The sequence below is a fragment of the Bubalus kerabau genome, chromosome 7, assembly GCF_029407905.1.
Source record: "Bubalus kerabau isolate K-KA32 ecotype Philippines breed swamp buffalo chromosome 7, PCC_UOA_SB_1v2, whole genome shotgun sequence".
In the NCBI taxonomy this organism is placed as follows: domain Eukaryota; kingdom Metazoa; phylum Chordata; class Mammalia; order Artiodactyla; family Bovidae; genus Bubalus; species Bubalus kerabau.
Window position 1 is genome coordinate 121,304,001 of NC_073630.1, and position 276,519 is coordinate 121,580,519.

The 276,519-nt window shown below is 58.8% G+C and overlaps 8 protein-coding genes and 1 pseudogene across 25 annotated transcripts; 6 read left to right on the plus strand and 3 right to left on the minus strand.

Annotated features, from left to right (window-relative positions):
* Positions 1–36,382: 36,382 nt before the first annotated feature.
* Positions 36,383–60,743, plus strand: RNF212 (ring finger protein 212). Of its 7 annotated transcripts, none has more exons than XM_055589309.1 (12): positions 36,383–36,601; positions 38,938–38,999; positions 41,182–41,256; positions 44,105–44,161; positions 44,986–45,062; positions 45,856–45,908; positions 45,991–46,099; positions 46,852–46,897; positions 48,215–48,347; positions 59,318–59,387; positions 60,398–60,519; positions 60,603–60,743. In XM_055589309.1, the coding sequence occupies exons 1-12, from the start codon at positions 36,493–36,495 to the stop codon at positions 60,713–60,715; spliced, it is 1,026 nt and encodes a 341-aa protein (XP_055445284.1). In that variant the 5' UTR covers positions 36,383–36,492; the 3' UTR covers positions 60,716–60,743. The 7 variants fall into 7 exon arrangements, with proteins under 7 accessions (XP_055445284.1, XP_055445287.1, XP_055445286.1 ...); XM_055589312.1 differs by having other exon boundaries at positions 48,284–48,347; XM_055589311.1 differs by having other exon boundaries at positions 45,991–46,054.
* Positions 53,143–54,909, plus strand: LOC129658188 (bleomycin hydrolase-like; annotated as a pseudogene).
* Positions 60,744–73,087: 12,344 nt separating the features above from the next.
* On the plus strand, positions 73,088–80,677 carry LOC129657134 (nascent polypeptide-associated complex subunit alpha, muscle-specific form-like). The gene is made up of 11 exons (XM_055587430.1): positions 73,088–73,110; positions 73,225–73,375; positions 73,721–74,320; positions 75,173–75,305; positions 75,371–75,746; positions 76,848–76,969; positions 77,632–77,754; positions 78,096–78,244; positions 79,242–79,365; positions 79,468–79,534; positions 80,566–80,677. The coding sequence occupies exons 1-11, from the start codon at positions 73,088–73,090 to the stop codon at positions 80,675–80,677; spliced, it is 1,980 nt and encodes a 659-aa protein (XP_055443405.1).
* A 1,434-nt stretch (positions 80,678–82,111) lies between these two features.
* Positions 82,112–94,932, minus strand: FGFRL1 (fibroblast growth factor receptor like 1). 2 transcript variants are annotated; one of them, XM_055587546.1, is made up of 7 exons: positions 94,649–94,932; positions 93,976–94,067; positions 85,577–85,849; positions 84,398–84,478; positions 84,017–84,301; positions 83,577–83,930; positions 82,112–83,439 (listed from the first exon to the last, which is right to left on the minus strand). In XM_055587546.1, exons 2-7 carry the CDS (start codon positions 94,049–94,051, stop codon positions 82,997–82,999), a joined length of 1,512 nt encoding a protein of 503 aa, XP_055443521.1. In that variant the 5' UTR covers positions 94,052–94,067; positions 94,649–94,932; the 3' UTR covers positions 82,112–82,996. The 2 variants fall into 2 exon arrangements, with proteins under 2 accessions (XP_055443521.1, XP_055443522.1); XM_055587547.1 differs by lacking the exon at positions 84,398–84,478.
* Positions 94,933–108,197: 13,265 nt separating this feature from the next.
* On the minus strand, positions 108,198–123,631 carry IDUA (alpha-L-iduronidase). 2 transcript variants are annotated; one of them, XR_008717303.1, is made up of 14 exons: positions 123,393–123,631; positions 122,541–122,681; positions 112,666–112,751; positions 112,404–112,511; positions 112,035–112,130; positions 111,734–111,936; positions 111,457–111,636; positions 111,161–111,377; positions 110,707–110,919; positions 110,495–110,616; positions 110,281–110,406; positions 110,118–110,198; positions 109,655–109,755; positions 108,198–109,530 (listed from the first exon to the last, which is right to left on the minus strand). XR_008717303.1 is itself a non-coding variant. In XM_055589317.1 (14 exons), the coding sequence occupies exons 1-14, from the start codon at positions 123,545–123,547 to the stop codon at positions 109,424–109,426; spliced, it is 1,932 nt and encodes a 643-aa protein (XP_055445292.1). In that variant the 5' UTR covers positions 123,548–123,631; the 3' UTR covers positions 108,198–109,423. The 2 variants fall into 2 exon arrangements, 1 of the variants encoding a protein (XP_055445292.1); XM_055589317.1 differs by having other exon boundaries at positions 110,122–110,198.
* On the plus strand, positions 119,208–121,808 carry SLC26A1 (solute carrier family 26 member 1). Its single transcript, XM_055589318.1, has 2 exons — positions 119,208–119,798; positions 120,223–121,808. Exons 1-2 carry the CDS (start codon positions 119,208–119,210, stop codon positions 121,750–121,752), a joined length of 2,121 nt encoding a protein of 706 aa, XP_055445293.1. The 3' UTR covers positions 121,753–121,808.
* Positions 123,632–135,018: 11,387 nt separating the features above from the next.
* On the plus strand, positions 135,019–146,184 carry DGKQ (diacylglycerol kinase theta). 4 transcript variants are annotated; one of them, XM_055589326.1, is made up of 23 exons: positions 135,019–135,422; positions 137,061–137,140; positions 137,722–137,821; positions 138,179–138,264; positions 138,334–138,459; positions 138,664–138,817; positions 138,893–138,964; positions 139,063–139,163; positions 139,247–139,467; positions 139,556–139,646; positions 139,746–139,800; positions 139,897–139,958; positions 140,235–140,385; positions 140,727–140,765; positions 141,338–141,453; positions 142,942–143,093; positions 143,209–143,357; positions 143,434–143,612; positions 143,809–143,909; positions 144,011–144,157; positions 144,294–144,405; positions 145,471–145,623; positions 145,839–146,184. In XM_055589326.1, the coding sequence occupies exons 1-23, from the start codon at positions 135,149–135,151 to the stop codon at positions 145,938–145,940; spliced, it is 2,823 nt and encodes a 940-aa protein (XP_055445301.1). In that variant the 5' UTR covers positions 135,019–135,148; the 3' UTR covers positions 145,941–146,184. The 4 variants fall into 4 exon arrangements, with proteins under 4 accessions (XP_055445301.1, XP_055445303.1, XP_055445305.1 ...); XM_055589328.1 differs by having other exon boundaries at positions 137,061–137,134; XM_055589330.1 differs by lacking the exon at positions 144,011–144,157.
* A 1,257-nt stretch (positions 146,185–147,441) lies between these two features.
* On the minus strand, positions 147,442–167,369 carry TMEM175 (transmembrane protein 175). Its single transcript, XM_055589331.1, has 11 exons — positions 166,978–167,369; positions 155,621–155,781; positions 155,454–155,492; positions 153,952–154,049; positions 152,281–152,332; positions 152,123–152,158; positions 151,543–151,626; positions 151,021–151,185; positions 149,440–149,518; positions 149,165–149,300; positions 147,442–148,118 (listed from the first exon to the last, which is right to left on the minus strand). Exons 2-11 carry the CDS (start codon positions 155,771–155,773, stop codon positions 147,446–147,448), a joined length of 1,515 nt encoding a protein of 504 aa, XP_055445306.1. The 5' UTR covers positions 155,774–155,781; positions 166,978–167,369; the 3' UTR covers positions 147,442–147,445.
* A 41-nt stretch (positions 167,370–167,410) lies between these two features.
* Positions 167,411–219,760, plus strand: GAK (cyclin G associated kinase). Of its 7 annotated transcripts, none has more exons than XM_055589319.1 (30): positions 167,411–167,687; positions 180,822–180,883; positions 181,556–181,615; positions 182,521–182,635; positions 184,624–184,766; positions 187,356–187,481; positions 188,774–188,863; positions 190,016–190,151; positions 190,369–190,481; positions 191,970–192,027; positions 193,490–193,613; positions 194,253–194,408; positions 194,609–194,785; positions 200,618–200,667; positions 201,138–201,286; positions 201,608–201,730; positions 202,525–202,658; positions 205,844–206,038; positions 206,391–206,508; positions 206,831–206,910; positions 210,197–210,390; positions 210,824–210,967; positions 211,055–211,447; positions 211,671–211,850; positions 212,298–212,408; positions 213,386–213,502; positions 217,334–217,558; positions 218,006–218,154; positions 218,773–218,949; positions 219,275–219,760. In XM_055589319.1, the coding sequence occupies exons 1-30, from the start codon at positions 167,543–167,545 to the stop codon at positions 219,374–219,376; spliced, it is 4,146 nt and encodes a 1,381-aa protein (XP_055445294.1). In that variant the 5' UTR covers positions 167,411–167,542; the 3' UTR covers positions 219,377–219,760. The 7 variants fall into 7 exon arrangements, with proteins under 7 accessions (XP_055445294.1, XP_055445295.1, XP_055445297.1 ...); XM_055589324.1 differs by having other exon boundaries at positions 167,662–167,687; positions 181,556–181,797; positions 182,487–182,635; XM_055589325.1 differs by lacking the exon at positions 167,411–167,687 and adding an exon at positions 175,035–175,146 and having other exon boundaries at positions 181,556–181,797; positions 182,487–182,635; positions 184,629–184,766.
* The last annotated feature ends 56,759 nt before the right edge of the window (positions 219,761–276,519 follow it).

The following is a 276,519-nucleotide window of genomic DNA, read 5'->3' on the forward strand; positions in this document are numbered from 1 at the left end:
GACACCCCCTGTATCACTGTTCACGGGCCCCTGTTCAGCCTGTGGACACCCCCTGTATCACTGTTCACAGGCCCGTGTTCAGGCTGTGGACACCCCCTGTATCACTGTTCACGGGCCCGTGTTCAGCCTGTGGACACCCCGTAGTGCTGTTCACAGGCCCGTGTTCAGGCTGTGGACACCCCCTGTATCACTGTTCACAGGCCCGTGTTCAGGCTGTGGACACCCCCTGTATCACTGTTCACGGGCCCGTGTTCAGCCTGTGGACACCCCGTAGTGCTGTTCACAGGCCCGTGTTCAGGCTGTGGACACCCCCTGTATCACTGTTCACAGGCCCATGTTCAGGCTGTGGACATCCCCGTAGTGCTGTTCACAGGCCCGTGTTCAGCCTGTGGACACCCCCTGTATCACTGTTCACGGGCCCGTGTTCAGCCTGTGGACACCCCGTAGTGCTGTTCACAGGCCCATATTCAGGCTGTGGACACCCCCTGTATCACTGTTCACAGGCCCATGTTCAGGCTGTGGACACCCCCGTAGTGCTGTTCACAGGCCCGTGTTCAGGCTGTGGACACCCCCTGTATCACTGTTCTGAGGCCCGTGTTCAGGCTGTGGACACCCCCTGTATCACTGTTCACAGGCCCATGTTCAGGCTGTGGACACCCCCTGTATCACTGTTCACGGGCCCGTGTTCAGGCTGTGGACACCCCCTGTCGCGCTGTTCACAGGCCCGTGTTCAGGCTGTGGACACCCCCTGTATCACTGTTCACGGGCCGGTGTTCAGGCTGTGGACACCCCCTGTCGCGCTGTTCACAGGCCCGTGTTCAGGCTGTGGACACCCCCTGTATCACTGTTCACGGGCCCGTGTTCAGGCTGTGGACACCCCCTGTATCACTGTTCACGGGCCCGTGTTCAGGCTGTGGACACCCCCGTCGCGCTGTTCACAGGCCCGTGTTCAGGCTGTGTACACTCCCGTAGTGCTGTTCACGGGCCTGTGTTCAGGCTGTGGACACCCCTGTCGCGCTGTTCACAAGCCCGTGTTCAGGCTGTGTACACTCCCGTAGTGCTGTTCACGGGCCCGTGTTCAGCCTGTGGACACCCCCTGTATCACTGTTCACGGGCTCGTGTTCAGGCTGTGGACACCCCCTCTAGCGCTGTTCACGGGCCCGTGTTCAGGCTGTGGACACCCCCTGTATCACTGTGCACACGCTGGTGTTCAGGCTGTGGACACCCCCTGTAGCACTGTTCACGGGCCTGTGTTCAGGCAGTGGACACCACCTGTATCACTGTTCACACGCTGGTGTTCAGGCTGTGGACACCCCCTGTATCACTGTTCACGGGCCTGTGTTCAGGCTGTGAACACCCCCTGTATCACTGTTCACAGGCCCGTGTTCATGCTGTGGACACCCCCTCTGGCGCTGTTCACGGGCCCGTGTTCAGGCTGTGGACACCCCCTGTATCACTGTTCACGGGCCGGTGTTCAGGCTGTGGACACCCCCTGTTGCGCTGTTCACGGGCCCGTGTTCAGGCTGTGGACACCCCCTGTATCACTGTTCACACGCCGGTGTTCAGGCTGTGGACACCCCCTGTATCACTGTTCACGGGCCCCTGTTCAGCCTGTGGACACCCCCTGTATCACTGTTCACGGGCCCCTGTTCAGGCTGTGGACACCCCCTGTATCACTGTTCACAGGCCCGTGTTCAGGCTGTGGACACCCCTGTATCACTCTCAGAGGGACAGCCTGGAGGCTGCTACGGTCTGAATCAGTATGCTGGAATCCCAACGCCCCGCCGTGTCAAGACGGGGCCCTGGGAGGTGACAGCTGGGACCACTGCCTTCACAGGACGCCCCTCAGAGCTCCCTCACCCCTCGTCCTGTGTGAGGACCCAGTGCGAGGGCGGCCATCCGTGGACGGAAGCAGGCCCTCACCAGACACCGCCGGCCTCCAAGACCGTGAGAAAGCAACGTCTGTGGTGTTCGGCTGTAACGGCCCAAACAGACAGAGACAAAGGCCCGGGAGGGGCTGGGGTGCCGCGGGGGCCAGCAGGGAGGACCCAGCACGGTTCCTGAGCACAGGCGTGGACGGGCCCCAGGGCCGGGAGGCCCGGGGCGGGTCATGGTGGAGACGCCGCCGAGGACCTATGCTCAGTGGCCGCGGCCCACACCAGGCCCCATGCATCCCCGCCCAGCCGCACGCACCTCGTCCTGGAGGCCCCTGCATGCCTGGCGCGGAGCCAGGGCCTCACCTGCGCCCCGCACTGCGTGCTGCGGAGACAGCCGCGCCCCCAGCCCGACAGAAGGGGGCCTGCGGCCAGCCAGCATTCTCATGGCTCAAAGGCTGGTCAGTGAAGCAACCCCGTCACAGGACCCGTCTCTTAATCCAAAAGCAATGCTGCATTTTCTCCCCTTTTTGTGCTTGTTTCAAGTGCTCATAAGTACTTGATGTATTCTTTTGATGATATACTTGCATTTTTAAAAAAAACAATGCATATATGCAGAAGCGGGTGAGATCCACGGTAAGTCCATGGTCATAGTTCAGCGCACTCCGCCAAGGCCAGAGTCCCATCCCCTCGGGGGCGGTGCCATCCCCTGGTTGTGGAAGAGGTCACTGCTGGGGGCTCGGGGGATGGGACTGTTTCTGCAACTTCTCGTGTCTATAAACCTTCAAAACCAAAGACATAAAGAGAGAACACTGGGCGGGGTCTGGGGAAGGGCAGCAGGCGCACTAGTCAGCCGCGAAGGTGGCCAGAAGCAGCCCCTGAAGCAGCCCAAGAAGCAAGCCAGGGAGACGGACAGAAGGCGAGGAAGAAGAAGGAAGCGCTGGAGAGGCTCAGGAGCCGACAGCGCGGGTGGCGTGAAAGGCCCCCGGCCCCAGCTGGAATTCAGAAATCTGGCAAAGAGTGAGCTGCCCTTTGTGCCTCATGACCCTTGGTTCCATGCCCCTTTAAACATCTGGATTCCCTGCCGTAACATCTGTTGCCACCTATAGCTACAATGAAGTGTCGTCTTGGAACTTAGTGTACTTTTAAGAATGTGTTGTGCTAAGTCGCTGAGTTATGTCCAACTCTTTGCAATCCCATCGACTGTGGCCTGCGAGGCGCCTCTGTCCATGGGATTCTCCAGGCAAGAATACTGGAGTGGGTTCCCATTTCCTCCTCCAGGGGCTCTCTGCAGCTCAGGGATGGACCCACAGCGCCCGCACCTCTTCTCTGGCGTTGGCAGGTGGGTTCCCATTTCCTCCTCCAGGGGCTCTCCCCAGCTCAGGGATGGACCCACACCTCCCGCACCTCTTCTCTGGCGTTGGCAGGTGGGTTCCCATTTCCTCCTCCAGGGGCTCTCCCCAGCTCAGGGATGGACCCACACCGCCCGCACCTCTTCTCTGGCGTTGGCAGGTGGGTTCCCATTTCCTCCTCCAGGGGCTCTCTGCAGCTCAGGGATGGACCCACAGCGCCCGCACCTCTTCTCTGGCGTTGGCAGGTGGGTTCCTTAGCACTAGAGCCAGCGGGGAACAAACATTTGTAAAAAAACAGAAAAGGAAAAACATTGGCTGCCAGAGCTGAAGTGTAGTAAATCACCCCGGGTGACTGTAACTGTTTTTAACGAGGAAACGGATCCTTGGAAGTGAGGACTGGGGTCACAGTCAGGCTCTCGTCTGGCCCCGTCCCAGGCCGGAAGCTCTCCCTTCAGCACCTGCATCTTCCTCCACCCTGCGTCCTCGCCACCCTCCCTCCCCGACCTCCTGCCAAGCGGCCATCGCTGGGTGTGGCGCTCTGGGGAGTCCTCCTCGGCTTGTCCCTGTCTTTCATTCCCTCGGAGCACTTCAAAGTCCTTAAAAGTAACAGGTCCCAAGGAATGCTGTGTCGCACTGAGCGCAGCCCTGGGGCTCCCTGGGACTTGCAATCACCTGCCCAGGTGCAGCCACCACGTGTCACTTCTCACAAAAATCAATTTACAAACAACGAACCAGTGAAATACAAATACTCCGCAGGCAGTATTGCCTGCAGTTGATCCGTTTCCAAAGAGGCAGTACAGGGGTGGCTAAAGCAACAGAAATGCACAAGTTAACGTTTCTTTTGAGTTTTTGTTTTTCGCTTTCAACTGCTTTTTACTTCCACGCTGGAGAACGAGAGGAGAAATGCATAATAGAAGACATTCCGAGCGACACCCTGATAACAGGTGGGTTAAATGAGTTGCTGAACATTGAACTCAGGGTGCTGTCTTATGGCTATTAAGGTTATTACGCTAACTTCTTGATGTATAAGTTATTTGTCAGAGAGAATCACCCTGTACAGTTTTCTCTTGAGACGTTTTTTGCATATCAAATTATGCAAAACTGACTTGAAAATAGGCTTAAGAGTGAATTGCGTAATTCATAAAACAGGAAAGCCAGACACAAGAGCACAGAACCCAGGCTTGATTTGTTTTTCCGGTTGTCAGGTCTCCTTCAGTTAAACAATCTCTGATGCCATGAATCACGCTGATTGTGGTTGAATTCTTGCAAGATGACCAAGGTCTCTAGACTGGTTCAGTAACGCAAGACAAAGCAGCAGAGGTCAGGGTTGTCTTCTGAACTTCAGCCTCGTAACAGGAGGCTGATTTTATGACATAAAAAGAGAAGCAGGAGCTCAATCTAGCAGCATTTTCCACAAGTTCTGATCACGTATTTTTACACACAACTCAGCCTTACATTGAACGTTGTTGAATTCTCTTCTCAATTTATCTTGGCCATCACATCTGAGTGTTCTGTTGCAAAGTATCATAACTCATCCTGCAAAAACCCCAGGAGATGCAGCAAGCGTGGATGCAAAGAGAGAGAGACTGTAGAGTGGGAGCCTGGGGTGAGGGATGGGGAGACGGCAGGTGAAGACCTCTCCTGCGTCTGCGGCCGCAGTGGGCAGAAGCTGTGTCTGTGGCCGCGGGGAGTTAATAAAACCGCCCGGATCTAACCCCAGAGCTGCCGGGAATCGCCATCTGCCCTGGGCAAGCTCCTAGCCTCTCTGCTGCCTTTGCAAAGTGGGATAAAAAATAACAACACCGATTCCTTTCTGTTGTGATGAGGACGGGACTGATACTTGCAAGGCTCCTGGAAGCCAGCAGGCACACAGAAGGCACTGTGTTCGCTGCTTTTCCCCGGCCCGGACCCTCTCACCCCCAGGACGCGCCGAGCCCCTGGCTCTCCGGCAGGTGGCTGTTCTCCTGGTAACCTGGGGGGTTTCCAACCTGCACTCACAGGGGCAGAGGAGGAGGAGAGGGACAGGAGCGGCCTGCCCACCAGCCTGCTGGCGGTCCGCCGGCTGTGCAGACTTGGCCTGGACGTGCCCACGACACAAGCCCAAGAAACAGCCGGCCCAGGTGACGGTTCTGAGGCAGGAAGGCAGGTGCGGCAGGATGGCGTCTGGCAGCTGTGCGGGAACAGGCCCCGAGTCAGGGACTCCCGAGAGCCTGGGACACGGCTCCACACAGCCCTCCTTGTCCTGCCCTGCTCCCCCCAACCCGCCCGCCTCCGTCTCTGTCCCCTGCCCCGAGGTCCCCTCAGCCACCACCCCCAGCAGCCACACAGAGTTAGAGTCAGCTACTTGGCGTCTACTGCAACTACAGGGAAAATGTGAAACATGTCAGGACATATGTTTCAATTTTTCTCTAGAAGAGAATATGGTCCTGGAGCCCTAATATGCTAAAGGAGAAAAATGGAAAAAATGCTCAGTTGTTTTTAAAAGGCAAAAAAGAAGGGGAAGAGGAACAAGGAACAAATAGGACAAATGAAAAGCAAACAGCGACTCGGTGGCTTAAACCCAACTACGTTTCACAGTAAAGACGGCTCAGCTGGCGAAGAACCTGCCTGCAGTGCAGGAAACCCCGGGTGGATCCCTGGGTTGGGACGACCCCCTGGAGAAGGGAAAGGCAGGCCACCCACTGCAATATTCTGGCCTGGAGAATTCCATGACTGTATAGTCCACGGGGTCACAGAGCGTCAGACACGACTGAGCGACGGGCACGTTCACTTTCAAGTGTAACTGGGCAAAATTCTCCAATGAAAAGACAAAGATTGTCACGCTAAACTTAAAAAAAAAACACGTGGGACTTCCCTCGTGGCGCAGGGAGTACAAATCCGCCTGCCAATGCAGGGGACATGGGTTCGATCCCTGGTCTGGGAAGATCCCACATGCCACGGAGCAACTGAAGCTCTAGGGCTGCAGCCATTGAGCCTCAGCCTGAGAGCTGTGCTCTGCAACCAGAGAAAGCCCCTGGGCAGTAACAAAGGCCCGGCACGACCAAAAATAAACAAGGCAACCAATTTTCCTTTAAAAAAAGCACAACTATATGCTGTTTCTAAACAAACCACTTTAAATATATGGAAAGGTTGAAAGTAAGCGAATAGGAAAAGACATACCTTGTAAATATAAACCAAACCAAAGTTGGTGTAATCAAAGGAGATTTTAAGAAAATAAATATTACCAGAGTTAAAGAGACAAAAATCACTGAGGCCAGGTTTAGTAATAGATGCTTCGGAGGTGTTTCCTAGTTTTATGAACTTCTTTTAAAAGAATTTTGAACATGATAGACCATCACTTAAGTCTCTATTCTTGTCATTATTTTTCCTTTAATTATGATCAGCTCTTTAATCATCAGCCCACTTTGATGTGCTAAATAGTATAACAGCATACCCCCAAATACAATTCTTGAAGCATTTCCCTTAAACATCCTTTTATAACGGACTTTGCTGTGCTTTTACTGTGCTTCTGTTCACCGGGTGTTGCAAGCCCCTTCGTCTACACCTCAGCCATCTGCGGGCAGCGTGCATTCATTCCCAACCACAGCGGGTTCTGCGTGGTGAGGCTGCCTGCTCCACAGGCGACTGTGTCCACTCGCTGCCTCACTGAACTAGCGCTAAACCTTTGCTGCCTGTCACATCCCGACTTCCGCTCAGCGACACTGGGTCATAAGAGCACGGGTCAGGTCCTACTTGGTTAAGAAGTGCCAATCAAGAACACGCTATAATAAATGCTTAGATCACCAAAGTGGGAAAACAGATGTTAAAACTTTCTGGGGATCTGTGGGGACCTGAGAACACGTCAAGACACCCCGTGTCCAGGAAGAGCCTGCGGCAGCTCTGCCTTCTCTCCTGCCCACTTGGAGTTCCAACGGGGTCCAGGGAAACACACCTTCCAGATGCTGAAGGGAGGTGACCTCAGGGCCATTTGGTCAAATCTAGACCTGAAAGTGTGTTTTTGCTCCTGGGGGCTAAAAATAGGCCACAGGGCATCTGAGCAGTCAGCAGCCAGGTGCCCAGGGGAGGCCGCTAAGGGCACCGCAGGCGGCAGGTGCCCAGGGGAGGCCGCTAAGGGCACCGCAGGCGGCAGGTGCCCAGGGGAGGCCGCTAAGGGCACCGCAGGCGGCAGGTGCCCAGGGGAGGCCGCTGAGGGCACCGCAGGCGGGCAGCATGTGCAGGCGGTGCCTCCGTCGCCAACGTTTGTTGACTCTGAGCCCCGTCTCCTCACCTGTGAGCTGGAGCAGCTGGTGGGCCCCTGACAGCCACAGGTGTGCGTGCGGACTTCCTCCCACCCTCCTGGACTCCGTCTCCAACCTGGCCAGCTTGGCCTCCCAGGGTCTGTCTGAAGTTTCCTGGGAAGCAGGGCAGCCTCGACTCTGGCTCCAACCCTTCCCTGAAAGGGAGGAAATTTCTGAGAAGAGCCTGGAATTCCTGTGTTGAAGGTTAAAAGGGGAAGGGCTCAGACCACCCCGGTGTGGGGGTGCAGGGTCTGAGAGCCCCTGTGTCCTCTCCGTGGTGGGGGCTCTGGCTCAGGTTCTGAGCTCCGAGCCAGGCCTCACCTGTAGGCTCCCCTCACCTGGCCTCTCTCCCTCCCTCTCCTGGGCGGGCGCCCCTGTAATGAACCACTTGTGCTTGAATCCTTGGCTGGGGCGAGGGCGAAGCTTCGAAGGCTCCCAGGCCTCACGCTCCCCTGCGGTGAGGCCTCACGCTCCTCCTCCTCCTTGACTTCCTCCTCCTCCACACCTCCTGGTCTCCGGGAAGCTTTGCACTAGAAGGAAAGAAAGGACAGAGCCCCAGGAGCTGGCCCAGCGCCACCGTCACGCCCAAGGACATTTCAGAAGGGAGCGGCCGGAGCGAAACTTCACTGCCTCTGAATTCTAATTCTTTTCTTTTCTTGGCCGGGCCACGGGGCATGCAGGGTCTTTGTTCCTCGACCACGGGCTGCCCCCGGCAGTGGAAGTGCAGGCCCAAAGGCTGGACCTCCAGGGAGTTCCCTCCTTGCTTTCCTTTTAATGAACAGTCTGCGCTGCATGGCACCTCTCCCCTCGCTTGGCGCCTGCCTTTGTAGAAACTCACAGCCCGGTTTAATGTGTCCGCAGGGACCAGCAAGCAGGTGGCTGCAGGGCCCGTCAGGCGGTCACTGAGCTGATGCTCCCTGGAGTCCCTCGTCCCTCTCCTCTCTCTCCCCCGAGAGACCTTGCTGCCCGAGTTCATCAAAAAACCCGGAGCTTGTTTCTAAAGAGCGTCACTAAGAAGAACTAAGAGAAGCAGAATAAAGGGACACGACAGATTTGACTGAAGTTTCCAAACAAGTCTCTGGGGCACAGGTTTCGTGCCGTGTTGGCTGTAGTGCCCACCTGCCTCAGGCCCCTCCAGATGCCAGGGATCCGAGGACCCAGGTCCCAGAGAAGCGTCTGCTCTCCCGGCGTCTCCTGGCAACACCATGGTTCTGACAGCAGAGCGAGTGTGCGAGGAAGATCACGCGTCTGCACACCGCGGGACGGAGGACTGCCCCGTGGTCAGGGGAGGAGGCCCGGCCGGGCAGCAGCTGCCGCCCACAGGAGAGGAGACGCGGGAATGGCCAGGGGTGGGCAGAAAGGCTCTGACTCCACGGCCGGCGGCGACTCAAGGCCCAGCCCTAGACGCGGCTGCACACCCACGGGTCAGAAAACAGGAAGCAGCTGGGGTGCCGGCAGGTGTAGGCCCCCGGCTCCGGGCCTAGCCCTCACCCCGACACACGTGGCGCCCCCAGAAGATGAACACGCGCCCAGCCTGGATCCGGGTACACGCAGGACTTGCCGAACAGAAACGCACACAAGCTCAGGAGACCCTTAAGAGCAGCGCGACCTGAAAGGGCCCACACCGGGACCCTGGAGTGCCCAGGCCGGCGAGGAGGAGAGTTGGTCATCCGTTCACGGGACGGGACACTGCACGGCAGCGATGGGGGGCGATGGGCACCTGGTCCGCACGGGAGGCCCCTGCACGCAGGCTGAGCGCATTCACAGGAGGACACACACTGGACGGAGTATAGGCACAACGCGCTGCGTCTTCACAGGTTGGAGGGCCGGAGGGCTGGGCGTGGCACTGAGGGGCACCGGGCATCTGGAGGCTGGCTGTGATCTGGCCGCAGACTTGGTGGTGACTGCTGGTTGGCGGGGCCCGACAGGGCGCGGGCGCCTCCACTCAGTGTCAGCAGCCCGGGGCTCCCTCCCTCCCTCTGCACAGAAAGAACCTCAGCCAGCTTCACAGGCTGGAAGGAAGGCAAGGTGCCCAGGAGCCTGGGGCACCTGGAAGGGGCCGCTCTGTGTCCACGGTGACCTCGAAAGCACCTGCCTTCGTGCCAGGCTGCTCCTGGGTCGCCTGCACAGCTGGTCTGAGCGACCCCCCAGTGGCTGTCCTGGCTCCTGCCCTGGCTCCCCTGACACGGCGGGGCCAGTTCGTGTCTGCAGAGCTCCGGGCTCAGTGCTGGACATGACGTGGTTCTCTCTTCAGCTCTCTGAACAGACCTCAGTCAAGTTACAGAAGAGCATTTAAGGACATACAAGGATAGCTGCAAAAAGCTGGTGGAAAAATCAAATCAGAGCTGTGCAGTATGACCTCATTTTTTTAATAAAATATACTGTGTGTCCCCGTGGGGAAAGCTAGAAGGGTAACACCAAGCACCAGAAGCCTGTGGTGGGGGCTTTTACTTTCTGGAATTCCCACCACGGCTGAGTCTCACTTGTCCAGTTTCAGCTCAAATGGCCCTGGGCACCAGCCTTCAGGACTTAAGTCTGGAGCAGAAGACACAGCTGCCTCGGGGCAGGGAGGGGGAGCTGAGAGCTGAGAGTCTGAATGGCCGCACTGTGGGGGTGGGGTGGGGGGTGGGGGGAGAGCTGAGAGCCTCAACAGGCGTACCCTGGACGGGGGTGTTCGGTGGGGGAGGCAGGCAGCCTGGCTCCCCGCCAGGGCCGCTGAGTAGAGCCCCAGGAGGAGGGGCGTCTGGAGGGCAAGGTCAGCGCAGAAGGTCTGCAGGCGGGGTTAGCCTGAGAGAATCAGCCTGTGCGGGTTTCCCTCATTTTCACCCCATGTCAATCTTGCTTTAGGGCTTCCCTGGGGGCCCAGTGGTAAAGAACCCGTGTGCCAATACAGGAGAGTCAAGTTTGATCCTTGGGTCAGGAATATCCCCTGGAGAAGGGCATTGCAACCCATTCCAGAATTCTTGCCTGGGAAATCCCATGGATGGAGCAGCCTGGTGGGCTACAGTCCGCGGAGTCACAGAGTCGGGCACGACGCAGTACTAGAGCGCACACGCTCCTGTTGCGGTCTGGAGGGCGTTGATAAGTCAGTAAGCTCTCCAGCTCACGCTCTCCTCCGCTGTAAACGTGGGTATTACTATACCGACTTTGCAGGGTTGTAGGACCTAATGGGAGTTAACAGGAAACACAGCATGTGAAAAGCCCAACAACAACTAAGGAATAGTTCATCGAGTGCTTGCATCGGGCTCACCATGGGTTACGCTCTGCATTAAGCCGTGTACCAATGGTCACTGGGTCGTCACACCGCAGGGGATATGCGTCAGCATCGAGGCAGGCAGCGCCGGCTCTGCGCGCCCCCCGCGCGGGGACCGTCCTGTCCACGCCCACTCGCCCGCTGGCAGTGCCGCTCTCCTGCCACCTGGTGGCGGCCGTGGGGCATGACGCCCCCCGGGGCCAGGAACCCCGGGCCGCGGGCGCACGGCCGTTGAAAGTCCTTCACTGAACACGTACCAGCTGCTACTGCTGCTAAGTCGCTTCAGTCGTGTCCGACTCTGTGTGACCCCATAGACGGCAGCCCACCAGGCTCCCCCGTCCCTGGGATTCTCCAGGCAAGAGTACTGGAGTGGGGTGCCATTGCCTTCTCTGAACACGTACCAGGGACATGTCCAGTTCAGTTCCATTCAGTCGCTCAGTCGTGTCTGACTTTTTGCGACCTCAAGGACTGCAGCACGCCAGGCCTCCCTGTCCATCACCAACTCCCAGAGCTTGTTCAAACTCATGTCCACTGAGTCGGTGATGCCATCCAACCATCTCATCCTCTGTCATCCCCTTCTCCTCCTGCCTTCAATCTTTCCCAACATCAGGGTCTTTTCAAATGAGTCAGCTTTTCACATTAGGTGGCCAAAGTACTGGAGTTTCAGCTTCAGCATCAGTCCTTTCAATGAACATTCAGGACTGATTTCCAGTCACCCCACAGATCTCATCAAGCTTCAACCTCCCTCTGAGCCAGGCAGGGGGCCCGCGGAAGAGGACACGGCGTGTCTCCAGGCCCGGGGTGGGGGCAGCTTGAGGACAGGACGAGCGTGGGTGGCGGGTGTGGGGATGGTGACCACAGCAGGGCCCTGGGGCGGGAGGGTGGCTGCTGACGGGCCCGGGGCAGGCGGGGGCGGCCAGGGGCCAGGGTGCTCGTGGTGAAAGCGGGGGACACTGAGCAGGTTTGCGTGGGCAAGGTGGGAGGCACGGAAGGAGGCCCCAGGAGACCCGGGTGCCCTGGTCCTCTCAGAGGACAGGAACCACAAGCCGGATGTTTCCAGGTGCCCACAGGCCAAGAAAGCCACCTGCCTGGCCGTGTGCTCCTGCAGGAACACTCAGCAGCTTCAGCAAAGGCGCCGGGGCAGGCCTGGGGCTTTGTTGCCCAACTTGGTGAGATGTCCATGCACACCTGAAGAGCAATGTATACCCTGCTGTCCGGGGAGACATGTGGGAATGCCAAGCAGGCATGGGGACAGTGCGAGTCAGCTCCTCCACGGCCAGCAGCCCCACCACGTGAGGAGTGTGGGGAGCCCTCAGGGTGCGGTGGACTTGTCCACGTCTCTTCAGCAGGTCTACTTCACGTTGTTTTGATGTATTTAGGATGGTTGTCTTCGTACTGAACTGACCCCTTTGTCATCACGTAAGGCCCCTCTGTGTCCCTGGCCACTCCCTTTGCTGTGGAGTCTTATCTGGTATTTATGGAGCCACACGAGCTTTCTTTAGATTGTTGCAATGATACATCTTTTTTATACTTTTACTTTTAACCTACCTCCCTTCAACTGTCAAACAACTTTTTTTTTTTTTTAATGGAAGAGAAAATTCTACTGTGGTTTCCCTTCCCTGGGGCTGACCTTCCCATTTTTCCTCCTTCATTGCTGCTATTCCAAATTCTCTTACCATTTTCTCTGTTTTAAGAAGTTACTTTGGCAATCTTTTTACAGCAGGTGTCCTAGTGAAAAGTCTTCCTAGTTTTGCTTGACCTTAGGAATACTCTGCCTTCATTCTGAAGGGTACCTTTGGTGGGAATAGAATCGTTTGACAATTTCTTCTCCTTTCAGCACTTGGAAACGTGCCCCTTCTTCTGGCTTCCATGTTCTGATGGGAGGCCCGCTGTTACTCAGGTCATTTTCCCTCCTCAGCAATGAAGTCTCTCTCTGGATATTTTCCATAGGTCTCTTTTTTTTCCCCTTTGGTCTTAAGTTTAATCATGCTATGTCTGGTGGTGAATCTGGGAAGTCTGGCCTTGTGGGGTCTGCTCAGCCTCTTGAGTCTGTGGGCGTCTCTCTCTCACCCAGTTTGGGGAGTCGCTCGTCCTGACTTCTCATGTGTTCACTCAGCCCCTCGCTCTCTCCTCTCCTCCAGACTCACAAATCCTGGACCTTCGGTTAGTGCCCCATGGGTTCATGGGGTTGTTAGAGGTTCTTCTCTGTCCCCATCTCTTTTCTACCCATTGACCAGACTCGATTATTTCATTGATCTAGTTTCAAGTTCGCCAAGTCTTTCCTCTCATCTCACTTTTTTATTGGGTCCATTCAATTTCAGATGCTGTATTTTTTCTGTTCTAATGTGTCCTTTTTTCCCTTTATGTCTCTACTCTTTTTCTGAGACTTCCTACTTTTCCATTTAAGGATGTTCAAAGTCACTGATGTATTTTTATGGTGACTTTAAAATTCTTGTCAGATAATTTCAACTCTATGTCATTTTGATGCTGGGGTCTATTAGCTGTATTTTCTCATGCAAGTTGAAGTTCTCTGTTCTTTGTATGGTATGTAGTTTTGTAATGTATCCTAGACATTTCGAGTATTATGTTATGACATTGGTCCCTATTTAAACACTCTGTTTTAGCAAGTATTCAAGCCGGTTACGGCCCCAGGGGGCACTAGCGGTACAGAACCTGGCTCCCAGTGAAGGAGCTGAAGGGACAGGGGTTCAGTCCCTGGGTGGGAAGATCCCCTGGAGAAGGAAATGGCAGCCCACTCCACTATTCTTGCCTGGAGAAGCCCACGGACAGAGGAGCCTGGAGGGCTACAGTCCATGGAGTCACAGAGAGTCGGACGCGACCGAGTGACTAAACACGCACAATCCATCTAGATCCAGACGACACACCCTAACGTCGTTCTCCTGAGGCTCTGTGCCACTCTCCTGGCCTACCCTGCTCGTGTGCTACCCAGAGGCCAATCTGAAACCTGGCTGTTTTCCACACCATGGTTGGGTTTGCAAAGGTTTTGCTGTGTTTGTTCTGGCTTGTGGCAAGCACAGGCTGCTCAGAGGAGGTGCCCAGAACACCCCGTGCACAGATTTAAAGATTGCTTCCTCCTGCTCCTGACTGTCTGTAACCCTCCCCTTAAAAGAGGACACAGCGCGTCCCCGGACTCCAGCCCTTTACAGAACAGGTGGGGCGCTGGCCCTCCAAGCAGTTAGAAAGCGACATGTAACTTGCGGGGCCCTCCACGTCTGCAGGTCCACAGCCCCGGGTTCAGGCAGCCGAGAGTCGTGTGGTTTACTACCCTGCAGAAATCCCACAGAGAACACAAGCCGACCTGCACGGCTCAACCTGCGCTGCTGGGGGGCCAGCTGTCCTTCAGAGCCAGCGGGCCATCCGACAGGCGCGTGACGAGCAGCTCCCTGCAAGAGGGTGACAGCAGCTGGATGAGCTGAGGGTGGGCGAGCAACACGGACAGTGTCCTCCTCCTCACAGAGAACAGACGACAGGAAACAAGGTGTCAAAGACGCTAAATACGCTGTAAGAGGAAGCCGGTGACAGGGCAGGGGTGTGGGCGACGCGCACGATTCTGTGGGGAAGTCAGGCAAGTCTCCTCCCACACTGCGCCAGCACCAGGTAGGCGGAGCTACAGGAGGAGGGCAGAGGCAGCAGGCCCGTGGGCAAGGCACGGCCCCGCCACAGGACATGTACCCTTCAGGGGCAAAGCTTCTGTGGGCTCATTATTCTCAGCAGACCTCGGACAGATGCAATGGAGTGGCAAAGTGACTGGTGAACAACGAGAACCGCACCCAAAACTCTACATGCCAGAATCTTCTGATGCCACTACAGGAGCTGATCCCTAAGATAAATCGCTGTTCAGTCGCTCAGTTGTGTCCGACTCTTTGTGACCCCATGGACTTCAGCATGCCAGGCTTCCCTGTCCTTCACTATCTTCTGGAGCTTGCTCAAACGCATGTACTGAGTCAGTGATGCCATCCAACCATCAACCTCTGCCATCCCCTTCTATCCCCACCTTCAATCTTTCCCAGCATCAGGGTCTTTTCCAATGAGTCAGCTCTTTGCATCAGGTGGCAAAAGTACTGGAGCTTCAGCTTCAGCCTCAGTCCTTCCAATGAATATTCAGAACTGATCTCCTTTAGAATGGACTGGTTTGATCTCCTTGCACCCCAAGGGACTCTCAAGAGTCTTCTGCAGCACCACAGTTCAAAAGCATCAATTCTTTGGCACTCAGCCTTCTTTATGGTCCAACTCTCACACCTATACATAACTAAGCCGTTCAAAATAGCAGCTTTTTTCTGATTTGGATAATTTGAAAACTTCATTTCTCAGTAATCATGTTCAGTTCAGTTCAGTCACTCAGTCGTGTCCGACTCTTTGTGACCCCATGAATTGCAGCACGCCAGGCCTCCCTGTCCATCACCATCTCCCAGAGTTCACTCAGACTCACGTCCATCCAGTCAGTGATGCCAACTAGCCATCTCATCCTCTGTCATCCCCTTCTCCTCCTGCCCCCAATCCCTCCCAGCATCAGAGTCTTTTCCAATGAGTCAACTCTTCGCATGAGGTGGCCAAAGTATTGGAGTTTCAGCTTTAGCATCATTCCTTCCAAAGAATACCCAGGGCTGATCTCCTTCAGGATGGACTGGTTGGATCTCCTTGTAGTCCAAGGGACTCTCAAGAGTCTTCTCCAACACCACAGTTCAAAAGCATCAATTCTTCGGCGCTCAGCTTTCTTCACAGTCCAACTCTCACATCCGTACATGACCACTGGAAAAACCATAGCCTTGACTAGACGGACCTTTGTTGGCAAAGTAATGTTTCTGCTTTTGAACATGCTATCTAGGTTGGTCATAACTTTCCTTCCAAGGAGTAAGCGTCTTTTAATTTCATGGCTGCAGTCACCATCTCCAGTGATTTTGGAGCCCCCCAAAAATAAAGTCTGACACCTGTTTCCACTGTTTCCCCATCTATTTCCCATGAAGTGATAGGACCAGATGCCATGGTCTTCGTTTTCTGAATGTTGAGCTTTAAGCCAACTTTTTCACTTTCCACTTTCACTTTCATCAAGAGGCTTTTGAGTTCCTCTTCGCTTTCTGCATAAGGGTGGTGTCATCTGCATATCTGAGGTTATTGATATTTCTCCTAGCAATCTTGATTCCAGCTTGTGCTTCATCCAGCCCAACGTTTCTCATGATGTACTCTGCATAGAAGTTAAATAAGTAGGGTGACAATATACAGCCTTGATGTACTCCTTTTCCTATGTGGAACCAGTCTGTTGTTCCATGTCCAGTTCTAACTGTTGCTTCCTGACCTGCATATAGGTTTCTTAAGAGGCAGGTCAGGTGGTCTGGTATTCCCATCTCTTTCAGAATTTTCCAGGTTATTGTGATCCACACAGTCAAAGGCTTTGGCATCATCAATAAAGCAGAAATAGATGTTTTTCTGGAACTCTCTTCCTTTTTCCATGATCCAGCGGATGTTGGCAATTTGATCTCTGGTTCCTCTGCCTTTTCTAAAGCCAGCTTGAACATTTGGAAGGTCACAGTTCACGTACTGCTGAAGCCTGGCTTGGAGAATTTTGAGCATCACTTTACTAGTGTGTGAGATGAGTGCAATTGTGCGGTAGTTTGAGTATTCTTTGGCATTGCCTTTCTTTGGGATTGGAATGAAAAATGACCTTTTACAGTCCTGTGGCCACTGCTGAGTTTTCCAAATTTGCTGGCATATTGAGTGCAGCACTTTCACAGCATCATCTTTCAGGATATGAAATAGCTCAACTGGAACTCTGTGTATAACTATTAATTTATTTTATAATAAATGTCATGTCTTTGAAACAGGGAGTTTCAAGATACAACAATGGGACTTAGGCAGACACGACTTCCTTGAATCTGCTCCTGGGCTGGGAATGTTTGTGACCATTACAACTTACAGCGATGAGGTAAAACACACGTTTTGTCTTGTTACTGAAATTATTTTCTAAAAAGTCATGTGTCATGTATGCCCACAGACTTTTTAAATCTCTACACAAGTGCTCACCACCCAGCATTTCATTTTTAATGAGTGTGATCCTGACAAAGGACCACACCAAAATGTGCGAAGTGCCTACAGTCCAGCTGAGCAGCAGGGACTACTCAAACTGAAAGCTCAAAGCAGTACAGAGGGCAGGCCCCACACTCATTGCCCCGAGGTCCTGCTACTCTTGCCAGGCAGAAGGAACCCACAGGCCAACGTGCGCCTCTGGTCTTGCAGGAGCTGCGCCTTACCCAGACACAAGGGCCACTCAGGCCACCCTTCCCTCCTCCCATCCGGTGGGGTCTCTGTAGGGATGTGGCAGCCTCTGCGTCTGTCTGGCCTCCTAAGGCCCTTCCTTGCTGGGAGCTGGCAGGGGAGAAAAGGCACCAAGGTCAAAAGGGAGGAACGTGGACCTTGGAGTCAGGGCCAAGTGTCACTGTAGATGGCCATTGACAGGCTGACTCTTGAGTAGCTGCCTGACTGCTTTAAGCCTGTTTTCTCCTGGTCTGACGTCGTAGCCGATGTTGTTCCTCACCAGGCTGGCTCAAGGTGCAGTACTGTGGCCTGCCCTTCCAATAATTCCAACAGGGTTGTGGGAGCCGCTTCCCCTTGGACTTGTCCTGGGAATGCGCTCACGGGGTGGCAGGTTAGTGGTGGAGCAGAGCCCTGCAGCACAGACGGGCAAGGAGAGGAGGGTGCTTGACACGGATGGGCCTGCCTTCCACTCCTCAGGAGAGCTGTGCTCAAGCCAGACCTGTGATGCCCCCACGCACGTGGAGACCAGGAGATTCAGTCCAGCTGGACCGCTTGACCCCTGACTCCTGCTGGCTATAGCAGCCTTCTCCTGGTGCCCTGGGCACCCTGTGACAAGAGTTCCCCTGGGTCCATTCTCCCAGTTCTAGCACGGCTGCCTTTTCCACCTGATACCCTCCTCCTTCACTTCCTGCCCAGTTAAACCAAAACACAAATCTCTGCTGTCCTATTCTGTCATTTTTCATGCTGCTCAGATGCTCAGTCATATCCAACTCTTTGCAACCACACAGACTGTAGCTCGCCAGGTTCCTCTGCCCATGGGGTTTTCCTGGCAAGAATACTGGAGTGGGTTGCCATTCCCTTCACCAGAGGATTTTCCCAACCCAGGGATCGAACCCGAGTCCCCTGCCTGTCCTGCAATGGCAGGCGGGTTCTTTACCACTAGCGCCACCAATGTCTCCACATTTGGCATGGCCTAGGAGAGAAAACCCTCACTGCAAAGCCTTGGTGGTCAGGAAGGCTCTCTCCATTGGGCAGTATGAGGACAAGACACAGCTCTGGCTTTAGTATTTCTCACATGCTAGCACTCCTTGGAAGGGAAGTTATGACCAACCTAGATAGCCTATTCAAAAGCAGAGACATTACTGTGCCAACAAAGGTCTGTTTAGTCAAGGCTATGCTTTTTCCAGTGGTCATGTATGGATGTGAGAATTGGACTGTGAAGAAAGCTGAGCGCCAAAGAATTGATGCTTTTGAACTGTGGTGTTGGGGAAGACTCTCGAGAGTCCCTTGGACTGCAAGGAGATCCAATCAGTCCATTCTAAAGGAGATCAGATCAGTCCTGGGTGTTCTTTGGAAGGAATGATGCTAAAGCTGAAACTCCAATACTTTGGCCACCTCATGTGAAGAGTTGACTCATTGGAAAAGACTCTGATGCTGGGAGGGATTGGGGGCAGGAGGAGAAGGGGACGACAGAGGATGAGATGGCTGGATGGCATCACCAACTTGATGGACGTGAGTTTGAGTGAACTCCAGGAGTTGGTGATGGACAGGGAGGCCTGGTGTGCTGCGATTCATGGGGTCGCAAAGAGCCGGACACAACTGAGCGACTGAACTGAACTGAGCACCCCCTAAAAGATGATGCTGTGAAAGTGCTGCACTCAATATGCCAGCAAATATGGACAACTCAGCAGTGGCCACAGGACTAGAAAAGGTCAGTTTTCATTCCAATTCCAAAAAAAGGCAATGCCAAAGAATGCTCAAACTACTGCACAATTGCACTCATCTCACATGCTAGCAAAGTAATGCTCAAAATTCTCCAAGGCAGGCTTCAGCAATACGTGAACTGTGAACTTCCAGGTGTTCAAGCTGGATTTAGAAAAGGCAGAGGAACCAGAGATCAAATTGCCAACATCTGTTGGATCATAGAAAGAGAAAGAGTTTCAGAAAAACATCTATTTCTGCTTTATTGACTATGCCAAAGCCTTTGACTGTGTGGGTTGCAACAAACTGGAAAATTCTTCAAGAGATGGGAATACTAGACCACCTTATCTGCCTCCTGAGAAATCTGTATGCAGGTCAAGAAACAACAGTTAGAACAGGACATGGAACAACACACCGGTTCCAAATCGGGAAAGGAATACGTCAAGGCTATATATTGTCACCCTGCTTATTTAACTTCTATGCAGAGTACATCATGTGAAATACTTGGCTGAATGAAGCAAAAGCTGGAATCAAGATTGCTGGGAGAAATACCAATAACCTCAGATACACAGATGACACCACCCTTACGGCAGAAAGCGAAGAACAACTAAAGAGCCTCTTGATGAAAGTGAAAGAGGAGAGCAAAAATGTTGGCTTAAAATTCAACATTCAGAAAACTAAGATTATGGCATCCGGTCCCATCACTTCCTGGCAAATAGATGGGGAAACAATGGAAACAGTGATGGACTTTCTTTTCTTGGGCTCCAAAATCACTGCAGGTGGTGACTGCAGCCATGAAATTAAAAGACGCTTGCTCCTTGGAAGAAAAGCTATGACCAACCTAGACAGCATATTAAAAAGCAGAGACATTACTTGGATGACAAAGGTCCATTTAGTCAAAGCTTTGGTTTTTCCAGTAGTCATGTATGGATCTAAGAGTTGGACCATAAAAAAAGCTGAGTGCCGAAGAACTGATGCTTTTGAACTGTGTTGGAGAAAACTCTTGAGAGTCCCTTGGACAGCAAGGAAATCAAACCAGTCAATCCTAAAGAAAATCAGTCCTGAATATTCATTGGAAGGACTGATGCTGAAGCTGAAACTCCAATACTTTGGCCACCTGATGCGACGAACTAACTCATTGGAAAAGCCCAATGAGTTAGTTGATGCTGGGAAAGACTGAAGGCAGGAGGAGAAGAGGGTGACAGAGGATGACATGGTTGGATGGCATCACTGTCTCAATGGACATGAGTTTGAGCAACCTCCGTGAGATGGTGATGGACAGGGAAGCCTGGCGTGCTGAAGTCCATGGGGTTGCAAAGAGTCGGACATGTCTGAGTGACTGAACTGAACTGAGCACCCCCTTAGAAGACCTCGATTGGCACCCCACAAGGATTCTGGTTGTTCCTACTTGGGAGGGTGTGCCGGGCACATGGTGCTCTCGGGTGCTCACGTGAACGTGTGTCCATGCCTATGGCACCGTGATTTTTGGGCTGGTGAGGTTGTTGGGGCAGACGATGACAAGATACATGCCTCACTCACACTGTGCATTTTATATTCCGTTTCCCATTATTCTGTGTCCAGTATTTCTATTTCATTCTGTAGACGGGAAACCTGAGGTCCTGAAAGGTGAAACGACCTATACCAGATCACGTCATCAGCAAGTGGAAAAACTGAGGTTTAAACTCAAGCGCGTCTTTTCTCAACATGCCAAACTAACAGGGACTCAAAATATGTTTGCTGACTTGAATGTTCACTGGAAGCAGAACCCTGACGTGACACAGGCTCAGAAATTGAAGTTAACAGGTGATGAATCATCCATGAATATTTTTTCAGGAAAGAGTGCTGTTTTTCATAAAAAATTAGAAATCAATTGGAAAATCTGACTTTTGAGTGCAGTTTTATGTAACAAAATTTCCTATCAACAATCTGTTAAGTGAAATTAAGCACATGGCAAGACGCTTTAATTTTCTTCAAATCAAAATGGAAAGACTTAAAAAAGGAGAATCTTGGCTGCATTTTTCTATGTGCAACATATACCTGTTCTTGAAGTGATTTAACAGTCTTCTCAAGCAGCTTTAGGTTCACAGCAGAATTCTGCAGAAAGCACAGCATTCCCACGTTCCCTCCTCTCCCAGCAGGAGCACCGCATGCTGCAGTGGTGTAACTGACGAGCTGCACGGAGGCATCCTCTTCACCAAAGCCCAGAGTTCATGTTAGGTTTCATCCTTGGGGTCGTACATCTACGGGTGTGACGAACGTGTCCATCATCGCCATATCAACAAGGAGCAGTTTCACTCCCACGGAAAGCCTCTGGAACTGTTTCTTCATCCCCCCCCCTCCCTGCCCCCAACCTTTGGCGACCACTAATCTTTTCATTGTCTCCATAGTTTTGCCTTTCCCAGAGTGTCATATAGCTGGAGCCATACAGTAGGCAGACTTCCCAAGTTGGCGTCCTTCACTTGGGATACGCACTTAAGCCGCCTCCATGTCTTTTCATGACTTGAGAGCTTGTTTCTTTTTGGTGCTGAATAATATTCCATTGTCAAGATGCAAACCATGGCTGCCTGGTGCATTCACATGCAGCAGGACATCTTGATAGCTCCCTAATTTTGGCTTTTATAAATAAAGCTGCCACAAACATTTTTGTGTGCAGGTTTTCATGTGGACATAAGTTTCCATCTTATTTTGGTAAATAAAGAGCACAATGGCAGGTTTGTATGGTAAATGTGTGTCTACTTTTCTAAGAAACCACCAGACTACGCCATTTTGCATTCCCACTAGAAATGATGAGAGTTGCTGTTGCTCTACATTCTTGCATTTAGTGTTGTGGGTTGTTTTGTTTTTTTTGCCATTCCCATAGGTGTGAAGCATCTCATTGTTGTTTTTAATCGGCAAGTCCCTAATGACATATGATGCTTGTTTGATGGCAAATATGGCTTATTTGCCATCTGTATGTCTTCTTTGGTGTGTTGTCTATTCAGATCTTTTGCCCATTTTTCAGCTGATTTGTTCATTTTCTTGCTGTTTTCAGAATTCTTTGTAGATTCTAGATAGCAGTACATTATCAGATATGTCTTTTACAAATAGTTTCTCCCAGTCTGTGGCTCATCTCTTCACTCTCTTGACAAACGGCGCTTTCTTTTGCAAAGCAGAACTCTTCAATTTTAATGAAATTCAGTGTTTAAACATTAATGCTAAATGTTTAATGAAGTTTAATTTAATTAAGTCCAGCTTCTCAATTCTTTCATGTATCGTGCCTTTGGTGTTGTACCTAAAAAGTCATAACCAAACCCAAGGTCATCTAGACTTGCTCCTATGTTACCTTCTAAATAGTTTGGTTTTGCATTTTGCGTTTAGATATGTGCTCCCTTTTGAGTTACTTTTTGTAAAAGGTGTAAGGTCCGCATCTGCATTCGTTTCTTTGCCTGTGGACGTCCAATTGTTTCAGCACCATCTGTTGGAAAGACTGTCTTTCCCACTGAAGTGCCTTTGCTCCTTGTCAAAGGTCAGCCACCGCTTTTGTGTTGCTATGTTTCTGGGCTCCCTGTTCTGGTACACTGGTCTTTCTGTTTTTCACCAACAACATCCCACTTGGTTATTGTAGCTTTACAGTAAGTCTTGAAATCAAGAATGTCAAGACCCTGACTTTATTCTTCTCCTTCAATACCGTGATGGCTATTTTGGATCTTTGGCCTTTCCATAGAAACTTTAGAATCAGCTTGTAGATATTCACAAAATTACTTGCTGACATTTAAACTGGGATTGTTGAATCTATGGATTAAGTTGGGAACAACTGAGATTTCCACAGCGTTACATTTTCTTGGCATGAACACATATCTCTCCATGTATTTTGCCTTCTTCGATATCTTTCATCAGTTTTTAAAATTTTCCTCATATATCTTTCACATATTTTGTTTATATCCAAGTACTTCATTTGGGTGGATGCTAAAGTAAATGGTCCAACCAATCCATTCTGAAGGAGATCAGCCCTGGGATTTCTTTGGAGGGAATGATGCTGAAGCTGAAACTCCAGTACTTTGGCCACCTCATGCGAAGAGCTGACTCATTGGAAAAGACTCTGATGCTGGGAGGGATTGGGGGCAGGAGGAGAAGGGGACGACAGAGGATGAGATGGCTGGATGGCATCACTGACTCGATGGACATGAGTCTGAGTGAACTCCAGGAGTTTGTGATGGACAGGGAGGCCTCGTGTGCTGCGGTTCATGGGGTGTTAAAGAGTCGGACACGACTGAGTGACTGAACTGAACTGAACTGAAAGTAAATGGTATTGTTTTTCATTTCACATTCTATTTGTTCATTTCAGACACATAGAAACTGATTCACTTAACATATTAATGTTGCATCCTATAACCTTGCTATAATCATTTATTAGTTCTGATAAGTTTTTTATTATTTTGAATTTTCTACATAGACAATCCTGTCGTCTGTGAACAAACACATCTTCATTTCTTCCTTCCCAACTTATACACCATTTTTTCTTTTCTTCTCTTACTGAATTAGCTAGGAATTGAACTGTGATGTTGAAAAGGAATAGCGAGTGGGGAAATGCTAGTCTTCTTTCTGATCTTAGTGGGAAAACCTCTAGTTGTTCACTATTAAGTATGTTAGTTGTAAGGTTTTTGTAGATTTTTAAATCAAATTGACAAAGTTCCCCTATTCTTAGTTTGCTGAGTTTTTACCATGATGGATGTTGGATTTTGTCAAATGCCATTTCTGCACCTATTGATATGATCACATCATGTTCTTTAAGCTGCTGATGTGATGAATTACATTAATTGATTTAAAAATATCAAACTAGCCTTGCATATCTGGAATAAATCTGACTTGGCCATGGTGTATAATTCTTTTTATACATTTCTGGGTTCAGTTGGCTGATATTTTGTTGAGTATATTTGTATCTATGTCCATGAGAGATAATGGTCCATAATTTTCTTGTGTCTTTCTCAGGCTTTGGTATTAGGGTAGTGTTGGCATCAGAAAATGGTGTAAAAAGTATTCTGTCTACCTCTGTCTTCTGGAAGATTGCAGAGAATATGTCGGATTTCTTACTTAAATCTTTGGTTTAATTCACCAGTGAACCCATCCTGGCTTGGGGCTTCCTGCTTGGAAGTTATTATCTATTCAATTTCGGTACTAGGTATAGGTTGTCTATTTCTGTGTGACTGGTGACAAATTGCACCTTTCAAGGAACTGGTCTATTTCATCTAGATTACCAAGTCTGTGGGCACAGCATGGTTCATAGTATTCCTCTATGACCTCATTCCCTAGTATTCCTCAACGACCTTATTGATACCCATGAGACCTGTAGTAACACTCTTCTTTCATTTCTGATATTATTAATTTGGGTCTCTTTTTTTCTTCATTAGCTGAGCTAGAGGTTTATTGATTGTACTGATACTTTCAAAGAACTAGCTTTGTTTTATTGGTTTTCTCTACTTTATTTCCTGTTTTCATTGATTTCTGCATTAGCTTCTATTAGCATGGATCTTATTTCTCCTCTTATGCTTATTTTGGATTTAGTTTGCTCTTCTTTTTTCTGGTTTCCTAGGCTTAGATGATAATACATTTTAGAACTTTCTTGTTAATACATGCATTCAATATTATAAATTCCCCTTTGAATACTTCTATCACTGTGACTCCCAAATTTTGATTATGTTGTATTTTCATTTTAGTTCAAATATTTTTTGAGATTTTAAAAATACATAAAATTCACCTTAATAATTACTTAGTACATGGTTCAGTGATATTAAATATATTCATGTTGTATAATCATCACCCTCATAACTCTTCAGCCTTTGAAGTGAAACTCTACACCCCTTAAACAACAACTCCATTATTTTAACCACTCTAAGTATCTCATAAAGTTGACCCACATAGTGTTTGTCTTCTTATGATTGGTTTATTTCATTTATCATAATGCACTCAAGATTCATCCATGTTGTAGCACATGTAGGAATTTCCTTCCTTTTTAGGCTGAATAATATTTCATTGTATGCATATACCACATATACCATATACTTTGCTTATTCATTCATCTGTCAATGGACATTTGAGTTGCTTCCACATTTTAGCTCTTGTGAATAATGCTGCTGTGAACATGAGTGTACAGATATCTCTTTGAGACCCTGCTTTGAATTCTTTTGGGTATATATCCAGAAGCGGAGTTACTGGATCAAACAGAAATTCTGCTTTCATATTTTTGAAGAGCCACCATACTATTTTCCACAGTGGCTGCACCATTTTGCATTCCCACCAACGATGCACTTTCTCCACATTCTTGCCGGTACTTATTGTCTTTTATAGCAGCCATTCTAATGTATGCGAGGTAAGCTCACTGCAGTTTTGATTTGCATTCCCTTAAGGACCAGTGAAGTTGAGCTTTTTTTCTCATGTTCTTATTGGCTTTTTCTGTTTTTTTTTTTTTTTTTTTTAAAGCACTTTGAATGTATCTGCCCACTGCCTCTGTTCTCCAAAGTTCTGATGAGAAATCTGCTGGTAATTTTATTGAGAATCCTTTCTATATAATAACCTCAAAAATCCCTGATGTTTGGAGGACAGGGTCTGTTATGCCTACCCTGGCTTCTAAAGGCTGTGTGCAGGCTGCCCCAGGAAAACCTGCACAGCTGCCGGCCATGAGGCTGGGGCAGGGGTGGGGGGAGGGGGAGCGGCTGCTACTGTCTGAGAACTGAAATCGACCAAAATCAACCACAGTTTACCGTCCAAGTCTTCCCCCTGGAGGTGGCAAGACTTCAACAGACTCCAGAGTTCCAACATAGTTCCATCAGACAGATCCTCCCAGGATAACTGTTGTCTCAACAGATTCCTGTTGCCTCCTCGACCACCACCTTCCCAGAATCTTCGTGTTGATAATTCAAAATACTTTTTCTCTTGAGACGTCTTCCTTGACTCATGAGCTGTTTAGAAGTGTGCTGTTTAATCTCTAAATATCTGGGGACTTTCTGGCTATCTTTATCAATTCCTACTTTAATTCCATTATGGTCTAAGAGCACACACTGTGTGGTTTCTATGATTTTGAATGTGTTAAGGTGTGTTTTGTGGCCCAGGATGTGGTCTGTCTTGGTGAGTGTTCCATGTGAGCTTGAAAAGAATGTGTATTCTGCTTTGTTGGATGAAGTAGCCTATGGATACTGATTATCCAGTTGGTTGACCATGCTGTTGAGCTCAACTGTGTCCTTATTCATCTTCTGCTGGACCTGTCCACCTCTGATGGGGGGGATCAATGTCTCTGACTATAACACTGAGCTCCTCCATTTATCCTTGCAGTTCTATCAGTTTTTGCTTCATATATTTTGACACTCTGTTATTAGATGCATACACATTAAGGTTTGTCTTCTTGGAGAGCTGACCTCTTTATTATTACATAATGCTCTGTTATGTAATCATTCCTGGTAATTTCCCTTGTTTTGAAGTCTACTCTGTGTGAAGTTAACATAAGGACTCCAGCTGTCTTTCGATTAAGGTTGGCTAAAAGTTAACATACACATTTTTCTCTGTCCCTTAACTTTTAATCTATATGTGTCTTTACATTTAAAGTGGGGGTTCTTATAGACAATACGTAGATGGTTGTTTTTGTTTTTTTTAATCCACTCTGACAATCTGTTTTAAATGGTGCATTTAGACCACTGACTTTCAAAGTGACTATTGATATTGCTGGGTTAATATCATCACATTTATTACTGTTTTCTGGTTGCTACCCTTGTTATTTGTTCCTATTTTTGTTTTCCACTCTTTTTCTGTCTCTTGTGGTTTTAATTATTTTATGACTCATTTTATCTTTTCTTGGTTATCAACTACACTTCTTTCAACTTTCTGTCAGTGCTTGCAATTTACCTTTAAAACCAATCCAAGTCCACTTCTGAATAACAACATTTCATTTCACAGATAACCCAAGTGCCTTATAATAACAAAATAGTCCTAATCCCTATCTCCCATCCCTTGCATCTTTGCTGTTACTAATTTTATTTATACATAAACTGTAAACATCAAATACATTGCTATGATTTTGAAAGAAGTATCTATTAACTCAGTTAACAATAAGAAAAATAAAAGTTTTAATTTTACCTTCACTTATTCCTTCTCTAATGCATTTACAACTTTCACATAGATCCAAGTTTCTGACCAATATCATTATACTTATGTCAAGAGCCTTTAACATTCCTTGTGAGACAGGTCTATTGGTGACAAGTTCCCTCATCTTTTGTTTGAGAAAAGCTTTCTCTATTACTTTTGAAGGAGAGTTTTGCAGGATACAGAATTTCTAGATTGATGGGTTTTTTTTTTTTTTTCCCTCTCAACACCTTAAATGTTTATTCTCCTGCTTGCAAGGTTTCTGAGGACTTGTGCCTGACTCTCGTCTCCCCTATACAGAAGGGCCTTTTCTGGCCCCTTCCCAGGCTTCGCCTCTGGCGTCTGTGGCCTCCGTGACTCTCCGCAGTGCGGCTCTATCGGCGCTCCTCCTGCTTGGTGTTCTCTGCGCTTCCCAGCTCTGCCGCTCGGTGTCTGATGCTGACTCGAAATTCTGCTATTATTATTTGTTCTGTTACTTTCTTTCTTCACCTTCTGGTACTCCCAATGCATGTATGTTACATCTTTAACTGTCATCCTGTGGTCCCTGGATATTGTTTCTTTTTACTTCCAATCTTTTTCTGCTTTGCAGCTTTAAACATTTCTGTGGTCATATCCTCAAGCTCAAGAGTCTTTCCTCAGCCCTGTCCAGTCCACCGAGCCCATCAAAGGCATTCTTCATTTCTGTTAGTATTTTTCATTTCTGGCACTTCTTTTTTATTCTTTCATAGAATTTCAATCTTTCTCCTCACATTTGTTCTTGCATGTTGTCTACTTTTTCCATTAGAGGCCATAGAATATTAATCACAGATTTTCTAAATTCCTGATATGATCATTCCAATATCCCTGCCATATCTGAATCTAGTTTTAAGACTTGTTCTGTCTCTTTAAACTATGTTTTTCGCCTTTTTCATATGCCTTGCTATTTTTCTGTTGTTGTTGGAAGCTAGACATGACATGCTGGGTAAAGGAACCCAGTACTGGTCCCCACAAGCTTTTGCTCTGGTACATTGTGACTGTCTGCATTTGTCTATGTCTCCAATTCTGAGGGAAGTAGCCTGCCCTGGGACCTCAATTCTCTGACAGATCTAAGAACTGACTTTCTTTTCATGCAGCTTTTTACTTGTTAGGACAGACTAACAACTTCCAAGCTCCTCATGTACCAGACTGGAAGTCCTATGCTGTTTTTAAAATATCAAACATTACAGAAATGTACTAAGCAGAAAAGTCAATGTCCCCAACAAACACCTGCCTAATAGCTTGGAATCTTTAGAATATTTGGAAACTTTAGAATCTTCTTCTAAGCACATGTACTTTTACAAATAATAGGTTTCACAAAAATAGGACCCTATACGGCCTACCCCTAATATCGTGGACACCTTTAGTACAGATATAGGTGTTGTAACAGTCTCTCTTACTAGCAATTTTTCATTTGTCTTCACCTAAACTTAATCAGGATTTGAAATAGCTCAACTGGAATTCCATCACCTCCACTAGCTTTGTTCGTAGTGATGCTTCTTAAGGCCCACTTGACTTCACATTCCAGGTTGTCTGGCTCTAGGTCAGTGATCACACCATCGTGATTATCTTGGTCGTGAAGATCTTTTTTGTACAGTTCTTCTGTGTATTCTTGCCACCTCTTCTTAATATCTTCTGCTTCTGTTAGGTCCATACCATTTCTGTCCTTTATCAAGCCCATCTTTGCATGAAATGTTCCCTTGGTATCTCTAATTTTCTTGAAGAGATCTCTAGTCTTTCCCATTCTGTTGTTTTCTTCTATTTCTTTGCATTGATTGCTGAGGAAGGCTTTCTTATCTCTTCTTGCTATTCTTTGGAACTCTGCATTCAGATGCTTATATCTTTCCTTTTCTCCTTTGCTTTTCGCTTCTCTTCTTTTCACAGCTATTTGTAAGGCCTCCTCAGACAGCCATTTTGCTTTTTTGCATTTCTTTTCCATGGGGATGGTCTTGATCCCTGTCTCCTGTACAATGTCACGAACCTCATTCCATAGTTCATCAGGCACTGTATCTATCAGATCTAGTCCCTTAAATCTACTTCTCACTTCCACTGTATAATCATAAGGGATTTAATTTAGGTCATACCTGAATGGTCTAGTGGTTTTCCCTACTTTCTTCAATTTAAGTCTGAATTTGGTAATAAGGAGTTCATGATCTGAGCCACAGTCAGCTCCCGGTCTTGTTTTTGCTGACTGTATAGAGCTTCTCCATCTTTGGCCGCAAAGAATATAATCAGTCTGATTTCGGTGTTGACTATCTGGTGATGCCCATGTATAGAGTCTTCTCTTGTGTTGTTGGAAGAGGGTGTTTGCTATGGCCAGTGCATTTTCTTGGCAAAACTCTATTAGTCTTTGCCCTGCTTCATTCTGTATTCCAAGGCCAAATTTGCCTGTTACTCCAGGTGTTTCTTGACTTCCTACTTTTGCATTCCAGTCCCCTATAATGAAAAGGACATCTTTTTTGGGTGTTAGTTCTAAAAGGTCTTGTAGGTCTTCATAGAACTGTTCAACTTCAGCTTCTTCAGCATTACTGGTTGGGGCACAGACTTGGATTACTATGATATTGAATGGTTTACCTTGGAAATGAACAGAGAGCATTCTGTCATTTTTGAGATTGCATCCAAGTACTACATTTTGGACTCTTTTGTTGACCATGATGGCTACTCCATTTCTTCTAAGGGATTCCTGCCTGCAGTAGTAGAAACCTATATGCAGGTCAGGTAGCAACAGTTAGAACTGGACATGGAACAACAGACTGGTTCCACATAGGAAAAAGTACATCAAGGCTGTATATTGTCACCCTGCTTATTTAACTTCTATGCAGAGTACATCATGAGAAACGCTGGGCTGGAAGAAGCACAAGCTGGAATCAAGATTGCTAGGAGAAATACCAATAACCTCAGATATGCAGATGACACCACCCTTATGGCAGAAAGTGAAGAGGAACTCAAAAGCCTCTTGATGAAAGTGAAAGTGGAGAGTGAAAAAGTTGGTAAAGCTCAACATTCAGAAAACGAAGATCATGGCATCCGGTCCCATCACTTTGAAAGGTTGTTGTTGAATCACGCGAATACACCGGGATTCTTGGCCCCCGGAGGAGAAGAATTCAATCCGGGGCCAGAGACGAGGCTTGATCGCTCAGAGCTTTTGTGTAATAAAGTTTTATTAAAGTATAAAGGAGATAGAGAAAGCTTCTGACATAGGCATCAGAAGGGGGCAGAAAGAGTACCCCCCTGTTAGTCTTCAGCTGGATGTTATATAGTCACTAGCAGTCTGTTAATGAAAGAAAAGAATGTCTTATAATTCAGAATAGCACCAGGCCCCTCGCCCATAAGATGCATTTTGGGATAATCTTGGCACCAAATGGTTTATCTTGGGCCATAAAATAATTGACTTGAATCTTAAAGAAGGGCAGACCACTATACAAATAGTTTCATTTACATAGATTAGGGGAACAATATCTGAGTATAACATACTGGTTTGTCAAGTAGGTTTTGGGCCAAGAGGCGGAACCGACTTGGAGACAGAGTTTGGGGTAAAGGCGTAGTACATTAGCATAGCTTAAGACAAACATTTCCATAAGAAAAAGGCATTGGTTATCTCTAGGCTCAAGAATAGCTAACTTCAGGAGAAACCAGGTGTCATTATGGCAACACAGTATTTTAAGAGAAACCTCTCTTTAAATTTGTATAGGGAAGGAAAAAAATATCGCTAGTTTGTTTCCTCCTGCCGCCTAAGAGAGATAAAAATGTCTGACACTTGCAGGCTATGTCCTCCATTTGGAGACCCCTGGCCTTCCTGCCTGTTACCCTCTCAACTTCATGGGAAATAGATGGGGAAACAGTGGAATCAGTGTCAGACTTTATTTTTGGGGGCTCCAAAATCACTGCAGATGGTGATTGCGGCCATGAAATTAAAAGACGCTTACTCCTTGGAAGGAAAGTTATGACCAACCTAGACAGCATATTCAAAAGCAGAGGCATTACTTTGCCAACAAAGGTCCATCTAGTCAAGGCTATGTGTTTTCCAGTGGTCATGTATGGATGTGAGAATTGGACTGTGAAAAAAGCTGAGTGCCGAAGAATTGATGCTTTTGAACTGTGGTGTTGGAGAAGACTCTCGAGAGTCCCTTGGACTGCAAGGAGATCCAACCAGTCCATTTTAAAGGAGATCAGCCCTGGGATTTCTTTGGAGGGAATGATGCTGAAGCTGAAACTCCAGTACTTTGGCCACCTCATGCAAAGAGTTGACTCATTGGAAAAGACTCTGATGCTGGGAGGGATTGGGGGCAGGAGGAGAAGGGGATGCCAGAGGATGAGATGGCTGGATGGCATCACTGACTCGATGGACATGAGTCTGAGTGAACTCCAGGAGTTGGTGATGGACAGGGAGGCCTGGCGTGCTGCAATTCATGGGGTCGCAAAGAGTCGGACACGACTGAGCAACTGAACTGATCTGAAACTTAATGAGTCCCTACTGAAATCCATTAGTTATTTCAGAAATGCAAACTAAAATAAATACCATAACACTGAATAGCTTTTACATATAACTTTGTCTACTTGAGCATTTCCATAGGATAAACTTCTTTAGGTAGCTCTGCTGGGTCAATGGTTAGATACACTTTAACTTTTCATATGTACTACCAAACCATTCTCTGAAATGGCTGTGCAACGTACATTCTCAAAACAGTGTTCAGAGGTAGCATTTCTCAATACTATCCCCACCCCAGGTGCTTTTAAGTCTTTGCCAATCTGATAACAAGGAATATCTAACTGTGGTTTGTACTTTATTGATTGGCAGCAAGACTGAATATTTTTCATGTTATCGGTAATTTGATTTCTTCTTTAAGAATGGCACAAATTTCACTAGATTACAAAGGGATGGTTTATTTTTTTAATGGAGTATAGAGAATAATGAACTTAAACTATGGAAATCCTTAATCCTAGGTATTATTGTCAAAGTTATATGGCCCACAAGGAACATTCTATTTCACTTCACATTCACCTGGTGAACACATCATTTGCTTACAATCTAATTCTACAAGGCTTGTGTCATTTGGAGGGAGTAAGCTGGTAAGTAAATGCCCCCGTGTCCTTGCAAATGAACAGCGTCAGCATTACTCGGGCGTGACAATGATATGCAGAACCATTATGCCCAGGCCATATTAAAGTCCTGCACCCAGATCTCAGCACAGCAACTAAAGAGGGAGCTGGAGAGCTTGGAAGGGGTTCAAAGCAGAGCCACGAAGTTGATTAAAGGGCTTGAAAAATGAGAACTGGGAGGGAAGGTTGAGAGAACTGTGATTATTCAGGCTTGAAAACAATTGAAGGCTGAAGGGTGAATTAATAATGGAATTCCAATAAATGGAACTCTTACACGGTAGATGGTGATTGGATATTTTCTAAAGGTTCTGAGGCATCAGAAATTTAGTTATATGCAGAGCACCTTTTCCTGAGAGTAATCAAACTGTCTCAGGGCCAAAGGCATGTGCCCGGAAATCTAGAGGACGTAGCTCAGGAAGCTGCAGTTGCTCTTTCAGGGCAGCAGGTGCCATTTAATGCATTCTTGTGACAAAGAAAGACTCCCGAGTATAACCTGGAATGGAGCAGCGGCGAGGCAATAAGAGAATGGAGGAGTGTTTACTCTCAGAAAGGTGGCGGGGGTTGGGGGGTGGAGAAAAAGGAAGGACTGGTAGGACACAATGAGGGAAAAGTAAGAAAAACAAGCGGCCACAGGAAAACATGTTTCTTCCCTTTTACTGTTTGTACAGCGGATCCACTTAGATATTCGAGTCGGAGAACATGACCTTGATGCAGCCATTACTCAAGCAAAGGACAAAGTTAATGAAGTTAGCTTCAAGCTTGAACATCTAATCGAGCAAATTGAGCAAATAGTCAAAGAACAGAACTATCAAAGGGTCAGTCTGCCTAATCAGCTTACAATCCCTCTTCCTGCCAGGAACATAATTCTTGACTAGGCCGAACCAGGGAAAGAGTAAACTGCCTGTTTCCTGGGTTTCTCCAGGACTGTGTGGATGTGCAAGGTTGGTGGGCGTGCTCTTCGGCAGTCTGCTGGCCTGTGAGCTCCTCTAGGAAAGGGACTGCAGCTCGCTTGCCTCAGGGCTGTGAGCTCGCAGATGAATAAATAAGGGCTTCCAACACACCCCGGAGAAGGCGATGGCACCCCACTCCAGTACTCTTGCCTGGAAAATCCCATGGATGGAGAAGCCTGGTAGGCTGCAGTCCATGGGGTCGCTAAGAGTCGGACACAACTGAGCAACTTCCCTTTCACTTTTCACTGTCCTGCACTGGAGAAGGAAATGGCAACTTACTCCAGTGTTCTTGCCTGGAGAATCCCAGGGACAGGGGAGCCTGGTGGGCTGCCGTCTATGGGATCGCAGAGAGTCGGACATGACTAAAGCGACTTAGCAGTCCAACACACCCTGTGCATCTGCAGTCGAGGGTGCCCACTTTCTACAGCATTATTTTGCTCCTGTGACATTATGTGTTTCCCAGGTCACTGTGTTCAGTGGACCCTGGTTGGATGTGGGCCTGAATCTGCCCCCACTCACTAACCTTCTGTTGTCTCTAAGCTTCAGCTTCCTTATCTGGAAAATAAAATGAGCCCAGTGCCCAGCTTAAAGTAAAGTAAGAACTGGAATGATAAAAAAAAAAAAAAGTATCAATTAGGTAACATACACTTTGATGCTAACAAATAAAACATATGAAGTAACAGATCAAATACTTGATATTTTATACCAAAATATGACGCCTCCTCCTTATCTTTGGCTAAAAACACACCTTAACTTAGAAAAATCAGACACTGCTCTTTGGCATAAGATATTACCTGAGTGACATTAAGTACCTTGAATGTATACAGCACCTTCCCCTCAAATTCATGCATGAAGCACCTTAAGAAACCTAACCTGCATATTTCTCTTCTATATAGGACCGTGAAGAAAAATTTCGAATGACCAGTGAAGATACAAACAGCAACGTCTTATGGTGGGCATTTACACAAACATTAATCTTTATCTCAGTTGGAATTTTCCAAATGAAGTCCCTTAAAGACTTCTTCATAGCTAAGAAACTTGTATAAAAATAAAAAAAAATAAAAGCAAATAATTACCTTCTACCTTGCATAATGTTTGAGTTAATAAAATATATTCATAAGTGTCATTATTTTCTGATTTCAAAGACATCTAAGGTTGGAACTGATGTTATAGCATTGTAACACTGATAAAATGTCCAACAGTCACGTATGAATGTGAGAGCTGGACTACAAAGAAGGCTGAGCGCCGAAGAATTGATGCTTTCGAACTGTGGTGTTGGAGAAGATTCTTGAGAGTCCCTTGGACAGCAAGGAGATCAAACCAGTCTAATCCTAAAGGAAATCAACCCTGAATATTCAGTGGAAAGACTTATGCTGAAGCTCCACTACTTTGGCCACCTGAAGCGAAGAGCCGACTCATTGGAAGCCTCTGATGCTGGAAAAGATTGAAGGCAGGAGAAGGAGACAACAGTGGATGAGATGGTTGGATGGCATCACTGACTCAATGGACATGAGTTTGAGCAAGCTCTGGGTGTTGGTGAAGGTCAGGGAAGCCTGGTGTGCTGCAGTCCATGGGGTCACAGAGTCCAGACATGACCGACAGACTGAACAACAACACTGATAAAATGTCATTTTAACAATACAGCTTCTGAGTTTGACAGAGTAAACACATGACCCTGTTCTTAAATTTGGACTAGATCAGCCCTGTCCAATAGAAATAAAATGTGAACCATATACGTAAATTTAAAGTTTTCTGGTTGCCACATTAAACAAGGTTTTTTAAAGACTAAAATTAATCCTAGTGACATATACTTACCCAATACATCAAATACATTACCATTTTAACATGTAATCAATACAAAATGACGAATGAGATAGTTTACTTTTCTTTCTTGATAAGAAGTCTTGGAAACTCAGGTGTATTTTGCAATCAAAGCACATCTGAACTTGGACCCAGTCCCATTTCAAGGTCCAATGGCCACAGGATGCTCTCAGCTGCAGCCTGGGACAGAGGGGTACATATTTTCCCTAAACCACTCCAGTCAGAGTCGTCCTGAATCTCTGAGTCTTCCTGTTTCCCTGAAAGAAGGCCACTTTTCTCCTTTTGCACAGAGACTTTCTCTGAACTAAGTTTGTTCCGCAGGTCCCACCTGATCCCCCTCTACCTGGATCAGGTCAATGGAAATGGCTCTTCCATGGAGAGCATGGGGCATTCCATGAGGCGTGAAATAATATGAAGGTAGCTTCCCTTCATTTTCTCTAATTTTCTTTTTCCTTTGGACTGCACAGCATGTAGAATCTTGGTTCCCCAACTGGGCATGGAACCCACATCACCTGCACTGGAAGCCCAGAGTCTCAACCACTAGATGCTCAGGGAAGTCTTTCTCTAAATTCTAAACTAATTACAAGTTCCTTGCTAAGTCACTTCAGTCGCGTCCGACTCTGTGCGACCCCATAGACGGCAGCCCATCAGGCTCCCCTGTCCCTGGGATTCTCCAGGCAAGAACACTGGAGCAGTTTGCCATTTCCTTCTCTAATGCATGAAAGTGAAAAGTGAAAGTGAAGTTGCTCAGTCATGTCTGACACTTAGCAACCCCATGGACTGCAGCCTACCAGGCTCCTCTGTCCCTGGGATTTTCCAGGCAAGAGTGGGGTGCCATTGCCTTCTCCTACAAGTTCCTTAGAAGCTACAAAAAATAGAACAGTCCTTTCCACCAGCTCTCCTATCTCTTTGTAAATGGGAAAAAATCTTCTCTAGGTCAAGACTTTTCATATGCCCATGCCAGAGGCAAGCAAGGCCCTGGCCCCGCCTGGCCCACCTTCACCATGTGACCAGGTCAGCTGGTTCTGGGCCCCAGTGACACCCTACCCTGATCCACCAAGCCCTCCTGTCACCCTGTCCTGGCCCACCGATATTTTAGAACCCCACCCCAGGGTTTCCTGGCCCCCCACCTCCTGTTCCTCTGACCCCACTGGTCCCTCATGGCCCAGGGCCTCTCCTCTCCCACCTCCAGTCTGCAGCCCTCAAGGCCCCTCACCCTTCCCCACCACCACCACCAGCACGGAACAAGGGCCTCGTGACCGGTCAGCTCAGCGCAGCGCGCTCAAGGCCGGCACACGTCCAGTCTCCCTGTGGCCACCTCCACCCTTCGCCCGGGCACTGCCTCCTGTGGGGCCGCGGCCCCGGGAGGGTCCCTGAGACTCGGCAGCCTCGGCGCACCCACCTCGGCGCCGCCCGGGGGTCCACACGGGTCCGGGAGTACCACGCGCTGCAGCGCTGGAGTGAGTGCGGCCGGAACGCCTAAACGTTCCTCCTCCCTGACGTCTGGCTGAGACAACCCGCAGGCGGCAAAGTGTAACCCTCACCCCGTCCCTTCCTGCTTCGGTACCTTACGGGCCCCTGTTGGCGGGAGCGGCAGGCTCTGGCGCGCAGGCGCGGAGTCACGGCCTCGGGCCGGGCTCAGATCCCGCGCGCTGGTCTCGCGTGGTTCTCGCGCAGGTCTCGCGCGGCTCTCGCGCAGGTCTCGCGCGGCTCTCGCGGAGGTCTCGCGCGGCTCTCGCGCGACGGCGGCGGCTCGGCCGTGGTGCAGACATGGCCAGCTGGGTGTTCTGTAACCGCTGCTTCCAGCCGCCCCAGGCGACGTCGTGCTTCAGCCTGACCAACTGCGGCCACGTGTACTGTGACGCCTGCCTGCGCAAAGGTCAGGGCGGGGCGGGCGCGCTGGCGGCAGCCGGGCCCCTGGGCGGCGGCGCCCTGAGGAGGCGCCCCGAGGCGAGCTTCTTGGGGGAGGGCTGGGGCACGAGGGCCGGGGCGCCGGCCGAGAGGCCCGGGGTCGCGGCTCGGACGACCCTGGGCTGCGGCAGCGGGGCCGCCGGCACAGTGGGCAGCGCGGGGCCCGCACCTCAGCACCACCCGCCGCTCGCAGCCCGACGGGCGCGGGGCGGGAAGCGGGGAGGCGGGTGCAGAGCGGTCTCCAGAGGACACGGTGGGTGTGAGGCCCGAAGCAAGCGGAGGGGCACCCCGGGCGGGCCGCGAGCGGATCTGCCCCCACCCCAGGACCTGCGAGCCCAGCACCCGCGCCTGTGGCGCCACCTTGACAGACGTTTTCTGTTTCGGAAGTGTGTTTATTGACCTGGAGAGCTCAGGCAGGAAAAAAAGCCTAAATGGCAACGCAGGGAGTTCTCAGAGTGACTGACCGGTGACACCAGCTCACAGATCAAGAATCAGAACGTCACCCCCCTCGCCCCCAGACCCTCTGGAGGAGATGGCGCCCAGCAGCTTGGGCAGCCGTGAGCGGGGGTCCAGCCGGTGCCAGGCTCACCCCACAGTCCTCCCCGCGCGGGCCCTGTCTGGACCTCTCCCTTCAGGACGCTCGGTGCACGCCTGCCCCTCGCGCCCCTTCCCCAGCCCGCCTGCTCCGGCCTGGCGCGCTTCCCAGCTCGCCGCCGACCCTCGGGCTCCTCCAGGCTCCGTCTCGACGCCGTGGTGGTGCCACAGGCGCGCGGGTGCTGGGCTCGCAGGTTCTGGGCTTGGGGCGGCAGAGGCGCATGCCCAGGTGGGCTGGCCGAGTCTGGATCCTGGCAGCCGGAGGACGCAGGACGGGGGGCAGGCAGCGCTCCGGGAGGAAGCAGAGCCCAGCACAGGGAGACGTGTCCGAGCAGAACAGCCACCAGGGCTGGACAGAAGCAGGGCTCACGTTGGGCAGACTTGAGTCTGGGCAGCAGCTGGCCGGATTGGGGCTGCGGCTCCCCTGGCCATCCAGAGTGCCAGCAGGTTGGAGCTGAGGCTCAGGACCTCACGTGTGGAACAGAGGTGCCGGGGACAGCCGTGCAGGGAGACTCCAAAGGATTGTGAGCACACAAGGGTCTGGTGGTCCAGACAGTGGAGTGCTGTGGGGGGCGGGGCGGGAGGCAGGAGACACACAAGCCTGTTCTCACCTTGGCAAGAGCATTTCCTAAAGAAGCTGGGTGAGGCCAGGAGGAGGCTGGGGTGGGGAGAGACCGCCAAAATGTCAAACCAGGCCTCCCAGGGCAGTCAGGGCACCGGCCTTAGTGTGAGGATTACCTGCCTAAGTGCCCTGCGGAGAGGAAAGAGGGGTTGGCTGGGTGCTGGGAGGAGAGAGGGAGGGCTGGGGTGGAGCTAAGGGGGTCTGTGGGAGGGCAGGAGTCCTCTCGGAGGCAGGGGGTGGGAGAGGAGGGGAGCCCTCCTTTGGAAGACTAGGCCTGGGGTGGGGAAGGGGAAGCATCCCCCCAGGACACAGGAAGGGGGCCGAGCCCATCAGCCCTGGTGTGGGCAGGGGGAGAGAGGCACGCCTAATGGGGCCTCTTTCTCAGGCGATGACTGTGGAGGGGAAGCCCTGGGATTTGGCCATTGATGCTGCCTAGGAGGACCTGGGCCAGTCGGGTGTGGACACCTGGCCTCCGAGGTGCCTGGTGGAGAAACCGAGATCAGAGGCTGTGAGGACTGGGCAGGGCCACAGAGGAGCTGGCAGCGAGGGGGCTGAGGAGGGACCGCTTTGGGGTCCAGGGCCAGGCGGTGGAGGAGGGGTAGGGGGGAGTGGGTGGGAGGAGGCTGAGCATGGGCGGGGCGGCAGGGTGGCCAGGGGTTGAACCGCCTGGGCTCTCAGCTCCCAGTGCGGCCTGGCCCTCGCAGGAGCCCTGCTGCCAAGGCCGAGGGGCAGAGCAAAACCCTGGAACTGTCAGGTGGGGGGGGAGCTTTCATTTTGTAGTGCTTAAAATTTTCAGCTAAGTTATCCCCATTTTATTCCTATAAAATATGCTTGTGGGAAATAATATGGGCTGATCTAAGTTTAAGTGTTGTAGATCTGTATGGCCACTGTTTTGGAGCATATTTAGAAAATAAGAAAAAACAAATTGTCACTGTGTAATTCTTTTCAACTATGTGTATGCCCCAGGCTTGTCCACGGTAAGTCCTATAATCCTGTATACTTTTAAAAGAAGTACTATAATTTAAGGTCTGCATTTATATGTGTTTAAAGGCACTATTCACCATAATAAAGTTTGCTTTCTTTTGTAGGTAAAAGGGATGAATGCTTGATTTGTAAAGTTGCTTGTCGTACAGTTCTACTTTCAAAACATGTAAGTTGAAATCTATAGTATGTTAATATTAACCAGTGATTCTTTTTAAGTATGACATTCAATTTTTACTCAGTTGTGGTATCTACAACTTTTGTTGATTTGCTTGGTGTGCTAGGAGATCGTGCAGACTTTCTGTATAAAGTCCACTAGTGGTTCTGAATACCTCACACAGCTGTCTCCTCACCAGAGCCTGAGCGCTGCTGGGGACGGTCGCGGGGTGCCGGCTCCTGCAGCTCCTCATGGTGGTGGGGTTGGTCTCCCTGGGGTCCATTCTAGTTAAGAGGGTCGAGGGAGTAAAGTTGATCCCTTCAAGTTTAGGTTCCAAGATGTGTATTTGATCTAATGTTTAATCTGGAAAAGTTCTTTTTCTGATTACAAACATAAAATTACCTCAAACCTCAAACATAACAGAAAACCATAACAGAATGTGAAAGTCTCCAACTCCTGCTTCCCAAGGACAACAGCCAGGAGTGTGGGTCCTGCTCTGGGTGTCGGTGGGATTCTAACAAAGTGGTGTTTCCCAGTTGATGTTCTAAAGTGTATACACCCACATTCTCTGAAAATGACTTCCTGGCGTGATAGGAAAAAACCTTTCGTTTTTTTCAGTTTTTTACTATTTCAGTCTTAAAATGAACATTTTTTCTTTTTTTACCATAGTTCTGCATACTTGTAAGAATATTTCTGGAGCATAAATTCCTAGAAGTGGGGGAAAGTGAGGCCTGATGGGGTGGGAGGGTGTCTCCCTAACCATCACAAACAAAAAAAAGAGAGAGACACAGGGGCATTGAGAACCCAAGTCTGACTGATTCCAAAGCCAGCCAGGGCTCTTAGCCACCACACTGCCTTCAAAATAGAGGGCATCACTTCGTTAAACCTCCTCCACTGAGTGCTTCCTAAATGCGTTTGCAACAGAACCCTTTTTCAAGGAACACATATTAATATCCCACGGTCCACACTTGGAGGAACTGTTCTCCTGTATAAACTTCCAGGGAGTGACCAGCGTGTCTTAGCTTGAGCCCAGCTCTGGAGTCTAGCAGACCCAGAGCAGATTCTTGTCCTAGCTGTGGGCTCCTGGAAGTCTCTTTCCCGTCTACTCTGGGGCCCTCATTGCATTGTTGAAAAGATTAAATGAAATGACACTCAGACTTTTTCTGTTAATATTTCCTCCTCCGTGCGTGGGGCGTGCAGTCGCCCCTTCTGTGCCACTGGGGGTCCCCATCCCTGTTCCCCTCAAGGAAGCCCTGGGCCGTGGCAGGTCAGCACTGACGCCCTCGCCTGCTCCAGGGCCTGGGAAGGTCTCCTTGTGGGGCCTGGTCCTCTGTGGGCGCCAGTCTGGTCTCCATCACTGGGGTCCCTGCCTGCCGTGTAGAGCTCACCGGGGCCCTTGGAGGTGGGGGCAGCCTTCTGTCTTGTTTCCTTCGAAGTACGGGGCTCGGGGTGTTGGGTGCTGTCCAGGGTCTCGGGTGGAGGTCCGAGTCGGGGGCTCGCGTGTACTCGAGTGCCTGCAGCAGGTCCCCTGCCCTGCCGGCGCCCTTCCCAGCCCCTGCTCTGAGCGGAGTCTGGGGCCGCTTCCCCTGTAGCTGCCCCCACCCGCAAATCAGCTGCCCCCCTCTCCAATGAAGCGGCCGCCCCCTCCCCGCCACAAGGTCCTCCAGCAGCTCCTGGGGCCCTGGCCCTTCGGGTGTTTCCTGGCTTCTGCGGGCCTCTCTCCCCGAGTGCAGCATGACTGTCACTCCAGCGGGGATGGGCCCGTGTGTGTCCTTGTCCACACCCCTGTGTCTCTGGTGCTGGCACGGGGGAGAGGAGAGGCAGGCGTGCCTGCAGGAGGTGTGCCAGTGGGCAGGTGCCAGTTCATGCACCCTCTTTTGTCACATTTACGCCAAAGTAGCTCAACACATACTTGTGAGAGTTAGAGATTGTGCTGGTTGCTCTTCCTGCCTCTGATTCCACCGTTTCCTTTGCGCCCGGCTGCCCCAACCCCAGCCGCCCGAAACTCCTCAGCACCACCCTTGATCAGCAGCCCTTGGTCCCCTAGGAGGTGGCGCTGCCCCTTGCCCGCACCATGGCGTCCTCGGGGCCCCGGAAGCCGCTGTGATGGTGTCCTGGCCGGTCTCGGCCCTGAAGCACATGGCCCTCTGGACCCTGGAGGCAGTGTCGGCAGAAGCAGCCTTTTCTCTTTCAGACGGACCCCAACATCCAGGCGCTCTTCATGGGCGTAGACAGCCTGTGCATGAAGTACGCCAAGGAGACCTCCCAGGTAAGTCCCCAGGCCCTGGAGGTGGGGTGGGAGCCCAGTCTGCGCCCGCCCCCACTGTGGGAAGGCTGGGCACTGCTCCCGTGCCTGAGGGCATGAGACACAGCGGCTGCTTGGTCAGGACGCCCATGCTGCCTAGGAGATGGAGGGCTGGGCCGCAGCTCTGGGTCTGGAAAGTGGGCTGGGGGCGTCCAGACACTGGGCAGGGGGCTGCCTCTTCACGCTGTGTCTCCTGACACCCTCCCTGACCCCTCCTCGTGCCCGCACGTCCTCTCCTGACCCCTCCTCGTGCCCGCACGTCCTCTCCTGACCCCTCCTCGTGCCCGCGCGTCCTCTCCTGACCCCTCCTCGTGCCCGCGCATCCTCTCCTGACCCCTCCTCGTGCCCGCGCGTCCTCTCCTGACCCCTCCTCGTGCCCGCGCGTCCTCTCCTGACCCCTCCTCGTGCCCACACGTCCTCTCCTGACCTCTCGTGCCTGTGCGTCCTCTCCTGATCTCTCGTGCCTGTGCACCCTCTCGTGACCCCTCCTCATGCCTGCACGCCCTCTCCTGACCCCTCGTGCCTGCGCATCCTGTCCTGACCCCTCGTGCCTGCGTGTCCCCTCCTCACCCCTCAGCACAGACACCCTCAGCCTGTGCTGCTCCCAGACCATAACCTGGCCTGAGGACACACGTCCTCCCACCGTCCCAGGCTCCAGGGCGGCATGGCCATGGTCAGCTCCTCCGCGGCTCCTTCGAGTCCCAGGCTGGGCTGCTGTTGGGCGCGGCCTGCAGACTTTGGGCGAGTGTCATCGAGTCTCCCTCCTGTCTCACTCCAGCTGGAGGCTGAAGCCCTTTTTTGTTATGTTTGTCGGTCAGGCCAACACTGAGTCCCAGAGGCTGGCCCCCACCCAGGGCAGGTGGTGCGTGGCTGCACCCGAGCACACCCTAAGCCCTTGCCCGCAGTGGGGTGCTGCCACCTGATGCTCAGGGACCACCCCCTGCCCAGCCTCTTGCCCACGGTCAGCTTTGCCCATGGCCCTGTTCCTGCTGTGGCCTCACCTGTCCTGATGCGTCTGAATCATGGAGCCCTGCATGCTTGTCCTCACCAAGGTCCCCCTTGGAAGTGGCCTGCCCATGGGCCTTGCTGGGCCCAGTGCCTCGGGTGGGGTTCCCCGTGACTGGCTCCCAGACGCTGCTGAGCAGGAGCCCGGGGCCACACCCAGAAGCGGTGCTGCTCCTCAATTTGGGCCCTGCTCCAAGGCACGCGTTCAGAGGTCAGCTTCGGACATCGATCTCTCTTGCCCTGAGCTTGGGACCCTCGGGAGAAGTGAGCTGAGAGAGGTGACTGTCACCTTGTCTTGCTTCGGTGACAGGAAGGCAGCTTTAGACCTGTTCAGATCCCTCCCAGGGGCATGGCCCTCACCTCCGGTCCCACCCGGGAGAGGTAGAGGGAGAGGCAGGAACAGTCCCGGGCTGACGAGTGAGGACTGGGTGCCTGCCTGCGAGGGCCCTGGCGGGGGCAGCAGAAGTAAGGACCATCGGTGTGATCCGGAGCCTTCCTGGGACGGGGCCTCGGGGGCTGTGAGGACCCCTGCAGTGGCAGCCCTGGGTGCGCTCGCATCAGCCTCTCCACGGGCGGGCACTCCAGGCAGAGCCTGTGTCCACTGCCCCTCCTGTGGGTGGAGACGCACATCCCTTGTCCCGTGGGCTGGGTCCCCGACGGCAAGGGCTCTGAACCCCTCTGATGAGGCAGCAGCCAGAACGGCAGGGGCTCTGGCAGGGTGTTTGCCCTCCACCTGCGGCTTCCCCCGCTCCAAGGTGGTCAGCCTGTTTGCACAGAAGGACGTCGTCCCTCCATCTGGACCAGACTAGTGAGCCCTGGGAGCATGCCCTGCCATGTGCACGCCTGGGGGCAGAGCCCTGGCGGCAGGGAGTGACTGGGGGGCGTTTTACATGATGTTTCCTCAACCAGCTTGCTCAGTACTGTCTCCGCTGTCTCTCAGCTGTGCAGAGATGACAACAAGGATTAGGCCCAAACAGTTCAGTTCAGTGTTTCAGGAGGGTGCGTGTCATGTGAAAACCCCAAGGTTGCAGAATATCTCTCTCTGGGGCCTTCCCTGGTGGTCCAGGGGCTAAGACTCTGCGATCCCAGTGCAGGGGCCCGGCTTCGATCCCTGCTCAGGGAACTAGACCCCGCATGCTGTCACTGTGGATTTTGCATCCTATAAGGATGGAAGAACCCTGCATGCCACAACCAAGACTCGGCACATCCAGATAAATACATGAACGAACAGCTCTCCCCTCCCACAAGTGTGTCAGTCATTCTCTCCTAACATCTGTCGGCGCCTCCAGGAACAGTCCAGGCTCTGCTCCATAGACATGGAGGTTGGGGCTCAGAATAGGAGACCAAGGGTGGTGCTGGTTTCAGGCACCGTTGGCCTTGACCGGCTGGCTAGTAAAGGTCACTGGGCTCTCAGAGCAGTGTGGCCCTGCCAGCCGGCCTGGTGGCATCCCTGCCCAGCGAAGTCCCGGTCGGGGGGCTACTGTGATCCAGTGGCTGCTACCTGACGGACGGCACGTGGTGACTGGCCTATGTGGGTTGTGTCCTGTCCTAAGTCCTGAGCACCACTGAAGCCACGTGGAAGGGAGGCAGAGCAGCCATCACGCCCACGTGGTCTTCATATGAAACCTGTGGCACTCACCACTTCTGGGTGGAGCTCGCCCGGCCACGGCTGCCCACTGAGCCTGGGGTCTGCTGGCTTCTGCTCTGGCTGCTGGGCAGTAGGGGGGCAGTGTCTGGGGAGGAGCCGGGGCTTTGGGAAGCCCCTGGCCTCAGCCTCTGCAGCAGCTGATACAGGTTGTCTTCTCAGATCTCAGAATTTCAAGAAAAGCACAGGAGGAGACTGTTAGCCTTCTATGGAGAAAAGGTAACTCCAGTCAGCAGGCCACAGGGAGCGAGGTGGCTGTGTTACCCCGTCCTGGCATGGGCCACTGGGTGGTGTCTGCCTGCAAACGCTCAGCCCGCTGCACAGTTCCTCTCTGAGATCAGCCATGCAGCCACCTGGGGACCCAACCGTGGTTTCACCTCCACCTTGGGCATCAGTACGGACCCATGGTCACCCCACGGTTTCTGTGGTGCTTTTTCATAAATGTGAGCATAAAGTTGTTCTGGAGGAGGTTTAGTGCCCATTTGCTTATCCCCAAAGCATCCTCCTCACTTGGTTTTGAAACTCTAAAGAAGGAAAGTAAAGCTTTAGTGAAAACAGATGTGGAGCTTCAGCTGTGACTTGGGTTGAAGCCTCCTATTGGGCTGTGTGGGTGGAGAGGAGCAGGGGGTGGGCATCGGGAGGCGCTCTGCCTGACGGGCGCTCTGCGGTTTGGTTTGGAGCGGTGCTGGGCTGGGCTTTGCACTTCCTGGAGAGATTCCTAGAGCTGGTTTCCGACACACCTGGTGACCTGCTGCTGCTGCTGAGTCGCTTCAGTCATACGTGACCCTGTGTGACCTCAGAGACGGCAGCCCACCAGGCTCCCCCGTCCCTGGGATTTTCCAGGCAAGAACGTTGGAGTGGGCTGCCATTTCCTTCTCCAGTGCATGAAAGTGAAAAGTAAAAGTGAAATGGATTTGGTACAAATTCTTAGAAAAAGTGCAAGGGCCACGGCCATGTCACTTGCATTCTGATTCCTGGTTTAAGAACTTGAGAATTCTCTTGTTCCCTCTAAACTGTCACCTGGCCTGTGTGGTAACGGGAAGTCACTCGATTGTGTTCAGATTTCTCAGTTGGAGGAGTCCCTCAGGAAGTCGACGCTGCGGGTGGAGCAGCTGCAGAGGTGAGTCCTGGGGGCGCGTGGCGGGGAGGGGCGCGCGGCGGGTGGGAAGGCCTGGTGTCTCCAGATTCAAGTCTGCCTGTTTGCCTCGGTCTCCAGGTGGGGTGTTTCTGGCATGGTGGGTTCTGGGCCAGGCCCCCCTGCTGACCACTTCACTCCGCTTGCACTGGTGTGGCTTGCGTCTCCCTCCAGGAGGGACCTGTGCCCCCCGCCTCCACAGCTGGCACCCTCACCCCAGACCACGCTTGCCCGGGTCTTCCCACCTGCCCCAGTGGTGTGTCTGCTTCTGGCTCTGTCTCGGGGACCGTGGACGCTTGTCCACCCCACACACCAGCACCCAACTTGTTTCACGGGGTCACCTGGAAGCAGGCACGAGTGTCCTTTTGGAGCTGGGCCCAGCAGCCGGTCCTGCTCAGCAGACTTCTAGGGAGCGCCCACTGTGTTCTTGTGGAGAAGGCGATGGCACCCCACTCCAGTACTCTTGCCTGGAAAATCCCATGGACGGAGGAGCCTGGTGGGCTGCCGTCTGTGGGGTCGCACAGAGTCAGACATGACTGAAGCGACTTAGCAGGCAAGCAAGCAAACACTGTGTTCTCGGCGCTGCCTGCTGTGGGTTCTGGGGACTCAGGGGAACCCCTCTGGGGTGGACCAGGCCCATGCAGGTTCCCGAGGTGAGGAGGGGCCAGGGCGTATCAGGGAGAAATGCATCATTTCTGTTTTCCTTACTTCAGGTTGGAAGGAATTAGCTGGATGTAAACGTTTGCGACTCAATAATGCCTTTTCTCCATCTGTTTAGGGTGAGGTCGTCACAGCAAACAGCTTTCAGCACAGGAAACACTACAGCTTCAAGTAAGTGGAGTGAGGCCTGGAAGGGGGAGGTGGCGGAGGGGCCGGTGCGCCTGCGGCTCCAGCACTGGGCCTCTCGTCGCAGCGCCCTCAGCAAAGCCGAGCGGACCTCCTGTGTTCCAGCCCCGCGGCTCGTCAGCCTCTGAGAGGTCTGCACCCTCAGCCCCCGCCCCCAGCGCAGGCACTGGGCACAGGTGCCCCCTCGCCGCTCACTCCCATCCCCAAGCAGAGGGGTGGGCGGGGTGGCCACGCGACCGGGCTGGGCCCTTCCCGGACTGGGATGGGAGGGCTGGGTGGACTGGGCCGGTGGCAGCCTCTGGGACCTAGAGCCCCCGGTGGAGTGTTTTTCTTGGAAGTTTGCACTTGGGCCCGTGGGCAGCAAGGCTGATGGGGTGCCCTGGCCATGCCCGGCAGGCCACACCCCCGTCCCCGGCTCTTCAGAAAGTAGGGAGCAAGGCCCTCCTCCCAGCTGCCCTGTGCACCTGCGGGAAGGCCTGGCCCTGTCCCTACCAGCCTGGAGCAGCTTAATTAGGGAGTGGGCGTGGCCAAGCACTACACACGTGAAACACGTGGGCCGGGCTATGGGGTGGACAGAGACAGTGGTCCCGCCCCGGACGTCCGGCAGGAGGTGGAGGAGCCCTGGGACGGTGCAGGTGGTGAGGAGGAGCCCAGAGGGGACGACGTTCCCGGGAAGGACGGGGGCTGGAGACAGGAGGCCCATTCCAGCCACACCACGGGTGCCTCTGTGTCCGTGGGCAAGTGTGTCTGCTTTATGGGCTTTGCTGGCCTGGGTGGGGCTGTGATCACCACACTCTGGGAGTGCTGAGCAGCTGTAGGGAGGGGGCCTGCAGGGGCTCGTGTGTGCACATCTGCGCATGTGCGTGCATACGTGTTTCTGTTACTTTAGTGCAGTCAGCCCGTGACTGGCTCGCTGTCTGTGTGACAGGGTAGAGTCCATGGAAGCTGACCTCATGCCCTCTCCGAGGAGAAAGGTGAGTGCACTGACATCACGCGTGTGGTCCCAGGCACTTGGCATGCGTGGCATTTCCCGGCGTAGATAGCTGTCCCACGGCCCCCGTGCAGAGGCGGCCGGTCGCCAGGCGGCTCCAAGGAGAGGCCTGGGGGGAGGCCCCCTCTGTCGCTGGCCCGGTGGCCTCGTGACACCTCAGTTCCTGCTGCTGCTGCGCTCACGCCCCCTCCAGCCTGGGCAGCGGCAGTGCCCACTGGATGCCCTGCGCCTGCAAAGTCTTCCTGTGTACCGTCATGGACCCTCCCGCGAACAGAGGGCCCTGGCCTGTGAGGAGAGACGACGCTCAGATTCTGCCTGACAGGAGCAGTTTTGTCCCCGTGCTGTGACTGACTTCTCAGAGTCTGCCTGTGCCGGACACGGGGCACCAAGTGCAGGACAGGCCAGAGGGCCCCGGAGGGGCCAAATCGGAGGGGCTCTGAGCACAGCGGCCGCGGGAAAGCCGTGAGGAGGGGCCTGGTCACAGCCAGCCACACCACAGCCTCGGTGGTGAGCGAGGGTCATGCGGAGCCAGCCCGGCTGTCCCGCGGATGCAGGGAGCGGTCCTCCTCTCGGGCTCTGCGAGGTGTCAGCCTGCGCTGGGTGGGCGGGGGCTGGAGCCCAGAGGCGGGGAGGTGCTCCTGTGGGTGGACACTGGGTTGCTGGGCAGTGCGACCCCACTTGCAGTGTTGGGGGTCCCTCTGAGGCTGTCATCCTGCCAGCAGAGGTGAGGCTGGGGTGGGGGCGTTGGCAGAGGGGGCCCTGGACTGAGGCCGCCAACAGCTGGCGCTCACCGCGTGATGGTGGAGCGAAGGAGCCCTGTGGTGCCAGGCACGGGAGCGGGGCGAGGGTGCAGTGGGGGCACCGGGGGTGGTGGCTGGTGGGCAGCAGCAGTAGTGCCAGGCTCAGGCTCCTGGCCCCCACCAGCTGTGTGCCCCCCACCAGGCCCCACCGCACAGTGGGAGGGCTCGGGGCATCGGGGTGGGGTGGGGCCCCGCCTGGCGGGTGCGCAGTGCAGAGCGGGCCTGCCCTCACCGCCGCCTGCCAGCATCTGTCAGCATCTGGATTTCAAGGTGACAAGACGCTCCCAAAGTGAGGATTACTCAGGATTTTCAAATTCCTAATGTCAGCCAAGAGCTTCGTTTACTTTTCCTCTCGTGAGATCCTTGAAGTCGCCAGTGGAGCCTTCATCCGCTCACCACCTGGGCCCCGGGGCTGCAGGCGCAAAGCCGCCAGCGGCCGTGCTCTCGCACACAGCGTTGACGTGCGTCAGGGAGATGTGACTGAGGATCTGTGTTCTTAGCAAACAGGGACAGTCTCTGCTCCTGAGCCAGTCTGGAGCATCAGCAGTTGTTTTCTCTTTACGAGGCAGCCTGAGGTCGCCACTGGCCCCCCGAGGATCTCCCTGCTCAGCCCACCTCGGGACGGACGCATGGGTAAGTGGAGACGCCTCGCCTCGCCCAGACCCCAGGCGCTGCAGGGCCTACCCTGCCCCAAAGCAGGCCGCTCCTGCAGGCCCAGCTGAGCGTGCCCGGGCCGCCGGCCCTGCTGTCCTGTCTCCGGGCACAGACGTCCCAGTGCCGCTGCGCCTCCTGGCGGCTGTCAGCGTGGCCGCGGGTGAGCGCTCAGCCCTTCCTGGGGTCAGCGTGAGCACCAGGCTCAGGCTCAGGCTCATGCTCAGTCCCTCTCTGGAAGTTCCCTCAGTGTCGTGGTGGTAGAAACGCACACGCGTGAGCCGAGTGCTGACTCCTCTCCAGCCTCAGCGCCTTGGCGCTCTCGCCACGGCTGTTGCATCTCTGCCCTTGGTTTTCTGTGCTCTCGCTGGGGCTGAGGTCCTGAGCGTCACCCCTGAAGTGTAGGTGTTCTGCACTGCCACCCTGGCACCTGAGCACCTGGCTGGCGCTTGATTTCCTTCTGCCCAGCCTCAGAAGGAAACCGTGCGTGCAGGTCAGGGCTGCGCCTTCCTGTCTCCCTGCCCGCGCTCTCCTGGGATCTCAGGCCGTCAGTCGCTCCTGGGTGCTTCCTCGCCTCCTGCCCACTTCCATCCTGTGCAGCTGGCATGTCCACCGGTCAGGGTTCCAGCCGCTTGTTCCGTGGACACAGCACCTCTCAGCCCCTGTGAAGCCTCCTCTCCCCCGTCCTCAAGCACTGCCTGCTTCCTGTTGACCCGTTCCGTTGGTGACTGAGGCAGCCTTCCCTCTGGGCAATGGGCATTCTGGGCCCCCACCTTGGCATTGCCCTGCAGGGGTCGGTCTCATAACAGTGTCTGCAGGCCCAAGGCACCAAGCCCGCTGCTAGGGGCACCTTCCCCTTGGGAGCCCGGGGTCCAGCGGATGGTGACCACAGCTCCCCACGCTGTCACAGCCAGACCTTGTGGCCTCTGTTCTGTCCGTGTCTTTCAGAGTCCATAACGGAAAAGAATAGATTAATGTGTAACTGAGACACACATCATACGCTTAGAACTAGACAACATTGCGAGTAAACTGTACTTCAGTTTTTAAAAAACAAGGGAAAGGACCGTTTTAAATCTGGAGGAATGGAAGCATTAAGAAGGCATTTAGAGGGCAACAGAGGCCGACGGGCGGAGAGCACTGAGGTGGAGAGCAGACGGCTGGGCGGCGGCGGGAGCAGGCGCTCGCCGGCCCCTCCCATCCCGCGCTGAGCCGCCGGCCTGCCAGTAAGAGGCGACCCCAACCCCCGAGACGCGCTCCAGCAGCAGCGCAGACGCGGTCAGGGTAAAAGGAGTGAGCCCGCGCGGGATGACGCCGAGAAACCGACCAGCAGCGGGGGAGCCTCCTGGTGACAGGACCGCAGCGCTCACGAAGGTGTGCACACCAGGCCGCGGCGAAGGTGCCCGAAGCAAAGGCTGGCGGGTGCCGGGAAGAGCCGAGCGCATTCTGGGAGCGCGCGCTCCTGCTCAGAGGCAGAGACAAGCAGTGAAGGGGACACGCAGCGTCGGCCTTGGACAGTGTCTGGTGTGAGTGCCCGCCAGGGCAGAGACCTGCGCCTGCTGTACGCTGTCTGCGGGGGACCCGCCTCGTGCCCGCAGGTGCAGACAGGCTGAGACACAACTCAGGTGCCTCTGCGAGCAACATCCTCCCCGCAGCAGGTACCCGTGCACCCAGAGGGCAGGGCCCCTTCTGGACGGTTCAAGTCCGCTTGTCAGACATAGTCGTTAGTGCAGACGCCCGCAAGTGCATCAGGCCAAAACCACAGAGTTTTAAAAGGAATCATCCCTTCAGCCCTTATATGGACGTTCACTGTTGGTGATTGATGGAACTACTAGGCAAGTGACACTAAGGTCAGCAGCACTTACCTGATAAGCACTGTGTCCCCAGCAGTGGCGGGGCGCAGAGGGGCTTCCCAAGGTCAGCTTGGACGTTCTGTGAAGAGGACCTTGCAGTGGGGTGTGAGACAGGCCCTGACACTTGGGAAGGACTGTTTACACGGAGGGTATTTTTGGGGCCAAAGTGGAATTAAGTTGGAAATCAGCAACAGAAAAAAAAAATCTAAGAATAAAATATTTGAAAACACAATTATAACTACCTTATGGATCAAAGGAAAAACACAAAGCCTTTGACCGTGTGGATCACAATAAACTGTGGAAAATTCTTCAAGAGATGGGAATGCCAGACCACCTTACTTGTCTTGTGAGAAACCTGTATGCAAGTCCAGAAGCAACAGAACTGGACATAAAACAATGGACTGGCTCAAAATTGGGAAAGGAGTACATCAAGGCTGTATATTGTTACCCTGCTTATTTAACTTCTGTGCAGAGTACATTATGTGAAATGCCGGGCTGGATGAAGCAAAAGCTGAAATCAAGATTGCCGGGAGAAATAGCAATAACCTTAGATATGCCACCCTAATGGCAGAACTATACTGACTATACAGTGGAGGTGAGAAACAGATTTAAGGGACTAGATCTGATAGACAGAGTGCCTGATGAACTATGGACTGAGGTCCGTGACATTGTACAGGAGACAGGAATCAAGACCATCCCCAAGAAGAAGAAAAGGAAAAAAAGCAAAATGGCTGTCTGAGGAGGCCTTACAAATAGCTGTGAAAAGAATGGAAGAGAAAAGCAAAGGAGAAAAGGAAAGATATACCCATTTGAATGCAGAGTTCCAAAGAATAGCAAGGAGAGATAAGGAGATAAAGAGATAAGGAGAGATCACTTCCTCAGTGATCAATGCGAAGAAATAGAGGAAAACAATAGAATGGGAAAGACTAGAGATCTCTTCAAGAAAAGTACTCTTGCTTGGAGAATCCCATGGACGGAGGAGCCTGTTAGGCTGCAGTCCATGGGGTCGCTAAGAGTCAGACACGACTGAGCGACTTCACTTTCACTTTTCACTTTCATGCATTGGAGAAGGAAATGGCAGCCCGCTGCAGTGTTCTTGCCTGGAGAATCCCAGAGACGGGGGATCCTGGTGGGCTGCTGTCTATGGGGTCGCACAGAGCCGGACACGACTGAAGTGACTTGGCATAGCATAGCATAGCATAGCAAGGGAACGTTTCATGCAAAGGTGGGCTCAATACAGGACAGAAATGGTAGGGACCTAACAGAAGCAGAAGATGTTAAGAAGAGGTGGCAAGAATACACAGAAGAACTGTACAAAAAAGATCTCCACAACCCAGATAATCACGATGGTGTGATCACTCACCTAGAGCCAGACATCCTGGAATGTGAAGTCAAGTGGGCCTTAGGAAGTATCACTAGAACAAAGCTAGTGGAGGTGATAATTCCAGTTGAGCTATTTCAAATCCTGAAAGATGATGCTGTGAAAATGCTGCAGTCAATATGCCAGCAAATTTGGAAAACTCAGCAGTGGCCACAGGACTGGAAAAGGTCAGTTTTCATTCCAATCCCAAAGAAAGACAGTGCCAAAGAATGCTCAAACTACCGCACAATTGCACTCATCTCACATGCTAGTAAAGTAATGCTCAAAATTCTCCCAAGCCAGGCTTCAGCAATACGTGAACCATGAACTTCCAGATGTTCAAGCTGGTTTTAGAAAAGGCAGAGGAAGCAGAGATCAAATTGCCAATATCTGCTGGAACATGGAAAAAGCAAGAGAGTTCCAGAAAAACATCTATTTCTGCCTTATTGACTATGCCAAAGCCTTTGATTGTGTGGATCACAATAAACTGTGGAAAATTCTGAAAGAGATGGGAATACCAGACCACCTGACCTGCCTCTTGAGAAATCTGTATGCAGGTCAGGAAGCAACAGTTAGAACTGGACATGGAACAACAGACTGGTTCCAAATAGGAAAAGGGGTACGTCAAGGCTGTATCTTGTCACCCTGCTTATTTAACTTCTATGCAGAGTACATCATGAGAAATGCTGGGCTGGAAGAAGCACAAGCTGGACTCAAGATTGCTGGGAGAAATATCAATAACCTCAGATATGCAGATGACACCACTCTTATGGAAGAAAGTGAAGAAGAACTAAAGAGCCTCTTGATGAAAGTGAAACAGGAGAGTGAAAAAGCTTAAAGCTCAACATTCAGAAAACTTACAATCATGGCATCTGGCCCCATCACTTCATGGCAGATAGATGGGGAAACAGTGGATGACTTTATTTTTGGGGGCTCCAAAATCACTGCAGATGGTGATTGCAGCCATGAAATTAAAAGACGCTTATTCCTTGGAAGGAAATTTATGACCAACCTAGACAGCATATTGAAAAGCAGAGACATTATTTTGTCAACAAAGGTCCATCTTATCAGGTCTATGGTTTTTCCAGTAGTCATGTATGGATGTGACAGTTGGACTATAAAGAAAGCTGCGCGCCAAAGAATTGGTGCTTTTGAACTGTGGTGTTGGAAAAGACTCTTGAAGGTCCCTTGGACTGCAAGGAGATCCAACCAGTCCATCCTAAAGGAGATCAGTCCTGGGTGTTCATTGGAAGGACTGATGCTGAAGCTGAAGCTCCAATACTTTGGCCACCTGATGCGAAGAGCTGACTCATTGGAAAAGACCCTGGTGCTGGGAAAGATTGAAGGCAGGAGGAGAAGGGGAAGACAGAAGATGAGATGGTTGGATGGCATTACCGACTCAACGGACAGGGATTTGGGTGGACTCTGAGAGCTGGTGATGGACAGGGAGGCCTGGCATGCTGCTGTTCATGGGGTTGCAAAGAGTCGGACACAACTGAGCGACTGAACTGAATGGCAGAAAGTGAAAAGAAACTTGATGAGGGTGAACGAGGAGAGTGAAAAACCTGGCTTCACTCAACATTCAAAAAACAAAGATCGTGCCATCTGGTCCCATTATTTCATGGCAGATAGATGGGGAGGCAATGGAAACAGTGGCAGATTTTATTTTGTTGGGCTCGAAAATCACTGCAGGTGGTAAGTATAACTGACATTAAAAGATGTTCCTTGGCTGGCGCTCCGGGTGTGAGAGTCAGGTCGGACCGCCCAGCCTGCGAGGCGCTATGCTGTCCTGGTGCCAGCCTGAGAACCCTGAAACTACCATTCCCCCGCTGGGCAGCGCCATGAACAGAGCGGGTATTCCAGCAGGACTGAATTCGGAGAAGGTAGCGGCTCTGCTTCAGAAACTGAATTCCGACGCTCAGTTCGTACTGGCCCAGAATGTCGGCACCACTCACAACCTGCTGGACATCTGTCTGAAGAGGGCCAGGGTCCAGGGTACTCAGCATGTGTTCCAGCACACCGTGCATCAGAACGGCAAGCCTGTCACTGACCAGAAGAATTGAGGGCGATGCTGGATCTTTTCTTGTCTGAATGTTATGAGACTTCCATTCATGACAAAATTCAATATTGAAGAATTTGAATTTAGTCAGTCTTACCTCTTTTTCTGGGACAAGGTTGAATGCTGTTATTTCTTCTTAAATGCTTTTGTGGACACAGCTCAGAAAAAGGAGCCTGAGGATGGTAGGCTGGTGCAGTATTTGCTTATGAATCCTGCCAATAATGGAGGACAATGGGATATGCTTGTCAGTATTGTTGAAAAATATGGTGTTATCCCTAAGAAGTGCTTCCCTGAAACTTACACCACAGAGGCAACCAGAAGGACGAATGATATTCTGGATCACAAGATGAGAGAATTCTGCATACGACTACGGAACCTGGTACACACTGGTGCAACGAAAGAAGAAATCTCAGCCACACAGGACTCCATGATGGAGGAGATATTCAGAGTGGTATGCATCTGTTTGGGTAATCCACCAGAGACATTCATCTGGAAGTATCGAGACAAAGATAAAAACTATCAAAAGACTGGCCCTATAACATCCTTGAAGTTTTACAGGGAACGTGTCAAGCCGCTGTTCAATATGGAAGATAAGATTTGTTTAGTGAAGGACCCTCGGCCTCAGCACAAGTACAACAAACTTTACACAGTGGACTATTTAAGTAATATGGTCGGAGGGAGAAAACCTCTATAACAACCAGCCCGTTGAGTTTTGAAAAAGATGGTTGCTGCCTCCATCAGTGGCAAACTGGGCCTCGATGACGTGAACGTCTGTGACCGTGAGTTGGTGTTCGGCGTCTCCATTGAGAACGTGAGTAAAGCTGAGAGGCTGACTTTCGGCGAGTCACATGACCCATGCCATGACCTTCACTGCTGTCTCAGCAAAGGATGATCAGGAGGGCACGTTCATAAGATGGAGAGTGGAAAATTCCTGGAGTGAAGACCGTGGCCACAAAGGTTACCTGTGCAGACGGATGAGTGGTTCTCTGAGTGCCTGCGAAGTGGTGGTGGGCAAGAAGCATGTCCCTGAAGAGGTGCCGGCTGCACTAGAGCAGGAGCCCGCTGCCCTGCCAGCCTGGGGCCGTGTGGGCGCTTTGGCCAAGTGATGCTGCCTCCAGCGTTTCCTCTTCCGTGGGACCTGAAGTAGCTGCAAAAGACAGATCCAGGGACTGAAGCCAAAGTGACATAGGTGACTGTGTGTTCCCATGGGACAGACTCTTGGATTTCTACTCCAGGAACCTCTTTGGGAAAGTGTGCTTTATGCTGAAACAAAAATTCTTAAAGAAAAAAAGGGAAAGCTCAGGTCACACTATTTACTCTCCTCATCTCCAACAGCTCCGGATCTCTTAGCATTTTAATCAGATCTAATTGTCTGTCTTAACTCTGTCACACCGGTTTGGTGCTGTGTCTGTGTTAATAGGCTGGAGAGGATGAGCAGTTGAGGTGTGTGGAGAGAAAGCAGACCGACTGCTCCTTGCTCCTGGAGCAGAGTGGGGGGACGGCGCCCCGACATTAGAGCTCAGAACTGCATGCTGCCTGACAGTATCTCTGCTCCTCCAAGGTGGCAGTCACTGAAGTCAGTTTTTGTCAAGGTAATTCTATGGCCTCGAATAGCCCAGGAATGGGAGGTTGATCAGAATTGACATGATGCCTTCCATTTGTTCTGAACTGTGGAGAACACGGCTCTACTTGAGTCTTGGTTAAGTAGAGGGTTAGAGAAAGTGGGTGAGAGAACAACCAAAACCTTATCATGATCTGAATTATAATCATTAGAGGGAGCTCTCGCCAAATGGTTCAACTTTTGCCTCTGGAATTGGGAGTTGGGTGGGCACAAAAAGGGGATATCATTCATTCTTTCTGACAACTAGATGGTGCTGAGAAGCTTTTGAATAAAACACTGTGCTAAAAAAAAAAAAAAAAAAAAAGATGTTCCTTGGAAAGAAAGGGAAAGTGAAAGTTGCTCAATTGTGGCCAACTCTTCGCGACCCCATGAATCCATGGAATTCTCCAGGCCAGAATACTGGAGTGGGTAGCCTTTCCCTTCTCCAGGGGATCTTCCCAACCCAGGGATCAAACCCAGGTCTCCCGCATTGCAGGTGGATTCTTGACCAGCTGAGCCACAAGGGAAGCCCAAGAATATTGGAGTGGGTAGCCTATCCCTTCTCCAGGGGATCTTCCCAACACAGGAATTGAACCAGGGCGGATTCTTTACAAACTCTGGGAGATAGTGGAGGACAGGGAAGCCTGGCGTGCTGCAGTTCATGGGGTCACAAAGAGTTGGACACGACTTAGTGACTGAAGAATAAGTGCAGTGCGTTTCCACATGAATCCTAAGATCCACTGATCAGATTGTACCTGTGGGATTTTGTAGGAGCTCGTGGTTTGGGGGTTGCCCTCTCAATGAGACCTGACAGGTCTACCTACTTCCTGGTTCCTAAGTGACCTGAAGAGCTGTCATTTTCAGCGAATGAGTCTTACGCTTTTTTCATAAACTGGAACCTGAGGAATGAGCTATTTGACAGTGGAATTTTCCTCGTTGAATTTTGGATTGGGTACAGCATGCAGGAGGCATCTTTCTGTCCTTTGCTTTCACCCATTTGCGTCTTTGGACCTAAAGTGTGTGTCCCGTGGACACGCGTGGTTGGGTCATGCCCGTGATCTCCGCCTCTGAGTACAGCGTTCAGTCTGCTGGGTCAGCACAGCTGCTAATGGGTTTGGACTGCCTCTGCTGCGCTCTGTCTGCCGTGTGGGGCTCCGTGTTTATCCGGATCTCCTCAGCTGCCTCCTTTGGCGGTCACCGCTCTTAGTGCGCCGTCTGCTGTGGACTGTGTCCCCTTGAAGCTGTGGCTATGTTTGGAGCTGGGGTTTTCTGGAGGTCAGTGTGGCCCTGAGGGTGGGACCTAATCCCGTTGGATCCGTGTCCTCCCTGGGAGACGCACACGTGGGAAGAGGTCACGTGAGGACACAGCCTGAAGGCGCGTCTGCAGGTGGGAACCGGGATCCGCCGGATCACCAGGACTCAGATCTGCCTGTGCCCTGCCTGGGACACCCGCCTCGGGACTCTGGGAAACAGAGATGGTTGTGGCTGAAGCCGAGCCTGCAGGGCAACATGGAGCCAAGTCAACCAGGGGACACCGTCCTGTGGTTCTCGTGCCTCGGGAGCCATAGCCTCTCTTGCCACCCGACCAAGTTCCGATCAAGTGGTTTCCCCCCCATCTGAGAGGCTCTGATGACGTGGAGCCGCGGGTGACAAGAGCCCGCAGTCCGGCTCTCCTGCTTCCTTTAGAAATGCTCACTGTCTTAGAGGCAAGAGGAGTCAAGCCTGCTCCACAGGTGTCTGCACCCGCCTCCTTCCCCGTGGAGCCGCGTGCCTGTGGTGTCCCTCTTCCGACCCAGGCGCAGTTTCACTGGGGCAGCTTGGCCAGCAGTGAGCTCTCCGAGGTTTTGGCTGCCTGTGAACAACGTTGTCCTGAGGATGCGCTCCCTGGGCTGAGTCTCAGTTGGCGGCATCGGGCAGGGTTGTCCTGCTGTCTGGCCTCGAGTTTCTGACCAGGAGTCGCCATCAACCCTGTGCTCATGTCCCCGTGTCCCCGTTTGTGAGGAAATACTCTCTTTGCTGAGGACTCTCCACCCTTTGCTCATTTTGGAGGGCTTTTCAAAATGGTGCAACTCCTGAGGCCTTGCCCCACTCTCCCGGGATGGCTGTGGCTGGTCTGGGGGTCTGCGTGCTGGCCACGGTGCCGTGCCCTTTCCTCCTGCTCGTGACCCCAGATGCAAAGCCACAGGGTCCCAGCCACCCTCACGGCCCAGGCGAGGGAGCCCCCTCCCCAGCCTGGTGGCAGTGGGTGTCCGAGTGCGAGGCTGTCAGCTGCCTTGGCGGTGTCCTGGAATGGTCCAGTCTCCTCGCGGATTTCAGCTCCGTGGCAGCTGAAATCAGTTCTTGGCAAGCACCCCTGGAAGAATCGAAGCCATGGGACCGTGGCTCGATCCCCTTCCCGGTCCCCCTCCACAAGCCTGTGTGCAAGGCCAGCCATTCGCCTGTCTCAGTCGCCCAGCTGTCAGCGCCCAGGGCCTTGTCCAGAGGACCCCCGTCCTGGTGTCATGGGCACGAGCACCCCACGTGCCTGGCAGTGAGATGTACCCTCTTTAAGTGTCAATATGGTTTCCATCTGAATCTTCCAAAAGGAAATCTTGCTAAACGCCCTCAGTTACGCCCCCTGCGTTCCTGAACCGAAACCTGGCCCTGACCCGGGGACGTCCTCAGCGGGGCGCTAGCCTCCAGGCAGGCTGCAGCTCCGGCTCTGCGACAGCCCCTCGGTGCCGCCCGGCCCTGCCGCCGCCTCGGCCTGCTGAGCACGTGTCGGCACCTCAGGACAGAGACCCCGGGGTCCCTGATTCTCAGGCAAGACCCGAAAGACCACCAACTGTGGGCCTGGCGCCTCTCTTCCTGGGCTCGGACCGCTGCCCACACAGCCCGTGAGTTGTTGAGCTCCTAGGGCCTCGGGGTTCTCGGCGGTGTTAACAATAGTCGTCCCCACAGAGTCCTGTAAAGCACGGGTGAGAAGCTGCTGCCGCTGGCCATCGGGGCTCGAGCGCATGAGCGCTGAACACAGGGTCCTCCCTGGGAGGCCAGCAGCGGGGGCGCCGCGGGCCGGACGGGCTTGCAGTCCCCTGGAGCAGGAGGCAGGGCTTCTTGGAAGGCGTGGCCGCAGGCCTGGGACAGAGCCAGGGCAGGGGCTGGCCCTGGAGGGGCAGCTGGGCACACAGGCTGGCGGGTGGCAAGGCTGCCCCACTTGTCTGGGCTGGGTGTCACCGCAGACAGGAGCCAGCCCTGGCCTGGCTGCTCTCACGTCAGAGGTGCGCACAGGTCATGGGCACAGCGGGCCCACCTCTGAGAGCCAGCCCGCCTGGTGGAGAGGGGGGGTGCCGTCCCTCCATTGTCAGCAAGGCCCCAGGTTGTCAGACCCTGTAAAGCCCCCAAAACAGCAGGCGTGATGAACACAGCTGCTGAGATGGCTCATCTTGGCTGTCAGCTGTTCTGGGGGTCTCCCACCTGCAGTGGGCTGTGTCTTCACAGCGCACACTGCCCCCGGCAGAGAGACAAGACCTCCAAGGCCACGTGCTGGGAGAGGCACTCACCCTCTCTGATCCAGGTTGGTCACAGAAGGGGTACGTGAGGGAACACAGAGGAGCCTCAGCTAAACGCTGGTGTCCTCTTTCCTGCTTCCTCCTGTTGCAACTCCAGAACTGAGATGCAGGGGAACTCAGGTATTCGAAAAGAACAGTTTTTTCATACTTGCCCCCTGTGTGGCTGAAGCACACCAGGGACCATTTACATCTTTAACAGAAGCTTCTTACTAGCCTGGAGGGGTCAACGGCAAAAGTCGGAGGGTAAGCCTCTGCGCCTTGGGTGGAGACCGCACAGCGGTCCAAGCGCCTGGCATTGCCTATGGCTACCACCCTCCTCGGAGCCAGAGGGGCCTCCCTGCCAGTGGCCCTCAGGATGGCATGGGTCCAGATGTGGACTGAGAGCCACCGCACACAGGAGCATCCTTCCCAAACGGACCCGCGGGCAGCTGGGTGGGGGGCAGTGGCATCAGACTGCTCGGGTGAGAAGATGGGCGCTCAGGGGGTCCTGGGTGGGGGCGGCGATGGGCACAGCCCCCCTGACCTCTCACTGCAGGCAGCATCGCCCACCGCCCTCAGCACCTTGGCCTGACGCCCCGATGCTCCAGCGAGCCCCAGTCTCCCAGGTAGGTCCTGCCCTTGGCTCCTGGGGGCACCAGGACCCTGCCCATACCGTCCCGGGCTCTGAGGGAGGCTGTGCTATGGGCACTGCTTCACGTTCTTGAAGCTGAAAGGCGACATGGGTCACCGTCACGAAAACCGTGGAGGAGCCATCCTGGCTGCAGGACCCCGGGGGCGGCAGGGTCTCTTGACAGGCAGGTGGCCACTCTGCGGGTGCTGCCCCTACTGCCCCGAGGGGCTCCAGCTGGAAAGGCCCATGGCGCGCCCAGCCCAGCAGCACCATGTGCAGGGGCAGCCGTGCCAGGCGCAGGCCGCCTTCCCGGGGGCTCTTCAGCCCTGGGAGCCCAGGCAGTCTCTGCAGACAGCAGACCCTTCCTTCCCTCTCATACCTCACCCAGAGCGTGTCTACACTTTGCCATTTAGCACTGTCCAGACCCCTGGCCCCCTGCCCATGACTGACAAAGCCATCCCCTCGCCTGCCTGAACACAGGCTGCAACCCAAACCTCCGTGAGGCCACCTTCACCCCACTCCATGCCCTCTGACCCCCAGAGAGCCAGCCCTCAGCTCCATGCCCTTTGACCCCCAGGGAGTCGGTCCCCCTACTCCATGCCTTCTGACCCCCAGGGAACCAGCCCCCCGCTGCACTCTCTCTGACCCTCAGACAGCCAGCCCCACTCTGTTCTGTGCCCTCTGACCCCTAGGCAGCTGTCCCCTGCTCCACGTCCCCTGACTGTAACTTGACTTTTTTAGCATCAGCACAGAGGACCCTGGGAGTCCCATGTGGATGCTCTGGGCCCTAGGAGTGAGCAGTGGTTCTTAGGGCCTTGCCAGGGTCACCACAGTCCAGAGTGGGCCTCGCATGAGGCTGCCTGCTGGGCGCTGTGTGGGGGCTGCTCCCGCTGGACCCGTGGCCCCAGGCTGGCTGTGTGCCCTTGGAAACTGAGAAGCAGCCGACCCTCGAATGACTATGGAGTCAAAGGCACTGCTGATTTTATCTATCAAATTTGCTGCTAGGATCCCGGTCCTGCAGATGCCCTGTGAGTGGCCAAGGCAGAGCCTGGTGCCTGCGGCGAGCAGAGGGGCAGCACCCAGGCAGCCCATCAGCATCTCAGGGCTGATGCAGAGGCAGCGTCCAGGTAAGTGGGGCCCAGGGAGCAGCCGGAGTGCAGGCCCCGAGAGCCCCCGCAGCCCCTCGCAGTAACCCTGTCTCTCTCTGCAGGACCTGCAGGCCTCAGGGGGCTTGCACATGAGTGCCAGCAGGCTCACCCTAGTCTGGGTGTCCGTGCCGCCAGCCTGCCTCTTCCTGACAGAGCGACTCGGCCACGAGAGTGAATAAATGGCCTTCGGGCTCTCTGGGGCAGCAGTGTGACGTGTCTGCTCTTTATGCCGTAGAACCTCCTTACAGGCAGCCAGCCCCCGCCTCCCTGCTGGGGACTGCGACAGGCTTCTGGGAGGCGGTGGGCTGGTCCAGGCCGCTTCAGGGATGAGGCTGGCAGTGTGGCCTCATGGGTCGGACCCGCTCCTGAGCCCTGTCATGTGCGGCTCGTCTGTCTCCAGCCGTGGGCTTTGCATGTGACCTCCCGTGGGCCAGGTGCGCCCTCCTTGCCCCAGGTGGCTTGGGACATGGTGGGCTGGAAAGAAAGAACTACAGTCTTCACGTCACAGTTAGCTGAGACCTGCCGCCAGAGCCCTAGATCCTCTCATCTGGGTCAGGCCCGCGGCCAAGCGCAGGCGATCTTCCTCCCTGGGGAGCTGAGCAGGGCAGGCAGCACTTTGCTCTGGCCTCCACGCTGCAGGCGTCAAAAGTGCTCCTGAGGGCACAGGTGGCACCGAGCCGGTGTGCCTAGGCACGCGCCTGCAGGGTGAGCACGACACCCCAGATGGGGATGTGGGCGCTGTGCAGGCCAGAAGGTCCCAGGGTGGACGGCTCGGCAGGAGGGGCGAGGGGCGAGGGCGGCAGGACCAGAGGGGACGCGGCGGCCACAGAGGAGCCCTCGTGATGCCGCCTCTAGGCTTCCTGCAGGTGGAGCCCTGGCTCCGTGGGTCTGGGGCCTGGTCGTCCGTCCTCAGCTCTGAATTCCCCTCTTCCCCATCACCTCGTCTCCCTTTTCAGAGAAAAACCCCGATGCCATGTTTTTAGCGTTGTTTATTCTTTACCTTTGGTGTTTTTCACATTGGAGTTTCAGTCCCATGGGCGTCTAATCAGGCTTGTACCTCCTGCCCTCTCCGCTTGGCTGACCGCTAACACCAGCACATCTACTTTGCTTTTTCAGTTCTCTTCATTGGAAAGGCAAAATTGAATACAAATCTGAACGGTAGTGCACACGCTGCTGTGGACAAAGAACACACAGCCCAGCGCCCAAGGCTCCCGTTCAGACCTCCCGTCCAGGGGTGCGCCAGCACCAGCGTCAGCCCAGGCCGGCAGGCGGGGGCCGCGTGAGGGGCAGGCCACAGCGCCGACGGCCTCGGCCTGCTTTGGGCCCCATGTGTCCTGGCAGCTCAGGCCTGCACCGTCCTGCCTGGTGGCCAGTGGCCTAGAGGTGGCCATGTTCAGGGAGAGCTGGGCCCGCCTGGTGTGGTAGCCACACTCAGCCCAGGTGGGGCCCTCACCCCGCCCTGGATGTGGGTCAGGTGTGACCTTCCCTCTCAGCCCACGTGGGGTCCTCACCCCGCCCTGGACGTGGAGTCAGGTGCGACTCGCCCCATGTGTCACATGAGGACACCTGCAGCCCAGGGACCGTGTGACCACAGCTTACCCCCCAGGCCGTTCCATTCCTGCAGCCTCCATGCAGTCGGGCCTCGGGGAGGGGGGGGTGGTTCTGGCGTGGGGCCCGAGCTTGGCCAACCCAGCAGGGCCTGGTGTGGACAAGACTGTGTCACACAGACCCTCCTTCAAGGGCCAGGGGAGTTAAGCGTGTCTGCTCGTGAGTTTTAAAGGAGATCTACATTTTAAGGGAAAACAAGATGTGAGACTGAAATGAACACGTGGGGGCAGGAGACGCCAGCGCCACGCAGGCCTGTGAGGAGGGGCTCAGACAGGCCGGACAGCGGGTGGAGCCCCAGCCACGAGATGGCTCAGGAAGAGTAAGCCTCCGCTGGTCACTGCCCTTTTCCTTCGAGAAGCTCGCTGTTAATAACACCACTCTTCCCAGCGAGTGGAACTGTCCAGGGTGAGCAGGCCACTCAGACCACATCCTCCTGGGTCACCTCCCGCCATATGGGTCCCGTTTCCAGGAAAGGGGGCCGCCTCCAGGCTGCGGGGAGCCTGCGAGAGCTTCAGGCAAGAAAGCAAGGCAAGCCACAAGATAGGCCGGCGACGTAGCCGTGCCCCAGGCTGGGTCTGCAGAGAAAGGACCACAGAGCAGGCTGGGGGCAAGCCCCTGAGCCAGGGCTGGGGGCCACGCTGGGTCCAAGAGAAGCCCTGGTGCCCGGGGCCCCTGGGGATGCTCGGCCAGCCTCCGACAGTGTGTCTGCTGCGGTGACTGCCTTCTTTCTCATCTTCTGACTCCAAGATAAGGCCTATTCACATGCTCCTTTGCCAACAAAGGGCCGTCTAGTCAAACCTATGGTTTTTCCTGTCAGATCAGATCAGATCAGCCACTCAGTCGTGTCCGACTCTTTGTGACCCCATGAATCGCAGCACGCCAGGGCTCCCTGTCCATCACCAACTCCGGGAGTTCACTCAGACTCACGTCCATCAAGTCAGTGATGCCATCCAGCCATCTCATCCTCTGGCGTCCCCTTCTCCTCCTGCCCCCAATCCCTCCCAGCATCAGAGTCTTTTCCAATGAGTCAGCTCTTCGCATGAGGTGGCCAAAGTACTGGAGTTTCAGCTTTAGCATCATTCCTTCCAAAGAAATCCCAGGGCTGATCTCCTTCAGAATGGACTGGTTGGATCTCCTTGCAGTCCAAGGGACTCTCAAGAGTCTTCTCCAACACCACAGTTCATAAGCATCAATTCTTCGGCGCTCAGCCTTCTTCACAGTCCAACTCTCACATCCATACACGACCACAGGAAAAACCAAAGCCTTGACTAGACGAACCTTCGTTGGCAAAGTAATGTCTCTGATTTTGAATATGCTATCTAGGTTGGTCATAACTTTCCTTCCAAGGAGTAAGCGTCTTTTAATTTCACGGCTGCAGTCACCATCTGCAGTGATTTTGGAGCCCCCAAAATGAAGTCCGTCACTGTTTCCACTGTTTTCCCATCTATTTGCCATGAAGTGATGGGACCAGATGCCATGATCTTCGTTTTCTGAATGTTGAGGTTTAAGCCAACTTTTTCACTCTCCTCTTTCACCTTCATCAAGAGGCTTTTTAGTTCCTCTTCACTTTCTGCCGTAAGGGTGGTGTCATCCACATATCTGAGGTTATTGAGATTTCTCCCGGCAATCTTGATTCCAGCTTGTGTTTCTTCCAGTCCAGCGTTTCTCATGATGTACTCTGCATAGAAGTTAAATAAGCAGGGTGACAAGATACAGCCTTGACGAACTCCTTTTCCTATTTGGAACCAGTCTGTTGTTCCATGTCCAGTTCTAACTGTTGCTTCCTGACCTGCATACACATTTCTCAAGAGGCAGATCAGGTGGTCTGGCATTCCCATCTCTTTCAGAATTTTCCACAGTTTATTGTGATCCACACAGTCAAAGGCTTTGGCATAGTCAATAAAGCAGAAATAGATGTTTTTCTGGAACTCTCTTGCTTTTTCCATGATCCAGCAGATGTTGGCAATTTGATCTCTGGCTCCTCTGCCTTTTCTAAAACTAGCTTGAACATCAGGAAGTTCACGGTTCACATACTGCTGAAGCCTGGCTTGGGGAATTTTAAGCATTACTTTACTAGCGTGTGAGATGAGTGCAATTGTGCGGTAGTTTGAGCATTCTCTGGCATTGCCTTTCTTTGGGATTGGAATGAAAACTGACCTTTTCCAGTCCTGTGGCCACTGCTGAGTTTTCCAAATGTGCTGGCATATTGAGTGCAGCACTTTCACAGCATTATCTTTCAGGATTTGGAATAGCTCAACTGGAATTCCATCACCTGCACTAGCTTTGTTCGTAGTGGTGCTTTCTAGGGCCCACTAAGCCAGGATGTCTGGCTCTAGGTCAGTGATCACACCATCGTTATTATCTGGGTCGTGAAAATCTTTTTTGTACAGTTCTTCTGTGTATTCTTGCCATCTCTTCTTAATATCTTCTGCTTCTGTTAGGTCTATACCATTTCTGTCCTTTATCGAGCCCATCTTTGCATGAAATGTTCCTCTGGTATCTCTGATTTTCTTGAAGAGATCTCTAGTCTTTCCCATTATGTTGTTTTCTGCTATTTCTTTGCATTGATCGCTGAAGAAGGCTTTCTTATCTCTTCTTGCTATTCTTTGGAACTCTGCATTCAGATGTTTATATCTTTCCTGTATGCTATGCTATGCTAAGTCACTTCAGCCATGTCCGACTCTGTGCGACCCCATAGATGGCAGCCCACCAGGCTCCCCTGTCCCTGGGATTCTCCAGGTAAGAACACTGGAGTGGGTTGCCATTTCCTTCTCCAATGCATGAAAGTGAAAAGTGAAAGTGAAGTTGCTCAGTCATGTCTGACTCTTAGCGACCCCATGGACTGCAGCCTACCAGGCTCCTCCATCCATGGGATTTTCCAAGCAAGAGTACTGGAGTGGGGTGCCATTGCCTTCTCCGATCTTTCCTGTAGTCATGTACAGATGTGAGCATTGGACTATAAAGAAAGCTGAGCACCGAAGAATTGATGCTTTTGAACTGTGGTGTTGGAGAAGACTCTTGAGTCCATTGGACTGCAAGGAGATCCAACCAGCCCATCCCAAAGGAAATCAGTCCTGAATGTTCATTGGAAGGACTGATGTTGAAGCTGAAATTCCAATTCTTTGGCCACCTGATGCGAAGAGCTGACTCACTGGAACAAACCCTGATGCTGGGAAAGATTGAAGGCGGGAGGAAAAGGGGACGACAGAGGATGAGATGGATGGATGGCATCACTGACTCAACGGACTTGCGTTTGAGCAAGCTCCAGGAGTTGATGGACAGGGAGGCCTGGTGTTCTGCAGTCCATGGGGTCAGAGTCAGACAAGAGTGAGCGACTAACTGAACTGAACCTGTTCATTGAGCCCAGGATGGCAGGTGGGAGGCGTGTCCTCTCCGGCGGCCCCTCTGGCATCTGGACTGACCTCAGCTCAGGCGCGTTCGGCCGCCTCACCCACGCTGGAAACACAGCATGTTCCCAGTGTCCTTTCCTCAGAAGCCAGCTCAGTGGGTCAGGTCACTGGCTGTGCGTTTAGTGAAAACCTGGGCTCGCCCTGCGGGGCTCCTGGGGCCGGCTGGTGGGGAGCCCGTCCTGTGGCTCCCCTGGGCTGCATCCCCACTCGCTGTGCTGCTCTCATCACGGGGTGTCCACAGCATGGCGGTTGGACCATGGCCACGCAGTCCTCAGTGCCCACAATGGGGCGCCCCCAGGAAGACGCTGGAGAAGGGTGCACAGGCCGGGCGGGTGGGGTGTAGGGCTGAGACCCCCGCAGGTCACAAGGGTCCTCAAGCCCCTGACCCGGGGACGCAGCCAGGGGTGCCCTGCAGGGCCAGCAGACAACCCGGGGGCATGCAGGGTCTGGAGCATCCCAGGACAGCAGGATTCAGGGGTTCTGGTGTGGGTCAGGCTGAGGGGGACGCCGAGAGGGGAAGAGGGCCCACAGGAGGCCTCAGCGGTCAGCAGGGGAGATCAGAGAGTGGGGCCAGGAGAGGCGGTGTGCCCACAGCGGGGACCCCCCCAGGGACGCTGGCCGGGTCGGGATGCCCACGGGGACACCCCTGGGGATGCACTCGTGTCTCCCAGCTCTGTGTGTTCAGGTGTTGCTCTCAGCCCCCTCTGCTCACAGGCGCATCACATACTACATGCCTCTGAGGCCAGACCCTCCCAGGGAGATCTCAGAGGGTGCCCAGCGTCTGCCCCTCCTGCCACCCCCGCAAGCCGCCCCTGGAGGGCGTCCCAGCCCCTCCGACCACATGGCCCCTGGGGTCCGGGATCCGCTGCTGTCAGGCGTCCCGGGCATCACCCGTCTGAGACAAAGCCGAGAACGGCTGGCAGAAGCCTCGCTTTAGCCATAAAATTTCCATGAACAAATAGCGTCGAGTTAGGTATAATTTACAGTCGCTGGATGTGTTTTTCCAAAGTGAAAGAGTGTTCCGAGCAGCACCATTTCCCGGCACAGTGAGTGAACTGCCGCCAGCCCGGGCGCCTGGGCCAGCCCGCAGGGAGCTTTACAGAGCCGTCCAAAGGCCTCGGGGCAGACAGGAAGCTCAGGGGTCTGCGAGCCCTGGAGAGGAGCCTCCAGGCCCCCCGGCCCAACCCGGGCGGCCCCAGGGGAGCAGGCAGGAGGCTGGGCACCCCCAGGGCTGACCCCTGTGCGCATGGCCCCCTCCGAGAGCACAGGGCCGTTCCATGCCCCTCAGAGCCACGAAGGAGGTCTTGAAGGGGTTTTATTTTCAGACTAATAGGAAATTCCTGGAATTCTTCGGTGGTAAATCCAGGCTCCCGCGTGGAGTTCAGGGAGCCGCAGAGCCAGGACACACGTGGCGGGAGGGGGCTGGCATCTTGGGACCCCCGACCCCCAGGGTCTGGCGGTAAAGGCAGGCAGCCGGCCTGTTGGGCCCACCACCCCCTCCGGGTGACCACTGGCTGGAGACACGGGGCCCCCCAGCTGTCTGCATGAGCCAGTGTCCGAAACCCGGAGAGGCCTGAGACGGACAGCCATCCTGGCTTGTGTGCGTCTAGGCACAGCCACCAGCCCCGCAGCACAGAGAGCACGCATCCCCCAGGCTCCCGACACCAGCCGCCTGGACGCAGGCCAGTCACCACCCCAGGTCTACTGAGCCCCACTGTTGAGCTTCAGCTCAGCTTCCAACGTGGACAGGCCCTCACAGAAAAGTTACAGCATAAGACGGATGTGGAGGACTCGCCACACTGTCCCTGGGTGCTCCGTGTGGACAGGGTCCATCTGCTCCATCACTTCGGCTGTGCGTGCATGTCTGCACATGCACACACGTCTGTGCACGCACATGCATGTCTGCACACACACGTCTGTGCATGCACATGCACACGTTTGCCCAGGCCTGTCTTTCACGCAGAGTGGTTCTCATTCTGGTTTCGTCTGACGTTTTCTTGTGGCTGGTGCAGGTGTCCAGAGAGAGCACCACTCACGTGCTTCCAGGCATCAAGGGTTGGCACACCAGCTGGTGATGCGCTCCACGTGGACACACGAGCTCCACGTGGACACAATCTCCACGAGGACACACAAGCTCCATGTGGACAGAGGAGCTCCGTGTGGACACACAAGTTCCACGTGGACACAAGCTCTGCATGGACACACAAGCTCCATGTGGACACAATCTCCACGAGGTCACACAAGCTCCACGTGGACACACCTCCATGCTCTGCATGGACACACAAGCTTCATGTGGGCAGAAGAGCTTCACATGGACACACAAGCTTCACATGGACACACGAGCTCTGCGTGGACACATCTCCATGCTCTACATGGCTCCCTCTGCCTCTTCACCTTCCAGGCATGCCACTGCCTGGCAGTAATACGCTCTCTGCTGGGCATCCTCCTGACACCTGGTGCAGACAGGCACACGGGATGGTGTGGGGCGGACACAGGAAGCAGTGATTCAGAACCGAGAGCGAGCAAAACACTGAGCACGCGTCTTCACCACCGCAACCGTGAAGCTGGTGCGGGTGTCGTGCAGACACACAGGCACACGCTAAGACCCTGCAGGGCCGGGCCGGGGTTGGGCAGCAGAGCCACTGATCGGGCTTACGCCTAGGGTGCGGAAAGCGTCCCAGAACTGGAGACATGATGGAGGCCTCGGGCCTGCACACTTTAAAATGGTTACAACAGTACGTTTTGTGAAACGTAGAGCTTCAGTTCAGTTCGGTTCAGTCCCTCAGTCGTGTCCGACTCCTTGCAACCCCATGGACTGCAGCACACCAGGCCTCCCTGTCCATCACCAACTCCCAGAGCTTGCTCAAACTCATGTCCATTGAGTCGGTGATGCCATCCAGCCATCTCAACCTGTTGTCCCCTTCTCCTCCTGCCCTTAATCTTTCCCAGCATCAGGGTCTTTTCCAATGAGTCAGTTCTTCGCATCAGGTGGCCAAAGGATTGGAGCTGCAGCTTCAGCATCCGTCCTTCCAGGGTAGAGTTTACCATGATAAACTGAAGGCGCGCCGAGATTTACTTCCGGATGCTGACACACAGCGGTGTTTTCGGTTGGAAAGGCTCCGTGCACCTTACACCGGCGTGGACGGGGCCCAGGCTGTGCATGCGGAGTCCGGTCACACACCTGCTTCTGGGGACACCTTCATAAGTGGGAGGGAAGGCTGCTGGCCGGGGGAGCAAGGCCTGCACCTGTCTGGAGGGGCCACAGGAGCCCTCGGCGCCTCAGCTGCCCGCGGTCTCAGGGCCCCACCCCCGTGGCCCCAGATCCCAGAGGTCCAGGGAGGGGACAATGGGCAGTGGAGCTGGGGAGGTGGGCGGCCAGCCCCCTGAGGAGGGGCCAGGGACCCCCAGGGTGACCATTTGACCACGCCCGGTGCCTGCCCTAGCTGGCTCCGGAGCCAGGGCCCAACCCAGCATCTGGTGGCTGGCAGTGTCCAGGGGCAGGCAGCCATGCTGAGTGACCACGCGCCCCAGTGCAGCCATGCTCAGGACACAGGTGAACCAGCTGGACTCAGGCCAACAACATGTTTGCCCCAGCCCCTCCCAGGGCTTTTCACTCTGTGCCTTTTTAAAACCTCCTTTGTTACCAAATTTATTTCTCTAGACACAGCAACCAGGCGCTCAGCAACTTTCATTCCTGGTGCCCTGCTCCTGCCCTGTGGCGGGTGCCTGTGAGTTCTCACACAGGACACGCTCCTGCTGAGGAAAACGCCCTCCAGCCCAGTGCCGTCCCCGCCCATGGCTTCTGGGCCGGGCTGGCAGCCACAGGCCCAGAGGCTGGGGGACTGTGGCTCCTGTGTCGTCTAGAGCACTGGGTCCCACAAAAGGTGCCCCAGAGATGAGCACGGACCACAGATATGGAAGTCAGGAGGGCAGCTGAGGGCCGAGAGTCCCTAGTGGTCACTGCTGTGCCCGCTGGACTCATGGCCCAGGCCTTCAGCACAGGCAGGCACAGCCGCTCCCAGGAGCTGGGCAGGGCCAGCAGCCGCAAGCCCAGCATGCTCCAGGTGGACACAGGCGACTGGAAGGGGCTGGATGGGGCTAGCAGCCCCCAGAGGCAGCGCATTCCTGCAAGGCTGCGGTGGGACAGGACACAGAGGGCAAAGCCCTCCTCTCTTGCACCATCGTCCTCTCTGTCGGGAAAACCACTTTCAGAAAAGCCCACCTCACCCGAGGACCCGCAGACGTGCTCAGCAGGGACGCACTGGGCAGCCACACCAGCGCTCACGCCGCGGGACTCAAGTTGGATTTGGCGGCTCAGGCACTGTCTAGAGCAGAGAACAGCTGAGACTCATCAGGGTGGTGGTCTCGGGACCCCTCGGGCCTCAGGGAGGATGGGGACCAGCCCACGGCCCTCTGGCTGCAGGTGGCTGGTGGTATGGCCCCCCAACCCAGGGCCACGTGGCAGCCCAGCCTCATTCCCCTTGAGCGCCTTCCCTGGCAGAGTCAGCACAGCACTGCCCGGGGGCCTGGCAGAGGGCGCCCGTGTGCTTGGGGTCTGGCACCCGCAGCCTGCCCAGTGCCTCCCCTGGCCAGCACTCCCACTGACGCGTGGAAGCACCTGGCCCCCAGAAGAGGATCCAGGTGCAGCCGCGGAAGCACAGCAGGGGCGGGAAGAGTCCCATAACTAGGGTCACAACCCATTTTCAGAAAGATGTGTTTTATCCGGCAGAGGACTCCGGAGCTGTGGCCTTGCCACCAGGGAGTGCAGCACGGCCTGCAGGCGAGGGACGTGGAGAAGCCCCGCCCCACAACCCGGCCCAGGCACAGAAGCCAGGGCTGCCCCACCCACCTCCCTACCCTGCCCTGCCCCTGCGAGGGGCTGGCCGGCCACAGGTGCGCTGAGTCTCCCTGCCACCAGCCAGAGCAGCATGGCTGGGGTGACTGGCGCCCCCATGGGGTGGGCTGACCGGGAGGCGCAGCAGGGCGGGAGCCAGGACAGGACCAGGCGCGGGGTCCGTGGGGGGCGCAGAGCTGCCCTGTGGCCGCAGGGCTGGGCCGGCTCCACCACCTATGCTGGGCGGCACCCTGCCAGTAAGGTGCCCCGCCTGGTGTCCAGAGCCACCTGGGCCAACAGGACGTGGCCCCGGGACATGCTCTGGCCACAGGCACTGCATGTGAGTGACCGGCCTGGGTCACTGTGTCCAGGAACCCAGCTGGCAGCTTTGCTGGCCAATTCTGGCACCTCCAGGACCCTGTCAGGCGAACCCCTCTCCACCCCGGGCACCCACGATGCTGTCCCCAAGCCCCGGGGGCAGCGCCAAGGCTGGGCAGACCGAGGGACGCACGGATACGGGGACGGAGGCACAGGTGCGCGTGACACAGGGGGTGTGGGGGGACCCTTGCATGGCCCCGATGGGGCTCCGTACACCGTCCTGGGGATGTGCACCAGGTGGGCAGCTGCTGTTTCTGGCCTCAGGTGACTTGGCTCTGACTCCAGTGTCAGGCCAGCAGGAAGGGAGCCTGGTGGGCGCGGGCAGATGCCCAGGAGAGGCCCCACGCTACGCCCTCCCCGTCCCCCGCTCCATGTCCTCCGCGGCAGTCAGTGCCCAGGCCCTCCGGGACCTTTCTCCCGAGTCGATGCCTCTGAGCGTCTCCTCCTCTATCGCAGCCGGCTTCCGCATCTTTCACATCTTCCACCTCAAGGCTCTTCCCCCACACCACCCCAGGTGGATGCTTTCGAGTGAGCGGGTCTCCACGCGGAAAGCACGTCCTTGCCGAGGAGTCTGTTTTCTTTTTGGTGGAGCTGGAATCTGCAGCTCCTGCGTAAACCCAGAGGTCGTCATGTCCCCGGTGAGGAAGCACAGCTGTGGTTTCCTGGCTTGTGCCCTGGTGCCGGGCCCCCCCAGCCACTCCGCTCGTCCCCACTCCAGGGAGGATCTGGGGTTACCACGGCTCCTAGACGCTCCTGCAGGGTCACGGGGGCATGTGGCTCCCCCGGGCCGAAGGCCAGGCTTGCAATGGGCCTCCCTGGTCCACCTCCATCTCCTGCCCAGAGGAGCCTCCACTAGAGGCTGAGAACTTCCACCCGAGCCGGCTTCCTGTCCACACTGGCCAAGCTGGGAGCACCCTTCGGGCAGTGCGGCCAGCAGGGGAGAGGTCGGACCCGCCAGCCTCCCATCCTGAAGGAGACAGCCCCATTTCCAATTGCGGGAAGCTCGAATCCAGCCCGTGGAAGCGATTCCAGATGTTTTTAGGACCAGGAAGAGCCTCCCGTGAACCCAGGAATGTGGCCGGGGCAGGCAAGGGTCCCCACTGACCCCATGGCACTTCTGGACGGGCGGCCACACGGCACTGAGGATGTTTGCTGCTTTGCGAAGCAAACAGGCCACTGGGCAGGGCCCGCCTCCCCGGCTTGGGGACATCTAGCGTGGAGGATACACAGGGACCAGGGCAGCAGAGAGAGGCAGTCCAGGACCTCTGCACCCTCCCTAAAGACCCGCTCACCCTGTTGTGCCCAAGTCCTGGCGTGACCCGAGTGTGGGGCCAGCTGCGGACATGCCCAGACTCACACCACGCACACACTTACGGGAGTACAGACATGTGTGCGCACACCCAGCCCAGCCCCCTCCACACCGACGATGGCCATGGCAGGCAACAGAGTGCTGAGCCCCGGAACAGCCCCACCGCCCCGCACCCTGAGGCCCCAGGAGCCGGCGGCCCCCCGGGCTCCCGCCCCTCAACCTGGGGTCAGGTGCAGTCGTCAAAGGCCTGAGCAGAGGATGACCCCGCAGGACAGAGGGGCCCTTCCTGACGTTCCTGCGACTCTGGCCATCGCAGCCTCAGCCTCACCGCCTCCCAGGACAGGCCTGCACCCCAGGGCCCCTTGGCCAGGCCGAGGGGGTGTCTCCCCAGAGCTGCAGGTCAGCCCTGCCAACGGGCCCTCCACTGGCCGCTCTGGGCCTCAGCCATCACCAGCTGAGCACACGTCAGGAAACTGGATATATTTGTAATTTTTTAAAAGCTTGGAGCCAGCGTTCAAAACGGGGCTGTTTTTCCACTGGAAATTGTAACGTGAGCCCAGAACCTTCCCGCTCACGCCGTCAGCTTCTGAGGCCGGTGCCCGCTCAGGGGCCACCCCAGGCCAGTCCACCGCCCTGCCAAGGGGGTCCTGCTGCCGTGCCTGGCCTCCTGACCGGCCAGGAGCCCAGCTTGGGAGGGAGGCAGGGCTGCCCACCAGGCCAGCGGGCGCGGGGCCAGGAGGGGGCCCTGAAGCCCCGCAGCCGGTCCCCCTGCCCTCCCAGCTCAGACCCCAGGAGGTGTCAGACGGTTCTCAGCCAGACGGCCTGGGAGCGCGAGGCTGACCGCGGGCACCTGACCCCCACAGCCAGGCCCTGGAGCCTGCTGCCCTCAAGTTCCCATGGCCCTCCTGGCACCCCAGGCTGGGCCCACCTGCACCCACCTGTCCTCCTTGGAGGAACGGCTGTCCCCACCTGCGTCGGCTTGAGCCACGGAAATGCAGGATGGTCGTTATGGCCACCCGGCCCGAAGGCAGGTGCTATGGGGCTGCCACGGGGCGGAGCCCCCGACACCCAGGGGAGGTCCTCCCACAGCCTGGGACTCCAGACCTACTGCCCCCCCCCCCCCCCCCCGCCACCATGCTCTCTAGGTACCTGGACCTGAGGAAAGGGGTGGGGGCCACGGACCACCATCACCCCACCCCCCAGGGATGCCTGCTGCCGCCTGCCCTGGGCCCTGAGCCCCAGGCCCCTGACACAGACACGCCCTGGAGGACAGACCCTCACGGGCTGGACACACCCGTGTGCTGCCTGCGGGCCCCTGGTTCCAGAGCAGCTGGCAGGCAGAGGCAGGCCCCTACTGCCCCAACCTCTTCCCAGGAAGAACAACAAACCACCCTCAGCCCCCTGCGGAGGTGGGCACTGGGGGACCGTGGGACCTGCAGGCTCCTTACCTGAACTGAGGTCCCCTCCAAGCCCAGGGGGCTGTGGGGTGGGCTTGGGGGTGGCAGGGGCCTGGGCAGCAGGCCGGCACAGCTGGGCAACCGTCTCATGGACTCTGTGGAAAGTGGTATCGGCAGTTCCTCCTCTAAAGTGGGGGCCACGCTCCTTAGTCCTGAGTGTGCGGTACCCCTGCATTCCCGGTAGCCAGAGGGGGCATCGCTCTGGGAGGCCCTGGCGGATGGGAGGGGCAGCCCGGGACCCCACGCCGTAGTCGTCTCCCAGTTGAGGCGAGCGGAGGCCACACTGGGGCAGGAAGCTGCCGGAGGCCAGGCCTGCTGGGAACCCGGCTTCACGGGCCCGGCTCCATCTCTGCCCCAGGAGAACCGCATCCTCCGGGCTGGGGGGCAGCAGGGTCCACCGGTGTTTGCTGCAGCCGGGGTCTGGGCTGGGGTTGGGACAGGGCAAAGCTCCCCAGGGCTGCGGGAAGGCACGAGCCTCGGGCCGGGCTCCGCCCACCCCCAGGAAGGGCCCCCAACTCGCGGTCTAGGCGGGTCCGCGCAGCCCCTCGAGAGCACCGGCCGGCTTGCACACGTGTACGTCGCAGGGCGGGGCCAGACGCCCAAGCCTCAGAGCCCCGCCCCCCGGTCCCGAGGACCCCAGTCTGAGCAGGGCTTCCACCGTTGGTCCATCCCTGCTGGGGACCGAGACGGCACCCCGGGAGTGGACGCGGGCCTGGTGTCGGGGGAAAGAGAACCCTCCAGACCCACCCTGGCTGCCGGACTGAGCCTGGGCCTCAGCGATACGGCAACAGCCCCTGCCCCACGGCCCCCTCTCTCTGTGGGGACCCCAAGGGTCCAGCACCCAGACCTAAGCTGAGGCGGGCATGTCACCCCTTGAGCTCTTGCCCGGCACTCTGGTGGGACCCCAGGCCGCCCCCGCCGTGGGGTCGGGCCTGGTGGGATCGCTGCCTGCGAGGACGAAAGTGGGCCCTGCCAGGTGCCTGGCTGGTGGAGTCAGCCCTCCCCAGGGGAGACGCAGATCTCAGAGACAAGGGGGACTTGGGTCCCATTTCAGCCTCAGCACAGGCTAAGGCGGGGCTGAAATGCTCCAGAGTTAGAGACACGGGGCAGCCTGGGGCCTGCTGAGGCAGGCCTGGCTGGAGACCCCAGGGGACCCCACCAGGGAGCCTCACAAACGAGGACTCCAGGAGGCCTCTCAGAAGGGTGTGTGGATGAAGGGAAATGTGAGGGAGCGCCCCCAAGCCCCACACACCCACATGCAGAGTTGCACGTGTGCACACAGAGTACACACAAGTGTGCACACGCTCCCATCAGGGGCCCCAGGCCGCCTGGGACAGGACTCTAAGCCCAAGGCCCGCCCCCCTCAGGAGGAAGGGAGAGCTTGGCTGCTTCAGGGATGGACTGCAGACCCTGTCCCCTCAGTCCTGTCCAGGGGGCTCTGGGAAGCGGTGAGGGGCAGGGTGGGGCGTGGGCCAGCCCCTGGCTAGTCACCCGTACCTCCCACTGTCCACCCTCAGCCAGGAGAGACCCAGCGCCTGTCTGCGGCCCTTGGCGGGGAAGGAGGCCGCCAGCGGGCCAGCCTCAGCCCGGAGCAGGGCCTTTCCAGGACACATGCTCCAGCCATGGCCCTCCACAGGGCGCAGGGCAGGCCTCTCTGGTGGTCGTGCAGGGTGGGGGTGCGGGCTCTCTGTCCATACTGCTCAGCCCTGCCAGCGCCCTCCCCGGGGCCCCTCCCCAGGGCCCCTCCACTCCTCTGCGGGCCCAGCCCGGTGTCCACGGGGCCTGGCCGTGAGGGCTGCTGGCTGGCGCAGCCTCATTTCCTCTTGGCCCGCAGGCTCCGGGCGGCCACGGGAACAAAGGGTGGATTGTGCCTCGTTCTGGGCCTGCTCCCCGCCCGGCCGCTGCCCCCGCGGGGCCCTGGGGGTGATGTTTGTGTTTGTAGCCAAGCGAGAGTCCTCCGGCCAAGCTGCGAGGGCTCAGCGCACGAACGGCCTCAGGTACCAGCCGCAGGCCCAGGAGCCCGGGAGCCGGCAGCCTGTCCTGGACCCAGCTGGCCTGCCACCCTCCCCGCCCTGGCCGCCCGAAGCCCCGAGGCGGCAGCCAGGCAGCTCCGTGCCTGCCCTGCGCCTCGTCCTGTGCAGACACTTGCCATCACCAGCCCACGGCATGCGGCTGTCCAGCCCCAGGCCAGCCCGGCACCCCCTTGCCCTGTGATGCCCATGACTCCCCATCACCCTGCGGCCCATCCAGGCCTCCCTGGCAACTGAGGGTGCCCAACACTCCTAGCTGGCTTCTGGGGGGCAAAAAGGGGGGCCAGGCCTCTCGGTTTCCAAGAGGGCAGAAAGGAGAAGAACCACACCCTGACATTCTGCTGCCAACAGCCCCTCTCTCCACACATTCAGTGAGTGCTGCTGTGTGCCCGTCTGGGCCCCGCAGACCATGGGTGGAGACACTGGCAGAGGACAGACAATCCAAGGCAAACGCCATTCCATTGGTCAGCCAGGCACAGGGTCCTGTGGCCGCAGACCTCCCAGCAGGCTGGCGCCCGCCCTCGGCAGATCCAGGTGGGCACGAAGGCCCCCACAGCCGCCCCAAGAACAGCCAGGGCGCCTCAACCACGGGTGCTGGGTTCAGGGGCCACCATTCTCCCAGCCATGAACAAGGCTGAGCCCGGGGCTGGGGTCCCTGCTGGGTCCCCACCCCCACCCCGCTCCAGCCCTGCCCCCCGAAGACACCCTGAGGCCTCGCCGGGGCCCGCAGCCCCCTCCCCCACTGCTGGTTTAGCTCCCGCCTCTGCCATCAAAGGAGCTTTGTGGCCACGAGTGGAGCCGGAGCCGATGGTCTTGGAGGGGCTCCAGGAATGAACAGCAGAGGACGGCTTTTGGAAGAACGTGGAAAAAAAAAAAAAAAGAGGAAAAAGTGAAGGAAGAAGGAATTTGCTTCTGTGGAGTCCGGTGCCACCCCAGCCCACCCCGCCCCGCCCCGGGCCCCGGTCCAGGCGGGTCCACTCCGTGTGCTCTGGTCCCGGGCCTGCGCTAACCTCCTACCCACGCAGTAACAAGGGGCTCCTGCTGGCTGGGGTCTCTCATCCCTGCCACAAAGAAGGAGACTGAGGGTCAGAGTGGCAGGGAGCTGCCTGGGGCCTCAAGATGGGAAGGTCTGCTGCCTGAGAAGAGAGCTCATGTGCGCTGGGTGGGAGGTCAGCCTGGGGTGCTGCCAGGCAGCAGAGAGCAGGGTGAGGGTTAAGGTGGGGCCTGCAGCCCAGGGCTGGAAGGGGATACGGTGGTGACCCTAGACCCCCACCGTCCCAGCCCACATCAGAGGTCAGAGGCAGGCCAGGCCACGGCTGCTGACCACTACATGCTCTTCTTGGCCACACTGCAGTCCTCCTGGAGGCGGCAGACCCCCTGTCCCCGCCACAAGACGGAAGAGGGTGAGGGCAGGAGGCAGGGGTCGGGGACCCAGAGAGCTCCCTGCCCCTGCCCCCCACCGCACCAGCCCCCTTCGCTGGAGGTGTACACCCAGCGACGGGTCCCCAGAGTGGGGCTGAGGGTGGGTCCCAGCAGGGAGTGGGCAGGCCACAGGACTTCATGAAAAGCCCACTGGGACAACCTTGGGGCAGACCTAGGGAGGGGCAGGAGGGATGGGGCAGCATCCCAGCAAGAACCCAGGAACCCAGGGCCCCACAAGAGAGACTGCCAGGTTCCAGGAAGGTCAGGAATCCTGAGCGCGGGGAGGGGACAGTGTCAGCGGGAGGGGTGGGGCGCCTTCACGCTCCCCAGGGCCTCCCCCCGAAACCCACCTTCACTGCCTCCATCAGGGTGACACTGGGGTGTCCTTGCCCCACCCCCGCATGGAGCCCCCCATCACTGGGGCCCACAGAAGCAGATGGTGGCTCCTGGGGGCACAGTCCAAGTACCAGGGCCAAGACACCCCTGCGTGTCCTCTCTGCGAGGGTCTCTAGGGCCCGGGGGTGGCGCTTTGGGGACACAAGGACGGCTCAGCCTTTCCTCCAAACGAACGCTCTCCCCAACCCCTGAGACTCAGGAGAAGGGGCCCCTCCAGCCAGCTGCTGGTAGCTGTCGGCACCTGCAGGCCCGGGGCCAGACGCCCTGTGGATGCAGGGCAAGGGGGACAGGGCACACAGCTCCCGGGTGCCCTTACCTGGGGCTGCTGCAGACCCTTCACTGGTCCCTCCATCCGGCCCTGGGGCCGAGGGTGTGTCTCAGCCCAGCCCCCACGGGGATGGATCCTAACCTGAGCCTGCTCCAAGGCAGGCCCGCATGCACCCTCTCCCCAGGCTTGTCTGTGGAGTTGGTGGGTCCCGCAGAGCTCAGCTTCCACGGAGTCTTGAAGGTGCGGTGGGGGAGGAGGCGGGGATCGGTGAAGCCTCTGGGGGTGCCCTCACCTCTGCGGCCCTAGAGAGGGGAGGGAGCAAGCCTGCCAGCCCTGGGCAAGGCCGGGGTGGGACTGAGCCCAGATCCAGGCAGGAGAGGCCGCACATCTCAGCACTGGCCATGGCGCCGGACAGCAACGCTATGTCTCACCGCCCCCGACAGGCGCCAGAGACAAGACCCCCAAGGAGCCAGCCTGCACCCCTAAACACAGGAGTGCGCTGAAGGCCCCTGGCCCAGGGCCTCCTTCGCCCTGGAGCGGATGCAGAGCTGGTGCTGGCCGAGTGCCCTCACCCAGTTCCCGGGGCGCCAGGGTGGGGGTGTGAGACACCAGGCCCAGTTGGCAGTAGCCACGTGGTGGATGGGCGCAGCCACCCAGGGCTGGTGCGAGCCCCGTGTCAAGGCTCCCATACCTCACGTCAGCGATGCCAGGGGCGCAGGCAGCTGACCAGGGTGCCAGCTGCTGCCCAGCAGAGGTGCCCTGGACAGCGGGCTCTTGTGCCCTCCAGGCACAGCTCCAGGTGACCCCAGGCAGCACAGCCAGAGCAAGGCGTTGGAAGCTGCCGACCCAGGGTTCCACTGGGGGGCCCCCCGGAGGTCTCCACGGGAGAAGCCCCATGGGAGGCAGAGCCCCCTTCCCAGACACTACATTCCCCAGTCTAGGGACCCCTACCAACTCCCACCTGCCTGCCTGGGCTCACTAATACCTATCGCCTGCTGGGAAGCCCACCCTTCCTTCCACAGACAGCGGCAGTCCAGGAGTCAGGGTGGCTGGGCTAGGGGGATCACTGGCCTGCACAGGCCTCTTGAGCCAAGGCAAGACTGAAGAGGGCTTGTCAAGGTGGGCGTGGGGAGGGCACCTATGTGGGACTGGCAGGGTGGGGGTTGAATCCGGAGAAGGACTGCATGGACCTTTATAGGGCTCCCAGGAGAGCCCCTGGCCCCGGGCTCCCCCGATGCCTGGCCCATCTCCTGAGGGTCCTGAGCCCAGCCAGCCCTGGGTGCTTGAGTAGGATGGGCTCCCACCCCTGGGTGAGGTCAGAGCGGGCGCAGAGGGAGCCTCCTGCCAGGCCCCGCCCCCTGCGCGTGATGAGCAGCCTTGGCCCCGCCCACTGCCCGCAGGAGGGCTGCATGGGGGCTGGTGCCCCAGGCATGCGGTGAGGGCTGCTGCCTGGCCCAGCCCAGCCCCGGGGAAGCTTGACCCTTTGGGATCCCTGCGTCTCTGGCCTATGCCCTGGGTCTGGCCTGTGCACTGGGTCTGGGCTGTGCCCTGGGTCTGGGCGCTCACCTTTCAGCCCCTTGACATCGCAGCCCCTCCACCCCACCCTGGCCCCTGAGCAGGCCCAGGCCCCTGCAAGCCCTATGCGGTGTTGCCCAGGAGGCTGGGCAACCTGGCTGGCACCTGCAGTCTTCGGCCCCACGTCCCGAGCCCTGGGTGAGTCTGTGCTGTGCGGGGTGTCCTCGTCCCATGTCCTGAACCCGTGACCCATGTTCCTGTCCCCTTTCCTGAGTCTTAAATCCTGCATTCCTGTTCCAGGCCCCCTGACCAGGCCCCCGGACGAGGCTCTGCTCTCCTGCCAGGCCCTCCCGACCGAGCCCCACAGGTGTGGCCCTACACTCCCCCATCTTCACCCTCCTGCTGCGCCGCCGGGTCCCTGGACATCGGCCTCAGGGCCCCCTCTCTGGGACAGCTGCAGAAGCCTCTCGGCCGCCCCTTTGAAACCGGGACGGCTGGGAGGCAGGGGTAGGGGGTAGGGAGGGGCCAGTCACACCCACGGGCATCAGAGCTTGAGCCGCCCTTTCGAGTTCGCAGGTTTGAAGAGGACAGCTTGTCACAGCCCAGGCCACAGGGAAGGTGCTGGCCTGGCTACGGGGCTCCACCCTCCTGGGACCCCAACCTACTCAGCACCCAGAACCCCACCATGGACATCAGGAGTTTCGGTCCCGGTGGCCCAGTCTGCCCTGGGAATTATGGAGAACACAGCTGGGTCCCCCTCCTGTTTCTCGAGACTGGAACCCTCCTAGGACAAGGTGCAGGGCCCACTCCCACCCCGTGGGGAACTCACGAAGCTGGGAGTAGGGAAGCTTTTGTGCTCCTGTTTGGGACCCCAGTGGCATCATGGGTGGCTGCTCGCTGGTCTTTCTGCCTGTGACCAAGGGCAGATTTTAGGTCCTGGCCTTGGTATTTATGGAGGGGCAACTGTGGAGGGCCAGCGGGGACCCAGGCACAGCCCCCAAGCACCCAAGAGGCGAAGCCCTGCTGCGGAGCCTCTCCTGGTGCGACCCCGGGAGCCCCGACCCTACCCCGGGAGCGGGCCTGACTCGGAGACCCTCGGGCCTCCTCGCCCCACGACCCTACCCTCGCGCCTCCCGGCCTCTCCCACTCGCGCTCCCACCGGCCCCGCCCCGTCCCCCGGCGCCCCGCCCACTCGGGGCTCCCAGGTCTCGCAGGGTCCCCAGGGGGCGGGGCCGGCCAGAGGCCCCAGGTAGGCAGGTCAGTCCGGATGAACTCCGCACCCAGTTAGGGCGGCCCTGGGAGCCTTAGTCCCGCAAGGGGCGCGGGGCACCCAAGAGAAGGACGCTGGGCGTCCTGGGGTCACGTGGTGCCCTCCAGCCTCTCCCCCATCCCCCACAGCTGGAAGCGGGAGGAGTGGCTGAGGACTCTGAGCGCCAAGGTGTGGCCGGCCTGTAATCAGGGGCTGGGCTTCTTGGTGGCCACCCAGCCCCATGCGGATGGACCTGTCTAGTCGTCCAGACCCCACCCCCGCCCCCATGCCCTTCCCGGCACCCCAGCAGGTCCACAGAGTGACCAGCCCACCAGCAGCCCTCTCTCCAGGAAGGGCGCTGGGGGATGGACACTGGTCTCCAGAGAACCAGACCTCTCAGGCTGAGACAGGCCCTAAAGTCATTAGTCCCAGGTCATTAGTCCCCCGCCTTCCCTGGGGCAGATGGTGAGGCTGGTCCCCATGAGCCAGGTGGGAAGCACCGGCCTCAGGCCAAGGGCACAGGGCTGGGGTTCCAGAGTCTCCTCTGAGGTTCCGAGGGACCGCACCCTCCAGGGACCTGCCCCTCTGCCCGCACGCTGGAGACGGGGCAGCTCAACTCCTATGACCGAGATGGCCCACTGCCTGAGGTCTCCCCACTGACCAGGGCCTCCTCTCTCCACCCTTCCCCCTCAGACTGAAACCCAACCAGGCATTGGCTGCAGCCAGTCCTGTCTGGGGAACATCTGTTTGGTCACCAGCTGTGGGCCACCGGCAGCCCCCACTGCCGCCCGGCTTCCCACCGCCAGCCAGGCCCTGGGTCTCCCTTGGGGCTGTGGGTGGCCCCCATCACCTGGCCTGAGCTTGGTGAGGGGTCCCTCAGGGCTGGTCCCTGCCTCCTTAGAGACAGGAGTGCAGTCCACCCTGGGAGGCCAGAGGCTGGGGGCACAGCACTGAAGAGGACAGGGGGTCCCATCTTGCCCCGCCTGGGGTCCCAGCAGAGGAGGGAGAGGGGACTGAGGCCTGAGAGACAGCAGCAGAGGCGGGGGTCCAGCTCGGAGCCGGGAGAGGAAGTGGGCAGCAGCCCAGCAGGGGGGCCTGGAGGAGGCAAGAAGGCCCGGCCTCCAGGTCAGGTGGAGGACACCCAGCCACGCATCAGGCAGGGCCCGTGCTCCTGACCTGAAGTGCTGAGAACCAGAATCAGGCTGGCCTCGCCCCTCCTGCCCGCTGGCCACCGTGGTCCCACTGGGGGCCTTGCGAAAATCACACAAGCTGTTCGTGCTCCTCCTTAAGAGGCTCCAGAACCTGCGGGCCAGGGTGGCCCAAGCTCTGCCTGCTGGCCGGCAGGCGAGTTAGAGCCTGTCTCCCTGTCGAGGGAGGCACTGCTGCCCACCAAGGGTGGACGGGGCCCTGCGGCAGCCCCCAGCCCACCTGCCCACCGAGGGTATGAGGCGAGCCCCAGAATGTGGGGCGGGAGGAGCACGGGCCCTGCGGTGAGGACTGGGGGCGGGGGGCCACACCAGTACAGAAAGTAGACCCCCAGCCAGCCAGACTCGGGCTGGCCAGAGACGCGCGTACAGGCGAGCGTCCAGGACACCGATGGTGGGTTCCGGGGCCCCGAGCCTGCGGCCTGGCCATGGGGCTCCTGGCATATAGGTGCACGCACAGACACAGGAAGGAACACCAGCTTCGAGAAAAAGGATGCACGTTTTCTTGTTTAACAAAATAAATTAAATATACGAAGCTTCAGCTCAAACTCTATATAAAATTACAGAGGTCTGGGGCCACGGGTAACGGGGTGATGGGTGCCCAGGCCAGGGTGGACATCCAGCATGGCCGCAAGGCCAGGTGGGTCCTGGGCCCCGGGAGAGGCCAAGTCTCTGTGGCCCAGGCCTCCTTTCATCATTATTAATATTATTATCTTAATTTCTTAAATATAAATATCAAAGGCCCCTCCTCTCTGGCAGTGGGAGGCCGGGTGGGACAAAAGTCACCCCCCGCTGGCTCCAGCCGCTCAGGACAGGGCCCAGGACTGCCCCGCCCGACCCCCCTCCAGGGTGCTGGTGGACTCCTGGACACCAGGACAGGTGGTGGCAAAAATAGCCAGGGCAGGGACACAGGCAGGCAGGCGCGGGGACGGGGTCGGAGTTTTTGGTTTGCAAAGCCAGGGTGCCTCTCAGATCTCCTGCCAGGCCAGGGTGGGGGGGTGAACATGGCCTCCGTGAAATCCTTCTCACGGGGCCAAGGGATTCCTTCATGAGCTAGCCGGTCGCCACATGCGCACTGCGGTTACAATACAGGCCTTCCCAAAGGCTTCTCAGTCTGCGTGTACGTGTGTGTGTGTCTGTGTGTGCGTGTCCACGTGTGTGTGCGTCTCACGGGGCACGGGGAGATGGAGTCTGAGTGTGAGTGTGTGTGTGTGCACGCGTCCACGTGTGTGTGTGTCTCACGGGGCACGGGGAGATGGAGTCTGTGTGTGTGTGTGTGTGCACGCGCGTCCACGTGTGTGTGTGTCTCACGGGGCACGGGGACATGGCCCCCAGCCTGCCGCTGGCCGTGCCGCCACGAGCCACCCGAGGCACCCTAGCACTGGTAGTGGATGTGTTGGTGCTGGTGGACTTTGCCCTCCACATGTGAGTGTGTGTGTGAGTGTGTGTGCGTGTGCGTGTCTGTGTAGAGTTTGGGGTAAAGTTTGGGGCCGGTGGCTGAGCCAGGGCCCAGCAGGTGCTGGGGGGCGGCCGGGGGCCCAAGCTCCTCACACAGCCCCACTCCGGGGCCGGAGCCCAGGGTGGCGGGGGCGGGCAGGTCCTTATCCCCGCCGCGGTCGCGGGCTGTGGCGGGCGGGCGATGTGCAGGCGCCGGGGGGGCCGGGGCCGGGGCGCACGGCTTCTTCTTGGCCTGGCAGAGCCACAGGACCACGGTACCCACGATGAAGACCGCGCCGGCCGGGATGCCGATGACCACTGGCCACGGCAGGCTGGTGGTGGAGGACGAGGGGGCCACGGGCGGCCCTGGTGGCTTTGGGTCTGCGGGAGAAACCGAGGAGGGGCAGGGAGGGAACCGTCAGGGCGCGGGCACCCCACAGCCCAGCTGGTGCGCATGGGCGGGGCCCGGCGGGGCGGGGCGGGGCGGGCCCGCTGGGGGCGGGGTGAGGCCCACGCACCGGGCAGCACTGTCAGGAAGGCGCTGCGGAAGCTGTAGCCCATGGTGTTGGCACCCAGGCAGATGTACATGCCCGCGTCATCCTGGCGCGCGCGCGTGATGAGCAGCTTGTTGAGGTAGGAGCCGTCAGGCCGCGACCACACGTCGCCGGTGGGCAGCACTACGAACTTCTGGCCACCCACATCGATGGTGGAGTTGTAGCGGCCTTCGGCGCCGTACTCCACGCGCTTCAGCCACTGGATCACCGGCTTCACGTCGCTGCGCACTTTGCACTGGAAGGATGTCGTGCCCCCGAAGTCCACCGTCGTGTTCACGGGGTGCGTGCCCGTGAGCACAGGCTTGGAGCGCGTCCGCTCTGCGCAGGGACAAGCGTTGGGCGTGGCCCCGGGGCTGCAGCCCGCCCCCAGCCCTCGCCCCGCCCACGCCCCCGCCCACACTCACGGATCACGTCCACCTTGTAGGTGGCGTTGATGGCGCCTGCGCGGTTCGACACGCGGCACGTGTACTTGCCGCTGTCCTCCGGGCGCAGGTTCTTCAGGCTCAGCGTCCACTTCTTCTTCCTGTGCTCGCCAGCCTCCGGGCGGGTCAAGGCCTGGTCATCCTTCATCCACATGATGTCGGGCCGCGGGTGCCCGCTGGCCACGCACTTGAGCCGCACGGAGCTGCCCACGGGCCGCGCAATCACGCGGCGCCTCATCTTGGAGGGCTGCGTGAAGCGGGGCCGCGCTGCAGAGGGAGGGAGGCGTGGAGGTCAGAGGGCCGGGCGGGGTCGGGGGAGCGGTGAGGCCCAGCCCCCAGCCCACCTGACGCCCCTCTGCTCACCCCACTGCTTGCCGGCTGGGTCTTCCTGGCCCCCAGAGGAGCTGTCGTGCCCTGGGCTCTCCCTTCCTGGACTGGTGTCATCTGGGGTGGGGGTTGGGGGGGCGGGCGGGGCACGTGAGAGGGGCCTCAGTAGCCCCCGTGAGACCCCAGCATGGACCCCAGCCCCAGGCCCAGCTTGGAGGCTCCAGCACACCAGCAGGAGGCCGTGGATGCACGCCCGCAGCTCAGAATCCCAGGGACAGCTGGGCGGGAGCCGCCTCCCGGCCCACTCCCTGGGTGCAGGTGACCCCGCCAGGCGTGGGTGGGATGGAGGTCTGGCTCTCCCACCCTGGCTCCCGGGGGTCTGCAGGGCCTGGGGGTGGTGGGGGCCGGGGCCCGCCAGCAGCTGCAGTAACCCTAGCCCACATCAAGGGGCCGAGGGCTCGGTGAACTGACATGGCTCGCATACCGCCTGGTCATCCTCCCCTTTGAAAGGACGTGGTGGGGGACACCCACAGTATTCCCATTCCAGAGTCCAGAGGGGACCTGGGGGGGGGCAGGCAGGGAATGCTGAGGAATGCCCCCTCCCCGGGACAGCCACCGCCTCCAGGGCCTAGGACCAAGGCCGGGCTCTCAGACCCCACCCTGGAACCCAGCGGTGGGGCGTGTGGGTCGGGCTCCTCCTTTGTGCTGCTCCGGCGCCCGTGGGGGAGGGCCGGGCCAGCGCCTGGTACCAGCGAGTAAAGGGCGTGTTGCTGGGGCGCCGCCCAGTCCCCAAGCCCGGGCCCCGGAGGCAGAGGAGAACACAAGGCCCTTGCTTCCCAGCGGCCCCTCTGAACTTGGAAACCTGAGCCTCAAAGTCACGGCCGACGCCAAGGCTACCGGCCGGCCTGGCCCACCAGGCTGCACTTGGGTGCGAGCTGGGGCCCCCCACCCACTCCTGCTGTCTCCCAGCCAGCCCTGGCCCCTCAAGCCGGCAGAACTCTGGGGGAGAAGAGGCCGGGAGGAAAGGCCCCCACCCCAAGGTGCAACCTGAGGAGGCAGGCCCGGGCTGGGGGGTGTCCCGGACTCAGAAGCAGCCAGCGGGACCCCTGGGTCCTGGGGGCAGTGGTCAAGTTCAGGCAGGACGGGGGGTGGCGGTGGGCCCTCGGGAAGTGCTGCCTCCCGGCCGGCGCCGGCAGACCATGCCCCGACACTGACCCATCACTATGAGCGTGTAGTTGACGCTGAGGCTCCCGAAGCCGTTGGTGGCCTTGCACACATAGGCACCAGCGTCCTCCGGCTCCACCTCTTTCACCTTCAGCCCTTGGGGCAGCACGCGGAAGCGGCTCCAGCCGCCGTGGATAGTCCGGCCGTCCTTGGTCCACATGGTTAGTGGCGGCGGGTCCCCCTCCACGGGGCACTGCAGCCGAACCGTGCGGCCCAGCCGGGCCACCTGCCTCGGGACCACCTTGTCCGCCATCCTCGGGGGCCCTGCGGGGGTTAGAGGGCTCTGTCAGGGAGGAGGGGACTGGCAGCGGGTTGGTCAGGGCGAAGGTAGTGTCGGCACTGGGAGCTGGCGGTAGGGCTGTCCCTGCCGGGAGCCCACCCAGGACCCCGTGCAGAGACGCCTGCCTGCCCTCCCAGACCACGGGGGCCCCTGCGCGCTCTCGCACAGGAGCCAGAACACAGTCGGGAGGACCGGCTCACCCAGGACTCACGTGCACAGACCAGTAAGGACAGCCCCTCATGGACAGGGTGTGCACACGTGAGTGTCTCTGCATCTGTGCCCGTGTGTGCCTGGGCTACACTGAACCAGGTCTGTCTGCCCGGACAAGAGCCTCCCTGCTGCCAGCCAGGCCACACCAGGTCACCAAGGCCTTGGGGTCAGAAGGCAAGCAGCTGGGCACCCCAGCTATGGGTGACCACTCTCTCCCGTGGGAGAAGGCAGAGTCCTGAGCTGAGGCCATGGTGCCCTTGACCGTCCCTGATCCCCCCGGCCTGGGTCCAGCTTCAGTTCCTCCAGGGTCAAGTGTGGGCACAATGGGGGTGATCAGGTCTAGACGGCAACAGGAGACGGCTTGGGGGAAGGACACCGCGGACACCACAAGTCTACGGAGCTGCCTCCAAGGGGACCCTCAGCCCCCGCCGTGCCTGTGGCCCAGAGCCGGGGCCCGTGTGCAGCTCCAGCACCATGGGAAGACCACGGGGGCTTCGGGCCTCTCTCGTGGGCAGCCACCCCGTGTCCCTCCAGACCAGGAGAGGCAGCCATGGGCACTCAGCTGCCCTTCTCAGGGGCTTGGCCGGGCTGGGCTCCCGGGACTCCAGCCACCAGCCACTGGAAGGTGCCTCCACCCCTCGAGGCCGCCACTCAGGCCAGGAGGGCTGCGTCCGGGTGTTCTGACTGAGCAGAGGTGCCGGCCTGGCGCGGCTGCTCTGAGACGCTATCGTTTGGGGCCCAAGGGCGGCATGTGTTTTCAATAACCAGCTGGTGTTTCTTCAACATGCAACTGCCAGCTGGTTCCACTGCTGCTTTGCAACCAGAGTGCTCCTGTGGGTCCCACAGACACTGCGGCTCCCAGGGCCCCTGCAGGGCGTGGACCCCCATCGCCCCTGCCTGGGGAGCCAAGGGAGGGTGGCGGCTGTGCCCCTGGGGATGGGTGAGCTGACGGCCCCGGGCTCAGCTTCTCTGGGGCCCCAAGTGGGGAGGGGGTCCCGAGGCTCTGCTTCCAGGGGACCGGGGTGTGAGCGACAGAGATCCTATTCAGGGGGCCGCACCCCCACCAGGCAGTTAGTTGCCCCAGCCAGCCAGCCCTCATGCTTCCCCTGACCACCTCTCCCTAATGACTCGGCAGTCTGCAGGGCCCGCCCCCAGGCACCCACTCAGCTCACAGTGCGGGGGGGCGTTGGGGGCCCCAGACAAGTGGACCCCCAGGAGGACCCAACCAGGCTGCCCAGGGTCCAGGCCTCATTCCCAGGCAGACCCTGTCCACCACCTGTCACCGCCTGAAATTCCACCATCCCCAGGGGCCTCCCAGGCTGCAGGACAAAGAGGGTACCCCCAGCCTGCCCCCGGTCCCCCAGGCTGACACCTGGACACAAGGATCACACACGTGGACCCACACATGTCCACACAGACATACGTGTATGCGGAGCCTCCCCGTTGGGGCTCTGCCTGTCCCGACCGCAACCTGCAGGCACCACTGGGCCCTTGCCAACACCCCCAGACCCTGAGCAGCCTGCCTCAGTGTCAGAGAAGGGGCCGGCCCAACCATGTGGGCCCTTCCCATCCCCCAGAAGGACGCCTTCAGAAGGGAGAGTGGGGCAACCACGGGTGGTGCGGACGCTGCCCGGGGTCACTGCAGAGAGGAGGGACGGGGCCCATTGACCGCCAGATGGGCCGGAAGTGTGGCCCCGCGAGCCAGCCTGAGCGGAGGAGGACGAGGCAGTGCCCACGGAGGCCTGTGGAGCCAGCTGCATCCCAAAGCAAACAGCCCCTCCCGCGCGGCCACCCCGCCCCCACCTGCGCTCCGCCTGGCCAGCCCCGCAGCCTCTGCAGAGACCCCTGCAGGCTCACAGGCGGGAGGCCCGGCCCCCCAGGCTCCTGGGGGTTTTGGCCGCCAGCATGGCTGCAGCAGCTCTATATTTAGCGCAGGAAACACAAGCCCCGTTGTCCCACCTGGACGGGGCATCCCGACGCTCTGCCATGGGAAACAGGCTCACATGGGGACCTGGGGGCCCCTGCAGGGCCTGGTGGGGGTGGGGCCCAGGGGAACGCCCCTGCCCCTCAGCTCCCCGCAGGCCCTCCGCCCAGCTGCCGCCCCTCCCTAGAGTGTGGCCTCCAGGAAGCCCCAACCTAGCACCTCCCCAGAGCCATGGTGCTGGGAGGTTTAGGGCACAGACAGGGTGCAAAGTGGGTGTGGAGGCGGTAGGCTGGGCAGGGTCTCACCCAGAACGCGGGCTGAGCACCATGGACATGGGCAAAGGGGGCAGAGCCCCTCCTCCTCTCCCTCCTCCTCCTCAAGCTCTGCAGCTGCTCGGGCGTTGTTTCAGTTGCTAAGTCGGTAGGACTCTTTGCGACCCCGTGGATTGTAGGCCGCCAGGCTCCCCTGACCATGGGCTTCTCCAGGCAAAGACACTGGAGTCGGGTGTCATGCCTTCCTCCAGGGAATATCCCAACCCAGGGGTCGAACCTGGGTCTCCTGCATTGCAGGCGGACTCTTCACCCCTGAGCCACTGGGGACCCAGAGCTGGGGCCACACGCGGCTGCGATGCTGCCCCCCCGTACACTGTCCCCTAGACGCACACCCCAACAGGGGGTGCGGACCCCCTCCTCTGAGCACCAGAGACGCCCAGGCTTGCAGCCCCCCCACCTGGATGGGGGCTCCATTTCCCCATGTTTGCTATAACAAGACCCCGCTGCGACCCAGGGCAGAGGTGCTGGGCAGATGGAGAAGGGACCCCCAGCTGGAGCCCCCCAAACCCCCCCAAGTCATCATCACAGGGCCTGGGGGCCACCCCGAAGTGCAGCACCCGTGCCTCATGGCCTCTGCCCCCCTGGGGTGGGGTGAGCTGCCCTAGCCATTCCATCTGGACCCACACTCCCTGCTCTGTTCACGTCTGCCAGGGGCCTGGCCGTGGGGAGCATGGGCACCCCAAGGTCAGCCCTCACCCCTCCCATCCACCCAGGGTGCTCAGTGGGCCCTGGCCTGCGACCCCAAGCTACCTTCAAGGTGGGTGAGCCAGACACCAGCCCTCCCCCAAGCCCCAGGTGCCAGAGGCCTCAGAGCAGGTAAGGAGACGGAGCCTGAGCCCCTAGCCTGCACGTCAGGGCAGCCCTGTCCCCAGCAAGCCCTGCAAAGCCCCGCAGGTTTCCAGCCTGAGGAATGCTCTGGCCGTGGCAAGGTTCGGGTGGGTTGGATCAAGCTGACCACAGTGGGCCTGGCTGCGGGTAGGGGCGGCCGGTCGGGAGCTGCCATCTTTTGTGCAGGACCAGCTAAGCCAGCAGGTGGGGAGGGGGCTGGGCCCCAGAGGCGGGCCCACAGGGCCGGCCTGGATGCTGGTGCGGTAGGCTGTCTAGGGGGTGGGACACACGAGGTGCTTCCCACGGTGAGTGCCAGGCTCTGGGCCCAGCACCCTCCCCAGAGAGGTGAGGCCCCAGGGGAAGGGCAGGAGCACCCGGCGCAGGGGGTGGGCACAGGGGAGGACCACCACGTGGCTGCCAGGAGGCGGGCAGACCCCCGCCCAGCACCGCTGCACAGCCACACAAGCACACAGGCTCCTGCTCGCCAGCTGGCCTGGGGCGGCCCCGGGGGCCGGACCCACGGGATCTGCGGTGGAACTGGTAGGACCCGCAGGACAGGTGGTTGCCTGAGAAACCAGGCCATTCTGGGCGTGGCAAAGGGACGGCCTGACCCGCCGAGCAAGGCGGCAGGAGCGTCCCCGCCACCCGCTGCCCAGCCGCCCGGCAGGGGAGTGGGCACCAGGGGCCCCTTCCACTTCCAGGGGAAGCCCAGCCTCAGGGCTCCTCTACCTCACCCTCACCACCCCCAGGACCCTGGTGGGGGGCCCAGAGCATCACCCTGATGGTGCCACATCCCTAGGGGCACCCATGGGAACTGCCAGTGGGGGATGGTGACTGGAAAACACCTGACCCGCCCAGGGGCACAGCTGAGCACTGGGCAGCCCTCGTGCAATGTCAAGGTCTCACCAGGTCCTCAGGCTCAGTGCTGACCCTCCTGCAAACCTGCCCGTGCCCGCCCCCCGCTGCCCCCTCACAGACACGCTCCCAGCTGTCAGAGGGCGGAGAGGGCCCTTGTCCACTGGGGCCTCCCACGCCTGCCGTGCTGGACGCAGCGAACAGAGTAACGCGCTTCGGGGCCCAGACCACCCAGGGGCAGTCGCCTAGGAGGTGAGAGGACCCTTACCGAGCCTGGAGCCCCCAGGTGTTCAGGGCAAACGCGGGGTCTCTAGGCTACAGCCGCAGACGACCAACCCCCAGCAGCCGGACGGGTCCCATGTCCACTCCACTGAGGCCCGAGCGGCTTCTCCAGGAAAGGCCCGAGGCTCTGAGGCCCGAGCGACCCAGACTGGGCACCCCCAGGCCCCAGAGGCCGTGGGGTGGGCCACCTGACCCTCAGGGTGAGCTCCAGGACCAGCCCCACAGTCTAGCCAGGACCCAGACTGGCTGCCGCGCAGGAGGGGGCGGCCCTGGACTCGAGGGTGCCCGGGGGCAGTGTCACGGGAGCCGGGGCCTCCCTCCTCCCTGCCGGCTCCCCAGGCCCCGTTATCCAGCACACAGCTTGTGAAAATCTCACACAAAATAAACTCCCCGGCAGGAAGAAGAGGAATTGTGTTTCCTGCCAAGATGGGAAACCCTGGGGTTCGGCAGCTCCGAGGCTGGGGCAACTCCCTGCCCTGGCTCCGGCTCGGGGACAGCTTGGGGACAGCTCCAGAAGCACCCCCACCCTGGGCCAGTCCCCCCCCCTACTCCGGGCCAGTCTGTGCTCGGTGTGGACATGCGCCTCCCCACCCCAGCATGCCGCCTCCAGACCCTGCCCCAGCCACTCGGCGGGGCACAGGGTGGGAATGGAGGCCCCAGCACACAAAGCCTCAGTGGACCACCCCCCAGACAACCCCCTCAGCCAACCAGCCCAGCCCTTCCCCATCCAAGGGCCCTACCCTGCTAGGCCAAGGCGCCATGCCCACCCCGGCTCTGGTGAGCTGCCCACCTCTGCCCATGACACTCCCACCGCTGGAGGACTTCCTCGCCTCACCTGACCGAGACCACCTCTCCTTCCAGGCCCATCCCACCTGGCCCTGTTATACCTGAGCCTCTCCAGGGGACCCTGGGCTGTGAAACCCACAGGACGGTGGCCCCTGCTCGCCTTGGGCCCTGAGAGAAGGCAGGCTGTACTTACTGGAGCACCCGTGACCACCGCTAGGAAGAGTGGGGGGCCGCGATGGACAGGGTGTCCATGGGGTGGGCACCCCTTCCTTCTGCGTGCTGACCTGCTCACTGAGGCTGTCCCCCAGACACACCAGGCTGCGGTCACCCGTGGAGGCACAGAATGGGGCAAAGCAAGCCAAGATGGGAGGCCTCCGCCCGCCTCCCCTGCACGTCTGTGGGGCCTGGGCTGCCCAGCCGATCCAGAGGCTAGGGCTGCTGCTGGAGAAAACCAGCAACTGCCTTGTTAGGGCCGCCGCAGAGCCAGGAGGACTCGGGGGCCTGTCGATCCTGGCGCACTGGAGACGGAGCCTGGCAGGCAGCACTTCCAGGCCCAGCCAAGGGCGACTTTCTTCGCTCCCTCCTCCTCGCAGAGGGGGCAGTGGTTTATTTTTCTTTCCGGGAGTGGGGCCGAAGACAAGACATAAGTGGGCCGCTGGCCCAGGTCCACCTCGCAGAGCCTGGGCCGGGCTCCCGTGCGTCCACCTTGCAGGAGCCTGGGGGGCGAGGAGGAGGCCCCTTGCAGCCTGGTCAGACGCTGAGGTCCACCAGCACACATATCACAGCCTTTCTGACAGCCGAACGCCTCCCTGTGGACTCACAGGCCCTGGCAGAGCCTTCCACCACAGCCCCCAGGCAAGTCGGCCTGTAGTCTGCACTATCCCACAGGCGGAAGGTGGCCGGGCACGCTGGCCAGGTCCAGGGGAGGGAGAGGGGCCTTCAGGGCCAGCTGCTCAGAGACTGTCCACTGCACCATCCTCAGAAAAGTCCACACGTGGCACTTCTCAGAAAGCCCTGAAATGACTTCTTTCAAAGTAAATTGTAAAAGGCACTTCATTCGGAACCTCTCGAATTCACACTGTGAGAAATAAAGTGGAAACGGAGAAAGCCAAAGTCTTTTTTCAAATTTGAAAAAAAAAAAACAGCTTAAGACTAACCCACCAAGATTGTGAAACTTTGGGAAAAGGGGAACCTTAAAAATATTGAGTCTAGAAATGTACTGATTCCAGAAATTGTGACACCACGGGGAAAGCGGCTTCAAAAAACCACCCAAACTCTCTCTGCGCTGGTTTGCCTGCCTGAAGAAGGTCCACACTCAGCCTGTTCACGCGCCAAGTGGGAAGGGCCTGAGACAGCTCTGCCCTCCAGTCCAGGCCTGGAGGAGAAGCCAACACGATTCAGGAAGAGCACCCCCCCCCCACCAGAAACCACAGAGGCCCTTGCCCTTGGAAAGCGGCTCCCACCATGCAGCCCAAGGCCTCAGCCAAAGGGCACCGAGAGGGGTGTAGCCCCTGGGGGACCACTCGGTGCCAAGGCAGGCCCTGCTGCCCACAGCCGTCCACGGCCCACTGCCACCCGCCCCTCCACTTCAGGCTCCAGCCAGTGGCCAGGTCAGGCCAGTGGCCTCCCGAGCCTCCCTGGCCAAGTGGCCAGAGGACAGGCAGGTTCGGGGATGGGGGAGTCCAAGCAGACGAAAGAGCAATCGGAGGCCGAGCTGCTGGCCCCGGGGGTGGGGAGCCTCGCTGGGCATGACCCGAGTGTCCGCAGCACCCTGGACGCTGCCATCCTGGCCACGCCTGGGCAGCCCCCACCCTCAAGCGAGCCAGCCAGTCCCCGGCAGGGCAGGCGGGGGGGTACCGTGGCATGAGGCCCACCTGGGCCGCCGCCTGCCACCCCACACCCGAATGTGGCCATATAAGGCCAGCTTGGGCTCGGTGCGCCTGTGGGGCAGCGGCGGGGGCGGGGTGCGACGCCTCAGAGGACTGGTGGACAGGGCAAGGACAATCCTGAGTGGTCAACACACCCACAGGGCTGGCCTGGCCACAGGTCCCGCCTCGCTGAAGGAGGCCAGCACAGAACACGGCAGTGGGAGTCCACGGGCACGCATCACCCATCGCCCGTCAGCCAAGGGCGCCACTTGCTGGGGCAGGGGTCCCTCCAGGGGTATCTGAGGCTGCCCTCTTGCACAGAAGGTGTGTGAGCCCGCATCCAGGCCCCACTGTGGCACTGTGTGCCTGAAGTAGGTGGTCTCAGCGTCTGCCTTAAGACAGGCCCCTACTCCCACCCTGTGTGCTGGGTCCTCAGTCCCCTGGCCCCAACCCTGTACCTTCTTGGAGACGGGCAGGCCTAGCGCACTGGTCTGGGTCGTTAGTCCCACATACCAAGAAGGTCCCCACTGTCCCCACACCCGACACTGGCCACCAGGGGGTTTCTGTAGGTTTTCAGGGGCCTGACTGGGTGCACTGTGGCCAAACTGCCCAATGCCCAGGGAGCCTGCACCAGTGGCTGCCCTCAACTGCAGCAGCGGGGGGTGTGTGTGTTCTGAGGGGAACCGGGGCCAGAGCCCAACCTGCCAGCCAGTGTGGGACCCCGTGCCAGAGCTAGGGGAGCCCACACAGTGAGATCACCCTGTGGGTGATCTGGGGGACCTCATGATGAGAGGGGAGGCCCCGCAGATAGCTGAGGAGCCCCTTGGGTGTGGGGCCGACGCGTGAGCTCCACTGGCCCGTGGGTGAGCTGGGGGCCCAGTGGGTGAGGGGCCGGGCTGCGCGCGGCCAGCAGGGGCGGGGCGCAGGCACGCGCGCCAGGCGGGCACTGTGGCAGAGTTCAGGGCCTGAGGGAAAGGGGCGGCGCTGGCGGAGGCCGGGGCGCCGGGCTGGGCGCCAGCACTCACCTCGGGCGGCGGCGGCCGGCGGGAGGGCCCCCAGCAGCAGCAGCAGCGGCAGCACCAACGCGGGGCTCGGCGTCATCTCGGCCAGTGCGGACCTGGAGGGTATTCAAAGGCTGGTCACTTACGTGCGGGTGGGGGGACGGGTTTTCCGCCCCGCTCCCCCTCCCCCGGGCCGAGGGCCCCGGAGCCGCCAGCACCCCGGCCCTGGACCGAGGGGAACTGAGGTGCGGGCCGCCCCGCCTTCCCTGGCGCGCTCCGGGCGGAGGAAGCGGCGGCAGGGTAACCGTGGGTATCAAAGGCAGACAAAGGGTTTACACTAATTACCGACCTCCCCCGCCCCCCCTCCAAACACCGTCTGGATTCCTGGCGCTTGTAACTCGGGCCCTGCCCGCGGGACACACAACACCGGCGGCCCCGCAGATAATCGCCTGCGCCATTAGCGGACAAATTTGCGTTGGGGGGGCCCACGTGGGGTGCAGGGGCGGGGGCGGGGCGCGGGCAGGACCTCGGGCCGGGCGGGAGTCGCGGCGGCGCGTGCCGGTGCCTGCGGCCCCTCGCCGCGGAGCGGGGACCCGGACGCCCGGCCCCCGCCCCCGCCCGCGGCCCCGGCCCCCGGCCCTTCGGAATCGGCCCTCCCAGTCCGCCCCAGGAATCAGAGGCGCGCGGAGGGGCTCACCTCGGCGGGGCTCGCGGGCGGCGGGGCTCAGGGCCGGGCCCGCGGGGCGCGCTGCGCGGTCATTGCCGCCCCGGGCGCCGCACCCCGCCGCCCCGCGCCCCCGGGCCCGGCCTCGGGACGGGGCGGCGCTACCTGCGCGCGGGCGGCTCGGGCTGGGGCCGGGGCGGGGATCGGGGGCCGGGGCCGGGGCGAGGGGCGAGGAGGGCGGCGAGGGCGGTCCGCGGGCCGGGGCCGCGATCCCGGGGCGGCGGGGCAAGGGGCCCGGGGCGCCACGCCGCGAGGCGTCCTTCCCTGCGGGGCTTTGTCAACTCTCCCGGAGCGAGCGCCGAGCCCGCCGCGCGCCCCGCCCCGACACAACTTCCCGCCAATCGGCGCGCCGTGGCCCCCTAGCCCCGCCCCCCCGACCCGCCCCCGCGCCCCGCCTTGCGCCCCGCCCCGCGCTCGAACTTCCCGCCAATCGGCTCGCCCTGGCCGCCGCGCCCCGCCCCCCGAGCCCCGCCCCGCGCCCGAACTTTCCGCCAATCGGCGAGCGCGCCCGCCCCGCCACCGCCTGGCTCGCGGCCTTAACCCTAGCAGTACGGGACGCCCGCGAGCTGGGCGGCTCCCCGGGGCGCGGCCACGCCCCCGCCCGTCCGCCTCGCCCCCGCAGGCCCCTGGCTCCGCCCCCAGCTTGTTTCCACCAGCTGGCGGCCGGGGCAGCACACCGCGCCCCCACCCAGCCCCGGCCCAGCCCCGCCTCGCGCACCTCCTGGTCCCGCACCGTCCACCTCGCACCTGCACCCGTTGGCGCCTGCATCCGAGCCCCCAACTTCAGGCCAACAGCCCCCCGCGCGCCTCTAGAGTCGTCCCTGATCGAGCTCCAGCTGGGCAGTCCGAGTCCCGATATCTGAGCCCCCCGGTGGTCGTCGGGAACGGAGGGGAGATCCAAGACCCCGCTCTGACCCCAGGCGACTCCAGGGAGGGCCAAGTCGGGCATGACGTGGGGTACAGAGATCCCGCCCTGGCGCCTGGGCTCATAGATCCGCTTGACTGAGAGCATATGTGTTCCCACCGCCCACCTGGCTGTTTGCGGCCTCCTATCCGCTAGCGATGGTGTGCGTGTGCGCTCAGTTGTGTCCGAGTCTGGATTGTAGCCCGCCAGACTTTTCTGTCCATGGGATTTCCCAGGCAAGAGGACAGGAGTGGGTTGCCCTTCATACTCCAGGGGATCTTCCCCACCTAGGGATCAAACCTGCCTCTCTTGGGTCTCCTGCGTTGGCAGGTGGATTCTTTACCGCTAGCACCAGGTGGGAAGCCCAGTGAGGGTAACACAAGGATATTAATAACTCAGCAGCACCTTTAATCCTCATAATCAGTCAGACGTCTTGCTGTCACCGTGCAGATGAAGACATGCAGGCACGGAGAAAGCAAATAGTTTACCCAAGATTCCCCGGCACTTGGGATGCCCTGGACTGGACCACACACTGCAGAGTGCCAGGCGCTCGAGATGCCCGGGACTGGGACCACGCACTGCAGCATGCCCCTGCCCTGTGGGCACTGCCCTGTGGCTCTTCTCCACTTTGCCCCACTGCCCTTCCCTTTCCTATTCAGCAAGTGACATACACTGGCCCCCATGACTGCCCCCCTTCCGTCCATCACCTGACCACACCCAGGCTCACTGGCCTGAGTCACTGGGCCAGTCTCACCTGACCACACCCAGGCTCACTGGCCTGAATCACTGGGCCAGTCTCCCCTGGCTTCCCCTTCACTGTCCCGTCACTGACATTGAGGATCATCATTTTTAAAAAAACATATTTTAAATTTATTAATTTCCTTTTTGGCTGTGCTGGGTCTTCGTTGCTGTGCGAAGGCTTTCTCTAGCTGTGGCTGGTGGGGGCTACTCTTCTGGGGGTGTGCAGACTTACTGTGGCGGCTTCTCTCGTTGGGAGCACAGGCTCTAGGTGTGCGGGCTTCGGTAATCGCGGCACATGGGCTCAGTACTTGGGGCACGTGGGCTTAGTTGCTCCACAGCATGTGGGATCTTCCCAGATCAGTGATCGAATCCACGCACCCTACATTGGCAGGCAGATTCTCAGCCACTGGACTCCAGGGACGTCCCAGACTCATCACTTAAAAACACAATCCTGACGCATCTCTGGCTCCCCAGTGCCCTCAACACAAACCCTACCACCCCTGAGGCCCTGGATGCCTGGGTCCTGCCCAGTTCCCACCCCCACTCCCCTATAGCACTCCCCGCAGCCCCTCTGGACCTCTGCTCCTGCTATTCCTCTGAGAACCCTTTCTGGAACAAGCTCTCTCCTCTTAGGGTTCCCTCTTCCAGGAAGCCTTCCAGGGAAAACTGGAACTGGAGAGGTCTTGCAGGTCAGCATCCCCAGGGCAGAGGAGAGCTGGATGAGGGGGTATGAGCCATCAGGGTTTTAGCCCGTGGAGACCCAGGCTGCCCACTCCTTCCAAGCCAGAGATAGGCGGTTCCTCAATCCTGTTTCTGGGCCTGTAGGGCACCCATCTCGTGGCGGTGGAGGGGTGGGTGGTGAGCTGGGTGCTCACCATCCTGCCTGCATGCTGAATGGAGGCCCAGATGCAGACCCAAGTAGCCCTCCTGCAAAGACCCATCTAGTCAAAGCTATGGTTTTTCCAGTAGTCATATATGGATGTGAGAGCTGGACTGTAAAGAAAGCTGAGCACCAAATAATTGATGCTTTTGAACTGTGGTGTTGGAGAAGACTCTCGAGAGTCCTTTGGACTGCAAGGAGATCCAACCAGTCCATCCTAAAGGAAATCAGTCCTGAGTATTCATTGGAAGGGCTGATGCTGAAGCTGAAACTCCAATACTTTGGCCACCTGATGTGAAGAACTGACTCATTGGAAAAGACCCTGATGCTGGGAAAGATTGAAGGTGGGAGGAGAGGGGGACGACAGAGGATGAGATGGTTGGATGGCATAACCGACTCAATGGATATGAGTTTGGGTAAACTCCGGGAGTTGGTGATGGACAGGGAGGCCTGGCGTGCTGCAGTCCATGGAGTCCATGGTGTCACAGAGCTTTGGACACGACCAAGCGACTGAACTGAGCTGAACTGGAAGTCAGGCTCCGCAGCAGCGGGCAGGAAGCCAGGAGCGGGCGTTCAGCGCCTATCTGAGGATGGTGCGGCAGCGCGGTGGGTCACAGACAGGAGCCCTGGGACAAAGGGGGCAGGTGGGCTCTGGGGGCGCCCCGCAGGGCCGCGCGGGGAGGTTGGTGGGGAGACGTCACAGGGTGTGCAGAGCTGACACAGCGGGGAGGCTGCCTGCAGCAGGTGTGGGGAGGTGGGTGTCGGAAGCAGGAAGTGGCCGAGGCGGCCTGTGCGGGGAGGGGATGAGGTGGGCGGAGGGAAGGGGTCTCGCCGGGGGAGCGGCCGCAGGTGCGGGCGAGGGTCCCTGCAGGGTAGGGCTTCTGCGCGGGGAGGCGCTGCCCCCTGGCGGAGGCTCGGGGCGCGGTGGGCCGCGAGGTCGCCCGAGTCCCCTCCCCACCCCGGACCTTAGCCTCCCTCTCCGCCTGGGAGGCGGCGCTCCCCACGCGGCGCCAGACCAGCCTGCGCGCGCTGCCCGAGCTGCCGCCTCCACCGAGGCCTCCCACCAGCGGCCCCCGCTCCCCCTCCATGAGACTGGCCCCGGAATATGAACACTTTTAAAACTGAGATCTGGGCAATTAGCTAAGCTCCTGGTCTCAGTCGTCTCATCTGCAATCCGACCTCGTCGAATGATCTTGGGGACTGCAAGTTTCCATATCCCACCTGCTGGACACAGCGAGCCCCAGGAGGTATTAATCTGCTGCTCTTCTTACCATCCTCTTTCCACCAGGACAAGCTGAGCCCTGGCTGTGTGCCAGAGGCTGGGACAGGTGAGGGTGGGCAGACAGGGCAGGTCCACAGCTTGGAGAAATGGCATCTCAGGAGTAGGTGTAGGGGCCGAGAATCACCTCTGAGGATGGGAAGTGCTCACCAGGGAGCTGAGGGCCCTGACACGAGCTTCTGCTCCCCATGAAGCAACAGGGACCAGAGTTACATGCTCTCTGCACGTTAAAAAATATTTAAACTTTAAAAATTCAGAATACTCCCCTGGTGGCGCCGTGGATGAGAACCCACCTGCCAATGCAGGGGACACGGGTTCAATCCCTGGTCCCGGAAGATTCCACGGGCTGGAGCAGCGAGGCCCAGGCACCGCAACCACTGAGCCCTCTGGGGCCTGCGAGCTGCAGCTGCTGACGCCCGGAGCCTGTGCTCCACAGCAGGAGAGCCACCACGGGGAGAAGCCCGCTTGCCACAGCTAGAGAAGGCCCGTGGGACTCAACAAAGACCCAGTGCTGCCAAAAAGAAATAATTTTTAAAAATTCAGATATATATATGTGTGAGAGACAAAGAGAGAGCGAGCCTGGATCTCTCTTGGCTGGGGACGGCAGCAAAGACAGGAGCAGACAACAGGAGACGGCCATCCTCTAGAGCTGGGTCACGGGTCAGCGCTCCCTCCCTCCCTGCGGTTTCCAGAGCAGGCCAGGGGGCCCAGGCAGAGCCCAGAGGGAGGGCGGTTCCAGAGAACGTGATGGCTGGCGTTCTAGGGCCAGAGTCCTGGAGAGGAGAGAGCCGTGCAGACAGTGCCCCAGGGGCCCACAGAGGGTCGCCTGGAGGCTGCAGCTGAGGACCGATCAGCCCAGGAGTGGACAGGAAGCATCGGAGGCTGGGGAAGAGCCGCCCTGAAGGCTGGGAGCCCGCAGGCAGGAATAGCGCCTGCATCCAGCAGCCAGAGCGGAGACCCCCGCTCACTCTAGGAGAAATAGAAAATCTGAATATATTTATTAAATAATTTGAATTTTTAGTTGGAACCCTTCCCACAAGGAAAACACCAGGCCCACATGGCTTCACCAAAAAATTCTACAAAACATTTAAAAAGGAAATAACACCCATTCTATGCAAACACTCCCAAAAGGGGAGACGAGGGGCTACCTCCCAACTCAGTGCACGATGCTAAATCCAGAAATCCACAGAACACCATCAGGCATGAACACAGATGCAAAACATCTTAAATGTTGGTTAATCAAATCCAACAATATATATAAAAAAAGGATAATATATGATGATCAGGTGGGATTTATCCAAGGATGCAAAGTTGGTTTAACATTTGAAAATCAGTCACTGTAACATACAATATCAACAGAAAGAAAAAACATGATTATCTCAATAGATGCAGAAAAAGCTCTGGACAGAATCCAGCACCTGGTCCTGATGTCATTTAAAAAAAAAACCTCTCAGCAAACTGGCAAAGACAAGGCCTTCCTCCACCTGACAAAAGGCATCTGTGGAAACATTCCAGCTACCATCACACTTGACTGTTAAAGAGTGATGTTCCCCGCTTACGTCAGAGCCAGACCTGGGGTTTTCTCTCTCCCTGGCACTCAGCATCATGCTAGAGGGTCAAGTCAGTTCAGACTGGGAAGGAAGAAGTAAAGTCTTGATCTGTAAATGACACAATCCCCTATGGGAACAAGTCTATGGAATCGACAAGAAAAAGTCACCAAAATGAACAGTATTGGTGAACATAGCAAGGTGGTGAGACATCCCAGCACTCAACGCCATCGGCCTTGGAGCAGTGAGCTGCACACACACAGCTGGATCAGCAAGAGCCGAGCACACATCTAATCAGTCATATGGCCCGCTTCCCAGTTCAGTTCAGTTGCTCAGTCGTGTCCTACTCTCTGCGACCCCACGGACTGCAGCACGCCAGGCCTCCCTGTCCATCATCAACTCCTGGAGTTTACCCAAAATCATGTCCATTAAGTCGGTGATGCCATCCAACCATTTCATCCTCTGTCGTCCCCTTCTCTTCCTGCCCTCAATCTTTCCCAGCATCAGGGTCTTTTCAGATGAGTCAGTTCTTCTCATCAGGTGGCCAAAGTATCAGTGTTTCAGCTTCAGCATCCGTCCTTCTGATGAACACTCAGGACTGATCTCCTTTAGGATGGACTCTTTTTTTTTTTTTTTTTTTTTTTTTTTAGGATGGACTCTTAAACTTTAGGTTGGATCTCCTTGCAGTCCAAGGGACCTTCAAGAGTCTTCTCCAACACCACAGTTCAAAAGCATCAACTCTTTGGCACGCAGCTTTCTTTACAGTCCAACTCTCACATCCATACATGACCACTGGAAAAACCATAGCCTTGACTACACAGACCTTTGTCGGCAAAATAATGTCTCTGCTTTTTAATATGCTGTCTAGGTTGGTCATAACTTCCTTTCCAAGGAATAAGTGTCTTTTAATTTCATGGCTGCAGTTACCATCTGCAGTGATTTTGGAGCCCCAAAAAATAAAGTTAGCCACTGTTTCCCCATCTATTTCCCATGAAGTGATGGGACCGGTTGCCATGATCTTAGTTTTCTGAATGTTGAGCCTGAAGCCAACTTTTTCACTCTCCTCTTTCACTTTCATCAAGAGGCTTTTTAGTTCCTCTTCACCTTCTGCCATAAGGGTGGTGTCATCTGCATATCTGAGGTTATTGATATTTCTCCTGGCAAACTTGATTCCAGCTTGTGCTTTATCCAGCCCAGAGTTTCTCATGATGTACTCTGCATAGAAGTTAAATAAGCAGGGTGACAATATACAGCCTTGACGTACTCCTTTCCTGATTTGGAACCAGTCTGTTATTCCATGTCCAGTTCTAATTGCTGCTTCCTGACCTGCATACAGATTTCTCAAGAGGCAGGTCAGGTGGTCTGGTATTCCCATCTTTCTCAGAGTTTTCCACAGATTATTGTGATCCACATAGTCAAAGGCTTTGGCATAGTCAATAAAGCAGAAATATGTTTTTCTGGAATTCTCTCATTTTTTTGATGATCCAGCGGATGTTGGCAATTTGATCTCCAGTTCCTCTGCCTTTTCTAAAACCAGCTTGAACACCTGGAAGTTCATGGTTCACGTATTGCTGAAGCCTGGCTTGGAGAATTTTGAGCATTACTTTGCTAGCATGTGAGATGAGTGCAATTGTGCAGTAGTTTGAGCATTCTCTGGCATTGCCTTTCTTTGGGATTGGAATGAAAACTGACCTTTTCCAGTCCTGTGGTCACTGCTGAGCTTTCCAAATTTGCTGGCATATTGAGTGCAGCACTTTCACAGCATCATCTTTTAGGATTTGAAATAGCTCAGCTGGAATTCCATCTCCTCCACTAGCTTTGTTCATAGTGATGCTTCTTAAGGCCCACTTGACTTCACATTCCAGGATGTCTGGCTCGAGATGAGTGATCACACCATCGTGGTTATCTGAGTCATGAAGATCTTTTTTGTATGGTTCTTCTGTGTATTCTTGCCACCTCTTCTTAACATCTTCTGCTTCTGTTAGGTCCCTACCATTTCTGTCCTTTATTGAGCCCATCTTTGCATGAAATGTTCCCTTGGTATCTCTAATTTTCTTGAAGAGATCTCTAGTCTTTCCCATTCTATTATTTTCCTCTATTTATTTGCACAGATCACTTAGGAAGGCTTTCTTATCTCTCCTTGCTATTCTTTGGAATTCTGCATTCAAATGGGTATATCTTCCTTTTCTCCTTTGCTTTTCGCTTCTCTTCTTTTCACAGCTATCTGTAGGGCCTCCTCAGGCAGCCATTTTGCTTTTTTGCATTTCTTTTTACTCCAGGTCCAAGGTAAGAGAAACCCCACTAAGATGGTAGGCGTTGAGAGAGGGCATCAGAGGGCAGACTGAAACCGCAATCACAGAAAACTAACCAATCGAATCACATGGACCACAGCCTTGTCTAACTCAATGAAACTAAGCCATGCGTGTAGGGCCACCCAAGACTGGTCATGGAGAGTTCTGACAAAACATGATCCACTGGAGAAGGGAATGGCAAACCACTTCAGCATTCTTGCCTTGAGAACCCCATGAACAATATGAAAAGGCAAAAAGATAGGACACTGAGAGATGACCTCCCCAGGTCGGTAGGTGCCCAATATGCTACTGGAGATCAGTGGAGAAGTAACTCCAGAAAGAATGAAGGGACAGAGCGAAAGTGAAAACAACACCCAGTTGTGGATGAGACTGGTGATAGAAGCAAGGTCCGATGCTGTAAAGAGCAATATTGCACAGGAACCTGGAATGTTAGGTCCATGAATCAAGGCAAATTGGAAGTGGTCAAACAGGAGATGGCAAGAGTGAACATTGACATTCTAGGAATCAGCGAACTAAGATGGACTGGAATGGGTGAATTTAACTCAGATGACCATTATATCTACTACTGCGGGCAGGAATCCCTCAGAAGAAATGGAGTGGCCACCATGGTCAACAAAAGAGTCCGAAATGCAGTACTTGGATGCAATCTCAAAAATGACAGAATGATCTCTGTTCGGTTCCAAGGCAAACCATTCAATATCACAGGAATCCAAGTCTATGCCCCGACCAGTAATGCTGAAGAAGCTGAAGTTGAACGGTTCTATGAAGACCTACAAGACCTTTTAGAACTAACACCCCCAAAAGATGTCCTTTTCATTATAGGGGACTGGAATGCAAAAGTAGGAAGTCAAGAAACACCTGGAGTAACAGGCAAATTTGGCCTTGGAGTACAGAATGAAGCAGGGCAAATGCTAACAGAGTGTTGCCAAGAGAACGCACTGGTCATAACAAACACCCTCTTCCAACAACACAAGAGAAGACTCTACACATGGACATCACCAGATGGCCAACACCTAAATCAGATTGATTATATCCTTTGCAGCCAAAGATGGAGAAGCTCTATACAGTCAGCAAAAACAAGACCGGGAGCTGACTGTGGCTCTGACCATGAACTCCTTATTGCCAAATTCAGACTGAAACTGAAGAAAGTGGGGAAAACCACTAGACCATTCAGGCATGACCTAAATCAAATCCCTTATGATTATACAGTGGAAGTGAGAAATAGATTTAAGGAGCTAGATCTGCTAGACAGAATGCCTGATGAACTATAGACAGGCCTGCTTCCCACTCATAGGTATTTACCCAACAGGAAAGGACGTATTAATACGTGTCCACTCAAATATTTGCATGCAAATGTTCACAGCAGCTTTATTGGTAATACCCCCAAACTGGGAACCACCCTAATGTCCATCAACAGGCCACAGGGCCAACCATTCTAGGTCCATACGAGGAGAGACATAGTCAGCAATAAAAACATGAACCATCTGTCGACACAACAATGCAGGTGAGGCTCAAGGCAGTCATGCTGGTGGAAAAGGTGTGGGTACCACGTAGTGGCGTCTATACCACGTTCTATAAAGAGGCAGGGGTCCACAGTGATCGAGGCAGATGTTGGGGCTGCCCGTGTGGGTGCTGGGAGGGGGCCTGAGATGACCCCTGGGGGTGAGGGAAACATCCAGTGTCCAGACTGTGGTCATAGTGTCAAGGACATAGGTCAAAAGTTATCAAATCATATGCTTTAAATAGTATCAACTTTACCATAATAAAGGTATTAAAAAAAAAAAAAAAAACAGGTTGACCTGCTAGACAGACTAGAGCCCTCCATGGAGGGCCCTGGGGGGTGGCCGAGGCCATAGGAGTCAACACGCGTGGCCCCTCTGACTGCAGCTGCGGAGTGAGCATCACACCCAAATGGGGTTTCATCAGCTAGACTTTGAAAGGCTCCAAAGACCTCTTTTTGGCTTCGCCTTCTCTACTGAGACCCTCACTGGAGCCCCCATGCACGGGGCTGGCTGCTCCTGTCCCTGCACTGGGACCCTCGTGGGAGGGACCCTCCATTCTGAGGGACACCGGTGTGTTGCTGGTGACTCAGACAGACACCGTAGGGGTGGGCGAGCTTGGAGGGGTGGCCTCTGGTTGAAGCTTTGACCTAAGGTCCGCCCAGAGGGTGAGCTGCCCCACAGGAGCTCACGGGGTGTGGACATGACCCGGGCCTGCTTCACAGCGGGCGGTTATAGGACGGGACTGGAGTTGCTGGATGTGGCCGCCAGGCAGGACTGCAGGCCAAGCGAGTCCTGCCAGCCGGGCTGACCAGCGCCCCTGCCAAGATTGGGCCCCACTCCTGCAGATGGGCACCTCCAAACCCCCAAAGTCAGAGCAGGACACTGGTCATGCCAACCCGCCCTGCCAGCGCTGTTGGGTGGAGCAGCCTCCCTGGTGGGGAAGCCTGGCCGGCTACCATCACTAGCCTGCCATGTGGTGGTCTGGGGGCGAGGGCTGGGTGAGTGCTGGCATCCATGGCCTCTTCTTGCAGCAGGGGTGCCCGCCACTCGCTTTGCCTTGGGCAAGGAGGGGCTGCTCCCAGCATCCGGTGCCGACCCAGGTGGGGCCCCTTGACCAGGAGGCTGCAGGGGGATTCTGCCCTGGTGCCCAGAAGACAGCTGGTCTCCTGCACGGTAATGTGTAGGCGGGGGTAGGCACATGAACCCCAGCCACTGCGCTCAGGACTCTCATCCTGGGGAGGTCCCATCACAGCAAGGGGCTGGACCTCATCCATGCACCCCGCTGCCCACACAGCCCGGGGCCCTCTCAGGGTCATGGGCGAGGGCACCAGGCTGCCTCCCCTACAGCCCCTCATCCCCCAGAGGCCCCAAGAAGGCCCCAACCCCTGCTCCCAGGGGGCCCACTGCCCCCCTTCCTGTGCTGGGCCCAGGTTACCCCTGGGTGTCTGGTGGCACACCTGGAAGGTGCCTAAGGCTGGGGTCCGAGGTCACAGGTCCATGGGCAGCCCATTCTTCCTCTTTCCTGCCTGGGGGGGTAGTGCCCACCTCTGCAGGGGACCCTCTGGGGACTCCTGCTCCCCAGGACCAAGAGCACCCAGGGTGGTTGGAAATGCAGTCTGGGACCCCATCCCAGACAGATCAGAGTCAGACCACCTTTGCCAAGCCCCCAGGTGACTCACACATGTGAGCGTGTGGGGCCGAGGGCTCCTGGGGCCCTTGGCAAAGGTGAGAAGGCCGATTAATGCAGAGCCCTGAGCAAAGCGACACACGGGCACCTTCTGAGGTGCTGTTTGAGGCACAGGCAGCAGGAGGCTGTAGGTCTGTGGGCAGGGCTCTGAAACCGCCTGTCACGTGAGGCTGGGCCCGCATCCGGGACCCAGAGCTTCTATGGAGGGAAGGCTGGGTGCCCGTGCAGTCAGGAGCCTGCGCCCCCAGCTGTGGGAGGGGCACCCGAGGCACCCAGTGACTGTCCGACGGAGGGGAACCCTCGGACATCCTGGGGGCTCCTGGACGATGGCTCTGACCTGAGGCAAAGCCACACTCCTGAAAACCGCCAGTGCCGGTCAGACAGGGCTCTGGCCTGAATCTCTGAGCCCACGGGGTGCAGCCCCTCCCTTGGGCGTCCCCGTCTCCCCAGAACATAGGCTGGGGTGTCCATACTCAGCCAGCGGCAGTGCCCCCATGGCCCCCTGGCTGGAGGAGGGGGTGTACCGTGGGAGCCCCCAGGCCTGCCAGCCACGTTGGGAACCGCGATTAGGTCCCACGTTAGAAACCGAGGGAATGTGACTGAGGGACTCCTCTGGTCTCTGTGTCACTTGCCAGACAGGTGTGGGTGACCAATAATCACAGTGTAACCCGTGGCAACACCCATCAGCTGACACCTGGATGTGGCACCTTTACTGGACTAAATCACAGCCCGTGGCACTGATATGCAGCTGACTGGCAAGTGCTTGCTTCTCAACCCTCGTGGACGAGACCAGCAAAGCCCTCAGGTGGCCAGCATGGTAACTCACCATCAGAGCTTACCTGCTGGCACCACCTCTCCCAATGTCTTCCTTTATTCACTCCAGGGATCTCGATGACATTATGCCAATCAGGGCGGCAGAGCGATAATACGCACCCTGGAGGCCTGTCCTCCCGCGGGAGGTGGAGCTAAGTAAGCCCCGTGAGAGTCCGGGTGACTCCAGGGGAGTTTGCAGTCCGAGGGCTGGCCGTGCCGGGGTGTCCTTGAAGGTGGGGTACTGGCAGTGTTGGGGTGTCCTTGAAGGTGGGGTACTGGAAGTGTTGGGGTGTCCTGAAGGTGGGGTACTGGCAGTGTTGGGGTGTCCTTGAAGGTGGGGTACAGGCAGTGTTGGGTGTCCCTGAAGGTGGGGTACTGGCAGTGTTGGGGTGTCCTTGAAGGTGGAGTACTGGCAGTGTTGGGGTGTCCTTGAAGGTGGGGGTACTGGCAGTGTTGGGTGTCCCTGAAGGTGGGGTACAGGCAGTGTTGGGTGTCCCTGAAGGTGGGGTACTGGCAGTGTTGGGGTGTCCTTGAAGGTGGGGTACTGGCAGTGTTGGGGTGTCCCTGAATGTGGGGTACTGGCCGTGCCGGGGTGTCCTGTGTAAGTGGGGGTGCTCTCCTGCTCTAGGATCACTTCTGGGAGCCCAGCACTTGCTGGGGCTCGGGGTGGGGTGCAGCAGATACTGCACGTACACATGCAGTTCTGACCCGTCCCCTGGGCCACAAGCGTGCTGGCCAGGGATGACACAGGTCCCACCTGTGGGTGGATGGCCCGCAAGGGCCCTGCCGGCAGGAGCATGTGAGGCTGACCCCCCGCAAGTGCTCTCGTCCAGGACCCAGCATCCTGGAACACAGCCGCCTCCTCATTGGTCAGGACCGACTCTGCTCTCGAGAAGCCGCTCTGGGGCAGTTCCAGCCACATTTACAGAGGAGCATGACCCCAAGGCCAGTGAGAAGCCAGTGCCCGCAGCATGCGCCCAGAGCCTGGGCCCCGTGTGTCTGGAAGCAGGAAGTGTGACCCGGAGGCTCCCCCGCCACGTGGGCCCGCTCTGGGAGCCTCCAGAGGCCCTGGAGGGTGGTCCGAGGGCACGCCCACCAGTGCCTCCGCACGCACAGGACCGAGGCGCACATCTGGCTCCAGCAGGCCACACCCAGCGGGCCAGACTCAGGATGACGAAGACGAGACACCTGGGGACAAACGCCTGGGGAGGGGGGCAGAGAAGGCTCTTCGTCCTGCAGGAAGGCTGCACGGGTCCAGGGAGGGACCCCTGAGGCCGGACAGGGAAGCCTCTTGCCGTCCCGAGGCCGTTCCACGGCACACATGTGCAACGGCCATGGCAGCAAGGATGATGAAGGCTGGGCGGGGGCCGAGGATGTGGCCTTCCGGAACTCTCAGCCCGGCTCCCAGCCCAACTCCGAACCAGCAAGGACCAAAACACGGTCAGAGGGCAAGGACGTGCCCGCAGCTTGGGGGCTGTCTGATGGCACACCAGCCACGGTCCGAGTGGAGACGGTGACTTGCCCCTGGAAACAGCCGGGGCTTGACCGTCCCAGTGAGACCCAGGGGCCAGGGCCGAGTCCCCACTGATGGCTGTGGGGCCACAGCTGTCTCCGAAGGAGGTGCCCTCTTCCCGGCAGCCAGGCGGCAGTGGGCTCCTGCCGGGAGACTGAGGAGGAGCCTGGGCCATTGCTCTGGGCCTAGAAGGACGGGCAGGGGGTGATCTCTGCTCCCTGAAGGCTAGGTGGGGCGCATGGTGTCTGAGGAAGGAACCCGAGAGCCTGGTACCCCTCCCAGCATGCTGAGGGCTGAGATGGCCCCTGACCGTTGGGGTGCTCAGGCCACCGAGCCAGCAAGTGGAGAAGAGGCTGCTTTAATGCTGGGGTGAGGTGTTCCCACCACAGAGAACAGGGTCAGGGCTTGCTGCAGGTAAACGGCCTCCCCCAGTTCAAACACTGACGTCCTTACCCCCGGGACCTTGGAATGTGAGTGCTGTTTGGAGTGGGGGCCTTTAAAAAGGCGACTGGTAACAGTGGGGCCCTGGGCACCAAGCCCTGAGGCAGGGGGATGGGCGCTGATCTTGGGGTTCACATGGAGAATGGCCAAACTAACACTCCTGCCCAGGATAAGGCAACTGGTGGGCCCGGATACCCGTGTGCTCCATGTGGACGGGGCAGCGGGTTCAGGGTGGGTCGGGGGACGACCAGGCCTTGCCTTCCATCTGCTCAGCCAGGCCTGCACTGCCCCCCGCCCCCCGAGCGGAGGTGGCTCTGGGACAGCAGCGGACGGCGGGGGCAGGGGCCGGGCCCACTTCTGCTGGGGGTGCTCCTCTCCTCACCGGGGGCCTCTCCACACCTTGCTGTGCGGGCTCCATCTGTCCTGGGATGCAGGTGAGGTGGGGAGGAGCCCCAGGCTTCCGCACCACCCCTGTGGCTTCCCTGCCTTCTGCCCACACGTCCGTCCACAGCCCCTAGGGTGTCCTCATCTGGACATGCCATCTGTTTCCTCTTGGGGCCAGATAAGCAGCCCAGATGGCCGTGGAGTGGACGCTGTCAGCCTCTCTCTCCGCTGGACAGTCTGGCCCAGGCAGCCTGGAAACCCCCGCCCGGGGGGTGCAGGGGGCAGTCTGGCTGGGCCTCAGGAAGAGGGACTCCTCTGGGCTCTGTCTTGCCCCAGGCCACCCTCTCTGGGCAGAGCCTCAGGTCCCGCCCTCCAGGGGACACGGTGGGCCCACTACAGCCAGTGGTGACACCGGAGATCCCAGACAGGCAGGGCGGGCACTCCAACTCAACACTTGCCCGCATCCCAGCCGAGCGGAATCCCGGCTCCCACGGGCAGGCAGAGGCCTTGGGTGGGCCAGCGGGGATGGCCGTGCTCCAGCCAGGCCGCGCGTCCCCAGTGCCCACCGTGAAGGCTGTCCCCGAGACTGTGAGTCATAAGGCACTTTAAGGGGTGAGTGAGGGGCGGGAGGAGACCAACAGAAGGGAGGACTGGCTGGCAGGCTGTTGGCAGTTGGGCCCAGCCTGGCTCCTGGCCGCCCAGGCTCACGGTCAGCACAGGCCCAGTCGCTGGGCAGCAGAGGCCGTCAAGAGGCAGAGGCCTCCAGGTACCGCACGGGGCTGGAGAAGGGGCCTGGCCGGGCCCAGTAGTCCACAGCACAAACCCGATAGGAGCCGGAGACCACAGCTGTGTCTGCGGATACAGAGGTACATGCTTGTCTGTAGCCTGAACCCCTTGTTCCCCCAAACTCCAGGTGTCGAAAGGCCCTGGACCACCCCCACTCCCCCCAGGGACTGTGCTGAGGTGGTGGGCACACCTGGGCTGAACACGAACAGGTTAAAAGTCGAAGGCTTCCTGCTGATGGGAGCGAACACCCCACCCTCCGGGCAGAACTGGATCTCATAGGTCCACAGGCACCTGGGGAGGTCAGACCAGGGCTGGGGTCCAGGCGGGCTGCAGAAAGGGCAGGCCCAGAGCCCTTCCCTCCCCCTCCCAGGCTCTGAACACTCTCCCTGCAGTGACGAGGGCCACCCTGGCTGGGAGGAGAGGGCTGGACCACAAGCGTCACGGGCAGAGGTCCCCTGAAGGCGCCCCACCCTACTACATCAGACAGGTGCACAGCCATGGGCATTGGTGCCAACAGCGGAGGCAGGTTAGTGTGGGGGACGGGGACATATCCTGCCGGGGGCGGTCCGAGGGGCACTGGGGCCCTGCAGCGGGGAGGACTTGGGGGCTGAGGCGGGGTGGACTGCAGGGGTATGGGCGGTGACCGCACTCACGCACTTGGAGCCCACACGCTCATCCGACCAGACCAAAAGCAACTGCCCGCGGGTCAGGGGCAGAGCACGGAGCCGAGTCACCTGGGGGAGCGAAGCACAGGGTTGGCGGAGCGGGGCGCCCCGGGCGGGCGGCGGGGTCGGATGGAGGGGAGCGGCCGCTTGCCTGGCCCGGCGGCTCCTCGGGGCGCGCGCACACGTGCACCAGCAGCAGCGAGGGCAGAGCGAGCGGAGGGCGCAGCGTCAGGCGGCCGCTGCTGGGGAAGGAGCGCGGTTTCACGGCCGCAGGGTCCTAGGGACAGAGTCGGGCGCTCAGGACCCTGGGACCTCAGGAGGCGCCCCGGCCCCGCCCCGCCCCTCCCCGCCCCCGCCCCGCGGACCTCGGCCGCGCGCATGCGCCGGAACTGCGCTGCAGAGGGGAAGACCGGCATGCCCAGGCGCCGCCACTCTCCGTAGGGGTTGCAGAGCCAGTTGTCCACGTAAAGCTCGACAAAGACGACCTCTGCGGAGCCAGATGCTGGGGCCGCGCCTCGCCTCCTCCAGGCCCCGCCCGGCCCAGGGCCGGGGTCTCCTCCCCGCGACCCCTACTCACCGGGGCCCGGGGGCACCCCGTGCAGGCTGAGAATCAAGGGGACCGTGCGGTTGGCGTGGGCGCGGGTGTCATCGCTTCCGTAGACCAGCACCGTGGCGCGCCAGGCGTCGGCCGGGCCAGTGGGGCGGTGAGCGCTGGCCAGGACGCCCACCGTGTGGTTGCTGTCCAGCACCGTGCCGCCCCGCGACACCTCGGCCCAGAGCTGCTCGCCGTCTGCAGGCACGCGGGGGCGGTCAACACGGGGTCTTGGCCGCTCTGCCCTCCCTGGCCGGGCTTCCCACCATTCGCCCTCCGCGGGAGGTCCCCGGCCACGCCACAACCCCCTTGGCCCCGTGAGCTAGGAACAGGGCGGGGAGGGGCGAGAGAAGAGCTCCCCGCTCCGTGGCAGGGTCCGCCGGCCCTCGGGCCTTTGCACAGGCTACTCCTGGCCTAGAGAGAGCGGCCCGCCGCTCACCCAGCAGGGCCAGCAGCGCCATGGCGGTGAGCACCGGCTTGCGCAGCAGCTGCACGTGCGGCGGCCTTGTGTCGTTGACCTGGAAGCGCGCGGTGAGCGTGCGCTGGGAGAACTGGTGCGGGTGGTAGCTCAGGAAGGCGTTGTCGTTGCTCAGGAGCGCGTAGCGGACGGCCGAGCTGGCATTCGCCAGCAGCAGGTTCTGGTGCTGTGCGACGACCTGCGGACGTCGGGGCGGCTGGGACCGCGCCGGTGGGGCACCCGCCCCTCCCGCCCGGGGCTCCCGGGGGCGGGCCCACCTTCACGACCATGGCCGCGTAGGTCACGTCGGCCCTCCAGGGCTGCGGCAGGGACCAGCCCACCAGCGGGTCGGCCTCGTCGTTGTAAATGGGGGTGTCAGCGAACTTGGGGAAGAGCCGCTGTATCTGCTGTACGACTGCCGCCTCCTGCTCTAGGATGGAGATGGAGCTGCCCGCGCCCTGCGAGCGGCCGCTTGAGCACCTCGGGAGGGCCGCCGAGGGGCCGCCGGCGGGGCGCGGGTGGAGGGGGGGCGGAAGGGCGGGGTCCCCAGCCTACCTTCTTGTGCAGGGCGATGTAGTCCAGCCGCACGCCCACCTCCCCGGTGAAGAAGTTGCTGCCGTTGTTACAGTGCCCCAGGAGGCCCCAGCAGAGCGGCGAGCGGGGCAGCGCGTGGAAGGCGTCTCCAGGGCCACCCAGGCGCAGAGCCGGGCTGGCTGCTCTCAGACCCTCGGAGCAGGCGTCGTAGTAGTTCAAGAAGCCTGGTTGGGAAGGACACAGAGTCCATACCGCGGGGCCCGAGGGGCCCGCTGCCAACCCCTCGCAGATCCGCAGGACCCCAAAAGGCCGGCTCACCCACCTTGCAAGGTCATGGACACGTTGTCAAAGTCGTGGTGGTCTGGCTCGTTCCACGTCTCGAAATTCCACTTGGAAACATGCTCGAGGCCATACCTACCTGCAGAGGGTCCTCACTGTGGCAAGAGGGCCCCTCCTCTGGGGCGGTGTCACCAGCTCATGGAGCCCTCCAGGGAGGGGCAACCATGGCTGGGAGGTTTGGATGTGATGGGATGGTCTGGGTTCCCAGGAGCTGGACCCCCCTGCCCTGTCCCTCGCCCATCAGGAGGCCCTGTCTTGGTGACTTCATGAGAAAACCAGGTGGGGGGTGGGACGGAGGGCAGCCTGCCCAGGAGTGCCCGCCCAGTCCCCACAGGGCATGCGCCCCGCCCACCGATGTATCTCCTGGCGAGGAGAGAGACCAGGTTCCTCCACTCGAACACCTGCTGCTTGTCCTCGAAGTCAGTGAAGCGTCCAGAGGGGCTGCCCATCAGCTCGAAGCCTGCAGAAACGAGGGTGGTGTCCCACCGCTCACCTGCCTGGTGCAGCCAGGCGGGCACAGAGGCAGCCCCAAGTGGGCAGCCAGGAGGACCCAGAAGAACCCAGCCAAGGAGAGATGGGGAGGCCAGCGGCACCAGGGCGACATGGCAGCTTACCTGGGACGAGCTGGTTCTCCCTGAGAAGGTCCAGGTACCGATCCAGGTGGGTGAAGTTGTAGCGCAGGCCCTGCTGGACCAGCCCCCTGTGGAATGACGCTCAGTGTCAGGGTGGGGAGGTGGGCCAGGGGCTGAGACCGCAGCCACACTCAAGCAGCTCGGGAATCAGCAGGGTGCCCTGCAGGACTAGGCTCCAGACACAGCTGGCCTTTCTCCTCTGAGAAGGTAACCGTGTGAGCCTAGGGGTCACTCACAGCCTAGTACGCACGTGTGTGTCTGTACCGGAAGCCCACCCTCAAGCCTTCAGGAACTCAGAACAGCCTGGGGCTCAGAGTAGGAGGGAGCAGGCATGTCTTTTGGAAAAGGTACCACAGGATGGAGGCGGGGAGAGCAAGACAGCTCCCAGCAAAGGGGGAGGCTGTGTGGTGGGCCTGGCAGGACACTGCACTGCCAGATCCTGCACCTCCTGGGGCCAGGGGCCTGGATCTGGCTCCACAGGACCCCTGCACCCCCCTACTGTGGGATACTGTGGACACAGCACCCCCCCCCACTGTGAGAGGTACTGTGGACACAGTACCCCACCCCTCCCACTGTGAGAGGTACTGTGGACACAGCACCCCACCCCTCCCACTGTGAGAAGTACTGTGGACACAGAACCCCACCCCTCCCACTGTGAGAGGTACTGTGGACACAGTACCCCCCCCCATTGTGAGAGGTACTGTGGACAAAGCACCCCTGCGCCCTCCCACTGTGAGAGGTACTGTGGATAAAGCACCCCTGCGCCCTCCCACTGTGAGAGGTACTGTGGACACAGTACCCCCCTCCCACTGTGAGAGGTACTGTGGAGACAGTACCCCATGCCCTCCCACTCTGAGAGGTACCATGGACAGGTCCCCTGCCTGCTTCTACTTGGAGAGGTACTGTGTACACAGCACCCCTGCCCTTTCCCCATTCTGAGAGACAACCTGGCCACAGCACCCCAGCCCCATCCCCCTCTGCCAGGCACTGTGGACAGTATACCTGCCCCCTCCCCACTCTTCCAGGCACCATGGACAGTACCCCTGCACCCTCCCCTCTCTGAGAGGCACCGTGGACAGCACCCCTGCCTCTTCCCACTCTGAGAAGCAATGTGAGCCCTTTTTTTTCCTTCATATGTTTTTGAGGCTTAATTTTTTTAGCGCACTTTGGATTCACAGCAAAATGAGAGGGAAGTAGAGACTTTCCCATTTACCCTTGCCACCCTACAGGCACAGCCCCCGCCCCCATAATCAACTCCCAGAGTGGGACATTCGTTACCATTTTTGAACCCACACTGACATAATCACCCCAAAACCACAGTTCTGGGTAGTGGTGTGGAGGTAACACGAGAGAGCCGAGCGGATGGATTTAGGAGGAGGAGGGGCAGCACGCGCTGACTGAGGGCGAGCTAGGAGGGGAGTCCAGCCACCGGGGTTTTGCTTGAGGACCTGGGTGGGGGGCGGCTGCAGCAGGCAGGGGCAGGAAGGGGGAAGCTGAGTAAAATGGGCCTTGGCCGTGCTGGTGTGGCGCGGCGGTGAGCATCCGAGGGGAACCCGGCTCGGGGGCTGGCAAAGGGAGTCAGTGCCCGGTGGTCACGCCGAGGCGTGCAGGGCCGGCGGAGCAGAGAGGGTCTGAGGCCCGCAGGTCCAGATCTGAGCGGGAGGTGCAGCTTCGCCCCCAGCGGCTCCCTCCTGCGCGCGGCGGCGGCGGCGGCGGCGGCGGCGGAGGGCCGAGGGTGAAGTCCGGAGGAATCCTGCCCTGACCTGCTCTGTTCTGTCTCACACCGGTCTGGGCTGACCAGCGCTGAGCCCCGGACGGAGAGCGAACGCTTGGGCAAGTCAGCACCTCCCTCCCGGGCCTCCGGCCCCCCACTCTTCTCTACACAAAGTCAAGGCCAAGCCACCACGCACTCAGGTGCCTCTGGCTCCCGTCAGGTTCGGTCTTCCCGCCTCTGGGGGGCCAGACCCACAGCACGTGCGCTGCGGTGATCCGCCCCCTCCACCCCTCCAAAGGTCATAATCAGCAGCAAACGGAAAAAACCTTAAGCGATAGGGTAAAAATTAAATGCGCGGCAGGGGGCAGGTTCCAAAGTCCCGCAGGTGGGGGTGGGTGACTCTGAGGAGCGGGTGCCAGGCTCTCTCCGCGGATCCCGCGAGCGAGGCAGGCCTCGGGTAAATGCTGTTCCCGCGCTCTGATCCTGGGCTAGCAGGGTGCCGCTAGGACAGTCCCAGCTGCAGGGCCGATGCCAGCCCGTCACTCGGAGCGGACCTGAGAGTCCGCTGACCCGTCCGGCGTCGGCCCCCGGAAATGCCCTGGGGGTTGGGACGCTTGCTCCTCGGGGACCATAAGACCCAACACTGGGGGGATCCCGGGCCCAGAATCCCGGAGGGGCGGCCCTTGGGCCCCTGTTGGTGCCCAGGTCTCCATCCGTCTCAGCCCCCACTGGGGAAGGAATGGGAGCGATCAAAGCCAGCGAGAGGGCTGAGCCAGCGCTGCAGTGAGCGGCCCAGCGACCCCCTGCAGGGGCCGGGGTCACCGACGCAGTCGCCCCAGCTCCTCTCCACCCTGCCGCCCCACAGGGGCCAATCCTGGGTGGGAGGCACAGGCGGGGTCGCCTTCCGCTCCTGCAAGGGGGCCGGGCCGCGGCGGGCGCACAGCGGCGGCTGCACAACGGCTTCATTCATCGCGCAGGCAGCCAGCGGGACGGCCCCGAGCCCACCCCCCGCCCCTCTGCCCGAGCGCGTGCGCCGCGAGGACCCGGCGGGCGGCGCGCAGGTGAGTGCTCGCATCCGCCGGGCGGGGCCCAGGCCCCGCTTGCTTGTGGAAGAGTGGGGAGACGCCGGGTGGGGGTGCCCCCCGGCTGGCGCGGGAAGGGATGCGCGGGCAGGCGGGGGCGCAGGGTGGGGCCGGGGGTTGCTCGGCTTGGGGGGCGGTGCGGAGTGGGGGGCGCACTCGTGAGGGGGGCGACGGGCAGACCATGTGTGGAAATGCACGCGGCGGGAGCCCGGGTTGCCCCTGCTTGATGCGGGTGGGACGCGCGGGGCCGGCGTGGGCGAGTGCGCGGGGCGGGGCCGAGAGCGCCCAGCACGCAGGCCGGGAAGCACCGTCAGGTCGGGGCGCGCCCTCCGGCCTGGCCTGCGTGCGACTGGGCAGTGGGAGAGGAACCGCGAGCTGCGCCCTGGAGATGAGGATGGGCTGGCTCTTCTCACGTGCCGTGAGGATACAAATCTCCTTTCCAAATACGTGAACTCAGCTATGGAGACGGTGATTTAAGGACCAGTATTAAACAACTGTGTGCACAGGATTGGAGGAGGCAAACGAAGGGCCGTCCCCCCACCCCCACCCCCCACCCCCGGCCATCCCCCCACCCCCTCCGTGCCCTCTGTGGTCCAGCCACGCGCCAGGGCCCTGCTGTCTCCTGCCCACGCAGAAAAGTCTGCAGTTGGCTTCAGCCAGCAAGGCCCCGGGCCCCAAGGCGGTGCCTGTATTCCTGCTTAGACGACAGTGAAGAACACGGGCCTCCAAGCACAGGGGGCAGACGGACTTGGCTCAGGCCCGGGGGGTCCTGCTGGTCTCGCCAAGGACAGGAGTGAAGCCTCAGCTGTATCTCCTCACTTGCTTAGATGCAGGGGCTGGGGGAGTAGAAGGCCCAACCCCACCACCACGACAGCCAGGCCAGCCCGGAGGACAGCCCTCCCGGAGCGTCTCCACCCACCCAGCCCCCAGCACGGTGCTCCCACGTGGTCGGTCCCCAGAATGCCCTCCCGCCTCCAGGGTGCCCTCCCCTCCCTGCACCAGCTCCCTGGCCCATCACATCCCACCACCGCCACTCCACGCACTCAGGAACCCCCGTGTGCACAGCCTGGGCCTTACCCCCACCCAAGGAGACTCCCAGGGTGGGTAGAGCACCCATTCCCCAGGCTGAGGCCCCCAGCTCCACCTCTGCCCACGTGGCAGTTCCCACACTGCTGGTAGCAGGGTTGGAAGATAAGCGCTGTGACCCGGTGGCTGCACTCTCTCCAGCCCAGAGAGGACTCTTATCTGCCCCTGGGCAGCTGTGACTCATCCTGCCTGCTTGTTGGCCAGTGGCTGCTGTAAATAAACCACATCCTTGGGCAAACAGCTCCCTGCTAGGGCCAAGTGGGCCCTGGGCAGGACTCTGGGCAGTGTGTGTGTGGGGGGCATGCTGAGGTGGGAGAGGGCACACTGAGGGGTGGGTGGGGGGGCGCGCTGGGGTGGCCCAGGCTCTGGCGGAGTCCTCAAGGGCAAGAATTCTGTCGAGCTGAGCAGTGGGGCCTGGGCGCTGACCACACTGCCCACTTCTGCAGGTGTGGGGAGACCTCCTACTCTCGGGCGTTCCCCCGCCCATCCTGGGGTTCCACCCCCATCTTTGCCCCCAAATGGGGCCCCGGGCTTCCCCAGCCAGGCTGGGGACGTGACAACAGGGCACACCTTTCAGGGGGCTCTGGGGAAAGGTCCCAGAGTGAGGCCGAGTGTGTTAGGAACCTGGAGAGATCTCTGCCCGTCCTCCGCTACCTGGGCCTCGGGGGACAGCAGGCCCAGGCCAGCTCTGCCTTGCAGCCCCATCACAGCGACCCTGGCCCGGCGCCCAGGGTGGAGGACACTCACGGCCCAGGAGATGGGCTCCTCTCCCCATGTTGCCCCTCAGACACCCACCTGTTCCTTTTCAAGGTGGGAGAACTGGGGAGGCTCTGAGTAACCGTTAGAGCAGCAGCACCCGCAATTCACTGTGTGTGGGACGTGAGGGTCGTTCTCTAAAGTGACCGTTTACCTTCCCACTGGCCTCGAGAGGCAGGTCCCACCACCCTGGAGGAGCGGACAGAAGTGTGGTGAGGCCAGGCACCCGCCCTCAGGGTCAGCACCTGGCTGAGAGCCAGCGGGTTGGGCTCCAGAGGGCAGACCCAAGGCCCCTGCCCCCCCCCCCCCAGCAGGAAGGACATGCTCGGCTGGTTATCAGATCTCGATTCCGGCAACCCTGGAGTCCGCGGGCCTGCGCTCCACACAGACCCAGAGCAGAAGCCGGGCCGTGTCTGCCTGGGGCCCAGCCAGCTCCGGCACAGACCAGACCCACCTCCTGAAGACAGGACGTCCTGGGATGGTGCTGGGGGACGCGTCCTCCCTGCAGACCCCACCCTTGCCCACGCCCCGAGCTGAGGGCTCACCCGCTGGCTGCCCCCCGCCCCCACCCCAGCCACCCTGTCCGCACCTGGAGCCCCGCTCCTGGGAGGCTGGAAGCTTAGGAAAGGCCCACACAATTGTCACTCTCTGAGCCTCTGATTACAGAACAACTCCCCGGATTAGCCGCTCAGGTAACGCTCATCTTGGGGAAACCTGTGACTCAGCAGTCTCTGGAGTAAATGATTTAACTGCAAGCCCAGCAAGCTGGGCAGTCAGATGCTGAGCACAGACCACTCCCGCTGGCCAGCGCGGGCCAGCTCAGCCTGAGCCCACCGCCGCACGCCCCACCTGCAGACTGAGCCAGAGGGTCCCCGGGACAGACGCGCCAGGCCTGAACTACCCGCCGAGCCTGGGAGGGGGTCCCTCAGGTAAGAGTCCCCTGGGGCCCACTGCAGGACAGTGCGGTTCTGGACCACCTGGCCACAGCAGAGGTCAGCGCCCCCGTCTGCAGTGGCAAGGCCCGACCCCAAGGTTTCTTCTGTGGACTCCCAGGCGTTCAAACAGTCCTCAACCGACGCCCCTGGGCCCCGAAATTCTGGCTGAGCTCGGGGGACCCCGTGTGGTGTGCTCACCCAACAGAGCCCCCAGGGGCTGCGCCCGCCTCATGCAGGGCAGGACCTGAACCCATCCTCCTCATGCAGGGCCACCCCAGGCCCCAGGGCCCAGCCCCATGCACACCTGCTGGGGTGACCAGGCTCTGAGCGGGCAGAGACCGTCACGAGGCGGACATCAAGAGCGGAAGGCCGGAGGGCCCTCAGGACAGCTGGGAACGGTGCCCCGGTGCCCGCTGAGCAGGTGGCAGGTTGGGCTGGGCCCGCACAGCAGGCTGTCCCCTGGACCACGAGGACAGTTGGCACGCGCTTCCCATGGTGCCCGTGGGGTCTGAGCCAGAACCCAGCTGCGTTAACTCGCGCTGGGAAAGGGGGCTTGCCATCCAGGACCCCCTGGAAGGCGACAGGCGTGTAGCCTCACTCCCCCCCAGCTGCATCGCACACGCAGGAAGTCTGCCCGAGCAGCGGCCACGGCTGCACCACACACGCAGGTCTGCCTGAGCAGCGGCCACGGCAGGCGCTTCTGCAGCGTGGACTCAGGGCTCCGGCCTCTGCAGGGCCCCTCCTCTTGGCCCCGGGCCAGGTGTCCGCATGTCGGGTGGAGCGGCCTCTGCTGTGGGCACGGGCCGCTGGGGCTGTGTGTGCATGGGAGCCCAGTCCGGCCGTGCGTCTGGCTCCCACGAGGCCCCCTGACCCTGACAGCCTGGCCACCCCGACAGTGACACCCACCTCTGCCCGCTTTGCAGGTTCTCCCAGGGGGCCCGCTGCCCCACAATGGAAGCGTCCCCCGAGTACACGGAGCAGGGTGGGCAGCCGGTGCTGGTCCGACGGCGCCCCCCGCCGCCCCCAGGCCTGGGTGAGGCCCTGAAGGCTGGGCTGCGGCGGAGCTGTGCCTGCAGCCTGCAGGGCGCCTGGGCGCAGCTGCAGGCCCTGTTCCCTGCAGTCCACTGGCTCCGCCAGTACCGGCCCCGGGAAGCACTGGTGGGCGACGTCATGTCCGGGCTGGTCATCGGCATCATCCTGGTGCCGCAGGCCATTGCCTACTCGCTGCTGGCCGGTCTGCAGCCCATCTACAGCCTCTACACGTCCTTCTTCGCAAACCTCATCTACTTCCTCATGGGCACCTCACGCCACGTCTCTGTGGGCATCTTCAGCCTGCTCTGCCTCATGGTGGGCCAGGTGGTGGACCGCGAACTCCTGCTGGCTGGCTTCGACCCCGCCCAGGATGGCCTGGGGCCCGGGGCCAACCACAGCAGCCTCAACGGCTCAGCCGCCGCGCTGGCGCTTGGGCTGCAGGACTGCGCGCGGGACTGCTACGCCATCCGCGTGGCCACCGCCCTCACGCTGGTGGCCGGGCTTTACCAGGTGAGGGGCTGTGCCTGCGCCCACATGGGAAGCCTGTCCGGGCAGCCGTGGGCTGTGGCCCCGGGCCCAGGCATGCCCCACTGCCCCACCTGGCCCCGAGTCCCCCCTGGCTTCCTGTCCCAAGTGGGACCCTGGGGCCCACCTGCCTTCCCGAGGCCTCCCCGGACCAGGGCACCTACCTCTTCCCAAAGGCCACCCCAGTCCCTGCCCTCAGCTCTCCTGGGAGGGGAGTGGCGTGACTTCCAATGCCTGGAGTCCCTGTGCGTGAGGCCATGCTGCGCCCCGCAGCCACGGCGTGTGCTCCAGCATCTGCTGGGCCTGTGTGTGCGCACATGTGCACAGGCCACCTCGCGTGGGCCCCAGGGAGACAGGCAGTGTGAGGGTGGGGTGGGGCTGTCCACCTGCAGCCGCGGCTCGTCCACAGGTTCTCATGGGCATCCTCGGGCTGGGCTTCGTGTCCGCCTACCTCTCGCAGCCGCTGCTGGATGGCTTCGCCATGGGGGCCTCGGTGACCATCCTGACCTCCCAGCTCCGGCACCTGCTGGGCGTGCGGGTCCCGCGGCACCAGGGGCCAGGCCTGGTGGTCAGTACGTGGCTGAGCCTGCTGCGCAGCGCCGGGCAGGCCAACCTGTGTGACGTGCTCACCAGCGCTGTGTGCCTGGCCGTGCTGCTGGCCGCCAAGGAGCTCTCGGACCGCTTCCGGCACCGCCTGAGGGTGCCGCTGCCCGCCGAGCTGCTGGTCATCGTGGTGGCCACAATCGTGTCCCACCTCGGGCAGTTCCACGAGCGCTTTGGCTCTAGCGTGGCGGGCGACATCCCCACTGGCTTCATGGCCCCGCGGGTGCCAGACGCAGGGCTGATGTGGCGGGTGGCGCTGGACGCCGCCTCCCTGGCCCTCGTGGGCTCCGCTTTTTCCATCTCGCTGGCGGAGATGTTCGCCCGCAGCCACGGCTACGCCGTGCGCGCCAACCAGGAGCTCCTGGCCGTGGGCTGCTGCAACGTGCTGCCCGCCTTCTTCCACTGCTTCGCCACGAGCGCCGCCCTGGCCAAGAGCCTGGTGAAGACGGCCACGGGCTGCCGCACGCAGCTGTCCAGCGTGGTCAGCGCCGCTGTGGTGCTGATGGTGCTCCTGGTGCTGGCGCCGCTGTTCCGGGACCTGCAGCGGAGCGTGCTGGCCTGTGTCATCGTGGTTAGTCTGCGTGGGGCCCTGCGCAAGGCGCGGGACGTCCCACGCCTGTGGCGGCTCAGCCCCGCTGACGCGCTGGTCTGGGTGGCCACGGCGGCCACCTGCGTGCTGGTCAGCACCGAGGCCGGGCTCCTGGCTGGCGTCCTGTTCTCACTGCTCAGCCTGGCCGGCCGCACCCGCCGCCCGCGCACTGCCCTGCTCGCCCGCGCTGGGGGCTCCAGCTTCTACGGGGACCCGGCAGAGTTCGAAGGCCTGGCCCCTGAGCCCGGCGTGCAGGTGTTCCGCTTCATGGGGCCGCTCTACTACGCCAACAAGGACTTCTTCCTGCAGTCACTGTGCAGCCTCACGGGGCTGGACGTGGGCCACGCGGTCACCAGGAGGAAAGAGAGGGGCCCCGGGGAGGGGGCCGGTGAGGGAGACCCTGTGGGGGGCAGGGACCCGGGCTCCGGGAGCGGTGCGGCCTCGCTGGTACCAGCAGTGGCCCGCTTCCATGCGGTGGTCATCGACTGCGCCCCGCTGCTGTTCCTGGACGCGGCCGGCCTGGCCACGCTGCAGGAGCTGCATCGAGACTATGGGGCCTTGGGCATCAGCCTGCTCCTGGCCTGCTGCAACCCCTCAGTGACGGACATGCTGAGAAGAGGCGGCTTCCTCGGGGAGGACCAGGGGGACGCGGCCGAGGACGGGCAGCTGTTCCCCAGCGTGCACTGTGCCGTGCAGGCGGCCCACGCCCGCCACCAGGAGCTGGCGGCCGCCAACTCCATCCTCTAGCGGAGCCAGCGCCCGTGGCCAGCCCCCACGCCCGCGCCCGTCACGGCCCCCCCTCCGTCGCCTGGTTCCTCCGACCCAGAGAAGCCGGGGAACCCCAAACGGGACGGAGGGCTGCACTGGGCACACACAAGGACGCACCCTGCACCCCGAGACAGACGCTGCCCCAGTGCCACGCTGGGCACGGTGCTGTGTGCCCACGGTCCACAGAGCCACTCTGACCCTGGCGTCCTGTCTTACTTGGAGGGCCCTGAGGCGGTACCTGGCGTCCAAGGTGCCAAAAGGACATCCGTCCCTTGAGCCGCCAGCCCCCACCCCCCGGTGAGCGCCTGCGGCTCTGGCCAGGACGTGAGGGTCTCTGTGTCTAGGAAACCCCACACCGCATACACCCAAGTGTCTCTCACACCGTGTACCTCAGCCCTGCTGGGCCTCGCAGGGCCAAAGGCAGATGGGACCAACATGACTGCAGCCTAGGCCTGATGGGGCAACCCCGCACAGCCCGAGCAGAGCAAGTGTGCCCACTCGCCGCTGCGGGGTCCAGCTGTGCCTCCAGGGTGGCCTTCAGCAGGAAGCCCGCTGTGCCTGAGGCAGGGGCCGCCCGGAGGAGGCCCTGCACTGTCCCGCCCCACAGGGTCTTTGCCGAGAAGCAGAGGGCAGTGGCTCCGGGGTGCAGGACTCCCCCTCCCTGTGCCCCCACCAGGGCCCGTGCTGCACTGTCCTCCAGCCCAGACGCCACCTCCTGTCAGTCTCGTCCGGACTCCACTCAGCGGCCCAGCCCCTCTGTCACCCACCTGGCCGTGATGAGGTCCAGCAGCCAGTGGGTCCGAACCTGCTCAATGCCTCCGTGAGGGACCGCGCCCACGTAGGCCAGGTTGAGCTGCTGATCCCAGCTGAGGTCATAGCGGTCGGCCTGGCCGTGCGGCAGTGGGGGACTGGGCACAAAACATGGGGGAGTGGGGCCATCAGTCCCCAGGGGAGGGGCTCGGGGAACAGCCTCCGCACACCCCCCACCTACAAACCCAGGGAGGAGATGGGGTGTGCCTTTCTGCCCGTGAATTTTACTGCCCCTCACATAATAAATCGGTCCCTAATGCCAGGACTGGGTGAAGCCTCAGGTTTTTGGGGTCAAGGGCTCCCGGGGAGACCATATCCCCACCGTCAGCGCCAAGCCTGACAGAGGCCACCAGGGGCACCAGGCACGGGAACGGGTCCCACTGTGGAGTCGTGGGACATGCTGAGGTTACCCCCTTGAGACGGTCCTAGGCCACAGCCCCTCCTGCAGCCTGGGGTGTCCCAGGCGGCCACCAGGCTCTTCAGACTCCTGAGGGTGACCAGGCATCCCTGGGACCCGCCCCCAGGCCCTGACCACAGGGGCAGCTGCTCAGCTGGCAAACTGCTGCGGCAGCAGTGGAAGCCTGGCACAGGGCCAGCAGACAGAAAGGAGCGCCCCACCCTGAGGGCCTGCCGAAAGGAAGGAGGGAGCCGCGGCCCCCCTCACTCGGGGCGCCGGCTCCAGCTGCGACAAGGGGCCCCGGAGGCCCAGGGCGGGGCGCGAGGCCGCGGGCCATTTAGGAGGAGAGCGCGGCGGGCAGGCGCTGGCTGGCTGGGCCGCCGCGACCTCGGCGTCCCCGCGCGGAGCTCACCAGAAGCCGGTGCTCCTCCAGAAGGGCCGCAAGGGCCGCAGCGCGCGGGCCGCGTCCACGCGCACCAGGTGCGGGGCCTCGGCGGCCACGAGCGCCGCCGCCCAAAGCGCGCCCAGGACGGCGAGCAGCGCGACGGAAGGGCGCGGGGGACGCATGGCGGGGGCGCGGGCGCACCCCAATCTCTGCAGGCGCCCCCTGCGCTCTGCGCTCCGAGAGCCGAGGTCCACGCCCCGCCGTCCGGTTCCGCCTCCGGGTCGCGCGCCACGTGACCGCCGGCGCGGGGAGGGAGCTCGGCAGGACCCCGGCAGGCGGGGTCAGCTGGGGGGCTGGCGTGGTGGCCGGGGCGGGGCCGGAGCGCGGCCGGGAGGGGCGGGTGGGGACGGTCCCAGTCCCGGTCCGGGCAGTGGGCGTGGGCCTGCGGGCCGGGCCTCCTGGCGCCCGCAGTCGGAAGCTAGAGCGCGTCTCTAGACCGAGGGCTGTGCCCTGCTCCCCCGTCTGGAGCCCCTCCCGGCCGTGTGCGCCCCTCCTTCCCCTCCGGCGGCGGAACCGAGCCCCTGCGTCCCCTCCCGTGCGGTGGGCACAGGCGGCTCTTGGAAAGTGCTTGGGGGTCGTGTCAAGGCTTCGGAAGGTCGTCCCGCTGGCCGGGAAGTAGCCTAACGCTCCGGCCGGGTAGCTGCTCCATGGCTGAAACGGCGACGACTGGACGGTGCAGGGAGGTGACCGGATGTGGACCCGTTTGGAAGGTGGGCTAGTGGCCCTTAGGAATTTGGCCAGAGCTGCGTGGGGACCTGCGGTTTTTCTGAGAGAGGAGTCTGTTGTAAAGCAACCGGGGTGGTCCGGGGTCTACGCTGCTTTTGAGAAGTGCAGCGGACATCTCTGTGGACGCTGGGCAGCCTGGCCCGTGTGTTGGGCGAGGTGGGATCAACAGTGTAAGTGTTTCAGCTTCGAATCGCACACGCACACTGCCAGTTTCTGTGCCACTTCACTTCCTCCACCAGACATCTCGGGGCTCAGGGAGGGGCCTCCGGCACCCACATTGACCTCCCTCGACAGCAGAGCCCGCCCGGAGTCCACCCTCGTCCGCTGTCCCCTGGGGTGAAGACGGAGAGGAGCTGCTCACTTTCCAAGAGTGACCGACGCCATCCAGCCACTGCATGGAGCCGAGCTGTGCAGCCAGAGGAGAAGGACAAAGGCAGCAGAACCCAGGAGCGTCCAGGTGAAGTGCAGACGGCAAAGCCAGAGCGGGAGCCTTCAACGCAGCTGGAGGAGAAAAGGACCCCTTACCTCAAAGAGCCAGACAGCGAGAAGAGCACCGAGCTTCCATCAGAAGCTACCAGAGCCAGTGGAAGGGAAAGGAAAACAAAGTCGATTGCTGTCAGCCAGGTCGTCTAAACCCAGCAAAAAGTGTGCTTTGAGACGAGGTCAAAAGAGACACTTCCGAGGGTCCAGCTCCGAGGACATTCGTCACCACCCACCCTGCCTGATGGTAACTGGTGTCCTTCCAGGAGGTCAGGGATCCTCATGGGAAGGAAGAACGTGTGGCAGAAGTGTCTGTCGTCCGCAAACCCGATGGAGAGCGACCCCCACACAGAGAGCGCTCGTGAGGCTTGAGACAGGTCCCGAGACGGAAGCCCCTGAACACAGTTGCCAGGAGCTGCGAGGGGCGCAGCGGTGTGCGGGTGGCTGGCCGCCCCGTGCCCTGAGTGGAGCTGCTGCCCGGAGGGCCTGGCAGCTGCGATTGAGTCAAGGGTCTTACAGTGAGGAGATGATCCTGGGTTATCTGACTGGGCCCTAATGTCCTTGTCGGGGGGAGATTTGACATGACAGAGGCCCCGTGGGGACTTCAGAAGAGAAAGCCTCCTGAAGACTGCCCTAAACTCTGTCCTCGGGACTTGTTTCAATCAGGCGTGGTTAGACCAAAGGACACAGACCCCAGAGAAAAGAGGCAGGCCCACATGGGGAGGCCGAGAGCAGAGGAGCATTATTAAAGGATCCCATGTGCAGGGCATCTCGAGTGCCCAGTGGCAGCACACGTCCCCTTTAACAGAGGAAAGGGCAGTGGAAAGCTTTAGAAGCTGGCATGGGGGTGAGTTGGCCAAGGTGCTTGAATAAAGGGAGATTCAGGCCTGGAACGAGACAGAGACCTGCCTGGAGGCCCACTTGCTGGACTGGAGTTTGGAGAAGGCTGCCCGAGGAGGCCCGTCTGCGTCTCAGCTCAGCCCTCTGGGCGCCCTCAGGGCCAGGCTGTGAGACTGACCCTTGTGTGTGTCAGCCCGAAAGAACCAGCTCTCCCTGACCCCGTGCGTGGCCTTCGTGCGCCTGGAGACGTGCAGGATTTCAGCGTATTCATGTGAGACCGGAGAGTCCTAAAGTCCTTCACTCCTAAGCGGGGATTTTAGGCGATGCTTGGACAGTGTGATTGCGTGGGAATGGGCCACTCGGGGGGCCCGCTGCTGGTGGGCTGAGGTTGGATTCGTTCCGTCACCAGGGCTGAGGGCCAAGGGTAGTGGGGCTGCATGGAGCCCTGTCACAGGGTGGGAGGCGTGGTATGGCTGGAAGCCCCCTTCGCAAGTCCAGGGATGCCCACACTGAGACTCCGGTCGTCCCCCAGGTGGCCAGGAGGTCTGGGGGGGAAATGCGTTGCCCCCAGACCCAACAGAGACTGAAAGACGCTGGATCTGTGTGTCCCTCCTCCTCCTTGGAGGAGGGCGTTGCCATGGTGAGGCCTCACCTGTGCTTGGAGGAGGGCACTGCTCTGGTCCTGGGCTCAGGGCCAGGCCTGCCCTGGGCAGCCTGGGAGTGGGGCCAGCGGTGGGAGAGGAAACCATTCTGGGTGCTGGCGGCCGAGGCCTCGGTGCTGACCCTGTAGAATTTCGGATGTGGGGGCCCAGCAGCAGGACCACTGCGGGGTGGCGTGGTTTTTTTCCACCTGAAATTTTCCTGGGAAAAGAACAGGCTGAATTAGGCTTCATTCTCCTCTCGATGCCCTCAGGTTGGTTTTTTTCCTTTCAGTCTTTTCTCCTTCTTCATTTATTTATTCATTCGTTTTTCTGTTAGGATTCTTGTCCCTGTCTCTGGCTGGAGAGAGGGCCAGGGGCCCTGCCAGCGGCACCAGCAGTCTTTCTCTTCTTCTTTCTCTTAAACAAAAGTCTGTTTTCTCTCTTAAATGAGCCCTGGCCTCTATCTCTAAGCAGCTAAGAACGGTTTGCTTTTATCTGCCCCCATCAATCTCTGACTGTATTGACGATTTTTGCTCATTTCATGTGTTCTTTCCTGGAGAAGGGAACCAGGATTCTGGCCTGGAGAACCCCCACGGGTCGCAGAGTCGGACACGACTGATCCCCACTCCAGGATTCTGGCCTGGAGAACCCCCACGGGTCACAGAGTCGGACACGACTGATCCCCACTCCAGGGTTCTGGCCCGGAGAACCCCCACAGGTCTCAGAGTCGGCCGCACTGAGCAACTTTGTCTCACTTTCCCTGTGTTCTTGGTGCTCTGGCCTCTGGGGCCTTGATCCTGGAGAGGCTACCCCCCTAGGACTGCACCCCCTTCCCAGATGGGTCCAGAGCCCTCACCCCAGTCGGCCCTTCACCTGCACTCATGCGGTGCCTCATTATGCCCCCCAATCACCCCCAGGCTGACAGTGGACAACCAGGGGCTGCCCCGGCGCTCAGGCCTGCCCGAATCATTCAATCTGCCCAGTCCTGAGTTTCCTCCGTGGTCCTGTGCTGCTCACCACTCCTTCCTGCCAACCCCCTGCGAAGGCTCTGGGCCACGCTTTCTTCACTTCTGCCTCCTGACCCAAACCTCTACTCTGGACGTGCTGCCCCTTCTCTCAAGCAATGTAAATAATAAATTCTTCGTCCAGAGGCAGTGTCTCCCTCACTTTACCACATGTGATTAAAACAAACCCTGGGCACAAATTTTCGAACAGAGATGTCGTGCTGAGGCTCTGACGATGGAGGAGGGGGCCTCGGGCTCCAGAATGCCGAGAACAGGGCTCAGTCACTGGGCGGGAATGCGGAGCTGCCCACAGCCTGAACACGAGACTGGACCATGACACGGGAGCAATGGAACTGCGTGGCACTGGGCAAGGAGGGACAGAGGCACCAGGGAAGGTCCATGCAGCAGCCTGGGTTCACACAGGGCCTCGGTCACATGCCCACGAGGCTTTGTAAAATTCGCTAAATGCCATATGTAAAGTAGACAGCCAATGGGAATTTGCTGTATGGCTCAGGAAACTCAGAGGCTCTGTATCAACCCAGAGGGGTGAGATGGGGAGGGAAATGGGAGGGGAGTTCAAGAGGGAGGGGATATAGGTATACCTATGGCTGATTCATGCTGAGGTTTGACAGAAAACAAAATTCTATAAAGCAATTATCCTTCAATAAAAAATTTTTTTTAAAACTTGCTAAATGAAGACAACGTGACCACGGTGGTTCCCACACTCTCTCGGGTGCCCCGTCACACTTCCCTCTGGCTGGAGTGGTCCTGGAGGGCACTCTGGGGGTCTGGCCAAGGGGAAGTTGGTTCTGGGAACATCAGTTGGGGGTCAGTGGGGAAGCCACTTGCTTGGGAAGTCACGGCCAGACATCCTGGAGTAGAAAACAGCTTCCAGGAACTCCTATCGCAGCTGCCCAGCAGGAAGGCGTGAATCACACCAGCTTTGGGAGAGGATTAAACATCAGCTGACTTAACAGGAAATACTGACATCCACAAGATACCGAGGTCCCTGACTGCCAGCGACAAGGACATAATGTAAGGAGCTCCGTCAGATCTGCGGGGGCATTTAGATTAGTCACAACCCAAGAAAGGACACAGCTTACAGATGAGAGAAGTTGACAAAGTTCTCTCCAGGTGTTTCAGCAGTCTTAACTGTTCATATGATACAATCAGTAATGACTCGTCAAGGAAAACTCTTGTGAAATAGCAGCCACAGGACTCCCCTGGTGGTACAGTGGATAAGGATCCACCTGCCAACGCAGGGATCCAGGTTCGAGCCCTTGTCTGGAAGACGCGTGCCTCGGAGCGACTGAAGCCTGTGGGCCGCGACTCCTAACCCAGAGCTCCAGAGCTGCTCGAGCCCTACTGCACAACAACTGATCCCCCGCTGTGGCTAGAGAGTGTCCCCTGCTCCTCAAAACCAGGAAAGCCAGAGCACAGCACAAACACCAGCGCAACCAAAAATAAGTATGCAAATAAGCCCCCAAAGTGGCCCTCACCGTTTTCTGATCAGTTATGCCAGAGGGACTAAATTCTCTCTCTCTTTTCTCCCTGGACTATGATACTGTTGTAAAGAGAGACAATAAGAAAATGCAGCTGAGGGAACTCCCTGGTGGTCCAGGGGTTAGGATGCAGAGCTTTCCCTGCCCAGGGCCTGGGCTCAATCCCTGGTTGGACAACTGAGCTCCCGTAAGCTGTCAGCGCAGCCCCAGACACTTTTAAACCGTGGATGATGAAGAACCACAGTGGGGTAGCAGGCACTTATGAGTAACAGTTGTCTTTCTCTAGATCTTGTGGTGTTTTGTGCCATTTCTTGATTTTTTTCTTGTTTGATTTCTTGTGATTTTTTTCCTTCACATTCTAAATAAGTATGTTTCTAATGTTATCAAAATGATTTTGCCTTTTTTGAGTTAGGGTCCCATCGACTTCAGATTACCCCAAACCTGTGCAGGCCCAGCCCCACACTGACCCGGTCACGTGTCGGCCACCTGGCGATATGCACTGCGCCTCCCGCCTACTGCCCTCTTCCTGGGTCTCGGGCACTTTGCGGCCTCGGTGTGGGCAGTGCTCAAGCAGGATGCAGAGGCCCTCCCCAGAAGGCAGAGGTTGATGACTGGCCGAGAGGGAAACACAGAAGGTCGCTCACCACCGAGTGGCTGGAGGGCCAGCCAGGTGAGGGGAGGGTGCAGACGTGGCCCCTCCCAATATTCCCAGGTCCTGTCTCTGTGAGCCCGCCTGCTCGCGAGGCCCCGCTTGTCCGCGCCGTCGGCACTGGGGGGCCAGCGAGGGCACTGCAGATGGACGTGCGCGGAGCCGCGGGAGCGGTGCTCCCCTCACTTCCAGAAGAGCCGTCTTCCTGCCCCTGAGCTGCGTGTCTCCTCTCTTGTGCTTCTGGGGGTGACTTTGCGGTTTTCGTGGCCCCGGCCGAGAGCTTGTTGCACCCAGTGACCTGCATGCAGGAGGCCGGACGGGCCCCATTGCGGAGGCCCTGTGCCGGGCGGGCTCCGTCCAGGCCGCGCGATGGTGCTGCCCGCGGGGTCAGTGCGGCCGAGCCAGCGACAGTGCGCTCGCGTCGGGGAAAACACTATGATCCAGGAAAGTTGAGTCAGAGTTCCTGGAGACCACATAGAGCACGACTTTGAGAATATTGAGAACTGACTGTAATCAACAGAAGAGCCATCTCCAGAATATATAAAGAACTCCTGCAAATCAATAAGAAAAGGAGTCTTAATAGAAAGTGACCAAGACATCTAACCATGCCTCACAGGAAGTGTTGCAGATGGCACAGAGGTCCTATGAGGTGCAGGCCTCCCTTGCCATGCCGCAGGGCAAGAGCCAGAGCCACGTGGACACTCTGCACCCTTGCCAGAAAGGCTGACGCTGTCCAGGCGTGGTAAGGCTCCTGCACTGCTGGTAGGAGTAAGAACCTTTATTTTTGTGTGAAGTTTTGGAAAGCTGTTTGGAATTTTCTTCTAGAAGCGAATATGGCATGTTCTACTTCAACAGACAGGTGGGCATGTGTATGTGTGTATCCAAACACGCAGATGAGAATGTTTCCAGAAGTATTTTCCATAACAGCCAAAGTCTGGGGCCAACACTCAAGCTTGCTAGCATGGGTCTGAGTGATAGCACAGAGACGGCAGAGCAGACCCCCACACGCCCCCAAGCGTGAGCAGCAACAGAAAGGCCTGCAGTGGGCTCGAGACAAGGCGCTGGGAGAGGACGTCCTGGCGGAGCAGAGGATGGGAACCTGCCTGCCAACGCAGGGGACATGGGCTCCGCCCCTGGTCTGGGAACCACATGCTCTGGGGCGACTAAGCCGGCGTGCTGCAACTACCGGGGCCCACGCACCTGCAGCCCGTGCTCCGCAGCGAGAGAAGCCACCGCAACGAGGAGCCTGTGCGCTGCAACTGGAGGAAGCCTGTGCAGAGCAATGAAGATCCAGTGCAGTCAAAAATAAATAACATAAATAAAATTATAAAAAGAATTGTTGGGACACCTGGCAGGTCTCTGTATTCTGTCGCTCGCCTAGGTTCCCGCACAAAATGCCACAAGCTGGCTGGCTTAAACAACACTGATTTTCCCACTGATTAAACTCTAGCCTCCATGGAATGGTATTTGGGGCTGGGTCCTTGCAGATAGTCAGGGTTGGAGGTCATTAGGGTGGGGGCCCACGACAGGTTGTCCCAGGAGGCCTTACAAATAGCTGAGAAAAGAAAAGACACGAAAGGCAAAGGAGAAAAGGAAAGATATACCCATTTGAATGCAGAGTTCAAAGAATAGCAAGGAGAGATAAGAAAGCCTTCCTCAGTGATCATTGCACAGAAATAGAGGAAATCAGTAGAATGGGAAAGACTAGAGATCTCTTCAAGAAAGTTAGAGATACCAAGAGACCATTTCATACAAAGATGGGCTTAATAAAGGACAGAAATGGTATGGACCTAACAGAAGCAGAAGATGTTAAGCAGAGGTGGCAAGAATACACAGAAGAACCATACAAAAAAGATCTTCACGTCCCAGATAAACACGATGGTGTGATCACTCACCTCGAGCCAGACATCCTGGAATGTGAAGTCAAGAGGGCCTTAGAAAGCATCACTACGAACAAAGCTAGTAGAGGTGATGGAATTCCAGTTGAGCTATTTCAAATCCTGAAAGATGATGCTGTGAAAGTGCTGCACTCAATATGCCAGCAATTTGGAAAACTCAGCATTGGCCACAGGACTGGAAGACGTCAGTTCTCATTCCAATATCAAAGAAAGGCAATGCCAGAGAATGCTCAAAGCACTGCACAGTTGCACTCATCTCACACTCTAACAAAGTAATGCTCAAAATTCTCCAAGCCTGGTTTCAACAGTACATGAACAGTGAACTTCCAGATGTTCAAGCTGGTTTTAGAAAGGGCAGAGGAAGCAGAGATCAAATTGCCAACATCCGCTGGATCATCAAAAAAGCAAGCATCTGCTTTATTGACTATGCCAAAGCCTTTGACTGTGTGGATCACAACAAACTGTGGAAAATTCTTGAAGAGAAGGGAATACCAGACTTGCCTCCTAAGAAATCTGTATGTAGGTCAAGAAGCAACAGTTAGATCCAGACATGGAACAACAGACTGGTTCCAAATAGGGAAAGGAGTACGTCAAGGTTGTATATTGTCACCTAGCTTATTTAACTTAAATGCAGGGTACATCATGTGAAATGCTAGGCTGGATGAAGCACAAACTGGAATCTAGATTGTCAGGAGAAATATCAATAACCTCAGATATGCAGATGACACCACTCTTATGGCAGAAAGTGAAGAAGAACTAAAGAGCCTCTTGATGAAAGTGAAAGAGGAGAGTGAAAAAGTTGGCTTAAAACTTAACACTCAGAAAACTAAGATCATGGCATCCGGTCCCATCGCTTCTTGGCAAATAGATGGAGAAACAATGGAAACAGTGGCAGACTTTATTTTTTGGGGCTCCAAAATCACTGCAGATGGTGACTGCAGCCATGAAATTAAAAGACACTTACTCCTTGGAAGAAAAACTATGACCAACCTAGATAGCATATTGACAAGCAGAGATATTACTTTGCTGACAAAGTTCCATCTAGCCAAAGCTATGGTTTTTCTTATAGTCATGTATGGATGTGAGAGTTGGACTATAAAGAAAGCTGAGTGCCAAAGAATTGATGCTTTTGAACTGTGGTGTTGGAGAAGACTCTCGAGAGTCCTTTGGACTGCAAGGAGATCCAACCAGTCCATCCTAAAGGAAATCAGTCCTGAATATTCATTGGAAGGACTGATGCTAAAGCTGAAACTCCAATACTTTGGCCACCTGATGAGAAGAACTGACTCATTTGAAAAGACCCTGGTGCTGGGAAAGATTGAAGGCAGGAGGAGAAGGGGACAACAGAGGATGAGATGGTTGGATTGCATCATCGACTCAACAGACATGAGTTTGAGCAAGCTCCGGGAGCTGGTGATGGATAGGGAAGCCTAGAATGCTGCAGTCCATGGGGTCGCAAAGAGTCGGACATGACTGAGCGACTGAACTGACTGAACCACGACAGGATTAGTGTCCCCTCTGCTCCCCAAGTCAGCCAGAAGATGGTGTCTACAGGCCAGACACTCACTCATGTGAACCCACCACGCCAGCTCCCTGATCTCCAAGTTCTAGCCTCTAGAACCAAGACAAATAAGTATCTGTTGCTGAAGCTGCCTGTCCAGAATTTTAAAAGTACCAAAGGTTTAGATTTAAGTTTTGTCTAAGTAGTGAAGTATTTGTTGTTCAGTTGTATCTGACTCTCTGACTCTTTGCAGCCCCATGGACTGTAGCCCTCAGGCTGCTCTGTTCATGGGATTCTCCAGGCAAGAATACTGGAGTGGGTTGCCATTCCCTTCTCCAGGGGAAACTTCAACTAGAAGCTGCTAATTATTTTGGAAGGTATTCTAAGAAGGTTGTGGGACGGTGTGACAGAAGTGTGTTTGCCATTTTATTTAATATGCTGGATCAGAAAGCAGTTAAAATCTGCAGAAATGGTTGGATGTGAATTTTTCTTTTCAAGATGTTTCCCCTGCTTTCTCCACTTTCTCACAAATAGAAAAGCTACCTCCTGAAATTCTGTGTCCTTGGGAGTCAGCTGGTTTGGATTACGGGGGGTGGGCTTCAGTAGAAACCTCTGCTTCTCATAGGTTGAGGGGTGCTGAGGACAGGAGGAGGGGGCAGGCAAGGCTTCAGGTTGTGGGGAGGGGGGAGTCCTGCATGAACTACATGCTTCAGGACGCAGGGGCCGTCTGCGGAGCCCTGGGGAGGGGTGTCCTTGCCTTTGCAGCGTCACCACCCAGGGCTTTGCTCCTCTTTGCCCCTTTGGATGTCTGTCCGGGTAGCTCAGTCCTGGCTCCTTCCATCCGTGGCCAGGCACCACTAAGTGGCATTTCCCGGCCTATTTTTCAGTTTGTTGTTGTCCTTCTGCCCCTGAACTCAGCCCAAGGGGGGCAGGGATGCCAGCCTGGCGCCCAGTGCTCTAACAGGATAGGAGTACCCCAGCAACCCAGGAGTGTGCTCCTCTTTGGGCCAGTCCCCGCCCCTCCCCTCCCCTCCCCGCCCCTCCCCCGCCCCGCCCCGCCCCGCCCCCGCCCCTCCCCGCTCTCCTGCCCCTGTAGCCCCTCCCAGCTGGCCCAGCACTCTTCCGGACATTTCCTCCCTACTGCGCCCTCTCCCGGGACATTGCTCCCCTGGCTGCTTCCGTGCCCGTTTTCCTCCTGCAACCCTTGCTCACCCTGCCAGGCAGGGGTCTGGCTTGAGGGAGGGCAGCCAGGTGGGTCCCAGGGAAGCCCCTTGGCCCAAGACACCCATCTTGGCAACTTGGATGACAATCCCCCGTCAGGCCCACAGGGGCAGGAACTCTGGAGCGCGGGTGGCCTCTGTGGACACCACCCCCACACATCCCAGAGACAACGCTGGGGGCAGGGTGAGGGCTGGGATTCACTGCCCTAACTGGGAGTGCGGTGGGGGGCTGGTCTCCAGGAGGCCTGGGGTAGGGTCACCTGTTGGGTCGCCCGGATGGAAGGAGGCAAAACCCTTGGGCTCCGCAAGGGGAAGATGAGGAGGGGGCTCCTCCTGCAAGGAGAACACGCGAACGGGCGGGGCAGCAGAGTCCCAGTGGGTTGAAGGCCCTGGCCAGCGCTGGCTGGGAGACCTGTGGTGATAAGGACGGGGGCCGGCGTCCGCGTCTCCGAAGACCCTGCAGACAGAGCCGCCCACCCACAGCTGGTGGGAGCACGCGGGAGGCCGGCCCGCCCTGACCCACGGCCATATCCTCCGCCATGCACACCCAGACTGGGGCCCAGGACCTCACCCTGGGAACACCCCCCACCCCGAGACACCAACACCTTCCCCGCCCCTTTGACTCCACATGGGGTCCCTTCCAGGCCCTACTCTGAGTACTTGGGGCTGTGCCGCACGCTTGCCGGGTCGCACGGAACAACGGGCAGGATCCCAGGGCCGGTGGGAGGAGTCCGTCTGCACAGGCGCACGCCTGACCCCGCAGGTGCAGACACCTTGCATCGGTGTGTGGAGGTCTTGTGCCTGCTTCGTCGGACCACCAGACCCATCCACCCGCCGGCCGGACCCAGGACGTGGACCGGCTCCCTGGCTCCGCAGGTCGGCCCCGCCTACCCCCCGCCCACCTACAGGGCCCACCCCCGTCCGCCAGGCCCCACCCCAACCGGCCCCTTCCCAGGGCCGGCCCCTTCCAAGGCCCCGCCCACCCCGCAGGCTCCCCCACCCCCATCCGGCCCCTTCCCCAGGTCAGCCCCTCTTAGGTCCCGCCCACTCAGCAGGCCCCACCCCGCCCGGCCCCTTCCCCGGGCCGGCCCCGCCCAAGGCCCCGCCCCACGGGCGCGCGCCTGCGCAGTGAGCACGGGCGCAGTCGGAAGCCCGGCGCGGACCGCGGGGACCGCGGGGACCGCGGGGACAGCAGCCCCGGTTGCCCACAGCGCGCAGCCCGCAGTCGTCCGCCGCCGGGGCTCGGGCCGCCCTGGCTGGGGATGGAGGCGGCGGCCGAGCCCGGGGCCCGAGGCTGGCTTGGCGGCGGCTCCCCGCGCCCTGGCAGCCCGACCTCCAGCCCCGAGCTGGGCGCCGGAAGCCGCTCGAGATCGGGGCCGGGGTCCGGGCCGGGGTCGGGGCCGGAGCGGTCGGGCGCCAGGACCCCAGGGCCCGCCGCGCCGAGTCACAGCTTCAGGAAGGTGACGCTTACCAAGCCCACCTTCTGCCACCTCTGCTCCGATTTCATCTGGGGGCTTGCCGGCATCCTGTGTGACGGTGAGCGCCCGAGACCACACCGCGGACCCCAACCCCTGCTCTCTGCACTTCCAGCAGGGGCCTCCCCGGGACAGAGCCCCTTGCCCTCGGGGCAGGAGCTTGCCAGGCCCAGACCTCCCTGCGGAGGCTATGAAGACCAGCTCCTCGCGGGGTCTGGGGGCGTCAAGCGGCCGCGGCCCCTCCCCAGGACGATGAGGGAAAGAACCGCTCCCTGGGCGTCCTCAGCTGGGTTGGAACCCGGTGAGGGAAGAGCGCGGCAGCCGCGCAGGGCCGGTGCAGTGCCTGGGGACGAGGCCAGCCAACCCTGGGCAGGTGCAAGGGCCAGCAGCGTGGCCAGGCAGGTCTGGCCTGGGCCACTGGCTCCCCAGGGCTGCTGCTGGTCTGCTCTCTCCTGGGTGTGTGCTGCTGCCCACAGGGCTGCCCAGGTTCAGACTCCCAGGGAGCTGGGCCAGGCCTGCCACCCCGAGTGTGACGTGCCCCGACAGGGCCCCAGCCCAGCCGCCAAGTGAGCCTGGTCGGGCGGGGAGGCTCTCCATCCTCCGGCTCCTGGGCGGCTGACACATGCGTCTCAGCAGGGGACGGGACGGGGCGGGGCGCCTCTGCCCTGCCCAGGGAGACAGGCCTGTGGCTCTGGGGACCGAGGGGCCTGGGGCCTGGTGTGCTGAGGAGGCTAGGCTGGGTCTGGGTGGAGGAGCTGCCAGGGAAGTAGCCGGTCCCCCTCAGAGGTAGGACCTCCTGCCGGTGGGTGCTAGGTCTGAGGCGTTAAGGAGCTTACGGAAGGGAAATGGGGGTGATGTGCAGACACTCTCCCCAGCTCCGGAGGGTGAGCTGGTGACCTCGGCACGCAGAGAGGCCTGGCAAGGGTGTGGGAGGAAGAGCGCCTTCCCCTGCCAGGGAGCACCCAGGATGTGTGAGGGGCAGGGGCTCTCTCTGTGGGCCAGAGGAGGAAGCTGAGCGCCACCTGTCCAGAGCTGCTGCCTTCCGAGGCTGTGCCAGGCGGGCCCTCACCCTGCTGCATGCCTCCCCAGGAGGGAGGGTGCCCCCTTGCTGCCTCTGTGGGCCTTGTGAGCACAGCTCATGCCCTGGAGCCTCTGGGCCATCTACCTCTCTGGGCAGGGCATCCTGGTCCGTCAGACTAGCTCTGGTCTGGGCAGGCACCTCGTGTGTGGGAGGGGTAATTAGGGGTGTATGCAGTTGTGGGGAGCTAGAGAAGGGTGTCCCTGGAGAAGTTGGTCTAGGGGCAGGCAGAGATGCAGGAGCTGGCCAAGTCCCTGCCTGTCTACCCACTGCCAGTAGAGACTGGAAGGAGCTGGGCCTGTGTGAGTCGGGGATGGGGGTGGGGGGTGGACAGGGCCTGCTCAGGACACCAGAGCACATGGTCATCCCGGATGGCCAGAGCCACCAAGCTGCTCCTCACTCAGCTCTCGGGGGTGGGGCCGAGGACCAGGCTGTCTCCACGCTCTCTCCCTACCCTGACGGCCAGGGCTTAGGCTCAGGAAGGTCTGGGAAGGTGTGAGGGTGGGCCCACTGTGATAAGCTGTCTGCCCTGGCACGGCCTCCCTCCCGCATCCCAAGCCCTGGGGTCTCTTGATTCCTGGGCAGGACAGGGGCCAACTCACAGGGCTCCCGTTCCCACAGTTTGCAACTTCATGTCCCATGAGAAGTGCCTGAAGCACGTGAAGACCCCCTGCACGAGCGTGGCTCCCAGCCTGGTCCGCGTGCGTATGGAGCTCAGCAGCCGCACCTTTGGGGGAAGGGCGCAGAGGGTCTGGGGGCCCAGCTCCTGTGGTGGGGGCTGGGCTGGGAGTGCCCCCTCGCACTGCATCCCTGTCCCCAGCCCCTCCCAGGGCAGCAGGGGGCCTCCCTTCCCCAGGGCTCTGACCCCGTCTTCTCCCGGGTTCTTGGTACCCAGCAGCCTGTGGCTGGGCTTCCCTCCGCCTGTACTCCGTCCAGCTGGCCCCAAATGCATCGGCAAGGAGAACAGGCCTGGGGGTGGCCAGCACCTGGGCAGCTGGGTCAGGCCTGGGCCAGGCCAGCTGGGCCTGAGCTGCAGAAGGGGCTGTCTGAGGTCACACCCTGGGGCTGCCCCAGTCAGTCCCGGACAAGGAACAGAGGAGTCGGCATGCCAGATGGTCCCCAGCAGGATCCCCTGGGAGCATAGAGGGGCCCAGAGGCACACACAGCACCCCGTCAGCAGGGCTCGGGAGGACTGAGGGGCCAGGGCTGGTGATGGCAGCTCCCTGGGCAGAGGAAGGGGGGCCTGGGGACCCAGGCTGAGGCCAAGCTCTGTCCCTCCCAGGTCCCGGTGGCCCACTGCTTCGGCCCCCGGGGGCTCTACAAGCGCAGGTTCTGCTCCGTGTGCCGGAAGGGCCTGGAGGCGCCGGGCCTCCGCTGCGAAGGTACCGCCAGCCTCCCGCTTGGCCCAGCTCCAGGGGCCTGGTCTCTGCGGCCCGGGCGGCCCCGCCCCCATGCGGTCGGGCCGCAGGTCTGGGGTGGGGGGGTGGGGAGGTGGGTGCGGGGCATCGCAGGGCCGCCCCCTGCGTGCAGAGGTGGGCTGGACGGGAGAGACGCAGAGAAGCTGGTTCCCATCCTGCCACGGGGTGGGGGTGGGGGGCTGGTGTTTCCTGTCTCTCATCAGGGGCCCCCAAACGTTCAGGAAAGTGAAGTCCTGGGAGGGGCAGACCCAGGCCCGAGCAGGGGGCGGGCAGGGTCGGTGGGCAGCGACAAGAGGCCCCCTAACCCTGCCCGCCCCCCAGTGTGTGAGCTGCACGTTCACCCCGACTGTGTGCCCTTCGCCTGCAGCGACTGCCGCCAGTGCCACCAGGACGGGCACCGCGACCACGTGAGTGCGCGGGGCCTGGGGGAGGCCGGGGAGCGCGGCCTGAGGAGCCGCTGACGGCGCTCTCCGTAGGACGCGCACCTCCACCACTGGCGGGAGGGGACCTTGCCTTCCGGCGCGCGTTGCGAGCTCTGTCGGAAGACTTGTGGCTCCTCGGACGTGCCGGCCGGCGTGCGCTGCGAGTGGTGCGGCATCCAGGTGGGCGCGCGGGGCGTGGCCTCTGCGGGGCGGGGCTGGCGTGCGGGGGTCTGGGTCTTGGGCACAGCTCGTCTGGATCGCGCTGCCTTCCGGCCTTTGAGGGTACAGGGTAGACTCAAGTCTCTGGTTGGGGGCACTCGGTGTGGGTCCGCCTGGCCTTCTGCGCCGGAGCCCCGCGCTCGAGCCGCACCCGCTTCCCTGCAGGCCCACTCGGTCTGCTCCGCGGCGCTCGCCCCCGAGTGCACTTTCGGGCGCCTGCGCACCCTGGTCTTGCCCCCCGCGTGCGTGCGCCTCCTGTCCCGAAACTTCAGCAAGATGCACTGCTTTCGGATCCCCGAGAGCGCGGCGCCGGAGCCCGGTGAGTGGGGCGGCGGGGAGGGGTGGCCGGCGCGGGGCCGGGCCCTGACTGAGGCCGGCTGTGACCTTCCCGCAGGGGACGGGGAGGACAGCGCCGACGGCAGCGTCCCCGCTGGCCCGGGCCGAGAGGTGGGGACGCCTGAGTCCGGTAAGTGCCCCCTGGCTGTCCCCGCTCCCACACCCCGAGCCCGACTCCCCCGACCGGCCCTCACTTCACGGACTTGCACGCACTCCCCTGCGGCCCAGGCAAGCAGACTCTGAAGATCTTTGACGGCAGCGACGCGATGCAGCGAAACCACTTCCGTGCAGTCACGGTCCCGCGCCTGGCCCGGAGCCAGGAGGTGCTGGTAAGAGGGGGCCCGGCCGTGGGGGACCGCGGGCACCCACAGGCCTGGCCTCAGCAGGCCCTACCTTTGCTCCCCTCTCACAGGAGGCGGCTCTGCGGGCTTACTACATCTCCGAGGACCCTCAGGGCTTCCAGCTGCAGGCGCTCCCCACGCCTGTGCAGCTTGGCGACACCGCGGCCGCGGGAAGGGTCTGGAGCGCTGGGCCCGCTGAGGAGGAGGGCGGCAGAGCAGCTCCCGAGGCCTGGGTCCTCCGCGCTCTGCCCCGCACCCAGGAGATCCTGAAGATCTACCCGGCCTGGCTCAAGTGAGACCAGGTCCCAGCAGGGCCGTGGGGGGTAGGGGGGAAGGAGTGCAGGCTTTGCCTCCGCAGCTCCTGAGCGTGTCCCCTGCAGGGTGGGTGTGGCCTACGTGTCCATCCGTGTGACCCCGCAGAGCACTGCCCGCAGCGTGGTGCTGGAGGTCCTCCCGCTGCTCGGACAGCAGGTGTGTGCCCCCCCCGCCCCGCCCGTGTGCCCTCCCCGCCAAAGTCTTGGGGTGGCAGGGTCCCATCCAGGCCTGATACCCTGAACTGTACCCCCGCAGGCCGAGGGGGTCGAGGGCTTCCAGCTGGTGGAGGTGCTCATGGGCAGCAGACAAGGTGAGGGGGAGCCTGTAGCCCACTCCTGACCGCGTCTGCCCGGGGCTCCAGGACACCCGGGTGTCTGGGGCTAATGGTGGCGTCTCAACCCCGCAGTCCAGCGCACAGTGCTGGCGGACGAGGAGCCCTTGCTCGACCGGCTTCGTGAGATCCGGCAGGTCAGTGGGTGCGGCCACTGGCCCCCGGGGAGCCACTAGCCTTGGGGCATGGCTTGTCCCTTGTAGACGGGGGCCCTGCCTGAGGACACCAAGTCCGCGCTGGCCAGCAGCTGGCCATCCTGGCCCGCAGTGCCTCCCTCCCGACGTCCCCGTGTGTCCCTCCTCTCCTGTCCTCCCCTGTTCTGGGGGCTCTTGGTCCAGGACGTCTCCCCTTTGGCCTCTGTGGGAGGAGTGGGGGGTGTCCCTGGTGCCCTGCTCAGTGTCCCCTCCCTGCAGACGTCCCTGCGGCAGATGAGCCAGACGCGGTTCTACGTGGCTGAGACCAGAGTGCTGGCCCCGCGCATCTCTCTGTTCGTGGGCGGTCTGCCACCAGGCCTGTCCCACCAGGAGTACCGCAGTTTGCTGGATGAGGCCGTCGCCAGCAAAGGTGCGCCTGCCTGGACTGTCTCCCTGGGCTGGTGGGGTGCCTGGCCAGGGTGGGGGGCAGGCCAGGAGACCTGAGGGGGGCCCTCCTGCTCCCCGCTCCCGCAGTCACGTGCCAGAATGGTTCCTGACAAGAGGATCTCGGTCCTCACGTCTGAGGCCCAGGGCCTGTTACTTCCTCTGGAGGGTTTCTGAGCCTCCTGATCTGGGCCCTGGGGCTGCCCTGTGCCTGAAGTAGGCGGCACTTCTGGGAGAGTGAGCTTCTCTCTGGTCTGGGAGGCTGGGTGGCCACAGGCCCTGGGGGTGGGTCTCCGGCATCCAGTCACAGTCCCCCCATCTTTGCAGCTGCCCTGGTGACCGTGAGCCATGTGTATTCTGCCCAAGGTGAGCCACCGCAGACCGTGGCCAGGTCTGGTCAAAGGTCACCCCCAGAGCAGGCGGGGGCAGACCCGCCCTCTGGCTGCACCTCGTTGGGGGCCTGGGGGTAGGGGAACCTTGGTGTTTGTTTCCTGGCTCCCAGCTGTGAGGCTTTCGCTAAAACATGACTGAGGTGCGGAGAACATTCTCGCCACAGCCTGTCCTGCTTGGGCTCCAGCGTTTATCCTAGGAAACTTTAGATCTCCCCAGCAGGACAGTGTCATGGGGCACGTGTCCCCCCCTGGGGGCCAAAAGCAGCTCCCAGCACCCTCCATGGTTCCGTGGGCCCTGGGGTGTGTCTGCCCCACCCCACCTCCAGTAGCCTTGCTCTGTCCACCCAGCATCTCCCGTCTCTGAGCCTAGCCATCCTTGAAGGCCTCCCCCAGGGGAAGGACTCATGCATGCCTTGGGACAGGCTGGCCCAAAGTGGGCGTGGCCAGAACTGGGGTCATTCCCCCGCAGCTGGGGCCCTGGCCCAAGACACTGTGGGGGCGGGGACCTTCAGACAGGCACCCGAGCTCACCGCCCACCTGCCACAGGTGCCGTGGTGCTGGATGTGGCATGCTTTGCAGAGGCTGAGCGGCTGTACATGCTGATCAGGGACACGGCTGTGCGTGGCCGGCCGCTGACTGCCCTGGTGCTCCCTGAGGTGCTGGTGAGTGGCGCCAAGGCGGGCCTGGGGGTGTGGCTCCCATGTGGTTTGTCTTTATCTTGGGCCGTTGGAGCAAAGTCCAAATGTCTGCTGCAAGGCCAGCTCACTCCTCTGGAGGGGCTGAGGTCTGACCTGACGCTGGCTGGCCGGCCCTGCAGGGTGCACGTCCTCAGGCTGTCACGTGTGTGACTGAGTGGGCAGCCCTGGTGCAGTTGTGGGCCCTGGCCCCGCTCGCCCTGCCCTGGAGGCCCCCGGACCCTGCTCGCACCCTGGGCCTCCTCAGTAGGTGGTGCTCCCTGACGCCTGAGGCTGTCCTGAAGTCCCAGCAGGGCCCCGGACCCTGCCCTCTGCTCTGTGCCCTGGTCCACCTCTGGTCCTCAGCCCTGCTGGCTGCCAAGGGCACCTCCCATCACCAAGGGTGTCGGTGGCCCCCGACCTAGCTCAGGTCAGGCAGAATTACAGCACAACGAGTTCAGGCTGTGGCTGGGGGCCACACCTTGCGGTCTCTGCTGCCTTGGCCAACCGTCCAGACAAGGGCGTGGAGATCGCAGGCCCTTCTGGGGATCCTCCGCCCGCACTGTGGCCAGAGACAGGTGGGTCCTGCTGGCCCTCTCCCCTGGCAGCTGCCTGCCCCGGCGAGCAGGTGAGTGCTGCCCGCAGGCCGCCCTGCCCAGGGGCTCACACGTGCCCTCTGTGCGCCCACATCCTCGAGCCATGGCAGAGCCGAGTGCCCTCACTGCCCACGGTGTCTGTGCCTGTCTGTCCCTCATCACCCAGCGGCCCCTGTGGCGGGGGCCCCAGCCCCCCACCCGCACCGTGTGGAGACCCCAGGCCCCCACCCCCACTGTGTGGAGCCCCCAGCCACCCTCCCCCACCGTGTGGAGACCCCAGCCCCCCACCCCCACTGTGTGGAGCCCCCAGCCACCCTCCCCCACCGTGTGGAGACCCCAGCCCCCCACCCCCACTGTGTGGAGCCCCTAGTCTCCCACCCTCACCAGTTGGGGACCCCAGCCCCCCCCACCACCGTGTGGAGACCCCAGGCCCCCTCCCCCACCGTGTGGAGACCCTAGTCTCCCACCCTCACCCGTGCTCTCTCAAGTGCTGTTTCTGCTGTGTGTGGGGAGAGCCTTCACCTGTTGCTGGGGTGAGGCGTGGGGTGGCCCTGTGTGCCCATGTGCCCCTCCTGACTGCCGGGCGGGTCCTGGTGGGCTTCCTGCCTGGACTCATGGGCCCGTGGGCCAGGTGGGGGTGGGGCCTGAAGACACATCATGGCAGGGGGCGCCATGGCCATCGGTTCAGGGCTCCAGGCACCTTCCCTGCCCGTTGGCCAGTGGTTTGTGGGTGCTCTCTCTACTGCCGGGGGTGGCCGCATGGCCTCCCTCCCAAGGAAGGCTGGCCCCAGACCGGCTTGGGGGGCGGGCTGTGGGTTGGGGGAGGCCCGGCTTCCCCCGGGGGCTGCCCCGCAGCCCTGACACAGCCCGCATCTGTCAGCACACGAAGCTGGCCCCGGACTGCCGCCCCCTGCTCGTGTTTGTGAACCCCAGGAGCGGAGGACTCAAGGGCCGTGACCTGCTCTGCAGTTTCCGGAAGCTGCTCAACCCCCACCAGGTCTTTGAGCTGACCAACGGGGGGCCGCTGCCCGGGTGAGCACACCTGGAGGCGTGGGGCAGGACCCTCGCGGGCGCCCCCCTGCCCCGGGGTGGCCGCGCCCCACTGGTCTGTGGGGGTGGCGGACATGCCCTGTCTCCCTGCCGCCAGGTTCCACATGTTCTCCCGAGTGCCCTGCTTCCGGGTGCTGGTGTGCGGCGGGGACGGCACTGTGGGCTGGGTGCTCGCTGCCCTGGAGGACCTGCGGCACCACCTGGCCTGCCCGGAGCCTGCTGTAGCCATCCTGCCCCTGGGCACAGGTGGGGTCGCCAGCCTGCCGGGGGAGGGGGGCCTGGCGTGGGCCAGTGTGGAGGCAGCCTGTCCTGTGGTTCCCAGGGAACGACCTGGGCCGGGTCCTGCGCTGGGGCGCGGGCTACAGCGGGGAGGACCCGTTCTCTGTGCTGCTGTCAGTGGACGAGGCGGATGCCGTGCTTGTGGACCGCTGGACCATCCTGCTGGACGCTCACGAGCCTGCCTGCGGGGAGGACAGCGAGGCAGACGCAGAGCCCCCCAAGGTACCGGCGTGCCCCGGGCGAGGGCGCGGTGCCCTGTGGGAGGCAGTCTAGCCTCATCTGGGCCACGCCCCAGCATCGCTGCGAGTGTGGTTCCCAGGATGGGCAGCTGAGAGCAGGGCCATGGGTGCTGGACTTGCGGGAAGCGGGGAGCCCCTAGGGGTCTACAGGGGCCAAGGGAGACACGTCCTGGCCTCAGATCGTGCAGATGAGTAACTACTGTGGGATCGGCATCGACGCAGAGCTGAGCCTGGACTTCCACCAGGCGCGGGAGGAGGAGCCCGGCAAGTTCACAAGCAGGTCAGGGCGCAAGGGCGGCGTGGGGCTGCCCGGAACTTCCTGGGGGCTTAGCAGCCGTGACCGGGGGCTGGGGCCCCTTGTGACGCTGAGACCCCTGCCAGGTTCCACAACAAGGGCGTGTACGTAAGGGTCGGGCTGCAGAAGATCAGCCACTCCCGCAGCCTGCACAGGGCCCTGCGGCTCCAGGTGGAGCAGCAGGAGGTGGAGCTGCCCAGCATCGAGGGGCTCATCTTCATCAACATCCCCAGGTGCCCACGCGGCCCCTGCCCTCCTGCCCAACCTCCTTCTGACCTGCATGCCCCCCACACATAGGGCTCCCAGGCTCTGGCCCCCGCCCTCCTGTCCAGCCTCCCTCTGACCTCTGTGCCCCTCCCTCTCATGCAGCTGGGGCTCAGGGGCCGACCTGTGGGGTTCCGACAGCGACTCGAGGTTCGAGAAGCCGCGCATGGACGACGGGCTGCTGGAGGTGGTGGGGGTGACGGGCGTTGTGCACATGGTGAGTGTGGGGTTGAGACCGGGGCCTGGGGTGTGCACGGGGAGCATGGGGACCGGGACTCTGGGGCCCGGGGTGTGCACACGGGGAGCATGGGGACCGGGAGACTGGGGCCTGGGAGGTGCACACGGGGAGCGTGGGGACCGGGAGACTGGGGCCTGGGAGGTGCACACGGGGAGCATGGGGAAGGGGAGACGGGCCCGGAAGGTGCACACGGGGAGCGTGGGGACCCGGAGACTGGGGCCTGGGAGGTGCACACGGGGAGCGTGGGGACCGGGAGACTGGGGCCCGGGGTGTGCACACGGGGAGCATGGGGACCGGGAGACTGGGGCCTGGGAGGTGCACACGGGGAGCGTGGGGACCGGGAGACTGGGGCCTGGGAGGTGCACACGGGGAGCGTGGGGACCGGGAGACCGGGGCCCGGGAGGTACACATGGGGAGCATGGGGAAGGGGAGACAGGGGCCTGGGGTGTGCACACAGGGAGCGTGGGGACTGGAGACAGGGACCCGGGGTGTGTACACGGGGAGTGTGGGGACAGGAGACGGGCCCGGGGTGTGCACACGGGGAGCATGGGGACTGGAGACAGGGTCCCGGGGTGTGTACACGGGGAGTGTGGAGACAGGAGATGGGCCCGGGGTGTGCACACGGGGAGCATGCGGGCATGGAGACAGTGGCCCGGAGTGTGCACCCGGGGAGCGTAGGGACCGGGAGACCGGGGCCCGGGAGGTACACATGGGGAGCATGGGGAAGGGGAGACAGGGGCCCGGGGTGTGCACACAGGGAGCGTGGGGGCTGGAGACAGGGTCCTGGGGTATGCACACAGGGAGCGTGGGGACTGGAAACAGGGTCCCAGGGTGTGCACACGGGGAGTGTGGGGACTGGAGACAGGGGCCCGGGGTGTGCACATGGGGAGCATGGGGACTGGAAACAGGGGCCCGGGAGGTGCACACGGGGAGCGTGGGGAAGGGGAGACAGGGGTCCAGAGTGTGCACACGGGGAGCGTGGGGAATGGGGACCAGGCCCTCGGTGCCGCCCGCGGCCCGCTGAGCCTGGTCCCCCTCCACCAGGGCCAGGTCCAGAGCGGGCTGCGCTCAGGCATCCGCATTGCCCAGGGGTCCTACTTCCGTGTCACTCTCCTCAAGGCCACGCCCGTGCAGGTGGATGGTGAACCCTGGGTCCAGGCTCCCGGGCACCTGATCATCTCAGCTGCGGGCCCTAAGGTACATCAGGGTGGGCTGGGAGCAGGGCTTGTGGCTGGTGGGCAGTCCAGCCATGGCTGGTTCTTCTCTGACCCTGAGAGGTCACGGGGCCGGATAAGGTGGCCAGCCCTTAGCCACCACTCCGTCCCCTTCCGTGAAACCGGCTGAGACGGTGGCGGCAGCTCTGGGGCCCGTGGCCAGGCCTGCGTTGTGACAGCCCGTGTGCCCTGGGACAGGTCCACATGCTCAGGAAGGCGAAGCAGAAGCCCAGGAAGGCGGGGCCCCCCAAGGATGCACGAGCAGATGGGGCGCCGACCCCTGAGGGGGACCCCAAGTAGAGGTGTGTCCTGGAGCAGTGGTCAGCGGCGGACAGATGTGCCCACAGCTCTAGCCTCTGGCCTTCCCGTCTCTTCCCCATGCCACACGGAGACTGCTGGGTGGGTGGTGCGGGGCTCCCTGGGGCCCAAGTCGCTGTCCTGGAGGACACACCACCCCCCCCCCCCCCGGGGCCCCTCTGCCACCTCTGGGCCCCTGAGCTGGGCAGCACCAGACCTCAGCAGTGCCCCGAGACACCCCTGCAGGGCAGCAGGCTGTCTGGGCCTTGGGGGTGCCCAGCGCAGTCACGGAACACCCCAGCCACTGGCTTCCCTGGCCACGCGGTGTCTGGCTGGCCCAGTCTGGAGTTCTGCAGGGACCCTGGCATGACTGGGCTGGGAGAGGCAGGCCCTGAGGAAGCCGGGTGGGCCTGGCCCCCAGAAGGTGTGTGGTGCCCGGGAGGCAACAGGAGCTGGCCTGGCCGGGACCCCTGAGGAAGTGAGGCGAGTGTGCGGCGGGAGAGTTTTAATCGGCTGGGGAAAGTGCTTCGCCCCCCACGTGTTAGCAGTCAGCACACGGGAATCGGCTGGGGAAAGCGCTTCGCCCCCCCACATGTTAGCAGTCAGCACGCGGGCTTTGTGTCCACCGAGCAGACTCATCTCTGCTTCTCCATGTGGAGACGGGGGACGCAGATGGGCTGCCAGGCGGGTCACTCAGAGCCCCGGAGTCCAGCGGCCCAGAGCCCTGTCTAGGCCCTGGAGGAGCCTGGCCCAGCTGCCTGGGGACCCCGAGGCTGTGAAGGAGGGTCTGGAGGCCCCTCTTCTGACTGTTCGGTCCCTCTGCCTTCGCACTGGCTCTGCCAGGCCTTCACCCTGGGTGGCGGCCTTGCCCTGACACTGGCCTCGACCTCAGACACGGCCCTGCCCAGCCCTATACCCGCCAAGCTCGTGCCAAAGCTACCCGGACACGGGCACCATGAGGGCTGCGGGCCTCCAGTGCCCGGTGTGCGTCCCTCAGGCCTGCGTCCGGGGCTGGAATCAGCTTTTGCTTTGCAGCCGCACCGACTGATGGGAACTGTCTGTCACTGTCGTTCGGGTGGACGAGTGCTCTGCGTGTAAGCGAGTCTGAGTCTGTGTGAGCTCTGCACCCCTTTGTGTGTAATCTACCCCCTGAAGGTGACCGTAATTTATATCTTGGACAAATAGAGTCTGGGCATCCAGCCCTGCTGCTGTCCGTCTCCTGCGTCGCTGTGCCCGGGGTGAGTCATGGGGGTGCTCTGGCAGCCTGCTGGGGCCTTTGCACTGGGGTGTGGACTGAGTCCAGGGAGGGCTTGGGCCCGCTGTCCCAGGGCCCCCGCCTCCCGCCAGCCCTCTGGGGCTCATCTCTGCTGCCTCGAGCAGACAACAGGCACAAGCAACACAGTGAAGCTGCCGTGAGACTCTTCTCTGCAAAGTGGAAGTAATCCGAGGGTCTGAGGCAGAACATGAATCTTCACGAGGCCCTCGAGGTGGGGCAGGGTGGGGCGGCGCTAGCAGGGGGCAGGGAGCAGAGGGGACTGGGCCTCGTCTGCGGCCCCAGGTGCCGGCCGCGCGAGCATGGGCCCCACCAGGCCCCGCAGGGCCCTCAGGCCAGCCAGCGCCAGGCGCACCAGGAGCCGTAGCAGCAGGAAGGCGAAGGGCACCGCAATCTGCATGGCGTGGAAGATGGCTGTGCTGAAGCTGCTCAGTGCGCAGGTGCAGGCGAAGGCCAGCAGGCTGGCACAGGGGTACAGGGCAAGCTTGGCGAACATGAACGCGTGCTCGCAGCCCCCAAAGCGCGCTGAGGGCTGCAGCGTCTCCCCCTCCTGCAGCAGCGCTGTGGTCCAGATGGCGAACTGGAAGATGCTGGCCAGGAAGATGATGGCGCAGCTGATGCGCACGCTCTCCAGCTCGTCGCGGGGCTGCTTTGTGAAGGCCGACGTCTGCTGGTAGGCCAGGGGCAGGCCGCCCACGAAGGCCAGCGAGAGTGTGTTGAGCAGCCCCATGGGCTGCGTGGCCCTGCGGATGTGCAGGAACAGTGAGTGGTGGGCGAACCAGAGCAGGCCCACCGTGGCGAAGGAGCCGAAGTAGGCCAGGAAGTGCGGTCCAGACTCGCCCAGCGCGGCCACCAGGCTGCCCTGGAACTTCTCCTTCACGTCCTTGGCGTCCGGGACGTTGTCCTCGCTGAGGGGAGAGACACACCAATCTGCGGGGGCCCCGCCTCTGGCATCCGGTCAGCGCGGCCGCCCCGCACACTCGAACTTTAGATGAATGAACAGCACCTGCGGAGCTTTTGCGGCTCTGTGTTGACACACGCAGTGCTGTTCACCTGAAGTTCAAGTTCAGCCGCAGCCTTTGTTGTCTAGGCGGACCGCAGCCCTGCCCGCCAGGCCCCAAGCCTGCAGCCCCTCTGGCGTGCACGGGTGGTGCTGTGAGGTCCCCACCCCCCTGCAGGGGCCCATCCGTGGGCGTGGCCCCGCAGGCCTTAGGGGCTTTGCCCGGGCCCAGCTTGACTATAACACGAGTCTCAGGCACACAGGAGGTCGTGGACAACAGCCACAGCCTGGACAAACCCGGCGGCCGCATGCACGCTGGTGCGGGTTGGGACAGGAGACAGAGCCTGGGGGCTCCCGGGGAACCCCGTCTGGGTCCTCGGGCTGTGCCTCTAGGGGGAGAAAGGAACCCTGACCCATGGGGTGCCCAGCCACAGCTGCCCCTCACTGCCACCCAGCAGGGACGAAGTGGGCAGGGCTCTGGCTCAGGGCAGAACCTCAGTCTGAGCCTCAGAGATTTGTGCCCATGGACATTTGCTCCTAATTTTTAAAAATTCACAAGTTACCGTAAGAAAAGTCTACTCAGAGAAGCTTAGGAGCATCAAGACTTTACATGATCAGATACAGAACATAAAATCAGAGTGTTTAAATGTTAATAAAATATGAATGTACTGAAATATGGCCAAGGAACAAAAAAAGGCTTTAAAAAGGATGGAAGATTTGAAAAAGGAGTAGATAAAACACTTAGAAACGAAGATATGACAACCGAGGCTGGAACTCTGACAGACGTAGAAGCTGCCTGGCTAAGCGGCAGAGTAGGGGACAGGAAGCTGGGGGCCGCCCACCCGCCGCCTGCCGCCCGCTGCAGCCGCCCACTGCCCGCAGCTCCGGGGGGAACCGGCCCTGTCCGGGGCCCTCGGGTGGGAGCCCCTTGGGAGGGTGGCCCACGGCTCTCACCAGATGTCCAGGATGAGCAGAGTGGCCACGATGGCGTAGACCCCGTCACTGAAGGCCTCCACCCGCTCCTTGCTGAGCGGCTCGTGCAGGTCAAAGGTGAAGACCTCCACGCTGTGAGCCGGGGGCTCTCTGGGGCCTGTGGCAGGCCAGGGAGGGGTGGCCGAGCCCTCAGCGCTTTGGGCCAGCAGGGGGCCCTGCAGGGACGCCCAGCCCATGCTCTGCGGGCCCTGGCGGCAGCCCCGAAGCCCCCCAGGACAGTCCCACCAGGCACCTACCCACAAGCTGGGCTCTGCACCAGCCAGCGGCCTTGCTCACGTAGGGCAGGAAGATGACCATGGCCATCAGCAGGTATGACTGTACGGAGAGAGCGCTTCAGGGGAGTGCTGAGGCCCGGGGGAGCACAGCCATGGCAGGATCAGGGCGCGCGTGCGCGCGTGTGTGTGTGTGTGCATGAAACAGCAGGCCGAGTGGAACCTGAGCTGGGTGCGGGGTGGGGGCTGACCAGGGCCGAGGGGTGTTAGCCCATGGGAGGAGCAGGCCCCGGGCCCGAGCGTCAGCACTGGGGGAGACGGGCCAGACGGAGGTGGGGATGGTGGGCCAGGGAAGTGACCGTGCTGGGAACTGGAAGCTGGGCCCAGGACAGCATCCCGGATCGGGGTGGGGGGGTGGTGCAGTGAGTGCCTGGGAGGATGGGTGAGGGCTCACAGCGACCGTGGTGGGGACTGGAAGGTGGGCCCAGGACAGCATCCCAGATCGGGGGGGGGCGGGGCAGGGTGGTGGTGAGCACGCCCGGAGGATGGCCGAGGGCTCCTGGGGAGCTGTGGGGGCGCTGGGCAGGGGGCTCTCCCAGGTGGTGACGGGCAGGTGCCCCAGGCAAGCAGGTGAGGGGATGAGGGCCAGAGCCCCCGTGGGAAGGGGGGACATGGCGGGGGCGGCCTGGGCCCCACGAAGGCCCCCCGCTGCTGTTACCACGCAAGGCTCCAGTCGCCTCCCTGCCCGGGCGCCTCATGGCGCCCACAGTGCCTGCCCAGGGGCCTCTGCTCTGCCTGCTCCTCACCCAGGCTGCTCATTCCACACCAGCTGGGCCCTCTGTCCTCCACACGACAACCTCCACTGCCTGAGCCCAGCCAAGCCCGGGGGCTGACCCACCCACAGTGCAGACGCTGCAAACCCCAGTCCTGCCCTCTGTCTCTGAGCTTCACCCCTGCTGGCCTGCCCTGTCCATGGGGAGCGCCCACTAAAGGCCACGGTCAGGGTCACCACGCCTGGCCCCTGACCAGCAGGAGTGGGGGCCACTGGGAGGTGCAGCCCCCACATGGTGAGGGGACACGTCATCTCCCCTGCCCCACCCGTGGCCTGAGCCGGGGACCCTGGACCCTGGGCCCAGCCCCCAGCTCCACCCTCCAGGCTGTGGCTCTGCGGCCCTTGCCAGTCTATTTTAAATTTGGAATTCTCTTGAAACATTTACTAGACAGTTAAAATGCACTCCTTCACACTTCTTGTGATGCTTGGGTTTAAGGGTTCACTCTGCTTCACCACAGTGCAGGTAAAGGCAGGAGCTGCCCGCGTCGCCGCTGGTGGGGCTTATATTCCCGCCCGTGTAAGTGCAGCGTCTCCAGCTGCAGCTCAGCCAGGACAGAATCAGGCGTCTCCCTACGCTCTGTCTCCGGGCACTCTGAGGGGCCAGCCCACCGTGCCTGCAGCTCCCTTTCCTCCACTTCTGCCCTTCCTGGCTCAGGAAGGTCTTTCCATACTCCCTCTCTCAGTGGGTCACAGCCCCACACACGTGTAGAGGGCCATGCATCCCAGGCCTGCTGGTTTGCGCTGTGGTGGCGCTGGGCAGGTGCTGGACTCACCGCGGGGTAGAAGAAGAGGGAGAAGCCAGCGGCGGCCAGGCAGAGCGCGGGGCCCTGCACGATGATGCCCAGGATGTGCTGCCGGTAGAGGCCGCGGTGGGCAGAGCGCTCGATCTGGGGGCTTAGGAGGTGTGGGAAGTGGAAGGCGTAGAGCACGATCAGCGCCTGCGGGAAACGCTGCAGCTACAGGTGGGCTCACGCGGGTGCCACAGGAGGGCCGGGGGCGAGGGCGGTGGGACCCTCGTGCTGCTCGGGCGGGCGTGGGGTCTCAGCCCAGCCTGAGGGCGCCGGGCCCCATCTCATTCTCTGTCCACATCAGGACGGGGGCTCAGGCCCCAAGCGGGTGCCTGGGGCAGGCACGCCCTGGCAGGTACGGTCTGCACAGCCCCTCAGCAGGGCCCAAGCCCACGGTCTGCACGGCCCCTCAGCGGGGCCCGAGCCCACGGTCTGCACGGCCCCTCAGCGGGGCCCGAGCCCATGCCACAGCTGTGCCCTGAGACACAGGAAGGGGTGGCATCCTACCTGCACGGCCCCGATGGCAATCACACACATGCAGAACAGGAAGATGCCCAGAGGCACCTCGGGGAAGGTCACCATCAAGGAAAACTGCAGCCAGAAAAACCCACAACATCAGGGCCCCCGCGAGTCCACTGGGCCATGCCTGGGCCACTGTGAAGCCATCAGGGAAGGGAGCATCTCTGCCACAGGAGCCCTTGGGCTGAAGCTTGAAGCCTTTAAAGCTGAAGGTTTTCAGGCTCGTAAAGGCTCCCCAGACCCCAACCCTCTGTGACGCACTGCGCTCACAGCATGGCCCTCCCTCCGAGTCCAGGAGCTGCTGGGTGAGCAGATGGTGGGTCACCTGCAGGCATGAGCCCAGCTCGGCCAGGAGGCCGGGAGCTCCGGGGGCCAGGCAGGCGTCTCCCCACCCCCACCCCCACCCGCGCCCCGTGACGGGAACTGGCCGGCTCCCGGAAACCTCTGCAACCACATGGTCCAGGCCGACTGCCCACGAGTCTGAGAGCTTTAGGAGGGCGTGTTCTGGGGTCAGTGGAGGGCGGCTGGGCCTGGGGTGGAAGTGGGGCCGGAAGCCCCTGTGACTCACGGTGAACGGCAGGAAGGTGATGGTCATCATGCAGGCCTGGGAGGGAGTGGGTGTGGCTGAGGGCGGCCGTGGGGCCAGCCCTGCACACCCAGCGCTGACCACTGACCCTGGCTCCTGGAGGGTGGAGCTCTAGCCCAGGAACCGAAGCAGAGACTCACCAGGTTGAGCAGGGCAAGCGTGTCATCTATTTTCCCAACAACTTGGAACAACCTGAACAATTCAAGGAAAAGAACAGAAGTCACTGTGAATAAATGTGGCTCTGATGGCGTGAGACACAGACACTCTCCCGACGGCTTCACACTGAGATGGGAAGAGCCCCGAGGACGCGGCCTGCTCCCCCCAGGCAGGTCTCTGCCAGGCCAGGGCCCAGGGCACACGAGGGCCCAGGCGCTTCTCTCAGTCAGAAGCCCAGGCCGCGGCCCCTGCGTCAGAGAGTGGGGGTGCTGCTGAGCCCCGGACAGGCCGCTGCTGGGCTGACTGGCGCCGGCCATGCCCGCGGCCTGTGCGGCTCCTGGCAAGACTGGGACGGGCAGCCCCTGGGCTACCTCACTTTCTGTGAATAAGGAGGCAGGGAGGGATCCCTTGAAGCCTCGACAGGGGTCACCTGTGCCCACCAGAGATGCCCACTCTGCTGGAGACACACGTGCAGGACGGCGTGGCGAGACACTCACAACCCGCATGCCGCCGCCTCGCAGGCTCGCCTTCTTGCACCCCCAGCGCCCCGGCGGGGGGTGTCTCCACCCTGGGAGCCTCCTGGACCCCCCGCCTGTAGGGCTCATCACCACAGCTCTGGGGCCTGGCTCCCCTGGGGTCTGGGGGCCTCCTGGACCCCCTGTCCATGGGGGCTCATCACCACAGCTCTGGGGCCCGGTTCCCCTGGGGTCTGGGGGCCTCTTGGAACCCCCGCCTGTGGGGCTCATTACCACAGCCCCAGGGCCTGGTTCCCCTGGGGTCTGGGGGCCTCCTGGACACCCCACCTGTGGGGCTTGTCAGCACAGCTCTGGGGCCTGGTTCCCTTGAGGTCTGGGGGCCTCCTGGACCCCCCACCTGTGGAGCTCATCACCACAGCTCTGGGACCCTGCTCCCCTGGGGTCTGGGGGCCTCCTGGACCCCGTCCATGGGGGCTCATCACCACAGCTCTGGGGACCAGTTCCCCTGTGGTCTGGGGGTCTCCTGGACCCCTTGCCTGTGGGGGCTCATTACCACAGCTCTGGGGCCCAGTTCCCCTGGGGTCTGGGGGCCTCCTGGACACCCTGCCCATGGGGGCTCATCACCACAGCTCCGGGGCCCGGTTCCCCTGGGGTCTGGGGCCTCCTGGACCCCCCACCTGTGGGGCTCATCACCACAGCTCTGGGACCCTGCTCCCCTGGGGTCTGGGGGCCTCCTGGACACCCCGCCTGTGGGGCTCATCACCACAGCTCTGGGACCCTGCTCCCCTGGGGTCTGGGGGCCTCCTGGACCCCCCACCCATGGGGGCTCGTCACCACAGCTCTGGGATCCTGCTCCCCTGGGGTCTGGGGGCCTCCTCGACCCCCCGCCTGTGGGGCTCATCACCACAGCTCCGGGGCCCGGTTCCCCTGGGGTCCTGAGGATGCTTTTCCTCAGTGCTGTGCCCAGCACCCCGTCATCGTCCAGGCCTGGGGTGTGCTGCCGTGGCAATGTGCCCATGAAAGCAGTGGTGTGGGAGAGGCCTCCGTGGGGAGCGGGGAGGGGCAGCCGTCCACCCGAGCACACCCACCGCCAGCCTGACCCTGGGCCAGGCGAGGCCACACCTGCTGGGCGCACATCCCACTGGCTGCCTCCCAAGCACAGGCCCTGGCCCGCTGTACCTCGTGTGGGCTGCCCAGGCCACAGTCACGATGAGGAAGGTCATCAGGTAGACGGCAATCCTGGTGGCGAGGAGCCTCTGGACACTCTTGTCAAACTCCTGCAACAGAAGTGCCTCCCACTGACCCCATTCGCCTGGGACAGCGCTGCACCCTGGGACACACCCAGGCTTAGCCTCGTCCAGGCTGGCCCTGGGGTCCCTCCTGACATGCAGCCCCCTGGAATGTCTGCTCTGGAGGCAGAAAGGCCTCAAGCCTCTCCCAGGACGTTGGCAGCGTGACCACAAGCCTGGCAGCCACAGAGAGTTATGGCATTGCCAGGTGAGTGGTCCCGAGGCTGTGTGAGGCCTGGTGAGAGGCTGTGTGACCGCATGCCAGGCAGCACAGGAGAGGGCTCACGCGTCACCGTCACTGGAAACTCCAGACGCAAAACCAACGCCTCGCCCTGTCTGCGGGTCCTCTGAGCCCATGTGAGCAGTCCTGGTTTCCGGATCCCCGGGTCCTGTGGTCTCAATGAGCCTTCTCCTTGGCGCTGGCTGCCAGCCACAGGGCGCCTGCCCCAGCCCACGGCGCCCGCCCTGAAGGACTGTCCCAGCCACAGTCTGGCTCAGAGCCCTTCCGGGCCAGTTGGCACACAGATTGGGGACTTCCCCATGGTGGTCAGCAGCGAGGCGCTCCAGGCCCACGGGTCCCCGTCACCTTCGGCATCTCCCGCAAACACCTGCCTCCCTGTTCTGAAAGTGGTGGCACTGGAGTCCCCAGAAGGTTCCAGAGCAGCAAGAGCGCCCAGGCCCCGTGGCATATGGCTTTCCTGAGCGCAGCCCGCGGGCCCCCGTGGGGAGGCGGCTCCCTGGAGCAGAGAAGGCCGCACGGCCCTTTGCCAAGGCCATCGGGCTCAACCCGCATCTCGGTCTCGTTCAAACTCCGTGAGAAGCAACGACACCACCTGTCTGAGAAGATTCCCAGCAGCATCCAAGCTGGAGCCAGACCGTGGCCCCATGCTGGCCCTGCACAGACCAGCGCCAGAGTGGCCACGAGGGGCTGAGTGCGGCCCTGGGCATGCACACGCCCAGGGACTTGTCTCCTCCCGGGTCAGGGCTGGCCTCGGAGGGGCTGGACGTGTCGCTGTCTCACTTACCCGGTGGAGACGCTCCAAGCTGACTAGCAATGGGAACGTGGCCTTACCTGCTTTCCCACTCCCCTCCCTGCTCACACGCTGGCCCCTCCGCTCCCCAGCACCTGCTTGGTGGGCCGCCCCAGGGGCCACGGCACAGAGCAGGGGGAGTGTGCATGCCAACCACCAGGTGCCCCCGCCCTTCTCAGGTCTCCTCAGGGCTTCATTCACAAGCCAGGACAGGGCTGGCAGGCTCTGGGGGAGAGGTGGCGGACAGCCTGGCCCCAGCCCCCCAACCAGGTGCCCCCAGCCAGGAGCCCGGCCTTGAGCCCACGGGCTGAGCCTCCCGGGCCCCGCCTGCATGCCGTCACCGCAGACCCTTCCCAAGTACCTGCTCTGGGGAGATCTCTGTGTGGGTCACAGGCAGGATCTACAACAGACACAGCGTGGGTCCAGGGATGCTCCCTGGGCACTGACCGCTCCCTGGGTGCCTGTGTTGGCACTCGGGCTGGCCCAGCCGCCCCTCCCGCCCCTCAGCAGCCCGGGGCCCCCACGGACCATCACGGTGGCGATGATGGACAGCAGCGCGTCGCTGAAGCTGAGCATACGATGCGAGTGCTGGGTCCCCGCGGCCGCGTCCTCGTCTGGAGAGCCGGCGGAGACGTCTGCCTGCCCCTCGAGTGTCGGCTCCGGAGCCTGGGGCCCAGACATGGTGGGGCCTGAAAGAAGCACGGGTCTGAGCCGGCGTGGTGCTCCTGGGGCGGGTGCCTCAGAGGGATCTGCTGGGTCCTCCGCTAAGTCAGCTTCACAGGAAACTGCCAAACCATTGACGGGGTTTGCACGCCCACCGCAGTGAGCGCTGCAGCTGCTCCCCTCCGGGTTTGGAGGCTCTTTATAAGTTTGATGACTTTTCAATCTTAGCTGTGCTGACAGACACGCCATTCACTGTGCTTCATACTGACCAGCTGAGTGTCCCCGCGTCCCCCCTTTTCACCCGTGCACCTTTTGTGGTAAAGTGCCTACTAGAATCTTCAGTTCACTTTTTTTGGGGGATTATTTGTATTCGTGTTGAATTTTGACAATTCTTTCCACATTGTGGTTAGAAGTCCTTTGTTAGAAGTGTAATTTGCAGACATTTTCTCCAAATCTGTGACTTGCCTTTCCTTCTCTTACCAATCTTCAGGAGGATGTAAGTTTCTTTTTTAAAATTTTTATTTATTTGACTGCCTCGAGTCTTCATTGCATCATCCAAAACCAGGGATTGAACCTGTGTCCCCTGCACTGCAAGGAGGATTCCTATCCATCAGGGAAGTCCCTAGAAGAATATAAGTTTTAAATTCTGATGAACTCTACCTTACCACTTTTTATTTTATGGATTATTCTTTTGGTGTCATATCTAACAATTTTTAGATATGCTGAACCCAAGATCACAGAGATTTTCTGTTTTCTTCTAGAAGTTTTAAAGTTTGAGGTCTGACTTTTGGCCTATGATCAATTTTGAGTTTTATATAACATGCAAAGTACAGTCAGGTTTCCCTTTCCTGCAGATGGATGTCTGATTATGCCAACACTTCTTGTTTAAACGGCTGTCCCTGCTCCACTGAACTGCCTTTGCAGGCACCTTGGTCAAACGCTGACAGACGCATTCGCAGGGTGTCTCTGGGCGCGCCCGTCCTGCCGGGGATGAGGTGCTCGTCCTCTGCGGCATCACACTGCCTTCGTGCAGCCTCACGGCAGTCCTGATGTCTGCTCGAGTCCTCCAGCTTTCTTCCCTGTCCAGACCATTTGGATGATTCTCGCTCTTTGCCTCTCCCTCATGGTCTCCCGCTTGTCGGGGCCTCATCCATAGTTCCTCAGGCAGAAAAATGGGCTATAGCGGCCCTCACTGCCTGGCCCACTACTGGAGCCGGCCTGGGGTCCAAGCCAGAGAAGGAGGACTGGAAACGCTGAAGCCTCCGGCGTGCGTCATGCGTCAAGTTCCAGCCCCCTTTTCAACGTGTTGCCTTTTGTGCACGTTCTCTTCTAATATTTTGCCCAGAGTTTTCACCTGTCATCAGCGGGAGGGGCTGGCGCTAACAGAATCCTTTTACTTTACAAAAGGGAGGGCGACGGAGCAGGGGAAGGTGGGACGGAAGGGCGTCTGACAAGCAGGACTGGAGGCGGTGGGCTTCTTTGGGGTCAGCTTTGGGGACAGACGCCCATTACATGGCTTCCTGCACTTTTTGCATGTTTAAGTTGTTTTCAATTAAATTTTATTCAAAAAGTCAGTAAAGATCAAATATAGACACAGAAATTCTCAACAAAATGTTAACAAATGGAATTCTGTAACATACAGAAAGAATTATATATCATGCCAAGTGGGATTCATTCCAGGCATGTAAGGTTGGTTTAAAATTAAAAAATCAATTACTGTAACACACCATATAAATAGCAAAAAAGACAAAAACCATCATCTTAATAAATGCAGAAAAAGCATTTGACAAAATCTAACACTTCTTCATGATAAAAACTATTCAACAAAATAGGAATGTAAGGAAACTTAATCAACCTGATAAAAGGCAAACATCATACTCAATGGTGAAAACCCTGAGAAACGGTCCCATCTCAGACCAGTGGCGTGACAAAGGCCTCTACTCCCGACGTTGTGCTGGGACTTCCAGACATGGCAGCTGAGCAAGGAGAACGAGCTAGAAGGCACACAGAAACCGTCTTTCTCTGTAGACGATGTGATGCTGCACAAAGAGAACCCTAAGGAACCCACACAAGGAAGCTGTTAGAGTAAATGAGTCCAGCAAGGCTGCAGGAACAAGAGCAACGCATAGAGCAGCTGCATTTCTACTCACCAGCGATAACCAACCCTACAACACATTTAAGAAAGCAATCGCGTTTATAATAGTGTCAAAAATACCCAGGAATAAATTTTTAAAAATGAATGTAAAACATGGTTGAGATTAAAGAAGGCCCCAATAAATGGAAGACATCCTCTGTCGAAAGATTAGAGAACTTAATATTGTTAAGATGGCAATACTTCCCAAATTTACCTACAGGTTCAACACAATCCCTCTCCAAATTCCATCTGCCTTCCACGTAGAAATTTACAGTTCAGTTCAGTTGCTCAGTCGTGTCTGACTCTTTGCGACCCCATAAATTGCAGCATGCTAGGCCTCCCTGTCCATTACCAACTCCTGGAGTTCACCCAAACTCGTGTCCATTGAGTCGGTGATGCCATCCAGCCATCTCATCCTCTGTTGTCCCCTTCTCCTCCTGCCCCCAATCCCTCCCAGCATAAGAGTCTTTTCCAATGAGTCAACTCCTCGCATGAGGTGGCCAAAGTACTGGAGTTACAGCTTTAGCATCAGTCCTTCCAAAGTACACCCAGGACTGATCTCCTTTAGGATGGACTGGTTGGATCTCCTTGCAGTCCAAGGGACTCTCAAGAGTCTTCTCTGACAGCACAGTTCAAAAGCATCAACTCTTCGGCACTCAGCTTTCTTCACAGTCCAACTTTCACATCCATACATGACCACTGGAAAAACCATAGCCTTGACTAGACGGACCTTTGTTGGCAAAGTAATGTCTCTGCTTTTGAATATGCTATCTAGGTTGGTCATAACTTTCCTTCCAAGGAGTAAGCGTCTTTTAATTTCATGGCTGCAATCACCATCCTCAGTGATTTTGGAGCCCAAAAAATAAAGTCTCTCACTGTTTCCACTGTTTCCCCATCTATTTGCCATGAAGTGATGGGACCAGATGCCATGATCTTCGTTTTCTGAATGTTGAGCTTTAAGCCAACTTTTTCATTCTCCACTTTCACTTTCATCAAGAGGCTTTTTAGTTCCTCTTCACTTTCTGCCATAAGGGTGGTGTCATCCGCATATCTGAGGTGATTGATATTTCTCCTGGCAATCTTGATTCCAGCTTGTGCTTCTTCCAGCCCAGCGTTTCTCATGATGTACTCTGCATAGAAGTTAAATAAGCAGGGTGACAAGATACAGCCTTGATGTACTCCTTTTCCTATTTGGAACCAGTCTGTTGTTCTATGTCTGGATCTGACTGTTGCTTCTTGACCTGCATATAGACTTTTCAGGAGGCAGGTGAGATGGGCTGGTATTTTCATCTCTTGAAGAATTTTCCAAAATTTGTTGTGATCCACACAGTCAAAGGCTTTGGAAGAAATAAATGTTTTTCTGGAACTCTCTTGCTCTTTCCATGTTCCAGCAGATGTTGGCAATTTGATCTCTGGTTCCTCTGACTTTTCTAAAACCAGCTTGAACATCTGGAAGTTCACGGTTCACATATTGCTGAAGCCTGGCATGGAGAATTTTGAGCATTACTTTACTAGCATGTGAGATGAGTGCAATTGTGCGGTAGTTTGAGCATTCTTTGGCATTGCCTTTCTTTGGGATTGGAATGAAAACTGACCTTTTCCAGTCCTGTGGCCACTGCTGAGTTTTCCAAATTTGCTGGTATATTGAGTGCAGCACTTTAACAGCATCATCTTCCAGGATTTGAAATAGCTCCACTGGAATTCCATCACCTCCACTAGCTTTGTTTGTAGTGATGCTGACTAGAAATTTACAAGCTGACCCGAAAATTCATATGGAAATGTAAGGAGCCTTTGGGTATTTAAGGAGCAGCAAAACAATCGTGAGAAGAACACCGCTGAGAACTCACACTTCTCCATTTCAGAGCTCAGGGCAAAGCTGCGGTGGTCACGTCAGCACAGTGACAGCACAAAGACAGACGGGAGGTCGATGCACGACTCAGAGGCCAGAGGCAAACCACTATGCTCACACGCCACTGACTTGCAATGAGTGTGTCACGACCATTCAATGGGGAAAGAACAGTCTTTTAAACAAATATTGCTGAGACAACTGGATATCCACGCACAAAAGAATGAATTTGGGTATTACCTCATGCCACATACAAAAATTAACTAAAAGTGGATCGAATGCCTAAATGTAAGAGCTAAGACATTGGAGAAAATCTGCATGGCCTCACATTCTGCAAAGAATTCTTAAATGTAACACCAAAAGCACAAGCAACAACAAAAATAAATTGGAGTTCATCAGAATTGTGATTTTGGTGTTTAAAGGCCACTATTAAGAAAAAGACAACCCACAGAATGGGAGAAAATATTTGCATATTATGTATCTGGTAAGAATCTAGCATCCAAAATATAAATAGAACTCTTAAAACCTAGCAGTAAAAAGACAACCCAATTCAAAAAACAGGCAAAGGATGTGACAAGACATTTCTCCAAAGAAGATATTCCATCGGCCAATAAACACATCAAAAGATGTTCAACATCATTTGACTGCATTGGGAAAAGCAAATCAAAACCACAAGACATTTACCCCCCAGGATGGCTATCACACAAATCGATGAAGGACAGCAGCAACTTTTAGTGAGAACTCAGAGAAAACAGCAACTTAGTGCAGTGCTGGCGGGAACATGTACAGTACAGCTGCTGCGGAAAATAGAACAGAGGCTGCTCAGAATTTTAAACAGAGAATTAACGTTGCTGTTGTTCAGTCACCAAGTCATGTCTGACTCTGCAACCTCATGGACTGCAGCATGCCAGGCTCCTATTCTTCACTAATTCTCTAAGTTTGTTCAAACTCACGTCCACTGAGTCAGTGATGCCATCCAACCATCTCATCCTCTGTCACCCCTTTCTCGTCTTGCCCTCAGTCTTTCCCAACATCAGGATCTTTTCCTGTGAACTGGTTCTTTGCATCAGGTGGCCAGAGTATTGGAGCTTCAGCTTCAGTCCTTCTAATGAACATTTAGGGCTGACTTCCTTTAGGATTGACTGGTTGGATCTCCTTGCTGTCCAAGGAACTCTCAAGAGTCTTCATCAGCACCACAGTTCGAAAGCATCAATTTTTCAGCTCTCGGCCTTCTTTATGTCCAACTCTCACATCCATACACGACTACTGGAAAAACCATAGCTTTGACTATATAGACCTTTGTTGGTAAAGTGATGTCTCTGCTTTTTTTTTTTTTTTTTAATACTTACAATGTATATTTATTATCATGCCAGGCTCCTCTGTCCATGGATTTCTCAGACAAGAATACTGGAGTGAGTTGTCTGCTTTTTAATATGCTGTCTAGATTTGTCATAGCTGGTGGCTCAGACGGTAAAGCATCTGCCTACAATGCGGGAGACCCAGGTTTGATCCCTGGATCAGGAAGATCCTCTGGAGAAGGAAATAGCAACCCACACCAGTACTCTTGCCTGGAAAATCCCATGGACAGAGGAGCGTGGTAGGCTACAGCCCATGGAGTCGCAAAGCGTCGGACACGACTGAGCGACTTCACTTTCCTTTCCTTTCTCCCAAGGAGCAAACATCTTTTACTTTCATGGCTGCAGTCACCATCTGCAATGATTTTGGAGCCCAAGAAAATAAAACCTGTCACTGTTTCCACTTTTTCCCCATCTCTCTGCCATGAAGTGATGGGACCAGATGCCAGGAGGATTAATATAGGATCCAGTAATTCCACTTCTGGGATTTCCACTTCCTCAGACTGGGAGGTACACCTGAAGTAAGCCAGGACTAAGTCACAAAGAGCACTTCAGCACCTTCATGAGTGTGGAAATTCCTGTGAAGAGTGTGCAGGGCTTATATACTTTTCCATATATATATATATATATATATATATATAGTATTCCATATACAAGGGCATTATCAGATATTTTCTCCCAGAGTGGGCTGCCTTTTCATTCTCTCTCTCATATATATGTGTGTGTATGTGTATATGTACATATACATATATATTTAGAGCTTCCCAGGTGGCTCAATGGTAAAGAATCCACTGCCAATGCAGGAGACACAAGAGATTCAGGTTCTATCCCTGGGTGAGGAAAATCCCCTGGAGAAGGAAATGGCAACCCACTCCAGTATTCCTGCCTGGGAAATCCCATGGACAGAGCAGCCTGGCGGGCTACAGCCCACAGGGTCAGAAAGAGTCAAACACGACTGAGCACGGACGCACATACACATTCAGGTCGACAGACTGCTTTTCAAAGCAGTTTTGAGTCTGCAGAATAACTGAAGGGAAAGTGCAGAGAACTCTCAGTCACCAGTCCCCCTCCCCGACTGTCCCCATCATTAACATCTGACGTTAGCGTGGCTCAGGTGATGAGCCAACATGGACACATCATTGTATTGTAGCTTTAAGGGTGTTGACAAGTGCACGCCTGTGTTCACTGTCACGGCGTCACATGAAAGGGCTTCAGGCCCTAAGACCCCGTGTGCTGCCTCTATTCATCCCTCCCCACCCCAAAACCCTGGCAACCACCTATGTCTTCACTTGTCTTCAGTCTTGCCTTTTCCAGAACGTCGTGGAGCTGGAATCTGCAGTACGTGGCGCTTTCAGAGTGGCTCCTTTCACCTGGTAGTGTGCTTCCGAGGTCCTCTGTGTCTTTTTTGTGGCTTCTGGCTCATTTCTTTTTATCCTTGCATGATACTGTTTTATCTGTGTACCAGTTCATGCACTCACCTGCTGAAGCACATCTGCAACATACACTGTGAGGTCCCTAAGTCTGGTGAAGTCCTGTTTATTGACTCTTGTTCTTCATTTGTGTTGTTTACTGTTTTACGGCTTGTTCTTTGGTGCCGTATTAGAAACTCTCACGGGTGGCTTTCTAGAAGTTTTATGGGTTTTTTTCTGTATATGATGCAAGGTATGGATTAAGTCTTTTTTTAAACATGGATATCCAATTTTTCCAGCATCATTTGTTGAAAAGACTATCCTTTCTCCAATTAATTACCTTTATTCAAAATCAACTGACTATATTTATACTTGTGGGTCCACTGATCTACTTATGTATCTTTACAGCAAAACCACACTATTTAGATTACTGTACTTTTATAAGAACTGAAGTTATATAGTGTAAGTCATAAAAATTTGTCCTTGTTCAAACTTGCTTTGGCTATTCTAGCTCCTCTGCTGTTCCAAATGAATTTTAAAATCATGTGTCAATTAAAAACGTATGATAAGATTTTAACTGGGATGACATTGAATGTATAGATTGATTTGATGTCCTAACAATACTGAATTTTCTAAATTAATGAATACTGTGTAACGTTCCACTTATTAAGGGTTTTCAGAGCAAAGTTGCCTAGTTTTCAGTTATACATCTTGCATCTCTATTACAGATTATCTTCAAAATTTAGTATCTGTTGACACTATTGTAAATAGTGTTTTTTCTAATTTCAACTTCCAATATTTGTTGCTATTTGGAAATAGAACTTTTTTGTTTATTAACCTTATATTCTATAACTCTGCTAAAACCATCAGTTCTAGTAGCTCTTTTTGTAGTTTCCACGATTTTTTTCACCTAGAGTAGTGACTCCAACTGAGGGCAGTTTCCCCTTCAGGGACATTTGCCTGGAGACCCTTTTGCTGCGACAGTGGTGTGTCGCTGGTGTCCAGGGGCTGAGGGAGAGGTGCTGCCAAAGGCCCTGTGCTGCGCTGGGAACATCCCTCCTCCACCCACTATCTGGTCCACAATGTCCGTGGCCAAGGTGAGGAAAGTCTGATGTGGACGATCATGTTATCTTCAAATAAACATCTTACTTATTCCTTTCCAACCTGGAAGCTTTAATTTCTTGTCTCATTACACTGGCTAGAGTTTCTAGTATAATGTTGAATACTTGTTCCTCAGTCTTTCATCATTCCATTGTGTCAGCTATAGGTATTTCATAGATGTCCTTATCATGCTGAAAAAGATTCATTTTACTCCTAGCTTGCCGACAGTGTTTTTTTCTTTAAAAAAATCAGAAATGGATACTGAATTTTGTCAAATGCTTTAAAAAAAATTTCTTTTTTGGCCACATGGCATGTGGGATTGAACCTGCACTCCCTGCAGTGATAGCGTGGAGTCGTAACCACTGGATCACCAGGGAAGTCCCCATCAAATGCTTTTCCTGTGTCTTGTGTGTGTTAGTTGCTTAGTCGTGTCCGACTCTTTGAACCCCAAGGACTGTAGCCCGCCAGGCTCCCTCTGTCCATGGAATTATCCAGGCAAGAATACTGGAGTGGGTTGCCATTTCCTTCTCCAGGGGAATCTTCCTGACCCAGGATCAAACCAGGGTCTCCTGAATTGCAGAGATTCCTTACCATCATAGCCAGAAAGAAGTCCCTAAATCTCGAGATGACCCATTTGGTTTCCTTCTTCACTGTAATAGTGTAAATTACATTAATCCATTTTTTAACATTAAGCCAACTTTGCATTCCTAAGATGAACTTCACTTGGTCAACGTTGTATCATCCTTTTCATATAGTATTGCATTCAGTTTGCTAAAAAATGTTTTATAAGAATTTTTATTTCTGGTATGAGAATACTAGTCTGCAATTTTCTTTTGTTGTAATGTCTGTGTCAAATTTTGGCATTAGAATAATGCTATCCTTATAGATTGAGATGGCAAACATTTCCTTCAGTTTAAAGAACCCCTAGAAAATTGGTAATATTTCTTCTTTAGCTTGGTGGAATTCCCAGGAAAGCCATCTAGGTATGGAGTTTTCTTTGAGGAAAAGTTTTAAACTATAAATTCAATGCTTTAATAGTTATAGGGCTATATTGGTTTTTCTATTTCTTCTGGAGTGAGTTTTAGCACTGTCTTCCAAGGAATTTGTTCCCTTGGTGCAAGTGATTGAATTTATTGGCAGAAAGTTGTTTGTGTTCTCTGATTATCCGTTTAGCAATGACATCATCACGTTCACTCATGATATTGTCAGTCTTTTTTTCCCCTTGTTCAACCTGGCAGAAGTTACTCATTTATCATCTCAAAGAATCAGCTTTTGGTCTCATTGATTTTTCTCTATTGTCTTTTATTTATTTCTGCTCTAATACTTATCATTTCTCTTTTTGTACTTAAGAGTTTCATTCACTCTTATTTTTCTAGTTTATTAAGATGAATGATTTGAGACAACTTTTGAAATGCTGCATTTTCATTTTTTCCATTCAGTGTACAATTTTAATTTCCCTTTTGATTTCTCCTTTAATCTATGGGTAACGTACAAGTGAGTCAACAGGTTTTTAAATATTTGGATGATTTTCCAGATACATGCTATTAATCTCTAGCTTATTCAATAGTAGTCAGGGAACATCTTTGTCCAGAACATGAAACATCCTGGTAAATGTTGCTTATATATTTGATAATGTGTACCCTACAAATGCCCATTAAATCCAGTTGGTTGATGGTATCACTGAACTCTGCCACATCCTTGGTCATTTTCTGGGTATTTGTTCTGTCATTACCTGAGAAAGTAGTATTGAAATTTCCAACTAAAACTGCGGGTTTGTCTCTCTCTCCTTGTAGAACTATTAGTTTTTGCTTCATGTATTTTGAAGTTTTATTATCAGAGACAGAACTGTTGAGGATTGTTACATCTTCTGATGAATTTACCCATTCATCATTATTAAATCTTTCTAACTTCTGACTGTAGTCTTTGTTATGAAATCTACTAGAGGGACAGGTTTGGTGACAAGGACTGTGCACGCAGCCTTAGGCGTCATGTGAGGTGAGCCGCCTCAGAGCACAGGGCTGCGAGTCCAGGAGGGTGTGGTCCAGAGACGCAGAACTGGACAAAGATGGTGCTACGGCAGCTCCTCAGGAGCATGAGTATCAAAAGCACTCCAGCAACATGAAATACAAAGTCTGAACAAACTCTCGTCCCCAGGGGAGTCACACTGTCTAGAAATCTGCACCTGGTTGTAGGTCACACCAGCACAACCCACATCCTCTGAACTCAAACACACCCTGGGCAACATCATGCTTTCCCGTGTGATTCACTAGGTCTCCCACAAAAGCTACTTTAGATCTTTTTCGCACTGTTTCAATCTTAGCTCCCTTCTCAGTTTCAGTACATGTTTTCTTCTCCTTATTCACAGTAAGAAGTCATTAGAGAATTCCTTCACTTTAATTCCAACAGACATACAAAGGTACTACACCTTCCTCCATTTCCTTTTATGAGAAGCGATTTTCCAAAGCAAATGCTTTCCTATGCTCTGGACATCATCCCCTCCCACCTTCTACGGGACCCCTGTGCACCTGCCCTGCCCCTGCTAGCCGGCTGGAGGCTGCCCCAGTCCCCACCATCACTCCAGCTTCACTCTCCACACCAAGGCACTGAGTTACCTCCACTTACCATCTGTCTTCCTTTCTATACTCCTCCCCTTAGGTTAAAGGGAGCTTTGCAATGAAACAATGTTATTCTTGGCAAGGTCACCAAAGATCTCTTTGTTGCTAAGTCCAACATACAACTTTCACTCTTTTCCCTACTTTTAAAGGGGTATGTGTCACTTCTAATTACCCTCCCTTCCTTCCCCCCATCTTCCTGTGGCCCTGGGATGCAATGCTCTTAGTTTTATTCCTGCTTCCTTGGCTGTTCCTCCCCTCTAAGGACCGCATCCCCTTTCTAACCACCGAGTCCCCTCAGGGCTCTCTTCAGCTGCCACGTATATGCTAGGGACACCCAAACACAGCCTGACTCCTTCCTGAGCCCCCAACCCTTGTATTCCATTTAGCAGACGAACACTGGCTGGAGAAGCCGTGTGACTTGTGTGGACTTCAAGCTGGATCACTAACTGTACCCAGCAGACCCCGGTCAGCTGGCCGTGTAATGCCACTGCGGAGCACGTTTTGTCACCTCAAAGGCGGGGTGGGAGTTCTCCGAGATGCTCCAGGGTCACTAAGGCGAACACTTCTAAAAGGATGTGGCAAGCAGTAAAGCCCTGTACGCACTAACCTGCTTTATTACAAGGATAACACACACTAGCCTGTCTGGAGAGAGATCTCTGTGAAACTCCGGGCGGGTGACGATGCTGTCTGGGGATCCGGCTCCAGGGCCCCGCGCCGGGACCAGGAAGCGGCCCAGGGGCCAGGCGAGCGTTGCTGTCTTACCTGCGGGGGCAGCTCTAGGTGGTGGGTGACACCCGGGAGTCTGGGTCCAGTGCCGCCAGATCTGACTTTTTTCTACAGAAGCTACCAATCTCGGTTTCTAAAATTGAGCTTTTCAGTTCTTTAGTGGGAGCAACTAAAAAAGACGGACATTGCCAGCGCCCTGGCGCTCCGCGCACACAGCCCGCAGCTCCCGCTGCGCAGCCAGGCCCCGGGAACTCCCGAGCGCCAGCTTCCGCGGAAACGGCCAAGCGGGGACGGTTGGGCGCGCCAGGTCGGGGGCGAGACCTCCGAAGGTCGGGCGCCGCAACCAGCAGGCGCGCGACCCGGAAGCCCCACCGAGGTCCGCAGGCGCGCGACCCGGAAGTCCGCTGAGGCCGCGGCGCCGCGCACGCGCGGCCCCGGCGCGGCGGAAGTGCCGGCGCTCTTCCGGGCGGGTCGCGCCCCCCGCGCCTGCGTCGCGGCGTCGGGCGGAAGCTGGTGCGGCTCGCGAGCGGCGGTTGCCGAGCGGACCCGGACGCGCGCGGACCCCGAGCCCTCGGGCCGGCGCCCGCCGCGGGCCCCCGCCATGTCGCTGCTGCAGTCCGCGCTCGACTTCCTGGCGGGCCCGGGCTCCCTGGGGGGCGCGGCCGGCCGCGACCAGACGGACTTCGTGGGGCAGACGGTGGAGATGGGCGAGCTGCGGCTGCGGGTGCGCCGGGTCCTGGCCGAAGGTGAGGGCGGCCGCGGCCGGTCGGGCGGCGACTGCCGGGGGAGGAGGCCGGCCGCCGGTCGGGCACTTCCGTGTAGGGCCGGGCCGGGCCGTGGCAGTCCCGCCGGCGGGTGTGGGCCGACCCCCGGCCCGGGCGGAGGCTGGCCCGGCGGGCGGGACCCCCGCGGCTGGAGGCTGGAGTCTGCAGGCGGGCGGTGCGGCGGGGGCAGGCGAAGCCGTGTCCCCTCTCGCTCCGAGGGCCACGGTGGGTCGGCGGACGCAGGGCCGGCCCCCTGGCTACCAGGAGCCCGAGCGTGGGTGGCCGTAGTCCTGGCCTCCTCAGGCGCGGGTACACGCTGTGCGGTGTCCGCTAGCCGCGCTGCCTCTTCGCCCCTGAGCGTCCCTCTCCCCAACCTCCGTCTGAGACCCCAGGCGAGTTTCCGCAGGACAAGCCAACAGGTGTGACCGCTGCGGACCTTGCTTGGCAGGCCGGGCAGGGCCGTCTTTGGTACTTCCGCGTGCCGTCTCTGGCTTCCTGAATGTCCTCTTTACTTCACGCAGAGTTTCCCACCCCTGTTGGCGCAGCCCTGCTCCCTCGGCCAGATTTTGCTCCTTTGTCTGCCCAGGAAGATTCCCTTAGCCGTGGCACTTAGCAGCTGAAGGCGTGGCTTTGGGGCCGGTGCTGAAGCCGGAGGTACCCCCCTGATTTCGCAGCCTTGCTGCACCTGTGCTCAGTTTGAGCTGGGGAGTGCTGACTGTTCTGGGGCCCTCCTTCCTAAAGTCCTCAGGTGGCCCTAAGGCCAGAGCACCACCACACACTTTTTCTCCACTGTCAGAAACAGATTTTCGGTGTGACTGGGTGAGAAAACCTCAGGCTCTTCTTTCCGAAGCAGAGGCCAGTGTATAGAAGTGTTCCCCCCCCATCAGTTCATTTATTCTGAAAACACCAGGCAAGTGTTTTGATTCTTTAAGAAATTCACAGTGCACAGTACATGGTTTCTACCTTGTGGAAGTTCAGGTGAGACACACGCTCTGATGACCAGAGGTCAACAAAGTGCAGGGGGTCCCCTGGTGGGCTCAGCTGCAGGCCCCGCGGAGGACGGGGCCTGGGGGAGGGTTGGGGAGGTGGCTCAGGGAGAGAGGAAGTCCTGCTTGTGGCTTGACCCCCAGGATGAAGAACTGGGAGAGTGAGTGCCCTGGCTGTGCAGCACGTGTTCCTTCGTTCTCCCAGCAGGTCAGGAGCCGTGGATTTCCCGCCCTTAAGCTGGAGTGGTAGCCTAGGGCTTGTGAGGCTCGTGAAGCTGTTTCTGAACTGGGCCAGTAGGAGACCCGTCTGAAGTCCTTCACGTACAATAGCAGCCTGAGGGCGTGGGCTTCTTCCATAAACACGGGGAGGGCACCTCAAGACTCCTGGGCACCTGTGTGGACAGTAGCAGAATGTTTCAGGTTCTAGAAAGGTAGAGTGTAGCCTGTAGGTCCTGGGATACAGCGCTGAGAGTTGGGAAACAATCGCACCATCAAATGTACTCATGTTTAATACTCCTGTAATTAAGTAAGTATTCTCACTGTGGGGTAATTAGGTCTTTAAATAGCCTCATATCAGTTCATGTCAGGGTTGCCCCAGCTGAGTTTCTCATCAGGTTTTGCTCTCAAATGATTTAGGGAGAAAGCATTGGTTTTCAGAGCTTTTTGCAGTTTATAACCTGAAATGGGTTGTTGGGTAGAACTGTGGAGCTAGATAGCTTTTCAGAGTTTGTTCTAAATTTTCACTTTTTAAGAACAAATGGGCTCCTCTGGTGGCTCAGATGGTAAAGAATCTGTTCACAGTGCAGGAGACCCAGGTTCGATCCCTGGGTCAGGAAGATCCCCTGGAGGAGGGAATGGCAGTCCACTCCAGTATTCTTGCCTGGAGAATTCCGTGGACAGAGGAGCCTGGTGAGCTATAGTCCATGGGGTCACAGAGGGTCGGATGCAACTGAGCGACTGACGCACACACAGGCACACTACTGCGCGTCCGCGGCGTCACGGGCGCCGCTGAGCGATGAGGGGCATCCGTGGGGCCTGTCCTGACTGCAGGAGGGCACGGGGGTGGTGTGTGATGTGGACTGAGCTGGGTGTGATGGAGAGGACTGGGCCCTCTGCAGGGCCCTGCCGCGTGGTGCCTGGGGGGCTTGTCGGGGGCCCTTGGGCTGTGGCGGCTCCTGTGGACCCCCCCCCCTTTCCACTTGGGAAGCGTGGCTGAGCCCTGAGCCCCACGGCTCACCAGTCTTGTAGTTCTGTTGCCTTCTCGCTTGAACACTGGGGTCTTGTCATCCCTCTGTCTTTGCCCTTGACCCTGGACCTAGAGGCCTGAGTGCGGGCCTTCTCTGCCAGGGAAGGTTCCAAGTGGATGTTTCTTCCCCAGACATCGCAGAGCACGCAGCCAGGCCTCCACCGCAGGGCTGCGGGCCCAGGTGGGCACTAGTGGCCCTCAGGACGCAGTGGCCCCCGTCTCGTGTCCCTCTCAGCTGGCCCTGCCCCTGTCATGTTGGTGGCTTTACGGTCAGCCTTTAACTGCGGCGACAGTGCCCAGCATAAAACAGTAGTGACCCCACAGCAGCACTTGTGGGGTCCTGGCTGCGTGGGGTGGTCACGGTGGCGGTGCTGAGCTCAGGGCTGTTGGGACCTTACCAGGCCACCAGGAGTGACGGTGGAGTTGGGCGGGAGCCCACGAGAGGCTTTGGTCCGAGGGAAGGCGTGGGTCCGTCTCAGGTGTGTCCTGCAGGAAGTGGTGTCCAGAGGGACTCCTGGTAAAAGCAGCTGCTGGCGCGGGGTCGCTGGGGGCCGGCCGGGAGCCCAGTGCAGAGGCCGCTGTGCTGCGAGGCCTGCGGTCGTTCCCCAGCAGATGTCTGCAGACGCCTGGGGGCCAGGGAGGTCACCCTGGGCGGGACTCCGCGGGGAGGCGCGCTCCTCCTCCTGCTCTCTGGGTCTGCTCCCCTCCAGGGCCCCTGTCTGCGTGAGCGTGCTTATCCCTGCAGGGGCGTGATGAGCGTGTGTGTAGTGGGGGTCCTGGAATTCTGCTCCATGGAAGTGTCTGCTTCTCAGCAGCAGTGCTGAGAAAGTGTGTCAAGGTCACCTGACCTGCTTCCCATCCTGCGGCACCACCCGGCCTGGGGCTTGCTGTCCCGCCAGCGGGCCCCACCTCCCCTGGCCCCTGTCTGTGACCCTGCGCTGCGGGAGGGACAGTCACCTGCCGCCTCGGAGGCCCTCCCGGACTCCACCCGCCCCCACCCTCCTCATTTTAGCTGGTGTAGGGAAAGAACAACTTAGCCAGGATGGTGGGGTCAGTCTCTTGCCCCATGTTTTGTAAATACGTGGTTATACAGCAGCTGGGATCACGTAAGGAGGTGCACACATGTGTCGATGCGCCCGTTTGGCCACGGGCCACCTTTGGTCTATAAGCACGTATAAGCCCCACCTGAAAAGCCCTTGCATCTGCACTGAGGCCAGCCCAGAGAGAATAAACGTGTCTCCTGTTCCTGCCGCTCCTGGACTTTTCTTCCAGCTTCCGTGCTCACACCTTGCCCGTCCTGGGTTCAGCGAACACTGAGATACAGCAAGACAGTTGGTGTAGGCGGCAGGGTGCCCCGTGGCAGGGGAGCCTGAGGCTCCCGTGGGTGGAGGAAGCCGGCGGCCCCCGCAGAGCAGGCGGTGCGGGTGGCTGCGGCCTCTCGGTGTGGGCCGTGGCGGCCTCGCGAGTCTGGAGCTTGGTTCCCTCTCCCGCTGCGGACCTTGGTGTGTTTCCTGCCTGGGACTGGCGTAAATGGAGCTCACAAGGACGGTCCACTGTGTGCTCGCGTGCACGAGTTTTCTGTTCTTTGGGTGAAATGCCCGGGAGTGGGTTGTGGGCTTCTAGTCGGATGGAGGGTTGACTTTACATGAAACAGCCACACGCTCTCCACTGGGGCTCTGCCACCTCCTGCCCCACGGCCTCCCCAGTGTGTGATTGTCCTGATTATACCCGTTCTCCGGGGCGTGCAGTGGCTGAATCTGCATCCTCTCCATGGCACTATGTTGAACATTTTTTCACCCATTAATTAGCCACTTGTGTATCTTTTTGTGTGTGAAATGTTTCTTAAAATCTTTTTTCCATTTTTTGGGGGCGGGCAGGAGTTGTGGGAGTATTTTTTTGTTTTTTTTTAACTGTGGTATAATGAGAATTTCATGACTACTCATGGATAAACCTGGGAGTATTTATTCTAGATCCAAGTCCTGTTTTTATATAAGACACATACACAGAGATACACACGTGTGTGGGGAAGAGAAGGTAAGCCATTTCCTAATTCCAGAACATGAGTTCAGTCACTCAGTCGTGTCCAGCTGTTTGCGACCCCGTGGACTGCAGCACGCCAGGCCTCCCTGTCCATCACCAACTCCTGGAGTTTACTCAGACTCATGTCCATTGAGTCGGTGATGCGATCCAACCATCTCATCCTCTGTTGTCCCCTTCTCCTCCTGCCTTCCATCTTTCCCAGCATCAGGGTCTTTTCCAGTGAGGCAGTTCTTCACATCAGATGGCCAAAGTGTTGGAGCTTCAGCTCAGCATCAGTCCTTTCAGTGAGTATTCAGGACTGATTTCCTTCAGGATGGACTGGTTGGATCTCCTTGCAGTCCAAGGGACCCTGAAGAGTCTTCTCCAACACCACAGTTCAAAAGCATCAATTCTTCGGCGCTTACCTTTCTTTATAGTCCAACTCTCACATCCATACATGACTACTGGAAAAACCATAGCTTTGACTAGATGGACCTTGGTCAGCAAAGTAATGTCTCTGCTTTTTAATATGCTGTCTAGGTTGGTCATAGCTTTTTTCTCAAGGAGGAAGCGTCTTTTAATTTCATGGCTGCAGTCGTCATCTGCAGTGATTTTGGAGCCCCAAAAAATAAAGTCTGCCACTGTTTCCACTGTTTCCCCATTTATTTGCCATGAAGTGATGGGACTGGATGCCATGATCTTAGTTTTCTGAATGTTGAGCTTTAAGCCAGCTTTTTCACTGTCCTCTTTCACCTTCATCAAGAGGCTCTTTAGTTCCTCTTCACTTTCTGCCATGAGGGTGGTGTCACCTGCATATCTGAGGTTATTGATGTTTCTCCCGGCCGTCTTGACTCCAGCTTGTGCTTCGTCCGGAACGTACCCAGTCACAGCCGTCTCCGCGGCGCCCAGCACGGTATCCCTTTATGTGTCTTATGTGCTAGTGTTTCTATTTTTTAAAAACTTTTCCTTTTGAGGTCATTGGAGACTTACGTGGAGTTGAAAGAAAAGATGCAGACAGGTCTAGGCACACCGCCTGGTGGCAGTGTGGAGAAAACTGTGCTTACAGCCAGGATTCGAAGCGCCCGTCCCCTGGGGATCCCTGTGGACCCCTGGAGAGCGTCGGCCTGCCCCCTCTGTCCTTTGTCCTCGGGAGAGTTCTGTGTAAACGGGGTCACGTGCAGCCTCTCAGAACTGGCTGCTTTCACCCCGCAGGATTCTCGGGGGATCGTCCACGTTGCTGTGTCCTAACTTTTTTTGTCTCTGCAGAGCAGTCCACGGTGTGGATACACCATAGTTCGCTTAACTTTTCTCCCACTGAAGGGCATCTGCGTTGTTTCCAGGTTTTTTGATTATTTGAAATAAAGCTGCTGTAAGCATCCACGTGCAGGTCACTGTGTGGCTGTGTTCATCTTTCTGGAATAGGTGCGCAGGTGCTGGTCACGCGGCAGTTGGCGCCTTGGTTTTAGAGAGCTGCCTGCCTGTCTGTAGAGCTCCACGCTGTCTGCGCTCGCCTTTTCGGAGGAGGGGCGCCTGCCTGTGCTCGGCTGCCGCAGGCTGCAGCCTGAGATCAGGGAGCGGGCAGGCACCTAGGAGCTCTCTCCCCTTGGCTGTTCTCACTCCCCTTACTCTCAGGACCCCAGTCCTGTTGCATCGGGACCCCACCTTCTGACCTCATTGAACGCCAGTCACCTCCCTGCACACCCTGTCTCCAGATATAGCCACGTTGGGGTTAGGGCTTCAACTCGTGACTTCTGGGGGGACGGAGTTCAGTCTGCTGCAAAAAGGGATCCGTTTCTTTGCGTCCTGCCAGCATTTCGTGTTGTGTTTGGTGGTCATTCTGGCAGGTGTGTAGTGACGTCTCATTGAGGCTTTAGTCTGCATTTCCCTAAACGCTTATGCTTTGCTTATTTCCGCCTGCCCGCGCTCACAGGTGAAATGTCTCTGTGTCCTCTGCCTCTTTTCCAGTCATCTTTCATTGTTGAATTTTGAGAGCTTCTTGAGTCCTCTGTCCAGTGTGGTTGCCAAGTGTTTCCTCTCAGGCTGCTTGTCTCTGGCCTCTGAACAGGGTCTGTTGTGGATTAGAGGCTCTAACTTTGATGAAGTCTGTTCTATCGCTTTTCCCTGCTGAATCCTGCTCTCGCTGCCTGGTCTGAAAACTTTGCTGAGCTGTGCATCTCCAGGATTCTCTCCTGTGCTGTCTTGTGGTTTGAGACATTATGCTCTGAGTTATCGTGTAAGGTTTTTATTTACACGATAGTGTAATAAAAATAAGATTTTTATTTACACGAAGCTCTTTATTTTGCCTGGAGCCGTCCAGTTGAAAATACCATCCTTCGGAAACTGCTTTTGCAATTTGGGCATATTTGTGTGGTTCTGTTTCTAGGGCTTTTCTCGTTTGTTCCATTGATCTACAATCTTTCTGTCCACCAGTACCACACAGTCTTCGTTACTGTAGCTATACAAAATTTGAAATTTTTTTTTTGAGTTAGGAAAAATTTTTTAAATGCAGAAAAGTAGAAAGAGCAACAACAGAGCAGATGCCTTTGTCCCTACTCCAGGATATTAATAAACACTAATTTGAAAATGGATTCCTCGTAGCCCAGTTGATAAAGAATCTGCCTGCAATGTGGGAGACCCAGGTTCAATTCCTGGGTGGGAAAGATCCCCTGGAGAAGGAAATGGCGACCCACTCCAGTGTTCTTGCCTGGAGAATCCCATGGACAGAGGAGCCTGGCGGGCTGGGGTTCAAAGAGTCGGACACGACTTCACCACCACCAGCAACTTGAAAAAGGTCATCTTTGGTTCCGGAGCTTTTCTAGACAGTGAAGCAGCACAGATGCTGTGAAGGCTCCGCTGCCCCCTGCCCCCGCTGCGCTTCTGTCTCTCTCGAGGCAGCCAGCGCCGTGAACTAGTGCACGCCCTTCCTGCTCGTCTTTGTACTTCCGCTGCATGTGCTGCGTTCACACCGTGCGTAATCTTGCTGTGGGGTGTTAAATATAAGGGACTGTTTTCATCTCTGAAGAGTTTGTCGTAATGATCTGGTTTGCTCAGCACACCGTTCTGGTTACCCACCGTGCCAGACACTGTCCTGGGTGCCTGTGATGGAGATGCTGACAACTCGGACGACATTTGTGCTTCGAGCTCACAGCCTAGTGGGAGAGACAGTGAAGAAGTATCCAGATAGAACCAGGTATCAGAGGATGCTGGGGAGGAGAAACGGCGTGGGGGGCGTGCGGGGAGAGTCAGGGGAGTGAGGTGAGGGCCAGTCAGGCCAGGCCCTGCAGGGCTCTGGCCAGGGCGTGGCCCCGGCAGTCGTGGGCCTGGTGGCTGAGGAGGCGCGGTGGTGTCGGTCTGGCTGTAGCGAAGGCCCGAGGGCGGCCCCAAGGATCCGGTAGCCCCGCGGAGGTCGCTTTTCTGTCCTGGGCGTTTCTGGTGGAGTCCTTAGGAGTGTTTGCTGCACAGTCTTACCATCTGCAAGTAAAAGCAGTCTTAGCTCTTCCGTTCTTTATTCTTCTAGCTTTCTTGCACTGTTAGGCTCACCGATGAAATGTATTACAGTTCTGAGAACAGGAGAAACCCTTGCTTTGTTCTGGATCTGAGAGAGGACCTTTCAGTCCTGTGTTAGCTCTTAGTTTTTTGTGGTTGCCATTTCTTAGATTGAAGAAGTTTCTGCTTCAATTCCTAGTTTGATGAACATTTTTTAAAATGTTACTGTTTTGAAGGATCATGATGGGGTTTTGCATGTGGGCGGAAGCTTTCTCGGTGTCTGTCGAGGTGCCTGCCCTCCCTGTGTACAGTGTGTACACAAGAGTGTGTACCGTAGTGTGTGTACCACAGTGTGTGTACCACAGTGTGTACAGTGTGTACCGTAGTGTGTGTACCACAGTGTGTACAGTGTGTACACAAGAGTGTGTACCGTAGTGTGTGCACCACAGTGTGCACCACAGTGTGTACAGTGTGTACGCAGTGACTGTTAGCCTTGCGCTCCTGGGCGGCCGTAACGTACTGTTCTTGCTGCAGTCACTCCTAGTGTTTTCTGATCGTTTCTGGTTTCTGTGTTAATGAGTGATTTTGATCTGTAATTGTGTGCTTATTGTTTTCTCTGCCTCAAAAAAGACTCTGGGAACTGTTCTCCCCTCTTGGCACAGACTTCGCAGAAGGTTGCTGTACTTCCTTCACTTAGATGTTAGAATTCGCCAGTGGAGCCATCTGTCTTCCAGTTTCTGTTTTCTGGATTTTCATTTCTTTTCATCTGTTTTTATATGGACTTACTTCATGTTCTAGCAGCTGTGTTGAAATAAAACTGACAGAGTGACTCTGCATGTATGTCAGCACTGGATGTTCCACGTGTGTTCGTGTGTGTGCTGCATGTATGTCACAGCACTGTGTGTTCCACATGTGTTCGTGTGTGTGCTGCATGCATGTCAGCACTGTGTGTTCCACGTGTGTTCGTGTGTGTGCTGCATGCATGTCACAGCACTGTATGTTCTGTGTGTGTTCGTGTGTGTGCTGCCTGTATGTCACAGCACTGTATGTTCCACGTGTGTTCGTGTGTGTGCTGCATGCATGTCACAGCACTGTATGTTCTGTGTGTGTTCGTGTGTGTGCTGCATGCATGTCACAGCACTGTATGTTCTGTGTGTGTTCGTGTGTGCTGCATGCATGTCACAGCACTGTATGTTCCACGTGTGTTCGTGTGTGTGCTGCATGTATGTCAGCACTGTGTGTTCCACGTGTGTTCGTGTGTGTGCTGCATGCATGTCACAGCACTGTATGTTCTGTGTGTGTTCGTGTGTGTGCTGCCTGTATGTCACAGCACTGTATGTTCCACGTGTGTTCGTGTGTGTGCTGCATGCATGTCAGCACTGTGTGTTCCACGTGTGTTCGTGTGTGTGCTGCATGCATGTCACAGCACTGTATGTTCTGTGTGTGTTCGTGTGTGTGCTGCCTGTATGTCACAGCACTGTATGTTCCACGTGTGTTCGTGTGTGTGCTGCATGCATGTCACAGCACTGTATGTTCTGTGTGTGTTCGTGTGTGTGCAGCATGCATGTCACAGCACTGTATGTTCTGTGTGTGTTCGTGTGTGTGCTGCATGCATGTCACAGCACTGTATGTTCCGTGTGTGTTCGTGTGTGTGCTGCATGCATGTCACAGCACTGTGTGTTCCACGTGTGTTCGTGTGTGTGCTGCATGTATGTCAGCACTGTGTGTTCCACGTGTGTTCGTGTGTGTGCTGCATGCATGTCACAGCACTGTATGTTCTGTGTGTGTTCGTGTGTGTGCTGCCTGCATGTCACAGCACTGTATGTTCCACGTGTGTTCGTGTGTGTGCTGCATGCATGTCACAGCACTGTGTGTTCTGTGTGTGTTCGTGTGTGTGCTGCATGCATGTCACAGCACTGTATGTTCTGTGTGTGTTCGTGTGTGTGCTGCATGCATGTCACAGCACTGTATGTTCTGTGTGTGTTCGTGTGTGTGCTGCATGCATGTCACAGCACTGTATGTTCCACGTGTGTTCGTGTGTGTGCTGCATGTATGTCAGCACTGTGTGTTCCACGTGTGTTCGTGTGTGTGCTGCATGCATGTCACAGCACTGTATGTTCCGTGTGTGTTCGTGTGTGTGCTGCATGCATGTCACAGCACTGTATGTTCCGTGTGTGTTCGTGTGTGTGCTGCATGCATGTCACAGCACTGTATGTTCTGTGTGTGTTCGTGTGTGTGCTGCATGCATGTCACAGCACTGTATGTTCTGTGTGTGTTCGTGTGTGTGCTGCATGCATGTCACAGCACTGTATGTTCCGTGTGTGTTCGTGTGTGTGCTGCATGCATGTCACAGCACTGTATGTTCCACGTGTGTTCGTGTGTGTGCTGCATGTATGTCAGCACTGTGTGTTCCACGTGTGTTCGTGTGTGTGCTGCATGCATGTCACAGCACTGTATGTTCTGTGTGTGTTCGTGTGTGTGCTGCATGCATGTCACAGCACTGTATGTTCTGTGTGTGTGCGTGTGTGCTGCATGTATGTCACAGCACTGTATGTTCTGTGTGTGTTCGTGTGTGTGCTGCATGCATGTCACAGCACTGTATGTTCTGTGTGTGTTCGTGTGTGTGCTGCCTGTATGTCACAGCACTGTATGTTCTGTGTGTGTTCGTGTGTGTGCTGCATGCATGTCACAGCACTGTATGTTCTGTGTGTGTTCGTGTGTGTGCTGCATGCATGTCACAGCACTGTATGTTCTGTGTGTGTTCGTGTGTGTGCTGCATGCATGTCACAGCACTGTATGTTCCGTGTGTGTTCGTGTGTGCTGCATGTATGTCACAGCACTGTATGTTCTGTGTGTGTTCGTGTGTGTGCTGCATGCATGTCACAGCACTGTATGTTCTGTGTGTGTTCGTGTGTGTGCTGCATGCATGTCACAGCACTGTATGTTCCGTGTGTGTTCGTGTGTGCTGCATGCATGTCACAGCACTGTATGTTCCGTGTGTGTTCGTGTGTGTGCTGCATGCATGTCACAGCACTGTATGTTCTGTGTGTGTTCGTGTGTGTGCTGCATGCATGTCACAGCACTGTATGTTCCGTGTGTGTTCGTGTGTGTGCTGCATGCATGTCACAGCACTGTATGTTCTGTGTGTGTTCGTGTGTGCTGCATGCATGTCACAGCACTGTATGTTCTGTGTGTGTTCGTGTGTGTGCTGCATGCATGTCACAGCACTGTATGTTCTGTGTGTGTTCGTGTGTGTGCTGCATGCATGTCACAGCACTGTATGTTCCGTGTGTGTTCGTGTGTGTGCTGCATGCATGTCACAGCACTGTATGTTCCGTGTGTGTGCGTGTGTGTGCTGCATGCATGTCACAGCACTGTATGTTCTGTGTGTGTGCGTGTGTGTGCTGCATGCATGTCACAGCACTGTATGTTCTGTGTGTGTTCGTGTGTGCTGCATGTATGTCACAGCACTGTATGTTCTGTGTGTGTTCGTGTGTGTGCTGCCTGTATGTCACAGCACTGTATGTTCTGTGTGTGTTCGTGTGTGTGCTGCATGCATGTCACAGCACTGTATGTTCTGTGTGTGTTCGTGTGTGTGCTGCATGCATGTCACAGCACTGTATGTTCTGTGTGTGTTCGTGTGTGTGCTGCATGCATGTCACAGCACTGTATGTTCCACGTGTGTTCGTGTGTGTGCTGCATGCATGTCACAGCACTGTATGTTCTGTGTGTGTGCGTAAAAGTGTGTGTGCGTGTGCCTCTACAGCTGTCACTGTGAAGGTGGTGAGCAAAGCCAGCGCCTCCGAGGTTCCCCCCCCCCGGGCCACTGCTCCCCTGCTCTCTGCTACTGTGGTTGCTCTGCTCGCTCGCCTCCCCTGCGTGAAGTCGCGTGCGTGCTCCTTTCCTGCCGCCGCCTCTCAGCGCGGCTGCTCGCAGTCCTGCTGCTGCGTGTGAGCAGCAGCGCATCCGGCCACGTAAGGACGGCCGCTCCATCCACTCGCTGTTGACGGACACGGGTTGTTCCCGCTGGGGCTGCTATGAACATGCATGTATGAGTCTTCGTGAGGACGTGTGCCTTTATTTTCCGTGGGTAAATACTCACAATGTGATGGCCGAGCTGTAGAGTTGGTGTGTGTTTAGCTTTTGAAGAACTCTGCAAACTGTCTTCCAAAATCATGATACTGTTCTGAATTCCTGTGGGCAGTGTATAAGCATGCAGTTGCTCCACACTTCAATCAGTATTTGGTAGGTTGGTTTTACAATTTCTAGATGCTCTAATAGGTGTATCATAGTGCACTTGTGGTTTAAACGTGCTTATCCCTGGTGGATAATGACGTTTTTTCATGTGGTTACTGGCCGTCTGTTTATCTTGGTTGAGTGTCTTTTCATATATTTTGCCCCTTAAAATGTTGTTGAACTGAACTTTGGATTTTCTGTATATTTTCTGCATAGAGGTCCTTTGCCAGATGTGTGATTTGCGAAGTCCAGTTAGGGACTTATCTTTTCAAGCTCTCAACAGTGTTTCCAAAAACCAGTAAAAACCGGTTTTTAATGAAGTCCATTTATCATATTTTTCACTTATGGATCATACTGTTTGGCTAACGTAGGGTTTGTTAAAATGGTTGATTTTTTGTGTGTTGCTCTTACATCCCACAACCTTCCTAAACTCATTTATTACTGATAGTAGCTGGAAGGAGTAGGTATCAGCTTGTCTACGTAGACAATCACATTGTCTGGATGCCTTTTATTTCTTCTCTCGCCTGATGGCTCTGGCCAGCGCTTCCAGCGTGATACTGAATGGCAGTGGTGAGGACAGGCCTGATGCCTGCCTTGCCCTGGTCTTAGAGGGAAGCGTCAGGCCCCCACCCTGAGTGTGGTGTTCGCGGAGGGGCTTCCAGAGACGCCCTCATCAGGCTGAGCTACTGTCCTTCTGCCCCCGTTTGCTGAGAGTTTTAAATTGCATGGTGAATTTCTCACTGTAGGAAGCCAGAAAAGACTAAGAACTCGGACTAGAAGTGGTCGGAGACGCTGGTCAGACCAGCTGCACCTGGTTGCCATGTGTCATCCTTCTTTATCATCGTTGGGTTTGGTTTGCTAACGTTTTGTTTTATGTAGAATCAGCGTTCTGTTAGGAGTTGTCTCATCCACGTTTGTGGATACGAGTCACTTGTTTCCAGAGAGCTGGCGTCGATGGTGTTGATCTCCTTGCCCTGGTCTCTGCCTGTGAACAGGGTGTGTAGAAGGCGGTCACGTAAGCCAGGGCCGCCGTCACGGCGGGACACAGACTGCTGGCCACAGTCCAGTGTGTGCCTTTCTCAGTCAAGGTATTTTTAAAGCTAAATGTTAAATAAAACTGATATCTATTTTTCTAATTTTCAGGAGGGTTTGCATTTGTGTATGAAGCTCAAGATCTGGGAAGTGGCAGAGAGTATGCATTGAAGGTAATAAAGGGGACAAAGGTTTTGTGGGTTTTCCTGTGTTTTAAAGGAAATAAATCTCTAAGTGACACTGTTTCCAAAGGTTTATCCCCGCCCCTTTAGTTGATGTTTCTTTTTTACAGTCTGGGTCTGTTTGTTACACTTGTTTCTTCTGCAGTCTCAGAGGACTTGAAAGCTGTGGGTTTCAGCTTTGGGGTGGCCAGGGGAGGGGAGTCAGAGCTGCCAGAGTAAGGGTTCCAGGAGTACCAGGCGTGTGAAAGCAGCCGTGTAAAGCGGCACGTGCACAGTGGGTGTGTGAGCCGGGCTCTCGGGTGGGCTGCTGCGTGCGCCCCGTGGTCTGTCCTGAGACTCTCAGGCGGCCTGCTTGGCCTCAGCGGCAGTGGCCGTCTTGGGGTGCGGCTGGGCTGGGGCGTGCACTTGGACTCTGGGGCCCCAAAGTAGACCCACATCTCTCATTTTCCTCCAGCCTGTTGGGTGAGAAGCCTCCTGCTTTTAGTTTTTCTTACGTCCTTGGATCACAAAGGACCATTTCTGAGGCCCTCTAACCTGGCAGGTTTCTCCGTGGGTCAGATGGTAACACACAGTCAGGTGGGGGCAGCCCTTAGATGCTTTGTGTTCAGTGAGAGCAGACAGGTGAGGCCCTTAATCCTGCCTCTCCGCTGTTTCCTGCTACAGAGATTGCTGTCCAACGAAGAGGAGAAGAACAGAGCCATCATTCAGGAAGTGTGTTTCATGGTATCCTTTTCCAGGGACTGAGCCCGAGCCGGGCCCGCGGGGAGGCCCGCCGCCAGCTGTGGCTGCCCTCGGCTGCCCACTGCCCAGTGACGCCCTCTCTGTGTTTGCTTCATTGGACTTGCCCGTAGCCCGTGTCTAGTAGGAAGGCGTTTTCTTCCTTGTTCTTTACTCTGAGAGTAATGGTAAGAGATGTGTAGCATTGGGAGCGATAGTGTTATTCCTGCCAAGAGGTCTCAAGCTGGGGGTGGGCAGCTCCCTGCCTCCGCCCTGCCGCTTGCCCAGTGACCTCATGTGGTGCCCGACTCCCGGCCAGTGGTTCTGTCCTCAGCTCCCTGCCAGCCCTGGCTCCTATGGGCTCCGTGTTGTCCTCTGAGCAGCCCCCTGGTGCCTTCACCCTTCCCAGAGGGCAGGGGCCGTAGGCGTCCGTGCATGGAACCTGGATCGGCGGGCTTGTTTGGCTTGGCTCTCCATTCCCACATGCGTGCCCCTGGAACTGGGGTCTCACCCTTTGCTGTCAGAATCTGTTCTCCTCCATCTCGAAGCTCTGTCCACTGTGAGCCTGCCAGGCCCTGGGCCTGAGGGTCCTCACCGCGCTGGGCTTCTTGTGGCCTCCTTCAGCCTCACCTGCGCCACACCCTCTACCTGCTACCCCACCCAGCCCCTGCCCAGGTGTGTGGCCGGCAGCGGGGCGGGGGGGCTTCTTCAGCACCTTTCCTTCCCTTGTGTCCCGTGTCTTCCTGTCCCCCTGGCTGCCTTCCACCTGCTCCCCGTGCTGTTTTTGTGGTCATGCACTCAGATTGTCCTTAGTTGGAGTTAGTGTTCTGACTTCAGTGTCTTAATATCATGTATATATTTGTTTTTAAACATGCAGACTTACGCATTCTCCTTTAACGAGACACCTGCAGAAAAAACTTTCAGGCCACCCAAACATTGTCCAGTTTTGTTCTGCAGCATCGATAGGAAAAGAGGAGTCGGACACTGGGCAGGCGGAGTTCCTGCTGCTCATGGAGCTCTGCAGAGGTGAGGTGCCTGCGGCTGGGCACCACCCAGCAGGCGGGACGGCTCCTGGGGTCTCCTCTCCGGAGACGCGGTGGTTGTCAGGGAGAGAGTGGCTCCGTCTGGCGGGAGCTCTCTGAGTGGCTGCATCCACCCCCTCACCCCCGTGCCTGGCTGAGAGCAGAGCTGGGGCTGTGGAGGGGCGGCTGTGCTGTCGGGGTCAGGCAGCAGGAAGCAGCCAGCGGCCGTGGCCGGAAGCGGGCGGGGTGGGCGGGGCCGCAGAGGTGGGCCTGCGCCCTCGCCAGCTCAAGGCGGTGGCTCTTGCTGTGCTCAGAGAGGAAGACTTGTGTCCGCTGACAGCAGCGGGGAGCCGGCGCTTTCTCACAGCTTCTTGGGGCAGAGTGGGCAAGTGGGCGGGCAGTGGTGCCCAGCTCCTCAGGAGAGGTGAGGCTTCTGTTGGTGGCAGAAGCAGGGTCCCCGCCTGGAAGGTCGGGCTCCTCTCATCCCCTCGCTGAACCTCTGCCCTGTGCTGGGCCCGTGTGGGCAAGACAGCTCTTGGAGCTGGGCAGCACTTCTGAGGCCCGGCAGGCGCAGAGGACTGGCCAGAGGGCCTGGCGCTCGGGCAGGGGCCGCCAGATGCCCTGCTTGTCCATCCGCCACCGGCAGTGCGTGGGGCTGCTGCGAGGCCAGGGGAGAGCGGGGAGACTGAGGCAGGGGGCTCCCCGGAAGGGAGGGAGGAAGGCACCCTGAGGGGTCACGGCCCCCAGAGGAGTGTCCCAGGACGAGGGCGGGGGCTGTGAGTGCAGGCGTCCTTCTGTGAAGAAGAGCAGAAATGGGGTGTGGTGGTTGCTGGGGGGCCGTCTTGGGGACCACAGCCAGGAGGAGTACAGGATCCCCACCCTGAGTGGAGGGGACCGGGACCCCATCCCAGGTGGAGAACCCAGGACCCGGGGTGCAGGGTGCTTTTGTCCCAGCAGCATGGGCACCGGGGCTCCCATGGGGACTGGTGTGTGGGATCCTGTCCGGCGCTGGCCGTGCTGCGGGCGCCGCTCCTGGGTGCTCACAGTGCAGTATGGGTGCTCAGCTCAGGTCAGGCACTTGGCTCTTCGCTTAGCTGGTGGTTGGCGTCACAGTCTTTCACCTGCAAGACAGAGGTGCCTGCTAACTGAAGACGGCGTGACGCGTGAGCCTATAAAGCAGCCTGCTGCCTCCGCGCCCGCACATTCACATGCGCCCCGGAGGCGGCCTGGGGCGGGGCTGGGGTTGCAGGGCGGTGCGGAGGGTGCCGGTCACGGGCCTCGTGGCTGTGTGCTACTGCCCTTTGGTTCCACGTCGAGTGGAGCCAGGGGTCCCATAACGTGTGGAGGTCACTTCCGGGAGCGGAGGCAGCCTGGGGCCCTGGACGGGGATGTGCAGGCGGGGCTCTCGGAGGAGGCTTCGGGATGTTCAGGGCAAGAGCAGGGTCGGGGTACCAAGGCAGGTGAGTTGTGGCTCCTGGGAAGCTGGCCCAGTGAAGACAACACACGGTTGCAGAGGGAGCCCCTGTGGAGAGGGCCAGTGGCCCCGGGCTCCAGCCAGTTCCAGCAGGACTTAGGTCCCTGTACCAGAGACAGGAAGGAGCGCCTTGAGGTGGGGACCCCTCGGGGGGCAGCCTGGGGTGGGGCCCAGAGCCTGGCCGCCCTTTCTGTGCCGCATGGAGGGCGTATCCACTGAGATGTCAGGTGCACAGCCAAGGACCGCTGTTCCCTAAGGAAGCTCAGCGGCCGTTTCTCCAGACGTGTCTGCCAGGACGTGCATGTTCGGGGGCGTGGTCCCTGTAGTTGCTGCATCACGAAGGCTCCGTGGTCGGAGGCCTCTGCTGCTGCGGGGCAGACTTCCCCTCCAGGGCTCTGTAACCCCAACCGGGTGCTGGCCAGAGGGCAGGGCAGCACCACGGCGGGTGCAGGAGGGCAGCAGGCCCGGGCACTTGGCCTCGGCAGTTCCCTGGTGATGTGAGTTTGATTCTCTTTTAGGGCAGCTGGTGGAATTTTTAAAAAAAGTTGAATCGAAAGGTCCGCTCTCGTGCGACACCGTCCTGAAGATCTTCTACCAGACGTGCCGGGCGGTGCAGCACATGCACAGACAGAAGCCGCCCATCATCCACAGGGACCTCAAGGTGCGGCCCCGCCCGCTCTGCCCGCCCTGCTCACCGCGTGTGGGGGCCCGTGTGCTTGGCTGGCGCCCCGCTGCCCGGCAGCCCTCCTGTCCCCAGCTGGGTGCTGTCCCCTGCGGGTGAGGGTGTGGACGGTCGTGGGTGCAACCCCTGCGTGGAGCCGAGGGGAGGTGACGTCCCCTGGGCTGCTCTGGGCAGGCATGCTGCCCGCCTGCTTCTGGGCACTGGGCGGGAGCGCTTCCCGCGGGGCTGCCACGCGCATGGGTGCACACGGGAGGCTGCCCTTTTCCTCCTGGTGCCGCCACTGGCGGGGAAGGGGCTTCATGGTCATGACTTTGGGTTTGTGGCTTAATGATGTGTGCTTTTGCTGTGTTTATACTCATCAGAGTCCTTACTCTTCAGTTAACTGGGTGTCTTTTGCTTTTTTTCTATTGTCTAGTGGTTGGTTTTTGTATATTCTTACAATAATGTTTTTTAAGTGGAACATGCTACAGGTGTTTTCTGTGGTCTGTGGCTTCATTTTAACAATAGCCCGGCATCCACGAAGCCAGGGCCCCGACTTTCACCGCGGCTCAGGGTGGCGGCAGGCCCCCTCTACCCTCCCCGGTCCGACTTGCTAAACGCAGACCCCACATATGCCCCTTCCTGCCAGGAATCTCCGTTTGCTTCCTGCACGTCCAGCCTGTGGCCAGCTTTCCCGTTTCCTCTTGGGGCATCTTGAACCTTGGGGAGGCCCCAGCACTGGGAGGTCCTCGGGAGGTGGCGGGCTCCTCTCTGGCTCAGGAAGGTGAAAAGCTGGAAGGATGACAGCTCGGCCTGGGGCGGACTGCTCAGTACCTGTGTGCCGGGTCCACGGCTGCTGGTACTGTGTGGGGACCCCCTCACGAGCTCCCTGTGGTCTGTCCTCGGGGGTCTTGGCGTGGTGCTCCATGGAGGGGCAGGAAGGACCCGGGAACCCGGGCGAGTGTCAGGCCCGGCACGTCCCAGCTGCCACTGCTGTGCGCCCTCTTCAGTGTGGGGTTCCTGGTGTCCTGCCGGCCATCATGCGAGTGGAGCCCCACAGTCTGTATGCTCGGCGTCATGATTTCAGCCCCTTCCATCTTGGGAGGCCTCGATGAGTAGGGCCTCCATCTTGGTGCTGGGCCTGGCCCTCCGCACCCCTTCTCCACACCGTGGTGGCCCCTGTCCCAGGACACCCTTGTCCCTGGGTGCCGGAGGCTGTCTCTGCGATGGACACCCCACCACGGCCCCTGTGCCTGCGCGTGGCCGGCCCTTGGTGGTGTGTGTGTGTTTGGCTGGCCTTTGCTCCTTGTGCGGGGTTTGCCTGCCTTGCCCTGTCCGTGGGGACCCGGTGTCCTGTGTGGCAGTCCCGTGTCTGTGCTGGCCTGGCAGACTGTACTCCTGGGGCTGCTCTCTCACTCCCTTGGGCATTCCTTGTGTTAGGCGTGAGTCATCTCGATGCCTCGTGAGGGGTCTTCAGCACCCAACCTTGCTGCTCCCTGGTCTCTGTACCAGAGCGGGTCCCCCGGACCGTGCGGCTCTTGTCAGCTCTTGGTGTCTCTTCCCGAGCCGGGACCCTGCAAAGCGAGCCGTGCAGGCACCCTGGTTCTCAGCGCCTCTTAGTCACGTTCATACTACGCTGGGGTCTGTTAACGTGCAGCGCGTTATGCCCAAAAGACAGTGTCCATCTTTTCCATTAAAAATACTTGATTGCTGAAAATGCTGACTGTTGTTGGAGCCCTTCAGTGGGTCTCACAGTAACATCAAAGGCGGCTGATCACAGAGGGCGAAATATCTGAAGCGTTTCAAGGATTATTGGACGGGACACGGAGACAGACACAAAGTGAGCAGGTGCTGTTGGGAAAAGGTGCCTACAGACTCAAGGACGTGGGGCTGGCACAGACCTGCCTGTGTGAGAAGCGCAGGGAAGCGAGGCTGGCCTGTGATTGTTCGGCTCAGAGTGTCGGCTTCTGGTTGAAGTTGCCATGATTCCCCCTCCGAGAGACGGGCTGACAGGCTGGAGACGTCCTGGCTGCTGGGTTGGTAAAGGTGCTCTGACCTGGGTCATGGAGTGCTGGTCTCCTGACTCTTCCCAGGCAGCGGAGGAGTAGAGCCCCCGTGGCGAGTGGGCTGGTGGTGGGGCCTGGCTCCCGAGCTGCGGGCAGGTCTGTGTCCTCCTGTTGGGAGGCGAGTCCCAGTCCCTGTTTGATGCGGATTTAAGGTCTCATTTATTCACAGTTTCTGAATAAGAGGTCTTCTCTGTATCTTTTGTTGGGTTTTTTCCTCAGTTATTAATGTGTTTGGTGACTTTTAAATGGCATGTTAATTTTTTTCATCTTTTAAGTTTTCTAAGGGTTCTTATTGTATATATCCTACATTGCTAGGTTATCTTTGATCTGTGGTGGATTTTAACTTTGTTTATCTGAATGTCCCATTTTAAGGTACACACACCAGTTTTGGTCAGAAAGGAGTGTCCCCTTTGCCCAGAAGATCCCTGGCCAGTCTGCCCTTCGGGCCCTGCCTGCCTGGCTCCCCGCTGTCCACAGCGCAGCCTGCAGCCCGGCCTCACAGACCGTTTCCTGAACTTTGCAGGTTGAAAACTTACTGCTTAGTAACCAAGGGACCATCAAGCTGTGCGACTTCGGCAGTGCCACGACCATCTCACACTACCCAGACTACAGCTGGAGCGCCCAGCGCCGGGCCCTGGTGGAGGAGGAGGTGAGTGTGGCAGCCGGGACACCACCGCCGACCGTGCCTGCCCCGGCTGGCTCTTCCCTTGCTTTTTTCTTGATGTAGCAAAGCATGCAGCATAAAATTTCCCACCGTAACCGTTTTTAAGCATGCGGTCCAGCGGCCCTGCGTACATCCCACCGTAACCGTTTTTAAGCATGCGGTCCAGCGGCCCTGCGTACATCCCACCGTAACCGTTTTTAAGCCTGCGGTCCAGCGGCCCTGCGTACATCCCACCGTAACCGTTTTTAAGCCTGCGGTCCAGCGGCCCTGCGTACATCCCACCGTAACCGTTTTTAAGCCTGCGGTCCAGCGGCCCTGCGTACATCCCACCGTAACCGTTTTTAAGCCTGCGGTCCAGCGGCCCTGCGTACATCCCACCGTAACCGTTTTTAAGCCTGCGGTCCAGCGGCCCTGCGTACATCCCACCGTAACCGTTTTTAAGCATGCGGTCCAGCGGCCCTGCGTACATCCCACCGTAACCGTTTTTAAGCCTGCGGTCCAGCGGCCCTGCGTACGTCCACGTCGAAGTGCAACCATCACCTCCGTCCATCTGCAGGGCTTTAGTCATCCCAAACGTGGCGCTTTAAAGCATCACGTAAAAACCTGCCTTCAGGGTGGTTTGGCAGTTAACCACAGGAGCCCCCCGGGAGACTGGTGGGCGAGTTCAAGCCTGTGTGAACAGCAGGTGCCGCTGAGTGGGCACAGACGCCCCTGGGCTGGGCAGCCGTCTACATACTCACACTGGGCTCTCGTGCTGGGTGCACGAGCTCGCAGACGCGGCCCCGGAACGCGCACTGGCAGAGAGAGCAGTGCAAGACGAGCAGGCAGGGCCACCACGGGCAGCACCTACTTCCCGTCGCTGCTCTGCACGCTCCCTGGAGACCGCGCTCCCTGGGGAGCACCCACGTCTCAGAGTCGCAGACGCGTCCTCTGCCTGCGGGTGGGCAGTGAGCCCTGGGGCTGGTCTGTAGCTCGCCCTGGGGCTCGGGGTCATAGCGCCTGGAGCAGGTCCTGAAGCCTTGCAACCCCTGCCCACCACGCACCGTCCTCCACTGTCGGTGGTTCACGAGGACCCCTGGGCACCGCTGTCGTGGTTGCCGATTCTTCGCGTCCATGGTGCTGGTCCCGTGTGCTCAGCACGCTCCGGGGCCCCGTGCAGAGCCTCGTGCGACCGCCCCGGCCAGGCCTCCTGACCGGCGCCAGGCCCCGCGGCCCGGGATTGCCACGGCAGCTGTGACGGGCCTGTGCCTTTTCCTCTGACACGTTCTCCTCTCCAGATCACCAGGAACACGACCCCCATGTACAGGACGCCGGAAATTGTGGACTTGTACTCAAACTTCCCGATTGGCGAGAAGCAGGACATCTGGGTAAGGCAGCTGGCCTGTGTCCCTGGGCAGCCTGACTGGCCCCCCGGGGCCCTGGGTGAGGCTGCGGCCGCCCGGCCCTCGGCCTCCCTTCCTCTTCCTTGGCTCTTCCTTTCCTCTGGTGGTTCTTTCTCCTCTTCTGCGGCCCTTGTCACGCTGTTAGTGGACAGGTGCTGATGGCGGGGTGCTGAGGGGCGGAGGCCGGTGTTGCCTAGGCCCAGCCCAAGACGGGGCATTCCTGCATGCCTGGACCTGAGCTCACCTGGTCCGAGCCCTTTTGTCGGCTAGAGTTCACAGAGCCACAGCCTGCGTGGCCGGCGCTGGCCTTCCGGATGGCCTTGCAGCTGTGCACTGACCTGGTGGTGCCGGAGCCGTGACCGGGCCCCAGGCCCAGGGTCTCAGGAGGTCAGGCCCGTCGTCTAAGACACATCCCGTTGGCGTAGGGCGGCCCTGTGTACGCTGAGCATGGGGCCTGACTGAGCAGGTGTCTGCTGATCCCTTGGTTCAACATGAGAGCTTGGAGCTCGGGGAGCACTCCTCCTGCCCATCCGAGGGGCCCTGTGGCCTCCCTGATGCCCTGAGAGCAGCACTCGGGGGCCCTGAACCCCCACCTCAGGGCTCCCATCCAGGCCCATCAGGCCCGCGGCACTGCCATTGGGGGGGAGCCCTGTGCTGGTGAGTGGAGACTGGTGGACACGCGTGAGCTGGTCGACCCCAAGTGGACACCTTCAGCCTGTCCCAGCCCAAGGACCGCATGCATGAGCTGGAAGGCGGGCCTTGGCCTGGTCTGGGCCCCACTTGCCCCTCACCGTGCTGGACAGTCTGGGTTCCCTGTCCTCCTGTGGCAGGTGCCGTGGTGGAGGCAGGGAGGGGACACTGACGTTTGGGTGCAGGGCTGGCAGCCCCTGACTCGTCCCTGGCGCTCAGCTCGAGCCCAGAGGAGGCCCTGCCACTCGCCCTCAGAACGGCCACTTGGCAGATAGATCCCACCCTGGGGTCGGAGCTTGGTGTCTCGAAAGGACCTCATCAGAGAACGGAGGGTTGGGCTTTGTTGGCTGCGCTGACCTGGCTTGTCTCTGCGCCCCGTGAATGTGGACCATGGCCAGCGGGCAAGGCATGGCCGGGCAGAGCCGGCAGGCCTCTGTGTCTCCGCAGGCCCTGGGCTGCATCCTGTACCTGCTCTGCTTCGGGCAGCACCCCTTTGAGGATGGGGCGAAGCTTCGCATCGTCAACGGGAAGTACGCGATCCCCGCCGACGACACGCGGTACTCCGTGTTCCACGGCCTCATCCGTAAGTCCCAGCGCAGCACACCCCACCTGAGCACGTGTCCTGAGTGGCAGCTTCTGTTGATCTTGTTCTTCACATCGTCCTTCCCCGCTTGCTTTTAAAATCAGTAGTGTAAGCAAGACACGGGCCTCCAGGGCCCCCTGCCCTGCAGAGCAGGGGGTGCTGCTTGCCCGGGGCCCCAGCCCAGCTGCCCTTAGAATGAGCTCTGCCTCTGCCGTAGGTTCCATGCTCAAGGTCAACCCGGAGGAGCGGCTGTCTGTCACCGAGCTGGTCAACCAGCTCCAGGAGATCGCGGCTGCCCGCAACGTGAACCCCAAGTCACCCATCACCGAGGTGGGCCTCTGCGTGCCGCTCGCGATGACGCTGTCTGTGTCGCGTTAGAGCCAGGGGGTCCAGCTCCACTCAGTTCTCGCGGAGGGAGGAGCCCCCGGGGTCGCCTCAGGGGCAGTGTGCCGCGCTGTGGGGTTCCTGGAGCCGGGAGGCAGAGCCCGGGGCGGGGCTCAGAGGTTCAGAGCAGGTGAGGTTCAGAGAGGCCAGCAGCGAGGAGGAGAGGGCCGCTGAGGCAAGTCGGCCTGGGCTGCCCCATGGTCTTTCCAGAGAACCTGGGCACTTGGGTGGTTCAAGTCTAGGGTGGTGTTTGGGCCCAAGATCTAGGGGCAGCCAGCCTGCGTGTGCCCCCGAGGACGCTCCACAAGGAGGGCAGAAGTGCTCGGGGAAGGACACAGGCCTCTTCCGCTGGGGCTCACGAGCACATGCTGCTCTCAGTGCATCTAGAGCCAGGAACCCGTGGGCCAGACAGCAGCCCATCCCTACACCCACTGACCGGGGCCTTGTGGGAGAGAAGTCAGCAGGTCCTTGGGGCAGCATGGGCGCACCAGCCCCGGTGGACTCAGACCAGGAAAGCACCAGGCAGGAGGCTGGGCTGAGGGATAAGCAGGAGCCCATGGGGAAGGGATCAGGAGAGTCAGAGGCTCTGTGTGCCACGGCCCGGGCCTGGTGCCTCGAAGCACGTTCCCTGCGGCCCGGGCCTGCAGCCTCGGAGCATGTTCCCTGCAGCTTCTGAGGTGGTGTGGAGCCTGTAGTCCTACCAGGAGGTGCCCCGTGTCTTTGGGAAGCTGATGAAACAACAAAATGAAGTTTCTGATTTCTGAGTAAATGACACAGTTGAGCTAAGACACGTGGGTGTTATTTTTAAGACTCCTTGGAGCATTCCATTTATCACTGGCCACTTTCAGCGCATCACGTACCACAGAGACCATAATACAGTGTTTCTTGAGTCTAATGTGACGTTAACCTGAAAGTAAGAATGCTCTTTGAAACTCCACAAGAGACCTCAGAGCACGCGTTGGGTAGCTGCAGAGAGTGGACGCGGAGCTGCAGTTGCTCTGGGCGGCTGAGCGTGAGGCCGGCCCTCGAGTGGGCTTGTCTGGGCCCGTCGCGCGGTGCCTCGTCTCTCCAGGGTGGTTGTGGTGTTCGGATGGCAGCTGGTGTGGCCTCGGGCTCAGCCCACGGGACCCGCACTGTGCTCTGTGGCTGCGCTTCGTGGCGGCCATCCTGCCCGAGCGTCCACGGGTCCCCGTGCTGTGTCCTGTCGACGGCAGGGCCTGCAGCCTCGGTGGCTGGGGTGGGTTCACGGCTGCTGCCTGTGTTGTGAACAGAGCCGTGTGCCTCGGTGGTACCAAGGATCAGCCCTGGGGTCCAGGGCTCGTCGAGACCCTGGGGGGGGTCCTTGGTGGTTCTGTAGTGAGCCAGGTGGAGGAGGGTGGACTCTGGGTGACGTGTCCCAAACGCCTGGCCTGACCTGAGTTTGCACCTTTCCAGCTCCTGGAGCAGAATGGAGGCTACGGGCACGCAGCCCCTCCCGGCTCCACGGGCAGCAGTGAGTATCCCCGGGACCCTGGTTCACGGTTCCTGAGCCGCCCTAAGACTCAGCAGGGCTGCCCTTCGGTGCCCTTCGCCACAACCGGCGAGGGGGCCAGAGGCCGGGCGCCTGCCGTCCACCCCCTCCCCGCCATCGGGCAGCCTGGGTCCTCCGAGCCCCAGCCTCACCCGAGGGGCTCTGGGGGTCTGCGTGTGGGCTGCCTCAGCCTCAGGCCCCTGGGGGACTGGGCAGCCACACAGGTCTCCGGCGCGCGTGGCCCCTGCCCAGTGAGATGCAGGTGTGCCTTCAGGCCAGCCCGCAGTGACCCTGGGGGTGGCCCCGGAGGAGGTGTGTGAGGGAATAGAGCGGCTGTGTGGGGCCCGCAGGGGCATCGTCTGCTCACCATGAGGCGGGCTCGGGTGGGGAGGTGGGTCTGGCGGTGGGCGGGAGGCCAGTGGACTTGGCTCACAGCTCAGACGTGTTTGCTGAGAGGGTTGCTCTTGATCTGGTAGTTAGCCTGGGGCTTCTGGGGGCCGGTGCAGCCAGGCCTGAGTGCAGCTGGCCCGGAAGGTTCCAGACACGCCTCTGCCCCGTGTCTCCAGGGCCATCCCCACCTCGCTGTCGGGGTCATGTTGCAACTCATCGCCTCCAGGGCTGGTACCGGCAGCTGGCTGGCCCGTGTCCTGGCTCCTTGTCCACTAGTGTGGCTCTGGCTCAGCTGCCTCCCTGGGGTGCAGTGTTGGGGGCCACCTCGAGGTGCGTGGACAGGCGCCCCACATGCGTGCCCTATGCGTGCCACACGCGTGCCAGGCGTGCCACATGCGTGCCAGGCGTGCCACATGCGTGCCCTATGCGTGCCACACGCGTGCCAGGCATGCCACATGCGTGCCCTATGCGTGCCACACGCGTGCCAGGCGTGGGGCAACGGGCTGGCGTAGGTGTCACACACGTGTTGCCACCGGATCCAGAGGCCGCAGGCCCCCCGCACGGGAGCGCGTGGACCCTCCTTCCTGTCCTCACCCCGACTTACGCGTGCACGACTGGGGTGCAGCCGCGCCCTGGACCCTGGTCTCAGGGACTTCCTGAGCCGCACACAGCCCTGCTCCTGCCCCCTCCCCTCCCCTCCCCTCCCCACGCATCTGCAGCCTCCGTCTATGGGCGTGCTCGTACCTTGTGTCCCAGCCTGGTCACCCCCGCTGGGCTCCAGCGTGTGTTTGTCAGAGGCGGGGTCCCGTTGGTGCCCAGCAGGCATTGGGAGTGAGTTGAGTGAATGTCTGGGACGTGGGAACAGCCTCACGCGCCCAGAGGCTCTGGCCTACTGATGCACCCAGGTCCTGCTCTGGGCTCACTTGTACCCGGTTCATTCCTGTGCCGGGGCGTGGAGTGCAGGTGGCCATGTGGGGGACACCTGGCCCCGGTGGAGGGACACACAGGCCGCTGCGGCGCCTGGAGCTCCGCACAGGCCTCTCTCTGCTCGCAGGTCTGGTGGTCGCTGAGTACGAGCAGCCCTATGGCGGGTTCCTGGACATTCTGCGTGGGGGCACCGAGCGCCTCTTCACCAACATCAAGGACACCTCCTCCAAAGTCATCCAGTCCGTTGCCAAGTGAGTTGAGGGTGCACAGGCACGCGGTTCTCTGCTGTGCAAGTTTTGAAGCCTTGGGTGCAGACCTGCATCCAGACGTGCAGAACCCGCACTTAGGGCTGGGTGAGCGTGCGTGCTCAGTGTCTGCTGGCCCCCACGTGAGCTCAGGCATCACCACTTTTCTGCCCTCGTGCTGGAGGCCGTGTGTGGGAGACTGTACACACTGGCTCCGGGCCGCATCTCTCCTGAGGGTGGGCCTGTCCACGGAGACGGCAGCCACGCACGCAGCCTGCAGTGCCATCCTCCAAGCGGTCTCAGCTTTGACCAGGGAGCCCCGTAGAGTTGGGTTCCGTCTGACATGTGCCCGCCTTGTTGGGACGGGGGGCCTGCGTGTCTGTGCTGTGAGCTGCTGGGTAATGCAGCCCCCACATGGCCATGGAGGCCTCAGGCTTGTCTTCTCTGCTGTGGTTATTGTTGTATATTCCCAGCTGTTGGGGACACAGGCAGGGGCTCACGTGCTTGTGCATGAGTATACGTGCACGTGTGAGTTGGCGTGTGCGTGCATGCTGTGTGATCTGTTGGTGGACTCGGTGGCGCCCCAGTGCTTTGCCTCTGACATGACCGTAGGAATGAGAGGAGCTTGGTGTCCGCCCAGTGCAGGCTCTGGCCGGGCAGGGTGCCTGCTTGCTCCTGCACGCTGCGGCCCTTTGTGGTGCCCGGGCTGCACCTCGTCTCCAGCAGGAAGGTCAGAGGCACGTCTGTCTGTCTGGTACCTGGCTCCCCAGAGTCCTGGTCCGGTCGTCGCAGGCTGCGCAGGTGTGAAGACCTGAGGCCCGGGCGGGGCGTGGGCGGGCGGAGGGCCCTGCTCGGGGCCTCCCTGTCAGCTGTCTGTGCTGCTGCGTCCCAGCGGGGGCTGGCCTGGCCTGTGGCAGCTGCCCTCCCACCTGCAGCCCTCCTTGCACGTCTGCTGCCGAGGTGCCCATGGCCGCACTCACATCCTCCTGTCTTCCTCCCAGTGGGGTTCATCGTGGGGTCTCGGGTGGACCCGGCAGGAACAGCAGGCCGACAGCAGCCAGCAGACTTGAGAGAAGCCACTGGGCCTTGCCGAGGAGAGAGGAACCGAGTTCCCACGAGGCTGAGGTGCACGCCTGTGGGCCAGCCTTGCTGGCAGCCTGTCTGCGCACCAGGGCCAGGCAGGTAGCCGCCTCCTGCCCGGGTTGCCCCGGGGCTTGTGAAGCTGGTCAAGGTACTGGCGTGAGCACACTTGCCCAGGGGCTCCGTGCTGAGGCCTGGCACAGTGATGGCCCTGGACTGTGGCCTGTTACCGCACTCCCTGCAACAGGGCCAGGATGGGGTGGACGGGACCTCAGGTCCTCCCTCAAAGCAGGAAGGCCGCTCCCCACACAGGCCAATACCGGATGTGGGGACCCAGCTCAGGACGCTGGCTGGGGGAGGGGCATCCCTGCGGCCACCGGCTCGCAAGTGTGTGGGGAGTGCACCCTGGGCCTCGACCCCCAGGCAAGTGGATGGTTCCCAGGGACCGGCCTTTGTTCTGCGGGTCAGACGAGCATGGCGGCCACGATGCTTGAGCTCACCAGGGGCTTCCTCCGGGTTTGGCACAGGGTCCAGTCAGGGCCTGGTGACAGGGCTCCTCCAGGGCCACTCCGCTCCGGTGCTGCAGGCGAGACCCTTTCTCGGGGTGTGCGGACCCACCCTGTGGCCTCTGGCTCGCAGTCCTGATCCTGAGCTCCTGCCCATCCGTGGTCTCTTGTCGGTCTCTCAGCGCTTTTAGGCTCAGGCCCCGTACGTCCATGCGTCCCGGATCCCACACGCCAGGTCTGCACGGCCGCCTCCACCAGGCGCCCTGAGTCCCCAGCGTGCTGGTGCCTTGGCCCCTCACAGGGGCAGCGGGGCGAGTGGCTGGGCTGTGCCAGCCGCCCAGCAGTGAGCGTCCTGTGTGGAGCCGCGGCCTCTGGGCCTGGGGTGCAGCCCTCTAGCCTCATGTCCGCGTGGACTGCTGCTCCATGCTTTGCTCTGTCTCACGATGGGTGCTCGTCTCTCCGCTGACTTTGTGCCACATGCTGTAGACGGTGCATGTGGTGAGCGTGGCCGGCGCTCTCCCCGGCCTGCTGCTGGCGTCGCTCAGGCACAGGTCTGCCCACGCTCCCTCTGCGCCCTCCACCTTCTGCCCTGGAGGCCTTTCCTTCCCGGGCTGTCAGTGGCGCGGGCCTGCCCTGGCCGTCCCCGGTCGGGACTCCACGCTCTCACTGCTGTGGGCCTGGATTCTGTCCCTGGTCAGGGAACCAGACCCCTCAAGCCGCATAGTGCAGCCAGGGGGGAAAAGAAAGACACACTGTAAATGTTTCAGTATATTGGAGATGTAGCTTTGATGGCTCTGTGGTTGCACGTTTGGGTTTCCGACACACCTGGACCTTCCTTTGGGGACTTTGCTCAACCCCTGCGCACCCCCAGCACAGGAGGCGGACACGCCCTCTCCCCACCTGAGGGAGTCAGCTGCCCTCGCTTGGCTCTGCCTCACGTGGCCGTGCGGTCTCTGAGGGTGTGGCGTGTGTCCCCCTTGCAGCCCGTTTCGGGAAAGCTGGTCTGCAGGGGCTGCTGCTCCTGGTGGCTGCACGGTGCAGGCAGGGGTTGGGGGTGGGCGGCAGCAAGAGTGACCGCCCCGCCCAGGCCGGACGTGCAGAGGGAGCCCCCCGCCCCCCCGCCAGTGAGGAAAACCGCAGCAGCGGACTGCAGCGGGGACGCCGGCTGTCTGTGAGTTTGGGGGGTTTACATTTCAGAGGTCATGTCGCTGCTCGGTTTGTCTACAAATTCTTTGCTTTGAAGATGAAAATCCTGACACTGTTGCCACAGATTTTGATCCCAAAATTCGCATGTAAGTTACCAAAATTGCCAGCAATGTTTTTAAAAATAAGAACAGAGACAAACCTTATTTTATGTCAATTTTTTTCAAGTATCTGTTGTTAGATGTGTTTAGACTCACCCGTGACATGTACTTGGGGGGGTGGTATAAAACATGAGCTGTGAGTCTAAAGAAAATAACAGATTAATGAGTTTATGTTAAAAAGAAAAAATTGGATCTCATTTAATAACAGCAAGATACAGTAGGTCTGATCTGTTAACAGATCTGATCATGAAAAGCTGTTTCTTAGGAAAAGCTGATAAACTACGGAGAGATGTTCTTATGCCACCAGAGCAAGAGGTACATCTTAAGTGTGACCAAAGCATGTAAGCCCTGGAGAAGTTGTTAATAAATTTAACTGACTTAAAAATTCTCTGTTCGTTGAAAAAGCACGTTTTTTTAACAAGAGAATGTGGCAGTGGGTTGGGAGTAAATACGTTCAAACTGTGTGAGTCAGGATGAGTATCCCCAGGATTATAATGATGAGTATCCACAGGATTATAATGACGAGTATCCACAGGATTATAACGGGCTTCCCGGGAGGCCCAGTCGGTAAAGAACCCATCGGCAGTTGCGGGAGACCTGGGTTTGATCCCTGGGTTGGGAAGATCCCCTGGAGAAGGGAAATGGATACCCACTCCAGTATTCTTGCCTGGAGAATCCCGTGGACAGAGGAGCCTGGCGGGCTGCAGTCCATGGGTCACAGAGTTGGTCATGACTGAGCGACTTAGCGCGTGAAGGTGAATGGCTTCCCAGGTGGCGCTAGTGGTAAAGAGCCTGCCTGCCCATGCCGGAGACACAAGAGACGCGGGTTTGGTCCCTGGGTGGGGAAGATCCCCTGGAGGAGGGCATGGCAACCCACTCCAGTACTCTTGCCTGGAGAATGCCATGCACAGAGCAGCCTGGCGGGCTACAGTCCATGGGGTCGCAGAGAGGTGGACACGACTTAGTGACTAAACAGCAGAATGAAGTATGAATAAACACAAGAGGATGCTCAGTTTCGTGTCACTCGTAGACGGCATCGTTGGGTTGCATGTTAGTTGGTGTATGTCGGTCAGTGGTGTGTGAAGTGCTTATTGGCACACAGGCCAGCCTCGCTTCCCTGCGCTTCACAGACAGGTCTGTGCCAGCCCCACGTCCACGAGTCTGTAAGCGCCTTTTCCCAATCTGCTCACTTTGTGTCTCCACGTCCCATTTGGTAGTTCTTGAAACGCTTCCGATGTTTCGTTATTATTGTACTTGTTGTATCTGTGATCAGTGAGTGGCCTTCGGTGTTACTATGAGACCCGCTGAAGGGCTTGGACGACACTTCGCATTTTTTAGCAATTAAGTATTTTTAATTGAAGGGATAGCACTGTCTTTTGGGCATAACACACTGCACGTTAACAGACCCCAGAGTAGTATGAACGTAACTAAGATGCGCTGGGAACCAGGGTGCCCGCACGGCTCGCTTTGCTGGGTCCTGGCTCACTGCCGGGGACTGGAGCCGAGCCCGCCATGTCTCCACAGCACCTGGGGTTGGATTAGTAGGGATGAAGCACAAGCTGGAATCAAGATTGCCAGAAGAAATATCAATAATCTCAGATACACAGATGACACCACCATAATGACAGAAAGCAGAGAGGCGTGTTGATGAGTGTAAAAGAGGAGAGTGAAAACGCTGGCTGCAAACAGCGTATTAAAAAGCAGAGATGTGACTTTGCTGACAAAGGTCCCTCTAGTGAAAGCTGCGATTTTCCCAGTGGTCACGTACGGACGTGAGAGCTGGGCCATAAAGAAGGCTGAGCGCCAAAGAATCGATGGTTTTGAACTGTGGTGTTGGAGAAGACTCTTGTGAGTCCCTTGGACAGCAAGGAGATCAAACCAGTCAATCCTAAAGGAAATCAACCTTGAATAATCATTGGAAGGACTGATGCTGAAGCTCCAATACTTCGGCCACCTGATGCTAGGAGCCGACTCCTTGGAAAAGACCGTGATGTTGGGAAAGAGTGGAGGCAGGAGGAGAAGGGGATGACAGAGGATGAGATGGTTGGATGGCATCACCGATGAGATCGACATGAGTTTGAGCAAGCTGTTGGTGATGGACAGGGAAGCCTGGAGTGCTGTAGTCCATGGGGTCGCAAAGAGTCGGACACGACAGAGTGAATGAACAACAACTGTTTTCTAGTCCTTGTTGCTTTCTTGTTTTTAGTTTTTTGGTTTTTTTTTTTTTTTCCTTCTGTTTCATAGAGGAGAAGTCAGGGAGTATATCCCCAGTCACTGTCCCCATACAGTTCTAGATCACAGCTGGCCCTCAAGAAGAACAAATGTGAGATCTGAAAGGTGAAAGAGAATAAGAAATCTTTATTTTCTCAGAGCAGTGGTAACCAGACGTGCAGGCTGAGATCTCACAGCAGCTTCCCAATGAGCTGATGAAAACTATGCTTTGTGACTCTGCAGTGGGAGCTGGTGGTTCTACTTGAGCCTTTTCTATGATCCCATTTTCTCTCCTTGCTCACTTCACCACTTATACGCCCTTTCTTTGCTGACTTCAGTGGTTGCCCTGGCACGTGCAGTCACCAGCTGACCCAGGTCCGCTTTGAGATAGCACGCTATTCCTTCCAGGGAAAGGTGTGCTTCCTGACTCCACAGAAACCCTGCCGCCTCCCTCCTGTCCCCACGTCACTGCTGTTCATGTCTCCTCAGTTCTTGAGGACAGTGTCTCGGGGCACCGAGTCCTGGCTGGTGGTTTTTCTCCCAACACTAAATATCTGGCTTCACTCCTTGGCTGCATGGTTTCTGGGGTGAAGCCAGGCATAATTGTTACCGTAGCTCCCCCAGAGGTAAAGTGTCCCCTGCCCCGAGCTGCTTTCAGGATTTTGTCTTCACCTTTGATTTTTCCTGAAGTTGAAACTGACATGCCCTAGGGTAGCTTTTCTGGTGTTTGTCCTGCGGGGTGTTCTCTGGGCTTCCTGGATCTGTGGTTTGGTGTCTGATGCTGATTTAGATAAATTCTCACTTAAAATGTATGGCGTGTCTTCTGTTCTCCCCTCTTCCCTCCTTTTGGGGTCCCTGTTATGTCACAGGCTCACCACACAGGCCTTGGATGCTCTCTGCTATCCCCCAGCCTGTGCTTTTGGGCTTTCGGGGATTCTGTTGAGATCTAGCCCAGAGGTTCCTCCCCAGCCACGTCCAGTCTACTCAGCATCAAAGGCAGCCTTCTTTTCTGCTCAGGGCCTCCACCTCGCATTTCCTTCTGGCTCTCCCTTAGAAGTTCCACCTCTGCTCACTCTCTGTCTGACCCGCACACTGCCAGCTTTAACCGTCAGCACCCTCAGCACGTCAGCCCCAGCTGTTGCTGGTTTTTACAGCTGCTGGGTCTTCTTGCTGCGTGGGCTTTCCTCTGTTGCGGCGGGGAGGGCTGCCCTCCCGTTGCGGCACGCAGGCCTCTCGCGGGGGCTTCTGCTGTTCTGAGCATGGGCTGCAGGTTGTGTGGGCTCAGCAGTCATGGTCCCCAGTTTCCAGAGCAGAGGCTCAGTAGTTGTGGCACTTGTGAGGCACGGTCTTAGTTCCTCCGTGGCATGTGGGATCTTCCCAGATCAGGGATTGAACCCTTGTCCCCTGCAGGCACATTCTTAACCACTGAGCCGCCAGAGAAGCCCCAGCCCCAGCTGTGTAAGTTCCCAGTCTGGTAACTCCAGCCTCCCTGCCATGTCTGGTTCTCACGCATGTTCTGTCTCTTTAGACTGTTTCTTGGCACTCGGTGCCTCGTGATCGCTTAGCCGGACATGACGCACCACGCCAGCAGCTCTGTCTTCATTTTTGTCGTCATCTCTCTCCCAAACTTCTCTCAGTGTCCACCTTGAGTAGTGAGAGGATAAAGGTCCTTCCTGTCGGGCCCTGCCTCCCCCTCGTGGTTTATAATTTCTCCTTCGCCTCGTAGGTAGGTGACACTCCACACGTGCACATGTACACATGTGTGCAGTCACCCAGGCCCATGTGTGCACACTGACGGGCTGCAGCCTGAACCCTGCAACCTCTCAAGGACTCGCTTCAGTTTCGGCTCCCATGAGTTAATCGTAGAAATTTCCTGTAATAACCAAGTTCCCTTTGTTTTTAATCCCAGCTATGCGAAGGGAGATCTGGATATTTCTTACATCACGTCCAGAATCGCAGGTACGTTTGCCAGCGTTAGCTGTGAGGATGTCTTCTGGTTCCTTCCCGTCTGGTGACGTGCGCCAGGTGCCGGCCTCGGGCGTCTGTCCATGTGTCCAGTGTGCCTCCAGGCCCTGCAGCCGGCAGTCCTGTGTCAACCCAGGACCCCGGTCAAGCCCCCTCCCTGGTCTGGAATGTTCTGGAAGGCTGAGGTCCTGAGGGAGGTGATGCGAGGCCACACATACTGTCCAGACGCTTGGAGACCCTGTGGTGCTTCGGGCCGTGTAGAGGCCACGCCTCAGGAGGGCCTTGGGGACCCCGACCAGGGATCCTTGCGGATCTGACGCACGGCAGGGCAGGGTCTAGGGGCCTCTGATCCCCCCTTCTCAGGACCACCGTACTGACGGGCCAGCAGCCGCGAGCAGTGGGGCCTCACACGGCTGACCGTCCGGCCCATGGCTGGAGAGGCTGCAGGGGCTCCTGTCTTTCAGTCATGTCGTTCCCGGCGGAGGGCGTGGAGTCGGCCATCAAGAACAACATTGAGGATGTGCGGCTGTTCCTGGACTCGAAGCACCCAGGCCGCTACGCCGTCTACAACCTGTCCCCGCGGACCTACCGGCCCTCCAAGTTCCACAACCGGGTGAGCAGCGGCCTTGTGCCGATGCTTAGGGTCCACCCCAGATGCCGCCTGGGGGTTGGAGGGCGGTTCTCAAGGATCTCTGAGCATCACTGAGCCCGTGGTGCCTCCAGAGGGAACACAACACCATGCAGTCTCTGCTGTCACTCGGCCCGTGGACGCTGTTTACAGTGTAGAGACTGAGGCGGATGCAGCAGTCTGCAGCTCTGGCCATGTGCGCCGGAACCTGGCTCCCGAGTCCTGCTGCACGCCTGGGGCGGGCAGTGTCGGGTGGTGTGGGGAGGCCCGTGTCTGCACCCCGCTGGTGAGCCGCCCTGCCTGCAGGTCTCCGACTGCGGCTGGGTGGCCCGGCGGGCCCCGAGCCTCCGCAGCCTGTACAGCCTCTGCAGGAACATGCACGCCTGGCTGCGCCACGACCCTGGCAACGTCTGCGTGGTGCACTGCATGGTGAGCGGGCCAGCCTCCCCGGGCACTCAGGACAGAGGGGACCTCCAGGCTCCCGGGTGGTGGCACTGGGGGTGAGACGGGTGACCGTCTGGGCGGGCTCTCCCGGGGCTCCTCGCTGAGCTGCCCCACCTCGGGTGACACCGAGCACCAGCCACCCGCCGCTCCTGGCAGTGGCTCTGCTCGGGCCTGCGGCCATGGCCCAGTCCTGGTGCCCCAGGGTGGGTCCTGTCGTTCCAGGGCGGCAGACCTTGGAGGGAACAGTGGCTGTCGGGGAGGGTGGGGGGCGCAGGCCTTGCACCTGCCGTGTCCACACCTGGGCCCCCCAGCAGCAGGGCTTCTGGCAGAAAACCGTCCTCACGGTGGTCTTCCTGCCTCTTTGGTGGAAGACAGGGGGTCCCCTCAGGCAGCACCCGTGTGCGGAGGCTGGTCTGCCTCCTGGGACCCCGTGTCTGACCCCCTTCTGGGGCTGAGGATCTGTGGACATCTTGTCCAGTGGGGCGCCTGCTGGAACCTGCCCTCGGAGGCCAGCACTGCCGTTCTGCTGTTGGTGACGTCAGGCAGGAAAGACGATGGGGAGGCATGAGGGTGCCCGTGGGTGGCTGGGCACAGGGGTCGGGTGGGGACTGTGAGCATGTGCTGTGTGTGGTCTGCCACCTCAGGCCTTCTGTGGAGCCCTGCATCCCTGCCTCAGGTGGGGTTTCCTTAGCCCCTCGAGGAGCCTTGGCCTTAGGCAGAGGCCATGACCGTCCCGGGGGAGTGAGCACCGCCCGTACACGCCCCGCGCTCTGTCCTAGGACGGGAGGGCGGCGGCGGCCGTGGCTGTGTGCTCCTTCCTGTGCTTCTGCCGGCTCTTCAGCACCGCGGAGGCCGCTGTGTACATGTTCAGCATGAAGCGGTGCCCACCGGGCATCTGGCCATCCCACAAGAGGTATGGTGTCTGCCGTGGGGTGTGGGTGTGGCATCGGGGGCACACAGGCCTGTGGGTGCAGTCGGGTGGCTTCACTTCCTGCCCACCAGGGCCCTTGAGCAGTACCTCTGTCTGTTCCTGGTACCTGCTTTCCCAGTGTCGTGGCCTCTTGCTCGGTGGGCAGGGGCATGTGGCCTGCTGGCTCCATTTTGCAGGTGGAGTGGCGTTTGGGGGCTCTCTGGCCGCACATGAGGGCAGCACCCTCTCTGTGCTGTGTCCACCACATCAGGGTCTGTGAGACACGTGGGTTTCCAGGCTGTCTTTGCTGACCACTTACACGAGATGGTTTCCTGGGTCTGCATCTGGCTCCTGCCCACCCACCGCCTTTCTGGGGCCACTGTCTGCACCCAGGCCAGCTGGCCTCGCTTCCATCCACCTCGCAGCAAGAGGGAGCCTGGTGCTCTGTCTGAGGAGTCATTAGGCCCCTGGAGTCCCTGGAGTCCCTGGAGTCCCTCCTCTGTGGGGAGGGCCTTGGAGCAGGGAGAGCCAGGGCCCTGACCATGGGGGAAACTGGGGAGCGTCCAGGCTGGTGAGGCACCACTGTGGGTATCGCCCTCACTCGGGGTGGCTGTGTGGCCTGGACGGTGGGGTGAGGAGCTTGCCCCTCTCCTGGTTGTCGGCCCAGCCTGTTGGCTCACTGCCCGGGGCAGCACCTTGTCCCTCACCCCCCTGAGAGGGCTGGCCACACTCTGATGTCTTCTGTGTGGCTCCAGAGGGTGGGGGGTGGGGGCCCATCCACTGTGCAGAAGGGGCAGGAGAGCCAGGGCTGGGCTGCCAGGCAGGCTTCTGACCCTTTCAGCCCATCAGCCTCCCGTGTGGGCACACCCAGGGCTCCCAAGCTGTGCCTGCAGGGAGGGCCCTGCTCAGGGTTGTGGTCAGAGGCAGCAGTGTTGCTGCTGGTGTGTGTGTGCCTGGCCCTGGGCCCCCTAGTAGACCCCAGGCTGCTGCCCTGGAGGCGCGCAAGTGTGGAGAGGGTCCACCCCCTCCCGCCCCCAACAGCTCAAGAGCAGCACCAGCTCTGAGTGCACGGCTTCCCCATGCCTGTCGGAGAAGCTGCCTTGGAGCCTTCGGCTGGCCGCCAGCCCCAGGAGGGACGGGGCCCACAGGAGACGCAGGCGCCCCAAGGACAGGTTGGCGAGGGAGGCTGCCGCTCAAGGGGCATGAGGTCACCCAGGGGACATTCAGATGAGGCAGCCTTCACACGAGACTTGGAAGCGTGCCGGAAGTGTGGGGTCACTGGTCCATGTGTTCGAGACTCTGACGAAGTGGGGGCTGGAGGCCATGCTTGAGCAGGGAGGGAGCTTGTCAGAAGTTCTGTGCCCTGGAGGGGCGTAAATGCCATTGGGCGTGTCAGACGATCCAACAGATGCACCCCCGGGGCCCTGTGGGAGACGGAGTCCAGAGGAGGTCCTGATGATTCCCCCAACTTAACGGAAGAGCTCGAGCCTCAGACACCCAGAGGACACAGCAGGGTTCAGGCCAAACCAGAAGGCGCACCTGGGCCGCTGGAACCCACCCCGGGCTCTCTCCGCACGGCCAGTGTGGGTGCCGAGAGAGACACTGAGGCCACAAGGGGAGCCCCAGGGCGTGCTCGGGTGACCCAGGAGCTCGTGACGGGAAGCATGGGCCGGTTGTTGGGAAGCTGCTTCGTGGCCCTGTGGGCCTGCGCCCTCATGGCCAGTGTGGGTGCCGAAAGAGACGCTGAGGCCACAAGGGAGGCCTGGGGCGTGCTCGGGTGACCCAGGAGCTCGTGACGGGAAGCATGGGCCGGTTATTGGGAAGCTGCTTCGTGGCCCTGTGGGCCTGCGCCCTCATGGCCAGTGTGGGTGCCGAAAGAGACGCTGAGGCCACAAGGGAGGCCTGGGGCGTGCTCGGGTGACCCAGGAGCTCGTGACGGGAAGCATGGGCCGGTTGTTGGGAAGCTGCTTCGTGGCCCTGTGGGCCTGCACCCTCATAGAGGTGGGCAGGGGCGTGTGCGGGCCCTGCCCAGAGGCTGGAACCCCAGTCGTGTCGCCCGCCCGCTCTCACTGCCCAGGTTGCCTGCTCCTCTCAGCCTTGGGTCTTGAGTCTGCTTCCAGGCTCACTCAGGCTGTGGACGTGGGTCATGGGTCTTGGCTTCTTGCTGTTGGTGAAAAGTGCCCAGATCTCCTGGCGCATGGTGGGCGGTCCTACCACAGCTCTCACGAGTGGCGACAGTGCTCTGGTAACATGAAGTGTGACAGTTGTGGGTTCAAATTCAGTCGTGGCCCCTGCTTGTTCCCAGGAGACAGGTTAGACCAGGGCCAGAAATGGCGGCGCCACAGAGAGGGGGCGGGGCCACGCAGGGGGTGGCCCCACACTGAGGGGGTGGTGCCTTGCAGAGGGGCGGGGCCACGCAGAGGGGGCGGGGCCTCAGGGAGGGGTGGTGCCTCGCAGAGGGGCGAGGCCATGCAGAGGGGGTGGAGCCTCGCAGAGGGGCGGGGCCACGCAGAGGGGGCGGGGCCTCAGGGAGGGGTGGTGCCACACGGGGGCCAGGCCACAGAGAGGGCAGTGCCTCAGAGGGGGTGGAGCCATGGAGCCATTGAAACCCGAAAGGAGTCAGGAGCAGGTTGCAGATCCACAGAGCAGGACGCGGACAGTCTCCGTGGCCAGTCAGGCAAGTTGGTGGGTCAGATCAGAGCCACAGCATGTCCCACGATAGAAATGTGCACTCGGAGCCCTCGAAAAGGCCCAGTCTGGGCCCTTAAACTGCAGCAGGTTGAGAACAATAGAAATCATGTGAGACGTGTTCCCAGGCCATTGAGGAGTTAATCCGGAAATCAGGACAGCAAGACTGCTTTGGAAACCCTAGATGTTTCCAAGGGAAAAAACCTACTTCTGAGTACCCGTGAATCAGAGAGGAAGTCTCAAGGGAAATGTAAAGGCATTTTGAACTGAGTGAAAATTACATCAGATTCATGAAATGACACTAGAACGTTGCTTTGAGGGGAATTTCATGTGAAATGCTTACATGTGATTGAAAAAAGGATGTCCTGACAGGATCCAGAGACAGGGAACATGCATGTGACGAATGTGACGTAGCGTGTGGGCTGCACGTGGAGCACGTAGATGATCCCCGTGGGCTGAGTACAGAGCACACGTGACCCGGCTTGCCTCCTGCCTTCCAGGTACATCGAGTACATGTGTGACATGGTGGCCGAGGAGCCCGTCACGCCCCACAGCAAGCCCATCCTGGTGAAGGCTGTGGTCATGACCCCTGTGCCGCTCTTCAGCAAGCAGAGGAGCGGCTGCAGGCCCTTCTGTGAGGTCTACGTGGGGGATGAGCGTGTGACCACCACGTCCCAGGAATACGACAAGATGAGGTGGGCTCGGGCGCAGGCCCTTCTGTCTGCGCAGCCTCGTGCTCCTGCAGCTGTGGGAGGCGCCTGTTCTCTGGGCTTGCAGCCGGATGGTGGGCCTCGGTGTGGTGGGGCTGGGAGAGGTGAGCCTGGGTGGGGTGGGCTGGAGGCAGGGCTGGCAGAGCCCTTGGGGTTCCTCCAGGTCTTTGTGCTGAGTGGTTCCTTGGACGTCATTTCCTGGAGCATCCTCCTGCCCAAACCCTGACATAATTTGGTAGAAAAATCACGAGGCAGGAGGAAACACGCTTCGGTCTTCGTCAGCATGTGCGCCTCTCGCTTACGTAAGGGAACTGCTTGTTTTGGTTCTGTTCTCCAGAGACTTTAAAATTGAGGATGGCAAAGCGGTCATTCCCCTGGGCATAACAGTCCAGGGGGACGTGCTCATCATCATCTATCATGCGAGGTCCACCCTGGGAGGAAGGCTGCAGGCCAAGGTAAGGGGGGTGCCAGCGGCCCTGGGCTCACAGGTGAGCTTGGCCCTTCGTGTGCAGTGAGGGCCCCAGTCTCGCCTGTGTGGCAGAGCTGGTCGGCAGCCTGCACCTGCCCTCTGCACGGGCCCGAGGGCCTGCTGGGCTATGGCCTGGGGCTCCCCTGTGGGCCCAAGGAGCTGCTTGTCAGCAGAGGCGCCACCGTGATGTCTCTGTGTCCCCGCCACCTGGAGCCCTGCCTGGGGCTCTGAGACCCTGGGACCCATGAGAAGCCTGGCGGGGCCCCCACCCAGCCTGAGGACGGCTGCTCCTGTGCTCCCGCCCGCAGATGGCGTCCATGAAGATGTTTCAGATCCAGTTTCACACAGGGTTTGTGCCTCGGAATGCAGCCACTGTGAAGTTTGCCAAGTATGTTGGGGCGCCCCGCAGGGGGATGGGAGGGGTTGGGGCACACAGGCCCCCCACCGAGGGTGGGGTACAGATGAATGCCGCACGGTGGAAGCTGGCAGGGGCCCAGGAGGGCTCCTGCAGGAGGTGCCACGCGGGGGCTGCTCGTGGTGATGGCTCGGGGGGCCCCCAGCATCAGTAGTGTGGGCCAGAGGTGCCTCTCGTGTTTCTGCGTGTTGCTGCTTCTTTAAGAGCCTCGAGGCTCGTGTTTCCGCGTGTTGTTGCCCTTTAAGAGCCTCCAGGCACGTTCCCGTCTGTTAGTGTGTTTTCACGTTGGCTCCCTGCGTTCTGTTTTATGTGACAATAAGACAGAGATGAGGAGTGTCACATCTTTAGGCCTCAGGTTTTTTCTCCTTCAGGGAGGGTGCCTCAGGGCTTCCATAGGCCTAGCTTCCTGAGATGTGTCTCCTTAGAAGCCAGATGATGAAGACGAGTAAGCAGAAGATGTGCGCACATCTAAGCTGGGGAGCGGCATTTACTGCCTGGGTCATGTGTGCTGGGAAATACAGGGGTTCCACTGCAGACCTGTAGGTAGACAGGAGGAGGTGTGACTCGGGGGCTGCCACAGCCGGAACTGAGGGTTCCGCCGCACGTGTGGTAGCAGAGTAGACGTGGGAACGTGGTGGACGTAGGGATGTCGAGTACCGGGGAGAGGCCAGGCAGCCCTGTTTGGAGCCTGAGGAAAAAAGGATACAGTGGAGATCGTGCTGGGAAGACCCCTGGCCGGAAATTTCCTGAAAGGGATCTGAGAGACATCAGACCATAGAATCAAAACTGGAAACCGGGACTTCTCTGGTGGTCCAGTGGTTAAGACTCAAAGCTCCTAGTGCAGGGAGCCTGTGTCCGATCCCTGGTTAGAGAACTAAAGCCCATGTGCTGCAACTGAACGTCCAGTACAGTCAAATAAAAAACAAACCGGAAACAGCAAGCAGCTCTTAGAAGGAAGGGATGTCAAACTGCTGAAAACCAAAGATGACCTTTCCAGTGCCCCCGGGGTGGCCTTCACAATAAGGAGACCAGCAGCTGCTGTGCACCCGCGCAGTGGAGCCGAGTTGGGGCACTTACGGGAGAAGAGCATCACCAACTGCGAAGTCCGTGTCTGGGGGAATCATCCTTCAAAATCACAGCCAGTCAGAGATGTTTTCAGGCAACGAAATGTTTGCAGCACGTGTGTCATGCATGGACCTGTTAGGCCGTGTGCAGGACACGTAAGGAAATGGGGGTTGGAAAGAGAAAGCCCCCATTAAAGGTGGGCAGGAGGCTCCTGGCGCTTCAGAGGGATGGCATCCACATGGCCTGTGAGCTCCTGGGCAGGCTGCCGCGTCCCTCGTTGCCTGGGAAGCAGTTTAGAGCTGTGAAGACAAGTAATGCGCCAGGAGCCACGCAGAGTTAGTCTTCTCGTGGTGAGAACTCCTCGTGCTGAGAACCACTGAGATGGCCGTAGAGTTAGAGTCTTCTCGTGGTGAGAACTTCTCGAGATGAGAACTGCTGAGATGGACGCAGAGTTAGAGTCTTCTCGTGGTGAGAACTCCTCGAGATGAGAACCGCTGAGATCTCCGTCTCAGCGACTTTGATGCGACAGCGTGGCACCATTAGCCCTGCCCCCAGAGCCTTAGGCTCAGTGGCTCCAGATTAGGAAGAGGCCCAGGGCTGTTGGTGGTCGGATGGTGAGTGAGACACGGTGTCACGTCTGTGACCCCTGGTGTCTGCTCGGGCCTCCTTGGGGTCCCCACGGCCTGAGAAGCGGCCACCCCTGGGGGTGTGGTCCTGCTTGTGTCTGGAGAGAGACTGGTTTTACTCTGTATGGACAGGGGAGCTGTGCTTCACCTCAGGTCAGGCCTCTGGAAGTGGACTCATTGGTTAAAGAGGAGAAAGTGGTGCCTGGCGGGCTGTTGAAAGAGGACACTTCTCAGAAGGACTCAGATTCTTCGGGGGCCCTCCTGTGACGGGGGTGGGGAGCAGGTGTGAGCGAGGAGGGGGCAGTCTGGGGCGAAAGCCAGTGCGTTTGTTCCCTGCCCAGTGGGTGGGGCTGGGCCCTCTGAGACCCCGGCCCTTGAGGGGCGCTGGGGGCTGCACCTCGTGTCATAGACCTCATTGTGTCCTCACTGGCTGTGAAGACCCTGGCCTGGGGGCCGCCTCTTGGCTGGACCGGGCGGGGAAGCGGGGTGGGTGGCCGCCAGCATGCTGCTGGGAGTGGGCCCCAGGGCCCTTCCGCCCTGGAGCTGAGCTTTAGCGGCCTCGCGCCCTCTGTGGGCTGGTCCCCACCTCGTGGACGGGCCCGTCCGCAGGCCCGTCCCCGCCGTCGCCGTCGGGCTTTCCTGCTGTGGCCCCTGCACCTTCTCCTCCCGACGCTGGCTGGCCCTGTGTCGTGTTCTGGGGGCGCCCCACCGGGACCCGAAGGAGAGCCCTGCGGCCCGGCAGCCGCTCTGCCTGCACCCACGTGGGCCTGGCCTCCCCCCACAGAGGCCCCTGGTGCCCTCATCGTGCAGAGGGGGCCAGGGCCATGAGGAATGGGAAGGACTGACCGGGGGACGTCACTCTGGGGTCACGCATGCTTGCTCACCCCGTGTTGTTGGGTCGCGACACCTCTGGCCCTCGGGGACCTGCCACTCCTTTTTAGCTCCTCCTCTCGTCGTCTTCCTGTTTTTACACGCATGACCAGTAAGTAACATGAACAGAAGTCAGCGAAGAACCCGCCGTGGGCCCCTGCCGCCGGCTGAGGAACCGGGGTGCGTCAGTGCCGTCCTCAGGGGCCCTCGGCAGGAAGGAGCAGGCTGGAATTCTCTGCAGGTGGAGGGCCGCAGGCCTCAGGCTGCCTGGTGAGCTGGCTGCCGCGGCCAGGCTGCTCCCACCCCGCGGGGGTAGGCCATTGCCTCTCCAGCAGCTCCCAGAGGTCTTGGTTTGTGGACGTCTGTTCACAGGGGTTTTGCCAGGATGGATGGCATTGTTTTTATTTGAACCTGCATTTTACGATCTGAGAGCCTGATCCGATTTGAAGCCCAGGACCTGAGGGGTGACGGGAGTTGGGCTCCTGCTCTGAGGGTGTGGTCGGGTCTTGCTGCACACAGACCCCGCAGGCCCCTCTGATCCTTTGCTCAGTGGTGGCTTGCATGTCCAGAGCATGAGGTGCGGGCGTGGTGCCCGCCGAGAACACGGCCCTGCCCTGCGCTTGCATCCTGGTGGACGTTGGGGTGACCCCCAAAGTGTCCGTGGTCCTTCCTAACCTGCGCCTGGCCTCCAACTGCAGGTATGACCTGGATGCTTGCGACATCCAGGAGAAGTACCCTGACTTGTTCCAAGTGAGCCTGGAGGTGGAGGTAGAGCCCAGAGACAGGCCTGGCCGCGAGGCCCCACCCTGGGAGGGTGCCGGCATGCGAGGGCTGAACCCCAAGATCCTCTTCTCCAGCCGGGAGGAGCAGCAAGATGTCCTGTCCAAGTTTGGTGAGATCCAGCGTTGGGGGCACACCTGCGGGGCCCCTGCAGAGGTCATCCTGGTGACCCCCGTCCGCGGGGTCAAGGCCTCTTTCCAGAGCGCTTCTGAGTGAGCGCCGGAAGCGTGCTGGTGGTGACCCTGGGGCTCTCTCGGCCACAGCACAGGTTGCCTGTGTTCTTGGCGGGCTTTTTTTCCATTTTATTACGTGAGGTATAGCTAAGTATTCCTAAAAAGCATGTGTACCTCTGTGAGCACATCTGTGTGCATGGGTATACACGTGTGCACACATGTGACCCAGAGCAGCCTCGGGCAGCAGTGGTATCCATTCACAGATGGGCCCGCATCGGTTGTCCTGTGGGTTCTGGACGTGGAAGCTTGTCCCAGCCCTGGGCCTGGTCCTGGAGCCCTGAGTGGGGGGCCTGACACCCCCTCTTCCTGCAGGGAAGCCGGAGCTCCCCAGGCAGCCTGGGTCCACCGCACAGTACGACGCCGAGGCCGGGCCCGCGGACGCCGAGCCCCCCACGTCGGACTCGCCGCACAGCAGCGTGGATGCCGACCACTTCCTGCACACACTGGACTGGCGGGGTGGGTCGGTGGGCCTGGCTGCCCCTTGGGGCTCCCCTCGGCGCCCCCTCTTGCTGAGCCACAGCCATCCTGCTGTCTTCTTTGCAGAGGACCGGGACTCCACCGCGGGCCCGGAGGGTCACCTGGCCGAGGAGGGTCCCTCTGCTGTGGCCGAGGACGGCTGTGTGAGTGAGCCATCGGATGAGGAAGCCCCGACGCCCTCTGCAGAGAGCGGGGACACAGGCGATGAGGACGTGCCCGCCCCCGCCGCGCCGCAGGAGGACAGCGTGGACCTCCTGGGGCTGCACGCGGAGACGGGGCCTGTGCCCGCCCCCCAGGCCCCCGGCGGCCCCCCCAGCAACGCAGACCTGCTCGGCTGCCTGCTCGGGGCCCCGGGCCCTGCTCCGGAGGGTGCTGTGGGGGGCCTGCTCGACGGGGATGCGGCCCTGCTCTTCAGCAGCCCAGCCCCTGCGCCTCGCACCCAGACCACCGCCCCGGCCGGTAGGTGCTGCTGCTGGGAGTTCTCTGTTACTCAGGCACCTCGAGCCATCGTGAGGCGGGTGCTGGTCAGCACTAACCCCCACACTTGGGGCCCAGGTGCCTGGGGAGGGTTGTCCCAGGGTGGGCACCTGATCTGAGTGTGCATGGCGGTGCCCGCACTCACGCCTGCCTGGGCTGAGTGTGCGTTGCCATGCCTGCACTCACGCCTGCCCGCTCGGTGTAGCCGCAGCTGACCCGTTCGGCCCGCTCCTGCTGCCGCCCGACGTGGACACCCCCCCCAGCTCGCAGCCGGACCTCTTCGGGGAATTCCTCAACTCAGACGCCCCGGCCGCCCAGCCCGCGCCCTTCCCCTCCACCCACAGCGCTCCGCCGCCAGCCTGCAGCACCGATTTCCTGCGTCTTGGTGAGGGCAGCCTCTGCTCCTGGGTGTAGGGTGGGCGGGCACGGTCTCAGGTCCTCCCTCCCCCGGGACGGGCGCACAGCCGGTGTCCACACTGTGCACCCTGCTGGGTTCATGGGGCGGGAGGCAGGTTTGGGGGTGTCTGTGTGTGGCTGGCTGCAGCAGGAGGAGACCCCTGGAGAACCTCTCAAGTGAGGAACCAGACGCTGGTCTCAGCACCGCCCTCAGAGTCTCCACTTGCTGACTCCTCACGCCCTGTCCTCAGCCTGAGGGAACCAGTCAGAGGGTGGCCCGGAGGGTGTGAGCCTGGGGGGCCCCTGCCCGGCCACCCGAGCAGGGGATGGGGGTGCCCCGCAGACGGGACTCACAGCAGCCTGTCCCCTGAGAGCCCGTGTGAGGCTGTGTGTCCACCCCGCCGGGGATCCTCAGAAAGCGTCATTGTCTTCCCAGGGGACCTGCCTGCCGAGCCCAGCAAGATGACAGCCTCTGCCAGCCACCCCGACCTGCTGGGAGCCTGGGATGCCTGGGCCGAGGCGCCGGCCCCCACGCTTGCTGCAGATGGTTAGTGGGGAGACTGTGCCCTCCCCAGCCCTTCCTTCCCATACCTGCGCTGGTTCTGAAGTTTTCACCCCATCTGTTCCTTAGTGCCTCCCGCAGGGCCCCGGGGAGGCTGCGGGCTGTCCTGGTCTGCCCTCCTGGGGCCGGGAGGGCGGCGGGCCTCCCACTTGTCATGCGTGTCCTGTAGGAGGCACCCGTGCTGAATTCTGCTCTGGAGGCAGCGGCGTGTGTGAGGCTCGTGACGTGTGCCCTCCCAGTTCTGTTCATCTGCAGGCCGTGACTTTACAGACGTGTGTGTGCACGCTAAGTCACTTCAGTCATGTCTGTCTATAACCCCATGGACTGCAGCCTCCAAGGCTCCTCTGTCCGTGGGGTTCACCAGGCAAGAATCTTGGAGTGGTTACCGTACCCTCCAGGGGATCGTCCCAGCCCAGGGACCGACATGGGTCTCTCTGGGCTCCTGCCCTGGCGGGCGTGCTCCTAATCACTACTCCTAATCACTAAGCCCTTCTCGGATGGGACTCTGGCGGTCTGACAGGCTGTCAGCTCTTTGAGTTTGCTGCTTTCATTACGAGTGAGGTTGATTACTGTTTCGTATGGGTCTGCTTATTTGTGTTTGAGAACTGCTCCACGTTCTTTATTTCTCTGCATCAGAGATTCACCCTTTTCCCTTTAGTGGATGAGAGCTCTGTCTGAGCTGCCGTCACTTGTAATGGCCTCACAGTGACTCCTCAGTGACCCAGGAGTTGGGGCAGGACAGTCTGTAGAGTTATGGATAGCGTGGGAACGCGCACTCACGCTCTGGATGGGCTCTGAGGGCCGGCGGGGCGGGCCCAGACGATTTGCTCGGGCTGTGGGAGCGCCGCGCGGGGCCTGGCCCCACGCGAGGTGACGGCGCCCAGCGAGGCCTGCAGCACAGCAGCCTGGCCGAGGCTGTGCCACCCTAGTGCGCGGGTTCTGACGCCCCTGCCCTTCTCCAGGCGCCTTCTTCTCTCCTGGAGACCAGCCAGCCCCTTCTGGCCTTCCGGCCGGCCAGACCAAGTCTCAGAGCCAGGACCCGTTTGCAGACCTCGGCGACCTCAGTTCCGGCCTCCAAGGTAACCTAATGGCCACCTGAGGCCGTGGGGAGCACCAGGCCTCTCTGGGGGGGGCTCTGCACCCCCCTGAGGCACGTGGGGAGCACCAGGCCTCTCTGGGGGGGGCTCTGCACCCCCCTGAGGCACGTGGGGAGCACCAGGCCTCTCTGAGGGGTCTGCACCCCCCTGAAGCCATGGAGAGCACCAGACCTCTCTGGGGGGTCTGCACCCCCCTGAGGCACGTGGGGAGCACCAGGCCTCTCTGGGGGGGCCTCTGCACCCCCCTAAGGCCGTGAGGAGCACCAGGCCTCTGTGGGGTCTGCACCCCCCTGAGGTGCGGCCTCACCCAGTCCCTCAAGGGCCCAGCAACAGCAGCAGGTGCCCCTCTGCCTTCTCTCAGGAGCTTGTTGCCAAGACGATGCCAGGAGCTGCCAGCGCAGGCACAGGGACTGGCTCCTCTGCCGGCTCACGGCGTGTGGGGCCAGCTGGGGGCTGCCTCAGCCCAGGACGGTGGAACCTGCCTGCCCCCCTTGGGGTGTGGGGCCGGGGTGCAGAATTCACCACCGTCACTGTCCTTTCTGAGAAGCCCTCTAAGGACGTTGGTTCTTTGGAGGCCATGAGTGTGTCTCATCCCTTGGCAGTTGGGAGGCATGTGGAATTTTAGGTGAAAATAACATCTCCAGACACTTTCCGGACTTTCACAAGGTTTCATTGTCTCCCTGAACGTGTTCCTGGAACTGCGGGTGTGTCTGGGCTCGAAAGGCAGGGCCACCCAGAGCCTTTCGGGTGCTGCCTGTGGTGGAAAGGACTTCTCAGGATCCGGGGCGTCTGTTCTCAGGGTGGAGCCCCACCTTCAGCCCGGCACTGTGACCCCAGACGTCCATCACACCCCCCTCAGAAAACAGAGTCCTGCGTGAAGCTCATGGAGCCGAATGGAGAAACAAACCCACATTCTAGCTGGAGACCTCAGCATCCCTGTGTCAGCACAGACGGAGCCGCAGACAGGGGCCAGCGAGGTGCGGGCTGCCGCGGCACACTGCCCAGCAGCAGGGCCCACGCAGCCGGCAGGAAAGGCCACGCGCTGGGCCATGGGCGACCCTCAGCAAGGGAGAACGGAGACCACACGGAGCGTGTCACTCCCCGGCCGGCAGAGCCGAACGGGAGGTCGATGGTAGTGAGGTAACTCAGAAGTCGAGCTTTTCAGAACAGAATGGCACAATTCTGAATGACACTTATGTGGCAAGTCTTAAGGGAAATAAAACTCTGTCAAACGGAATGAAAGTGAAAACACAACATGGCTAAGCGTGAGGTGCGCAGCTAAAGCGGTGCCGGGAGGGAGACGTGTGCCGTTGAGTGTGCAGTTTGGAGAAGAGGAGCCGGCTCACTGGTGGTGTGAGTTCTCAGCTAAAGATGCTCGTGAAGCAAAGTAAGCTCAAAGCAAATAGAAGGAAGGAAATCATGAGAAGCCCACATCAGTGAGAAAGAGAAGAAACTAGAGAAAATGGGAGGAAGGAAATCGTGAGAAGCCCAAACCAGTGAGAAAGAAAAGAAAACTAGAGAAAACGGGTTGATCAAAACGTCAGTTCTGAGAAGATCAGTAAAGCTGACAAATCTCTCCTAAGATGGATTAAAAAGACAGGTTAGCACGAGTTGTCCACAGAGCCTGGAGGCGCCAAAGGAAGACAGACTCACGGCCTCAGCCCCACACCTGGGCCTGCTGTGAGGGGCCACGCTGGGGAGGCAGGTTGTTGGAGAGGGTCTGTAACTGTGGTGAACGTGAGCTCAGTTAGAAACCACCCATGGAGGAGATCTCTAGGCCCAGCTGGATTCCCTGGACAATTTTACCAAGTGTTTAAAGAATACCAGTTCTGCACGGTCTTTTTAGGAAGTAGGAAGAGGAGGGAGTATTTTGCAGTTGATTTCATGAGGCTGGTATCACTCTGATACCAAAACCTGATGGAGACAGTGCAGAAGAAAACCAGAGGCCCCAGGGCAGCATTGCTCACAGACAGAGACCAATGTGAGAGCACGCCACGGCCAGGCAGGGCTTGTCCCAGAAGGCACGGCCGGCTCAGCACCCTCAAACCCATGAGCAGGGCCCACCGTAACTGGCTCCGGAGGGAACTGTGATCATACCCACGGTGCAGAGAAGGCGTCTGCGGAGCCCAGCCCACCGTGGGGAGCACTGCCAACAGGCCGGCGGCTCGCAGCCTGTAGACTTGAGCCAGCGCGTCTTCAGAGTCCTGCCGCCTGCCTCACGCTGGGTTTTGGAAGACCGCACGCTCTCCGGGGCTGAGCCCGGCAGTGCATGAAGGCAGGAGAGGGGCAGAAGGGACAGGCAGTGTGGCCGTGTGCAGACAGTTAGGGTTTCCCAGGCAGACAGCTGTCTGCCTGGGAAAGCGCTTCACGTCCCAGGACGCGGGAGCAACAGACACACCAGGGCTGCTCCTGTTGGCTGGCAGCGCCCGCAGGCTGGCAGCGCCCGCAGGCTGGCAGCGCCCGCAGGGAGCCCCCAGTTCAGAGCAGCACTGTCTACAGTCGCCACAAAAGAAGGAAGAAGGAAACGCGCGGCTCTTGGCGAGCAGGCACAGGACTTGTGAAGCTGTGAAACAGATGAGGAAAGAGGTCGGGGAAGGCCTCGGAGACTAGCTCGCCGCCCAGAGACCAGCGAGGGGAAGGCTCTCCAGCAGTGGTCAAGGGGTCAGCTTAGTCCCCACCGGAATTCAGTCGGACTCACTGTAGAATTTATTGGAGAGTTGGGGGAAGTGGTCCGTTCAGCCCACTGGGCCCTGGCGGACTCTAGCTACTGGAATTAGCCCTGCGTGGTGTGGGCAGGGCAGGCACACGGGTCCCGGGGCGACGGAGGAGCCGGAAGACAGCGGTGCAAAGCTGTTTGTAGAGGCGCTGGGCCAGGAACGCGGCCTCGCCCTGAACCTCACACCTTAAACAGCAAGTAAGTGACCACTGCTCAGAAGCGGCTGTAGATTTCTAAAGCCTTGAGAAGAGGAACAGAAAGGTATGTCACCCAGACCGTGATCCATCAGAGAAAAATGGGTAAATTGGACTTAATCAGAAGATTTCGCTGTTCTGAAGGCAGTCAGCAGGATGGAAGCTACAGTGGGGAAAACAGCTCTGAACCGCTCGCGCGCCGGCTCCTGCTCACGTGGGGGCAGCAACAGTGAAAACAGAGCCGGACCCGTCCGCCTTGGGGATGAGTGAGCATCGAAGAGGACGGCAGCCCTGCCCTGTGCCGGAGGCAGCACCGGGCGCAGAGCTGGCGGACGTGGCTCCCCATGGACCCGACCCCTGCTGCTGTTCACCCTAGAGGCGCGTGCGGGCTGCTGGGGGTCCGGCCCCGGTGCACACGGCTGCCACGGGCAGTGGCCTCAGATGGAACCTGCCAGAGTCCTCCACAGCACGTCCACCCGCCAGGCTGCCGGCAACAAGGGGCAGCTGGGCGTGTCCTGAGTGAGAAGACCCATCGTAAAGGCCGCCTGTCCTGTGATTCCACTTCTAGAACGTCTTTGACATGATGGTCTCAGGTCAGAAAACAGGGACGTCTTGACCCTGCTGCTTGCGTGAATTTGTACACACGTGAAGTGGCCAAGGATCATACACGTGACACGCGACCTGCCCACATGTGCCGGTCAGGGGCTGAGGGCTCTGGGCACTGGTTTTGAGCTTCCTGGACTGTGTCCTGCGTGCGAACGCGTGGGGAGGGGAGCCCGCCAGGCGCCAGCTCGACACGGCCTGTCGCGGCCACCGACTTGGGGCACGGTCCGCAAGGGCTGAGCACCTGCAGGCAGTCCGTGTGGGCCGTCGCTGATGCTCCCGCGGAAACTGTCTCCCCAGGCTCGCCTGCCGCAGCTGCTCCTGCGGGCTTTGGTCCCAAAGCAGCGCCCCCTCCCAAGGCCAGCAGCTCCTGGCAGACGAGTCGACCCCCAGCCCAGGGCACCCCATGGCCCCCCCAGGCCAAGCCGCCCCCCAAAGCCAGTGTACCGCCAAGGCCTAACTACACCTCCAGCTTCAGTGTGATCGGCAGCCGGGAGGAGCGGGGGGTCCGCGCCCCCAGCTTCGGTGAGTATCCCCCTCCGGCCCCGTGAAGTGGGTACAGCAAAGTCACGTCTTGTCTTGTCCGGCTCAGTTCAGTCCTCGGGAAGGGCGTTTAAAGAGACTCCACTGGTGGGAGCCCCTTGGGACAGAAGTTCACGGTTCCAGACCTGTGTCTGGGTGACTTCTGCCCCTGGCAGGCACTTCAGGCGGCCAGGCCACACTGTCCAGGAGCCTTCTCTGCCTCGCTGGCCAGGCAGCGGTGGCCGGGTGAGACCTGACTTCAGCGCTCGCCTCGGGGCGTCCCAACACCTGCCACCACGCCGCCCGCCCTGAAGCCTGCAGCTTAGGCAGCTCCGTTGGCCACTGCCCGTCTCCTTTCTGCGCCTCCGTCCGAGAGGCCCTTGAGCCCCTGCCCAGCACTGGGGGGCAGGCGGGCTGCCTGGGCGCCCCTGACCCTCTGCTCGCCTGCAGGTCCAAAGCCAAGGGTGTCAGAAAACGACTTTGAAGACCTGCTATCCAACCAGGGCTTCTCCTCGCGGGCCGACAGGAAGGGGCCGCGGACCATCGCTGAGATGAGGAGGCAGGACCAGGCCCGGGACTCGGATCCGCTGAAGCTGAAGGTACCGGGGGAGGGATGCAGGCAGCTGGCCGCCGGCTCAGACGTGAGGACCTGTGTGCGGCACTCTGAGGGGAGGGGGATTCTGTCCGCATTCACTGCTCTTCTCAAAGCTTTGGGGTGAAAAATCAGCCATCTCCACGTGGCTGGGATGAGAGGCTTCGTGCTCGTTAAGCTTCTCGCTCCTCTGAGACCAGCCAGGTGTGACGCTGGTCAGGGTCTGACCCGCAGAGGCCCCAGGGTGATGGACATCTGTGTGCTATGCCCCGGCCGTGGGCGGACAGGTGGGGGATGGGGTTGCGGGGTCCTCTGAGGGGCCCCCTGGAGTCCAGCCTCGTTCCCACCGGGCACTGTGGCTCCAGGCTGGGGACAGGCGGAGGCTGCGACCACAGGTCACCTGTGGACGTCCTGCCGAGGACGGGGTCCCTGGTTCCGCATGCCATTCTCGTCCACGTCCCGTTCGTCCAGACCTGGGGACATGTTGGCCGTGCCCGGGGGGGTCAGTGCAGAAACTGGGCCACACGTCTCTTGGTCAGAGCCCGGCTCCGTGGGGCTCGCCCCAGCTGCGGGGCTGGTGCGGGCCGGGGCCTGGCGCCCCTCAGTGGCACCTTGTCTCCCGCAGCTTCTGGAGTGGACGGAGGGCAAGGAGAGGAACATCCGTGCCCTGCTGTCCACGCTGCACACGGCGCTGTGGGACGGCGAGAGCCGCTGGACGCCGGTGGGCATGGCCGACCTGGTGACGCCCGCGCAAGTGAAGAAGCACTACCGCCGCGCCGTGCTTGTGGTCCACCCCGACAAGGTGGGCGCGGGCGTGGGGGCTGCCGGATATGGTCGGTGTGGTCCACCCCGACAAGGTGGGCGCGGGTGTGGGGGCTGCCGGATACGGTCGGTGTGGTCCACCCCGACAAGGTGGGCGCGGGCGTGGGGGCTGCCGGATATGGTCGGTGTGGTCCACCCCGACAAGGTGGGCGCGGGTGTGGGGGCTGCCGGATACGGTCGGTGTGGTCCACCCCGACAAAGTGGGCGCGGGCGCGGGGGTCCGCCAGATACGGTTGGTGTGGGTGCCAGGTTGGGGTGGGTGGGTGTGGGGAAAGGCCGCCCTCACAGTGCCATCCACCCCACAGGCCCGGGGGCAGCCCTACGAGCAGTATGCCCGGATGATCTTCATGGAGCTCAACGATGCCTGGGCCGAGTTTGAGAGCCAGGGCTCCCGGCCGCTCTTCTGACCTGCGGGCGCGGCTGCGTGCCGGCTCTGGAGCCGGTGCCGTGAGCGGCCCTTGAGGGTGGCCAGGGCTCCGGCGGCGTGGGTGGCCGTGGCTGCACCCGGTCGTTGCGTCGTGCCCGTGTGCTCAGCGGGTCGGAGCCGATGGCGCTCCCGGCAGGAGAAGAGAAAGCATTCCAAAGCCTCCCAGGTGTCTCCTTTTCTCTCTTGGCCCCAAAGGAAGCGTGGTGCCCGTGCTCCCGTGCGTGTCACGCTGCGGTCTGCCCGGTGGCGCGTCCACGAGGTGGGCGGCGCGCGCTGCTGACCTGCAGAGTCTGTCTGTGAGCGCTCCTGTCTCCCCTGTTATCAGCCTGGTGACACTGTACAGAATTAAACTATTTTCTGATGACCCTCGTCTCTGGCTGCCTCTCCACCTCCCCACCCGTCTGCCGCTGTCCGCGGAGGGGCAGCGCAGGGACCCTGCCCCACGGCTCCAGGCTCCTCATCTGCACCGAGCCAGGCCCCCTACTGGCCCCGGGCTGGGCGGTCAGTTGCAGCAGGAAGGCCGGGCGGTGTGGGCCTGGGGTCAGCAGATCAGGATGGCCGGCAGCGGCTGTGCACCTGGTGGTTTTTGGTTGGAGGTGACAGTTCAGCCTCCTGTGAGTGTCTGTACCCCTGGGCTCGTCCCCTCCTGGCCGCTTGGCACCTGTGGCCTGGCCCTGCCAGAACTGCCGCCTGGAGCGCTGCAGGCTGGCTCTGCACACTCTGCCGGCACTGTACCCGACACGTGAGTCACTGAGGCAGCTGTGATGCCAGGGAGATGGAGGAGGGTGCCACCGGCCTCAGGACCCACCCCATGCTGCACTCTGGGCATGTCCTCAGATCAAGGCTTCACCTGGGAGTCTGGGCAGTTGGACTCTGACCCGAAGCCTCCGAGACCTTCCTGGTCCAGCAGAGGGCGAGCCTATGGCTCCCGGAGGCCCAGAGGAGGAGGGGGCTCTCGCTTCCCCTCCTGAGGCCCCGGGCCTTCCAGCCTCTGCCCCTGGGCTCCCCCACCCCCATCCTGGGCCATGGGTCTGAGCAGACGGCAGTGGAGAAGGCCGAAGGCCCGGCCGCTGCTCCGTCCCCTCTCTGAGGTGGGCGCCTCACCACCTGGCTGGTGGCCCTCCGTGGGCTGAGGCCTCCTGAAGAACAGTGAACGACCCCAGTGGGCCCGAGGGTGCACACGTGCGCGCCGGGCACCAGCTCAGGCCCTGGAGGGCCCGCCCTGCCCTGGGTCTGGTGGGCGCTCCTTCAGGCCCCCGGCTCTGACTTAGCCCCAGGGTGGGTGACAGCCCCAGTGTCCATTCTCCGGAGACCAGGCGTGGCCCCTGCGGGCCCCCGGGGGCTTGGGAGTGACCCTGGCCCCAAGCCAGCACTGCCAGCCATACCCCACGCGCAGGGGCCGTGGCAGGCGCGCCTCTGCAGAGACCGGGTCTGGACACGGGCCTCCCGTGCCTCTGTGGCCCCAGGACCCCCTAGTCTGGCCACCGCCCGCCCTGTAGAGGCCCCACCCAGCATGTGCCCGAGCATCTGGGTGACAAGTGTCACGAGGGACACGGCCCTCGTCCCATGCGGTCCGTCCCTCCCAGCCCATCCCCCGTGGCCTCTGCTGCTCCCCGAGTCCTGGCAGGCATTGAGCCCTGAGTCTGGAGAAGGTGGGCTTGTGACTCCTCCGCAGGAAGCCCCCTGATGGCAGACCCTCGTCACGTTCCTTCCGCGTGGCTCTCCTGGCCTTGGGGAGGCCATGCGCCCCCGGGGTTTGTGGGCTGGGGACCCTCAGGTGCCGCGGGAGGCCCACATGCTTGCCTCCAGCACAGAAGGTGGGCTGGAATCCCGCCCTTGTTGGATTCCCGGCAAACGCCCGTTTGGAAAGGACTCGTTTCCTTGTGAACCTTCACCAGCACCCGTGGAGCAGCCCAGGAAGACAGGTCAGGCCAGCTCAGCTGCCGACCCCCGCTGGCTTCCTTGCCTGCCCTGGTCATTCCTGAGGCCTCAGAGAGGAACGGCTGCCCCCGGCCCGAGTCCTGGCTCTGCCTTGGGGGACCCAGGGTTAGACCCCCTCAGGCCCCGCAGGGCCCTGGGAGAAGTGGGCCCCTGCTCTTGGCTGTTCCCTTCCCTCCCAGCTGGGGCTGAGCCCACTGCCCATAGGACCAAGCCCCAGACTGCCTGGTGGGCACGGGTCCCTCACAGACCTTGGGAATTGCCCTGTTCCAGCACGTGCGGGGTGACTGTCCCCAGGTCTGTGAACGGGCCCGGGAGAAGCACCCCTGCCCAGGTGGAGTTCGGAGGTGGGAATTCTGACCAAGGGAGACCTGTCCAGCATGAAGCCGGCTTGGACCCCCTTGCTCTGCAGCCACTGGGCCCCCGTCCCCCGGCGCCCTTGGGTGCGCTGGGCCCTGCCAGGAGCCGCCGCGCCTGCCCTGCGCCCCAGTGATGACACAGCTGGGGCCACGGTGCCGGGACAGCCCCCTCTCAGTGCCTGGCCGTGGGGGGCTCGCTGCCCGGAGGGCGCGGCAACACACACAGGACATAGACACAGCACACACCACACGCACACCACACACAGACACACAACACACGCACACCACACGCACACCACACACAGACACACATGACACACACACCACATGCACACCATAGACACACATCACACACACACACACACACCATACACAGACACACATGACACACACACACCACACGCACACCACACACAGACACACGACACACGCACACCACACGCACACCACACACAGACACACATGACACACGCACACCATACACAGACACACATGACACACACACCACACGCACACCACACACAGACACACATGACACACACACACCACACGCACACCACACACAGACACACATGACACACACACCACATGCACACCATACACAGACACACGTGACACACACACCACATGCACACCATACACAGACACACGTGACACACACACACCATACACAGACACACATGACACACACACCACACGCACACCACACACAGACACACCTGACACACGCACACCACACGCACACCACACACAGACACATGACACACACACACCACACGCACACCATACACAGACACACGACACACGCACACCATACACAGACACACATGACACACACACACCACACGCACACCATACACAGACACACATGACACACACACCACATGCACACCACACACAGACACACATGACACACACACACCACACGCACACCACACACAGACACACACGACACACGCACACCACACGCACACCATACACAGACACACATGACACACACACCACACGCACACCATACACAGACACACATGACACACACACCACATGCACACCACACACAGACACACATGACACACACACCACACGCACACCACACACAGACACACCTGACACACACACCACATGCACACCACACACAGACACACATGACACACACACCACACGCACACCACACACAGACACACCTGACACACGCACACCACACACAGACACACGACACACACACACCACACACAGACACACGACACACACACACCACACGCACACCACACACAGACACACACGACACACGCACACCACACGCACACCATACACAGACACACGACACACGCACACCATACACAGACACACATGACACACACACACCACACGCACACCATACACAGACACACATGACACACACACCACATGCACACCACACACAGACACACATGACACACACACCACATGCACACCATACACAGACACACGTGACACACACACACCATACACAGACACACATGACACACACACCACACGCACACCACACACAGACACACACGACACACACACACCACACGCACACCACACACAGACACACATGACACACACACACCACACGCACACCACACACAGACACACGACACACGCACACCACACGCACACCACACACAGACACACATGACACACGCACACCATACACAGACACACATGACACACACACCACACGCACACCACACACAGACACACACGACACACACACACCACACGCACACCACACACAGACACACATGACACACACACACCACACGCACACCACACACAGACACACGACACACGCACACCATACACAGACACACATGACACACACACGACACACGCACACCATACACAGACACACATGACACACACACACCACACGCACACCATACACAGACACACATGACACACACACCACATGCACACCACACACAGACACACATGACACACACACCACATGCACACCATACACAGACACACGTGACACACACACACCATACACAGACACACATAACACACACACCACACGCACACCACACACAGACACACACGACACACACACACCACACGCACACCACACACAGACACACATGACACACACACACCACACGCACACCACACACAGACACACGACACACGCACACCACACGCACACCACACACAGACACACATGACACACGCACACCATACACAGACACACATGACACACACACCACATGCACACCATACACAGACACACATGACACACACACCACACGCACACCACACACACACATGACACACGCACACCACACACAGACACACATGACACACACACCACATGCACACCATAGACACACATGACACACACACACACACACCATACACAGACACACGACACACACACACCACACGCACACCACACACAGACACACATGACACACACACACCACACGCACACCACACACAGACACACATGACACACACACACCACACGCACACCACACACAGACACACACGACACACACACACCACATGCACACCACACACAGACACACATGACACACACCACACACACACCATACACACACTACACACTACACACACCACACAAATACCACACACACACCATACACACACCACAGACACACCATACACACACACACCACACAAACACCACACATGCACAGACCACACACACAACCACACACACACACACCACACACACGCCATACACACACAAAACACACACCACTCACACACCGCACACGCACACACCACACACACAAACCACACACACACACCACACACACACCACATACACCACAAACACACCATACACAGACACACACACACCATAAACACACACACACCACACATACCACACACACACCACACACAGACACACAGCACATACACCACACATGCACATACTATACACACCATACACACACCACACACACACATTATACACAGACACACACCACACACAGACACACATCACACCACATACACACACCACACAGACAAACACACTACACACACCCCCACCCCACCCCCACCTTCACTCCCCTGCCCTCGTGCTCCTGGCACACACCCTCCTCCCTGAGAGCAATGTTTCAAGACCAGGAGCCCCCAGACCCACTTGGGGGGTCAGAACCTTGTCCTTTAGGGACTGCTCCTGGGGGCACTTGGCTTCCCTGGTGGCTCAGCTGGTTAAGAATCTGCCTGCAATGCAGGAGACCTGGGTTTGACCCCTGGGTTGGGAAGACCCCCTGGAGAAGGGAGGGCTCCCAACTCGGGTATTCTGGCCTGGAGGATCCCACAGACTGTCACAGCGAACGGAGGGGCGGGCCCGCGCCAGCCAGGCTCGGGAGGAGGTGTGGGGACGCACATAGATTTGCGGGGACTTGGGCTGGGGCTCTCCAGGAGGCAGATGGGGGAGGGTACATAGGTGTGGGGGCAGAGCCTCGATGCAGGGCGGGGCACTGGGCAGCCACGGGCACTGGTGGGGTGCTGCTCTTCACTCTGCACGCCTGGCCCTGGGCTGGGACTGGTCCACAGGTGCCCAGGCCAGGAAGGAGGGGTTAACTTGACTCAGTCCCTTCCTGGGCTTCTCCTGGGGGCGGAGCGGGAGTCTCTCTCTCTGGTTTGGGATGCCTTCTGTTTCTGTCATTTTTTCCTTTTCTGCATGTGATGCTGTAATTCCCACATGAATCCTGAAAGTACCTCTGCTGAAGAATTGATGCCTTTGAACTGTGGTGTTTGAGAAAACTCTTGAGAGTCCCTTGAACTGCAAGGGGATCAAACCAATCAACCCTAAAGGAAATCAACCCTGAATAATCATTGGAAGGACTGATGCTGAAGTTCCAATATTTTGGCCACCTGATGTGAAGAGCTGACTCATTGGAAAAGACCCTCATGCTGGGAAAGATTGAGGGCAGGAGGGGAAGAGAACAACAGTCGATGAGGTAGTTGGATGGTATCGACTCAGTGGACGTGAATTTGAGCACCACTCTGGGAAATAGTGAAGGACAGGGAAGCCTGGCGAGCTGTAGTCCATGGGGTTGCAAAGAGTCCGACACGACTGAGCCTGAACAGCCAGGGATGGAGTCTGGGGAGGGGGGTGTCCCAGGGCCTCGAGGGCTCCCGCCTTGGAGGTGGATGGAGGTCGCACCCATCTGGGCTGGGCCGGCCCCACCGTCTGCACTGCAGCGCAGGCCTGGATATCACACCTCTGGGTGTTCCCCCTCCCCCTGCCCTCTCTGCCCCCAGAGGCCGCAGCCTGGCCCTGGGAGGCAGGATGGAGCCCCCGCCGCACCCCCGCCACCCCCAGGCCCTCTGCCTGTCTGCAGTGTGCTGCCTGGGAGGCCACCCTCCCCTGTGACACATCTGGGGGTGGGGGTGGGGCGCGGGGTCGCTCAGCCGAAGCTAGTGGCCCAGGTCTCTCTGGGCCCGAAAGCGACGGCCGCCAGTCTCTCCGGCTCCACTGCTCTGACTCTGCGTGGCGCTTGACCCGTCACACGGCCTCACCTGCCTTTCTCAGCTGCCCACGCCAGGACAGCTCCTGGGGCAGCAGTGGGGCACGTGGTGACGGGCCCACAGTGGCTTGAACTCTGGAGGGATGAGGGCTCGCCGTCCTGCGTCCCCTCGTCGGCCCCCTGAGGGTCCTGAAGGAGGGGGACATGATCAGGGGCGGGCCTGGCCCCTAGGCCCCCTTCCCTCCAGGGCGCTGACGGGTGGGCAGGGCGCCTCCGACCGACGCTGGTGTGTCAGTGCTCTGGCCGCCGCCACGCAGTCACTGGTCTCTGCCCTGTTCAGCTGGATGGTCCCCTGGACTGCACTGCAAGGGCCTGGCTGCTGCAGCCTCGTCCTCGGAGGCAGGCCTCTGGCCACCCCCTACCCTGGGCCTACAGGAACGGGGCCTGAATTCAGCTGCCAACCCCTCCCTGCAAACCCGAGCTGCTTGACCGGGGCTGCCAGGCCCCCTGGACGTGAGCACAGGAGGAGGGGCCTGACCCAGGACCAAAGGAAGATCCCCAAGTGAGCAGACAGGGTCCCTGGGGCCCTCCTGGCACACAGGCCCGCCAGCGGGACCCGCACAGGCCGATCCTTGCTCAGGTCTGAGTGAGGGGGCTGGGAGGGGCCGGGGGGAGGATGCGCCCTGTGGTGGCGTCCTTTCTGGGAAGGATTTCTTGAGCCTGAAGCCCACCCCAGGAGGCCCACTCTGTTGTCGGCTGAATCGGTCCTTGCTGGACACAGGTCACCAGCTAAGGAGCCCAGGCCTGGCCTACACGGGGCGTGGGCTGCTCGGGCCCTCGAGGGACGCAGGGAGCCCCGAATCTGCCTCTGGTGGCGCAGCCCGGGAAGGGCAGAGGAGGCCTCTGGGGTGGGGGATGGCAGAGTGATGGGTGGGGTCACTCACAGAGCAGGGACCCCTGGGGCCTCTCGGGGAGCTCGCCCTGTGAGGGTCACGCAGCAAGGGAGTGACCGCTGGACTGAGCAGGGCGTGGGCCCCTCAGCCAGACGTCACTTTTTTTTGGCCTCAGAGACCCCAATGGGAGGCTCGGGCGAGCTGACCCCAGGGTGGGGCGACGGGGGCTCCTGCCGCGCAGAGGCCTGGGGACGCACGGCCGCCCCGCTGCCCCCGCGCCCCGCTCGTGACCCTCTGTGCTCGCCCAGGGCCGCCTGGTGCTGCCGTACGGCCCGCGCCCCTTGGTTGCCCCCCGCAGCAGGATCTGCTTTCAGGCCGTATGAACTCTATGTTTACTTGGGAGCGCGGGGGACTGGGGGGCTCCAGGCAGCAGCTGGAGGAGAAGGGAGGCATGGCTCTCATGGCCCCAGGCCCTGCTCTGGGCATCTCGGGAAGTCACGGCCCCTCTTTCTAACACTCCCCACCCTCCAGACAGCCCCGCAGACAGACCCCTGTGCTGAGGGCTGTGAAGAGACCAGGAAGAGGAGAGGGCTGGCCCCCCGGTGGGCACGAGTGGGCAGGAGGCCAGGGAGTGGACGGCCGGCAGGAGGTGACTGTGGGCTGGGGCCAGGGAGCGGGCTGGGGGCGTCTGCAGGACAGCGTGTCCGCCGGGTGCATTGAGTTGGAGGGGGGAGCGCCCCGTGGGGTCTGGGGCGGCAGGGCAGAGTGCAACTGTGCTCTGAGCCCAGATCCTGGGCCGGCCTCTCAGGGAGGCGGGCCCTCGGTGTTCCTGGGGTGACTGAAGGCCCTGAAGGTCCCTGGAGCGTGAGGAGCAGTCCCTGCAGGTGGGGAAGGGTACATCTCAGCACCGACTGGACGGGGGGCACCAACTGTCCCAGCACACCAGGTGGGAGCGGGGACCAAGGAGAGAGCAAGCCGCCCCGGGCCGGGCCAGCACCTCCAGCTCCCCCCGGAGCCCACGTGGCCAGACGGGACCTTGGGGTGGGAGCGCTCGGGGTCTGCCATGCCGAGCGAGGCGCCTCGGCCCAGCTCCAAGCAGCACCCGTGATGATCCCGTCCAGTTGGCTTTTGCTTTTCACGTGTTATTACCTTTCAAAGTAACGACGAAATCCAGCAGGAAAATGGCCACATGGCTGGTGCCGGTGCCGGAGACTGAATTATTATTCATCGTGTTGAATTATTCAGTTTGCGTTTGAAGTTTCCGGTGAGCCAGTGCGTCCTTCCCGCGGGGCCTGCAGCCCCCTGGCCAGACCCCTCGCCAGGACCGAAGAAGGACTTCAAGTGATCCTGGCCCCTCCTGGAACAGAGGGGACCAGCAGGGGCCAGGCCTCCCCAGGGGTGTGACAGGCGCCGGAAAAGGGCTTCCAGGAGGTGGGCTGGGGGCGCTGGAGCCAGGGGGCCACCTTTGTCCCTGCCATCTGGAATGAACCGGTGGGGGCTGCAGGGGACGTCTCAAACCAGCACCGGTGGTCTTGGCCTTCAGCGTAGCCTTACTGTGGGTCAGGGTTTCCAAGCCTTCGGGGTTTCAGGAGCCCACGTAGGCCTGAGCTCAGGGCTTTGCCCCGTCCTGCTGGCAGGCCCCATAGCTGATGCCTTCGGGGAAGCCTCTCCCCTCCCTGCTCCCTGCGCCCGGCCTGGCCTACCCTTCGCCCACCTCCCCGCTCTGACTGTGGTCATCAGCCCCTGACGCGCACCAGCTCCCTGGGCTCAGTCCTTCTCGCTGTCGTGGACGTTTCCACTCTGCTTCAGACTCTCGGGCCGGCTGCAGGCTTGGGGACTGGTCACCGGCGCCCAGGTCCTCTTCCAGGCACTCATGGGGCCACGAGTGCCCACCTGGGGTGTGGCCCCAAGGCCAGGCAGAAGCCACGAGCTGCGTCACCTCCTGGTCACAAGGCATTGCCCCCTGCCTGCCCGGAGCTGACCCCCGCCCTCCAGGCCTCCTTGGGCGCCGGGCACCTTGAGCTGGGACTGTCACCAGCCTTGTCTATTCCCCATGGAAGGGTCTGAGTCCCCCTCACCCAGCCCAGGGCCCAGGCAGCTGTGAGAACCAAGCAGGCAGCTGTGAGTGTGTGGTGGGTCTAAGGGGGGAACAACACAGAGGTAGGTGGTGACCTCACATGTGACCTCTGAATGGTGACCCCCAAAAGGGGGGCAGAGAAAGAGGCTGAGGGATGGAGGGTCAGGCAGCGAGGTCAGCAGAGGGCCTGTGTCCTCGGTCCCCGACATAGGCCAGGCCTGGGTCACGGGGTCAGTGGGGTCACGGTCTGTGGGCTGGGCACGGGTCCCGACGCTCTGTCTCCTGGTGCTCAGCAGGCCCACACCAGCCTGGCTGCCCCTAGGTCAACCGGGTGTCTCCGTGGCTTATAAGCTCTGGGGTTGGCAGTCACGGTGCTGCTGTGGACTCAGCTGTGGGTCATCCCCGGGTCCCCGGCGGCGGGGCCGGAGGGCAGAGGCTGCAGCAGGGAAAGGGGTTTCTCCATGCTGGACACACATGTCTCCCTCCCGCGTTCACACCCAGGGCCTGAGGACACCAGGAGCCAGGCTGCACAGACCCTGAGGGCTAAGGCTGGGCTTGCAAGACCCTCGACACCTGGAAACCGGTGACCACCCCCTCCCCAGAGCACCTGTCCCAGACCTGCCGAACGCGTGAAGGGTGGGGCCCGAGGTGAAACGGACGAGGCCATCTCGTTCTGGTGGTCGGCCAGGGTGGGCAAGCACGAGCGGCTCCCTGCAGGTCCAGTGCGAGCCCTGTGTGTCCCCAGGCTCACCCTTCCGAGCAGCCCCACTGGACCCACCTTGCCCAGAGCCGGGTGACAGGAGATACCAGCAGGAAGCGTGGACAGTTCTGGGCCGGCTCCTACAGCCCTGGCATCCAAGGAGGCTGCAGCTTTGTGCATCCTGGGGCGTGGGCCTCCCCCAGGGCCACCAGGGTGCTCGTTGGGCAGCGTAGCTGCAGAGTGGGGGTGCCCCTGCCCGCTCCCAGAAAGCAGTGCTGGCCTTCTCCACCCTGTCCCCATCCTCACCCCTGCCTGCTGGGGGCCCCTGTCCCGCCACTGATGCCCACACTCAGGCCCGGAGGTGGCCAGCAACTGGTGGACGCTGGGAGCCCAGGCACCAAGCAGATGGAGGAAAACAGGCAGGGCCTCCCGAGTTCAGGCCGTCTGTCCCGGGGGGCAGCGAGAGGAGGGCGTGGTGGGGTGGGGGTCTCCGGGATCACCCAGGCCAAGCGAGGCCTGATGACTCAGCCGGCGGGGGCCGGGGTGAAAGTTAATGCAGCAGTCATCAGGGGTGTCTGCCAGCGACCAGCGAAGACCCGGCCCCTGCAGAGCCGCGGGCCACCACTTGACCCCAAGCGGCCGGGCGCCGACCTTGCAGCGACCCCGCTCTCCCCGCAGCCTGGCTTCCGCTGCAGAAGCGATCCTGGAGGCCCTGAGCGGGGGCGCGGCGGCGCAGGCGGGAGCCGAGCGGCCGTTCCGCAGTGACCTTCGCTCTTCCCTGTCCGGCGTGGGGCCGCCGGCTGAGGGCGCGGGGGTCGCTCCGCCTCTGTCCCGCCAAAGGGAAACGGCGTGGCTCTTTCTTTGAGACCCTGTTACGCACACAAATAGGTCCGAGTCGGTCTGCGGGCTGCCCTCCGCCAACGGTTGGATGGGTTTTCTGGGGTCTGGGGGCTCCCTTCTCCCGCCCAGCGGCGGGGGTCGAGACCGGAACAGCGCGCAGGGGCACTTGGCCCGGTGGGGACCGCGGTCACCCGCCGCGCTGAGAAGCGCTTTCCGTGCCCCGGTGGAGAGTGGGACACCGGGCGGGGCCGCGACCCCCAACCTCCCCCGACCCCCCGCCGCGAGCCGCGAGCCCGGAAGAGAAAAGGCCTTGCCCACCCGGCTGCGGACCGACCCGCCCGCGCGCCAGGCGCTCCGCACCGGCGGAAGCGGATGAGCGCGCGGGTCTCTGGCTCGCGCTGGGTGGGGGGCGGCCCCCGCCCGGGCCCACGCAGACGGGATCGGATGGAGGCGGCTGGGGGCAGTGTCTGCGGCTCTGACCTAAGGGGAGGGCCGGGGTGGTGCGCCGGGCCGAGAGCTCGCTCCCTGGGAAGCCCCCACCCCGGACCGGCCCAGGGGCAGGGTCTGGGGGGCGCGGCTCCGCTCCTTCCCCCCACCCCCTGGCGCCCGCCCGGCCGCCGCGGCCCCGCCCTCCTCGTCACGCTAGGACGCGGGCGGGGGGCGGGGAGCGCCTCCATGTGACGCGCCCTCCTCGCCGTGCCCTTCAGCTGTCGCCGCAGTTCCCGGGGCGCCACATGGACCCGGCCGGCCCGAGCGCACTCTGCCGCTGACCTCCCGCCCGCCCGCCCGCGCGCGCCCCGGCCGCGGCCCAGGAAGGTAATCGGCCCCCTCCGCGACCCCGATGCCCCCTCCCCGGCCCCGCTGGGCTCGCACTCGCCCCCGATGCCCTCTCCTCGCCCGCGATGCCCCCTCCCGGGCCCCGCCAGGCGCTGTCCGCCAGAGCGGTGCTGAAGCGGCCCGCGGTCCCGGCCAGCGCCCTCTCTCTTTCTTGCTGCTTCTCCGAGTCTCCTGCCTCTCGCATACCCCCTTCTCCTGCTTCGTCCTCTATCCCTTTCTTTCTCTCTCCTGGCGCGCTCCCGCCTGAGGGCCGCTTGGCAGAGCCGGGCAACTAGCCCGCCCGCAAAGCCTAGGGGTGCGGCAGTGGGAACCTTGGGGGAGCTCCAGCAGCGCCCTGGCCGCGCTGTGGCCTTGAGACCCCCTCCCCAGGGAGCCAGGGGAGAAGTTTGGAAGAAGATCTGCTTTGCGGCAAAGGTGCCCCTGCGCGCCAGTGCCTTGCGGGCAGGCAGGGACATTCCTTCCCCAACCCACACAAACACAGGTCTCCTTCATCTGGGAAGAAAACAATTTAAAGCCATTAAACAGTGGATCTCCAGGGACCTGGGTTTCTCTGCCAGGAGAGACTTCACAGGAGGTGTGGGGGGGCACTTCGGTTACTGATTTTACAAGAAGCCCCTCCCTACTAGACCTGCAGCTGACCTGCACCTGGAGAGGCCCAGCCGTGCATGCAGGGGCGCAGTGGTCACTCCCCGTTTCATTTGTTCCCTGAAGGCTGGATTCCCCGCACCCCCGCCCCCGAGTCTCTGGGTGGGTGGCACTGACTGCCGGCCTCTTTCCTGGTGGAACCTGGCCTCCCAAGTTTCATCAGACCCAAGGCGCTCCCCCCAGGTGCCACCCACACTAACCTTTCCTGTCTTTAGATAGATCTCTGCCCCTGTGGGCCAGGGCTCCAGAAAGTAGTCTCTGAGCCAGTCACCTCCAAACGCCCCTGGGGCTGCCCTCGCTTCACCCAGGCCGCCTCATTTGAGTTGCACCCTCCCCTTCCCTGCAGTAGCAGCCAAAAACCACCTTCCCAGACCCCAGGAGCTTGATGAGACCACGTCGCAGGGACCCTCCCAGACCCTCCCAGGTGCCTGTCCTGTGCTGAGGTCTGGCCCCTAGGTGTGCAGGGACTGTGAATGATGCTGTCTCAGACCCCAGACCCACATCTCGGGGAAGTTGATTGGGGGTGAGGAACACGTCCTCCCCAGCCCCGTCGGGTGACCTGTGACCACGTCCTCCCCCAGACAGAGGACTCCTGGCCACACTCGCATGTGAGCTTTGACCCTCCGAGGAGCTGCTGAGGACGCAGAGCCATCGCCATGGAGTTCGTGATGAAACAGGCCCTGGGAGGTAGGGCGAGGGGACCCCCAGCATCCCCTGCAGTCGTCACACAGGGTCGCCCTCAGACCACCGCACAGCCTGCAAGCCCAGCTGCAGGCTCCTCCGGACCAAAGGCAGTACCACCGAGTCACCGTGGTTGGCTTGGGGCGGGGAAGGGTGCATGCCACGTGCTGTGGTCGGGTGGAGCCCACCCAAGGGGCACTGGGGAAGTCTCACTGGTCAGATCTGGGGGCCCCACGGGGACTTTGCCTCCGGCGAGCAGGGGTGCAGGAGGCCACAGGCTGGCCACGGCAGCCAGAGAAGGGGTAAGGGACAGAGCTGGACCTGGGGCGTCCAGCAAGGGCTTCGAGGTGTTACCAGGGAAGGGCCAGGAGCACGCACAGGGGGCCAGGGTCAGCTGGGCACAGGGGGTCAGGGTCGGCTGTGCACAGGGGGCCAGGGCTGGCTGGGCACGGGGGTCAGGGTCAGCTTGGCATAGGGAGTCAGGGCTGGCTGGGCACAGGGTGTCAGGGTCAGCTAGGCATAGAGAGTCAGGGCCGGCTGGGCACAGGGGGTCAGGGCCGGCTTGGCATAGGGAGTCAGGGCTGGCTGGGCACAGGGGGCCAGGTCTGGCTGGGCACGGGGGTGAGGGTCAGCTTGGCATAGGAAGTCAGGGCTGGCTGGGCACAGGGAGTCAGGGTCAGCTGGGCATAGAGAGTCAGGGCCTGCTGGGTACAGGGGGTCAGGGTCAGCTTGGCATAGGGAGTCAGGGCTGGCTGGGCACAGGGGGCCAGGTCTGGCTGGGCACGGGGGTGAGGGTCAGCTTGGCATAGGGAGTCAGGGCTGGCTGGGCACAGGGGGTCAAGGCCGGCTTGGCATAGGGAGTCAGGGCTGGCTGGGCACAGGGGGTCAGGGCCGGCTTGGCATAGGGAGTCAGGGCTGGCTGGGCACAGGGGTTCAGGGCCGGCTTGGCATAGGGAGTCAGGGCTGGCTGGGCACAGGGAGTCAGGGCCAGCTTGGCATAGGGAGTCAGGGCTGGCTGGGCACAGGGAGTCAGGGCCGGCTTGGCATAGGGAGTCAGGGCTGGCTGGGCACAGGGAGTCAGGGCCAGCTTGGCATAGGGAGTCAGGGCTGGCTGGGCACAGGGGGTCAGGGCTGGCTTGGCATAGGGAGTCAGGGCTGGCTGGCCACAGGGGTCAAGGTCAGCTTGGCATAGGCAGTCAGGGCTGGCTGGGCACAGGGGGCCAGGCCCGGCTGGGCACAAGGATAAGGGAAAAGGCCCTGAATAGCTCATGTGCACCCCCAGCCGCAGTGCACTCTCGTGTGTGTGTTGGGGGAGGGAGCCCCCGCTGACTGTTTTGAAAGGAGCCCTGTGCCTTGGCTCAAGGCTGTCACCACAGCCAGGAGAGGCAGGCGGCACCGCACAGTGAGCTGAGCCCCTGGCCCAGGAGGTGGGCAGGGCCGTGCACTTCGGTCCGCACTGGCACGGATGCGTCCTGACAAAGCGGTCTGGGCAGCCTGGCCCCTGGGGCCGCCCTGTGCACCCGGCTCCCCCGGTGAGTGCCAGCCGTGGGAGCCCTGGTGACAGGCGCCACCCGACTCTGTGGTCCGAGGTATCTTCCTCTGCGTCAGCCCCACCTCGGGCCACAGGTGGCCTCCGTGGGCCCCACCCTGACCCGATGCCTTTCACAGCTGGGTGTGGGTCATGTGCTGCAGGGCAAGCCCACCTCTCGGCAGGGGTAACAGGCCGCTTTTCACCAGAGGCGGGGTGCCACGGGGCTTGGCGCTAGGAGCTAGGGGCAGGATGGAGGCCCTAGGGCCCCTGTGCCCAGGACCGGGGCCCCGCAGTGGGCTGCATCTCCTCCGGACTCAAGTTAAGAGGAAAGCTGTCTGGGTGTGGCCCTGGGCCACATTTCCAGGCTCTTCGGTCAGGGATGGGCTGCAGGTTGAGTCTAATTATAACGATTACGTCACAGGACGTGATCCGGGCACAGGCGGCTCCCGGCTCCCCCCAGCCAGCCCCTGGCTGCTACAGATAATTAATTAGGCGGCTAATTCAGGCCCTGAGGTGGGCTTGGAAGGAAACCGAAATATTTGATTGGCTGTCTACATGGCTGAAATTAGCTGGGTAATTGCCAGCCTGGATTGTCTTTGTTCCATGGCTGCCCAAAGTTCCTCCTGTCGCGGTGACAGGGCAGGCTCATCCCCAGTGAGGGGCCGGGGAGCTGGGGGCGCCCCAGCCTGGCGTTACCCCGCACCCAGCCCATTTGCGCCCCAGGGCTGCTCCAGGAGAGACCTTGTCTTCTGTTCCCGAGTCTTCCCTCCCCTGGCGGGCGGCGTTCTGTTCTCTCAGGGTGAGTGTGGGTGAGAGGCAGACAGACAGGAAAGACAAAGGAAGTGCCCTGGCCGAGGCGGAGCCATGCGGAAGCAGGGCTGGGGGCAGACTGATGAGGCCCCGAGGGCAGATGCTGGAGGGCAGGCAGGGATGGAGCGAGGGGGTCAGAGGCTCAGAGCGGAAGATGGGGGCGCTGAGACTGAGCCTGGGAGACCCGAGGAACCAGGGCAGGAAGTGCAAGTGCAGGCCAGGCAGACAGAGGGACAGACAGACAGACAGGGAGAGACAGACAGAGGGACAGACAGAGAGCCAGACAGGGAGAGACAGACAGAGGGACAGACAGAGACAGACAGGGAGAGACAGACAGACACAGTCACTGATAGAGACAGACAGATAGGGAGAAGCAGACAGGGAGAGACAGACAGAGGGACAGACAGAGCCAGACAGGGAGAGACAGACAGAGGGACAGACAGAGAGACAGACAGGGAGAGACAGACAGAGGGACAGACAGAGAGACAGACAGGGAGAGACAGACAGAGGGACAGACAGAGACAGACAGGGAGAGACAGACAGAGGGACAGACAGAGAGACAGACAGGGAGAGACAGACAGAGGGACAGACAGAGCCAGACAGGGAGAGACAGACAGAGGGACAGACAGAGAGACAGACAGGGAGAGACAGACAGAGGGACAGACAGAGACAGACAGGGAGAGACAGACAGAGGGACAGACAGAGAGACAGACAGGGAGAGACAGACAGAGGGACAGACAGAGAGCCAGACAGGGAGAGACAGACAGAGGGACAGACAGAGCCAGACAGGGAGAGACAGACAGAGGGACAGACAGACAGACAGGGAGAGACAGACAGAGGGACAGACAGAGAGACAGACAGGGAGAGACAGACAGAGGGACAGACAGAGACAGACAGGGAGAGACAGACAGACACAGTCACTGATAGAGACAGACAGATAGGGAGAAGCAGACAGGGAGAGACAGACAGTGGGACAGACAGAGAGACACACAGGGAGAGACTGAGAGAGACAGACAGACATAGACAGACAGACAGGGAGAGACACACAGGGAGACGGGCAGGGAGACAGACAGAGAGCCAGACAGGGAGAGACAGAGAGACAGACAGATGTAGACAGACAGAGAGACAGATGCACACAGACATAGACACAGACACTGATAGAGACAGAAAGACAGAGAGAGACAGACAGAGGGACAGACAGAGAGACAGACAGGGAGAGACTGAGAGAGACAGACAGACATAGAGAGACAGACAGAGAGACAGACAGGGAGACAGACAGGCATGGATGGACAGGCAGGCAGACAGGCAGAGAGGCTGCAAACGCAGGGATACTTAGAAACAGATTGAGAAATTGAGTCGGGGCCCAAAGCAGAGACCCGTGCACACACGCGCCCTGGGAGAAGGGCTCACAGCCTGGAGGAAGCCCTAGGCGGGCCTTGCTCGCGCCGCTGCGGACAAGACTCCGTGCGGCCTAATTAAGCCAGGCCGTCTGCCTGGCCGTGCCTCAGTCAAGGTCTTTGTTGGGCAGAGGTTTCCAGGTAACTGTCTGGCAGGGCCAGCAGCGGCAGGACTCAGGAGTCCAGCGTCGGGCTCCTGATGGGGCGCCCCCAGTGCCTAGGACACACGGCTGCATCTGCCAAGCCTTGTCCACTCTAGGCTCTTGGGAGGAACCAGCCCTGGACCTGCTGGGCTGCAGACAGGTGCACGCCTTGCACACTTCTGCCCCCTGTCCTGCCCACCTGTCTGCCCCCACCAGCCTGCCCCCACCTGTCCTGCCAACCTGTCCTGCCCCACCTGTCTGCCCACCTGTCCTGCCCCACGAGCCTGCCCCCACCTGTCCTGCCAACCTGTCCTGCCCCACCTGTCTGCCCACCTGTCCTGCCCCACCTGTCTGCCCACCTGTCTGCCCCCACCAGCCTGCCCCACCTGTCCTGCCCCACCTGTCCTGCCCACCTGTCCTGTCCCCACCCTCCAGCCCCCTTGAGCACTGTGTTTAGGGGAGAACTGACGTGTCTGGGGTGCACGCACCTCTCACTCCCTCAATTGTCTGGTCTCGACCCCACCGGCAGCCTCTGCCCTGTCCATCCTGCTCTCCTGCACATCCTGGGCACCTCTTCGAGGTAGGGCAGGGCCCGCTCAGGGAGGGCCAGTTCACTCTCGGCAGGCCCTGAAACCCCAGGCAAGCCCAGACCCCCCCATGACTCTCTGGATGCCCGCCCTGTGCCCGGCATGGGCCTCTGTGGATGCCTGCCCACCCTGTGCCTACCCTATGCCTGTCCTATAGCTCTGTGGATGCCAGACCTGTGCCTGGCATGGGTCTCTGTGGATGCCCACCCTGTGCCTGCCCTGTGCCCAGCATTGGCCTCTCTGGATGCCTGCCCTCCCTGTGCCCACCCTATGCCTGTCCTGTAGCTCTGTGGATGCCTGCCCTGTGGCCGTCCCGTAGCTCTGGATGCCTGTCCTGTGCCTGGCGTGGGCCTCTGCGGGTGCCCGCCCCATGCCTGGTGTAGCCTCTGGCTCTGAGCCGTGGCCCCGCAGGCTTGCTGAGGGCGCTCCTCCGCTGGCCTGCCTGGTGGACTCCAAGCCCACCTGTCTGGGAGCCGCAGTCATCTGGGAGCTGGGCCTGGGCCTGGGAGCCCTGCTACAGGGTAGGGGGCATGGGGGTGTCCATGAGAAGCTGTCATGTCGAGTGGGGACAGGGCTGCCCTGGGCAGGCGGGCGGCGAGGGGAAGCCCACTGGGCTGCAGGGGGATCGTGGAGGCCACCCGCAGGCCCTCCTGCTCCGCCGGTCCCAGCAGGGCCCGTGGCCCCGAACCACGGCTCCATGCAGCTTCCGGGTTCCGAGTGTTTCTCTGATGGCAGGAGGGCAGCCGTGGGCCATGGAGGAAGGGACGGGGGCTCTGGGCTCCCCCTGAGGTGGCAGGGTCTGCCCAGTCACTCCCGGGCCCTGGAGTGGACCCTGGAGGCCCCGGCTCAGGCCCCACCCCGTCTCCCTGCAGCCTGCATGAGACCCTGCGGGCCGGGAGCCTCTGCTCTTAGGGCTGGGACGCTCCGTGGCTGACGGAGCACCAGGGGCCCTTCACACCCAGAAAATGTGGTCCCCGGCACTTGATTCTGTTGGTGTTGTCCTGAGGCCAGGGGCCCGGGGCTGCAGGGGGCACGTGGGACCGGCTGGGGACCATGCTTTTGGGGCCCAATAGTCGAGGAAGGTGCGAGCTGTTGGCAAACTTGTTCTCACCAGGAGAACATCCGGGAGGCCTAGACGGGCATTGGGCCCTCCCGAGACCCCTCAAGACGCCTCCAGATTTAAGTGAGCCAACGCTCCTTCCCCGAGAGAACACTGACGCGGGGTTGCGTGGTGGCTGGGAGCCCGGCTGCGTCTGCCCGGGCCGGGGACTCGGGGTCCTCAAGGGTGTAACTTGAAGAAGCTGATTTCCCCCAGGGCCAGGCGGTGGTGAGCGCCCCGGAGCCCCACGTACATGTCGGAGGAGCGGCGGGCGCCGTCGGGTTGGTGTGCCCGCTGCAGGCGCTCTTTGTGCTACGTCGGGAGCACACGGCTGTTTTGCCCCAAGTGACCCTGTCCCGTCCTGCTTGGTGTGGCGTGGTCTGAGTCTGGAACGTGTTAGGTCCTCAGAGCAGTGCGGGGCAGGGGAAGGTTTCATGGAGGAGGGGATGTGCAAAGGGGGCTCCAAGGAGGAGTGGACAGCCTGGATGCTGCACGTGCAAAGGCCCAGGGGCTTGGGGGCTGGCACAGGCTTGGAAGGCAGCCCAGAGCCCAAGCCTGAGGGGTCTTCCTCCCCGAGATTAGGCCTGCCCTGGCCACGTCCTGGGGCTTGGGCGGTGCGGATGGTGTCCTGCGGTGAGTCGGCCCTGGGCCCGTCCTACAGGCAGGGAGTCTGGGCTGAGAGGCCGTCCTCTCTCGAGGGGCAGGAGAGCAGAGGGCCTGTGCCCCGTGCGTGGAAGGGGTGAGGGAATGGACAGGCGCTGTCCTGAGGCCTGCACGTCTGCGTGTGTGTGGGTGGCAGGGACACTGCGTCACCGAGACCTGCACGGAGGGAGGGACGCGGGGAGGGAACCCCTGGGCAGAGCCGGGGCCCGGGGCCGCCACGCCTTGAGGGTGTGGACTGGGCACTGCGGGCAGGGGCACCTCGGGGGTCTTGTAGGGCCCAGGCCCCAGATGCGTAGGGGCCACGGGTTCCAGGTCCAGGAGAAGGGGGCAGCCCATGTCGGGGCTCACAGAAGGCAGAGCCCCCTCTGTGGGCTGGGCGCCCTGAGCAGGGAGCCCCTCAGCCAGCACTCCTCCAGGTCCTCGCCTTGCAGCAGCCGGACCCCACGCCACGCTGCTCCCAGCTCCACACCAAGGATGAGGCCAGGCATCCCCCTCCTGTCCAGACCCAGGGCCCGAGGGCAGGGCTGCTCCCACGGGCTCCCCTGCTGCCTCCGTCTGTTTGGGGGTTCACTCTATCAGGGGCCTCCCGCATGCCGGGGGCTGCTGTGCTGGGACGCTGGCCGGGGCCGGCCAGGTCCCGTGGCCTCTGGGAGGATGAGCGTCACAGGCTGAGCTGGACTGCAGGAGACAGAACAGACTGGGCTGGGGAACTCTAGAATTCTGCCTTGGGGAGGATACTTTTGGCTCAAATTACAGAGGACCAGACAGTGTGGCTTGAATCGAAGTTTGTTCCCTCACATGATGAGGCGTCGGGAAGCGGCTCGGCTGCTCAGCAGAGCTGTCGGGGCTGGCGCTGGCTTTCACTGAGCTTGTCCTTCTAGTAGAGCGGTCAGCTCGCTTCTCGCAGTCACAGGGCAGCTGCTGCTGCTCCAGCGTCCCACACAGGGTGAGGAGGAGGAGGAGGAGGAGGAGGAGGAGGAGGAGGAGGAGGAGGCGGCGGCCTTGTTTGCTCGGCACGGGCGTCTGTGAGATCTCGTGGAGGTTTCCGCTGTGTATCATAGGCAGGAAGGTCTGGGAAGGTGAGGGCCAAGGAAGCCCATCACCCTCCAAACAAGGCAGCTCACACCAGCCTGGGAAAACTTGATTTCCAGGAGCAGGGTCCCCAGACCACAAGCTCCCAGAGCGCGGAGGCGCCTCCTCCCCTTGAGAGCTGGGCTCCTCCTCTGCAGGCAGGCAACAAGTACCAGATGATAAAGTACCCGTTTTCAGTCAGAGTGGGCTCCCAGATGCCACGTTGGACGGAAGAAGCGCTGTCTCACCTTGCGGGGCTCAGCAGAGACACCTCTTACCCCTCATCTCTTAGAGGCTAAAGGGCACTTCAGAGACGCTGTCTTTCCTCCCGAAGCCCTGGACAGCCCTTCCCTCAGGAGAGGCGCTGCTGTTGGTGAAACCGACACTCAGTCAGAGATGCTTTGGCCCCAACCGGGGAGTAAGCTGCATGCAATGCCCTTCAGCCATCAGGTCATTTATTTTTTGTCTCATTGGTCGGCGAGCGGTTCCACGTGGGATTAAGGCGCTTGTGTGAACGGCTCCGCGTGACGGGCTCTCGTAACCTGTGCTGATGGCCAGCCTGCGGGGCTGGGTCTGCCTCTCTGCCCGTTTTCACCTCTCACAGAGCAGGGACTTGGCAAAACCCTGAGTCAGCAGCACGTCTCCGTAGAGCCCGCTGCGGGCAAGTCTCAGAGTCCTTGGCCTCCCGAACCCAAGCTGGGGTCAGCAGAGGTCGGGGAGGGGGCTCCTGGAAGCTCCGAGCGGCCCCTGTGGGGCTGCGGCCCCATGTTGGGGGAAGCCGGTCCTCTGAGACCCCTGCCACTGGCTGCTGTGAGTCCCGTCCCGTCTGGGGGCGGCTGGGGCCTCTCCAGCCCCTCCTCCGGGCCCACCTGTCCTCGCGCTCTGCACAAGCCCATTTTCCAGCATCGCCTCACTTTTCTCCTGTTCTGACAGGGGGGTTGGGGCGTGGCAGCTCCTCTCAGCCCTGCAGCGGTCAGGTGGACCCTCCAGCTGCTCTTGGGGGCGCAGCCTGGCGGGGCTCGGGGAGCCCCCATCTCACCCCGTAGGTCCCTTTGGTCCCATGGACTAGCCCACAAGCTGCGGTGTCTGGGCGGGGCGGACGTCTTCCCTGCGGGCCAGTGGAAGGCTGAGCGTGCTGGGCTGAGTGTTGGAATCTGGGTGCCGGTGCAGACTGAGCTCGGGAGGTCGAGGACTCCTGGGGCCGGGTGGCTGGTGGCACAGCCTGGGAGCGTCTGCTGGTGTGATGGCTGCCCCTAGCATCCCTGGGGACACTGGGGCCGCGTCCCAGGGGAAACGCCAGGCCCGCCTGCTGAGCTCTGCTTCCTGAGCTGGGAGCAGGGCAGGCACCCTGGCCACTGCAGCCTCAGGCCTCTGCCTGTCCTCTGGCCCCCGCTGCCCAGGATGGGTGGGAAGGCCGTGGTCAAGGGGCCTTTGGGGAGAGGAGGTGCTGGGGCTGCGGCAGGAGGAGCAGGGAGAACGGGGACCCCCAACATGGGCGAAGGGCTCTGTCCTTGGGCCCTCGAGGGTCCCTGGGCTGCAGGACCCCGCTGCACGTTGCACCCTTCAGAAGGCGGCCTCTGCAGTGGGGTGCCCCCTGCCCCACCCTGGAGCGGACACAGTGGGCAACCCCGCTCCCAGCAGCAGCAGCTCACCAGCCCCACGTCCCTCCGGCTTTGTCGGGCTGTGCGGAGGGTTGGAAGGAGCCTCTGCTCTGCCTCAGGACAGGAGGTGCGGGCTGAGGCGGGCTGGGGCGGGCAGGCCCCTCCCCTGGCCCTGGGCCGCTGCCCCCGCTGCAGACGGGCCCTGGAGAGCGCAGGGGGCTGGGGGCCGGCTGTCTGTCCTGGGCTGGGCTCTGCCCACAGATGGCCTCATCTCACCTCTGTCTCGGGGCATCCTCTCCTGAAACCAAGGCCAGACGCTCTGCCTGGCACCTGGCACTGCAGGCAGGGACAGCAGTGGCCCGTGCCCCTCCCCAACGGGCGCGGAGCGCCTGCCCGGTGCCTCCAGCCAGCTGACGAGGGAGGCAAGGCCACGGAAGCAGGGGAGTGCTGATCTCTGCAGAAGATGAAGGCAGGGCAGGCCAGGCCTGACTCAGCTGGTTAAGACTGGGCATGGGGACCTCCCAAGTGACCCTCCATGCAGCCAGACCCTGGCCAGGCCCTCGGCCAGCTTCAGGAGAGGCCCCTGGCCCGGGGCAGAGCACGGCTCTCAGCAGGGTGACGGGGCCCAGGCTTTGAGTCTTCCCTCCTGAGGGCGTGGGCGCCCCGGCTGGGCCGTGACCTCAGGCGGGTGGTCTCTGCCTGCAGCAGGGCTCTGATGACGACGGGGTGGGCCGCCTCTCCCGCCTCTGGGTCATCCTGGCAGGGCTAGTGGGCGTGTGGGATGCTGGGCCCCGGGCAACGGACAGCAGACGGCGGCCTGAGGCAAGAGTGGCTGCTTCTCTGCACGCAGGGCTGGAGGTGCCCGCCGGGGACTGCAGGCCAAGCCCCTCCACTGGGTGGCGGGGTGGGCATCTGTGAGGGGCTTCACTGCGCATCTTGCTCTGTAAGAACGTTCACCGTTTCGTGTGTCTCATCACAGTTCACGTCTGATCTGACCTTGTTGTCCTCACTAACCTGTTCACATGCTTTCTTGCTATGTCACTTATTTAATCTTAACGCATGGACTAGATTTTCTTTTTAAAAACCTTCTGTAGTGGTTTGGAACCTATGTGCCCTTTGGAAACACCATTCAGGCTCTAGCTGTTGCTGTCAGGAGCAGAGCCATGTGTCTCCAGTCTGGCCAAGCAGGTTCTGTCTGGCCCCCCACACTAACCCTCGGGTCTGTGGTTTTGATCTGGAAGATTGGTATTACAGTCGATGTTTTCTTAATATATAAAAATATTTTTTTTTGGTCTTCAATTTGATAAGAGGTATTTGTCCATATTTATTTTTTAACATGAAAGTGGACTTTTTTTTCCTAGTTTGAAAATTATAAATGTTCATTGTAGGGCACTGAAATAATACAGAAAAGCATAAAGAAGTGATACGGAAAACTGAGATACCACATCACCTTCAAACTCATCCATTAGAATCACTCATTACTTCCTTGAAATAATAGTATTTGAAAGTATTTTTTGAAGGAGAAATAAATTCCTTCAGATCCAGTTCTAATTTTAAAACATTCTGCACAGCTCTTTATGCTGTCAGTTTATTAGAATTAGTTTGGGGATCGGCTGGCTGTTCCAAACCTGGGGGAGAAGAGTGAGCCTTCCCTGGCAACTGTGGTTTGAAACAGCTTTGGCCAGAAAACACCGGGACAGGGTCATTTCTTGACATCAGCCCTTGAGCAGTGCAGGTTCAGGAGCGTCTCCATCTGCCGTGTAGACAGATTGAGGTGAAACTCGTCCTGTGCGTGATGTACAGACTTGCCTCCAGTTTCAGGAACAGTTTGTAAATTGTTGCCCTCTGTCCTCCGGGCAGAAGCGGGAGCCGAAAGCGCCCGTGGGCGTGTTGGCTCTCAGACGGGACAGACCTCCTGCCCCTCCCAACTCGTCCCCTCGGCGCACTGCGTCCCGCAGAGTGCCCCTGTGACGCCCTCTCCTCCAGAGCCCGTGGGCTGCCAAGGTACCGCGTCTCGCCTTCCGTGCGTCTGATACTCTGTTCTGTCGTGAACTCGCCCCGCGTTCCAGCAGCAGCCCCTGCCCAGCAGTGTTTGTGCCCTGGCTCAGCCGTGTCCGACTCTCTGCAACCCCATGGACTGTGGCCCGCCAGGCTCCTCTGTGCATGGCATTGTCCAGGCAAGAATGCTGGAGTGGGCATTTCCAACTCCAGGGGACCTTCCCCACCCAGGGGCTGAGCCCACGTCTTCTCTGTCTTCTGCGCTGGCGGTTGCAGGGCACTGAACTGACAGTTCTTTACCCCGAGCCACGCTCATGTGTTAAAGGTCCCAGACAGCTGGCCGCTGCTTTCCTTTCCTCTGCAGCCACTGCCCCAGGACACAGCACCTCCCGCCCCGTTGGCACCGTGCCCTGTGCCCAGGCCTCTCCCCGCCCCCTCCTGCTGGGCCCTGGGGAACCTCCCAACAGCGGGCACCCAGGCAAGCCGGTCTCCATTCTGCCTTCGTGCAGCACTGCCAGGTGGGCTGGGTATAAAGCTGTGGATTTTAAAGAACTTCCTCCTTGGGTTCTGCAGCTTTATGTCTGTTGCGGGTTCTAAAGCTGCTGTTGACGTCACACTGCCCTCACTCCAGTTGCTTTTCCGTGACCCGTGCACTTTTCTCTCTGGAGGCTCTCCCGGTTTCCTTTTTGACCTGGCACTGTGAAATTTCTCGCTCTCGGGACCTTGCTTTGGGTCATCTTTGACCCCACCCCACCATGGGTGCCCTGAGCAGGGCTCCTCTGCCTCCTCGCTGACCCCTCACCGCCCCCCACCTGTGCTTCTGCTCCGTTGCCCCCAGTTTGATGTCTCAGTTACCTTGCTGTCTCTGCTCCCGATCTGTTTGCCCTCGTGGAATTACAGCTTTGCGTTTTGCTCCCATTTTGGTGGGGTTGTGGAAGTGGTGTAGACAAGCACGGGTGTTTGATCCAGCCTGTTCAACCACAACTCGGTACCGTCAATTGTTAGGACGACTGGCTTTAGGACACCCGGGACTAGACCACCTGGATGGGATGTGAAACACGGGGTACCTGGAGGGAGTGTGCTGGGAAGACCAGCGCACGCAGACCTCAGAGGCTTGTGGGGCCGGTTCCAGACTGCCGCAGTACACGCAGTGTTGCAATAAACTGAGTCGTGTGCATTTTCTGGGCTCCCAGTGCATACAGAAGGCATGTTCACACTGCGATATAGTCTATTAAGTGTGCAGCAGTGTTTTGTCTAAAAAAGACAGTGTTTATACCTGGGTTAAAAACTGCATGGTAGAAAATCATCGCGGCCTCCAGGGACTCAGTCTCTTTGCTGGTGGAGGGGCTGAGACGTGAGAATCACCAGATGTGGTGGGAGACGGGAAGGCGGTGAACACCGCCGGCAACACGGTGCTGAAAGGCTGCTCGGTGCAGGGTCGCCCTAGGCCCTCAATTTGAGGGTCACAGGGCCACGAGCCGTGGCTGCGTGAGGACAGGCAGCGTCACGGGGTCCGGCACGAGCGCCGCGGGTGTGCGGCCCTGACGCTGGGATGGCTGGTGCCGTATCCCTGACATTTGAACCTGTAGGTTGTGAGCTTTCAGAGACGCGGACGCGCGCGGCTGCAGCCTGCCCGCCGCGGCCTGCTGCTGACGGCCCTGCAGCGGGATCCCACCGCCTCCATCAGCAGCTCTTCTCGCCGTTCACGTGACGCCAGCCCCTGTGTGGCGGCTGCCGGCCTGCACTACCGTCCTTTTCAAGGTACTGCACCGTAAGATTAACAATGTTTCCTGTATTGTATGTGTTTGTGTGACTAGTGTTATAAACCTATTACTATACGGTACTATTGGAGAAGGAAATGGCGACCCACTCCAGCGTTCTTGCCTGGAGGATCCCATGGACAGAGGAACCTGGGGGCTACAGTCCGAGGGGTCGCAAAGTGTCGGACACAACTTAGCGACTAAACGACGACTGTGCGGTACTATACACCGATTGTGTTAGTCGGGTACCTAGGCTAACTTCGTGGACTTGTGAACGTGCCCTGGGAACAGAGCTCATTGGTGTGTAGGGGGCGTGTATGAATTCACCACCACTGACTTAACCAGGGCCATCTCACACCCGGGCTCTCCGCTCTTACAAACAGGGGTGCAGGCCACCCCCGCGCTGTAGGTTAGGGATGTAATCCCGTCACCCAGTATCCCACGAGCTGGACACAGACGGACGGTCTCCATCTGATGAAGTGTGTGTTCTAGTGTTAGAAACAGACAAATGGAACCCAGTAAACAGACTAAGTGTGGGGCTGCACGGAGCGAAACCGCACGGGCTCTGTCTTCCAGGCTGCTGGGGCGCTGCTGAGGCGGCCGCGCGGAGGCTGCAGAGCTGGCCTTCAGGAAACCACGCGGTCCCTGTTGTCACGAACGCAGCACGAAGGGTGTGCGGGGCTGGTCTGTCAAGTCTCCAAACTGCCCTCTATGCAGATCCGGCGTCTGCGCCCCAGCCGGGCACGCTTCCCAGCATGGGTGGTTCCAGGGCTAAAGTTGATCTCACTTTTAATTACATTTTGGAGTCATAGTGTGATTTAACGTTTTTTGTTCACTCAGCCGCACCGTTTGTGACTTACTCACTTTAGGTGTACTTTCTGTTACTCACCACCCGGTCTGCTGCTCCGATGCTCTGCGCGCCCTCCCTGCCCCATCTCTGTGGCCGTCCCACCAGGCCGCGGAGCGGCTCCCTCCTCCTGGGTGCTGCTTTCCAGGTCTTCGCTGGCCTGGGGGCTTCTCACAGATGCCGCACATCGTGAGTCCACTCACCCTGGTGCTGCTACATGGTTCTGTTTCCCTAAATACACTCATTTCGTTCAGTCTGTGGTCACTTTATTTAGATACAGCTTGACTCTTTCCTGTCTTGTCTGAACTTTGTTTGGCAGGATCAGAGCAAGGTTTAGTCTGAGGATAACTTCCCCCCAACCAGAGCCAAGGTCGTCCACTTCTTACTCTGATGGAGGCCCCGTGATTGGTAATTTTTCCTGCTCTTGCTCTTGGGGACATTCTCATAAAAGGTGCAGATGTTGGATTTGGTAGAAAATCAAGACCCAGCTTTATCACCCCTGTAAGAAACGCACCTGAAATATAAAGACGCAAATAAGGGAACATTAAAAAGGAGGAACGAGACCAGTCACATTAATATTAATCCAAAGAAGCCTGGAGGGCCGACATTAATGTCAGACGGAGTAGATTTCAGAGCAAAGATTTTGACCAAGGGGAAGATGGTTCTTTGTGAGAAGGAACCAGTTAATCAAGCGGACATAACAGTCCTGACCACTTCTACTTATAATGAGTCCTGACCATTTCTACTCATACAAAGTTTCAAGATATGTGAGCAAAAACAGGTGGAGCTTAAAGGAGAAACAGGCGACCCACAGATTCTGGTGGTAACATCAGAAGGACCTACAGACAGGAGCAAACCGCCAAGCGACGCGGCCAACTGACGGTGCAGACCCTCAGGGTGGTTCTCACTCTCAGGCTGTTTACCGAAGGAGACCTTATTCTCGGCCACGGAAGCAGCCTCAGTAAACGTGAGAGTCCAGTCTGCAGTGACTGGAGTGAGTTCTGTGTCCACAATGGGATGAAACAAAAAACACGTAACAGAAAGAGATCTGGAAAACCTGCCCAAATATTTGGAGACTGAGCAGCATGCTCTAAACAGCCCATGAGGCCAAGAAGGGATCAACGAGGAAATCAGAAAGCTCTGTGGACTGAATGCAAATGGAAAAAAAGATAAAAATTGTGGAATTCAGCAAAGTTGTGTTTAGAGGGAAATACATCACCAAACACCTAAGCAGAAATGAAGAAAGGTTTCAAATGATTAACTTCAACTTCTGACAGCTGAAACTGAGGGAAAGGCATGAAATCCAAAGTAAGCAGAAGTGAAGTGAAGTCGCTCAGTCGTGTCCGACTCTTTGCGACCCCATGGACTGTAACCTACAACGCTCCTCCGTCCATGAGATTTTCCAGGCAAGAACACTGGAGTGGGTGCCATTTCCTTCTCCAGAGGACCTTCCCAACCTAGGGATCCAACTTGGGTCTCCCACATTGTAGGCAGATACTTTACCGTCTGAGCCACCAGGGAAGGCATAAGCACCTCTACTGCAAGCAGAAGAAAGGAAATAATAAAGATGAGAATGGACATTACTGAAATGAGGGCTGGGGATGGAAAAAGTTAGTTAAGAAGATCAATAAAATCAGACTTGTATCCAGAATATATAAAGAACAGTTACCATAAGGTGATCAACAGCCCAATTAAGAAATGGGCAAGGTTTCCCTGGTGGCTCAGTTGGTAAGAATCTGCCTGCCAGTGCAGGGGACACGGGTTTGACCCCTGGTTCACAAAGATCCACGTGCGGCAGAGCAGCAAAGTCCCTGCCCTACGACTCCTGAGCTTGTGCCCTGAGCACGTGCTCAACAAGATTGCACGCCGCAACTGGAGCGCACCCCAAGCTTGTCACGACTCCAGAAGAGACTGCGTAGCAACAAAGACCCTGCACAGCCATAACTGTATGTAAATAAATTCAATTATTTAAAAAAGAAAGAGATGAACCAAAGCCCAAGGCGGTGGACCATAGCCCTCAGCTCCAGGGGGCCAGCCAGGTCAGCAAGGGGACCGTCTCATCGAGAGCATGGTCGGGCTGGGGAGGGAGGGAATGAGAAGGTGCTCCACCCTCTGGGCCCCTGCTGCCCGAACCCAGCACCCAGCATAATCAAGACAAGGGCATCAGACAAATCCTGAGAGATACACAGACTTCCTGAAAAGCCCTCCTCCAAGCTGAGCAGGTTGTCAAGAAAAGGAAAGCTTGAGAAATGGTCACAGCCCCGTCGTGGATCACAGCGTCGTCCTGGTGAAGGGGCTTGCATAACTCAGTGAAGCCATCAGCCATGCTGTGCAGGGCCACCCAAGACAGACAGTCGTAGTGAAGAGCTCTGATGAAACGTGGTCCGCTGCAGGAGGATGGCAAACCACTCCAGTGTTCTTGCCTGGAGAACCCCATGAACAGTATGAAAAGGCAAAAAGATATGACATTGGAAGACAAACGCCCCCAGGTCAGAAAGTGTCCAATAAGCTACTGGGGAAGAGAGGAGGGAAATTACTAACAGCGCAAAAAGAATGGAGAGGCCAAACAGAAACGGCACTCGATGTGGATGTGTCTGCTGGTGGAAGTAAAGTTCAGTGCTGTAAAGAGCGATATTGCATCAGTTCAGTTCAGTTCAGTCATTCAGTCATGTCCGACTCTTTAAAACCCATGGACTATAGCACCCCAGGCTTCCCTGTCCATCACCAACTCCCAGAGCTTGCTCAAAGTCATGTCCATCGAGTCGGTGATGCCATCCAGCCATCTCATCCTCTGTCGTCCCCTTCTTCTCCTGCCCTCAACCTTTTCCAGCATCAGGGTCTTTTCTAATGAGTCAACTCTTCGCACCAGGTGGCCAAAATATTGGAGCTTCAGCTTCAGCATCAGTCCTTCCAATGAATATTCAGGACTGATCTCCTTTAGGATGGACTGGTTGGATCTCCTTGCAGTCCAAGGGACTCTCAAGTCTCCTCCAACACCACAGTTGAAAAGCATCAATTCTTAGGCACTCAGCTTTCTTTATTGTACAACTCTCACATCCATACATGACTAACAGAAAAACCATAGCTTTGACTAGATGGACCTTTGTCGGCAAACTAACGTCTCTGCTTTTTAATATGCTGTCTAGGTTTGTCATAGTTTTACTTCCAAGGAGTAAATGTCTTTTAATTTCATGGCTGCAGTCACCATCTGCAATGATTTTGGAGCTGAAAAAAATAAAGTCTCTCACTGTTTCCATTGTTTCCCCAACTATTTGCCATGAAGTGATGGGACTGGATGCCATGATCTTAGTTTTCTGAATGTTGAGTTTGAAGCCAACTTTTCCACCCTCCTCTTTCACTTTCATCAAGAGGCTCTTTAGTTCTTTGCTTTCTGCCATAAGAGTGGTGTCATCTGTGTATCTGAGGTTACTGATATTTCTCCTGGCAACCTTGATTCCAGCTTGTGCTTCATCCAGCCCAGCATTTCACATGATGTACCCTGCATATAAGTTAAATAAGCAGGGTGACAATATACAGCCTTGATGTACTTTCCCGATTTGGAACCAGTCTGTTGTTCCATGGTCCAGTTCTAACTGTTGCTTCTTGACCTGCATACAGATTTCTCAGGAGGCAGGTCAGGTGGTCTGGTATTCCCAACTCTTGAAGAATTTTCCACATTTTGTTTTGATCTACACAGTCAAAGGCTTTGGCATAATCAATAAAGCAGAAATGTTTTTCTGGAACACTCTTCTTTTTCTGTGGTCCAGCGGATGTTGGCAATTTGATCTCTGGTTCCTCTGCCTTTTTTAAATCCAGCTTGAACATCTGGAAGTTCATGGTTCATGTCCTGTTGAAGCCTGGCTTGGAGAATTTTGAGCATTACTTTGTTAGTGTGTGAGATGAGTGCGATTGTGTGGTAGTTTGAGCATTCTTTGGCACTGCCTTTCTTTGGGATTGGAATGAAAAATTACTTTTTCATTGCTGCTTTTTCCAAATTTGCTGGCATATGGAGTGTAGCACTTTCACAGCATCATCTTTCAGGATTTGAGATAGCTCAACTGGAATTCCATCACCTCCACTAGCTTTGTTCGTAGTGATGCTTCCTAAGGCCCACTTTACTTCACATTCTAGGATGTCTGGCTCTAGGTGAGTGATCACACCATTGTGATTATCTGGTGCATGAAGATCTTTTTTGTATAGTTATCTGTGTATTCTTGCCACCTCTTAATATCTTCTGCTTCTGTTAGGTCCATACCGTTTCTGTCCTTTATTGTGCCCTTCTGTGCATGAAATGTTCCCTTGGCATCTCTATTTTCCTGAATAGATCTCTAGTCTTTCCCATTCTATTGTTTTCCTCTTTTTCTTTGCATTGATCACTGAGGAAGGCTTTCTTATCTCTTCTTGCTATTCTGTGGAACTCTGCATTCAGATGGGTGTATCTTTCCTTTTCTCCTTTGCCTTTAGCTTCTCTGCTTTTTTCAGCTATTTTTAAGGCCTCCTTAAGTGAAGTTGCTCACTCGTGTCCAACTCTCTGCGACTGCGTGGACTGTAGCCTACCAGGCTCCTCCATCCATGGGATTCTCCAGGCAAGAATACTGGAGTGGGTTGCCATTTCCTTCTCCAGGGGATCTTCCTGACCCAGGGATCAAAGCCAGGTCTCCTGCATTGGAGGCAGATGCTTTAGCCTCTGAGCCACCAGGGAAGCCCCAAGGCCTCCTTAGACAACCATTTTGTTTTTTTGCATTTGTTTTTCTTGAGGATGGTCTTGATCCCTACCTCCTGTACAATGTCATGAACCTCCATCCATAGTTCTTCAGGCACTCTGTCTATCAGATATAATCTCTTGAATCTATTTGTCACTTCCACTGTATAATTGTAAGGGATTTGATTTAGGTCATACCTGAATGGTCTTTTTGCCTCTTCACACTGTTCATGGGGTTCTCCAGGCAAGAATACTGGAGTGGGTTGCCATTCCCTTCTCCGGTGGACCAGTCAGAACTCTCCACCCTGACCCGTCTGTCTTGGGTGGCCCTACACAGCATGGCTCAGTTTCACTGAGTTAGACGAGGCTCTGGTCCATGTGATCAGTTTGATTAGTTTTCTGTGACTGTGGTTTTCATTCTGTCTGCCCTCTGATGGAGAAGGATAAGAGGCTTATGGAAGCTTGCTGGTGGAAGAGACTGACTGAGGGGGAAACTGGGGCTTGTTCTGATGGGTGGGGCTGTGCTCAGTAAATCTTTAGTCCAGTTTTCTGTTGATGTGTTGATGAGGGGCTGTGTTCCCTCCCTGTTGTTTGACCTGAGGCCAAACTATGGTGGAGGTAATGAAGATAATGGCGACCTCCTTCAAATGGTCTCGTGCACACATTGCCGCACTCGGTGCCCCAGACCCTGCAGCAGACCGCTGACCCACGCCTCCTCCAGAGATGCCTGGACACTCACGGGCGAGCCTGGGTCAGTCTCTCGTGGGGTCACTGCTCCTGTCTCCTGGGTCCTGGTGCACACAAGGTTTTGTTTGTGCCACCAAGAGTCGGTTTCCCAGTCCTGTGTAAGTTCTGGTGGCTCTGTGGTGGGGTTAACGGCGACCTCCTCCAAGAGGGCTTCTGCCACACCCAGGCTGCTGCGCCCAGAGCCCCTGCCCCTGCGGCAGGCCACTGCTGCCCCGGACCTCCTCAGGAGACACTCAGACACAGTTCTGGCTCAGTCTCTATGGGCCTCTGGGTCCTGGTGTGCACAAGGTTTGTTTGGCCCCTCCGAGCATCTCTGGTGGGTATGGAGTTTGATTCTTAATGTGATTTCACCCCTCCTACCGTCTTGCTGGGGTTTCTGCTTTGCCCTTGGAAGTGGGGTTTCTTTTTGGTGGGATCCAGCATTTTCCTGTCAACAGTTGTTCAGCAGCGAGCTTTAATCTTGGAGTTCTCACAGGAGAAGATGAGGGTACATCCCTCTACATCCCGTCTCCACATAAGAACTGGAAGGTCAGGTCTGTGTGTGTGCATGTTCAGCCGCTCAGTCGTGTCCAGCTCTTTGTGACCCTGTGGACTGTAGCCAACCAGGCTCACCTCCTCTGGCCATGGGATTCTCCGGGCAAGAATACTGGAGTGGGTAGCCATTCCCTTCCCCAGGGGACCTTCCTGACCCAAGGATTGAACCTGTGTCTCTTGCACTGCAGGTGGATTCTTTACCATATGAGCCACCAGGAAAGCCACGTTAGGTCCATGAATCAAGATAAATTGGACGTGGTCAGGCAGGAGATGGCAAGAGTGAACACTGACATTTTAGAAATCAGTGAACTAAAATGGATGGGAATAGGCAAATTCAATTCAGATGACCATTATATTAATACCTACTCCTGTGAGCAAGAATCTCTTAGAAGAAATGGAGTAGCCTTCATAGTCAACAAGAGTCTGAAATGCAGTACCTGGGTGCAGCCTCAAAAATGACAGAATGATCTCAGTTTGTTTCCAAGGCAAACCATTCAATATCACAGTAATCCAAGGCTATGCCCCCACCATGGATGCTGAAGAAGCTGAAGTTGAATGGTTCTATGAAGACCTACAGGTTTCCCCCAGTGGACAGAGGAGCCTGGCAGGCTATAGTCCATGGGGTCTCAAAGAGTGACATGACTGATGTGACTTAGTGTGCATGCATGAAGACCTACAACTCCTTCTAAATTAACACTGAAAAAGAGATGTCTTTTTCATCATATGGGGTTGGAATGCAAAAGTAGGAAGTCAAGAGATACCTGGAATTATAGGCAAGCTTGACCTGGGAGTATAAAATGAAGCAGGTCAAAGGCTAACAGAGCTTTGTCAAGAGAATATGCTGGTGATAGCAAATACCATTTTCTAACAACCCAAGAGATGACTCTATGCATGGACATTACCAGACGGTCAATACCGAAATCAGAATGATATGTTCTTCATAGCTGAAGATGGGGAAGTTTATACAGTCAACAAAAACAAGACCTGGAGCTGACTGTGGCTCAGATCATGAGCTCCTCATTGAAAAATTCAGGCTTAAGGTCAGTTTTCATTCCAGTCCCAAAGAAATGCAATGCCAAAGAATGTTCAAACTGCCTTACATTGAAGAAAACAGGGGAACCACTAGGCCATTCATGTGTGACCTAAATCAAACTCCGTATGATTCCACAGTGAAGGTGAGAAATAGATTCAGGGGTTAGATCTGAAAGCCTGAAGGACTATGGACAGAAGTGTGTGGCACTGTGCAGGGGACAGCGGCTAGAACCATCCCAAGGAGAGAGAATGAAAGCAGGCGAAGTGGCTGTGTGAGGAGGCCTTATTAACAGCTGAGAAAAGGAGAGAGATGAAAGGCAAAGGAGGGAAGGCAAGATACACTCATCTGAAAACAGAATTCCAGGGAATAGCAAGAAGAGGTAAGAAGGCCTTCTTGAATCAACAATGGAAAGAAATAAAGGAATAAAATAGAATGGGAAAGACTAGAGAGCTTTTCGAGAAAATTGAAGATATCAAGGAAACATTCCATGCAAGAATGGTCACAATAAAGGACAGAAACAGTAAAGACCCAATGGACGCAGAAGAGATTGAGAAGAGGTGGTAAGAAACGTACAAGAAAGGTCTTAATCGCAGGATAACCATGATGGGGTGGTCACCCGCTGAGAGCCAGACATCCTGGAGTGTGAAGCCAAATGGGCCTTCGGAAACATTACCACAAACAAAGCTAGTGGAGGTGATGGAATTCCAGCTGAGCTGTTTCAAATCCTGAAAGATTATGCTGTGAAAGTGCTGCTCTCAATATGCCAGCAAATTTGGAACACTCAGCAGTGGCCACAGGACTGGAAAAGTTCAGTTTTCATCCTGATCCCAAAGAAAGGCAATGCCAAAGAATGTTCAAACTACCATACAATTGTGCTTATTCCCTAGCAAAGTAATTCTCAAAATCCTTCAAGTTAGGCTTCAGCAGTATGTGAACTGAGAACTTCCAGATGTTCAAGCTGGATTGAGAAAAAGCAGAGGAATGAGACGTCAAATTGCCAACATTCATTGGATCATGGAGAAAGCAAAGAAATTCCCGAAAAACACCTGCTTCTGCTTCATTGACTGTGCTAAAGCCTTTGACTGTGTGGATTGCAACAAACTGTGGAAAATTCTTAAAGAGATGAAATAGCAGACCACCTTACCTGTCTCTTGAGAAACTGCATGCACGTCAAGAAGCACAGTTAGAACTGGTTGGAACAATGGACTGGTTCAAAATTGGGAAAGGAGTATGTCAAGGCTGTATATTGTTACCCTGCTTATTTAACTTCTATGCAGAGTACATCATACAAATTGCCAGGCTAGAGGAATCACAAGCTGGAGTCAAGATTTCTGGGAGAAACATCAACAACCTCAGATATGCAGATACACACCCTTATGGTAGAAAGTGAAGAACTAAAGAGCCTCTTGATGAGGGTTAAAGAGGAGAGAGAAAAAGCTGTCTTAAAATTAAACATTCAAAACACTAAGATCATGGCATCCAGTCCCATACAGTCCCATGGCAAATAGATGGGGAAACAATGGAGACAGTGAGAGACTTTATTTTCTTGGGCTCCAGAATCACTGCAGATGATGACTGCAGCCATGAAATGAAAAGACTCTTGCTCCTTTTGAAGAAAAGCTATGACAAACAGCATATTAAAAAGCAGAGACATTACTTTGCCCACAAAGGTCCATCTAGTCAAAGCTGTGGTTTTTCCAGTAGTTATGTATGGATGTGAGAGTTGGACTATAAAGAAAGCTGAGCACCAAAGAATTTATGCTTTTAAACTGTGGTGCTGGAGAAGACATGAGAGACTTTTGGACAGCAAGGAGATCCAACCAGTCCATCCTAAAGGAGATCAGTCCTGAATATTCATTGGAAGGACTGATGCTGAAACTGAAGCTCCAATACTTTGGCCACCAGATGGGAAGAACTGACTCATTAGAAAAGACCCTGATGCTGGGAAAGATTGAAGGCAGGAGGAGAAGGGGACGACAGGGGATGAGATGGTTGGATGGCATCACTGATGCAATGGACATGCGTTTGCGCACACTCTGGGAGATGCTGGAGGACAGGGGAGCCTGGCGTGCTGTGGTACACAGGGTCCCAGGGTTGGACACGACTTAGCAACGGAACAACAGCACAGCCTAGAGGCGTCTAAGGAGACACGACAACTGTTGTGTGTGGTCCCCGACGGGGCCCTGGCCCAGAAAGTGGGCCTCGGTGGACGTCTCAGAATTCAGTCCATAATGTCTATCGATTGCGGCAGGTGGGCCAGTCTCACGTCATTGTTAGCAGTGAAGGAAGCCCTCGTCTCCTGTTGCGGGGGCACATGGGAACTCCGCGTGCTGCCTTCATAACTTTTCTGTAAGTCTAAGTTTGCTCCAAAATGGAAAGTTTATTTTTGAAGGTATGCAAGCGGTTTCAATAGAGATTCCACCAAATAAGGGACAAGCGCATGAGAAGGTGCTCACGTCTGTGGTCAGGAGGGAAACGCAGTGGCCGCGTCACGGCCCCCGGGGATGGCTGGAACCACAGGGACGGGTGGGAGCCGTGTTGGTGGGCTTACAGAGAAGTGGCAGCCCTCGGACACATGGGTGGGCCTGTGACGTGATACAACTGCTTTGGAAAACAGTTTGCAGTTCCTGAAAAGTAGAACTCCATTTGCCATACAACTCAGTGTCCACTCCTGGGTGTCCACTCATGAGACATGGAAGGGCAGGCGCCCACAGACGCTCGTCCTTGTGGCTTTAGCCACAAAGACCAAATGGAGGCAACCCCGTGTCTGTCACCTGGTGACAGGACATGCCCTCGCTCAGCCCCGAAGGGCGAGGAAGGGCGGACGGTCAGCAAAGCATCCCCTTGGTGGCCGGCCCTCCCCACGGTCGCCGCCTGTCCTGCAGCTGCCTCTCTGTGGGCTCTGGGGACATGTGGAGACACGCAGGCAGGGAAAGGAGTCAGTCGTCTGCTCATCTGTGGCTGGTGTGGTGAGAGGACTTACATGGGGCCACCAGGAAACCGAGGGGGTGGACGTGTGTTGTATCCTGACTGTGTGATGCGTTCGTGGATGTGTGTGTCCGATTTCGTGGTTTAGAGCATGCTCACTGCACTTCCATTAAGCTGTTCTAAAACTGGCTGTGTCACCGAGGCTGGCTGCCACTGGGATGGTATTCATGTGGACCGAGGCACCTGAGCTCCTGACCGGACTCCAGGCAGGCCCAGGGAGCTGGCAGTGACGGGCACAGCGAGAGCTTCAGTCCCATGTCCTCGCGGCTGCAGGGAGGAGGCCCTTCAGTCCAGGAGGGTTGGTGTCAGGACCCCAGGTCTGGGGTGGGGGAGCCTGGGGACAGCCCAAGATCCCTGCTGCTCTGTTAGCGCAGGGGTCCGGACAGCACCCGCACATACCTACACTGATCAGACCACCTTTTATTCCCCAAGGTGAACCCTTCCTGCAGAATTCTGTGAGAAGGGCCAAACTTGCCTCCTGTCTCTCAGCTGTTCGCGTGGGAGCCCGGCCCCACTCAGCCGACTTTTTTTGGCATCATTCTCGTGCTGATTTCACAAAAATAACCAGGAGGATTTCCCTCTTTTTTTTTTTTTCCCCGTCCAAGAACAGTCCAAATATCGTCAGAATGATCTGCTTCTTGACTGAAAGAATCCATTTGTGATTTTGACATCTCTTGAAGGAACTACTTCATTCAGGTTTTCACGTGTGTGGGCATAGAGGGTAAAGGTATCATTTGACCGTTCTAATGTCCTCCCATCTGCAGCCTTTCTCCCACGTCTCTGCCCTTTCCCCACCCCCTCGCTCCGGGCAATGTGCCCGGCCACAGCCACACCCGCGTCTGAAGCTCCACATCCCCGGGGCAGGGCCTTGTTGTCCCCTAAGCCCACCCCTCAGCCGCAGTCCAGGGATGGGTGCAGGGGGCTGCCCCACCGGTCTCACTAGACCCCACCTTACCCTCCAGCTCCCAGAACACAGTGGCTGTGACTTCACCTGCGCTTGCGCGTTAGAGAGAACCGTGTGTGCGACGGGGGAGGGCTCTGAGCGCGTGGGTCTGCAGGGTGGGGGGGCCCTGCCCCCAGGTTCCCTGCTGCTCCTGCTGTTTGCCTGAGGCCTTCAGATGCTTGGTGTCATTCCTGTTAATACTCTGAAATTGTGTTCAGGTTGCTTCTGCAGCCTGATATTCCTTTTGAGATGTGGGATTATGAATCAATTTAAATTTGTACTTCTCTTTTTTTATCGTGGTAAAACATACACCACATAAAATCTGCCATTTTAGCTATTCTTAAGCGCACACTTCAGCGGCATTAACTACATTCCCGTTGCCGCACAGCCACCACCGCCATCCACTCCAGAACTTCTCTGTCTTCCCAAACTGAACTCTGTCCTCATTAAACACTGACTCCTCGGCCCCCGGGCCCAGGCACCCCTTCTCCTTTCTGTCTCTGATTTTGTCTGCTTTAGGGCCCTTGCATACGTGGAACCAGGCAAGTCTGTTCGTTTGTATCTGGTGTATTTCCTTCAGCATGAGGTCTTTAGGGTGCGTTGCGCTGTGACGTGTGGCGGAATCTCATCCCTGTTTAGGGGTGAACAGTGTCCACTGTGCGGATGGACCACGTTGTGTTCGCCCGTCGCCTGCGCATGGGCGCTCCGTCGTGCCCACCTCTGGTTGCTGTGACGTGCTGCTGTGAGCACGGGGCGCGTGCATCTCCTGCCTTCAGCTCTTCTGGGTTTATGCCCGGAAGTGGCTTTGCTTCACCCTGTGGCAGTTCTGAGTTTAATCTTTGAGGAAGTTCCGCACTGCTCTCCAGCAGCCGCTCCGCTTCATGTCCCCCCAACAGCGCACAGGCCCAGGTGCTCCAGGTCCCGGCCAACGCTCGCTGCTTCCTGGGACGGTTCATGTTTGGTGTGTGTTTTAAGTAACGGCCGCTCCAGTTGTGTGAGGCGGTTGCTCATCGTGGTGTGGACAAACATCTGGCTGCCCTTGGTGAACATTCCACGAGAGTCTGGAAAAAACACGGGCTGGTTTTTGTTTGTTTGTTGAGGATTTCAGTTTGGTGTGAACCTGGTTCGTAACCTGTCCTTCTCTTTCAATCTTTAGACAATCAGTGAAGAAGGGTCTGAAGCCGCACGTAGGCCTTTTTCTCCTCGTCTGCACCGGGCCCTCGTAGTGCATGGGCTCCTCCCGCTCGCAGGCCCCTGGGACCCCTGACATGGGGCACCGGGCCTGCGTGGCCGTTCTCCCGAGATGCAGCCTTGTGTCCTGCTGTCTGCTGGGGCCGTGGCTGAAACAAACCGGCCAGTCAGCAGCCACGGGCAGTGGCTCCCCAGGGAGGGATGCGGCTTGTTGGGAGAAGGTAGGAGGAGACGAGCGGGTGGACGGGTGGGTGGACCCTGCAGGGGCTTAAGAGTGTGCCTGTTGGCCTGCGCCGCCAGGAGCACGCCTCCCACAGACCCTGGGGTACCTTCCTGGGCTCCCCTCTTAAAGCGTCTCCAGTCAGTGGCCTCCTCACTGTCCCTGGGACACAGCAGAGACAGTTTCTATCCTAAAGGGACCTGGATCAGCTCTCCTCTGACATCCCATCTGCTGCATGAAGCTTAACTTCATGCCGACCCCCAAGGGAGGAGGACTGTGGAGTTTCTGTGGCAGCATGAGCAGGCTGCACACAGTCCTGCGCTGACTTGGGAGGAGCCGGCCCTTCCCGACGCACCTTCCCTGGGGCCCCCAGGGTCTCAAGCATCTGTGCAGAGCCGTCACTTTTACGGAGGTGCAGGAGCCATAGATTTCCTTCTCTTTTTATCTTTATTTTTTTGTCTTTGGCTGGGCTGGGTCTCCTTTGATGTGTGGGCTTCTCTAGCTGCAGCAAGCAGGGGCGCCTCGTCCCTGCAGCACACAGGCTCCTCCTGGCGGCTCTCACAGTGCTGCTCATGGCGGTGCCCGTGGCGGCTCCCGTGGCGGCTCCCGTGGCAGCTCCCGTGGCGGCTTCTCGTGACGGCTGCTCTTGGGGGCTCTAGTGGTGCTGCTCGCGGGGGCTCCTGAGGTGGCTCCCGTGGCCGGCGCTCGTGGGGCTCCCGTGGTGGGTCTCGTGGTGCTGTTCCTGGCAGCTCCCATGGCGGCTCTGTGGCAGCTTCTCGTGGTGGCTTCTCATGGGGGCTCCCGAGGCAGCTCCTGTGGCCGGTCTCATGGGGGCTCCCGTGGTGGCTCCTCGTGGCAGCTCTCATGGGGGCTCCTTGTGGTGGCTCTTGGGCTGAGTTGCTCTGTGGCCTGTGGGATCTTCTGGGATTGGGGATCAAACCCATGTCTCCTGCGTTGGCAGGCAGGTTCTTATCTACCGCTCCACCAGGGAAGCCCACCATAGAGTTCTCTGTTAAACATATTCCTGAGTGTTTTTTATGTTTATATAATTACTGTAAGTAGACCACTGTCTCGGAGAAGGCAATGGCACCCCACTCCAGTACTCTTGCCTGGAAAATCCCATGGACGGAGGAGCCTGGTAGGCTGCAGTCCATGGGGTCGCGAAGAGTCAGACATGACTGAGTGACTTCACTTTGACTTTTCACTTTTATGCATTGGAGAAGGAAATGGCAACCCACTCCAGTGTTCTTGCCTGGAGAATCCCAGGGATGGGGGAGCCTGGTGGGCTGCCATCTATGGGGTCGCACAGAGTCGGCCATGACTGAAGCGACTTAGCAGCAGCAGAAGACCACTGTCTCCATTGATGTTTCTAGCTTGTTTCTGATAGTATGAGGCAAAATTTTAAATTAATTTTTATCCATAAATATTGCACTTGCCATTCTGCCACTTTCTATGATTAGTTTTGGTGGGTTTTCACTGGTGTGTCATGAGTTTCTTTGGGCTTCCCTTGTAGGCCAGTTGGTAAAGAATCTGCCTGCAGTATAGGAGACCCGGGTTCGATCCTGGGTTGGGGAGAGCCCCTGGAGAAGGAATGGCCGACCACTCCAGTATCCTTGCCTGGAAAATCTCATGGACAGAGGAGCCTGGTGGGCTGCAGTCCATGGGGTCGCAAAGAGTCGAGCACGACTGAGTGACTAACACTTACTTACATGATCACATCACTGGCAAAAGAGGTGGGTGAGGAGAGAGAGAGAATTCCATCTCTTTTTATAGTGTAGTACTCCTTGGTTTATTTCCTCTGAGACTCGGTCAGCCCTTCAAAACAACGCTGACCATTTATAGGAGGCCTGTGTCCATGCTGCTGACTTCATGGGAGCAGGTTTATCTGCTCACCTTGTTTGTTTTCTTCTGTAGTTACAGCTGTTGTTTTTATTAATCCTCTCTGCCTTATTTCGGGTTGTTTATTGTTTTAATTATTTAAAGGTAATAATGAAGTTCCTAAACTTTCTCTTTTTCATCTTTAAAATTAAAGGTTATAGTTTTCCTCCAAAAACAGTTTTAGCCACGGATCTTGTTTAGACAGAAAGTGCTTATTTTTCTTTGCTTTCTAAGAGTTTTCACAATTTCAGTTTCTATTTCCTCTTCAACGTAAGGGTTAATTAAGTACATATTTCTAAAACTCAAATTTAAAAGTTCTGGGTCTGGCTGTCTCTTTAGTGCTGTGACCTGACCGGGCGGCGGCTAGGGAAGGTGGCCTGTGTACCAGCGCCTGTTGGTCACTTGTCAGGCTTTTACCTCATTTTGGTTGTGACGTGGTTGACACTGGCTGAGCACTGCCTGGGACTGTATGGTTCCCTGGGTTCTGACTATGGCATGGTCCTTTGCAGCCCCCACCCCAGCCCTGGGCCCAGGAACCCCTGATGCACTTGTGGTCACCATATACCAATTCGTACTTCCATTTATATAAATGAAATCATATAACTTGTGCCTGGCTGTTCATACTACATAAAGGTTGTGAGATTCCTCCATGTGCTGAGAACCTCAGTGTCCGGACGGCCTGGCCTCCGCGTCCATTCGCCTGCTGACAGGTGTTGAGGGGCCTCTTGTCTGGGCTCATGCAGATCAGGCCACAGGCACAGGTGAACCTACGTCTCTGCGTCTCTGGGCAAACGCCCAGGCGCAGGATTGCTGGGGCACATGAGCGACGCGCATTTAATCGTAGGAAATAGCCCAACTGTCTTCCAGCTGCCGCACCAGCAGCAGCCCACCGGGGGCGGGCTAGGGTCCCGGCTCCTCCCTGGCCTCCCGGCACCTGCCGTGTTCAGTCCAGGACACTCGAGCGGGTGCCTGGCGGTCTCGCCCCTGAGTTCAGTTTGCACCCTGTTGGTCAGCTCTTTGTCAAGCACATCTTTTCAGGTACTTACTTGCCATCTGCATCTCTTCTCTGGTGAAGTGTCTACTCAGATCTGTTGTCTCTTTTTAAAATTAGGTGGTCTGTGTTCTTATCCTTGGATTGTAAGAGTTCTTTACTGGGTATAAGGCTTTATAAGACCAATGGTCTGCAAATATATTCTCTCAGACTTGCCTTTTTTCTTTTCTTTTTTTTTTTAACAGTGTCTTATGAACAAAAGTTTTTTGTTGATGAAGTCGAATCTATCATTTTTTTCTTTTAAGGCTCACGCTTTTTTGTCACTTATGTAAGAAATTTCTGCCTAAGCCAAAGTCACAAAGATTTTTCTCTTATGCTTTCTTCTTGAAATTTTGTATTTTTCTCTTTTCCATTAGGTGTGTTACTGAGCTGTATGTGAGGTGTGAGTTTGGAGCAGACATGTACGTGCTTGCTTGTTTGCAAAGGAAGCTCGTTGTTTAGTGCTGCTTGTGCCAAGACTGGCCTTTCTGCACTGAACGATCTTGGTGGCTTTGTCAGAAACTCACCTGAACAGACACAAGTGGGTTTATTTCTGGACCATCTATCGTATTCCATGGGTCCACACGTCCAGTCTCCTGTCAACCTTACACTTTCTTGATTACAGTAGACCTTGGAAACAGAGGGGTGGGTCCTCTAAAGTTGTTCTTTTGCAAAACTGTTTTGTCTATTCCAAGTCTTTTGCCATTTCCATATAAAGTTTAGAATCAGCTGGTAGATTTGCTCAAAAAGCCCATTTGCATTTTGTTTGGGATTGCATTAATCCATAGATCAGTCTAGGGAAAATTGACATCATAGTGATGCTGAGCCCATGAACATGGTGTCTCTCTCTATTCATTTAGGTCTTTTAAAATTTCTGTCAACAATTTTGTAGACTTAGGTAAAACAGGCTTCCACATGTATTAAAAATGTAGTCACAGATATTTTATGTTTTCCTCAGTATTGCTAATGGAATTGTTTTTCAGACTTCATTTCCCACTTGTCAGCTGCTAACACTTAGCAGCCCATTTGTTTGTTGTTTATTAATCTTGTGAGCTTGCTGGAACCACTTTTTCATTCTAGCATGGTTTTGCAGACTCCAACTTTTCTACACAGATCGTATGTTATTTGTTTAAAAAGACAGTTTTACTTCTTCCTTTTCAATCTTTATGCCTCTCTGTCTTTTCTTGTCTTAGTCCAACGGCCAGGCCCTCCAGTACAAGGGGACTGTGATGTCCTTTGCTTATTAGTGAGCTGAGGCAAGGATTCAGTATTTCACATGGACCATGATGTCAGCTGAAGGGTTTGCTAAGGTCTTGTCTGCGGCCGAGCACATGGCGCATAGCTGTTAAATGCTTAAAGCTCGTTATTTCCCAAGTGTTCAGTGGGCGCCTGCCTTGTGTCTGGCACCATTCCAGTCGTCAGGAGGACGGCCCTGCGCTGCTCAGGATCCCTGCTCTCCTGGCACCGACCTTCTGTTGGCAGAGGCTGACAATACAGAAGCCAAAAAGCGCATCAGTTCACTTCAGGTAACAGCGTGTGCTGACTGAGGGTGGGAGGGCTGTTTATCTTTGCCCACTTTTATTTTGGGTTGATAACTAATAAAAATCTGTGGTGTTATGTGAGTCGAGGTTCATGCTTCCCCAGAGGAGCTCATTCACCCCGGGCACCGGGCTCTCTTCTCAGGGCTCTGAGGCCCTCTGTCACGGGCAACGTGGGCAGGTCCCACGTCTGTGTCTGCAGACGGCCTGCCCACTCAGATCACCTGGGCTTCTTGCCCTGTAGCACCGCGCTGTGTCCCCCACATGGCCCACTGGGCGGGGGGTCCCTCGAGGTGTCTCCTGGTCAGGGCCTTTGTGAGCACTGTTCTAGAGAGCTCGCTCTAGTTGTTGGGTTTGTGCATAACCTGCCCACCCAAATATGGGACCTGCTCCAGGGGAGAGAAGTGCCCGCACCTCATCCTGCACTGAAGTTGTCCCCAGGGGCTTTACCTGACTGTCGAGTTGGGGGTGGGATCGGCTACCCCCGCCCTGGCACTCCCCTGCCGAGTCACCCAGGCAACCGAGGCTCAGACAAGAGTGAGGGATGGATGGCGTTGGCTCCTGCAGCCCGCACCCCTACGTGGCCAGCAAGGCCTGGATTTGGGAGGCTCGGGCTGCGGCTGTCCGTCTGGGCCTTGAGTGCGACTGCGTGGGACGGCTCACCTGCAAACGCTGTCAAGGCACATGCGGGCACTGCGTGAAGGCAGGATCGGGGCCATGGGCAGAGAGCACAGGGAGGGCCCGGCTTCGGTGCTGGCGCGGTCTCACCACAGTGGGGTGACCTCTGGTCTCCTGCCCTCGGCCTGGGAGAGGCCACCAGCCTCCCGGAGCACCCCTGGTTTGCTGGAGTCACTCCCCTGAGCCTTCTCTGGCTGCCGGGCAAGTGGCGCAGACCAGCCCAGAGCTCCAGTGGGGACAGGGCCAGTTTGCCTGGTGCGCGGAGCTCAGCGCACAGCTGGTGCTCAGTAAATGCCTGTGTGATCACTAGGCCTGGAGTGCACATGGTGCGTTGGAGGAGCAGGTTTGGGGAAAAATCACCCAGTTGGCGTGGCCCCTCCAGCCCCCACCCCAGCCTCCACGCACTTTCCATCTGAAGAGAGGTGCAGGCAAGACTGTTCACGCCTCTGTCCTTGACGCCAGTCCTTCCCATGCAGGAGAGAGCTGTCAGTCACTCTCACGTTAGTATGAGTGAGCTCGGTCAAGAGGGGAGACTTGTGTGAAAGCCGCCCAACAATGCTGTTGGTGGCCCCTCTGCCAGGGAGGCTGGGAAGGTTGCAGCTGCACAGGGGTCGGGGCTCTCCTGCCCAGCCCCTCCGCACTGCCCCCACCAGCACTGCCTGCCGGGGGCGACAGACAGCGAGGCAGAGGGATCCCGGCCGCCTGTCCTAGGAGCTGAGAACAGCGAGTCTGCGGCCCTGCTCCTGACCCAGTTTCCCTCCAGCCACCGGCAGACAGTCTCCTTTGCAGAATTTTGCAGACGTGGGTGGAAACTGACGTGAGGCTCCTGGCTTCTGTCCGCATCTGGAGCTGTGCCATTGTCAAGCCCCAGCCGGGCAGGCTCCCTGCCCCCACAGCGACCCCGTGACCTGGCAGTAGTCTCAGCAGCTGGGAAGGCTAGCCCGACAGACGTCTAGATTTCAGCTCAGAGCGCTCAGTGGGCCGCTGCCCCCTTCCCACCACCAGTCTCCTTTTGCCCACAGGGGCGGGAGTGAGACCCACAGGTGCCCGCAGGCCAGGGTCTCTCCCAGTTCTGAGCTGCATGGACCTGTGCAGCCTCGGAGTAGAATAGGAGCCCCCATACACCGTACCCAGGACAGCACCCTGGAGCTTCGGGACACCGGGATGAATCAGAGAGGGTGGGACAGGGCTGGGGGCGGGGCACCACTGGATACGGGTGGGGGGTGGTGGAGTCAGACGCCCCTCATTCCCGGGGTGTGGACTAAGCCAGCCTCCAGCCGCGCCTGGGAGGGGCCATCCCAGGATGAGAGGACAGAGTGGGCCCTGCAGAGACCAGACAACCCGGGCCAGGGGCCCCTTGGAACGCAGGCTGGTTCCCAGGGAGCCCGCGGGGCTCGCTCCCGCCGGCGACGTGCAGTGCTCAGGGCGCTGCTGCGGGGCCGGCCGCCCGGCCTGAGGCTGGCTGACCTGCAGTGCTGACCGCTGTGCCCCCTCCCTGCGGTGCCCCCTCCCTGCGGTGCCCCTGCGTCGGGGGCGCTACAGCTGTGATTACATGTCTCTGTCCCGGGGCCGAGCCACAGGGGCGTCCGAGGAGGTGTTTGTTGTCGCCTGTGAATCAGGCGCTCATGAGGAAAGTGGCTGCTGGCGAGGCAGACAAATTAGGGCCTTGGGGCTGCCACATGCGGCCACCAGCAGTTCTGGGCCAGGGCCGCCCCCGCCCCGCCACACAGCCACACACTCAGCCACCCCACCAGCTGCACCCGGGACCCAGACAGCACACACACCAACAACCACACAGACACACACAGAGCCACCAACAGACACACAACCACACACAGACACACCACACATACACACACAGAGCCGCACACAGAGCCACCAACAGACACATACACAGAGCCACCTCCCCACCACACACAGACACACCACACATACAACCACACACAGGCACACAAACACAATCACGCACACACACAGCCACCCACCCACACACAACCACACACAGACACACACACATAACCACACACTGGCACATACAACCACCCATAGGCACACAAACACTATCACACACAACCATAGACACACACAACCACCCCCACAAACAACCACAATCACCCACAGACACACAAACACAACCACACACACAAAACCACACACACACACAAATACAGACATGCACACAACCACACACACAACCACCCACAGATGTACACACATACAACTACAGGCAGACATACACAGCAACCACATACAGGAACACAAACACAACTACACACAAAACCACAGACACACACAGCCACAGACATGCACACAACCACCCACAGAAACACACACACACACACAACTGCCCAAGGCACACAAACACAACCACATACACAAAACCACACACAGCCACCCATAGAAACACACACAACCAGACACACACACAAACCACTCACAGACACACAGCCACTCAGACACACATACAACCATAGACACATACAACCACACACACACACACACAACCACCCACAGACACAAAATCACCCACAGACACACACAACCACCCACAGAAACACACAACCACCCACAGACACACATAACCACCCACAGACACACAAACACAACCACACACACAAAGCCACAGACATGCACACGACCACCCACAGACACACAGACTACATGCAGACACATACAATAACCACACATAGGCGCACAAACACAACCACGTACACAAAACTACACACATAGCCACAGCCACACACATAACCGCAGCACAGAGACCTGCAGGTGCCCTCGTGGAGTCACACCCCGACAACCACAGCCTCCTCCAACCCACACTGGAGGCCGCGGCCCTGCTGGACCAGCGAGGCCGGCAGGGCAGGGCAAGGAGAAGGCAGGCCTGGACTGACTCCCACCTTCCTGTGCCCAGGGGCCACCAAGGACATGGGCAAGATGCTTGGGGGTGACGAGGAGAAGGACCCTGATGCCGCCAAGAAGGAGGAGGAGCGGCAGGAGGCGCTGCGGCAGGAGGAGGAGGAGCGCAAGGCCAAGTACGCCAAGATGGAGGCAGAGCGTGAGGCCATGCGGCAGGGCATCCGCGACAAGGTGGGCGCGGCGGCGCGCTCTGGCGCCATACCCCTGCGTGGATGGGGGACGGGGACGGGGGGCGGGGACGGGCTGGGGGGTGCTGCCTGCGGGAGGGCTGAGTGAAGCCTGGCTGGGCCGCCGCCCCTCCTCCTCCGAGGCTCGCAGAACTGACCTCAGGGAGGGACCCCCAGGGAGGAGGGTGGGCGGGTGAGGCGTGCACATCTGCACACACTCACTGGGCCTGGGGCTTACCCTGCCGCCTGAGTCCTTCTGGCCCCAATGGCAGGGGCTGGACCCCATCCTCCCAGGATCCTGGGCTGGGGTGCTGGCTTCTGTAGGACAAGCTCCCGTGGCTGCCCCCAGGACTGCCCCCACGGACTTAGAGGGCAGGCCCTTCTGGAGAGGAGGGGCAGGGCAGCCAGGGGCTGCCCCACGGGCAGGCTGCAGGTGGGTGAATCATCCTGGGCTGGAGGATGCCCCTGACCACGCCCGGGTGGGCCTCAGGCCCCTGAGGTGAACAACAGGGTGTTGGGGGCAGGTCTGTGGCTGTGTGGGCTGGCTGGGGGTGGGTTGGGAGCTGGAGGCCATCTTTCCAGAACCCTCTGGCACCTTCCTCTGTATGCAGGGCATGAGCACATACCCGGAAGGGACCCAAGGCCAGAGCAGGGGCAGACATGGGAGGCTGTCAGCTACGGGCCCCAGGGGCCTGTCCACTGCCCACCCTCAGGTGCCCACCCAGCTCGTGGGTCAGAAGGGCAGGCATGCGGCGGCTGCTCCTGCCTCCTTCAGGGTGGGCCGGCCTGCGGGCCAGGTGGAGAAGGAAGGGCCCTCCCCAGGGCCCCACGATGTCCTGAACCACGTGGCCTCCCACGGTCCACAGCATTCTGGGCCTTGCGCACCACTCTTGGCCCCACACGGGCCAGGCCCCTCCACCCAGAGACCCGGGGGGTGCTCAGTTTGGGGGTGCTGCCTCAGTTCTGTCCTGCCCCCACCCTGACACTCCCGTCTCTGGGCCCTGGGGGAAGTGTTTCCAGACACTGTGGATGAAGCCTGTGGGAGGGGCTGGGCGCGGGCAGAGGGGTCCTCCAGAGGGCGTCTCCACAGTCCCCAGCCCCTCCTGCCTGCCCGGTTCGCGGGCCTCTGCCTGACGCAGAAGCTGCGGTGAGGACAGGTGGGCGCCTGCAGGTCTCTGGGCCCACGGGGGCCCCACGTTGATGGGGGCGGGGGTGCACCTTGGTGTCCATCACTGGTCACTGGACACCTTTCTGGGCAGAAAGTTCAAGTTGACTGTGCTGGAGCAGCAGCTCATGAGACCCTCACCCCCAGGACCAGCCTCAAGACTTTCAGAGCTGTTTGGGGAAAAGCCAGGAAGAGCACACAGATGGCAGAGAGGGAGGCAGCCATGGGCGGGGAGGGGCCAGAAGGCAGAGAGACGCCCACTCAGGCTGCCTTTAATAGGAAGTCCCTTCTGCCCCTCCCCTCCTCAGACCGTCCAGTGGCCCCATCTCCCTGAGGCTCCAGCCCCAGGGGCATGGGGACACTGCCCCTCAGGGCTCCCACTGCCCCAGGGCCTTTGCTTGGCTGCTCTCCTGGGGGCTCCCTGAGGCTCCACCTCCCTGTCCCCTCCGCACTCCTCCCCTGCCTTACTCTGCTCTGCACCTGCCTTCATCTGGGAGCATGGCTGTGCCCTCAGTTGTGTCCAACTCTGTGACCCCGCCAGGCTCCTCTCTCCATGGGATTCTCCAGGCAAGAATACCAGGGTGGGCTGCCGTTTCCTCCTCCAGGGATCCTCCCTACCCGGGGATCAACCTCAGTCTCCTGTGTCCTCCTGCTTTGGCAGGCAGATTCTTTACCACTGAGCCACCCGAGAAGCCAGCCTTCATCTGACACACGCTTTTCACTGGTTTGCTGTTCACTGTCCATCCCCTGCAGGGAGGGCAGGACTCTGACTGCACTTGGCCCTTGTACGCTGAGCAAACGAGTGAGTGAGCGAACGAGTGAGTGAACAGGCATCAGCTCCAGTGTCCTTTTCTTCCTCAGGGAACCGAGTGGGACTTACAAGTCACAAAGTGAGTCCCAGTGAAAATGGAGGGTGTGTCCCCACCCTGAGGGCAGCTCCACGGGAGGCCAGGGGACAGGGTGACCCTCACCACCCCCACCCTCAGGACCCCAGCTTCCAGGGCGACCACACGGAAGGCTGCAGCCTTTGGCAGAGCCCCAAGGCCCCCTAGCCTGGTGCTCCGGGGTTCGCTTGGCCAGTGGTCCTGCTTCCCCAGACGAGCATCACCCCCATCTGGACCCCCTTGGGTGGGCTGAGTGCCTTTGCTTCTGAACTGCCTCCACAGACCCCAGGCTGCTTCTGGACCCTGGCAGTCCCCAGACCCACTGTGGCTCCATCAGCCACAGTGGCCGGTCTCCCTGCTGGGCCCAGGCCTCCTTCCTGGGCACGTCCAGGGTCTGGTCTCACTCGCCCATGGAGCACGATGGTGTCGGCTGAGTTCAGCTGCTGGGGCAGGAGTCAGAGCCGGGCCCCACCCCATGCAGGGGCTGGGGCCGCAGTTTTCTTACCGGCCCAAGCACAGCTTCTGTGGTCAGAGGATTAGGCGGGACTAGGGGGCCGGGGCTTGGTCCTGGGGCGGCAGCCTGTAGGGAAGGTGTGGTGTGTTGGGGAGCATACCAACACACGCAGCTGAGTCTGACAGGTGGGAGCCAGGCCTGGGGGTGTGCAGGGGAGACAGGCTGATGGTGAGCACCCCCATTCACGGGTCGGAGGCAGCTCAGGGTCTGATGCACTCTGGATATTAGAGCCCCAAATCCCCAGGTCCTCACAGCCTCGGTGCTGGTCCTCCAAGGAGCCTCCAGCTCAACAGAGGAGCCCGCCTTGCCCCCAAGACCCCAGAGGTGGACAGCGCAGCCGTGGGAGGACAGGCTGCCCCGGCCACCCAGGGTGGTGGCCACCACTGCCCTCTCTCCCCAGACGTCCTGACCATGAGCTCAGCACCTGGAGCCCCCTACCCACCAACGAAGCCCCCCATCACGTCGCCCGGCCCTGCCTGGTCCCCCATGGCTACAGAGCTCTACTCTACCTGGCCTTCCAAGGCGACCCCCTCCCGCCCTCCTGCTCCCCACAGGTGGGACCCCTGACCTTTAGGGGTGGCTCCCCCAATGGCCCTCGCTGGCCCCCAGGCCCCAGACCCACTTCCTGCTGCCCCTTCCTGGTGTCTGGGGTGGGGTGCCCCGTGGGATGCCCTATGCCCCCACCCCCAACCTCATGAGATTGATCAAGGAGGAGGGTGGGGGTCCCTCACACGGAGGCCGAGGGGTCAGGCCAGGCCATGTGCCCAGGCTCCCTGGGAGACCTCATCTGCATTCGGGGCTCCTGCCTCTGCAGGCTGGTGGGCGGTGCCTCCCCCGACCCGACCCCGCGCGTGATGACGTCATGACGCACTGCGCGGGTCCAGGTAGGGGGAGACTGGCCCGCCTGTGTCATCTGGTCCCCGCTTCCTGGTCTGCACCCCCGCCTTCTGGTTTACACCGCACCCACGTTCAGCGACTCTGAGCCAGAACCACCCTCCAGCAAGCGCTGGGCTGGCGGGTCCTAGTCGACCCGCCCCCATGGCCCAGGTTTGTGCTGAGAAGAACAGGTGTAGGCACATCGCTGACTTTCACCGTTAGGGAGCACCGCTTTGCCCAGGGCGCTGGCAGCCTGGGCTCCCTCCGGGCCTCAGTGGTACTGTCTCAGTGGTTGAGGAGGATGGGGGGAGGGGGTTGAGGTGGGGGGACTGGGGTGGGGTTTCAGACAGGCGCTCAGCCAGGCCACATCAAAGCCAGGCTCTGGGAGCGACCCCAAAGAGTAAGGTGGCCCTCAGGTTTGCCCAGAGTGGCTTAGGCTCAGAATGGCTTGGGGCCCGGGGTCTCCTTCCGGGACCCCAGAGGGGACAACCGTGACACAGGGCCCTCCCTGACCCCCTGCCTGACCGTGTGTTCCTGGCCTTACGCGCGTGTCCCCTTGTCACCCGCCTTTTCCGCCAGCACCACGTGTTCCCCCGAGCGTGTGTGTGCACCTTGGCTGAGTGTGTGTGGGGCTTTGGCCACCATGGCCTCCTGGGTCCAGTGCACAGACCTGCACCCCAGTTGGGGACAGACGTCCTGTGGCTGCAGGAACTGCTGGGCTCTGTGCCTCTGGCTGGAGGGAAGCTCTCTCCGGTCTGACCTCATTCCTGGCGGTGTGTCTCTCCACCCTGTGCGTCCCTCCCCCTGAGTCAGGGCACCGGCCTCTGTGGTGACCCAGGAAGAGGGCTGTGCCCCTTGGAGTGGCTGCAGTCTGGCTGGCTCCTCGACTCTGCCCTGGGCTGAGCTGGCGTCCGTGCTCAGTGGGGAGGCCCCTCTTGGTCAGTTGCCCTGAGCCCTCCCCCCACCCCGGAGATCCTTCCCAAGCTCCTGACTCGTCCAGGGTGCAGAGGGGCCTTCAGACCACTAGGGCCCCTGCTGAGGAGGGTGGCCAGACCCCTTACCCCTCCTTCCTCAGTGCCTAGGGGCCCCACGCTGTGGTCTGGTCACTGCGGCCAGGAGCTCGGATTCCTCCTCTTAGATTCTGCTGAAGAGCCCTTGCCCCCACCCTCGCCTGAAGCCCCCACAACCTCGAGGGAGGAGATGGGTGCAGAACAAGCTGGGGAGTGGGACACAGCCACCCCCCTAATCTGGAAGCAGAGCGAAGGGTCTTCTTGGAGGACCAGGGTGCCCCCTGCACTGCCGGCAGCACCAGCGACAGGCACCGCTTCCTTCAGGGGGGCTGGTGAGGAGGGAGGAGCAGGCCTGGGGACCCTTCCCGGGGCCAGCAGCCCTGTGCGCTGTGCTTCCCGGCACTCGCTCTTCGCCAGCATCAAAGCCTCTGCTTCCAGACATTCCGTGTTGTGTAACCCAGGACCTCAGACCTGACCAAGGGGCACCCCCTCCCCAGCTCGGGTGGGTCCTGAACTCTGTCCCCAACCCATCAGGCCAGCGTGGCCCCACCTGGTCCCACCAGTCCTAAGGCAGGAAGTCTTCCCTTGGTCTCGTGGCCTTCTGACCACAGGCTTCAGGGCTTTTTGGTCCAGGAGGGCTGCTGAGGGTGCTGAGGGGCCTTTGGGTGAGGTGTTAGTCTTGTAGAGATTAATTTTCTTGGTTCTGGAGGCTAGAAGTCCCAAATCAAGATGTTGGTAGGACTGTTCTCCCTCTGCAACCTGTAGGTGAGAATCCCCTCTTCTGGTTTCTGGGGGCTTCTGGCATTGTTTGTGTCCTTGGCTGGTGGCAAGGTGGTTCCCAAGCCTTTACATTTTCTTTTTCTACTCTGCGTGTCCTTTTCTTTTACAAAGAAGCTCTGGATTTAGAGCGCAGGGAGGTCTTCTTTCTGTTCTTACCTTAATTACACCTGCAGAGACCCTGTTTCCAAACAAGGTCACATGCTGAGGTTCCAGGTGACATGAATTTGGGGGGACTCCTTTCAGTCAGAGGGGAGATTTTGGAAAGGGTTGGGGACAGAGAGAGACGCAGGAAACCAGAACTGGGGGCGCTCAGCGGTGCCCGGGGGCGTTGCTGAGGGCACACCTAGGTAGGGCTCGAGGACACCCACCTGGAAGTGACTGCGGGACCCGGGGCGTGCAGAGTGCCCCGCCGGGGGCCGGGGCTTCTTGGCGGCAGCCGAGGATGCTTGGCATAAAAGTGTGGCTTCACGTCACCGGACGGAGGATCTGGGCCCCGTGGGGCAGGGCTGACACCGCCCGCGTCCCCGGGAGGCGGGGCCGCGGGAGGGCGGGGCCCGGGCCGGAGGGTGGGCTCGCCCCGTCAGGCACCCTCCCCGGCGGGGCGGGGTCGGGGCCCGCGCGCTGACCCGCAGCCCTCCCCGCAGTACGGCATCAAGAAGAAGGAGGAGCGCGAGGCCGAGGCCCAGGCCGCCCTGGAGGCCAACTCGGAGGGCAGCCTGACGAGGCCCAAGAAGGCCATCCCGCCGGGCTGCGGGGACGCGGCGGAGGAGGAGGACGAGAGCATCCTGGACACGGTCATCAAGTACTTGCCTGGGCCGCTGCAGGACATTTTCAAGAAGTAGCGCCCGGGCTGAACAGCAGCCCGCCCCGCGCCCACCCCGGTCCCGCCCTCCGCGAGGCCCCCGAAGAGCCGCCGGGAGCAGAGCGCAGCCCCCCACGCTGATATAAGCCATAGCCCTAGGTCCATCCGCCCCGTTGCCCACCTCGCGCCTCGGGAGCCTCCGCCCACCTCGCAGCCCACCCGCTCCCAGAACCGCCCCCGCCACCGAGGGAGGCGCGCCCGGCCCCCCACGGCTGCTGCCTTCTGTGCCGGAGACCTCGGAGGGGACAGCCCCCTGCTCTTCGGGCAGCGGGTGGACTGGACTCGCCCCCAGACCCCGGAAGCCCTTCTCGCTCCGCCCCTCACCGCCCACCCAGCAGGGCCCACGGCCAGGGCCACCGAAAGGGTCCGCGTTGGTGGATGCCTGTCGAGCCCAACTCAGGAGCACAGCCATAGTAGGGGATGCGGTTGTGAGCCGGGGCGGGGGTGGGCGTCGGTGACGAGCCGCAGGGGCCTGGGGCTCCCCCGCAGGGTTCGGCCGGGACGCCCCTCCTAAGGTCCCCACCCTCACGCTCGGGTTGCTGAACCTGCCTGACCTGGTGGCCTGGCCGCCACCGCTCTCCATGTTCACCCTTATCTTCATCCACCCGTCTGTCCCGGCCGCCGCCTCTGGAAGGCTAAGCTTCGGGGCCGGTTCTCGCGAAGGGAGGCAAAGCAATAGGCTTGGGAGGACCCTCTCTGACCTCTCTCCCCTCCACCGCCCCACTCCAGAGTCTGCGGGCCCAGCGAACCCATCCCTTTCTCTGGCCGGCGCCTCCTGTCCCTCCGAGGCTGCTGGGGGTGGGGGTGCCTGCAGCCTCTGAACACCCGCACCTCCACTCAGAACCGGGAGGCGGCCCGGAGCCCGGGGGCCGAGCGCTGCGCGCCGGCCGGAGTGTGTGGCCCGGAAGACTAGCCCCGACCCTCAGCCGCCTCCGCCCTGCAGGCCCTCGAAGGGGCGTCCCAGCCGCCAGCCCAGCCGGCTCCCCAGAAGCGGCCGTGGGCCTCCCAGCGCTCCCCCGCCCCCCCTTGTTTAATTTGCATCACAATATGTTGAATCTCAGGTAAATGAGGTCTTCTGTCTGTGAGGAGTTTTATCTTGACAGAAAGCTTGTCACCTGGGTCCCCAGGGCCCTTTCTGTCCGCATAAATTTTCATCGTGTCCAGTGTCCGGGCCAGGGGTGCGGCCCTCCCCCGCTCCTTAGAGAAGCCATATGACTAGACTGCAATACTGACCCCTGGCCCCTGGAGCCCTTTGTCCCCCGCCGTCCACCCTGCGCCCCGACCCCTCCGGGTTCCTCGTCTTTTTTTAATGCCTGTTTCCACACTTTAAAAAGCCAGCTCTGAGCGGACTGGGCGTCGTCTGGTAGAAACTCGCATCCCATCCTCAGCGCCTGGGGCGCCCCAGCGCCGAGCTTAGTATAGACGTGGACGTCCTCTGTCCGTCTGTCCCGACGCCTGCGCCTCCTCCTGCATGTCGGGGCCGCTGCCTGTGTTCTCTCCGGATGGAATCACAGCCAATAAACTCCACACAGTGATTTCACGTCTTTGGCCATTGCCTCTGGAGTCCATTCCCTGGGAGGCGATGGGGGCGGGGTCCTGGCAGGAGGGCAGAGCCCGGCCCGCTGCCGTGCTCCCTTTGGACTCTGCTGCTTGACCCCGTGCCCTGCCAGATGGGAGCACCTTTTCCTTTCGCCGAGGCCAAGGCAGGGGCTCCTGCTGCCCCGGACACACACATCCGACCCTTTCTCCCTGAGGTCCTCCCGGCCAGGGTCGTCTCCACCTGAAATGCAGCCCGTCCCTCAGTGGCCCCCACCCCAGGCCTCTCCTGCACCGCACACCCTGGGCTGCGGGCCCAGGTATCTCCGTGCTGGCCACACCTTGGGCCCAGTGAGAGGCCTCTGCGTCCTGTCTGTAGAGGCTGAGGCCTGACGAGATGCCTGCGGGAACTGCTGGCTCTGAGCCTGACCCCGAGATGCTGTGGCCACTTGTGTCTCCAGAGTGGCCCTGTTTGACATCCATACCTGGGCCTTCTATCCAGGAGGAGGGTACCTGTGACCCTCCTCACACTGCTGGGTGATGAGAATGCATGGGTGCCTTCCAGCAAAATCTGCCCAGTCTCAGCAAAAGAAATGCCACACTTTCCCCTCCCCACCTGTCCCCCACCCACCCAGTCCTGTTCCCCTCCCCACCCAGCTGTACCCAGAATACTGTCTGGGACCCACTGCCCCTTTGCCTCTACCTCAGAATGGGGACAGAAGCCTTTGTAGCCAGTTCTGGCTTTGGGATTTGCAAGCCACCATCCCCAGCATGGCTGGTCTCAGTAGGGCACCCCAAAGTGCCCCCACCATTAGCCTCCATTCCCCCACCTCTACCCTCCTCCCCCTACCTCCAACCTGGCCTGGACTCGCCTCAGTCCTAAGCAATGACTCAGATGTGCTGGTCACCTGAATTGCCTTCCCTGGGAACCCCAGGCAGCCCTTCCCCAGTGCCTGGTGGGGCAGACCCCTTAGTCCTCTCCCTGAGGACTTCCGGGAGAGGCACTTGCTCACTCCAGGTTGCTGAGCCCCTTTGATGTGCAGAGCTCTTCTAGGGCCTGGGGAAAGTGGAGGTCCTTCCTCCCTGGACTGATTGTTCCAATGGCAGGAGACAAACAATGAATACATAGGTGGTGAGGTCTTTCTGAGGAAATTGAGTAGGATAAGGGGCAGAGAGGATGGTGAGAGTGGTTATTTCACCTCTAGGGAGGTGAGGTGTGCAGACAGACCCCAAGGAAGAGAGGAGGAGCCCTATGGGACCCAGGCAGGAACAGCAGTGCCAGGGCCCCGAGTCAGGAGCTGGCTGAACATTTCAGAGTGGCCATGGGAACTCTGGCTGACCGTGGCCTTGCCCCTGGGCTTGCTTTAGGACCACACTGCCTCTTCTGGAGTCCCTTTCCTTTCAGGACATTTAGCTCTGTTTTGACAAAGCAGAGCACACTTTGATACCTGCCCCTCCAGAGCTGTCCACTCTGCAGGCAGCCAGCCCCGGGCAGCGCTCTGCTTGGATTTGCTGTCTCTCCTCGCAGGCGCCCTGCATCGGAGAGCTGTTTGAGTCACCAGCCACTTAACTATCAAGGCTGTCAGGGCACATTTTTAAAGATCTGGCAATTAAGGACCATTTTGTCTAGTTGTGCTAATCCGCAGCTAGACGATCCTGCTGTCCACAGTCGCAGCCAGCGGGGCTCAGTGAACCCTGGGTCTGGGCCACCTGTCCACTCGATTTGGAATCTGCTGCACTCCTGCCTCAGGCGGTTCCTGTCAAGTCTGAAAGGAGGGGTAGCCTCTGGGGTGAAGGCTGGGTCCTTGGAGCCGGACTCGCACTTGGCCGAGGGGCCGGGGTTGAGGGGTCAAACCGAGGGGGCAGGTTTGGGCAGAACTCGGGGCGGTGGTCGGGATGGGAGAGGGGTGAGAGTCAGGGTGGGCCGGGCTGGAGGAGGGATGCGAGACGCCGGGCTGCGGGGCCGAGCCGGAAGC

Excerpts from the sequence above, each read along its gene's own strand:
- RNF212 (XM_055589309.1), top strand. The coding sequence starts at position 36,493 with ATGGCCAGCTGGGTGTTCTGTAACCGCTGCTTCCAGCCGCCCCAGGCG. Across the intron at positions 36,602-38,937 it reads TGACGCCTGCCTGCGCAAAG|GTAAAAGGGATGAATGCTTG; the intron begins GTCAGGGCGGGG and ends TTTCTTTTGTAG. Across the intron at positions 46,100-46,851 it reads AGCGCAGGCACTGGGCACAG|GGTAGAGTCCATGGAAGCTG; the intron begins GTGCCCCCTCGC and ends TCTGTGTGACAG.
- LOC129657134 (XM_055587430.1), top strand. The coding sequence starts at position 73,088 with ATGGCCACCCGGCCCGAAGGCAG. Across the intron at positions 73,111-73,224 it reads GCCACCCGGCCCGAAGGCAG|GTACCTGGACCTGAGGAAAG; the intron begins GTGCTATGGGGC and ends CATGCTCTCTAG. Across the intron at positions 74,321-75,172 it reads GCCTGGGCCTCAGCGATACG|GGCGCAGGGCAGGCCTCTCT; the intron begins GCAACAGCCCCT and ends GGCCCTCCACAG.
- FGFRL1 (XM_055587546.1), bottom strand. The coding sequence starts at position 94,051 with ATGACGCCGAGCCCCGCGTTGGTGCTGCCGCTGCTGCTGCTGCTGGGG. Across the intron at positions 85,850-93,975 it reads GCCGGCCGCCGCCGCCCGAG|GGCCCCCGAGGATGGCGGAC; the intron begins GTGAGTGCTGGC and ends TAACCCCCGCAG. Across the intron at positions 84,302-84,397 it reads CCCAGCCGGCAAGCAGTGGG|CGCGGCCCCGCTTCACGCAG; the intron begins GTGAGCAGAGGG and ends CTCCCTCTGCAG.
- SLC26A1 (XM_055589318.1), top strand. The coding sequence starts at position 119,208 with ATGGAAGCGTCCCCCGAGTACACGGAGCAGGGTGGGCAGCCGGTGCTG. Across the intron at positions 119,799-120,222 it reads TGGTGGCCGGGCTTTACCAG|GTTCTCATGGGCATCCTCGG; the intron begins GTGAGGGGCTGT and ends GCTCGTCCACAG.
- IDUA (XM_055589317.1), bottom strand. The coding sequence starts at position 123,547 with ATGCGTCCCCCGCGCCCTTCCGTCGCGCTGCTCGCCGTCCTGGGCGCG. Across the intron at positions 111,937-112,034 it reads CGTGTCCATGACCTTGCAAG|GCTTCTTGAACTACTACGAC; the intron begins GTGGGTGAGCCG and ends CTTCCCAACCAG. Across the intron at positions 111,637-111,733 it reads ACATCGCCCTGCACAAGAAG|GGCGCGGGCAGCTCCATCTC; the intron begins GTAGGCTGGGGA and ends GGCCGCTCGCAG.
- DGKQ (XM_055589326.1), top strand. The coding sequence starts at position 135,149 with ATGGAGGCGGCGGCCGAGCCCGGGGCCCGAGGCTGGCTTGGCGGCGGC. Across the intron at positions 137,141-137,721 it reads TGGCTCCCAGCCTGGTCCGC|GTCCCGGTGGCCCACTGCTT; the intron begins GTGCGTATGGAG and ends TGTCCCTCCCAG. Across the intron at positions 144,406-145,470 it reads TGACGGGCGTTGTGCACATG|GGCCAGGTCCAGAGCGGGCT; the intron begins GTGAGTGTGGGG and ends CCCCTCCACCAG.
- TMEM175 (XM_055589331.1), bottom strand. The coding sequence starts at position 155,773 with ATGTCTGGGCCCCAGGCTCCGGAGCCGACACTCGAGGGGCAGGCAGAC. Across the intron at positions 152,159-152,280 it reads CGCTTGCCCTGCTCAACCTG|GCCTGCATGATGACCATCAC; the intron begins GTGAGTCTCTGC and ends ACTCCCTCCCAG. Across the intron at positions 151,186-151,542 it reads TTGCCATCGGGGCCGTGCAG|GCGCTGATCGTGCTCTACGC; the intron begins GTAGGATGCCAC and ends CGTTTCCCGCAG.
- GAK (XM_055589319.1), top strand. The coding sequence starts at position 167,543 with ATGTCGCTGCTGCAGTCCGCGCTCGACTTCCTGGCGGGCCCGGGCTCC. Across the intron at positions 193,614-194,252 it reads GTCATCCAGTCCGTTGCCAA|GCTCTGGCCGGGCAGGGTGC; the intron begins GTGAGTTGAGGG and ends CGCCCAGTGCAG. Across the intron at positions 217,559-218,005 it reads GGTCCGCGCCCCCAGCTTCG|GTCCAAAGCCAAGGGTGTCA; the intron begins GTGAGTATCCCC and ends GCTCGCCTGCAG.